General features: G+C 41.7%; 3 protein-coding genes across 7 annotated transcripts; all 3 read right to left on the bottom strand.

Moving 5' to 3' along the window:
* Positions 1-6,215: 6,215 nt before the first annotated feature.
* On the bottom strand, positions 6,216-137,764 carry wdr95 (WD40 repeat domain 95). Of its 3 annotated transcripts, XM_087988209.1 has the most exons (30): positions 137,620-137,764; positions 128,923-129,202; positions 105,871-105,924; positions 102,465-102,548; positions 86,428-86,490; positions 76,887-77,117; positions 74,542-74,624; positions 74,336-74,428; positions 73,876-73,921; positions 69,259-69,305; positions 65,211-65,328; positions 63,256-63,325; positions 52,299-52,542; positions 47,268-47,373; positions 46,536-46,687; positions 40,928-41,030; positions 36,107-36,213; positions 35,942-36,021; positions 34,302-34,356; positions 31,750-31,795; positions 27,467-27,526; positions 23,137-23,299; positions 22,122-22,214; positions 20,013-20,071; positions 18,017-18,158; positions 16,186-16,225; positions 16,008-16,096; positions 15,141-15,331; positions 12,411-12,505; positions 6,216-10,383 (listed from the first exon to the last, which is right to left on the bottom strand). In XM_087988209.1, exons 1-30 carry the CDS (start codon positions 137,685-137,687, stop codon positions 10,173-10,175), a joined length of 3,273 nt encoding a protein of 1,090 aa, XP_087844335.1. In that variant the 5' UTR covers positions 137,688-137,764; the 3' UTR covers positions 6,216-10,172. The 3 variants fall into 3 exon arrangements, with proteins under 3 accessions (XP_087844335.1, XP_087844336.1, XP_087844337.1); XM_087988210.1 differs by lacking the exons at positions 128,923-129,202; positions 137,620-137,764 and adding an exon at positions 115,692-116,108; XM_087988211.1 differs by lacking the exon at positions 12,411-12,505 and having other exon boundaries at positions 10,243-10,383.
* A 10,638-nt stretch (positions 137,765-148,402) lies between these two features.
* On the bottom strand, positions 148,403-166,955 carry tex26 (testis expressed 26). Its single transcript, XM_043692041.2, has 9 exons — positions 166,866-166,955; positions 164,469-164,648; positions 164,182-164,344; positions 162,048-162,132; positions 160,360-160,522; positions 158,517-158,673; positions 154,461-154,637; positions 151,487-151,648; positions 148,403-149,062 (listed from the first exon to the last, which is right to left on the bottom strand). Exons 2-9 carry the CDS (start codon positions 164,523-164,525, stop codon positions 149,004-149,006), a joined length of 1,023 nt encoding a protein of 340 aa, XP_043547976.1. The 5' UTR covers positions 164,526-164,648; positions 166,866-166,955; the 3' UTR covers positions 148,403-149,003.
* A 7,978-nt stretch (positions 166,956-174,933) lies between these two features.
* On the bottom strand, positions 174,934-197,614 carry LOC122551156 (mesenteric estrogen-dependent adipogenesis protein-like). Of its 3 annotated transcripts, none has more exons than XM_087988208.1 (6): positions 197,518-197,614; positions 196,784-196,975; positions 188,527-188,636; positions 185,261-185,373; positions 179,034-179,310; positions 174,934-177,334 (listed from the first exon to the last, which is right to left on the bottom strand). In XM_087988208.1, exons 1-6 carry the CDS (start codon positions 197,580-197,582, stop codon positions 177,180-177,182), a joined length of 912 nt encoding a protein of 303 aa, XP_087844334.1. In that variant the 5' UTR covers positions 197,583-197,614; the 3' UTR covers positions 174,934-177,179. The 3 variants fall into 3 exon arrangements, with proteins under 3 accessions (XP_087844334.1, XP_043548714.2, XP_043548713.2); XM_043692779.2 differs by lacking the exon at positions 197,518-197,614 and adding an exon at positions 196,360-196,653 and having other exon boundaries at positions 196,784-196,908; XM_043692778.2 differs by lacking the exons at positions 196,784-196,975; positions 197,518-197,614 and adding an exon at positions 196,360-196,743.
* Between the last annotated feature and the right edge of the window lie 15,843 nt (positions 197,615-213,457).

Here is a 213,457-nt window from a genome sequence, read left to right as displayed (position 1 = left end):
TCCCACATACTTTTGAGACACCACCCACGCCCTCCACCTCCTCCAAGACTTCTGTTTCCCCAGCCCTAAAAGCCTAATATTCACCATGGACATCCAGTCCCTCTACATCTTTATCTGCCATGACCAGGGCCTCCAAGTCCTCCATTTTTTGCCTCTCCCAACATCCCCAACAGTACCCTTCCACTGACACTCTCATTCGCTTGGCTGAACTGGGCCTCACCCTTAACAATTTCTCCTTCGAATCCTCCCACTTACTCCAGATGAAAGAGGTAGCCATGACATGTGCATGAGCCTCAGCTATGCCTGTCTCTTTGTTGACTACGTAGAACAGTCCATCTTCCGTAGTTAAACTGGCACCACTCCCCACCTCGTGCTCCCGCGAGGAGATTGAGCAGTCCATCAACTTCACCAACACATTCCACCCTGACCTTAAATTCACCTGGACCATCTCTGATATCTCCCTCCCCTTCCTGGACCTCTCCATCTCCATCAATGACGACCCGACTTGATACTGACATTTTTAACAAACCCACCGACTCCCACAGCTACCTGGATTACACGCCTTCCCACCCTACCTCCTGCAAAAACCATCCCGTATTCCCAATTCCTCCGCCTCCGATGTATCTGCTCCCAGGACGAACAGTTCCACCACAGAACACACCAGATGGCCTCCTTTAAAGACCGCAATTTCCCTTCCTATGTGGTTGAAGATGCCCTCCAATGCATCTCATCCACGTCCCACACCTCTGTCCTCAAACCACACCCCTCCAACCTCAACAAGGGCAGAACCCCTCTGGTCCTCACCTTCCACCCTACCAACCTTCGCATAAACCGCATCATCCACCAACATTTCCGCCACCTCCATACAGTCCCCACCACCATAGATATATTTCCCTCCCCGCCCCTTTCCGCTTTCCACAAAGACAGTTTCCTTTGTGACTACCTGGTCAGATCCACGTCCCCCAACCTCCCCTCCTGGAACCTTCCCCCTGCCACTGCAGGAATTGCAAAATCTGCACCCACACCTCCCCCCTCACCTTCATTCAAGGCCCCAAAGGAGCCTTCCACATCCATCAAAATTTCACCAATGTCATTTACTGTATCTGTTGCTCCCGATGCGGTCTCCTTTACATTGGGGAGATTGAACGCTTTCTCACAGAGCGCTTTAGAGAACATCTCCGGGACACCTGCACCAGTCAACCCTACCGTCCTATGGCCCAACATTTCAACTCCTCCTCCCACTCTGCCGAAGACATGCAGGTCCTGGGCCTCCTCCACCGCCACTCCCTCACCACCCAACACCTGGAGGAAGAACACTTCATCTTCCACCTCGGAACACTTCAATCCCAGGGCATCAATGTGGACTTTATCAGTTTCCTCATTTCCCCTCTCCCCACCTTAGCCTAGTTCCAACATTCCAGCTCAGCACCATCCTCATGACCTGTCCTACCTGCCAATCTTCCTTTCACCTATCCGCTCCACCCTCCTCTCCAGCCTATCACCTTCATCCCCACCTCCATCCACCTATTGTACTCTTGGCTACCTTCTCCCCAGCTCCACCCCCCCCCCCCTCCCATTTATCTCTCTACCCCAGAGGGTTCCCTGCCTTCATTCCTGATGAAGGGCTTTTGCCCGAAACATCGATTTTTCCTGCTCCTCGGATGCTGCCTGACCTGCTGTGCTTTTCCAGCACCATTCTAATGTAGTTCTGGGATTTTGACCCAGCGACAGTGAAGAATGGTGGTATAGTTTCAAATCAGGTTGGCGTGGAGGGAAACTTGCAGGTAGTGGTCTTCCCATGCATCTGCTACTTGTATTCTACTGAGTGGTGGAATTCATGTGCTTGGAAAACTCTATTGGAGTAACCTGGTGAGTACTTCTTTCAAGGCTTCTGTAAAGATTTGTAGCTAGGGTGCTGGTTGTTGTGGTTGTGGGTATGTTCACCGAGCTGGGAACTTCTTTCTTTGGATGTGAGTGTCGCTGGCTAAACAAGCATTGTTGCCTATCCCTAATTCCTCAAAGGGAGTTACAAGTCAACTACACAGTAGTTCTTTCAATTGTTAAATCAGATGGGTTTTTACAACATTCTAAAGTCTCCATTAGGACCCTTTTTTTTATTGCACATATATATTGATTTTGAAATTCCACCACGTGACATGGAATGATGTCAGTTGACGTCCCAAGAGCTAATCCGATGACATTATCACAACACTGCCTCCCCTGTTGCAGTGTATCTCGTAGATGACACGTACTGTTATTTATATACTGTTATGTATGCTATTATATATGTCCTTACTTTCTCTCTTTATCATGAGATAATTAAAATCAACGTTCTGGCAGATCAGTTGCCTGTTAAACTTTCCAAAAATGAGCCCAATTATATGCAGATTTTAAAATTCCTGGAGCATCTGTTGCTACTTCGTGATGTTCAAAAATGGTCTAAAATGTCAGCTTACTGTAGGTAACAAACCACTAATAAAATTTATTTATATTTATTAATTTGTGGGATGTGAGCATCACTGGCTGGCCTGCATTTATTGCCCATCTCTATTTGCCCTTGAAAAAGCGGTTGAGAGCTGCCTTCTTGAACCACAATGAGGAGGTGCCTGTGTTGGACTGGGGTGGACAAAGTTAAAAATCACACAACACCAGGTTATAGTCCAACAGGTTTATTTGGAAGTACTAGCTTTTGGAGTGCTGCTCCTTCATCAGGTAGCTAGTGGGGCAAAGTCATAAGACACAGGATTTATAGCACAAGATCATAGTGTCATGCAATTGTTACAATATATTGAACAAACCTATTTTGCTGTTTAGAATGAGCTGCAGGTTTTTATTCATTAATAAGTAAATTCCAGAACGTCTTTCAAGTCACATTCCCAAGATAACTTAAGGTTTTATTTTAAAAAGTGACATCTCTGCTCAAACAGTCTAAAGGTGTGAGGTTAGAGTCTGCCTGTATTCCAGTCTTGAATCAGATTGGTTCAGTTTCCAAAGTAAGCACTTATAAAATGTCACATGGATTGACTGCCTGCAGATTGTGTGCTTTTTGAACAAAATAGAATGTATCTGCAAATACAGTTCAGCAAATGCGAATTCGTCCCATAGACTTACGTGTGTGTGCGTGTGAGGGAGAGAGAGAGTGTGCGCATGAGTGTGAGGGAGTCTAAGCCTGTGAGAGGATGGTATGGGGATTGTATGTGTGTGTCTGAGAGAGCACGTGTATGAGGGAGGTTCTGCATAACTACAATTATGTAAGTGTGTGAGAGAGAGAGCGTGTATAGTGTAGTGGGGTCACCTGTAGTGTGACATGAACCCAAGGTCCGGGTTGAGGCCATCCTCATGGGTACCAAACTTGGCTATCAGCCTCTGCTCGGCCACTCTGCGTTGTTGCATATCCTGAAGTCTGCCTTGAAAACCTTCTTGAACCTCAGCAGGCCTCATGCTGTAGGTTAACACACAACTGCAGTGCATCTTTGTAAATAGGACACATTGCTGCTACTGAGCATTGGTGGTGGAGTGAGTGGAAGCTTGTAATGTGCCAATCAAGTGGGCTGCTTTGTCTTTGGTATCAAGCTTCTTGAATGTTATTGGAGTAGCACCCATTTAGGCAAGTGGGGAACATTCCATCACACTCCTGACTGTAAGAGAAAATGCTGGAAAATCTCAGCAGGTCTGGCAGCATCTGTAAGGAGAGAAAAGAGCTGACGTTTAGAGTCTAACTGACCGTTTGTCATTCCTGACTGTACCTTGTCGATGATGGACATGCTTTGGGGAGTCAGGAGGTGTGTTACTCACTACAGTCTTCCTAGTCTCTGACCTACTGTCATAGCCAGTGTTTATAAAGCTAGTTCAGTTAAATTTCTAGGGAATTCTAACCTCCAGGATTTTGATAGTGGAGGATTCAGTGCTGGTAACAAGTGAATGTCAAGGGGCAATGCTTAAATTGTCCCTTAACTGAGATGTTCGTACAGTGGCATTTGTGTGGTACGAATGTTATTTGCCACTTGTCAGCCCAAACTTTGATGTTGTGCAGATCTTTATGCATTTGGACGTGGACTGCTTCAGTATCTGAGGAGTTGTGAATTCATTGTGCATTCATCACCAAATTTCCCACTTCTGACCTTATGATGGAGGGAAGGTCATTGATTAAGTAGCTGAAGATGGTTAAGGCTAGGACACTACCCTGAGGAACTCCTGCAGAGATGTCCTACTGCTGAGATGACTGCCCTTCCAACATGAATGGCCATCTTCCTGTGTGTCAATTATGACTCTAACCACCAGAGAATCTGTCCCCGGATTCCCATTGATTCCAGTTTTGCCAGGTTCCTTGATGCCACACTCAGTTGAATTCTGTCTTGATGTCAAGAGCTGTCACTCACCCTGACCTCTGGAATAGCTCTTTTGTTCGTGTCTGAATCAAGGCTGCAGTGAGGTCAGAAGCTGTGTGGTCCTAGCAGAACCCAAACTGGGCAGCATTTGTCATTTATTGAGAGGAATGGAACACCAAAGTAAGGATGTTGTGCTTTAGTTCTATAGCACGAAAGTGCCGGTGTTTGACCTTGGGTGAACGAAGTCAGAAGTCACACGACACTGGGTTATAGACGAAAGGGTTTATTTGAAATCCAAAGCTTTCACAGCACTGCTCCTTCATCAGGAGAAGTTAAAGGGAAGCAGACAGGCACAGAAGTTATAGGTAGCGAGATCAAAAGATAGTACAAATGTGAGTTGAATGTCGACAGGCTGAATTAATAAGTCTGCAGGTTAGACCCTCGGCATGCGACTTTTATACCTAATCATGTTATTTCCAGCCATTTAGTTTGTTTCCAGCACCATCTTATTTCTAATTTTTTGAAATTATCTCTTTGCCTCAATCAAACTATGGTTCATCCCTTCACTTGCTGTTCAACTGTTGATACTTTACTCACACCGTCTGACATTTTTGATCACCTGCAGAGACAAGTTATTCAGCCTATTAACATTCCACTCATACCATTTGTACTACCTTTGATTCCTCTGCCTATAAATTCTGTGCCTGTGTGGCTACCTGTCTTCACTTCACCTGATGAAGGAGCAGTGCTCCAAAAATGTGTGATTTCAAATAAACCTGTTGGACTGCAACCTGGTGTCATGTGACTTCTGACCTTTAGTTCTATGGGTCATTGGTGAGACCAAACCTTGAATACTGTCTGCATTCAGATGTCCTTATTGAAGGGTGTTCGATGCAGTTCAGTGGAGATTTACTAGATCGCTGCTTGGCATAAGTGGGTTGTCTTATGAAGAAAGGTTGGACAGATTGAGCTTGTACTGACCAGAGTTTAGAAGTGTGAGGGGTGATTTGATTGAAGTTTAAAATATTCTGAATGGTCTTAACAAGGTGGACGTGGCAGGATGTTAATTCTTGTGGGTGAGTCCAGAACTAGGGGACATTGCTTAAAGACATAGGTCACCTTTTTTTTGGTCAGGGATGAAGAACTTCTTTTTTCTCTGAGGATTGCCTCAGGAGGTGGGATAATTAAATATCTTTAAGGTTAAATTGATTGTTGTTAGGCAAGGAAGTCAATTATTGTCAGGAATACATGACTAAGTGGAATTCAAATGTTGTTAGGAATAGATGGCTAAATGGAATTTGGAACATGGAGAGATAAGCAATGGTCTTATTGAATGGAGGGACATGTTTGAACAGCCTAATGACCTGTTTCTGCTCCTAATTCATATATTCATAACTTCAAATCTCTGTGGCTTGAGATCTTGCTGCAGCAAGTCATACTCATCTACCCAGTGCCTTTAAGGGAAGGAAGTGGCAATGTTACTGGTCTAGTCATCCAGAATGTCAGACTTATATTCTGGGGATATGGATTCAAAACCCACTGTGGCATATGGTGAAATTTGAATTTATTAAAATCTGAAATTAAGAGCTCTCATCTAATTGCAAGCGCATGTGAAAATCTGTAAAAATCTTTCTGGTTCACTAATATCCTTTTAAAAAAGGAAATCTTCCGTTCTTTCATGGTCTGGCCTACATGTGACTCCATGTAGGCCAGACCATGGTTGACTCTTACCAGCTAGGCAATTAGGATGTACATTAAATTAAACATTGATTAATTAAATTAAACTAACTTCCCATGAATGAATAATAAAAAAAGACTGCAGGGATTATATAAAGTGGCTATAGCAATGATTATAAATTGTCTAACTATAACCAATATTGAGAAACACATTAGTGTTATTTTTTTAATATTTAAATGAAATTATATTTTAATTTCTAAAACCACAAAATCATACAACATTAACAGTAAAATTTACCCACCTAACATGCTTTGAATATTTGGATGTGAATATAGGAGATATAGTTAGTAAATTTGTAGATGACTGATCAGATGGGCCAATGGGTCAAGGAGTGGCAGATGGGGTTTGATTTAGATAAATGTGAGATGCTGCATTTTAAAAAGGTAAATCAGGGCAGCACTTATACATTGAATGGTAAGATCCCAGGGAGTGTCACTGAATAAAGAGACTTTCGAGTGCAGGTTCATAGCTCCTTGAAAGTGGATTTGCAGGTAGATAGCATAATGAAGAAAGCGTTTGGTATGCTTTCCTTTATTGGTCGGAGCATTGAATATAGAAGTTGAGGTCATGTCGCAGCTGAGAAGGACACTGGTTAGACCACTTTTGGAATAAATTCTAGTCTCCCTCCTATTGGAAGGATGTTGTGAAACTTGAAAGGGTTCAGAAAATATTTACAAGGACGTTGCCGGGGTTGGAGGGAGAGGCAGAATTGGCTGGGTCTGTTCTCCCTGGAGCATCAGAGGCTGGCTGAGAGCTGACCTTAGATGTTTATAAAACCATGAAGGGCATGGATAGGGTAAATAGACATGGTCGTTTCCCTGGGCTGGGGGATCGCAGAACTAGAGGATGTTGGTTTAGGTTGAGAGGGGAAACATTTTAAAGGGATCTAAGGGGCAACGTTTTCACACAGAGTGCTGCATGTATGGATGAGCTGCCAGAGAAAGTGGTAGAGGCTGGTACAATTTTAAAGGGTATGTGAATAAGAAGGGTTTCGAGGGATATGGGCCAAGTGCTGATAACTAGGACTAGATTAGTTTAGGATATCTGGTCAACTTGGATAAATTGGAACAAAAGGTCTGTTTCTGTGCTGTACATCTCCATGATTCTCTGATTAATACATGACAAAAATAAATCCTGAGACAAATCAGTTGAATGAATTCTCACCCTATGTACTGTACAATTGCTCTTTAGGAAAACCAATATCAAAATCAGAATATATAATTGATGTACGCTGTACCTTAAATTTGTCTAAATTGTTGCAAATATTGTACACATAGAAAACCATATTCCTTAAAAGCGAAGCAGTCAAAAATCAGGTGTATTCCAGAACCGTTAACATGTGCCACACTGTAGGAACCCGCCCACTTATGATTTGGTTCCAGAGAAATCCTGTGCTTGAGCAATCCCCTACATTTGTGAGCCATGATACCAATGGAACACTATCACCTTCTGGTTTTAAACATGGAAAGAACTCAGAATTGCACCAGAGTAGATGGTTAGAAAGGGTTTGTGATGTGTGTAGGATGTTATTCGAAGAATGAAGAAAATTTCTTCACACAGTCAAATTAACTTCATTATTCTGTATCCTTCAATGTAAAGTAAAAGACATGCCAAAGTTGTGCCGATTTCAGAGCTGTAGAAGTTGAGCTGGGTTTTTCCAAGTATTGCTCATAAACTAGATCTGAAAATATCATGCAGAGTACTGAGCACATTTAAAGAGAAGTCTTTGATAAATGTGTGAGAAGGACTCCCATTAAAAAAGAGTAAGGGAGGCTCAGGAATCAGTAGCAAAACCACCAAAATGTCACGTACTGAGCCTACTAGCCAAAACATAGCAATGAAATTAAACTCCACCAGCCATTTCATCGTATGCTACTTCATCACTGACATAAACAAAGGTAGCTTCCATCAGAGTCTGAACTGCCAAGAAATACAGTTCCCAAGGTTAGATTGTGTGATCAGAATGAATTGTGACAGTTTTGGTCATATTATAAAAAATAATTGCAGTTCTTACAACTTTATACAATCTTCTATAACATAACAATTTATGAGCACAATGATTGAACAAACAAAACTGGCACCTGAAAGATGAAATGTAAACAGGTTTGTGTAATGGACTAGCAGAAGTCAGTAATATAAAAAGAGCCCACAATTACATTATTATGAGTGCATGTCATAAAATATCCCAGCTGATTCATTTTAAGAAGCAAAAATAGAGCATGGGCTGATTGTATGGTCAAAAGGATATGTTCTAAGGAAACCTCTAAAGTGGGAATAAAAAGCTTATGAGGTTTAGAGGAAATATTCTGGATTTCCTTACAAATAGAGGTACAAAACTAAGGTTGTCTTTGTGAACCATCAGAAAACACTGGTTCAGCCTCACCTAGTCCTTCCTTGGACACCATATTTGCAGGAAAGATGAGGACTTTAGTAAGGCTGAATAGATTATAAAATAGGGCCATTATTATTAGAGAAGGTTGAAAAGAGATTTGAAAAATTTTCAAAATCATGAAGGATCTGGACTGAATTTATCGGAAAAATAGTGGGATAAAAAGAATGCTAAAAAGGTTAACACTTAGCAATTAAGCTGAGAATGTACTGAATTATAATACACTTGATGAATGCCAATGGTGGTTTTCCATTGGCAGAAGTGTAAAGAATCAAAAGGCACAATTTTGTATGAATTACAAAATAATCAAGTGCCAAATGAGGTAAAACAAGTTTCAAGCAGCATGTGGTTTGGATCTGAAATAGACTGGAAGGTGGACATAGAGTCAATTGTTGCTTTCAAAGAGGAATTAAATAATTATCTAGAAATAAAAATCATGGTGCTACTGGATAACGGTGCCCATGCAGTGTTGTTGTTATACACACACGCACACAATATGCTAAATGGTCTTCTGGAGTGATTGCTAGATGATGCTATATTGGATTTGAAATGGTTGGAGACTTGGCCAAGAAAGTAATGGCAAATGGGTAGGATATACATGGAAGAATCAGAGGAAGGTAGATCGCAGGGGTGAGGTGATAGATGATTTATAAAACAAAGTACAAGTTGTATTAGTTTACTGCATTGAATATAAAGATGCAATGAAGGTTGGAGAAAGATAATAAATATGTAGGGCCTAATGTAGGACAATATAAAACCATAAGACATAGGAGCAGAAATTAGGTCATTCAGTCCATCGAGTCTGCTCAGCGATTCAATGATGGCTGATAAGTTTCTCAATCCCATTTCTTCCCATAACCTTGTTCCCCTTGACAATCAAGAACCTATCTCTGTCTTAAATGTGCTCAATGATCTGGCCTCCACAGCCTTCTGTGCCAATTCACCACCCTGTGGCTAAAGAAGTTTCTCCTCATTTCTGTTCTAAAGGGTCTTCTCTTAACTCTAAAACTGTGCCCTCAGGTCCTAGTCTCTCCTGCTAATGGAAACATCTTCCCTACTTCCATTCTGTCCAGGCCGTTTGGTCTTCTTTAATATTCCATTAGATACCCCCTCATCCTTCTAAATTCCATTGAGTATAGACCCAGATGGTCTGTATATAGGTCGAACAGTTTGGATGTATTGGATGTAACATTATGTCAGTGAGTTATGCAGCAAGGAGATGCAGCTGACTGATCTGGAGTATGCAAGGTGGAAAACATTTTGTGAAGCACCAGAATGAACGAAGTTTGGGGATCCATTAGAGAGCAGGACTGAGAAATGTTGGAGAGTAGAAAAGGATGATAGAGGTTAAGACTTAACAAGTTAAAAATGCACTGAGAAACAATGAGCTAATAGACATATGATGCATGCCATGATGGGTCCAGTGGAAGATACTAGAATTCAACCAAAGGGAGTCATGCAGATATATCCAGGAAGTAGCTGAGCTGAGACAACAGCAGTGGAAGGATTTGGTAACATAAGAATGTTGATTAGAGTATGGTAACAGGGAGGAGGAAATTGCAAAAGGGAGGAGGAGAAATAAAAACAGAAGAGGCTTAGGAAGATATGGGGAAACTGCAAAGAAACCAATTAGCAGCCACACGTCTTGTACAGCCAACACTACATGATTGTGCACAGCAATTATAGCTTTGGGTAATGAACAAGATGCAGAAAAAATTCATATTGCTAACAATTCCTCAGGTTCAGGCTTACAGGTACTTTCTTTCAAGAAAAGGGTGGCATATGGATCTGTATCTGCTGCTGATAAGTCTGGTTTTTCACACTTATTTGGGGCATTAGCAATTTCAAAATACTTCAGGGTATGGTAAGCATCCGGCCCTCCATGGTTTAGTGGCTTATTCAAGCTCTGATATCTTTCATGTCGAAGTCTACAAAAATAGAGGAAAATAATTAGTATTGTTACAAAACATCACTCAATATTTGATGTAAAAACAGAATCCTATTACGTATTGCCAAACTACAGAAATAGTTTATAAGCATCATTTTTATACAAGTTTTGGTATTTTTTCGTTAGGCTATCAAATGATGTTAACTTCTTTCATCTAGCAGTAGTCTGGACAAACTGCTGCTCTGGGTTGTAACTTTCTATCCTTGCAATTGAATATTGTTGCCTGATCTGCAGGAAATATTTATTACCTATTTGAGAATGAATACTAACTCTTCCATACTGGTGGCAAAGTTAAAAATACTTCATACCTCATTTCTTCCAAATCCTGTTTACAGGATTATTAATAATTCAGTAATTTAAGTACCAAAAACACTTGCCAGATTATTTTAAAAATCTGTGGACTTTGGGCTTTGCTGGTTATACAAACATTAATTGTCCTTTTTTTGCCCTTGTTACAAAATGGCAGTGAACCCTTCTGTTAATTAAACCAAACACTCAGAAAAGCTCATCTCACCTCACCTCGTAATCTGTTAAAAAATGAGTGACAGAGAACTTCCAAGTTCCACTATTTAAAGAAAACAATATCAATTTATTCTTTAACTCTAAAAGTGAACATGAAACAACAACTATTCCTAACTCTTAAGCCCCTTTCTCTTAACCGCTCATTATCTACCTCTAACTCTGTGACAATACAGAGGAAACTCGATTATCCAAATACCAAGTATCCGAAAATCGGATTATCCGAAGGAGATCTGGAGGTCCCGGTGGAAACATTACATCAAAGACGTGTTTCCAACAGTGATCGCGTCTTTTATTACAGTGATTAAACAGGCACCGTCTCCAAGTGATTGTCTGCCCGCCCTCTTTCTTTCTCCCCACACTTTCCCTGGAGTTCTACACAGGGGTGTACCCTAACCTCATTCCCCTTCCTGAGATATTTTCTCCAACATTGTCCTGTACAGGGCAAAGGTGGAACCTGTCAAAAAGTTGCAGTAAAAAGTGTGTGTGTGTGTGTCCGCCCGTGCGCATATGCGCGCACTATTTGGAGACTTACCCTATAAAGGCAACTGCAGCAGTCTTGTTGTTCATGTCCAGTATAGCTGCTCCGGAGAGGGGGGCGAGTGTCTACGGGGTTGGGGGCGGGGGGTCAGTGTTGCACAGTGTTGGTGGGGGGAATGCTGTTGGACAGGGTTGGGAGCGGGAGGCAGGGTTGGGAGCGGGAGGCAGGTTCGGTGTTGAGGACCAGGGGCGTTGTTGGGGCGGGGATGGGGTTGGGGGCGGGGGAGTGGTGTTGGGGGCTGGTGGCATGTTGCATGGGAGCGGGAGCGGGGGCAGGGTCGGTGTTGGGGGGGGGGGGCAGTGATGCATGGGGGTGGGAGGGGCATGTTGCACGGGAGCGGTGGGCGGAGTGGGGGGGCAGGGCTCATGAATTAATTAAGTGGTGGCAGGGATTTGAAGGTCTAAATTGTCTATTCCCACTTCTACTTCTAATATGCTTATATTCAAATGCTGATATCTTATTTGGTGTCCTCTGCCAGCCATCTTCTGATAAACTTTGCAGGAGATAACAAACTTTCAGTGAGACTCTTGGAAGTAAAACTATAGGGTAATTGTAACATTATATTAATGATGTAAAAGCTTGTTCTTGAATCTGGCATTGGATTTCTCAAACTATTAAATGTTTTAATCAGTTTAAAATCTACAAAATAATTTGCTATATATCCCAAACAATAAATTCACATTCAAGGTACACACTGTTAGCAAACTGAATGACCATGTTTAAATGTCAAGTGGAAGAATTGCTCAACCTTTGAGAGATATCTGCACACAAAAACATTTTAAGCCCTGGTATAAAACACTACCCTTATTTCATGCACAATGAAAATGGAGCATTCTTATCTCTACATTAAATGAACTTGACCTACATTGATTCAGTATTTATACAGATTTTTATCCTGTATTTCACAAAAATAGGTATTGTGGTGATCCTATAAACAATAGAATTACCTTTTTCCAAGATTGTTCTGGAAGGTCTTCTTTCTTATTTCTTCATTGATAGCATCATCAGAAATTATCGACTTTGAAAATTTGTGCTGAAGATCCTGCAGAATAGACCGTTGAGTCCAACACATTTGTGTCAGCTATGTGAAAGATCCAATCACATTGTACAATTTCCTTGCTTTTTCCTCATACCCCTTTACATACATACATACATATGAAACAGCAGAAGTAGGTCAATTGACCCCTCAAGCCTGTTCTGTCATTCAATAAGAACATGGCTGATCTGTTTATGTTTCAAATTTCCAATTTATCCCTGATAATCTTTGATTTTCTTAATTAACAGGAATCTATCTGCATCCACTTTACAATACCTCCACTGCCTCCTGAGGCAGAGAATTCCAAAATTGCACTCCCATCAGAATTGCACTCCTATCCATGACAGCCAGGGATACATCTCATCTGGGCCTGGAAATCTATTCACTTTCAAAACAACTAAAATCGCTAATATGTCTCATTGCTAATTCATTCAAGTATTTTACATGCTCTCTGCCAGATTTTTAAAGCTACATTGTCCTTCTCTGCAATGAATACAAATGTAAAGTATTCATTTAAAACCTCAGTTATGTCTTCCAGATCTACACCCAGATTGCCACTTTGGTCCCAAACTGGCCCTGCTCTTTTCCTGGTTTTTCTTTTGCCCCTAATATTCTTAGAAAAATAGTTTTGGAATTTTCATAAGATTATATACGGATGGTTTCTCATGTCCCATCTTCACTCTCCTAATTTCTTTTTAGAGCAACCCCTGCACTTTCTATAGTCCTCTAGGACATCGGTTGTTTGAGCCTTTAGTATCTACCATAAGCTTCCTCACCCAAGGAGGATGAGGGACAATGCCTCAGGATGTTGGCACACTATGGCATAGGCCTGGAGTTCAGGGGGTAAAGGGGGTGATAAAGATTTAAATAGAAGAGTTGAATGGGGACATGTGACAGATCTAACCTGAAGGGGCAACAGGGAATGCAAGGAAGAAAGGAACGTGAAGGGTTCGGCGAAGATCACCTAGATTACCAGGGTGAATCTGCAACTGACTCTGACAGTGTAACTTCATTCCTTCCATCCTTATCCCAATCACAAATACACAGTGGAAATGAAAAATGTCTGCCTCTTCTCCCTAACTACATGTAATGAAGTGTTTATTCCCTGACTGAGGGATAGTCTCTACTTGTGAGTGATACTAGGACCTTCAGGGGGCATCTGCATAAATTAGGCACATAAACAGTACAGGTTAAAGACATTTTAATTACAGAATTCTGCATATGAACCACATGCAACAACCTATTATATTGAATGCAAATGCTGACTACAAGCAATCACAGCCATGATTAATTTGTGATCAGTCATGATCAACCAATGACTTACAAGTTTATGTTAACAACTGTTTGAAGACTTTACAACAAGTGCTGCTCCACTTGTTTTGGTGAGTGATAGGGAAAATACAGACAGGGTCTTATCATGGTAAGCATAACTTCTACAGCTTCACTCTGGCAGCTGCAGTTACCACATCAGATGAGGATGTAAGGTGGTAATACATTGAGCTTCTTTCTCAAATGAAATGTCATTCATGTGGCCTCAGAAGCTTTTTTCTGTTTCTCTCCCACTGGAAAGGCCAATTCCTGACTATTTAGATAGAACACAATGTTTTTTTTGCGATGCATGGTAAAAATATTATCCCATTTATCCCAAAAGCACACCTTTACAGTGCTCACACCTTCTCTATCATCTTTATTGGCTTAATTTAACTGTTACTTCAACTCTTGGACTGGAGAATCTCACAGCTTCTTCCTAGAGCTTTCATACAACTGGGCTTAAACCTTCTCAGCTTCAAATAAGTTTAAAATTCAAAATTCCAAACTCAAAATTAAACGGTAATAAACAAACATAAATCACACACCCTATGTTACTCAATATATTGCTGAATAGTCTCACATTCCAGCCTTCGTAAACCCGAGGCCACCAAAAATTCTGCTGCTTGTGTCAAGTCCTAAACCCCTATCATCCATGCTCACAAATGTACAACAGCTGCTAGGCAAACAATATCTTGATTTTGAATTCTCCCAATTGTTTTCAAATCCCACCTTGGCCTGGACTCTGACTATGTCTGTGCATTCTTCCAGTTCTATAAGCCTCTGAGATATATTCACCCATTTAATTCTGACTCTTAAGTATCACTTGTTTGAATCACTCCACTGTTGGTAGTTATGCTTTCAGTTACTTCTGTTCCAAGCTCTGGAGCTTTCGTCCCACACTTCCCCATCTCTGCCCTTCACTTTCCTTGTTGAAGTAACTCATCTTACTAATTTATCCTGGCTTCTGGTTTTCTCACCTACAGTGTCTTTATTTAATTCAGAGCTACACTTTGTTTTATAATATTGTTGAGAAGTGCCATAGGATGATATTTCTTAGGTTAAAGAGTGTTATACAAATACAAATGAGACTTGGCAGGGGAGATTGAGTAGACTAGGACTATACTCAATGGAATTTAGAAGAATGGGGGCGGAGAGATCTTACAGCAACATAACATTATGAAGGGAATAGATATGATAGAAGCAGGGAAATTGTTTCCACAGCGGGATGAAACTAGAAATAGGGGACATAACCTCAAAATAAGGGGGAGTGGACATCTTCTGATCACAATATCCTTTTTAAAACAAGTGATCTTTCAAATTGTCTACAAACCTTTGATTCTGTATCTTCTATGATTTCTTCATTTTTTTCAAAATTGCTGAGCTGTATAAAGGATGTTTCTTCCTCCAACACTGGATGAATAGGCATGCTGAGTGGGTCAATCAGAATTTCATAGGGAACCATTGGGTGCTTCCAAGATGCTGGTGCATGGATTTCCCAGGGCTCCAGCTGCCCAAATGTACCTTACAAGAGTAAAGTATATATGTAATTACAAGGTCATTATGTTTTCAAAGGGCTAGAAAATGAAGCTTGTGTACTTAAAACCCAGCAAGGAATCCCAGAAATCACAGGATTATTTCCATATAATCACAATATATGTTGTTATTCAAACAATAAATGAAAGATACCTCTCATAACTTTGGGCAGCTTTATAGTATTTTGATTTTTATTTGCCAACAGAAAATGTCATGAAAGAAGTCAATGGTAAGTCAGTGTTTCTGATAAATGATGGCTATAATAGTTATGGGCCAGGGTAAAGGATAGGGGGCAGTTGACTGGTGAGGGTGTATCTTTACCCAACTAATGTGATCTTCTGTTTCTTGGAATTGCTGACAATGGTCTCCGAAATGGCATGTCTGTTTCAAAATGAATCATGTCATGATGGGATTTTACTGTGACATAAAAGTGATTCCACTTCAAAAAAGTACTTAATTCACTATTGTGAGATTTGACATGTCTTGAGGGTGCAAAAATTATAATATAAATGGAAATCATTCCCTTCTAAGCTGTTATAATGCTATCAAAAGTATTGTATCTGCAATGCTGACTAATTCATGAATATTTAACTTAAGAGTTACTCTTGTTCATGGGACCACAATGAATAGTATCACAGTTCATTAATATTGCTTCAGTACTTACCAATAAACTCTCCATCCATGCTCCACAGTCGGACAGTACCCTCAACAGAAGATGTCACCATCAACTTCTCTTCTTCTATTAGCTCGATGCTGGAATGAAAATGAAAAATATTTATCATAAAACAAGAATGAATTGTAATTGTTTAGAACTTAATGCAATGTTCAGAACATATACATACCAAGTAACAGCACTAATATGGGCTCTCCAGTAGTTAACAACTATAATTAAGATGAAATGAAATACAATGCAATTAGATTGATGTTATTCTGAGCTGTTAATCATTATGCAATTTCATTAAATCATGGAACACGCCTCAATTCATATGAGGTACACCCACAACATTTATCAGCCTTTGTACATTTTTTGAGGCGTGGGGAGGGAAATGGGAGCAATTCCTGAAAATTTACTTCTACTTTGCTATCAAAGCAACCACTATGGTGGTTGTAATATTCCAACATCTATGATTGATAACATACTAGAATCCATTATTAAATAGATAGTAGCAGAATACTAAAAAAACTCAACACAATCAGGCAGAATCAATATAGACGGATGAACGGCTGAAGTTGTTGAGAATGTGTATTACAGGGGTGAGTCCAGTAGACTGGGCATGTACGCTGCAGAGTATTCCTGATGCTTATGCCCAAAATGTCAATTCTCCTGCTCCTTGGATTATGCCTGACCTGTTATGCTTTTCCAGCAACACAGTCTCAACACTGGGCACATACGCTGCAAAGTTTAGAAAAATGAGAGGGATTCTGAGGAGGCGTGACAGAGTAAATATCATGAGGAAGTTTACTTTCATGGAGGAATGCAACCGGGGACACAGTTTAAATATAAGCTATCACCTTATCAGATCGGCTGAGGAGCAATTTCTTCTCTCAGGATTGTTAGTCTTTGCTTTCTCTTCCAGAGAGACCAGTGAAGGCTGGAATTTATTCAAGACTGTATTAGGCAGACTTTTGATCAATGAGGGATTTGAGGACTGTGTGGTCAGACAGGAGCGTGTTGTTCAGGCTTAATCAGATCAGCCATGATCTTATCAACCGGCCAGTAGCTCATTGGGCTGAATGGCCTACTCATGTTCCTATTTCTAGTATTTTACAAAATGCAAATTCTTCCTACTAAAGTTTCATGCAGAGCTAAGTTATCCATGTTAATGCTACAACTGTAATGAGTGCACTACAGACAGATAGTAATACATAATAAATCCTGAATTAAGAAGGTATGATTATTAACAGTATCAGCAAAGTTTAGTAATAATCCACACAAAATAAGGTTGTGATTAAAAAGATGTTTTGTTCTTTATCACTCGCAACCTTGTAGACTTTGGCTGTAATCTTATGAATCCTACCGAGGCAGGCTGAAGGGTAATCACCTGCCAATACATTTCCACCTTGCTGATCTTGTAAGGAGTGAGCGAGCAAGGGAAGCAGATATCCACTGGGTAGTACTAAATAGGCAATTATTAATTATTAAAAGCCCACTTGGGGCCAAACTGGTGTTGCCAGTGAGATCTTACCAGTGGCAATCTGCCCTGCACTTTGCCTCCTTTATTTATCCCCACACCCATTAGCGTGTTATAGCCATCTTGCAGATGTTAGCTTAAGAGTTGTAGCCATTACAAAATCACCATCTTTGAAGGGCATCTCCATCTCGAGACACTTTTCTATTCTCCTCTCTTTATTGGTCTGACCTCTCAGCAATAGAGATCACATGCACCACATCAGCTACATCTATCTGCAAATTTGCCCTTACACTCATCTCTGAGATATCCTGTTCTGTTTCCCTGCAGAATAAATATTACAATGTTACAACCTCAATTGGAAAATATCTGACTATATTTCTAAATAATATCAATATTTAAGTTCATTTCCATGACATGGTTACAACCTGAATTACTACTTTCTTACATTATTTAGTAAGCTCATTTATAATATGGTATATCTATGAATTTAGGTATTATTCAATAGAAAATTTACAAAAATAATAATGTTTATATTTCTTACGTTTCGGTGGATCTACTTCTGGTCCATGAATTGCAAAGTCCTTCATACTATACACATAAATATATCCAACATAATCTGCTGCAAAAAGCAAAGAGTCATCAGCTGACACAGCCAGGCTGCTTATCTGAGATTTCACTTTGGACTGGAAAGATAGGAAAGTATATAATCAATTTCAGAATTAAAAATGAAAAAAAATCATGTGGTGGAGCATGCATAAACATTTTGCAATTTGAGTCATATAACAAACTGTACAGTGCTATATCATCACTACAATGTAAATGTACTATTGCCTTTCAACTGAAGGAAAGTGAGGTATATGTCAGAATTTCTCCCTTGGCGCAAACCCAATTTTGACTCATCAGCCTTACATAATTTTGCCTGAAACGTGTAGCAACGTGAGTGCAGTGAAAAAAAATTCAAGAAAGCAGGCAGGAGAACTGCAGGGAATGTTAACGACAGGGACGCTGTGGAAGTTCTGTGACCACGTCTCAAAAGGGCTACTAGTGGTGTAAGGGAGGAGTAGGGAAAGGTTGGATCTGGTCTTGTCCTTAGCCCGCAAGCAAACTTTACAAATGACAAAATCAAACTTGCGTCTGCCTCTTCTGGTTGCTCTACTGCTTCCCTCCTGGTTTTACTGGAGCATTTTAGGGTAAGGCAGCATCTACTATTTCGTCTGATGACATTATGAGGCGATCATTTTCCCATGTGGAGTATGTCCCACTTGATTGGGCAAATGATTCTTCTTTACCTGATCTAATGTCAGTTAAGGATGTGATGAGGTTTATGCAAAATGAGTCAGGGATGCAGTGTGACTCATCAGTAAACCCTCTTACTTGACCACTAGCATTTCCAATGGATGGGAGAAGTATCAATATACATATCTCCTTTCAGGTTTAAACTAACAAAATTATTAAACATCATAAAAACAAGCAAATAGCGGCAAGAACATCACAAATCATCACTACTACTACATCATTACTAATATGGCAAGCCAGGTAACGGAAGTGGTTTTCTAATGATAATGTCACTGGGCTAGTTATCCAGAATCCAGCACATGACCGAATCCCATCAATTTCAAACCATGAAATTTGAAATCAGTTAAAATCAGGAATTTAAAAATAACTCACTTAATGGCAATTAAATTACCACTGTTGATTGTCATGAAAAAACCCACTGAGTTCACTAATATCTTTTAGGGAAGGAAATTTACCATCCTTACCTGATCTGGCCTACATATGATTCCAGACCCACTGCAAAGCGGTTCACTTCTTTCTGGACAGTCAGGATGGGCAATAAATGCTAGCCTAGCCAGTGACACCCTAATTTTGTTAAATGTTATGTTAATTTTCTTACCATATATCTTCCAAAAACAAGATCTCAAACAGGTTAACTTTGGGGTTACAGGCACCCTCAAAAGAAAACATTTAACTAAAATAGTCTAATAAATCCTTGCAAAACTAACAGGAATTAAAATAATCTAAATTGCTGCAGAGACTTATCTGCACAAATTACAGAATTGACTCTTAACAAATGAGAACCAATTAATCATCAAACCATTGTAGCAAGGTAACATGAAGATAATCTATTTGACCGAAGCTGATTACAACTGTATAATTGCTGTAATGAATTAACAAATAAAGTTAAATCCTCAGTAAATTCTTCATTTCAATCACAAAATACACTTTCGGATGGCAAATTCTCATTTCCAACCAATTTCAGAAATAGTGATTCTTGTTTTCAAAATGGAAATAGTTAACAAATTCATTTTGCCCACATCACAGTATTAGTTGTATTTTTGAAATACATGTGGTAGCTTTTTCACGAATTGGAAAGAAATACTTTATCATTGCATGATTTTTCATTGAGATTAGTTTGCCCTTGAGGGAAAATTTTCACAAGAAACATTAAATACTTAAACATTTTGTAATGATGTATGAACCATTTGTTTGTAATCCCTAAGTGATTGAATATTTAGAAACCAAATGTTGTAACTCACTGCAGTAAAAGTACTAAACAGTTGTCCACCATGAAAGAGATTCCAGAATGCAAGCAAACCTACGGGAGGACAAAATGAGCACAATTTAAAAACACAGTGGTGAAGGGTCACAATATTAGTTCTATATACAATGTACATTGCAGTGTGTCATTGAGAATCAAAGAACAGTCCAACATGAGTAATTATTATTGACTTGATTATGAAAACAGTGAATTCCATAATCAGGAATATCCAACAGATAATATGAAAAGGGCTGATTTTCCCAAATACATTCTACAATTTCAGCACGGTACTTCAGAAGTTCACTTCACCACCACTAACATCTCATTGGCTATTCTTTCTGACAGGATTTTTGTGAAATTCCAGGCTGTATGTGAAACATGATATACATTTTCACCTCCCAATCAGTATTTGCCTTTCCAAGAACTCTATGCGTGACCTTTTCCAAACAGGTTTATGCCACAGCCGAGAAATAGTCCTAAGCAAAGTGACAAATAACATCCTCTCTGACTGTGACTAAGCTGCATGTTTCATTCTAATCCTCCTCAATTATTTTGTGGGCATTGATGAGCATGGGCCTCACCATTCTTATCCAATACCCTCCTTCCATTGTCACCTTGGATTTCACTTGCTTTGTTCCATCTTTTTTTTGGTGATCATTGCTATTGCATTTTCAAAATAACTTTCTTTCCTACCTCTGCACTTTTATTTCAAGCATTTCCCAAGAACCTCTTTTTGAATCACTCCACTTCCTCATTTATTGGCTACCGCTTAGCAACATCATCTGCTGACATGAGTTCAGTTTCCATACACATACTCAGTTCGGTTTCTCCACTAACTCTCTACCTAGATGTGTTGTCAGACTATTTACCTGACATCCAATCTCAGATGATCCTATTTCATCCAGCTACACATTGGGAAGACTGAAACATTTATTGCTGACCTTACGACACAGGTAGTGTCTTCACTATCAATTTCATTGTTCTTGCTAGTCATAGAGGCATAGAGATGTACAGCACCAAAATAGACCCTTCAGTCCAACTATTGGTGGCACGGTGGCACAGTGGTTAGCACTGCTGCCTCACAGCGCCAGAGACCTGGGTTCAATTCCCGCCTCAGGCATCTGCCTGTGTAGAGTTTGCACATTCTCCCCGTGTCTGCGGGGGTTTCCTCCAGGTGCACTGGTTTCCTCCCACAGTCCAAAAATGTGCAGGTTAGGTGAATTGGCCATGCTAAATTGCCGTAGTGTTAGGTGAAGGGGTAAATGTAGGGGAATGGGTCTGGGTGGATTGCTCTTCAGAGGGTCGGTGTGGACTTGTTGGGCTGAAGGGCCTGTTTTCACGCTGTAAGTAATCTAATCTAATCATCCATGCCAACCAGAGATCCTAAATTAAACCAGTCTCATTTGTCAGCATGTGGCCCATATCACTCAAAGCCTTTCCTATTCATGTACCCATCCAGATGCCTTTTAAACATTGCTATAGTCCCAGCTTCCACCACTTCCATACAGCTTATTCCATACATGCACCACCCTCTGCATGAAAAGGTTGCCCCTTAGGTTCCATTTAAATCTTTCCCCTCTCACTCTAAACTTATGCCCTCTAGTTCTGGACTCCCCCACCCCAGGGAAAAGATCTTGTCTATTTACCCTATCCATGTCCCTCATGATTTTATAAACTTCTCTAAGGTCACCCCTCACCCTCTGACACTGAAAAGGGTCTAGCCTCTCCCTATAGCTCTTTGTCTGAGTAAGATGTTTTGACATCTAGGAGACCTCTTAGACTCCACACAAAATTTTGACACTATATACACTCCATCAACAGACAATCTCCTACCAGTCACCCTTAATTTGCTCACTTTGACTAAAACTATACCAACTTGACTATTTCAATTTAGATTGTCCGGTGCAATTTCAGTCAGTTAACAAAAAACCTGCATGTCATAGAATGAGTTGGAAAAACATGGCATTTTGTTTGACACTTTGACGTAAAAGGTATAAAAATTGAGCATTTTGATTAAATTTTACTTTCCAGATATGTACATGTTTCTAGAAATTTTTGTTACTCTTTCAGAGTTTGACAATAAGAAAAGCAACGATTTCTTGTTTACCTTGGGATCCAGTAGCAACAAGTGAAGCTCCTAAATCAGCCTTCAGCACACGGGTCTTCAAGAATGTGACTTTGTTTACACTCTTATCCACTGCTGTTGTTTTAATAATAAATATTAATGACATCTATAAGCATCATCCACTTAATTCCAAATTCATAATCAAGTCACAAATAATCAGTCATTAAGTACTGTGTTTTCATTCCCATAAAAACAAGCAAACCCACAGTTCAACATTTTGGCAGAGAAAAGGAATTCACCTGACTCTCACCTGACCGAACACATCATCTCGACTAAGTTAAATAAGTTGGGAAAGAGAGAGAACTATGTCCTCTGATGGGGGAGTTCCAAACATGGGGACTATAAGATTAAATACAGTGTTAAGACATTCATAGCAATGTTAGGAAACACAAAGCGGCCCTCTTCCCCAAACATTCACTGGATGTAAAGGCTGGGTTTTCACAGAGACTCTGCAAACCTTTAAAAATGGAGTGTGGAACCTGTATGCAAAAGTCCTGTTACCATTTTCAACAGTTTCATATTTAGCTGGTAGGGACTGAGACATCATCCCGATGTGTTGAAAACCCATTTTCAGCATGGCCATATGAACTCAGTGTCGAGTTCAAACATGTTGGCTGTTCCAACTGTCTTAATCCACAGAGTGGGAATCAAGACATAAACATTCTCTCAATGACGATGAGACCATAAGCAATTGGAACAGGGGTAGGTCTTTTGGCCCCTCAAGCCTGCTGTGCCATTCAATAGGATCATAATTGCTCCGACTTTCCTCACGTCCATTTTCCAGAATTAAACCTGTAACCCTCAATTCCCCTACTGACCAAGAATCTATCTCAACCTTAAATGTACACAAAGAATCTTCATGAATATTTTCATTTATATTTGCAAATCACTAAAACAGTCATATAAAAAAAATAACATCAATCATCTTTTCCATGAATTCTAAATAAAACCATCAATTGCATCACCTCGACTAAAATACACTTTCTTTACATTTTACCTTCTCCAGCTCTGCACACTGTTGTTGGGGGGATCTGTAGATGACAATAGATATGTCCTGAGATCATGTTCCACACTATTATTTCCCCATCATAGCTGGAAGTGGCAAGCAGAGTGGGCGGACACTGAGCTATACATAGAATGTCATCCTTGTGTCCTCGTTTCTAGAAACAGGCATATAATAATCACAAATGTGTTGACATTAAAGTATACATTTGATTAAGTTAATGGTCTTTAATTGTAATACCCATTCAAGAGATACATTTCATTAACTTAATGGGATACAGCATACATTGGAAGCCTATGTATTATTTTACTGAGTAGTGGGAGTCAACTTTGTAAGATTTAACATTAAGCAACAGTAATTTCAGACATATCATTTTATTCTAAAGGTAATTTAATGCCAACATGTAGAATTTGACTTTTTTTTTAGCAAGGTGAAGAGTTGGTCTTCCATAAATGGACATGATGAACTTTTTAAAACTCTTCATTTTAGCAGTTATTGAATAGTATTTAATGCTATATAATATAATAGCTATATCTCACGTTTTTGGGACTTTTAAAATAAATCACGTTCAAATTTCTAGCAGGACAAAAAACAAGAATTTGGGTGTAACAGAAGGTTCCTGACTCAGTAATTGTGAAGTAATAATGATATAATTCTAAGTCTTGATAGTGTGTGATTTGTAGGGGCATTTACAAGTGTTCTCATGCATGTATTTGCGCAATCATTAAGATGCTGGATGTGATGGGATTGCAATGTACTATGGAAACAGTCCTGGCAAATTGCTGCAGTCCACTTCTGTGGAAGGTACACATTGCTCCTACTCTGGAGTATCGGTGCATGCAATATCAATCAAGTTTTGTCCCAAATAATGAAGTGTTTTGGAGCCACAGTCAAGGAGAGTATTCCATTTGGTCCCCTGGTGGATATTTCAATTTACAGATTGCAACTGAATATAATTTTGTTGCTGCTGATGGTCCTCAGCACTTCGTGAAAGCCCAGTTGTGAGCTGCTCAATCTGTCATGAATCTATCCAATTAGCAATGATGGAAGACGTCCTCAGAACAGAGTCTGCACAAGGATGGTGCTTTGGTCAGTTTTACCAATACTGTCACCGGTAGATGCAACACTAAACTAGGTAGACTGGGGGAGGTCAAGATCAAATAGTTCCTCCCTTGTGTTGATTTTCTTAGTACCTGCCGCAGACCCAGTCGAGCAGATATATCCTTCAAGTCATGGCCAATTTGTTCATTAGCAGTTCTCTTGAGGATCTTTGGTTGATAGACTGAACCCCACCCATCTCCTGGTTTACACTCTGTTGCTTTACTACCTCAGTGTTTTTTTTCCAAATGGTGCTTAACATAGATGAGAGACTGCAGTTGACAGCGATCAACAGGAGGTTTGCTTGGTTCATCTTTGAACTAATACTAGGAAATTTCATGAAGTCCAAAGTTAATGCTAAGCTTCCCAAGGCTATATCCACCTGTTTTTATACTTCTGCACCATTACTGCTGGTGGGTTGATCCTACTGGTGAGACAGGATATACCCAGGATGATGATGGTGGTCACTAGGGCATTGGGTGAGAATGATTATGCCAATCTTTTACTTGACAAGTCCATGGGATTTGTCTCCCAATTTTGGTACAACTCAAAAATGGGAACAATGGGACAATTTGATATAAAATTAGTACAATGTTAGTGAATAAACTTTTGACTGCTTTAGTGGTGCCGAGGACAAAGTTTGGTGGTCTGTCCCGTTTTATTCTTCCCCTAATTTTGAAGCAGTTCGATACAATTAAGTGGGTAGTTGGATCACTTCAGGAGGTAGTTAAAAGAGATCACATCACTGTAGGTCTGGAGTCACATACAGGCAGAACCTAAGGAGATTAGTGAAGCAAATAGACTTTTAATGACAATCCGATGGTGTGTTCACCATTACTGATATGAACGTTTCATCCCAGATTTATATTTTGAATTGAATTTTGAACTCCCTAACTACCATTGTGGAAATTTAATTCACATTTCTGGATTATCAGCCCAGTCCAATGGATGACAATCCAGAAACATGATAATTTTGCTAACATTTCCATCATTGTACAAATTACTGCTGTCATATTTTCTTGATGTCTGGGTTCTTCTGGCTAGTTTGCATTAAGTTGTGTTTTGAATTTTCTTTTAGCTCTATTTATTCCTGTTTAATCCATTAATACATTCAGTATGTATTTTCCTAGCATACATATGGATTAACTACACAGAGGCTGGGTCTTGTCACCAAGTCACCCTTTATTTACTAGTGCACAGTACTCTGGCTATGGCCAGCCAGCTTGGAGTCAGTCCTCAATTGAGGAGATTCTTTGGTCAGCAGAGGCTTTCCTGATTTGTTAAGCTGGGTCAACCAAGAACTTTGTAGTTACCAAGGTCCATCTGAATCCAATCACTACATCTCCCCACCCCACAACCCCCCCAATAAATCTGGGATGTAGGCCAGCTCTTTCACTTGTAGCTCCTCTTAGGACAATTTCGCCCCAGGTCCAGTTCCTCAGACTCAGACTCAGGCAGCGTGTACTGGACCGTGGCCTGTCTCTTTCATCTGAAACATCTCAGGAAATTTTTCTCCATTTCTTCTGGTGGTAACGGTATCAAGGCTGCATCCATCTCAAACTCTGACGTTTACTCGACACTAGATGGAGGGCATACACCTGCGGTTTTTGCAAAGCCTTCTGGCTGTTCTGAGGGGCCAGGTATGTTTTGCTCCTGCCCCATTTGCGAGGTAACAGCTTTCAGGTGATCCAAGAGTTTGTTCAGGACTATATCATCTACCCGAACTTTGTAAGTTACGAGATCTGACCTCACATCATCCTTGCCTTCTACCTGTATCGGGCCATTTCCATGGTTCCGGCACCAAACTTCATCCCCTGAATTAAATTATGTCTCTTGCTTAGAGGAGGCATGTGGCCAGCAATGGTGTTCCTGCAGCTGTTTCACCCTCTCCCCCACCAGGTCTAGGAATATCAGGTTTAGCCTGGTGTGGAGTCTTGTCCCCACCAGCAACTCTGCTGGAGCTATCCCTGTTGTTGCATGCAGGGTAGTCCTATAATCAAACAGGAACCAGGATGGCTTGGTATCAAGTTACTGCGGTAGGCTGCTGCTTTAAGCCTGCTTTCAAAGTTTGGACTGCACTTTCCACCAGACCATTGGACAACGGATGCTATGGAGCTGTCCTTTTGTGCTGAATGCCACTGGACTGTAGAAAATATTCAAATTCCTGACTGGTAAATGATGTCCCATTGTCCATGACCAATACTTCTGGGAGATCGTGTATCACAAATGATGTTTGCAGATTCTCAATCATCATCCCTGAGTTTGCTGAATGAACTCTATGCACATCCAACCACTTTGAACGGATGCCTATAATGACCAGGAAGATTGAGCCCATGAAAGCACCAGCACAGTTGACATGCACCCGAGTCCAGGGCTTACCTGGCCATTCCCACAAATATGGGGCCAGGGCTGGTGGCAACTTTTGTCCTGTTGGCACTCTGGGCACTGCCCCACCAATGCAGCTAAGTCAGCATCCAACCCTGGTCACCAGCCATATCTTCTCTCTAGCATCTTCAACTTGGAAACTGCTTGATGAGCCTGGTGGTGTTCGGCCAGTACCTGGTAGTGATTTTCACTTGGAACAATCACCCTTGCTCCCCACAGTAATATGTCATCCTCGACAGTGATCTGGTCTCGCCAGGTCCAAAAAGGTTTCAGTCCTGGTTGTGATGCCCCTTCTGGTTCCCCCATTACCACCAGCTGTTTCAGTTTCACTAGGATGGGATCTTTTTGAGTCTGCAGACAGATATTGTCTGCAGTGAATGGAAGGGTGTTCAGAAAGTTTAAAACCAAAACGGGAGGCACCACCAGTGGAGTATCTGCCAGTGGGAGGAGAGTCAAGGCATTCCTGATTGGTCCAGGTTAACAACCCCAAGCAAGAACCTCGTAGTCAATGGAGGTCCACCTAACGCAATCACTACAATATAGTTATACAACCTGCAATGCAAGAGAGGGAAAGTGAGGACTGCAGATGTTGGAGATCAGAATCGTAAAGTGTGGCACTGGAAAAGCAGGTCAGGCAGCATCCAAGGAACAGGAGAGTCAACATTTCGGCCATAAGCCCTTCATCAGGAATGCAAGCCTAGAAATGGAGATTGTGCACTTGCTGATGGAGAGAACCATAGTAGGAAAGTTGTGAATGCAAATGTTGGTGAGTACACATTTTTTCTGAACTCTCCGATTCTTAAAGCCAACAGCCACAGGATTAAATAGTAGTTTCTCTTACCAGATCATCCTGCCAATGTGGCTCAGGAGGCTGTGTATGATGGTGGTCACCAAAGGAATCCTAGACCATACAAAGAAAACCAGATTTTCTTATTAAATTTACAACTTTACCATTTTTATACAGTCTTGAATATCCTTAAAAACAAATATATCACAGCTGTTAAATGGCTGTTACTGCGCATCAACAGTCACTGCAAAACATATTTTTGAAAATTGGGAGTTTAGGCTAGTGGCCCTCTAATCCAAAAAGTCTAAGGTTCAATTTTTGATCAATATTATGTTGACAGACTTTAGGTAGCCATGCTGGCATTACACAGAATCGATCACATGGAAACGTTGTTCAGCCCAACCCATCCACGTTCTTATTAAAGTTGTGACATAGAGGTGCCATTGTTGGAATGGGGTGGACAAAGTCAGAAGTCATACCACACCAGGTTATAGTCCAATAGGTTTACTTGAAATCACAAGCTTTCAGAGCACAGCCCTTCGTCAGGTGCAGTGTGAGAGAAGAGAGCACAGACACAGTTTATGGGCAGAGAGATCAAACGATCATACAACTGGTGTGAGTGGATTGTCAGATAATAAGTCTCTGCAGGTGACCAGGCATGTTAGATTGTGAGTCAAGTGTCAACAGCTGAATAACCAGCAAAGGGATGGCCTATAATCCGATTAAGAGAGATAATTACAAAAAATAAAATAAGTGGTACTGGAGACAAACTAAATGACTGGAATAACATGTTGGGTATAAAAACCATGACTGTGTCTGTGTGCTTTTTTGTCTCTCACTGCACCTGAAGAAGGGACTGCACTCCAAAAACCTTGTGATTTCAAGTAAACCTGATGGACTACAACCTGGTGTCTTATGCCATATTAAAGTTCACATGGGCTGTGTTCTATGGTTGTATTATTTGTAAAGAAAGAGGAATTAATTGGCCTGTATATCCAATGAGTCAAATAATCAGGTTGTGATCAACAATGCACCATTGCACTACCCACATGAGGTGCTGTAAAATGTACACTCTATAAAGCTTGAGCATTTGAGTCTAAAAATATGATTATTTTGAATGCTGGGAACCAAAAGATGGTGGCAATCAGCATCAGTACATAAGATGTTAAATTAGATTGAGAAAACTCAACTCAAATTAGTACCAGAGAAAAATAAAAGTTAAGTGAATCAAATGAAAATGAATTGGTCCCTGTCACAGTAATGAATGCATAACTGTAGCCTACAAAATTGGAGTGGTATTTGAGCAGTTTGAACAGCAATGCAGGCTGGCATTCAATAGGTTTCTAAAAGGCATTAGTGAAGTGGAAAGGGTCACTTAATCTCTGTTTTTGGGAGGAGAGGACAAAAGCAAAACCCTGTGCAAATTGAGAAAAAAATTTCAGCAACATTTCCAATCAGCCAATTCACTGGATCCACCAATGCATTCCAAAGCCTGAGACATGTGTTATGAAGGTGTCGAGGTGTACTGTGCCTTTAAAAGATTTGAAGGACTTAGCAAGCACACAGAGTGCTGGAGAATGTACAATGTAACATTTGGTCCAGCAGCTAGAAGTACCTGGGTTGCTATGTGACAAAAAACAAATTCAAATGCTGCCAATCAGTTCAAATTATGCCCCAAGATACTAAACTCCAATCAAGTTCAAATTTAGTATTTCGACAATATTAAAACCAATGAAACAACCTGATGTTTGGGATATAAAACCCAAAAATATTAAACATTTGGGGGAGAACTGCCAAGCCACCAACATATGCAGATGACCCAGAGAATACCTCTCTTAAAAGGTACCTTTGTCTACCAATGACCTGTGAAACAGAAATCCCTAAGAAGAAAAGAAGACAGAAAAAAGATTTGATAGCTAGCTGGTTTTGAAATTTGAATTTTTCTGTAAATCTTATTCCAGGATTTTATCGGACCAGTATTGTAGAGGGGAAGGTAAAAGATAGGTTTAGATAAATGAGTTGTAAATAGTTGTTAGTTAATTATTCTCTGTTAGACTTTAAAAAATTAAAGTTGTTAATTTTTACTTTAAATAGTGACTTTTGGGATAGATCTTTGCCTCTCGAATTTTAACAGATTACAGCACGGGTTAAATCATTTCTACGTTGCAAGTTTAAATTAGCAGTGGGGGAGGGGGGGGCGTGTTACCCCATATCATAACACATATACCTGGTGAACTTGTCAACAATTTCTTAAGATTTTAAAAGCGCAGCTAGAAAATGTAAATATAGGGAATTAGATGAAAGGCCAACAGATTGGCACACTTGGGGCTTTGCAACATGGAAACACAAAAGGAGGAGATTGGAAAGGACAAGTTCACAATATCTTAAGCCATAGACACTGACTGAGCCATGCGTAGACAGAAGTATATGGCGACTATCCAAATGGCTAGCCTTCCTGAGAAGGTCTCAGGCTTTGGAACTGTACACTTTTTACCACTGAAACAGATGGTCTTGATCACAGAGGATTGAGCAATTGTTAGGATTTGCTTCATCATATGCCTGATGAAGGGCTTTTGCCCAAAACGTCAATTCTCCTGCCTGACCTGCTGTGCTTTTATAGCACCACACACTTGACTCTGATCTCTAGCATCTGCAGTCCTCAGTTTCTCCTTTGCTCTATCACAGTCAACCATGAAGAGAAAGAGACACTATTGAGGCTTGAAGCTAATACCTCCACTGAAAACTGTCCTCCAATCTGAAGCAAGGAAGATCTGGTAAATGCATTCAGAGCATTTTGCCTATGGTGTTCAGCAATCTGTAGGTTAGGTGCATTAGTCAAGGATAAATGTAGAGTAATAGGGTAGGGGAATGGGTCTGGGTGGGTCAGTTTGGACATGTTGGGCCAAATGGCCTGTTTCCACACTGTAGAGATTCTATGATAAAACGTTTATGATTTTGTTGAGATGCTTGGATGTTTTAAAGATTTTTACTGGCACATCACAATTGGCTCAATTTTCAAAAAAACAAAGTGAACTGATTACAACACTGAAGAAGCTGTGAAACCATAAAGCAAGACATCACACTTGAGGCAGATTCAATTTACAATGAACTCAGTTTCATCTCTTGGTGGCCAAAGGTAATTCTGTCCTATGCGAGTAGTGAATAAATCTGCTGACCTGCGGCAGTGCAAGGAAGTAGCCAAGACTTGAGAGCAAGGAGCAACTGGAAAATAACAAGAAAGTTGGAAGCACAGAGGAACAGTTGAATGTCACTAAGGCACAGAGTAGAGAATTTATATCACAAGATGCAGAGAACAGTTACTCCTTGAAATGAGCAGAGAACTAGCCTCGAGATAAGAAATTGAACAAATTGGATGCTGTGGAGCATGCCAACTCACCACTGAGGACAATGAAAGTCAAATTGACAAGACTGAAGCACAACACGCTATCACCCAAATGTTATGATGAATAATATTTTGAGAAAGCAAAGCAAGCTATAAACAGACTGTAAGATGTTCAATTTAATTGGAAAAGCTGGTTGTTCATATTCTTAGAGATATATACTGTATTTACACAGAAAACGGCAACAGATGTAAAAGTTACTTTGATAAGAGGCATTATACTTTTTAAATGTAAGAGGGTTGTTACACCAATCACAAAAAAACTTAATATTATGGAAATGGACATTTGAGCTGCCACAGTTACTGTTGCACTGCAGTCGGGCACACAGCAATAATGTATCAGTGCAACAGCCACATGGGGAGCAGCAAGAAACACACTCAAGGATGCTCCAGCATTTTGAGTCCAAAAATTATTATTTCTAACTACTGGGAAACAGAACACATAACATCCCTCCTACTCTAACCTCTCCACTTCTCTCTATTCACTTCCCCACCATGGCTGCATGCAGATGTGATCGATTGAGCTCGGATTTGCAGATTAAGGAGAAGTAAAAATTACAGTCTCGGCTTCTGCTCACTATTCAGCAATCCTTCTTGGAAACGTGTGCAGCTGAATTCAGCATAACAGAGCTTAAACTCTGCTGCATGTCCTACAAAGCCTAATACAGTTCCCTATAACATTGTAGCAAGTTACAACAAGAACTGCTGCCCAGAGAGCTGGGATGAGAATGTTATTGCGCTCCAGTGCTCTGGCTGTGATCACTGGGAGACATATCTGTAGTAAAGCCAGCAACAAGAAAGCAATAAATTCTTGCTATTTTAATTGATTGAACAATGTACATAATCAAACCTAACTGAGCATTTTTTGTAGTGAACAGCATACAAATATTTGGGAAACAAAAACACCTAACACTATATATGTATACGCAATACTCACACAGTATATATTTATTCTTCTGTCCCATCCAACAGCAAGCACATATCTGCAAGGGAGTTCAAGAATTGTGATTGAGAAATGCACTGCAGCTTGAAAACTTAATTCCAAAGCAAATTGTTCACTAATTTAAAAAGAATTGTATGGTTTGGTCAATTTAGAAGTTGCTCTTAGTCTGTCTTTCCTTGAAAAAACATTGGTTATGCCATTTAAAATACAATGCGCAATTTGAAGACCCCCGTTAAAGAAATAAAATAAAATCATAGAGAACATATGGAATCATAGAAACGTTCAGCACCAGGGGAAGCCATTCTGCTTTTCATGCCTGTGCCTCTTTATAAAAGAATGCATCTGGACCCATATCTCCAATTCCTCATCCTTAAGTATTTGTTCAACTTCTTTTACAATTATTTATGTAATCAGCTTCAAACATCTTCTTAGATAGAGCTTGACAATTCTCCAAGTAAAAGAAGTTCTCATCTTCCTTATTGACATTTTGCCAATTATCTTGAATCTATAGATTTTAGTTAGTCATCTAGTTACCAAAGTGAATAGTTTTTATTTATATCTTAATCAGATCCTAGCCTGGAATGCTGTATTGGATCACCTTTTAACATTCTCTGTTCCAAAGTGAAGATGGTAAATTCTCAGTGTTCATTTACATTTTTCAGAATGGTACCATTTATAATATACTAGGAGGATTAATATGGAAAGGCAAAGTGCATCAGTTCACAGTTCTCTCATTGAATTCAGTCTACCATATATCTGCCCATTTCACCATTCAATCTATGTTATCCTGTAGCCTATAACTCTCCTCATCACTATCTACTACTTCACCACATACATTTTCTGCAAACGTTATAATGCTGCTCCCTACTCCAGAATATAGGTTGTTTATAACTTTTACAATGTAGAGCAGTTTTTGGGGTGGAGGAGGAGGACCTATGTCCCAGTATACTTTCACAAGCATCTTCCATAACCTCCTGTTCCCAATATCCTAGATTCAATTTTTCACATCCACTGTGGGAATCAGGAGGTGAGACCAATCCTGCTGTCATAATCCTGGGATTTTCCATCAGCCGTGGCCTTAATTGATGCTGAGAGGCAGGCTAAGGCAAGTTTAAATGTGAGATGATTCCCAAACAGCCTGATTAAAAAGTCCATCTGCAATCCAAAACAAAACGCCTGGTTCTTCCAATGGAATCATCAGCAAAGGATGAATGTAAACATTCTAATCAATTTAAGCCAATCCCCTTCTCCAATCTACTCATTATCCACTTTATGAACAGATTTCACAAGCCTTATTGTAACAGCTGAAAACCACTGAAAAGCCTATAACTCTCCTCAACAAACTGACTCTTCAACCCAGCTGTATGAGGAGAGTCGAGCATTTGTAAAATAATTAGGCAGCTAGATGACAGAAAAAGAGCCCACAGGTCTACCCAGGTAAAAACCTCAGAACTACTATTTCACAGGTGTCTTGATTAAATACATAAAAGCAATGGGAAACGCTTAGACAATGAGACATTGTTATCATACTGGGCTACATTTTCAATATTGTAAAGGCACTCTACTATTTTATCCATTTCAACATCTCTTTTAATTCACCTAAGGCTTTCCACATTTAAATGTTGACCTTTAAGTGACATCTTGCCAGTGGCAGAAATAACAATCTGACAAACATACTGTCTAAGAGGTAGTTACTTTACTCAATCAGTCACAATTCACTTAATGAACACAGCTCATGCTACGACACTTCATAATCAAAGGAGACAAAAGTATTTTATTTACCTTTCAAACTTTTGTTGCCTCTAATGTCTGATTTAGGCCTTCATGAAGCTAGTGTGAAACCCAAGTAATTGCTAAAATCTCTCTGCCTCTGAACATTAAAACTCTTACCAGATACAAGCCCTCAACACCATTAAGTGCTTCTTTAACAAGAACAGGCCTGTTCAGGGCCTTTTCCCCTCCTTGACTCTTGTGAAAATGGCTGAAGGTGGAATCAAAGGCAGTAATTCCAACTAGGTGCCAATTTTTTCCAACCTTGCCTTTGTTCATCCCGTTTATGACTATGAATCATCAGTTTCAGGAACTACCTCTGGTAATTAAAAAGATAGAAGCAAAATGGAAAATATGGTGGTCTGTCCTAAGATTAAGTGACCTCCTTCCTTCTGATGCAGCTACTTCCTCTGATATTGCTGTTCTTTCTAGATGCACTTCACTTGAGGAACATAGAGCCTTTAAACACCTACAGCATTTGAAATACAAAAACAGCACTCAGCTTCCTCCCTGCTGCAATAAATCTCCTGAGTAATTTGTAACAGTCAGTCAAAGAGTGCATTAACAGCAGCATTGCGCTGGAAGCAAACGTTCTACGTTTCTGAAGAACGCAAGTTATTCCATCCCAGTATATAACTGGACTAAAATGGTCTCTGATTCTTCTCTTCAGTGAAGGTTTAAAATCAAACAGAAGGGTATCAACAGGAACATTTGCAGCTAAACGTCATACATCAAAGATGGTTTGGAGGATATTTTGTCAAATACTTCTTACTCACTTATTTTTGTGCATCTCCACATAGATGCAGTCACAGATTTCATCACATCTGTTCTCTGTAAGGACAATTTTGAGGTTGTTACACTTTGTTCAAAATGAACATTTTTTCTAATATTTAAACATCTGCAATGATTTTACGCAAATGATTGGTGAACCTCTGGTGATATTGTTGCTCTCTGTAAGTGTAATTTTGTGATGTGTGACTATCAGGTTGCTTCCAGTTGTTATTACAAATCAGATTACCTAATCATTGAAACGTTACTTCTGGCTTTATTCTGGCATATATTTTGTAACCATGTGCCATACCACTGCAGAGGAAGGGAGTTCTAGTTTCCTTTTCCCAAATGATTTCTATCTTGACCATGCATCTAAGCAAACAGTTGTACAATTAATGTAAGTGTCTGTGTGTAGTAAGTATATAAACGTGGACATGTCATTCAAGGTCACAAGATTGTCTAGTAGTTAATGAGTGAGTTTCAGGTCACTTGACTTGATCACATCCCCTGCCTCAACTTCTTCCACGACTGTTGCTGAAGTTCAGGGCCCTTTTCAGCTTAATCAGCTATTTGCTCCAACTGTTTTAGGCAGAACTGAATTAGTCTTAGAAAGGAGCAGGTGCTATTGATGCGGGATGAAAATAAAACATAACTTGTGGGCGGCACGGTGGCACAGTGCTGCCTCACAGCGCCAGAGACCCGGGTTCAATTCCCGCCTCAGGCGACCGACTGTGTGGAGTTTGCACGTTCTCCCCGTGTCTGCGTGGGTTTCCTCCGGGTGCTCCGGTTTCCTCCCACAGTCCAAAGATGTGCAGGTCAGGTGAATTGGCCATGCTAAATTGCCCGTAGTGTTAGGTAAGGGGTACATGTAGGGGTATGGGTGGGTTGCGCTTCAGCGGGGCGGTGTGGACTTGTTGGGCCGAAGGGCCTGTTTCCACACTGTAAGTAATCTAATCTAATCTAATCTAAAATTTAGAGAAAAGAGCAAAGACAACTCAATAATGAAACGTTACAAGAGGTAAAGTCTAGCTGTGAGTTAGAAAGGGATTAAATCCAAATTATCAAGGAGAAAATTCTTTAAAAGGAGATGAAACTTCAGTGGGTGATGAATCTTGGCTCTCAATGATCCACAGCTAATAGTTTGGAAAACACGCAGTTAATTGTAGGTGAGCTTATATTTTTCAACTACTTTTTTGTTGTGTACATAACCTATTCTGTTACTTGCTGTTTTTCTTTTATTACTGAACTGAGATATCTGAAGTGAATTTCTACCTGTGGAGAAATTTGGTGTCAAATAATCAACTATTGTAAGTTAAAAGAAATTTAAAGTAATCTGCTTATTATTATGGTAAAACGTGTTCCATCCTAAGCCACAAATCCTTGGACAGCATTCTGATAGCAGTTATTTGAAGGTCAATTGAATTACATGTTCTCAGGTCTTGATCCTATTTATTGTGATGAACCAGCGCATCTGTTGTCACACTGGAATGATTCCAGTGGAGGGTTGTCTGAAGATTGCATCTCCATATTTTAGCAGTGTAGAACAGTTCACGCATCATCCTATGTTATCTTCATCTTTAAAAGTATCTACAATTTCTTAAATCTAAATCCTGAAGAGCTTTCAACCTTTTTTGACATAATTTACCTTTCTTTAATATTCTTAAACAGTGGCCATTATTATGATTCCAGATCTTCAAGCATCCATCTCTTCCTCCTGTAATAAGTCTACATCATAAAAAAATTTGTGAGTTTCTATATCGCTAGGCTAGTCAACAAGGAATTGATACATTAAAAAGTAGCAAATCCCTACCTCCTTCCACTGTCATCAAATGTCATGCAGCAAATAGCAGAATCACCATGCGCTCCACTAAATTCAAATATAAGCTTTCCTGTATCAAGGTCCCAGACTTTGATCACCTCGATGAAAACAGAAGTGATTCAATGTTTCACTTTGTTTCTCTTAGCTTTAATTGATTTCTCCAAAATATAAATTCACATTTAGCTTTTTAAATTTATTTTATAGTTTGAGTGAACTAACAGACCTTGCGTGGCATTGCTTATAATGTTACCTCTAACTTCACTTTGCTGGACATAGCCACAGCCACCCTTATGTGCACCTGACAGGAATGTTGAATATGTGAAATCTGTTTATTATACATTTCGAATTGCTCCATGGTCAAACACCCACATAACTACAAGGATCATAGAATAAAATCAACATTGCATCATGTAGGGAACAACACTAGAGTCACAGATTTACAATGGCTGAATTAGCACTGCTGCTTCACAGCACCAGGGGCCCGGGTTCGATTCCACCCTTGGGTTACTGTGTGGAGTCAGTATATTCTCCCCATGTCTGTGCGGGTTTCCTCCTACAGTCTAAAGATGTGCAGGTTAGGTGGATTGGTCGTGCTAAATTGCCCATAGTGCGCAGATTAGGTAAAAAGCCATGAGAAATGCAGGGTTACAGTGATGGGGTGGGTCTGGGTGAGATGCTCTTCAGACGTCGGTGTGGATTCAATGAGCTGAATGGTCTGCTTCCACCCTGTAAGGATTCTAGATTTATAATATAAAATATTCATTTGGCCATTATATCCCTTATCATTTATGAATTAGAGAATGTAAAATAGGGTGTGACATTTGCAAATCTCCAGTCCTTTGATACCATCTTTATTCCTTTGTAGCATCCTTAAACACAGGTGAAGTGCCGGAGGACTGGAGGGTTGCTCATGTTTGACCCCTGTACAAGAAGAGTAGTAGGGATATTCCAGGTAACTACCAACCAGTGATCCTGACGTCAGTAGTAGGAAAGTTGCTGGAAAAGGTACTGAGGGATAAAATCTATTTATATTTGAAAAACAATGGGCTTATCAGTGATAGGCAACATGGTTTCGTGCGGGGTAGTTTGTGCCTTACCAACTTAATAGAGTTCTTTGAGGAAGTGACCAAGTTGATAGATGAAGGAAGGGCTGTAGATGTCATATACTTAGACTTTAGTAAGGCATTTAATAAAGTTCCCCATGGTAAACGAATGGAGAAAGTGAAGTCACATGATGAGCAGAGTGTTCTAGCCAAGTGGATAAAGAACTGGTTGAGCAACAGGAGACAGAGAGTAGTAATTGATCAGTGCTGGGGCTACTGTTGTTTGTAATATGCATCAATGATTTGGAAGAGGGCATTGTTGATCTGATCAGTAAGTTTGCAGATGATACGAAGATTGATGGAGCAGCAGAAAGCATTAGGGGACTGTCAAAGAATATAGATAGACTGGAGAGTTGTGTAGAGAAGTAGCAGATAGAGTTCAATCCAGGAAAATGTGAGGTGATGCATATTGGGAAGTGTAATTCTAGAGCGAACTATACTGTGAATGGAAAAGCCTTGGGAAAAGTTGATGAGCGGAGAGATCTGGGAGTTCAGGTCCATTGTGCCCTGAAGGTTGCTGCACAGGTGGTTAGAATGTTCAAAAAGGCATATGGTATGCTTGCCTTCATTGGATGGGGTATTGAGTATAACAGCTGGCAGATCATGTTAAAATTGTACAAGACTTTGGTTTGGCCACATTTAGAATACTGTGTACTGTTCTGGTCGCCACATAACCAAAGGGGTGTGGACGCTTTGGAGAAGGTTTATGAGGATGGTGCCTGGTATGGAAAGTGCTAGCTATGAAGAGAGGTTGAGTAGATTAGGATTGTTTTCATTAGAAAAAAGGAGATTGAGGGGGGACCTGATTGAGGTCTACAAAATTATAAAGGGTATAGACAGGTTAGATAGAGATAAGCTTTTTCCCAGGGTAAGGGATTCATAAATGAGAGTTCACGCATTCCAGGTGAGAGGAGAAAAGTTTAAGGGGGATATACACAGCAAGTACTTTACACAGAGGGTGATGTGTGTCTGGAACACGTTTCCAGCAGATGTAATAGAGGTAGTCACGATAGATTCATTTAAGGTGCATCTAGTCAGATGCATGAGTAGGTGGGGAGCACAGGGATACAGATGCTTAGGAATTAGGCGACATGTTTAGACCAGAGGTCTAGAACCTTTTCATGTTGGAAGGCTGCATTATGTTAGTTGCAATCTCATAAGGCCACATCCAAGAAACTTCAATTATATATTCTTCAAAATTCACATTTGTTTTAATTGTGGCGGTCAGTCTGTGAAGATTATTTCGTTGAATTTTCTTTTACTCTCTGGTATTTTAAATACATTCATTTTAAGATTAAAATAAAAATAATAAAGGATGAAAAAAACATATTAATAAAAAATAAAAGATTTGTTCTGGAAAATTTGGATTCATTCAAAAGGCCACAAGTTCCCCACCCCTGATTTAGAGAGTGGATTTGGATCGGCTCAGGCTTGGAGGGCCGAAGGACCTGTTCTTGGGTTGTAGATTTTCTTTGTTCTTTGTTCCTGAAGATTATTCAAAGACCATAGCAATTTCTCCATAATTTCTGTTTACACTTCTCTTAGGAATCTAGAATGTGTCTCATCCAGTTTCAGTAACTTATCAACTTGAAATACCATATTTCTGTACCTTCACTTTATCACTTTTTAGCCAATTTATTATCTCAACTGTTTACTCTTTCATCATGCAATATCTTTTGAAGTTGGGTCATTATGTATTTTTAAGGCTGTGTCAGACATATTTTTTAAACAATAAAGGAGTCAAGGGTTATGGAGAGAAGTGGAGTTGAAGATTATTGAATGCTGGAACAGACTGTGGGCTGAATTGCCTCTTTCTGCTCCAATGTTCATGTATAGGTCTCCTTGCTGTTCCCCAATTGCTCCCATTCCTCTCTCATCATGCTTGTACTATTTACATGGCTATAGAAGACTTTGAATTTGCATTATGTTATAATCAGAGATTAGATTAGATTAAATTACCTACAGTGTGGAAACAGGCCCTTCGGCCCAACAAGTCCACACCGACCCTCCAAAGAGCAACTCACCCAGACCCATTCCCCTACATTTACCCCTTCACTTAACACTACGGGCAATTTAGCATGGCCAATTCACCTGACCTGTACATCTTTGGACTGTGGGAGGAAACCAGAGCACCCGGAGGAAACCCACGCAGACACAGGGAGAATGTGCAAACTCCACGCAAACAGTTGCTTGAGGCGGGAATTGAACCCGGGTCCCTGGTGCTGTGAGGCAGCAGTGCTAACCACTGAGCCACTGTGCTGCTAGAATCATAGGATCTCTACATTGCAGAAGCAGGCCATTCAGCCCATCCAGTCCATACTGCCTCTCCAAACCATGTCCCACCCTATCCCTGTAACCCTGTATTTCGCAAAGCCACCTAGCCTGCACATCTCTGGACACTATGGGCAATTTAGCATGGCCAATCCACCTAATCTGCACATTTTTGGACTATGGGAGGTAAATGGAGAACCTGGAGGAAATCCACACCGGCATGGGGAGAACATGCAAACTCCACACAGACAGTCACCTGAGGTTGGAATTGAACCCAGGTCCCTAGCACTGTGAGGCAGTAATGCTAACCACTGAGCCATCCTAAAAATTTATCAATTTCATTTGCAATTTCCAATCCACTCACACCTTCACCTAGAATCCCTACAGAGTGGAAGGAGACAATTTGGCCTATTGAGTCCACACCAACCATGAAGAGCATTCCATCCAGACCCACTCCATTCCTGTAACCCTACATTTCTCATGGCTAACTCACCTAGCCTGCGCATCCCTGAATACTATGGGCAATTTAGCATGACCAATCCACCTAATGTGCATATCTTCGTACAGTGGGAGGAAACTGGAACAGACAGGGGGAGAATGTGCAGGCTCAACACACACACACACAGTCACCCAAAGGTGGAATCGAACCTGGGACCCTGGTGCTGCGAGGCAATAGTGGTAACCACTGAGCCATTGTGCTGTCTCTCATAGTTTTGCCTCTCTTCCCTTAAAAAAAACCATTCACAAAAACCCACTCAAAACTTTAAAATTCCCTCAAGTGCACAATTCCTTATTAAAAGGAACAAACAGACTTATAATCATAACCCTACATGAAAGACTGACACTCAATTAATAATGTCTTGATGCTATCAATTAAACTATGATCCCCATAGCTGTGATAATGGCATGCTACAGAAGCAATCAAGCAGTGATAATGTCATAATGATTGCCTTAGGATTGTGTCAGCAAATATCTGTTAAATCAGTCTTTCTCTTGAGATGGATGTACCACACCAGAAAACTTCCCAACCTCCTCTACTTGCCTTTAAGGCAAAAAATCAAACACAACATTTCAGGCTAATTATCTGTTTTCCAGAATGAATAAAGTCATTAACCTGAAAATGAACAGGTTAACCTGAAATCTACAGATGCAGCCTGACCTACTGAATGTTCATAACATTTTCTGCTTTCATTTCAGATTTCTAGCATCTGCAGCATTTATCAATTGAGCTTAAAAATGTATTTTCCTGTTTTATTTGTCCTGCTCCCTGGATTACATGCAAGGTCATTTGGTTAATTTCCAGCACCTGCAATACTTCTGCTTTTTATTTGAAGTACAGTTTATTTTACATTTTGGTACCGGGGAAGCTTTTCTTAAAAATCACAATCAACTGTATCAGTAGGTGCTACTACAACTATTAACCAAAACATTAACTTACAGATCCTTCTGAACAACTGATGACCTGCCGGAACTCGTGACTGTACTTACAGCAGAGAGCTGGCTCATTATGGGAACAAGTGCGGTTTGGCTTAGACTGAGGTCTGTAGAGCATCAGAGAAATAGAACAAATGTGAAACACTGGCTTGGCACCATGAGCAATCCCTTCAAAAGCAATATGGAGGCGATATTATACATTATGTGTACCTGAATTAGAGAAGTGTCAATCTTGCGAATTGTCTTTATACACAAGGACGGAGACCTAGACACCATGTGATACTGACTACTCTAAATATTGCTATGGACCAGGCCAGACACCCTCAAAACGTTTCAAGAAAGTGGCCTGGACCCTAACTTTGGCTAGTTGTTTTAAGTAGGTGTAAGTGGATATTCCAAGATGATGCAGCTGGCCCAACTACTTAGTTTTAAACAAGACAAAATTTATTTGCAAGATTAGCGAATGAAACACAAACAAAAGAGAGAACAGAATATAGAAGAACTTAGCTATTTAAAAACCCAATCGATTCTATTGCAACAATCCCCATTAACACCTCTTGGCAACAAAAAAGGTAAAATCAAACACAGGGTCTTACGTGAGAGAGAGATGTCACAGAGATTCAGCAAGGAACACCTTCTTCCATGTAACTGTTTCTCTGGATTCCCCAGCTTAAACTGACCAACAGCTCTGAACAGCCAGACTGCTAAAACCAAACCAAACCAAACCAAACCAAACCAAACCCATAGAAAAACTGAGCTGGGACAACTGGCCACTCCCCTTTCATTGTCTAAGTGTTTTATTTAAACTTGAAAGCCTTTTTCCCAAAGCAGTATCTGTTAGTTATCATCAAATTGACTCTAAATCCCATCCAGATCAGACACATTGGTCCATCTGTGTGTACAACCACTCTCAAAAAGAACAAGGACAGAATAATCTTGTCAAAGAAGCAGAATCGTCACAATATGATGGACTTTCCCATTGCAATGTGGGCTGAAAAATGTTCAGTAGTGTTTTAAAAATGGTGATTGGTCCCCAAATCCAAATTCCCAGCTTTCCTTCCATTCCCAATATTATGGATTTTCGGTGACATTGAATAAGACAGTAGTTCATTCATGATCATTCACACTGGCAGTTCAATCATTCCAGCACTATCTGGCTAAAACCTTTCTGCAAGGCTTTAGGGAAGAAAATTTCCTTCCTGTACAACCTGGCTACAGAGTAGATTGGTAGAACATAGCGTAGAGATGGAGAAAACAGAAATTGTTTCAGCTTGTAAAAGGAATAAGAACAATAGGGCACAGACTTAAAGTGATCTGCAAAAGAAGCAAGGTTGAAGTGTAGCTAGGGCATGGAATGCACTGCTCAGAAGTCTAACAGAGGTAAATTGAACAGAATGATTATTTGGATAAAAATAATTGCAAGCATTAGGAAAAACAGCAGGAGACTGGCACAAGGTAATGATGCTCACTTGATGAGCTGGCGCAGGCATGATGGGCCAAATAACCTCCTCCTGTGCTATAACATTTCTGTAAGTGTGTTATATGTGACTCCAGGCCACAGCAATGTGTTTGACTCTCAAAGGCTCCCTGAAGTGGCCGAGCAGGTTATTCAGTTGTAGTGAACTGATAGAGTTCAAACAAAATAACAAAACTGGACAGACTGCCTGAAATTGGCAGAGACACCATAAATTACAAAGGCAAGCCCAGCCCTGTTGACCCTGCAAAGTCCTCCTTACTAACATCTGGGGGCTAGTCCCAAAATTGGAAACTTGTCTCAGACTTGTCAAGCAACAGCCTGATGTAGTCTGAGAATCATCCTTTACAGATAATATCCCAGACACCACCATCACAATGCTTGGGCATGCTCTGACCCACCTGCAGGACTAACGTACCAGTGTCAAGGCACAATGATATATAATCAATAGGGAATTGTTCTGGAAGTCCTCAACATTGACTCCAGACCCCATGAATTGTCATAGCATCAGATCAAACATGGGCCAGGCTACCACCTGATTATCATTGACTGCCCTCCTTTGGCTGATGACAGTACTCCTCCACTTGAACATCACTTCGAGGAAGCACTGAGGGTAGCAAGGCTACACAATGTAGTCTGGGTGGGAGACTTCAAATTCCACCATCAAGTGGCGCATCAGCACCATTACATACTGAGCTGGTCAAGTCCTAAAAGGTATAGCTACTAAACTGGATCTGCAGCAGGTGGGGTGGAAACCAACAAGCAAAAAAAGACTTGCTTGACTTCGTCCTCACCAATCTACCGATCTTGAATGCATCTATATCCGTGGCAATATGGTAGGAGTGATTGCTGGACAAACTTTGTGGAGACAAAGTCCCATGTTCACAATTAACATACTCTCATAATGTGGTGTGGCACTACCACTCTGCTGAATGGCCAGATTTCAAACAGATCTAACAATTCTGAACTAAGCATCCAGAAAGTGCCATAAGCCTTCTTGAACCGCTGCAGTCTTTGGGGCATAGGGACACTCACAATTCTGAGAGGAAGTTCCACATTTGTTGACCCAGTGACTATGAAGGAACAGCAATACAGTTCCAAGTCAGATCTGGTGGTTTAAAAAATCTGGCATATTCCTTGCATGCTTTTAGTCACAAACTGCAGAGAGAACTCGATCTTTACATCAAAAGGTCAAAGTGGCATGTGAAGTCATTTCCTGGTATGCAAGTGGGTTTTCCTGGTGCCACCTGAAGACATAGCCCACAGCATACATTGCTGCACAGACGTTTTAGTTCATTTGTAATTTTAATTCCACTTACTTTATTTTTTACACAATTTTATCCCATAATTATAGTTTTCTCCTTTCCAGCAATGACCTCTTAGTTTATTCTTCTCTATGCTTGCCATTCCTGCTCAACTTACTCGCATTCCTTGACGCATATGATTGATTTATAAAGTTAAACATAAACATAAAAAGCAAACATGAAAGTAATTATTATGAATGACAATGTAATTTTAAACAGCTGCACAGCTTTCACTGTTGAGATTTGGAAAATAAAACAGTACAGGCTTAATGGGAATGGTAGTCTCATAGTTCTAAGTGAAACAAGTTTCAGTAGTTTCAATTGAGATTTATCCTAAATTGGTGCAAATTTGACCTGAGTGGTTTCTCTTGAGTGGAAATGCCAAATTATGCCAACTTGTTCCAGATAATTTCAATGATGAGCTACAGAATAAAACTTCTGCATCTTCCTAAGAATGTACTGATCATATTTGCTGTAAAACCCATATTTAAATGTTCCTGGTTTTTCCCTTACTAGTTATGGTCTGAATTCATAAGACAGAAAAGCATTCCTCCTTTTGCCATGGTGAAAAGCATCTTGTTCTTTTACAGTTTTTGCAGAAATAGACTATTCAAAACATGGAGTGTCCTTTTCACTTTGTCTTTCAATAAAGTTGGTCCATAATTAAAATTTAATCTTCTTCAAACCTTTCCTTCAGCAAATCCAAAACCTTCTCCACTCCAGCCCAGTCGCCAATCAATCCTCTCTGACTATTTGAAATAAATTAACATATCATCAGTCACTAGGTGGCAGTGTAGATCAGTAAAACATATTGCTGTTGTCCAATTAATGATAATGACTGGCATAAATACAAATATGGCAATAAAAATGGCTACCTGCGCATGCACAAATGGGTGCAGTAACTGGTGACAGACTCCTAAACCAGAACAAATCTATGACTGCATGACTGACATCACTATATTCCTTGTGCAATAATGTAATATCTGATATGCATGAACCTATCAGATAATTTTAATTGGTCATTCATGTAATTCTTAACACATTTGGGATTGCTTAGTGTTAATATTGGTCATTACCTTCTGAGTTTTGTAAGCATGGTTGGTTGAGTACAGTCAGTACTCTGCTGGTTGCATAAATTTGAGACAACATGCTGTTTGATTAGACCCATAAATTAGCAGCACACACTCCCACAGTGAGGCATATAGTCTTGCAGCATAATTCAAGGCATTCTGGGCACTCTTCAGGACTAAACGTGACAGCCTTAGGCTGATCTTTAGTCAATGATCTCTAACATTTTCATAAGGCTTTTGGGAAGGTCCCAGATAAGAGGCTAGATAGCAACATTAAAACACATGGGAAAGAGGGTAACATATTGGCATAGATTGAGAATTAGATAAAAACAATGACTGCAGATGCTGGAAACCAGATTCTGGAGTAGAGTGGTGCTGGAAAAGCACAGCAGTTCAGGCAGCATCCGAGGAACAGGAAAATCGACATTTCGGGCAGCTGTATTCCTGATGAAAGGCTTTTGCCCAAAACGTCGATTTTCCTGCTCCTCGGATGCTGCCTGAACTGCTGTGCTTTTCCAGCACCACTCTAATCTAGACATAGATTGAGAATTGTTGACAGGCAGGAAACAGAAGAATAAATGGGTCTTTTTCCAAATGGGATACCACGATGATCTGTGCTTGGGACTCAGCTATTCACATTATATATATAAAATTTTTTTAAAACCAAGATGAAAGAACCAAATGTAACATTTCCAAGTTTGCTGTTGACACAAAATCAGGTGTGATTGCGAGTTGTGAAGAGGATACAAAGTGATTTAGACAAGTTGAGCAAGTGGCAATTCTAGATGCAGTGTGTGGATATATATAAAGCTCTACACTTGTGTGAGAAAAACAGAAAGGCACAGTATTATTTAAATAGTGAGATATGGTAAGTGTGGATGTACAAAGGGATCTGTACACAGTCAATTAAAGTAGATAGGCAGATGCAGCGAGCAATTAGGAAGGTGAATGGCATTTTGGCTATCATTGCAAAAGTGAAGATCTCTTACTGCAGTTAATATAGGGCCTTGGTGAGGTGAGAAGTGCATGCAGTTTTGATCTCCCGAAAAAAGGGCAGCATGGTGGCTCAGTGGTTAGCACTGCTGCCTCACAGCACTAGGGTCCCAGGTTCAATTCCAGTCTTGGGTGACTGTCTCTGTGGAGTTTGTACATTCTCCCCGTGTCTGTGTGGATTTCCTCCCACAGTCCAAAGATGTGCAGGGCAGGTGAATTGGCCATGCTAAATTGCCTATAGTGTTATGTGCATTAGTCAGATGGAAATGGGTCTGGGTGGGTTACTCTTCAGAGGGTCAGTGTGGACTTGTTGGGCAGGAGGGCCTGTTTCCTCACTGTTGGGAATCTAATCTCAGGATGTACTTGCCACAGGAAGTGCAGTACAGGTTTACTAGGCTGATACTGCTAAATTCTAACAGGGCTGAACAGCCTAGATACAGAGAGAATGTTATCCCTAGCTGGTGAATCTAGAACCATTGGTCACAGTCTCTCTAGATATGAGGTAGGTCACTTCGGACTGAGATGAGAAAACCTTTCTTCACTGAAAAAAGAGAGAACCTGTGGAATTCTGTCCGACAGATGGCTCAGGAGGTCAAAAAAGAGGTTGATAGATTTTTAGATGTTGAAGGCAAAGGGTATAGAGAGAAAGCAGGAAGATGGCATTGAGATAAAGGATCAGCCATGATCACACTGAATAGCGGAGCAGGCACAAAGAGCTAATTGGCCTACTCCAGCTCTAGTTTCAATATATCCATGTTAAACGTGGCTCACTCTGTCCTTAGATGGAGCAGCGCAACACCATCTGCAGCGATGCAAAGTCCTTTGAGCCCTGGTACATAGTGACATGCAGATACATCTCCTTTAATTTGACTGGCTTTTGAATTGGCTGTGAACAAGCAATTTTGGTCCTCAATATCCCAGATCTAGAAACAAAAATATAAAGGTCTAAGTGGAAAAATTAGACCCGTTTAATACAGAGACTGGTATTCATAAATTTAATAAAAGATTTGAAATTACTACATCTCAGAAAAATCATTAAGAGTTGAAATAGGCAGAGTGAAGTTTGCCAGTTTGGCCCAAGGGAGTTACTGTTTTATTGGGCAATACTCATTTGATCATTAACATTAAATCAATGAAAATTTTCCTAATTCAGTTCGATGTGCTGCAACATCAGTGTGATTTTTTTCATATTTCTTACGCCTACCACATTCCATTTCAGGTTGAAATTGATTCATTAATTAGAGCTGTATGAGAGAGTGGTGAGAGTCCTCAACTCCACTTGTTTCCCATTTTACTCCTAGGGTCATTGCTTTTGCTTTCAAATCTGAATCTCAGGTGTACAAACTTATTGCACATCTCTGCAAAGCATTGCTTATATTAATTTAGTCAAAAGCAGAAATACATGAAAATAATTCAGGATCACCACACAAGCATCAATGTAAGCAAGCTGGAACAGAACATAATTGATATCAAGGTAAGACATCATGCCCTTGGTTTACAAACCTTCACAGTGTTGTCAGTGGAGACAGAAAACAGCTTATTGTCATCAGTGGAGATGTATAGATAGAAAATTGGAGCACTGTGGCCTCTCAACAAGCCAGTGGGTTTCCTTTGAATAAACAGACACATGATAAATGGATACATCCCACACACTGTAATAAATGTAGTCTACTATTTCATACCTTGCACTTTTCCTTCAATGAGAATGTATTTAATACTCATAAAACACTAAAACAGGAACAAAATAAAAACTTATGGTATCACATGGGCATTATCAAGTTGTATAACAATCCCAGGAAGAGTCGAACGTAGCAGGTTTATTCTCAGAGCTCAGTTTATCTCACTGTTAGTTTCACTATGCAGATCATTGGGAATGGACCAGGGGTCAGCCTTCCCTTCTCAGTCATTTGGGGAGCTGTTTATATCTGCTGCTGATCTTTTCCCCTGAGCTAGTTGGCTAACAATGACACCCAGTCAAGCAACATATCAATTCTGAAATTCTTGTTTTCAACCTTGTTTTCTAACTCTCCAGCATTGCAATCCTACAGGATATCTGTCCTCATCTAATTTGACCTCTTCTGCATCCCAAGTGTCATAGCTTCATCAATGGTGACCATGCTTTGAATAGCCAACGTTCACAGCTTTGGTACTTCCCCACCTCAACTTCTCCGATGCTCAATTTTTCATTCTTCTTTTAAGATACTATATGGTGGCTCAGTGGTTAGCACTGCTACCTCATGGTGTCAAGGACCCGGGTTCAATCCCACCCTTGGGCGACTGTGTAAAGTTTGCACATTCTCCCCATGCCTGCATGCATTTCCTCTGGATGCTCCAATTTCCTCCCACAGTCCAAAGTTGTGCAGGCCAGATGCATTGGCCATGGGAAATATGGGACGACAAAGAAAAGGTAGGAGGATGGGTCTGTTAGGGATGCTGTTCTCAGGGTGTTGATGGGCCAAATGACCTGCTTCCACGTTGTAGTGATTCTATGGTATTTCTCAAAGCCTCTGACATTTCACTTTAAAAGACCTGATGATTTGGTTTTATAATGCTCCATAAAGTACCTTAGGACATTCTATTTCATTAGCAGAGATATACAAGAATGAAAGATATAAGAATGGGTGTAGGCCATTTAGCTCTTCAAAACTGCCCCATCAAGATCATGGCTGAAGTGCCCCAGACTTCAACTCTCTCTTCCTTGCCAGCTCAACATAGCTATCAACTCTCTGATATTTAAAAAATCCAGTTACCACCTCTTTAAATACTTTTAGTGATCTAGCTTTAAGGGTGGCACGGTGGCACAGTGGTTAGCACTGCTGCCTCACAGCGCCAGACCCGGGTTCAATTCCCGCCTCAGGCGACTGACTGTGTGGAGTTTGCACGTTGTCCCCGTGTCTGCATGGGTTTCCTCCGGGTGCTCCGGTTTCCTCCCACAGTCCAAAGATGTGCAGGTCAGGTGAATTGGCCATGCTAAATTGCCCGTAGTGTTAGGTATGGGGTAAATGTAGGGGAATGGGTGGGTTGCGCTTCGGCGGGTCAGTGTGGACTTGTTGGGCCGAAGGGCCTGTTTCCACACTGTAATGTAATCTAATCGAAAAATCTAATCTAAAAACTCTCTGTGGTTTCGAATTATAGACGTTCACTAGCCCCTAGGAGAAGAATTTCCTTTGCATGTCAATTTTAAATGAGCGTACCCTTATTCTATAACCATGTCTCTACTTTTGAACAGTGGAAACATCTTCTCAACATCTACCCTGTCAAGACCCCTCAGAATTTTGTATGTTTCAATAAGTTCACCCCTTATTCTTCTAAGCCCTAATGAGAAAAGGCCTAATCTCTTTTGCTATTCTTGGTTTGTTATCCTTTTCATCCCAGGAATCAGCCGAGTGAATCTCCCTGAAACAGCCTCCAATGCCAGTACATCCCTTTTTAAATACAGGTCAAAAAATATACACAGTACTCAAGCTGCAGCTTCCCCAACACCTTGTACAATTGCAATAAAACTTCCCTAATGTTAAACTCCAACCCCCAAGCAAGAAAAGCTACAATGCCATTTGCCTAAAAAAACTTGTGCCCACATGCTAACTTTCTGTGTTTCATGTACAATACACCCAAATCCCTGTACATCACATTTCATGAGGCTTCTCTCTCTCGATTTAAATAATAGTCTGCCTTTAGATTCTTCCTACCAAAATGCACAATCTCCACTTCCCTACATGAAACACCATCGACTAAGTTTTTGCCCTCTTAATCAACATACACAGACCCCCTTGCAGAGTTTTTATGCCCTCATTATAACAGACCCTTGCACCTACTTTTATATCAACAAAAACTTGGATACATTACACCATTCCCCTTCTTCCATATGAGTATTATTGATAATAAATTATAAGGCCTCATGATTGGTCCTTATGGCACTCCATGAGTTACATCCTTCCAACCTGAAAAAGACCCATTAATCCTGACTCTCCAACCACCTATTAACCAATCTTCAATCCATGCTAAAAGCAATCCCCCTCAATGCTATGAGCTCCTATATTGTGCATTAATCTTTTATGTAGCACTTTATCAAATATCTTCTGGAAATTCAAATACTCTACATCTGCTAGTTCTTCTTTATCAATTTATTTTATATTTGTTCATGGGACGTGGGTGTTGCTGGCTGGCTAGCATTTATTGCCCATCCTAGTTGTCCTTGAGAAGCTGCCTTCTTGAACCGATGCAGTCCAGTGCTGCAGTTTGACCCACAATGCCGTTAGGCAGGGAATTCCAGGATTCTGACCCAACAACAGTGTAGAATGGGGAGTGGCTTGGGGGAGAACTTGCAGGTGGGTGGTATTCCCATGTATCTGCTGCCCCGTCCTTCTAGATAGGAGTGGCCATGCATTTGAAAGATGCTATTTGAGAATCTTTAGGGCATTTATGCATTGCTTTTTATAGATAATCCACACTGCTGCTACTGAGTGTTGATAGTGGAGGGAGTGGATGTTTGTGGATGTGGTGCCAATCAAGCAAGTTTCTTTGTGCTGGATGGTGTGAAGCTTCCTGATTGTTCTTATTGCACTCATCCAGGTAAGTGAAGAGTATTCCATCACACTCCTGATGTGTGCGTTATAGACAATGTATGGTCTTCCCTGAGTCAAGAGGTGAATTACTCATCACAGTATTCCTAGCCTCAGAACTGCTCTTATAACCACCTTATTTATGTGGTGAGTCAAGTTGAGTTTCTGGTCAATGATAACCCTAAGGATGTTGATAGTGGGGGATTCAGTGATGGTAACACCATTGAATATCAAGAGGCAATGGTTAGATTATCTCATATTGATAATGATCATTGCCTGGCATCTGTGTGGTGTGAGTGTTACTTGCCACTTGTCAGTCCAAGCCTGAATATTATGCAGGTCTTGTTGCATTTCAATATGAACTATTTCAGTATTTGAAGACTCATGAATGGAACTGAACATTGTACAATCATCGGCAAACATCCCCACTTCTGACTTTATGATGCTTCATGGATGAAGCTTCTGAAGATGGTTGGACCTAGGACACTGCCCTGAGGAACTTCCACAGAGATGTCACGGAGTTGAGATGACTGATCTTCAACAATCAACAATCTTCCTATGTATGACTCCAACCAGTGGAGAGGTTGTCCTCTGATAGCCATTGAGTTCAGTTTTGCTAGGGCTCCTTATTGCCACACTCAGTTGAATGCGGCCTTGATATCAATGGCTGTCACTCTCACCACACCGCTGGAATACAGCTTTTTTGTCTATATTTGAACCAAGGTTGTAATGAGGTCAGAAGTTGTGTGGCCCTAGTGGATCCCAAACTGGGTGTCACTGAGCAGGTGCTACTTGATAGAACTGTTGATGACACCTTCCATCACTTTACTGATGATCGAGAGTAGACTAATGGGGTGGTAATTGGCCGGGTTGGATCTCTCCTGCTTTTTGCGATTCCATGAGCATGACTACATTTGCTTGTTATATCCTCAGAAGAACTCTAATCAATTTGCCAAAAATGATTTCTCTTTCATAAAACCATGGAGACTCTGTTTGATTTTGTTAAGCTATTCTAAATGCCCTGCGATTTCTTTCTTAAGAATGTAGTTCAGAATTTTCCCAAAGCCACACGTTATGTGAATTGGCTGATAGCTTTCTGCTTTCTGTCTCCCTCCTTGAACAGAGTTGCCACATTAGCAGTTTTCCAAAATATAATTTGCTTTCTCCCCAAATAAGAACAGGGTATAATCATTAATTCAATTTGTTATTCTTTTTGAAAACCACACTTATTCTCATCAAATTTAGTTGGGGGGGGGGGGGGGGGGGTGGAATACGGGAGGCAGGGTGGTGGAATTACTGTGGTTGCAAGATACAGCAAAATTACAACATGTTCTTTCTGGCTGTTTTTACAAAGCAGCAAAAGCAACAATTTATCAACCTGCATCCTTGAAACTCCTTATTTTCCAAGCATTGCATTTTGAATTCAAATCATTCAAATGTATTCCCTTCTGTCATTCCAAAACGTTTTGATTCCTTTCATTATGCTTCTAATACAATAAAATGAAAATAAACCATTGACTTTTTATTCTATGGTAGAACAATAAACCAATCTTTGAAAAATTGTAGCATACTTGTAATATCACTGCACTAGTCTTCCAGGGGCTTGGGTTCATGTCCTAGGGCAACTGTTCAAATCCCGTCACAGTAGCTGGTGAAATTTAGAATTCAAGTAACACATCTGGGATTGAAAACTAGTCTACATTTTGTTAGGGAAGGAAATGAACCCTATCTGCTCTGACCTACATATGGCTCCAGATTCACTGTAACAAAATTGACTCTAATTGTTTCTCTGAAATGGCTAAGCTAGACACCAGTTCAAGGACAATGAGGGATAAACAACAAAAGCTAGCCTTGCCAATGCGATACAGACATCCCTCAAAAGGAATGAGAAAAATAACCTTTGCAGAAGGCTATGTGGACCAATACCCAGTGATTAATGTGGGACGATATTAATATTTCAGGGCCAGCTTACCCAGGAATATAGGGGTTCCACATACGCACAATTCTGTCAATTCCACCCGTTACAATCAGGTTGTTCTTTTTACAGAAGTCAAATGTTTTTACACCTTTGTGAACACGGAATACAGACTGATCACACTCAAGCCTCTTCTGAGGAATGCCAGGAGCACTATTACTCTTTATGCCTCTTCCCTCTCTCCAGCATTCCTTCAATCCCTTCATCTGTTTTTCCACGTTGGTGGTTCCAGTAGTGCAACCTTCAACCATTCAGTGAAGAAAATAATTAGAGTTTATAAAAAAAAACAGATAAAAGACATGCAAGTAACAGAATTCAGCAAACAAACATGATGTGGAAAATCCAACGTTCCTTTACCATCTGTTCTGTTCTTTCCAATTTTTAGTCAGGAGTAGCTGTTAGTTTTTGTTTCTACTTCAAAATCAGAATTTTACCTAAGTTAGAATAATTCATATTTTCAAGCTGAAGTAAAATTGTAAGTACAGGAAATAAATATTATAAAATGATACCAAGGAAATTAGCAGTAAAGCAGCAACATTGCACATCTTAATCCAATGAAAACATGTACTTTCATCCAATTTATCTCTTAATATTCAGAATTCCTGTGCTAACTATTCTCATCAAAAGTCTTTTGTCACCTTTTTCCACTTTTTCGCTCTGATTTACTACCCTAATGCACTTCGTATGGTATGATCTACCTATATTGCATGCAAAATAAAACTTTTCACTGTACCCAGGTACATGTGACAATAATAAATCAAATCCAAGCAGTTTTCTTTTGCATCTTTATATTTTCTAATGCCACCACTTCCTGCAGCTAGTAGTAGATTGTTTTTTCTTTTCAAACCTTGTGTATGAACTGCAACTCTTACTGAAACCCAAAATCCACTATTTCTCATTTTTGTCCCAGAAACACAACACTGCTAGAGATCAGTCCTAATGGTAGTGTTTCAGCTGACAGGCTTGCATCCAACACCACCAGGATGCTAACTCAGTAGTCAGTAACAGAGCTGTTCTGATGCATTCAGAGTTACTGGCAGGATTTTTGAAATCAAGGAATACTCCATTACCCATCTGTAGTGTCCGAGGAAAACTACAGTGAGACACTGCTATAGCAAGAGTAGAAGCATTTGTGAAATCCAAGAGGCAGAAATAACAGACCTAGAGTCAGGTAAGGGGGTAGGATTTTTATTCTGAGGGAAAGAACTGAACTACATCAAGGCCAGGGGGCAGTCACTTTCCCAGTGCTGTGATCCTCCATTAGGCATCGAGTGCCTGTTAATGAGGGACTCACCCTGCAAATCTGCAAACGTAACAGGATTGACTAAGTGGCCTCATCAGATGGGAGGTAACTCCACTGCCCATTGCTAATTGGGCTGAGGCCATTAAGTGTTCACTCAAAAGGGCCTCAATTGGCCTCCACATGGGAAGGCTCCTCATGACAAGAAAACTGGCAAACCTTTAAAACGAATTAAATTTTATCCTTTGTTTTCAGATGCTTGACCATTAGAGCTGTTCTGCGCCTTTTCAAAAAGAAACTCCTCATAATCTGTCATCTTTTTGTATTGAGTGAGTAGCCTGTTTGGGATTAAGGGAATATCATTCTCATACTGGATTATATTTTTGATGCTAACAGTATTTGTCACATGCTTCAAGAATATGTTTGTGCTATAATAAAATGGTGTTTTTGAGTCCTTAAAGAGGATTGGAAAAAGTCTCTCATTCTGAACATTAGTGCAAAAGGGAATTGACTGGCCATTTTGATGATCGAATCCACACATTGATTTGAATGGCGTGACTGGTGGAGCAGTGGTTCTTGATTACCAGCACATTCTCGCCTTTACGCTTTGATCATTTTGATTTGTCAAATACCCTTTTAGATCCAGATTCCAGCAACAGTCACCTTTCAACCATGTCTCTCTAATGCTGATCAGGTCATATATAGATACTTACTGCCATCAGTCCTGAAAATCTACACAGGTCGTTCTGCCGTAATGCAACAATTGTGTACCTCTGCAACCTCACGCTATAGAAAATTCCGCTGTAGAGGATTATTGATAGAAAACCGCTATACCCGTTCAGTAGAATGTTCATATTATCCAAACAACATCTACAATTCGCCAACCGTGTTATAACCAATTCACATTGACGAAACCAGTGTTGTAATAGAACGACGAGTACGCTTTGTTATAAATGCTCTGTGCATTCAGGCACAAGGCTTTGAAATAAACTTCTTTTAAAACATTTTTTTTTCAATCTCTGGCCTTATCTGCTGATGATTTTTACATTTATATTCTGGATCAGTGGTGCTGGAAGAGCACAGCAATTCAGGCAGCATCCGAGGACAGGCCTGTCCTCGGATGCTGCCTGAATTGCTGTGCTCTTCCAGCACCACTGATCCAGAGTCTGGTTTCCAGCATCTGCAGTCATTGTTTTTACCTTTTACATTTATATGTTTGTCCTTTTCAGTTTCACTGGTAATCATTTCCTAAATTGCTGTTGCTTTGTTGTTTCCCTTGACTATATCTCCCTTGACAATCCCTTCAGCCCACTATTTAAAGCTTCTCTACCTTCCTAACTATACAATGTGCAAGAACTAGTCCCTGCAGATTCCTGGTGGAGTTGGATGCATAGTCCCTCCTATGGCTCAATGATGGTGTCCCTACCCCTGGACAGAAAGACTTGGGCTCAAGTCCCATCATGCTTCAGGGGTATTTAATAATATCCCAGAACAGGTTAATTATAAAAATAGATGGAAACTAGGTCCACCTTTCTAGAGGGGCCTGCTTGTGGCACAGTGGTAGTGTCCCTACCCATGAGCCAGAAGGTCTGGGTTCAAGCCCTGCCTGCTCTAAAAGTGTATAACAACTTCCCTGGACTGGTTGATTAGAAAATACTCTGGCTTCCCAGTGGAGGTTCTGTGGCACAATGATCGTGTTTACCTCTGGACCAGGAGGCCCGAGTTCAGGTCTCACTTACGCCAGGAATGTGTCATTATGTGGCTGAGCAGGTTTATCAAAAATATTGCCCACTTTCCTCATAAAGCTCTTGTGGAGCAGTGGTAGTGTCCCTACCTTCAGCCAGAAACCCTGAGTTCAAGTTTCACCTAATGGGTAACCTTCAAAAATTAGATAATCAGAGACCAGAGACAGTATATTCCTGTTAGGGTGAAGGGCAAGGCTGGTAGGTGTAGGGAAAGCTGGATGACTAAAGAAATTGAGGTTTTGGTCAAGAAAAAGGAATATGTGAGGTATAGACAGCAGAGAACAAGTGAATCCTTAGGAGAATATGAAGGTAATTGGAGTATATTTAAGAAGAATATCAGGAGGGCAAAAAGGAGACATGATGTAGCTTTGGCAAATAGAGTTAAGGAGAATCCAAAGGGATTCTACAATACTATAAGGACAAAAGGGTAATTAGGGAGAGAACAGAGCCCGTTAAAAATCAGCAAGGCCATCTTTGTATGGAACTGCAGGAGGTGTGGGAGGTACTATACAAGTATTTTCAATCAGAATTTACTATGGAGAGGGATATTGAAGATGGAGGATGTGGGGAAATAAATAGCAACATCTTGAAAAATATCCATATTACAGAGAAGGTGGTGCTAGACATGTTAAAATGCATAAAAGTGGATAAATTCCTAGGACCTGATCAGGTGTACCCTAGAACGCTGTGGTAAGCTAGGGAGGTGATTGCTGGGCCCCTTGCTGAGATATTTGTATCATCGATAGCCAGGTGTGTGGTGCCAGAAGACTGAAGCATGGCAATGTGGTGCCACTATGTAAGAAAGGTGGTAAGGTAAAGCCAGGGAACTGTAGACCAGGTGAGCCTGACATTAGTGGTGGGTAAGTTGGAGGGAATCCAACAGGATTTACATATATTTGGAAAGGCGAGGACTGATTAAGGACTGTCAACATGGCTTTGTGCGTGGGAAATCATATCTCATGAACTTGATTGAGTTTTTGAAGAAGTAACAAAGAGGATTGATGAGGGCAGGTTGGGGGTGGAGATGATCTATATGAACTTCCTTAAGACACTTAGAACATAGAACAAAGAAGAATACAGTGCAGTACAGGCCCTTCGGCCCTCGATGTTGCACCGATCCAAGCCCACCTAACCTACACTAGCCCACTATCCTCCATATGCCTATCCAATGCCCGCTTAAATGCCCATAATGAGGGAGAGTCCACCACTGCTACTGGCAGGGCATTCCATGAACTCACGACCCGCTGAGTAAAGAACCTACCCCTAATATCTGTCCTATACCTACCCCCCCTTAATTTAAAGCTATGCCCCCTTGTAATAGCTGACTCCATACGTGGAAAAAGATTCTCACTGTCGACCCTATCTAAACCCCTAATCATCTTGTACACCTCTATCAAGTCACCCCTAAACCTTCTTTTCTCCAATGAAAACAACCCCAAGTGCCTCAGCCTTTCTTCATACGATCTTTCTACCATACCAGGCAACATCCTGGTAAACCTCCTCTGCACCCGTTCCAGTGCCTCCACATCCTTCCTATAATATGGCGGCCAAAACTGCACACAATACTCCAGATGCGGCCGCACCAGAGTCTTATACAACTGCAACATGATCTCAGGACTCCGGAACTCAATTCCTCTACCAATAAAAGCCAGTACGCCATATGCCTTCTTCACCGCACTATTTACCTGGGTGGCAACTTTCAAAGATCTGTGTACATGGACACCAAGATCCCTCTGCTCATCCACACTACCAAGTATCCGACCATTAGCCCAGTACCCCATCTTTTTGTTACTCTTACCAAAGTGAATCACCTCACACTTAGCTACATTGAACTCCATTTGCCACTTTTCTGCCCAGTTCTGCAGCTTATCTATATCCCGCTGTAACCTGCCACATCCTTCCTCACTGTCTACAACTCCTCCGACTTTCGTATCATCCGCAAACTTGCTCACCCAACCTTCTAACCCCTCCTCCAGGTCATTTATAAAAATGACAAACAGCAATGGTCCCAAAACAGATCCTTGTGGAACACCGCTAGTGACGGCACTCCAAGATGAACCTTTGCCATCAACTACTACCCTCTGTCTTCTTCCAGCCAGCCAACTCCTAATCCAAACCTCCAACTCACCCTCAATGCCATACCTCCGTATTTTTTGCAGTGGTCTACCATGGGGAACCTTATCAAATGCCTTACTAAAATCCATATACACCACATCTACCGCTTTCCCCTCGTCCACCTCCTTAGTCACCTTCTCAAAGAATTCAATAAGGTTTGTGAGGCACGACCTGCCCTTCACAAAACCATGCTGACTATCCTTGATCACATTATTCCTATCCAGATGTGCATAAATCCTATCCCTTACAATTCTCTCTAAGATTTTGCCCACAACAGAAGTGAGACTCACCGGCCTATAGTTACTAGGGTTATCCCTACTTCCCTTCTTGAACAAGGGAACCACATTTGCTAGCCTCCAATCTTCTGGCACTACTCCTGTAGACAACGAGAACATAAAAATCAAGGCCAATGGCTCTGCAATCTCCTCCCTTGCTTCCCAGAGAATCCTAGGATAAATGCCATCAGGCCCAGGGGACTTATCTATTTTCACCCTTTCCAGAATTTCCAACGCCTCTTCTCTACATACCTCAAAGCCACCCATTCTACTTAATTGTGACTCAGTATTCACATTGACAACAATGTCCTGTTCCTGATTGAATACTGACGAAAAGTATTCATTCAGTGTCTCCCAAATCTCTTCAGCCTCCACATGCAACTTCCCACTACTATCCTTGACTGGACCTATTCCTAACCTAGTCATTCTTTTATTCCTGACATACCTATAGAAAGCCTTAGGGTTTTCCCTAATCCTACCAACTAAGGACCTTTCATGTCCCCTCCTTGCTGCTCTTAGCTCTCTCTTCAGGTCCTTCCTGGCTACCTTATAACTCTCAATCGCCCCAATTGAACCTTCACGCCTCATCTTTACATAGGCCGCCCTCTTCCATTTAACAAGGGATTCCAATTCCTTATTAAACCACGGCTCCCTCACACGACCCTTTCCTCCCTGCCTGACGGGTACATACTTATCAAGGACACTCAATAGTTGCTCCTTGAACAAGCTCCACATATCAATTACGCCCTTGCCTTGAAGCTTACTTTTCCAAGCCACACATCCTAAGTCATGCCTCACCGCATCATAATTTCCCTGCCCCCAGCTATAACTCTTGCCCTGTAGTGCACACTTATCCCTCTCCATCACTACAGTAAAAGTCACCGAATTGTGGTCACTGTCCCCAAAGTGCTCACCTACCTCTAATTCTAACACCTGGCCTGGTTCGTTACCCAGAACCAAATCCAGTATGGCCTCACCTCTTGTTGGCCTATCTACATATTGTGTCAGGAAACCCTCCTGCACACATTGGACAAACACTGACCCATCTAACGAACTTGAGCTATAGCTTTCCCAATCAATATCAGGAAAGTTAAAGTCCCCCATAACAACCACCCTATTACTTTCACTCTTCTCTTGAATCATCCTCGCAATCCTTTCTTCTACGATTCTAGGACTATTAGGAGGCCTGTAAAAAACTCCTAACAGGGTGAGCTCACCGTTCCTATTCCTAACCTCAGCCCAAACTACCTCAGATGGCGAGTCTTCATCCATCGTCCTTTCCACAGCTGTAATACTATCTTTGACAAGCAATGCCACACCTCCCCCTCTTTTACCCCCACCTCTGACCCTACTAAAACATTTAAACCCTGGGACCTGCAACAGCCAATCCTGTCCCTGTTCTACCCATGTCTCCGTAATAGCCACAATATCGAAGTCCCAGGTACCAACCCACGCTGCAAGTTCACCTACCTTATTTCGTATACTTCTTGCATTGAAGTATACACACTTCAAGCCACTTTCCTGTTTACAGGCACCCTCCTTTGAAATTGATGCCATGTTCCTAACCTCCCTACACTCCAGGTCCTGCATCCTAAAGCTACAGTCTGGGTTCCCATGCCCCTGCAGAGTTAGTTTAAACCCCCCCCCCCAAGAGCACTAGCAAACCTCCCACCAAGGATACTGGTGCCCCTCAGGTTCAGGTGCAGACCATCCTGTTTAAAGAGGTCCCACCTTCCCCAGAAAGAACCCCAGTTATCCAAATACCGGAATCCCTCCCTCCTGCACCATCCCTGTAGCCACGCATTTAACTGTTCTCTCTCCCTATTCCTCGACTCTCTATCACGTGGCACGGGTAACAAACCAGAGACAACAACTCTGTTTGTTCTAACTTTGAGCTTCCAACCTAGCTCCCTGAAAGCCTGCCTAACATCCTCAGCGCTCCTCCTACCTATGTCATTGGTGCCAATGTGGACCACGACTTCGGGCTGCTCCCCCTCCCCCTTAAGGACCCAGAAAACACGATCAGAGACATCACGTACCCTTGCACCTGGGAGGCAACATACCAAACGTGAGTCTCTCTCGTTCCCACAAAACCGCCTATCTGTGCCCCGAACTATCGAGTCCCCAATTACTATTGCTCTGCTCTTCTCCACCTTTCCCTTCTGAGTAACGGGGACAGGCTCCGTGCCAGAGGCCTGAGCCCCGTTACTTACCCCTGGTAAGTCGTCCCCCCCACAAGTATCCAAAACGGTATACTTGTTTTTGAGGGGAACGGCCGCAGGGGGTCCCTGCACTGGCTGCTTCCTCCCAGTCCCCCTCACTGTCACCCATCTATCTGCCATCTTTGGAGTTACTACTTCCCTAAAGCTCTGATCTATGACCCCCTCTGCCTCCCGAATGATCCTAAGTTCATCTAACTCCAGCTCCAGTTCCCTAACACGGTCTTGGAGGAGCTGGAGATGGGTGCACTTCCTGCAAGGGTAATCAGCAGGGACATCCATGGCATCCCTCACCTCAAACATGTTGCAAGAGGAACATTGCACTGCCTTCACTGCCATCCCTCTGAAAGTAACCTTTTTTAAAAAAAACTGGGTCTAAAGAATACAACAAGCAAAATGCAGCACTTACCTACTTCCCAAACTTGACAAGGTTCCTCATGGTTTGCAAGGTTATATCACATGGAATACAGGGAGAACTAGCTATTTGGATACAGAACTGGGTCAAAGGCAGAAGTCAGAGGGTGGTGGTGGAGAATTGCGTTTTGGACTGGAAACTGGTGACCAGCGGTGTGCCACAAGGATCTGTGCTGGATCCACTGATTTCATTATTTATATAAGTGATGTGGATGTGAACATAGGAGGTATGGTTAATAATTTTGCAGATGACACCAAAATTGAAGGTGTAGTGGACTGTGAAGAAGGCTACCTCAGAGTACAAAGGAATCTTGATCAGATGGGCCAATGGGCTGAGGCGAGGCAGATGGAGTTTAATTTAGATAAATGGGAGGAGCTGCATTTTGGAAAAGCAAATCAGGGCATGACTTACACACTTAATGGTAAGGTCCTGGGAGTGTTGCTGAACAAAAAGACCTTAGATACAGATTCACAGTTCCTTGAAATTGGAGTTAGAGATAGATAGGATAGTGAAGGCATTTGATATACTTGCCTCTATTGGTCAGTGCATTGAGTACAGGAGTTGGTATATCATTTTCTGGCTGTACAGGAGACTGGTTAGGCCACTTTTGGAATACGACATGCAATTCTGGACTCCCTCCTATCGATAGGGTGTTGTGAAATGTGAAAAGGTTCAGAAAAGATCGACAAGGATGTTGCAAGGGTTGGAGTGTTTGAGCTACAGGGAGAAGCTGGATACACTGGGGCTATTTTCCCTGGAGTGTGGCTGAGGGGTGACCTTATAGAGGTTTATAAAATTATGAGGGACGTGGATAGGATAAATAGACAAGGTCTTTTCCCCGGCGTTGGGGAGTCCAAAATTAGAGGGCATAGGTTTAAGGTGAGAGGGAAAAATTTAAAAGGGACCTAAGGGGCAACTTTTTCACACAGAGAGTGGGTATGTGTATGGAATGACCTGCCAGAGGATGTGGTGGAGACTGGTACAATTGCAACATTTAAAAGTCATCTGGATGGGTATATAAATAGGAAGGGTTTAGAGGGATATGGGCCGGGTGCTGGCAGATGGGACTAGATTAACTTAGGATATCTGATCTGCATGGATGAGTTGGACTGAAGGGTCTGTGTCCATGCTGTACATCTCTATGACTCCACTCCAGAGATGTGCCATGACATGTCCGACCAAGTTTCTCCTACTTACCTTGTATTGGCACCAGTGCCCAGCAATCAAAACTCTTTTCCCAACACCAATCTTTGAGTCATACATTTATCTCACTCTCTGCTTTATTTTACATCTATTTGTTCATGGCTCAGGTGATATTCCAGAGATTACTTCTTTCGAGTTTCTTCATTTTCAGTCTGCCCCAAGGTGCTTATCTCCTGGTTTACCTATGTCACTGGACCTACATGGACCACCACTACAGAATCTTTCTTCTCCCGTTGCAAGATTTCTCCAGCTCAGAGCTGATGTCTCAAAGCCAGGAGCTGGGCAGCCAACTTGGACTCTTGCTGCTGATTGCAAAAATCCCTGAATATCCCTGAATATGCTGCTCTCTGCTACCATTACCTTCCTTTTAACGATTCCTACTGGAATGCCTTCCTGTTCCTGGTGCCATTGTCAGTTCAGTTATCCACTCTGCACTCACTGTTCTATCCATACAGGCTTGAAGAATCCTGAATCAATAGAGGACTGTAAAAGCTAAGGCTCCCCACCTCTTCAGTCCCCATACTCATCTCACTCATAGGCACACCCTCCTGTCTCTTACCACTGACTAAATCAGAAGATCCTATCCTAAGAGGTGTGATCAATTTCTGGAATAAAGGGTCCAGGTAACTTTCCCTTTCCTTTTGCTTCGCAGTGTGAGATCCAGCCTCTAGCTCTCAAACAGGCAACATTTCTTGTAGATATATTTGTCCTGGATCACACTGGTACCCAGTAGCTCCCATATCCTACAGTCACCTGCCTTGCCATCTTTATTGTATCTTCATTCATTTGTATTTATGACTAATTTTTTTTTTCATAATCTCCACTACTCCCAATAAGCTCTGTAACTGCTAGGAACCTGAAGTACTAATGAAAGTTAACAATCACTAGAAAATGTGAGCTCAAAGAGGCAAAAAAAACCCAGAATTTACATGCTACATTCTCATGCTTAATCACTGGGCCCTTCAAAGTTGGGAGGGCTGGGTGGGGGGTGGCGATGCAGAATGGAGACAGGGCACACTATGATCCATTAATTAAGATTCTTGAAAGCAATAGAGAACAACACCAATGACCAGGCCTGCCTACCCCACTGCCAGTCTCATATTATGGGTGGAGGAAAGGAGGCTGGCATTGGTGGGCAGTATTTTCTTTCTGTCTCCATCATAAGCGATAATCCCGTGATTTCCATTGAAGCACTAGCACATTTAATAACAACCCTTGCTCAATACACATCAAAACAATCCAATCTAAAAATCTACCCTGCAGCCCTATAGTTCTATAAGATACAGTCTAATGTAACAGTTGTTTGAACAGCTCTTTATCAAGAGCTTTTTGATAATCAAAGTTAAAAATCACACAACACCAGGTTATAGTCCAAGTGGTTTAATTGGAAGCACTAGCTTTCAAAGCGCTGCTCTTTCATCAGATGGTTGTATGATGAAGGAGCAGCGCTCCGAAAGCAAGTACTTCCAATTAAGCCTGTTGGACTATAACCTTGTGTTGTGTGATTTTTAACTTTGCATATCCCAGTCCAACACTGGCATCTCCAAATCATTTTGGTAACCAGGTTAGCCACCAAGGTATTTGCATTCTGAACAGTGGCCAAAGTTTAATGTTTCGTGGAACTGGAGACCGATGTTGCACTTATTATTCTTACTAAGATGCTTCCTAGTGAGGTTCATTCAGTCAATGAAGGTTTAAAATAGGCCTCTTTAGAAATACCTGGTATTGAAAGGTTCATTTACCTATAACCAATGCTGTAGCTTCATGATTTGAGGAAGATATAATTGACCCGATTGCATCATAATACTTCATCTGAAAGAAAAAAAGTGAACAGTGCAACAAAGTTATGCTTTCAACTTTTGCCAATGGGGAAAGGGGATAGGGGACATTTCACACAAAAGGAAGACCTAAACTCAATATGACCATTTGAATTCTGTGCTGATTTCAAACAGACCACTTTTTAACTTGAAGGCAGTGAGGGAGGCACGAATGGATTGAATAGATGTAAATGCTTTTGAAGACTGGATAAGATCTGGATAACCGATTTGATCTGACTTTTGAAAAAAGGTCTCACCCTTTAGGCATGAAAAAGCAGCTCCGTCCATCAACCAGAAACAAAGTCTCTGATAGACAGTTTTGATTGCCAGAAAAAATGTAGCATCTTGTCAAACAGTTTCAATAGAGTATGTTTAGTTAACAATTAATGGATTACCTGTGCTTGATGTAGGGACTGAGTAGATGTTTCTTTGTTTTTATGATAGATTAATCACTTGAGATTTAAAAGCTTTGAATGGGTTTTATGAATGGGCTATCAAGTGTGTACTTCACAGTGCTCTATTGGATCGTCCAAATAAAAGCAAGATATTTTGGATGATATATTAGATTGCTAGAAGGTTTTTCTCATCTCTACTTAGTTCCTGAGATCTCAGGCTCAATAGACTTTAGAGGGGTGAAGGGGAATCTGATTGAAACTTACAAAATACTGAGAGACCTGTGTGCAGTGGATACGGAGAAGATGTTTCCACTAGTAGGAGAGACTAGGAAACCAAGGGCACAGTCACAGAGTGAAATGATAATCCTTTAGAACTGAGATGGAAGAGGAGTTTCTTCAGCCAGAGGGTAGTTAATCTGTGGAACTCATTCCTGCAGAAGGCTGTGGAGGTCAAGTCATTGAGTGTATTTAAGACAGAGATAGACTCTTCATTAGCAAGGGAATCAATGGTTATGGGAGGAGGCAGAAGAATGGGGTTGAGAAACATATCAGCTCTGATTGAATTGTGGACCAGACTCGATGGGCCGATTAGTCTAATTCTGCACATGTATTATGGTCTTTGCCACTTATCTGACATTAATGAGGTATCACAGAAGATAAAAGGATCCATAAGGAGGTCAGTGGGGCATGAGCAAGTTTAAGATGGCATGGAGGGTGTAAAGAATCATAGGGGGGCAGGATTTGGGACATGAGTCAAGAACTTTGAGCTGCCCAGGTGGTCAAACTCCCATAATGTCCTCAATGGAATGCACCTGATTTAGGAGCCAATAATAATCTAAGTTGAGATTGAGTTTGGTCTAAGTGGCCCATAATTCTGCCAAGCAATAGACAACATCAACTTCTTACCTCAAGACCTCTTCAGAGATTAAAGGCTTTAAACATTTTTTAAATCATTTTTTTACCTGCATTGAGGCAGGTAAACTGTAGTGATTTGCTTTAATGATTTCCTTACAGATTCTAGCTAAGTAGGTGACTGAACAGTCGGATATAGCGCTTAGGACTTGGGCTATGGTGGTGGAAGGATGCAGATCAATCATGAAAGCATGGATAGGTCCCTCAGTGGAGCTGTGAGCTAATCAGAAGAGACCCTATGAGCTTCAGGGAATCTGCCAGCTTCCACCAAGTGATGCCCCCATTTGTTCTTGATAGAATTACAATGGCGGTGGGATGAGGTCCTCAAATAGCCAAACATTAACCACTTAATAAAATTAAATTAGCTTCCAGGCACGTAGGCTGTCCTCGCCACTGGCTTAATCAAAGAGAGACAGAGTTGGGAAATTAACATGCACTCCATTCAACATTTTCACTCTGGTTTGTGCAGCGTTCACTCCTCCCAGCACCCATTTACCACCCCGACTATGATTATATTCTGTTTGTAGTATCAGTATAGATATCAGCTATACCTCTGACTAATTTGAGAGTTACCTGTGTTACCCAGTCTTCATGTACCTTCCATCGAATGCAAGTGACGTTTGGTGACAGGGAAGAGTTTTCAATGCTGATAGTGGGAAAATTATCCACCTTGGGCCACTTCTTCCATGTTCTGCATTGAACAAAAAGACAACTAAATTAAAAATGTACTGCCAAAAATACTATCACTGAAAGAAATTAGAAGAAACAGACCTCATGAGTATTCTTGTTCCTGTTGTGCTCTCAAGTCTTTTCCATCACCTTTTTCAGTTGCTACAGACTTGAAATTGCTGCCAACTAACATAATTTCTGCACATCAAGCTTAACAATATGACCCAGTGCTTGAATATCAGGTAACAATAGACAAAGAGGGCAGAAAAAGAATATTCAGGTCTAGGCACAGAGATGGCCATCAGCTTTACAGCTAACTACCTTTAACATAATTCCAGTTATCTCAAATCTGCCAAATCTTTTGGTTTCTCTTCATTTTCCTTGCAAATTAACTGCTCAAGTTTACAACCACATAATGGTTGTTCAGTTTTGTTCTTCTGTTATAATTGACAGAAAATACTTTTTTCTAGTATTGTTCAGCTTTACTTCTGCGTCTTGTGGTCTTAAATATGTGAAATTTCCAGAGGGTAAATATTGAATAGTAGTTTTGAATTTTTTTTACAAAATTAGCATTTTTTAATCTCAAAATCCACTGCTTTTAGGAAATAGTTTTAAATGAATTGTCTGGAAATAAATCTGCTCTAACTGACCAGTTCCCACTAATTTCAGATCAGCTCTGTAACGTTGTTTGCCGTTAAACGTACAAGTAAATTAAATAACCTTTTTCAAAAGACTAAGTGCGGTCTGTTCAGCTTTATGAAGTTCTTAAAGGCTAACCCCAATAACCTTGAAAGGATAAAAAGGACTGCCCATGAATATTTATTATATCTTTAACATTTATTCTTGGCCAATTGTCATTAACATGTTATTTACAAGGCAGCATCAGCTCAGAAGCAATCATGTCCTGCACAGCAGTCATTAGCTCTAGCTGGACTTATCCTTGCATCCCTAAATCCTAGTTATAATTTAAATTAAAGCAGCTCTCTTTAAAGGTATTGTTTTAACACTTCCATTTATTGTTTTTGGTGAGTATTGAGTTCACAGATAGAGAAGACTCCCAAAATTCCAGGTTAGTGGACTCCTGGGGGTCTTCATAGATACATACAAAATACTCAATAACTAAGTATAGTAAGGAATTAGAAAGGGAGCAAGAAAATAATAAATGTCTGTTTGGGAATAGGAATGAATACCAAGCATGTGTTGGAGGACTATTAAATATGGCAGTGTTTCATGACTGGAAGGAGGAAGGGGAGACCAGTTGGATATAACTAAACAGTTGAATGAGTGAATATTAGAGGTTGTTTTGACATTTATGATTATGGAACGTTTAGCCAGAATTTTCCTTCCAACATGAGATGAATATTACATGGTTAATGGAAATCATGGAGTCAATGAATAAAATGTTCTTTGTTCCATCCCATGTTGTGCTAGAACTCTAACACTGCATTCTTGAGGCACTGACAGGAAGTGCAGATTGTTCGATATAGTTCCTGAAAACTTTGGTTGCAGAATAAAGTCAAGACATACGGTAAAAGCACGAACACATGTCAAGTAACTGGAAAGTTGTGAAAAACAATATCAGTACATAGCTGGAACAGCACCTTACATTGGTATTATAAGACAAAATACAATTGTCTCAATCTTTTCAGACAAATAAAAAGCCAAGGATTAATGTGATCAACATTATAACATTCTCATCAATGTTAAACCAACCACCAACAGGTAGTGAATGTAATATCTTGATGCTGACTGACTTGTTCTGTTACGGAATCCAACTATTTTGAAATATTTCGGAAAACACATCTCGGTTCTTACAATATCAATGATTGGAAATGTAAGAAATGAGCAACTGCATCATTTTTTTGTTTTTTCATTTCTTAGGTTCACATGGCAGAGATAATTTGTTGGTTCATGAGGACTAAGAACTGATGAATAACACTTTCGTTCCCTTTGTAAAACCAATAGATTTCTGCTCAGCTCCAACTAAATCTTGGCATGACAGTCACAGATGTGGTCAGCTTCCAAAATTCAAAGACTCTGCAGATTGGAAGGTCACAAATGTAACTGCACTATTCAGAGATGGAGAAAAAAATATACAGACCAGCCAGCCTAACATCAGTAAAGGAGAAAATGCTAACATCTAGTATAAATGACATGATAACAAACCACTTAACAAGAGTGAGTGGGTAAAGTTAAAGCACATGAGATGGAGGTAATGTTTGGCTTGGATTGAGAATTTGTTGACATATTGAAACCAGAGTGGGAATAAATGGGTCTTTTTCAAAGTGGCAGGCAGTAACTATTGGGGTAGCACAAGGATCACTGTTCAGGCCCCAGCTATTCACAACACACGCATAAAATGACCTGGATGAGGGAACCAAATGTGTAAATGCAACATTTCCAAGTTTGCTGATGACAAAACTGGGCAGGATTGAGAGTTGTGAGGAGGGTGCAAGGAGACTTGGACAAATTGAATGAGTGGGCCATCACATGGCCACTGTAATACAATGGGGCTAAATGTGATGTTATGCACTTTGGTTTGAAAAACTGAAAGCCAGAGTATTATTTAAAATGGCAAAGATTGATAAGCATGGATGTACCAAGGATGTACATAATCAATGAAAGTATAAAGGCAGATGCAGCAAGCAATTAGGAAGGCGAATGGTGTATTGGCATTCATTGCAGAAGGGTTTGAGTTCAGAAGTGAAGATGTCTTCCTGTAGCTAATTCAGGGCCTTGGTGAGACTTCATGTGGAGTACTGCATGGAGTGTTGGTCTCCCTCCCTCCCTGAGAATGGATTTATTTGCCAAACGATGGTGCAGTGGAGGTTCATTAGGTTGATATCAGGGACATGAAGATGTCCTATGAGGAGAAACTGGATCGACTGGGCATGTATTCACAAATGTTTAGAAGGGTGACAGGGAATCTGATTGAAATGTGTAACATTCTAACAGGACTGGGCAGACTTGATGCAGGGAGAATGTTTTCCGTTGCTGGGAGTCTAAAGCCAGGAGATGCAGTCTCATGATAAATGATAGGCCATTTAGGACTGAGATAAGAAAAATTTCTTCATTCAAAAGGTGATGAAATCGTGGAATTCTCTACCACAGAAAGCAGTGGCAGTTAAATCACTGAACATGGTCAAGAAAGAGGTTGATATATTTTTACATATTAAAGGCTTCATGGAGGATGGGAAGAAAGCTGGAATATGGTACTGAGATAAAGCATTAGCTAAGATGCGGCTCAAAGGAATGAATGGCTTACTCCCAATTTATAAGTCAACGTGGTGCAATGCCCTAGAACCAGTGGTGACCCATGTTCTCATTCTCACAGCTTCATAAAATATATCAAACCAATACCTGACTGGTGTGAATAAATTCCCTAATCCCAGAAAATTCTGTTGATCACCAAATTACTAATGATTTTTGTTAAATCGATCTTTTTTCTAGGAAAACACGTACAGGTTCCTCTCTTTATACATCAAGGGCATTGCAGAGCATTTGATGAAGAGAACATTAAAGTTGATTTGCCCTCTTACTATGTTCATACACATGGCCTTACTAGCAATGGTCACTGGATAGCCAGCAGAATAAAGAATAACTGTTGATTTTTTTTCTCTCATGTTGCACAGTTAAGTGTTACACCTCTATCAATGCCTCAAAAGTGGTGGGTGTATTCATCAACTAATAAATTTCATTTCTGAAATCTTCCTGACCATGTGACAGAACTGTAACAAAGGAATTACATCTGTGATAAATTTGTTACAACTTAATTTATTCTCAACGGTTTCATGATTTTTAAGTCCAGCGACTTGGAATGACCACTCATATGAATTAAAATTCAAATAATGTGCACAATACAAAAAGCACTTTATTTTGGCATCACTGCCATTTCAGAGAAGCGATCAGAAAATTTCCATTTTAATACAGGAACTTAGCATATTACACGAACCTCAATGTCTCTCCTACTGATGTTAGGAGCAAAATATTTACACAGCCCTGCAATGAGAAGAATTTTTAAATTTACAACAACAGAAATGTTAAGATTAAAAGTTTTCAACAACGGGAACTAAAGTTTTAGTTGCAATGTGCAGAAACAATATGAGTGCATTTAAAATTAATGTTCACAACTGTGTAACACTTGGTAGTCAAAGTAATGCTCCTACACGACTGGAATCATGACATATTTGTTTCACTGCGGATGTGATGATGTATATAACATCTGTTTGGGTATGGCATGGTTGCGACTTCGTTTTGTTGAAGATACAAAGTGACATGGATAGAATCATGACATATTGTGCCAGTTAGTACTACTACCTCTTATTACTACCCAGTGCCTGCTACTGGTAAGGCCTTGTATATGAACATAGTAAAAGGGCAAATCAACTTCAATGTTGTTTTCATCAAATGCTCTGCAATGCCCTTGATATATAAAGAGGGGAGCGAGTGACCTGGAAGTGTCTTCCAGAAGAAAGAAGATCGGTTTAACAAAAATCATTAGTAATTCAGCATCTTAGGTTTGGCAGAGTAAGACTGAAATTCCAATTTAACTGAGTTTTCTACTAATTTTATGCTGAAGCTTAAGGCAGTCAATCAAAGGATATCCTGAGGAATTTTTAGTTGATGATCTCAATAGTCAACAAAATTATTTTTATGGTATAGAAGCTAGGTATGTGCAATTTTTCCAAAAGTGTATGATTTTGCACAGATATATAGGAAGCTTTTTCAATTGTATTACAATATTAAGCTTCAGGGCATGAAAAATTTATTCATTAATTTATTCAATGAATGAGAGGATGATGACTGCAGAAAAGATAATAAATTTTTAAAGCTACTGCATTGTGACTATTGCTTAACATGATCTTTATTTGCCAGTTCAACTGCAACAAAGCTTTCTGTTATCTCATGCTCCTCTATCCTCCTCACAGGATATTAATTCTACAAGGAATGAATTCAAGATCAACACAGCCCTCTGACATCCTAAATTACTAATCTGGCTACATTAAAATATTGATGAAATGCCTCAAAAACAAAAAAAATCAAGGTAATTCAGCAAGCTGGAATTATACTGGGCATTTTGATACAAACCCTACGGGTCACAAAGATAGCAGTTACAAGGTTTTATAGAGAAGTTGGGAATAAGTTGTACATCTGATGCATTATCTTCTAGGAATGCAGCCCCTTTCTAAAGCTTGTGGACATTGATGGCTGTAACATAGAAATTCCATAACCAACACAATAGGTTCACAGATAGAGGCTGGAGTCTCATCCATTTTGCTTCTAATTCACTAGCATTTGTAGAACATGCTCATTCCGAACTAAACTCTATTTCTTTAGCTTTCTGCCACTGTTGCTCATAAATTTGATAAATGCAACCAGACTGTGCTGACTTCACTTTGCACAGAAAATGTCTGGGCGGCTTCAGTTTAAAATCGTGGCAGAGGTAGGAGCACCAACTGGCACAATATGTCATAATTCCATCCATGTTACTTTGTATCTTAAACAAAAGGAAGTCGCAACCATGCCACACAGAAACAGATACTATATACATCATCACACCATAACATACGCAGTGAAACAAATATAACCAATTGTCAAATCAACATCCTTGCTGCCTCAGGATGGTACCACATTGCATAGATTTAAGTGAATGCACAAATGTGTTCCGAGTTCAACTAATACTCTGAGACCATGCCGACATGCAAGGGTTCTTTGATTTTTGAACACCATGGACAGGCTAGCATGGTGTTGCCAAATAGTTGCTTAACCAACTTATTCGTACAAATGCCCATATTATTATTACATCACAAGTCAATAAATATCATTCCTTTAATTTGAAAGAATTCTATTTAGAAGTGTGAATATAGATGTTAATCTCCATCCCTTATGTTATTCATGATCAAAATATGATGAGGAGGTGCTGCTGTCGGACTGCTGTGGACAAAGTTAAAAATCACACAACACGAGGTTATAATCCAACATGTTTATTTGGGAGCACTAGCTTTTGGAGCGCTGCTCCTTCATCAGGCAGCCTTGGATCAGGATCATAAGACACAGAATTTATTGCAAAAGATTACAGTGTCATGCAAGTGGGAAACATGGTGGCTCAGTGGTTAGTACTGCTGCCTCACAGCATCAGGGACCCAGGTTTGATTCCCGCTTCGGGCGACTGTCTGTGTGGAGTTTTCACATTCTCCCTGTGTCTGCATGTGTTTCCTCTCGCTGCTCCGGTTTCCTCCCACAATTCAAAGATGTGCAGGTCGGGTGAATTGGCCATGCTAAATTGCCCACTGTGTTAGGTGCATTAGTCAGGGGTAAATATGGGGAATGGGTCTGGGTGGGTTACTCTTCGGAGGGTTATTGTGGACTGTTGGGCCAAAGGGCCTGTTTCTGTACTGTAAGGAATCTAAACTGAAACGATATGTTGAACAAACTTAGATTGCTGTTAAGTCTTTCACTTTTAGAATAGATTACAGGTTTCAGTTCATTAATATGTAAATCCCAGAACTTCTTTCCAGTCACATTCTCGAGCTAATTTAAGATTATATTAAAAAAGTGACATCTCAGCTCAGACCATTTATTAAAGGTGTGAGGTTAGAGTCTGTCTGTATCCCAGTCTTGAGCCATACTGGTTCTATTTCCAAAGTAGAAATTTATAAAATGTTACATGGATTGACTGCCTGCAGATTGTGCACTTTTTGAGCAAAATAGAATGTATCTGCAAATATAATTCTGGAAATGCAAATTCACCCGAGATTTATGCGTGTGTGCATGCATGTGAGGGAGAGAGAGAGAGAGAGAGAGAGAGAGAGAGAGAGTGAGTGTGTGTGTGTGTGTGTGTGTGCAAATGAGGGTGAGTGCATGCGAGAGTGTGTGCATGCTTGGTACAGAATGTGCATGAGTGTGACAGAGTATAAGCCTGTGAGAGGGTGCATGCCTGGGTGAGAGTGTGGAGGTTGTATGTGTGTGTGTCTGACAGACAGCATGTGTATGTGCGAGTGTGTGCGTATGTAAGATTTTAGGTGTGCGTGTGCTTGTGTATGTGTCTCTGCATTGTTCAGTGGGGTCACCTGTAGTGTGACATGAACCCAAGGTCCCGGTTGAGGTCATCCTCATGGGTACTGAATTTGGCTATCAGCCTCTGCTTGGCCACTCTGCATTGTTGCATATCCCGAAGTCCGCCTTGGAGGATGGTCACTTGAAGATCCGAGGCTGAATGTGCCTGACCGCTGAAATGTTCCCCGACTGGGAGGAACATCCCAGTCTGGCGATTGTTGCGCGGTGTCCATTCATCTGTTGTTGTAGCATCTGCTTGGTCTCGATGATGTACCATGCCTCAGGACATCCTTGCCTGCCACATTGGCCAGGTCACATGAGTACCTGCCACGTGCATAGTGGGTGGTGTCCCCACGTGTAACGGTGGCATCCATGTTAACACTCTGACACGACTTGCAATGGTTGCCATGAGAGGGTTGTCCAATGTTGTGGTTGATGTCGTCCTGAAGGCTGGGCAGTTTGCCGTGAACAATTGTCTGTTTAAGGTTTGGTGGTTGTTTAAACGTGAAAAGTGGAGGCGTAGGGAAGGGCTTGGCGAGGTGCTCGTCTTCATCGATAATATACTGCAGGCTGCGAAGAAGATGGCATAGTTTCTCCATTTCCAGGAAGTACTGGACAATGATGGGTACCTTATCAGTTGCATCCGTGCCGGTCTCCTGAGGAGGTCATTACGGTTTCTCGCTGTGGTATGTCTGAACTGACGATCGATGAGTCGAGCATCGTACCCTGTTCTTATGAAGGCGCTCTTCTGTACCTTCAGGTGTCTGTCATGTTCCTCCTCATCTGAACAGATCTCGTGTATGCATAGGGCTTGTCGATAAGGAATGGTGCGCGTGCGTGCGTACACACACACACACACTCTCTCTCTCTCTCGCTTTCTCTCTCTCTCTCTCACATGCATACACACACGCATAAGACTATGGGGTGAACTTGCATTTGCAGAATTATATTTGCAGATTCATTCTACTTTGTTCAAAAAAGCAGTCATTGTAGGCAGTCCATCCATGTAATATTTTATAAATTCCTACTGTGGAAACAGAACCAGTCTGGCTCAAGATTGGAATACAGACAGACTCTAACCTCACACTTTTAATGCATTGTCTGAACTGAGATGTCACCATTTTTAAAAAAATAAAACCTTATGTTATCTCGACAATTCTGTATCTTATGATCCTGCTCCACAGCTACCTATGAAGAAGCAGTGCTCTGAAAGCTAATACTTCCAAATAAACCTATTGAACTATAACCTGGTGTTGTTAAAAATCACACTATGAACAAATTAGGAAACATATTTGCATTTTATCACTTAAATAAACCAGAGGCAAGTTTGTGACACATAGCACTGCCACAATCAGTATTGCAAGGATACAGTACTAACTTATGACAATAATCTGTGTCAACAAAGGTATTAGCAAGGCTTTACTTGCACTGAAGGACTGATGGTGCATTAAGGATTACCTGCAGTGTACAATTATATTATGAATGCAGTATCATTCTCTCAGAATGATCTCACCTGATCATCTCCATATAGAATCATACAGTCATCTTCACCTGTGGAGCTGGAGAATACAGGAAGTTAAATTTATGCTTTTACTTGATAGATTGTCATCACCCTTCATAGATAATTTGACCATGTTGTAACAAAAGAGACCTTTATATCCTGTTCCGGTTCAATAACACTGCCAGTAATCCTAAGGACATCTACAGCATTCCATTATTTTTAAATGAAAATGTCATGGAATATTCTCATTTTAATGTTATAAGTTCTCTAATGGTACTGAAGCATAATATTGGTAATAATGTAGGAAATAATGGAGTGCTGTGATTTATTGGGAAGGAGGTTGGTTCAGTACTAATGACATTAAATGCATTTATTTCAATGTTACAGTATAAGCTGTACATGATTTTGATATCTTCTGAAAATTCCAATTGATTATGCACTGAGTACTATTTAACCAGCTGATATTTCCTACCAGTAGTCAAGCTGTAATGGTCCTGTTTCCAAACCAGTAATCTGACAATATGGCTCCAAGGTAGACAGCTCATAAATCTGAATTTCCCGATCACTATGTTGAAAAGGTTAAAGAAACACAAAATATCATTTTGCAGTATCTCCAAGCTATCCAGTTTATCAATATTATGCAGCATACACCAAAACACTGACAGAAAAACCCCATACCCAGTAATCAGGATGAACTTGTTATATTGCGACATGATGGTGAAGTCAGTTATCCATTTAGGTTTTCGGCCAGTGGGCCTCTCCTGAAAAATAAAATTAGTGGAGTTATCATGCCAGATGGAATGGGTGAGTGTTCACTTTAATAAACAAATGTTATATCTCACAAACAAATAACGCAATAACAGTGACCTATGATCATTCAGGATTGTCTGTCACCTTAGTTTAAGTCCAAACCACAGCAGTTGAGATTCATTTCCAATTTTGTAATATTTTCTCACTGTCTAAAGTGGTGACGTACGATATGGTGTTGCTCCATTGACACTATCACATCCTTGGAGTATTACATATAAATAGCCAAAAAGTTCTTCATTTGTGGATTGTTGAATTTAAAAATTTTGATACAGGTTCCAACACTATTCTAGCATTTCATCAACTGGTTTACTATCCTTAACAAATCTGAAGAGTCATGAACTGACTTTGAAGTAGAAAACTTCTTCAAGGCTTTAGTGTTCTGCACGTCTGTCATTATAATATCATTACTGACAAGCAAATAGATTCTATGAAGAATTCCTACATATTCAGAAAGGTGTGCTTTAGGACTACATTCACTCTCTATCATATTGTTCAGCTGTTTTCCCATGAATCAATATGTCATTCATGTGACGTATGACTCAGAAAAGAACCTTTTAACATATTGGACCTTGTCTGTTGAAAAATCTCTGTGTGGTTGTAATGATCCTAAATCGTTCAAATGGAGTCACAAATTTGGGTAAATAATCTGAATTGCTTGTTCAAAGGCATCTGCCAGAATCCACTGTTTACCTAGAGTTTCCTGAAAACTTTGCTTTTGGTTAATTTAGCTAAATTCTCATCAACTGTTGAATTTCTCTCACCATCACCTTGTTGAACTGTAAAGTCTACATAAATTTGAATGGATCCATTAGGTTTAGGCACAGTAGCCATGTCTGAGCACAACACAGCAAATTTCAGAAGTGATGTCCATTTTTGCCATCTGTGAAAGTAGCTCCTCAATTTGTTCCATTAAAGGATGTGGACTCTTCTTGGATTTATGGAGATACAATGATTTAGCAGCCAAAATACAGAATCCCTGTCTTGTCATCATAAAAACAGAGGATTCCTGTCTTTTTCACTGCTTCACAAGATGAATCCCACAATTGTGCCATTAATAAATGATCCCCATTTCATTTTCTGAATGAATCCTGCTGCCTGCACCAATAAAACATGATATCTGCATTTTAAACATTTATTCTGGATTGTTCTCACTGTCCATGACTGTGCCACTGTCTAATAAGGCTCACTTTCTTTCTTTTTAAGTGCATGCTTCGCCCACCTTAAAGACAGTTTTAATAAAGTATCCTGTGACCTTAATAAAGTTGACGAGCTCTCTCCTTTCATTACATCAGGACTGCTCAGGTTTCTAATATGTCTCTTTGTCACTTTAATTCAGACTTAATTTCATCTCCAGGATTGTTAAATGTTAATCTCTTCCTTGGCATTCACTGCCTGCATAACGATTGATGTAAAGGTGAGTTTGAAGATGCTGAAAAATCTTCAGATCTCTACCACTGCATGTTGTGTGAGGCAGCTAAACACCACTGTTCACTATATTGTATTGACATCTCACCATCTGGTAGGTGTACTGCCACAAAACTCTAAATATAGGAGCCTACAGGACCTGTTTGGTCTAGGGTGGTAGAGGACAACCGCTTCCTGGTCTAATCAGAAGAGGATTTTGTATTGAACAAAATGTAGTTTACTGCAATGAATTACAAGTTACGTTGATACAATCGACATTGTTACAGAGACTATGAGGATGACCGTGAAGCTAGGTCTCCATTCCTTTGAAATCCTAAGGTGCCCTGCACATGTTCATGTGACATAGTACTGCATGGTGCTTAAGGCACTCCTTTAAAAATTCTAATTAGTTTTTATGGCTCCCATGGGAGTGGGAATCAAACTGGGATTAATTCTGAGCAACAAAATAATCCTATCATCACATTTTGTTCTATACAGTTGAGATGTGCTAGAAAATGCGCTGAAAAACACACAATGAAATTTGAAAAATGCCCAAAGTGTAAATTTCAGGTATAAGTTGCTTGGTACAACAAAAACAGTGCATCGCCTCCATGACACACTTGAGGCAATATAGGATATAACAGAACCAAAACTGGAGCTCAATGCTGTACGTCCAAGCAATCACATGAATACATTTACAATTCTACTGATGACACATTGATCAAATGATTTTATTAGAAATCTATTGACGTGAGTTTCATGATTGGGAAAAGCTACTTGTTCTGGATTATTATTAACTACATACGTACAAAGAGTCTCCTGGTTCGTTTCAGCTTTAGCTCAGCTGACCAGAAGGAAATGATTCCATCCTCTCGCATCATGATGAAAGTATCATCAGGAGTGTAGCAAATACGTAGGATCTGCTCTGCATGAGAAAACTCTCTGATCATTGCAGGAAGGGCGAATGAGGTATGTTTTGATTGTGAGTTGGATTCTTCAATCTTCTTATACTTCAGTTGCATGTAAGTACAGAATTCATCCTGTCAAAGATATAATTATTTTAACAGGAGAAAGGAACTATTGAAGGCCACAGACTATTTAATGATATTCTTCACCCCATATCCTCAATTCCAAGGGTTGAACAAAGACTTGATATGATTGGTCACATTTATAGACAAAGTATTACAGAGGTTTGACATTGCTTTCTACAGGATAGTTGACCAGGAGTCTTTTCTGCCCGTACCACCTTCCATCAAGAGTATTGGAAGCACTGTAATTAACCTGCCTGGTCAACATTATGAATAGATTGAGGGGTGCTACTAGGGTCTTAAACGAAGTCACTAAATGAAATAACTGATGCTTTGGTTTTGATTTTCCAAAAAAAACCATTGGATTCAGGGAACGTTCCTTTGATTGGAAAATAGCTAATGCAATTGCTTTACGCAAAAAGGGGTGAGGAAGGTGAGGGAGGCAGAAATCTGGAAACTAGAGGTAAATTAACTTAACATCTGTCATCAGAAATATGCTGGAAGCCACTATTAAAGACATTTTAATAGGGCATTTGGATAAGTTCAAGATAATCAAGCAGAGCCAACATGGTTTTCAGGCTGGCAGAATTCAACGAGTGTGCCACAGAGGTCAGGCCTCAACTCTTTACAATGTAGATCAATGATTTGGATGAAGAGATTGAAGGTGTAGTACCTAAATTTAGTATCATAGAACAGAACTGAATCCCTACACTGTGGAAGCAGGCCATTCGGCCTATTGAGTCCACACCAACTCTCTGAAAAGCATTCCACCCAGATTCACCACCCCAATTCTAATTCCCATGGCTACTCCACCTAACCTACACATCCCTGTACATTACAGGGCAACTTACCATGGCCAATCCACCTAATGTGCACAGTTTTGGACCATGGGAGGAAACTGCAGCAGTGCTAACCACTGAGCCACCATGCTGCAGATAGGGAGGAAAGTCAGTTGTGAAGAGGACATAAGGAACCATCAAAGAGATATAGATAAGAAATTGGGCTAAGATCTGACAAATGGAGTACAATGTGACAAAGTGTGAAATTGTCCATTTTGTCAGAATGAAAGAAATAAAGCACATTTATCTAAAAATAAGGGGGTGCCCATTTAAAATGGAGCAAAAGAAACATTTTTTTCATTCAGTGTTGGAATTCTCTTTCTCAAAAGGCAATGGATACAAAATCTTTAAACATTCTTAAAGTAGAGGTAGATAGCTTCATTACCAAGGGGATGAAAGATTACCAAGCATATAGAAGAATATAGATTCGAGGTTAAAATTAGATCAGCCATTATTGTATTGAATGGTGGAGCAGACGGCCTTCTCTTGTTCCTTGCTCATATGTTTATACTACCATGTCACAAGATTTGATCAGCTACTGAAAAAAGTGAATAAATATCATCAGTGCTGCAGTTTGTCTGAACAATGACAAAATTGGAGCTTTAAAAATCCATCAACTCCATCATTAATTTTGTCATTTTTCTTCCAGTTCTCTGAAACAACAATTCATCAATGGAGATCACCTGGCTTTCCCCATAGCCCAATAGTATTTTCTTAAAGCATTTTCTAGAAAGTGGGATACAATATGTGGCACAATCCCCCTCATAATTCCATCTAAGTTGTGGAGAAGGTAGCAACAGAGAATAAAAGTACATTCAGGATCGATGACATAATTGTACCTCATTGCCTGACCTATCCTCATCTTTACCAAGATAGTCACTGATGGTCTTTCTCCATCCATTTATTGCAAATGATGCCAGGATGTTCTCAGCAAAATATCCTGCCATTTTTTGATACCTTCGCTAGCCACCATAAGGAATGTGAAGTTAAGCCTTAGCTGAAGTTCATGACGTTCGTGAATGATTCAAGGACAGAGAGGGGTTTGAGGCAGTCCCTTCTTTCTCCAGCTTTCCCTTTCCTTACCTTGTTTTATGAACCTCTTCTGGTACTGCAGAGTAGCCCCATTGCAACACCAGGGTTATAGAGCTGGCTGATAGCAGGATCTCTCTTACAGCATAATGATTACTGTTAATATTGGATGGCCAAGTTCCCCAACCAATGGATTCAAGTCAATGGTAGGAATCATAGAATCCCTACAATGTGAAAGCAGGCCATTCAGCCCATTGAGTCCACAAAAACCCTCTGAAGAATATCCCAATCAGACCCATCCCCAACTATCCTATACCTCTAACTCTGCTTTTCCCATGGTTGATCTGCCAAGCCTGCACATCCCTGGACACTATGGGTAATTAGCATTGCAATCCACCTAACAAGCACATCTTTGGGCTGTGGGAAGAAACTGGAGCACCCACAGGAAACCCATGCAGAAAACGTGCAAACTCCACACAGACAGCCGCCCAAGGATGAAATCGAACCTGGGTCGCTGGTATTGTGAGGCAGCAGTGCTAACCACTGTGCCCCCTGCCTCACTAAAACATTGCCATTAGGAAGAGAATATTAATCTGTTCATACTGATGCATTAATTAAATAATTAATCCAAATTCATTATTGATGGCAGAGCAGGTGATGTGACAAGACTGCAGCATGTGGGAGCTCCTGGACTGGAGTGAACTACAGACAGTACATGCACCAGGAGGGGAAAAGTTACCTTGATTATTTCTACCAGGAGGCAGTCACATCAGTTAGGATAGGGTCTTCCGATTGGTCAGTGGCCAGGCACAGAAGGAATGACTACAAGTGAGGCAGACCAGAGGTCAGAAGTGCAGGAGTGTCAACCTCTGTCCAAGATACTCTCACCTGTTTGAATGAGAGCTGAGGCAGCAGGGGCAGCCATGACACAGTGATACAGAAGCCATTGAAATCTAATAATAGAGGATTCACATCATTGTTTGCAGCAAAGACCAAGAGTCCACAAGACTGCATTACCTGCCAGGTGCCAGGCCTAGGGAATCTATTCATAGAACAGAGAACAATGCAGCACTGAAAAGGCCCTTCAGCCCTTGATGTTGCACTGACCTGTGGAACTGATCAGAAGCCCATCTAACCTACACTATACCAATACCATCCATATATTTATCCAATGACCATATAAGTGCTCTTGCAGTTGGTGAGTCTACTACTGTTGCATGACCTCTATTCCTGATGAAGGGCTTTTGCCCGAAACATCGATTTTTCTGCTCCTCGGATGCTGCCTGACCTGCTGTGCTTTTCCAGCACCACTCTAATCTAGACTCTGGTTTCCAGAATCTGCAGTCCTTGTTTTTACCTTTACTGTTGCATGCATGCCAATCCATGCCCTACTGTGTAAAGAACTTATCTCTGCCATCTGTCCTATATCTATCATCTCTCAATTTAAAGCTATGTCCCCTCATGCTAGCCATCACCATCTGAGGAAAAAGACTCACTGTCCACTCTATCTAACCCTCTGATCACCTTGTATGTTTCTATTAAGTCACCTCTTAACCTTCTTCTCTCCAATGAAAACAGCCTCAAGTCCCTCAGCCTTTCCTCAAAATATCTTCCCTCCACACAAGACAACACCCTAGTAAATCTCCTCTGCAACATTTCCACGTCCTTCCTATAATGCGGTGACCAGAACCATATGCAATAGTCCAAGTGTGGCCATATCCAGAGTTTTATACAGCTGCAACATGTCCTTATGGCTGTGAAACTCAATTCCTCTACCAATAAAGCCTACACACTGTATGCTTTCTTAACAACCCAATCAACCTGAGTGGCAACTTTCAGGGATCTATGCACATGGACATCGAGATTTCTCTGCTCATTCATATGACCAAGATTCTTACCATTAGCTCAGTACTCTGTATTCCTGTTACTCCTTCCAAAGTGAATCACCTCATGCATGTCTGCATTAAACTCCATTTGCCACCTCTCAGCCCAGTTCTGCAGCTTATCTATGTCCCTCTGTCAGCTGCAACATCCTTTCGCACTGTCCACGACTTTAGTGTCATCTGCAAATTTACTAACCCATCCTTCTGTGAGGGCATGACCTACCCTTCACAAAACCGTGTTGACTATCCCTAATCAAATTATTCCTTTCTAGATGATTATAAATCTTATTTCTTCTAATCCTTTCCAACAATTTACCCACAACTGAAGTAAGGCTCATTAGTCTATAATTACTAAGATTGTCTCTACCAAGGGGACAACATTAGCTCTCCTCCAGTCTTCTGGCATTATTCCTGTAGACAATGCCAACATAAAGGTCAAAACCAAAGGCTCTGCAATCTCCTCCCTAGCTTCCCAGAGAATTCTAGGATAAATCCCATCCAGCCCAGGGGACTTATCTATTTTCACACGTTCCAGAATTGCTAACACCTCCTCCTTATGAACCTCAATTGTGTCTAATCTAATAGATTGTATCTCCGTATTCTCCTCAACAACATTGTCTTTTTCCTGTGTGAAGGGAAAGGAACTTGCAGTGGGAGGGAGAGAAGCTGGTGGTCTTGGTCCATGGAGATACAGCTGACATAGGTAGACTCAATAAAAAAGATCTGCATTGTGTGCACACATGCTTGAAAACAGGTATGGGAGAAGCAGGCTCATTGCTCACAGCGCTGCAGAAAGGAGAGGCTGTCCTATTGGGATTGTCTTTAGCAGAAATATGCTGCAGACAGTCATGGAGTCATTGTCATAGAGATGTACAGCATGGAAACAGATCCTTTTGTCCAACTCGTCCATGCCGACCAGATATCCTAACCCAATCTAATCCCACCTGCCAGCACCCGACCCATATCCCTCCAAACCCTTCCTACTCATACACCCATCCAAATGCCTTTTAAATGTTGCAATTGTACCAGCCTCCACCACTTCCTCTGGCAGCTCATTCCATACACGTACCACCCTCTGTGTGAAAAAGTTGCCCCTTAGGTCTCTTTTATATCTTCCCCCTCTCACCCTAAACCTATGCCCTCTAGTTCTGGACTCCCCAACCCCAGGGACTCCCTGGACTCCCCAACCACTGATTTACCCTATCCATGCCCCTCATGATTTTATAAACCTCTATAAGGTCACCCCTCACCCCTCAGCCTCCGACGGTCCAGGGAAAACAGCCCCAGCCTGTTCAGCCTCTCCCTATAGCTCAAATCCTCCAACCCTGGCAACATCCTTGTGTTCTTGTAGATCACATATCTAGAGAAGTAGGGGGACTTTTAAACTAAATAGTGGATGCAAGGTATTAAATGTGGAGGGATGTGCTTTACCAAAGAGTAGAAATGAGGGAAAATGAGATTTTGCAACCCATTCCATCAGAAGGCAGTGAAAGCAGTCATTCAAAAGTTTTAAGGCAAAAGTAGATAAATTATTCTTAGGCAAGGGAATCAAAGGTTACTGAGGAAATGTGGAATTCAAAATACAAGCAGATCCAGTTCTGATCTAATTGAATTGCAGAGCAGGCACAAGGGGCTGAATATTCCACCTCTGCTTTTACTTCTTCTTCATATTATCCACGACCAGCAGGTATGCTCATGAAGAATGACTAAAATTAAAGGCAATTATCAATGTTCCTGATGTTTCTTGGAGCAAATCGTAGACACAATGTCTTTCTTCCCCAGATCGGACCAAATTCAATAACCTCACCAAAGACAGAAGGAGGCCACTTCAGTTACACAGTGAAGTAAACTTTAGTCTTTATTGGGTGAATGAATTGGCAAGGCAGGTTGGCCTCCCGCGTCGAACCTGCCCATGGTTCTCTCCACTGAGATTAATGAATGAGCTGGTGCACTATCTCCCCATATATAGTACCTGGGCATGTGCAAAGGAGCTATGACACCATGATATTGGATCACATGAACTTGGTGTATAGGGCTTCAGATAAGATGCCCTTTATTACCACTAGAAAAGTTATGTTCAATAAAGCCTTTTGCTCTGCACTCAAAATATAGACAGCACATTACAATATTATATTTAGGCCTCTCAATTAAGTTGCCCCTCAGCTTCCTTCAACTACCCAAGCTTATACAATGTTTCCTCACAGGTAAAATTTCCCAATTCTGGTAACTGGCCGAACAGTTCCAGAAATGTTATTGTGCCCATTCTTAAAGAAGTTGAGTCAACTCATGAAATAGAGTTGTTAACCTTTGATAATGATTGGTCGTGTGACTTGAACTGTACACATTTATTTAGCTTTCTCACAGCTAACTTCAGTGATAATTCTGACAACCACCTGCTTTGATGATGATAGCACCAAAACCTCATTTAGATCACACCAGCTGAACTCCATTTAGCTGCTCCAATGTATATAAATGCTGTTGTGTCAGTCATGGTTCAGTTGGTAGCACACACACGTGTCAGAAGGGTGTAGGTTCAATTTACACTCCAGAATTTGACCACAACCACAGTGGTATACCAGGGAAGTACTGCACAGTCCAAGGTGCCATCTTTCAAATGAGTTATTAAATCAAGGTCCCAGTTACTTCTTGGATGGACATGAAGGATTCCATGGCACATTTTGAAATAACTGCAATGTGGTTGATTCTTAATTGCCCTCTAGGCAATTAGGGATGGGCGATAAATGCTGGTCCAGCCAGTGACACCCACATCTGAATAAAGAGAAAAAATATTCTATGCCTTCTGATTCTCCATGGCTTCTTGCTATCAATTAACTTTCATTTCCTACTAACAAGGCAACTCTGTCCCATTTGTTTGTCTGCTTGTCCTTTCAGTTGTACAGGTATCCTTGGATATTTAGTTCCAAGCCCTGATCTCCTTGTATTCACATCTCTGTGAAGCCCACAACATTGTACCTGCTAATTTCAATCTGTACTACAAACTTATTTACATTATTTTGTCTATTGCATACATTTAAATAGAACACACTCGATCCTGTGTTAACTGTCCCCCTTTCTCATAGTTGTCCCCTTATCTATCTGAAGTTAGATTCCTGACCCTTTCCGTACTCTCTGTCCTATTACTTGTTCTGGAAACCTTTAACAACCTCTCATAAGCCCTCGCAATCACTTAGAGTGGCAGATGGAGTTTACTTTAGATAAATGTGAGGTGCTACATTTCGGAAAGACAAATCCAGGGCAGGACTTATACACTTAATGGCAAGGTCCTGGAGAGTGTTGCTGAACAATGAGACCATGGGGTACAGGTTCATAGTTCCTTGAAAGTGGAGTCACAGGTCGATAGGATAGTGAAGAAGGCACGAGGTACACTTGCCTTTATTGGTCAGTGCATTGAGTATAGGTGTTAGGAGGTCATGTTGTGGCTCTACAGGACATTCATTAAGCCACTTTTTGAATGTTACATTCAATTCTAGTCTCCCTGCTATAGAAAAGATGTTATGAAACTTGAAAAGGTTCAGAAAACATTTACAAGGATGTTGCCAGGATTGGAGGGTTTAGGCTATAGGGTGAGGCTGAATAGACTGGGGCTGTTTTCCCTGGAGTTTGAGGGGTGACTTTGTGCAGGTTTATAAAATTGTGAGGGGCATGGATAGGGTGACTAATTGAAATCTTTTCTCCAAGGTAGGGGAGTCCAAAACTAGAGGATGTAGATTTAAGGTGTGAGGGAAAAGATTTAAAAGGGACCTAAAGGGGAACTTTTTCATGTTGAGGGTGGTGCATGTATGGACTCAGCTGCTGGAAGAAGTGGTGGAGGCTGGGATAATTACAACATTTAAATGGCATGTGGGATGGGTAAATGAATAGGAAGGGTTTAGAGGAATGTTGGCCAAATGCTGGCAAATGGGACTAGATTAATTAAGGATATCTGGTCAGCGTGGATGAGTTGGACCGCAGGGTCTGTTTCCATGCTGTACATCGCTATGACTCTATAACACGGGAGTATTTTAAAAACATTATCCTTACACATGATTTGGGCTTCACTGGTTAGGTCAGCATTAACTGTCCTTTCCTAACAACTCTCGAGGTTGTGGTGTTGAGTTGCCTTTCTGATTCACTGTCGTCCATGTGGTGTAGATAAGTCTCTGTTGCTGTCAGTACAGGAGTTCCATGATTTTGACCCAGAGACAGTAAAGGAATTTTGGTTTATTCATACATGGGATGTGGGCATTGCTGGCTGGTCTAGAGTATATTGCCGGTCCCAAGTTTCCCTTAAGAAGTTGATGATGCCTTCTAGAACTGCTGCAATCCAGTGCTGTAGATAGACACAATGCCATTAAGAAGGAAATTCTAGGATTTTGACCCTGTGACAGTGCAGGAACAGTGATATATTTCCAAGTCAGGATGCTGAGTGACGTGGAGGGGAACTTGCGGGGAGTGGTGCTCCAATGTACCTGCTGCCCTTTTCCTTCTAGATGGAAGTGGTCATGGGTTTGGAAGGTGCTTAGAAGTTGAAATGCTGCAGTGAATCTTGGTGATGCTACTGCTACTGAGCATCAGTGATGAAGGGAGTAGCTGCTTCTGGTGTCAATCCAATGGGTTGCTTTGTTCTAGATGGTGTCAAGCTTCTTGAGTGTTGTTGGAGTTGCACCCATCTAGGCAAGTGGGGAATATTCCATCACACTCTTGACTCCCCAGGTTTTGGGGAGTCAGACAATGAATTATTCACTGCAATATTCCTAGTCTCTGACCTCCTTGTGCAACCACAGCATTTACATGGCTGAACCAGTTCAGTTTCTGATCAATGCTAACCCCTAGAATATTGATAATGGGGGATTCTGCAATAGTAACATAATGTCAAGGATTGGTGGGTAGATTGTCTCATCAGAGATGGTCGTTGCCTAACACTTACATGACATGAATGTTACTTGCCACTTGTGAGTCCAAGCCTGGGGTATTGTCCAGGTCTTGCTGTAGTTAGCCATGAATTGCTTCAGTATCTGAGCTATGATGAATGGTGCTGAACATTTGTGCAATCGGCAAAAATCCCCCCTTCACACCTTATGATGAAGGGAAGGTCATTGATGACGCAGCTGAAGATAGTTGGGTTTAGGACATGACCCTTACCAACTCCTGTAGTGACGTTCAGATGACTGACCTATTACAAGTTCAACCATCTTTCTTTGTGTCAGGTAGGACTCCAACCAGTCAGTACACACTATAACCTTCTCCCCCCAGCTCCCCTAAATCAAGTCAGGCTGATGTGTGGCTGATGTGTGGCTTGAAGGGAAACTTGCAAGTCAATATTTATTCCTCATTCAAAATCACATCAGATGAGAAATAGAATATTCAAGTTAACCATTATTCTTATTACATTTGACATTTAAAATAGTTATTTGGGCTTTAGGCTGTTCTTGTAATCTAGTTTAATCAAATGAGGCCTTCATTCCCCTGAGGGACTGAAGTCCTGACTTCTTCACAGTACAAGACCCAGCTCAACATTTCAAAACAGTAATGAGTATGTGACTAAGTGAGCAGTCACAGCATTATACCTACCCAATCAATCTGACCACTTGCAGAATAATCAATCTTTCTGAATAGTTCTCCAATTTGATCATGCTAGAATGAAGAAAAGAACAGAATGAGTTAAACTACAAACTATAAACAGCATTGACCTCAGTTTCAATCTATGAAAAATACAATAAGATATAAAGGACACCAAGAACAAGAAATGCTTTCTTAGTTGAATGAAAGTCAGGTCTGATGATCCATACAGCTGCATTCTGAACAGTACCAGCATTTTATCTCCAACAATCTTCCTGGTAGATTACACCAAATATTCATATTTTAGTTAATAAATAACTATTGTCAACTCATTTTCTTAAGTTTTGGTGCCCTCCATTTCAATCCGACTTGCTGCTCTCCTTTACTCCCTTTTCCACGTCAATATAAGCCTCGTCTCAGCCCTGGCTCAAGTAGTAGCACTTGCACTTCTCAACCAGTATGGGTTTCATTTTATGTGAGGACCCCATATCCCTGGCAAAAGCCAGCGTCAGGTCTGCCTGGAAGTTACTAGATTGCCATGCAGCCATTTACTGACTGTTGAGTCTTTAGTTGGCTTGAACCAGATCCTCTACCCTGATCAGAAAAGTTGATGAAATGACAGACAGCTCTTTTGTCCCAACAGCACCATCAGGAGTAGTGGATATTCCTAGTATTGCAGGCCATTGATGTTACTGCAGATGGGGAGAGTTTGCAATTACAGTTCCTAACATAAGCAGTCAACATCCTGTAGCAACTTTCTGATAGTTTATTGTGTTTGTTAAGGTTCATTAGGTAAAGATAATTGGGGATGGTTCCTTGCTATCAGAGGACAAATTGACTGTTGGTGTGGAATATTTGGTCTGGTTAAATGTATGATGGCAGCATCCTGCTGTCTCACTGAGGTTTGGGGAACTCTCTCTTGGCTGAAAATGTGTTGCTGGAAAAGCGCAGCAGGTCAGGCAGCATCCAGGGAACAGGAGAATCGACGCTTCGGGCATAAGCCCTTCTTCAGGAATGAGGAAGGTTTGTCCAGCAGGCTAAGATAAAAGGTGGGGAGGAGGGACTTGGGGGAAGGGCGTCGGAAATGTGATAGGGGGAAAGAGGTCAAGGTGAGGGTGATAGGTCAGACTGGGGTGGGGGCGGAGAGGTCAGGAAGAAGATTGCAGGTTAGGAAGGCGGTGCTGAATTTGATGGATTTGACTGAGACAAGGTGGGGGGAGGGGAAATGAGGAAACTGGTGAAATCCGAGTTCATCCCTTGTGGTTGGAGGGTTCCTAGGCGGAAGATGAGGCGCTCTTCCTCCAACTGTCGTGTTGTTGTGGTCTGGCGATGGAGGAGTCCAAAGACCTGCATATCCTTGGTGGAGTGGGAGGGGGAGTTAAAGTGTTGAGCCACAGGGTGGTTGGGTTGGTTGGTCCGGGTGTCCCAGAGGTGTTCTCTGAAACGCTCCGCAAGTAGGCGGCCTGTCTCCCCAATACAGAGGAGGCCACATTGGGTGCAGAGGATGCAATAGATGATGTGTGTGGAGGTGCAGGTGAATCTGTGGCGGATATGGAAGTTTCCTTTGGGGCCTTGGAGGGAGGTGAGGGGGGAGGTGTGGGCGCAAGTCTTGCACCTCCTGCGGTTGCAGGGGAAGGTGCCGGGAGTGGAGGTTGGGTTGGTGGGGGGGTGTGGATCTGACGAGGGAGTCACGGAGGGAGTGGTCTTTACGGAATGCTGATAGGGGAGGGGAGGGAAATATTTCCTTGGTGGTGGGGTCCGTTTGGAGGTGGCAGAAATGACAGCGGATGATGCGCTGTTTGTGGAGATTGGTGGGGTGGTAGGTGAGGACCAGTGGGGTTCTGTCCTGGTGGCAGTTGGAGGGGCGGGACTCAAGGGCGGAGGAGTGGGAAGTGGAAGAGATGCGGTGGAGGGCATCGTCAACCACATCGGGGGGGAAATTCCGGTCCTTGAAGAAGGAGGCCATCTGGGTTGTACGTTTTTGGAACTGGTCCTCCTGGGAGCAGATGCGGCGGAGTCGAAGGAATTGGGAGAATGGGATGGCGTTTTTACAGGGGGCAGGATGGGAGGAGGTGTAGTCCAGGTAGCTGTGGGAGTCGGTCGGTTTGTAGTAGATGTCCGTGTTGATTCGGTCGCCTGAGATAGAAATAGAAAGGTCGAGGAAGGGGAGGGAGGAATCTGAGACTGTCCAGGTGAATTTGAGGTCGGGGTGGAGGGTGTTGGTGAAGTGGATGAACTGTTCAACCTCCTCGTGGGAGCACGAGGCGGCGCCGATACAGTCATCGATGTAGCGGAGGAAAAGGTGGGGGGTGGGGCCAGTGTAGTTGCGGAAGATGGACTGTTCCACATATCCTACGAAGAGGCAGGCATAGCTGGGGCCCATGCGGGTGCCCATGGCTACTCCTTTCCTTTGGAGGAAGTGGGAGGATTGGAAAGAGAAGTTGTTCAGGGTGAGGACCAGTTCCCACCAACCCAACCTCCACTCCCGGCACCTTCCCCTCCAACCGCAGGAGGTGCAAGACTTGCGCCCACACCTCCCCCCTCACCTCCCTCCAAGGCCCCAAAGGAAACTTCCATATCTGCCACAGATTCACCTGCACCTCCACACACATCATCTATTGCATCCTCTGCACCCGATGTGGCCTCCTCTATATTGGGGAGACAGGCCGCCTACTTGCGGAACGTTTCAGAGAACACCTCTGGGACACCCGGACCAACCAACCCAACCACCCTTTAACTCCCCCTCCCACTTCACCAAGGATATGCAGGTCTTTGGACTCCTCCATCGCCAGACCACAACAACACGACAGTTGGAGGAAGAGCGCCTAGGAACCCTCCAACCACAAGGGATGAACTCGGATTTCACCAGTTTCCTCATTTCCCCTCCCCCCACCTTGTCTCAGTCAAATCCATCGAATTCAGCACCGCTTTCCTAACCTGCAATCTTCTTCCTGACCTCTCCGCCCCCACCCCAGTCTGACCTATCACCCTCACCTTGACCTCTTTCCACCTATCACATTTCCGACGCCCCTCCCCCAAGTCCCTCCTCCCTACCTTTTATCTTAGCCTGCTGGACAAATCTTCCTCATTCCTGAAGAAGGGCTTATGCCCGAAACGTCGATTCTCCTGTTCCCTGGATGCTGCCTGACCTGCTGCGCTTTTCCAGCAACACATTTTCAGCTCTGATCTCCAGCATCTGCAGACCTCACTTTCTCCTCACAGAACTCTCTCTCTTGGGTCATACTCCTCTTCTTCTGGTCCATCTTCCAACTGGGAAAACAGCTCCCCAACGACCACCTGATGAGAATTTCTCAATGAGAACTCTCCTCTGTCATATCATATTTCTAGGGGCAGTGAGCTTACACTGGGTCAATCAATTCTCCATTCAATTTTGGGACAGTTCCTCATGAGACTGGGTAACTGTTGTCCCCTTGCTGGTCTTTATCCAAGGGTTAGTTTATCATTCTATGGAAGAACAAATATTTCTTAGTTGTGAAAACACTCTGATAATAAGGTCGTGTGGTGGCAGATAAATGTTTTGTTTATGCTTGTGGAAGTCTACTTACAGATGTGAAATGACGGTGCAAGCTACACAGGAAACACCAAATATGGAATACTGAGTGAACACAGTATTAAAGAGGACCGTAATTTCCAGCACCATCCCATAAGGAAGAAGACAGAAAGCCTAAATGAAGACAAGTCTCACTGAGGCCCAGCAGGGTAGCATAACCTCAAGAAGGGAAGTGAGCAACCAAGATGGAGGGAGTGGAATGAGAATACTGAGTAGCCTCACCAAGACCCACTCATGCCCAAATTCTCAGTCACCATGCTGCAATTAAAATGAAAGTGCATTTATATAAAATCCTCTATTGCCAATATTTGGGAAAATTGAACAAGGATGGTTTTTCTCTTCTTTTAAAAAGAGAAGATTTGGAAGATGGTAAATGTGGAAAGTACATTTCCACTTGAGGGAGAATCCATTTCTATGAGCAACAAATACAAAACCTGAAAGGAATCCAAGCATTTAAAACTGGAAAGTCTCTCTAGGCCATAAAAACTGCAAGTATCAGTTCAGTAAAAAATTAAATAGTCAAGATTGGAGAGTACCTCCTGATTATATGTAAAGGACATTACTGGGAAAAAAATTGAAATATTGTTTTGCTATTTATGATAAGATATTTCTAATCTTTCATTTATCAGCATGGTTTCTTTTTACTTTGTATGATAAACCTGTGTGCTTTTATTAAAGAACACTGATTGCCTCATGAATATGTTCAGCAACTAAACACCATGGTAAACAACTACAAAAAAGTTAAACTTGTGATCTACCAAGCCACTCTGATATTGGATTCACCCAATACCGTCAACCGGGATGATCACACCATTCAACGTAAGCATTCATTTAAATTTCAGCTGAACTTATGTAATACAGGTACAGCACAAATTGAAATCTACAGCTGTATCTATGTATAATGACAATAATGAGATGGTGAGAAAAGTTGTGTACATTTAGCACACAAAATGGGGTGGCACGGTGGTTAGCACTGCTGCCTCACCGTCCCAGGTTCAATTCCAGCCTCGGGTGACTGTCTGTGTGGAGATTGCACATTTCCTCCACGTGGGTTTCCTCCAGGTGTTCTGGTTTCCTCCCACAGTCCAAAGATGTGCGGGCCAGGTGAATTGGCCATGCTAAATTGCCCATAGCATTAGGTTCATTAAATAGAGGGAAATGGGTGTGGGTGGGTTACTCTTAGGAGGGTCGGTGTGGACTGGTTGGGCCGAAGGGCCTGTTTTCACACTGTAGGGAATCTAATCTAATCAAAAATACAGACATTTTCCATTGTCTAGAATGTGCTATGGATATGGACACAATATGGTCTTAAAGCCAATACACACTAATTGCTCTGTTTTACTTTCACCATATGATCTTAATTTGTCTTTATAAATATATTAGTCCAGATGTTAACACAGGAATTGGGCAAGTGGGAATAGGGAAAGTGAAATGATCCTCTGATATCACTAGCATGAAACTAGATTAGTTTTAACTCACGGGTTTCAATTTAATGTAATTGGTGGGCTGCTGACCCATTTTCTGTGTTATTGTCGAACAAGCCAGACAAGATTTACTTGCCATCTATTTCTAACTGATGGGAGTTTGCGAAGACATTATATATAATTATACATATATATAATTTGTTTATTCCCAGAAGCAAATGCAACTTTTTTTCATGTTTCTTCGCTTCTCCTGTTGATCAATAAATGGTAACAATTTTTAAAAATTTTCCAACTTGTGATGCTCTCACAATAAACAACAACATGTTATTCAATGCCGAGCATTAGGTAAAAGTGGACTCCATGTAATATGGGATGGCACTAAGGACAAATTTCCTGTATAACCTCATGATTCTAAATGCAGTTACTATGATCTTTGATCAGACAGGTAATGATATGAAGAGGAAGTACGTTCACAAGTGTGAGTTTATATTCTCAATTAAGTGTCACTCATGCCACCAATGTGCCCTCAGAACCATTTATTTTTTGTTTCCCTCCCACTACATGTCCTGTGTTGGGCTATTTGTGTCTGAAAGTGATTGATCTGGTATACTGTTGGGCTTCAAATATGGCATTGGTACCTTGAATCCTTGAAGGTGCCAGAAACAATGAGTATTTCTGTCATTGTGAGCACACAGAAGTGTGAGTGTGATGTTGTAGGGGCATGGTGCCTACAGAATGAGGTGAGCAGCTGAGGATCGGATAAGATAACTCACTGTCTCGATATCAGGGAAATTCCCAACATGAAACTCTCCAAAACTGACATTTAATCAATTGCTTTATTAAATTGCTGCCATTGTGTTTCAGGCACTTAGACTACAGCAGTTCAGGCAGTCTGCTCACAACCACTATTGGGCTTATTTATTTTTATTGTTTGCCTACAACAATCATTATTACATTTTAAAGGGGCAACAACCTTTAGTAACTTGCTTTATATTTGTAAAGGACTGAACAGTTAAGCAAGTAGAACTAAGTAATACATTAATGGATATAACATCTGAAGTTTCTATCAGTTAATATTTACATTATTATGATTCCTTGGCCTACACTGTTAAAAACCTTTCTGTCATAACAGTGGAACAGATAAGATTAAGACCTTAGAACTTTTTACTGAAAATAAATACAATGAATGAGAACCTGCAAGTTTGTGGAAGTTCAGCTACAATCAGAATTGTAGAATCTTTGGAGAAACTATGTCTTGGGGCATACTCCATGAACCACTATCAAAGAGATCAACTGGACCTGATCACATTGATCAGGACAAATAAGATATGTTCATGTCTCTGAGACAAAACAAAGGAGCTGCAAGACATCACTGGCACACATCTGGAAGACCACATACTATGGTCAACAAAACATAGCAATAAGAGAAAAGATGTACTCCAAAGAATTTGAATGGAGGAACCATCAGAGCAGAGTTTCGTTGGCTATCTATTGCTTTTGTGAAGTATTAACTTTGTATTTCTTTTTGATACTTTACTAACTCTCTGACTTAATTTAAAAATGTGAGCACGTATCTTGCAGGTTAGAATTGGTCAGGAATCCTGGGTGAGATCTGCTGGGGCATCCTCTTGTCTTGTATAAATTATTATATCAGGGATGAGCCTCTTTCTCTCTGTCTGTGACACCTTACGTCACCTTCTCGTCAGCAATTGGGAATGGCAACAAATGTTAGACAATATTATATCACATGAAAGTATTAAAGAAATACTGATAAAGCTGTACCTACAGGCAGAAATGCATTTTAAGTGCAGGAACTCCAGTTTCCAAGGGAATCATGCCAGGAAACTTCATCATGTAAGTACCCTTTTCAAAAGCTTGACTATTCTCAATACTAGATAATAATTTGGAAGCATAATAATCAAACTTTTCATGGTCTAAGTAAAATAGCATTAAAACTAAGAACAGGAAGGAAAGCTGCTTTCATCTGAAAAACCAGCCACATCATCATTTCCTGCATCAAAGAGAAGGGTCAGGGATGCAAAGCTGCCATGTCCTTTCTGGATTAGTGGTGCTGGAAGAGCACAGCAGTTCAGGCAGCATCCAAGGAGCAACGAAATCGACGTTTCGGGCAAAAGCCCTTCATCAGGAATAAAGGCAGAGACCCTGAAGCATGGAGAGATAAGCTAGAGGAGGGTGGGGGTGGGGAGAAAGTAGCATAGAGTACAATGGGTGAGTGGGGGACGGGATGAAGGTGATAGGTCAGGGAGGAGAGGGTGGAGTGGATAGGTGGAAAAGGAGATAGGCAGGTAGGACAAGTCCGGACAAGTCATGGGGACAGTGCTGAGCTGGAAGTTTGGAATTAGGGTGAGGTGGGGGAAGGGGAAATGAGGAAACTGTTGAAGTCCACTTTGATGCCCTGGGGTTGAAGTGTTCTGAGGCGGAAGATGAGGCGTTCTTCCTCCAGGCGTCTGGTGGTGAGGGAGCGGCGGTGAAGGAGGCCCAGGACCTCCATGTCCTTGGCAGAGTGGGAGGGGGAGTTGAAATGTTGGGCCACAGGGCGGTGTGGTTGATTGGTGCTGGTGTCCCGGAGATGTTCCCTAAAGTGCTCTGCTAGGAGGCGCCCAGTCTCCCCAGTGTAGAGGAGACCGCATCGGGAGCAATGGATACAATAACTGATATTAGTGGAGGTGCAGGTAAAACTTTGATGGATGTGGAAGGCTCCTTTAGGGCCTTGGATAGAGGTGAGGGAGGAGGTGTGGGCACAGGTTTTACATTTCCTGCGGTGGCAGGGGAAGGTGCCAGGATGGGAGGGTGGGTCGTAGGGGGGGCGTGGACCTGACCAGGTAGTCACGGAGGGAACGATCTTTGCGGTAGGCGGAAAAGGGTGGGAGGGAAATATATCCCTGGTGGTGAGGTCTTTTTGGAGGTGGCGGAAATGTCGGCGGATGATTTGGTTTATGCGAAGGTTGGTAGGGTGGAAGGTGAGCACCAGGGTCGTTCTGTCCTTGTTACGGTTGGAGGGGTGGGGTCTGAGGGCGGAGGTGCGGGATGTGGACGAGATGCGTTGGAGGTCATCTTTAACCATGTGGGAAGGGAAATTGCGGTCTCTAAAGAAGGAGGCCATCTGGTGTGTTCTGTGGTGGAACTGGTCCTCCTGGGAGCAGATATGGCGGAGGCGGAGGAATTGGGAATATGAAATGGCATTTTTGCAAGAGGTTTGTTCAGGGCCTGCTTCATGCCTCCAGGCAGCACTTCATTCCAGCTTTGCCTTCTATTTTTGACTCAGTTTCCTTTGGTAGAGTTTGACAGTGGATTTAAATACCTTTTGCAATTTTCCAAATGTTTTAAAAATTGTCAGCTCATTTATATCATCACTTTACTTAAGAAGCTTTAAGTTACCCCTTTGATTTTCTTGAAATTTCACCAGAATTGCAATTTTTCAGTCTGATTGCTGGGGTCCTCCCATTAAAAATGTTGTGTTAAAAAGTACAGCAACAAATTACCTGCACAATATTGCACACAACTTCATAGTACTGCAATACTTGCCAAACATTTGTGACTAATCTTTTCTTGCAGCAGAAATTCTAATAAATTAGAGCAAATCTTACTGTATCAACCTGTAAAAAATTGTGTCTTGACTTTTTGTTTTGTTTAACTGATCTTTCTAATCAACCTGCTCAGAGATGCTATTACACACTTTTAGAGCAGGTGGGATTTGAACCCAAACTCCTGGTTTAAGGGTTGGGGCACTACCACAGTGCCACAACAGGGCCTTAACTCATGTTTAACCAAGGTCTTAACAAACTAATGCTATGTTGTCTTTAAAAATGTTTAGCATTTATTGCATATCAAAGGCAAACTCGGAATGTCGCTCTAAAAGAGCCTGAGAGGCCTTGAGCATGTGGAAGGGATTTTGTCTCTTGTGGGACAATGTAGAACTGGACAGTGTTTTTACTTCTATTTCTTTCAATCTAGTGTACTGTATTCGCCGCTCACAATGCCAAGTTCTATACGTTGGTAAGACCAGACACAGACTGGAACACCTCAGCTTTGTCCACAGAAATGATCCTAAACCCCATTACTTCAGTTAAAAATCACACAACACCAGGTTATAGTCCAACAGTTTTAATTGGAAGCACACTAGCTTTCGGAGTGACACTCCTTCATCAGGTGATTGTGGAGGGCTCGATCGTAACACAGAATTTAAGCAAAAATTTGCAGTGTGATGTAACCTAAATTATACATTGAAAAATTGATTGTCTGTTAAGCCTTTCATCTGTTAGAATACAGTAATAGTTTCACTTTTTCATGTGTAAATCACAAAACCCTTTTTTTTAAAGTTGCATTCTCGGGTTAGCTGTTAACAATGATGATAGCTAGACAATATGTTGAAGGTGTTAGCCCCCTGTGTTAGCCTCCAACTCATTACTTCAATTATCTTGCTCTCAGGCAACAATTTCTGTCCTGGGCCTGCAACTGTATTCCAACAAAGCACAATACAAGCTGGACAAACAAACACCTTGGGTTCCAATTAGGCACTTTGCAGCTCCTCGGATTCAACACCAAATTCCATAACTTCAGAGCATGACCTTGGAATCCTCCATTTTTGTACATCCTCCAATGCCACTCCTTCTTTACCATCCTCTCCCCTCCCAACTCCAACACAAATAAACACACAATGTCTTGTTGACTTTGCTCTTAGCTGAATGGATCAATTTTCTCCTGTTCACACCTTCCTTCAGAACTTTTTAAACATCTCTATCTTCCCTTCACCACCATTAACAACTGCTTTGCTTTTGGCTCTGAAGATTCCACTTGCTCCTCCTCCCCTCTCCAACATACACTTTCAAAGTCTTTTGGTTCTGAAGAAATCATATCAGACTTGAAACATTAACGTTATGTTTCCCTTTTCACAGATGCTGCCAGACTTACTGCATTTCTCCAGCACTTTGTTTTTATTTTAATCGCAAACTAGGGATCACCAATGTCAGAAACTTTATTGCTGGAACAGCACAGCAGGTCAGGCAGCATCCAGGGAACAGGAGATTCGACGTTTCGGGCACAGGCCCTTCTTCAGGAATGAGCAGAGAGTGTTCAGCAGGAGAAGATAAAAGGTAGGGAGGAGGGACTTGGAGGAGGGGCGTTGGAAATGTGATAGGTGGAAAGAGGTCAAGGTGAGGGTGATAGGTCGGAGTAGGATGGAGGCGGAGAGGTCAAGAAGACGACTGCAGGTCAGGAAGGCGGTGCCGGGCTGGAGGGATTCGGCTGAGACAAGGTGGGGGGAGGGGGGATGAAGAAACTGGTGAAGTCCAAGTTCATCCCCTGTGGTTGGAGGGTTCCCAGTCGGAAGATAAGACGCTCCTCCTCCGACCGTCGCGTTGTTGTGGTTTGGCGGTGGATGAGTCCAATGACCTGCATATCCTTGGTGGAGTGGGAGGGGGAGTTGAAATGCTGTGCTACAGGGTGGTTGGGTTGGTTCGTCCGGGTGGCCCAGAGGTGCTCTCTGAATCGCTCCGCAAGTAGGCGGCCTGTCTCCCCAATATAGAGGAGGCCACACCGGCTGCAGCGGATGCAGTAGATGATGTGGGTGGAGGTGCAGGTGAATCTGTGGCGGATATGGAAGTTTCCTTTGGGGCCTTGGAGAGAAGTGAGGGGGGAGGTGTGGGCGCAAGTGTTGCACCTCCTGCGGTTGCAAGGGAAGGTGCCGGGAGTGGAGGTTGGGTCGGTGGGGGGTGTGGATCTGACAAGGGAGTCGTGGAGGGAGTGGTCTCTATGGAAAGCTGATAGGGGAGGGGAGGGAAATATATCCTTGGTGCTGGGGTCTGTTTGGAGGTGGCGGAAGTGACGGCGGATGATGCGCTGTACATGGAGATTGGTGGGGTGGTAGGTGAGGACCAGTGGGGTTCTGTCCTGGTGGCGGTTGGAGGGGCGGGGCTCAAGGGCGGAGGAGCGGGAAGTGGAGGAGATGCGGTGGAGGGCACCGTCGACCACGTCGGGGGGAAATTGCGGTCCTTGAAGAAGGAGGCCATCTGTGTTGTACGTATTTTGAACTGGTCCTCCTGGGAGCAGATGCGGCGGAGACGAAGGAATTGGGAGAATGGGATGGCGTTTTTACAGGGGGCAGGATGGGAGGAGGTGTAGTCCAGGTAGCTGTGGGAGTCGGTTGCCTGACCTGCTGTGCTGTTCCAGCAATAAAGTTTCAACTTTGAGCTCCAGCATCTGCAGACCTCACTTTCTCCTCGAAGATTTCAACCTACTGCGAATCCTCTTACAAGGATGCCTTCCTTGAAGAAGCTCTCTGCCTTTCTCTACAAAGATTGTGGGCGGCACGGTGGCACAGTGGTTAGCACTGCTGCCTCACAGCGCCAGAGACCCGGGTTCAATTCCTGCCTCAGGCGACTGACTGTGTGGAGTTTGCACGTTCTCCCCGTGTCTGCGTGGGTTTCCTCCGGGTGCTCCGGTTTCCTCCCACAGTCCAAAGATGTGCAGGGTCAGGTGAATTGGCCATGCTAAATTGCCCGTAGTGTTAGGTAAGGGGTAAATGTAGGGGTATGGGTGGGTTTCGCTTCGGTGGGTCGGTGTGGACTTGTTGGGCCGAAGGGCCTGTTTCCACACTGTAATCTAATCTAATCTAATCTAATTTCAGTGAGTCCCTCTCTCACTGCACACCCCAGGTCATCTCCTCTGCACAGAAGCTCTTCAGCCACATTCTGAAGCAGACTCGTTACCACAGCCATATCTCCTTTCTCAGCACCTGCCTACGGAACCGACTGATCCCCCATGGACTCCAGATCACCTTCCGACCAACACAATTTGGACTCAACCAGGACTACCAGTACCTGCAACAAATCCGCAGCCTCCAGCAACGGACCTCCCTCCGGATCCTCCGCTCCACGTTTGCAGCCATGCGCCGGTACCTACATTCCCTGCAACTCGACCTACCCCAGCTCAGGACAACTCTCTCACAGACCTGTAAAGGACCTCTACTGTTCTTCATTTACAGAAGAATCCATAGACTGAACAAACAGTTCTTTCTAGCCATATCGGAAATTAAAGGCAGTAAGTACCAAAAACTTTCATGCACTTACCCCCAAACTCCGGATTCCTCAACCGTTCCAGAAACTTCCATCGACCTCCGAAACCAGTCCGGCGCCATTACACACGCGGCCGCTACAGCGCCCGCGGCAATAGCCGCAGACGCCGCCGACGATGACGTCACTTCCGCCCCCACCGACCTCGCAACCTTCATGATCGCGGCCCAAACAACCGCCTCCGGGATCGCCGCACAGACAACCTGCTCTGCGATCGTCATGAAGACAATCGCCAACAGATTGGCGACCTCCGCGGTTATGGGGAAGAACTCTGTCTCCGTGGTCGCCGCAGCTACTTCCGCCCCCAGTGACGTCAGCAACCTACATTTGGACTACATCGCCGCATGTGTCTCCGCCCCCCGCCGCGTTCCGTCACCACGCCTAACCCCGCCCCCGCCGCGTTCCGTCACCACGCCTAACCCCGCCCCCCGCCGCGTTCCGTCACCACGCCTAACCCCGCCCCCCGCCGCGTTCCGTCACCACGCCTAACCCCGCCCCCCGCTACATTCCGTCACCGCGCCTAACCCCGCCCCCCCGCCGGTCTCCATCACCATGTCCAACTCCGCCCCCACGCCGACCTCTGTCCCCGCCCCCAGGCCTAACCCCGCCCCCACATCCAGCTCCAGTCCCACACCAGGTCCTAGCTCCCCGCCCTGCCGTGTGTTCACCATCCCTCCAGACTTGCCCCTCTCTGAGGATGAAAGATCAGTCCTCAGCAGAGGTCTCACCTTCGTTCCCACACGTTCTCGGGTCAATGAATTCAATACACGGAGTGACATCGAACAATTCTTCCGCCGCCTTCGCCTCCGTGCCTTCTTCTTCAATCAAGACTCTCGCCCACCCTCTGACGACCCCTTCTCCCACCTCCAACACACCCCGTCCACCTGGACACCCCGTGCTGGCCTCCTACCTGCCCTCGACCTCTTCATAGCAAACTGCCGCCACGATATTAACCGCCACCTGAACTCCCCCACCCCACTCACCCACTCCAACCTCTCACCCTCGGAACACGCAGCCCTCCACTCCCTCCGTTCCAACCCCAACCTCACCATCAAACCAGCTGACAAGGGAGGCGCAGTAGTAGTTTGGCGCACTGACCTTTACACCGCTGAGGCCAAACGCCAGCTCGCAGATACCTCCTACTACCGTCCCCTTGACCATGACCCCACCCCCCACCACCAAACCATCATCTCCCAGACCATCCATAACCTCATCACCTCAGGGGACCTCCCATCCACCGCCTCCAACCTCATAGTCCCACAACCCCGCACCGCCCGTTTCTACCTCCTGCCCAAAATCCACAAACCTGACTGCCCCGGACGACCCATCGTCTCAGCCTGCTCCTGCCCAACCGAACTCATCTCGGCATACCTCGACACGGTCCTGTCCCCATTAGTCCAAGAACTCCCCACCTACGTTCGTGACACCACCCACGCCCTCCACCTCCTCCAGGATTTCCGCTTCCCCGGTCCCCAACGCCTCATCTTCACCATGGACATCCAGTCCCTGTACACCTCCATCCCCCATCACGAAGGACTCAAAGCACTCCGCTTCTTCCTTTCCCGCCGTACCACCCAGTACCCTTCCACCGACACCCTCCTTCGACTGACCGAACTGGTCCTCACCCTGAACAACTTTTCTTTCCAATCCTCCCACTTTCTCCAAACAAAAGGAGTAGCCATGGGCACCCGCATGGGCCCCAGCTATGCCTGCCTCTTCGAAGGGTATGTGGAACAATCCATCTTCCGCAACTACACTGGCCCCACCCCCCATCTTTTCCTTCGCTACATTGATGACTGTATCAGCGCTACCTCGTGCTCCCACGAGGAGGTTGAACAGTTCATCCACTACACTAACACCTTCCACCCCAACCTCAAATTCACCTGGACAGTCTCGGACTCCTCCCTCCCCTTCCTAGACCTTTCTGTTTCTATCTCAGGCGACCGAATCAACACGGACATCTACTACAAACCAACCGACCCCCACAGCTACCTGGACTACACCTCCTCCCATCCTGCCCCCTGTAAAAACGCCATCCCATTCTCCCAATTCCTTCGTCTCCGCCGCATCTGCTCCCAGGAGGACCAGTTCAAAATACGTACAACACAGATGGCCTCCTTCTTCAAGGACCGCAATTTCCCCCCCGAAGTGGTCGACGGTGCCCTCCACCGCATCTCCTCCACTTCCCGCTCCTCCGCCCTTGAGCCCCGCCCCTCCAACCGCCACCAGGACAGAACCCCACTGGTCCTCACCTACCACCCCACCAATCTCCATGTACAGCGCATCATCCGCCGTCACTTCCGCCACCTCCAAACAGACCCCAGCACCAAGGATATATTTCCCTCCCCTCCCCTATCAGCTTTCCATAGAGACCACTCCCTCCGCGACTCCCTTGTCAGATCCACACCCCCCACCGACCCAACCTCCACTCCCGGCACCTTCCCTTGCAACCGCAGGAGGTGCAACACTTGCGCCCACACCTCCCCCCTCACTTCTCTCCAAGGCCCCAAAGGAAACTTCCATATCCGCCACAGATTCACCTGCACCTCCACCCACATCATCTACTGCATCTGCTGCAGCCGGTGTGGCCTCCTCTATATTGGGGAGACAGGCCGCCTACTTGCGGAGCGATTCAGAGAGCACCTCTGGGCCACCCGGACGAACCAACCCAACCACCCTGTAGCACAGCATTTCAACTCCCCCTCCCACTCCACCAAGGATATGCAGGTCATTGGACTCATCCACCGCCAAACCACAACAACGCGACGGTCGGAGGAGGAGCGTCTTATCTTCCGACTGGGAACCCTCTAACCACAGGGGATGAACTTGGACTTCACCAGTTTCTTCATCCCCCCTCCCCCCACCTTGTCTCAGCCGAATCCCTCCAGCCCGGCACCGCCTTCCTGACCTGCAGTCTTCTTCTTGACCTCTCCGCCTCCATCCTACTCCGACCTATCACCCTCACCTTGACCTCTTTCCACCTATCACATTTCCAACGCCCCTCCTCCAAGTCCCTCCTCCCTACCTTTTATCTTCTCCTGCTGAACACTCTCTGCTCATTCCTGAAGAAGGGCCTGTGCCCGAAACGTCGAATCTCCTGTTCCCTGGATGCTGCCTGACCTGCTGTGCTGTTCCAGCAATAAAGTTTCAACTTTGAGCTCCAGCATCTGCAGACCTCACTTTCTCCATCACCAATGTCAGACAGATATGAGAAGGTGTTTTTTTTCCCTCAAGAATGGTTGAGAGTTTTGGAATCCTCATCTTCAAAGGTAGTAGAAGCAAAGTTGTTGATAACTTTCAAGGCAAAGATAGATAGGCTCATGATAAGTAAAAGGATGAAAGCTTATTGTGGGAAGGCAAGAATGTGGAGCATCATATCAGCCACAAGTTTATTGAGTGATGGAGCAGGCTAAAGGGCCTGAGTGGCCTATTTCTGTTCCTAAGTCAAATGTTCATCTCTTTTTATGTTTTGGTCTTATTTCTGAATTTCCCAGGTCTCTCCTATTACTGGAAATTGTCCCAAGAGGAAATTTCATCTTCTTTATCAGGAAATAGGGGGGCCAAGAGAAAGTAGTAAACTTTAGAATTATGCATGTCCTGGCAACTGTTGTGTTATGTCTTGCAGCAGGATGTGATATACCTTTAAAGGGGCATTCTCATGTCAGTGCTGGATCATGGCATGCCATCTAATGGTATAAAGCTGTCAGTCTCCATCTCACTGTGCTATGTCCTCTTGAAGCATGACATGCTGAGGGAGGTTTTCTGCAATGCATCCAAATTGTTAGTTTGAGCCCAAAAATGCAAGTCCCTATGACTGCTATGTATATGTAACAATGGTTCATTGAGTTCTTCAGTATTATGTCACTCACATCACATCCATATTATTGTTAGAAATATCACAGCATAATCATACAGATCATCTGTATATCTTGCCATCCCACATGCCCAACTTCCAACACTTACTACTCCATGGAATGCCAGGCACTTCTTCATTATTTTCTTGAATGCTTCCACATCTAAGTATTTCCTTCCAGCATTTTCAAACTCCTAAAAACAAGAAAGGTAAATAAAGATTCACTTTTCAAACATCAAACCCTCTTTTTTCAGGTAAAACATAGTGTGGATGTTCTGGATGTGCTTACTTTGCTCTTTATTTGATTCTGTGCAGGTTATACTATACAGGTGCAGCCATCTTCAGCATCAATGACCCTCCCACACCTTAAGGTCTGAACTGGGAATGCTCACCGATGATTGCACAATGCTCCGCACTATTTGTGGCTCCTCAGGTACTGAAGCAATCCATTTTTAAATGCAACAAAATCTGGACAGTACCCAATCTTGTGCTGACAAGTGGAAAGTAACATTCACTCCACACAAGTACTGGGCAATGATATAAGAGACCACCATCCATAACCATGCCCCAATATTTACCAATGTTACCATCACTATCAACATTCTGCGAACTAACATTGACCAAAATCTCATCTGGACATGCCCCATGAAACACAGTAGCTACAACAGCAGGTCAGAGGCTAAGTCAGGAGTGTGATGGAATACTCCCCACTTGCCTGGATGGGTGCAGCTCCAACAACACTTAAGAAGCTCGACACAATCCAGGACAAAGCAGCCCACTGATTGGCACAACATCCACAAGAATCCACTCTCTCCACCACAGACAGTTAGTAACAGCAATTTGTACTAGCTACAAGTTGCACTGCAGAATTTACCTAAGATCTTTAGACAGCACCTTCCAAACAGACGACCACTTCCATCCAGAGGATATGGGCAGCAGATACAAGGGGAGACCACCAGGTGCAGGTTCCTCTCCAAGCCACTCACTGTCCTGACTTGGAAATATATCGCTGCTCCTTCACTGTCGCTGGATCAAAATCCTTGAACTTTCTCCCTAAGGGCATTGTGGGTCTACCTTCAGCAGGTGAACTACAGCAGTTTGGGAAAACAACTCATCTCTAACTTCTCAAGGCAAACTAGAGGCGGGCAATAAATGCTGACCAGCCAGTGACACTCACATCTCATAAGTGTATATAAAAATGTTATGCTCACATGAACTGCTTTACTCATCACAATCCATGTTTTAATTGCTCAGACTCTATGCAGCACAAATGAAAGGCCTGATTATAGTTCAGGGTCGTGGGTTGTGGGTCAGGAAGGCACCCTATTGACAGCTGAAAACAAGGCCAAGTGAACACCAGGCCTCATTAGATTAGCAGGACTAGGCTGCTGAAAATCACCTTGCAGAAAATAGACAATCCAAGGGCTGTCTTACACAATCTCCAAATATCTGCCAATTATACTTGAAGCATGAATGAAAATCTTTTCAAATAAAGTTGCATTCCTTGGAGTAATTTGCTGTGCTCAGGCTGCTTTTACAATGTTCCAAATGGTTGCATGTAGCTTCTTACAGATTAGAATGAGCAAAAAGGCTGCCTACAACTTACTCAGGTTTCTGTGGAGATTTTGATGGAGAGAATGTGGGGCAGGTTGGAGCACTCCCTCTCGAGTCAGTTGGCAGCTTTAATAGGAACTTAAATAACCTTCACGATAACTCTAGCATCATGAGACACCAGTGCAGCATGGAGCGACATTGAATGGACAAGGACCTTAATGGAACCATCCATCTCAGTCTACCCTGCAAAAAAGGTGATGTGCCTGGCCTCATTGGGATGGCAATAGTGTGATGGATACAGTAAACATTGTCCTTTCCCATGCTGTCATTGCTCCTTCCCCCAATCTATTCCAAATTAAGAGGTCCACTATGGTGCTAGCTAGTCAATTGGGCCAGCAGACCTCTCTGCAGTAGCAGCTCACAGCCTTCAAGGTTCCAATACCTATATGTCTTATATCTTACAGTGTTATTCAAGTTAAAACATGTAAAATAGTCAGTTCAATGGAAAAGTTGCAGAATACATCCATACAGGTTCATTATGATACACATCATCCATCCACAAAAAACTCTGCTTCAGTCTAAATGACCCATTTCCATATGAAATAAATTTATTAAATCTGAAAGTGAAAAACTCAGTGTGATAGATTAGAAATAACAAAAGGTTCAAAAACAGCTTGTGGCAACTGTCACAAAATCAAATAAATTGTTCAAAGAAAAACATATTCTGTGGTCAAATTGTTTACTCACCTCATCATACTATTTAATTTCATTTAATAAGATGTGCCTCTATTGATATCTACCAATGTTATTTTAAATTAAGATTTCTCCCTGACTATGCAAACTTTGGATGGTTCATGATATAGGTGTGATCTGGTGTTTATGCAGAGGTAATCAGAGCACAGTCTGGACAAGTTGCCTTAAAAAAAACCCAAGTACAGTATTTTATCCCTTAATGATTTGGCATTGAACTGATTACAGTCTAAAGCCATCGATATGGATCTATGCAACTCTGGAGCAGTGATCAAAAGACATCCCAAGATTATTGTACTCTACTACAATATCAGAGAGACAGAAAAGTTGTAACTTTTTAAATTCTCCTCATAACACTTAAGAAGGACTTGTAGACAGCCATGTCACCTGAACCTCCCATAGTTTTCCACAAGTTATACCATATTTCCAGAACAAACTCTCCTTTTGTGTGTGATGGTAACCACTGAGTGTAATTCAGGGCTAAAAACAGGTTGTTATAACTAGATGGTTGCCCTAACTGAGTTAATTCTCTACTTTTCATTTCTGAAAGAAAGAGTTTCCAAATAGCCACTTCTGATGCAGTTCAATGAAGCTTCAAGATCAGGCCATAGTAATGAATAGTAAGGCAATTTTGGAGTGGGTAGCATGATCATACTGTATTGGTTTCTCTGTTCAAGTACAGCCCAGATTATTTTTAGATAACTTGATGTAATTCAACACTAGCCTTTCACATGTCCTCAACTCCCATCACTTGTGGAATTGATTGGAAAATGTATAGTGCAGGCTCAGATCATAAATAAGTGGAGTCCTATTTAAGTTATGGGATCCTCATTTTCAAACCTGAAACAGCCCAATTCTTGGATGAAAGGGGACTGGCTGGGTTAACAGTGGCAAAGTATCATACATTTAGAGGCTGTGATCTCTTGCTAACCCTACCAATGAATACCAATCTTAGTGAGTCTTAATTAACTCTATTTTATTAATAACTTTGAATCACTAAGTGGTGATGTTATTTGAAGAAATGATTATGGACATGGGAATATTTCACTTTAGCTTTATATGCTGTCATTTTTGCAGAAGATTCTTATTTTTCTTCACTAGACTGTAATTAAGTGAACATTTATCTATTTGCACAATGCACTTCTCACTTAAGCTTGACTTTATCACGAGGATCCAGGATAGCATGCTGGACTGGGAAGGAGAGAAACTGACCTCAAAGGCAGCCTGCATACTCTTCAGGTGTTCCAGGGAGACTTGCTGTTCAATCTGTAAATAAAACAAGTAAATGAAATTTATGTAATGTTGGTATTTTGTTAAAAATTCATGTATGAAGTGTGGATGAGACCAGCTTTATTGCTGATCCATACACAACAGAGTTGATTATTAGGCCATTTCAGAGCACATATTGTTGTGGGTCTGGTATCATATGCAGGCTGGAATGGATAACGATGGAGGACTTATTTCCTTAAAAGGCATTAGAGAGTTGATTTTGGATCTCCAATACTGCCAAATTGGTGGAAGGTATGTTGAGCCTTAGTCTGTTGAGTCAGCTTTGTAGTCTCACTACATTTTCAGAAAGCACACAGGATACCTGGCAAAAGCAGAAGATTCCAGCCTGTGGAATCCTGCTTTGCACATTGCTGTAGAGGCAAAAAATACTGCAGATGCTGGAATCCAAAGTAGATAAGCAGGAGGCCGGAAGAACACAGCAAGCCGGGCAGCATCAGGAGGGGAAGAAGTCAACATTTTGGGTGTAACCCTTCTGCAGGACATTGCTGTAGGCTTTAGCCTGAAACAAGTAGTCTCTATGCAAACAAAATTTCTGATCAGCAGGAACAACAGAATAAATTAGTTCCAATCATTCTTGGGGGATAATTGTTTCATTCCTGCTCGGTAAAAGCCATGACAGTTGCTTCACACTGTACACTTTGTTGTTCTTTAGATTAGTACTTGCTAAGTTTTCTTCCCTGTTGTGACCCAATGTTGAGCTTTGAAAATGATCATGACCTTCACTGAAAACTGTAAGAATGCAACAGGACTTGAGAGAGAGCAGAGGCTTATTGGAGCAGGAGCGTAGCTCTTATTACTTGATCAGAGCTTCACGGCAGCCATTGCTAAAACCCCAAAATCATAGCACTGCACCCCATCTGGGGATGACTTCACTTCAGGAATTCCTGGTTTAGGTTAGGTGCTGCTTGTGTTGCAGTGGTACTAACCTTACCTGTGGGCCAGGAGGCCAGGGTTCAAGTCCCACCTGCTTGAGAGGTGTGGAATAACATTGCTGAACAGGGTGATGAGGAAATAGCTACAAATAACCCATTACACAGGAGATATACACTGCTTGATGTAAGCAACTCCCATTTCTAAAAGGAATGAGTACTAACAGATTTTAATAGATTAAGAAAAACTATTTGCCACCAAAGAGTTGAACCTTTTTCCATGTTATCGCAAGAAAGAAATATTATTCCTCAGTTATATATCATTGCTGTTGTGCCAGACTCTTAATCCTAAACTCTTTGATCCTAAACTGAGTTCTCACCACTTATTCTTTTCACCATGAAATGTAGGGTGCCCCATTGGGAGGCAGTTGGATGAGGACAACAGAGAACATGATCAGGAGGGCTTGAAAGCAAGTGGAGCATTGGCAGGCAGGTCAGAAAAAGCTAAGCAGGGAGCAGTCTGAGCAGGGATCAACTGGGGAACCAGGATAGCTGTGGCTGGTCATAAAGAAGCTCGCATTGGAAGTATATGTTCTTTGAGTTTCAATGGCTAAATGCTGTATTGTAAATTAGATGTTTTGTTCCTACAGAGATTAATTATATGGCTCTATCGTATAAAGGTAAGTTGACCATGACATTGAGCAGCATTAACGTACATTTCCATTTGAAAAATGTGCTCTTCTTATGCATTCAAAACTGAAGAAATGACTGTTTTGGATTTCTGGTGATAATCTGAAGTGATTTAAATGCCCAGAGATCTTTTAAAAAAAAACAACATCCACTTGGAGAAAAAAAGCCTCACCTGCTCCTGGATTACTTTGATTGAAAGGTATTGCTTAGGAAAAGAAAAGATTAACTGGGTTTTTCAGTTTCAGTAGATTCCACTGTTTACATTAACTAGCAATTGTAATTACAGTTGAGCCTATTACTCAATGCTTGGCTGTGTTTCAAAAGCTCCGGAACCACTTCTCAGTAAGGGAGGGTTCATTCACATTTTAAGACATTATTAGCGCAATTTATGTCTTTAATGCAATCAGTAAAACATATGGTTGTTTTTATAACTGACTATTATCCACACCTTTCACCTATAAAAGACAAGCAGCAAGTAATTTCTTTCAGATAACGTGCCTCACTAATGCCTGGAGAGGCCAATTTGGGGAAAGCAGGTTGTACCACAATTGCCACATAAGAAGCTTCCTATGAGTAGTTGTTTCTGATGTTGATGCCACTACCAAAAATCACTGTAGCCACGAGTTATTATATTTGCAGACCACAGAAGGGTTCACCAATTTTTCCTCTGTTGGCAGCTAGTGACTCTCTGGTAAAATATCTAACGTTTAGGGTCTTTACGTCATGCCTAAAAGGACATACCACTGTTCACTGGCTCCAGCTACCAGACCGTATCAAAATTCCTTGAGTATATTACTACCATCCATTCTGCAAATGCCCAAGCTAATAAGCAGTCTCTGTTCAATGGGTGCTAACAAATGTGAAGCTCTGTCTTTGAAAGGACTGTAGCGTTTAAGGTTTTGTCAGAATATACCCATAATATACGATAGCTAGCAAAGATGTGCCCACTCAAAAGGGGTTAAAAATATTAAATGAGTTGTATAAATGAGAATTTTGTTTCCTCTTTATGATGTTTGACTAACAGCTTGATCAGACTGTTACAAGTTTAATTCTTTTTAAATCACCATTTCAATCCCATGACTCATAAGGTCTGCCCGTAGTGGATATTTGGCGAGTGGCTATAGATAATTCACAAAGCATGAGTAACATAAGGGCCCATGAGAAACATAGGGAAAGTAGAGGAATTAATGGAGAAAATGGACATTGTGAGGGATATAACAAGGCCTTGGGGATGTTTGAAAACTGGGCCAATGAACAGAGGAGGCAGATATTTGAATGGACTGGCCCAGTTACCCACCTGGCTTTATGATGGTTGCAGAGCTGCCTCCTGGTGTGGTAAACCTTTCTCCGTTTAACACAGCCTCCCCATAATGAGAACATGACTCTTTTTTTAAAAAAAATAAATGAGATTGCAAGGTCAGGTTCTTTCCTGGTTCAACCTTTCCACCTTCTCCACGGAAATCTACTCAAGTTGACTTACATTTCATAAAGGACACTTCACTGTTCGTAAAGTCTACTTTGAGTGCAAGTACAAAATTATTCTGCATCAACATTATGTTTGTTCTGTGCATGATACAAAAGGATACCCTTCAGAAAGTGAAGTGTTAAGGACAAAAACCAAAAATGCATGTAAACTCTGATGGAAGCCAGTTAAATTATTAAGCTCTCCTTTTCTTGTGTGGGTGCTGACTAATCTGCTAAGTACATCTAGAACTTTCTCTTTAATTTTCATTTTTATTTTTCAATAAAATAATGGGTCGTGCACCCCTTCATGTAATTATCCATTACATTTGTTGTTGCCGTGGGTACTGGCAGAAAATATTAAACATACTTCTTTCACTGGAATTTGCAGTGACAAAGAATGAAAACAGAGAATGTGGTGGAACACAAATGAGGAGTTATAGATTTAAAGTGATGGACAGAAAAAGCAAAGATGATAAGAGGAATTTTGTTCCCCGACAGCGAGTAGTTAGGGCATGGAAGGCATTGCCTGGAAATGTGGTGGAGGAGGTTCAGCTGAGGCATTCATGAGGACACTGATGATTATTTGGATGGAAATAGTGTGCACAGCTATGGGGATAAAGTAGAATTTTGGCACTAGGCTTGATGGGCAGAATGGCCTCTGTGCTGTAATAATTCTGTGGTTCTATAAAAATATTAACTACATGGCTTTCTGCCAGAAACTGCAAATTGTGCTTCAGGGCAAATGAGGAATCGGCTTGTTTTCTTAAAAATCCAATTATACACAAGATGTGGATATTTCTGACAAAGCTAGAATTTATTGCCCATCTCTAATTATCCTCAAGGTAGTGCTGAGCTGGCATCTTGAACTGCCACAGTCCATTTGGTGTAAGTACATGTACAATGCTGTTAGCGAGAGGATTCCAGGATTTGAACCCTGTGACGTTAAGTAACAAAAATATATTTCCAGTTCAGGATGGCTGGTGGCTTGGAGGGAAACTTGCAGGTAGTGGTTGCCATGTATCAGCTGCCCTTAAACTTTCTAGATGGTAGAGAGTTTGATGTTGCACACGCTGTTGTGCAGCTTGTAGATGGTACACATGGCAGGCATATGCATTGGTAGTAGAGGAATGAATGTTGAAAGGATTAGAAAGGGTGTCAGTCAAGTAGGCTGCTTTATCCTGGATGGTGTCAAACTTCTTGAGTGCTATTGGAGCTACACTCATCCAGATATGTGGGGAGCATTCCATCACACTCCTGCCTTTTGCCTTATAGATGGTGGAGAGGGATTATGGAGTCAGGTGCCGAGTTACTTGGTGCAGAATTCCCAGACATGTTGACAATATTTATATGGCTGGTTCAGTTTCAATAGTAACCTCAAGGATGTTGATAGCCGGGAATTGAACAAAGGCAATGCCAATTGGCAATGGTTAGATTCTTTCTTACTGAAGATGGTCATTGCCCAGCACTAGCATGGTGCAAAGCTTCTTTCCACTTGTCAACCCAAGAGATCTAGGTACACCAGGACATGGACTGCTTCAATGAGGGAATTGTGAATGGTGTTGGATATTTACGATTGCACTGTGAACATCCCTACTTCTGTGCTTATGTTTGAGGGAAGACCATTGGTGAAGAAGGTTGGGTATAAGAGTCTACCCTGAAGAACTCCTGTGGACATGACATGTGGCCGAGAAGACCAGCCTTAAACAACACAGGTATTACCCACGGTGCCAGGTATGACTCTAACCAGCTGAGAGATTTCTTCTTGATCCGCATTGATACCAAAGCTACAAAGTATATTCAGGGGATGCTAGCAAAGCTAGAGTCAAAGGCAAAGGCAGTGACCTCACTTCCTGGCTTGAGTTCAGCTCTTTTGTTCATGATTGGATCAAGATTACATCAGAAGGTGAATGGGCCTACTGTAATCCAGACCGATGGTTAGCAAACAGGTAATGCTGAGTAAGTGGTTCATGGTAGGACTGTCAAAAACAACTTCCATCACTTTGAGAGTGATTGAAAACAGACAGATGGGGCAATTTTCAGTTGAGTTGGATTCACCCTGCTTTTTGCAGATAGAATAAATGTAAGCAATTTTCCACATTATGTTGCAAGTGTACTGTGTGGTTCAGCACACTGTAGTTCTTGAACATAGGTCATCAGAACTACTGATCTGTGTATTTAAAGAACTGGTTTCAAGTGGATTTCCATGTTTTCTACTCATAAACCTTTACATCGGTTCTGGAATTCATTTCATCAGCAGTTATTCAGCAGTGGAAAATCCCATGCATTTTAACACCAGGTCAAAACCCCATCTAAATTCCTGGGAATGGGACCACTTGCATGCCATACAGTTTGCAAGGCTAACAGATCAGTGCCCCATAGCTCGACAGAGTCTCTGATTGGCACCAGAAGCCATTCCAAAGGCATGGAGGAATTCTAAAGGAATATTGTCTTCAATTCCTCTAATTCCACTGCAGCAAGTGGACCTCTTCATGAGTGCAATGTTTCTCCAGGAATAATTGCCTTTTCCCAGGCAAATAATAGAGCCTCTTTTGCAGATTGAGCTTTGCCCAAATTTTCCAAGGCTGAAGGTGGGTATAAAAGAGTGAATACCAGGATAGCTTTAAACTTCCCCTGCTGTTCATCCTTGACATAAGGACACAAGGAGAATAGTCTGCCATGGAGACAGCTGCCATACACCTGATCTTCTACGACCTGATCCACCTCAGTTGTTATTTCATGGCCATTGTATTTCAAACCAAAGGCTTTTTAAAAAAGAATTGGCTGCAGTGTTTAATTTAACAACTTCCAGTGAGAGCAGTACAAACAAGCAAAGGTATCCTAGCAACAAGATAAATAAGGTATCTCTGCATTAACTAACCAGAGAAAATGTCAATAGAAAATTTGAAAGCCCTTACATAATGAGTCAGTTCCACGCTGTGGTTTATAAAATACTGCATAAACACTTCAAAAAGAAAAGGATTGGTCACTCATGTCTACTGAGTGAAGAATATAGAAAACAGATTTTCTGTGATATGTAAAATAATGTGCTTTGAACAAATAAAACAAAATGAATGAGAATTGAAGTTCCATTGCCTTTTCTGGAAACTCACCTGCTTCCTCTACTTTTGATTGCTTAAACCAAGGACCACCACTCTACCCAGTACTATCAAGCTAGGGGATCAATCCTGGTTCAATAGAGAGTGCAGGAGGGCATGCCAGGAGTAGCACCAGGCAAATCTGAAAATGAGGTGTCAATGTAGTGAAGCTACCAGACAGGACTACATGCATACCAAGCAGCATAGGTAGTATGTGATAGACAGACTTAAGCCATCCCGCAAACAACAGATCAGATCTAAATTCTGTTGTCCTGCCACATCCAATTGTGAATGGTGATGCACAGTTAAACAAGTCACTAGAGGAGGAGGCCCACGAAAGAGCCCGGCACATTAGTATAAAAAGATAAGACTGAAGCTCTCGTATCAAACTTCAGCCATAAGTACCGAGTGGATGATCCTTCTCGACCTCCTCCAATGGTTCCCCAGCATCACAGATACCAATCTTTGGCCAATTTGATTCACTCCGTGTGATATCAAGAGACAGCTGGAGCCATTGGATACTGCAAAGGCTACAGGGCCTGACAACATTCTAGAAATAATGTTGAAGACATGTGGTCCAGAAGTTGCCACTCCCCTAGTCAAGCTCTTCCAATACAATTGCAACAGGGGCATCTACCTGGCAATGTGGAAGATTGTCCAGGTATGGCCTGTACGTAAAAAGTAGGACAAATCCAATCTATCCAATTACCTCCCCACCAGTCTAATCTTGATTATCAGTAATGTGATGGAAGGTGTCATTAGCAGTGCTATCAAGCAGCACTTGCTTAACAATAACCTGCTCAGTGACACCCAGATTGGGTTCCGCAGAACCACTCGATACCTGACCTCATTGCAGCCTTCTTTCAAACATGGACAAAAGAGCTAAATTCCAGAGGTGAGGTGAGAGTGGCAGCCTTGACACCAAGGAGCACTAGGAAAACTGGAATCAATGGGTATCAGGATCCTCTCCACTGGTTGGAGTCATACCTGGAATATGGCTGTGGTTGTTGGAAGCCAATCATCTCAGCTCCAAAACATCTCTGCAGGAGTTCCTCAGGGCATTGTCCAAGATCCAATCATCTTCAGCTGTGTCATCAACAACCTTCTCACCATAAGGTCAGAACTGTTCTGAGGATCATGGCATTGTATTCATTAAGGGGAGTTCTAATAGAAATGTACAGATAATGCATGGCTTAGAAAGGGTGGGAGCTAGGAATTTATTTCCGTTAGGTGGGGATACTAGGACCTAAGGGCACAGCCTTAGAATTAGAGGGGGTCAATTTAAAACAGGATTGGAATAGTTAGGTTGTTTTTTGATTGGCATGAACACAATGGGCAAAGGGGCTTTTCCTGTGCTGTCGATCGTTGTGAATCTGTCAGAGCCTGTTACTCTATGATCTGAGATATAATAGAAGTCAGGATGAAAGTATAATAAATACTGTTAAGTCTGAAGACAGTTCTTGACTTTACCTTCGCTATGACCAATCTGGTTTGAACCCAAACTCAGTATCAAATTAGATTCCCTACAGTGTGGAAACAGGCCCTTAAGCCCAACCGACCCTCCGAAGAATAACCCACCTCCCTCTGACTAATGTATCTAACACTATGGGCAATTTAATATTTCCAATTCACCTGACTGTACATCTTTGGACTGTGGGAGGAAACCAGAGCACCCAGAGGAAACCCACGCAGACACGAGGAGAATGCGCAAACTCCACACAGACAGTGGTGGTTTCTAAGTGGGATACACAATCTAGAAAAGAAACCTGACTGGAACTATTGTGGCAATCATTCCCTCTCACTGGGTCAAAATCTTGGAACTCCCATGCTAACAGCACTATGGCTGCACCTACCCCCAAAAGACTCTAGTGGTTCAACAAGCCAGCTCACTATCGCCTTCTCCAGGGCAATTATGGATGGGCAATAAATATTGGCTCAAACAGCAAAACCCACAGCCTATGAATAAATAAAATTAGACGTTGATAACCAATTGACTAATAAGTCAATAGAATTCCTTGTCGAAATTCCTCAAAATATAAAGAAAAGATTCTCTATGATTAAATTGTTGTATATTTGCTAAGAAAGTTACCATGTTCAGAAATTTCCTGGTATTTGTGTTGTTGAAGATTGGACTTTAGTTTGGGTATTCACATCAGAATCCTGAAGAATTCCTGACATAAATGTTTTGAAATTGTCCAGGAGGTTTCAACTATGCATGAGTGGATTTCCACTGCACAGGAACTAATGCAAATTCTCTGACTTAATGTTATACCATGAACAAGTAAATGATTAGCAAGCATAAGTGAACGACGCACCACATCCCAGCCTAATTATACCCTCTCCTTACTTGGTCCAACTAGCTCCCAGCTTCACCCCATCAGATCTGACTATTTCTCCATCAAGTACCCACTTGAGTTCCAACATGACTACACATCCACCACCCCCTCACTTACTAATAGACTTGAGATTTTTTTTTAAACCTACGTGAATATGGAAACTTACACAGGTAGGGTCAACATGATCAGCATTGAAACTGACCAGAATATCCAGACCATTTCAGTTAACTGGAGACACCATTTTCACAGATAAAATTATCTTAGTGACTGGTAGTGTGGTGTCAATTTAGTGTTAGCAGACAGTGGGTTGATACAATGAGTTGTAATAGATACAACAATCTAGACTAGCATCGACACTGCACCTCACAACAGAAACATGTCATTTTAATCACAGCATGAGGGAATTAATCTGTTTATTCTGATGCTCAATTCCTGAAGTCTTTATCACTAGCTGCTTGCACCATCAGTTAAAGCAAGTTAATATGTTGAGGAATGTACTCAAAATCATCTTTCTGCAACAGTCGGTTACACAGCTCATGCTTCTCTTTTAAATTATAGACAGACACCCAGTATAAATTAAAATACACACTAAAATAATTTGCTTTTTCACTATTTTCTCCATAAAATTTTTAAATAAACACTTAGTGATTCTAACACTTCCTCATGGCTTTGGCTGTACAGTTTTAATTCAGAAAGGAAAGGCTGGGTAATTATGTTGGAGAGTTGGGAGAAAACTTATTTGAAAGATGGGCTGAAGTTTATTAAACATTAGTCCACTGGAAGAACATTACGCATAAATCCCTGAAGAATCATTAGCGCAAAAACAGCTAATCATTAATGGGTGTAGGCAGATCTAGTTTAAGCATTGATAGTTGACAGATCATTGAACCATGTAACATTCATGCTAAATAAAACTGTAGGGAATGGCTACAGTGAATACGCAATGACAAAACCAGAAGAAAATTCCCTATAATTGGCGCTGATAGAAGTTGCATCTTATTACTGTACAAGAAAATGGTCATTAAATAATCTGTCTAGAAAGCTCTAATTTTATTTAATTTTCAAGCCATTAGAAGGATAACTATTTAAAATCAACAACGTAATTAGTGCAACATTTCAATGAAATCCATTACTTGCTATGCACCTAATAACACATTTCCAAATATATAAATATGTAAATCTGAAAGACCTCACAATATTTTGCATTCTCTTATCTACAATTACTTATTTCTATCATCTTATTTTCCAATATACAATTGAGTGACTTTAAATTATTGTATTTTCCTTACCTGCATGCTTGAAAAAGTGGTGGTATTAGATTTTTTTTTTCTTTCAACCTTCAAATTCATCTGGTTGCTGCAAACCTACCATATTACGGCTATTCCTAAATTATACATTCATAACCAGCAGGACTCTTGCAGTAGCAAGTCACCCCCGACAAGCACTCACACAGACTGCTGTGCTCAATTATAAGACCGTAAACATGATATACATGGTTGCTGTGCTCGAAAAGCAGATAAACTGAATAATTCTCATCATCAGAACCATTTGCCGTATCGCTACCTATGGCAATGGCTTTCAAGGTACTCAAGGCTTTTTGTACATCTGGTTTCCTAAACAATGGGTTTGTTTCTAGTGAACAGAAAGCTCCATTATCTCATTTCACAACATAGACTATCTTCCAAAATACAAGTTGGAATTACAGCCTATGTCTCAGATTTCTGTGTTTGGTATGATTTGCTTTAAAGCAGTAACAACAGTAAATCGAGTGCTTTGTGGTAATGACACTGGGGACAGAAACTGATCATCTCCCCCAGTGGTTCAGTCAGCAAGTGCACTGTCCGGTGTACAAAGCAATAGTGTAACAACTTGCATTTACATAGTGCCAATAACAGCAAAATCTCTCAACAAGAATGAACAAATAATGAAACTGAGCCATATGAGCTATCAGCATTGGTGACCAAAAGCTTAGTCAAGAACATAGATTTTCAGAGGGCATCTAACCGGAACAGAGGAAGCTGAAGAGGGAGAGAGATTGATGGGAGGAATTTCAGAGCTTAAGCCCAAGGCAGGGAAAGTCTAGCATCCCATTCCCCAAAAAGCAAGCCAAGTGAAATGACGCTTCACAGGCCAGCATCCCATCACCAATTACTCTTTATTTACCAATGCACAGCCTTTGACAATAACACTGACTCTCACTGATTCAGTCATTCAGCAACTCAATATCCCTGACATTCACCCCTTTTTTAAAAATCAGCCAGGACTCCCTATTGGATTAGATTAACAGCCCCAATCAAGGAACTCATTCTATGAGATCCATCTGGCTGACCTCATTACAATCACAACATTGAGAAATTCTATTTATATATACTTTATGGATAAATTGAGATACAAAACCTTACTTGAAAAATAAATGTATTCCTGTTGATTTATTTGCAATGTTGCTATTTTAAATCTACTGACAAAAAAGGAATTCTAACTCAGACTGATCTCCTCAATCAGTCATTCTCAAACCAGAATACATGATGAGTTCAGAAGGACTTGCCTAACTTAAAAGCCATGGACCCATGCCCAAAGGTGAGCACATCGTGGTTTTAACACGGCATACTCGAATGCCTGCTGATTGCTCGTCACTGGGTCTATCAGAGCTGCCTGTCGAATCTAACGGATTAAAACAATGTTTGATTTTGAAGTGTAGGAATCCCCATACAGACCGATACATTAAAGAAATTCATATTGAAAGGATGACAATTGGATTTTATGAATAAATAAAAGTAATCAAATACTGGACTATTTTACCAAATTGAATACCTCAAGTAAAAATGTTTTGGGAGTCCTGGAAGAAGGATCTCTTCTCATGTAAATGACGATGTGAAATTTATTTATATATACACATTTGTCCTGTAGGGGTCTGTTCCAGGGACATGAGTTCAAATCCCACCACAGTAGATGGTGGAATTTGAATTCAGTAAAAATGTGAAATTAAGAGAATAATAATGACCATGAATCCATTGTTGATTGTCAGACAAAACCCAGTTAGTTCACTAATGCCTATCATCTGGCCTACACATGGCTCCTCACCCACAGCAATGCAGCTGACTCTTAACTGCTCTCTGGGCAGTTAGAGGTGGACAATAAATGCTGGCCTGGTCAGTGACACCCTCATCTGTAATTTTTTTTAAAAATTGGCTTGATTAGCTGAATTTAGTTAATAATTTCGCTGAATTAGTCTGCTAGTGTTTCTTAGAAGAAAGTGAGCACTGCAGATGCTGGCGATAAGAGTCGACAGTGTGATACTGGAAAAACACAGCAGTTCAGGCAGCATCCGAGGAGCAGAAGAATCGACATTTCGGACATAAGCCCTTCATCAGGATTCCTGATAAAGGGCTTGTGCCCAAAACGTCGATTCTCCTGCTCCTCGGATGCTGCCTGAACTGCTGTGTTTTTCCAGTATCACACTGTCGACTCTGCTTGTCGGTCACCTGATGCTATAAAGTCAAAGCCTGGTCCAGCACAATTCAAGATGGATGTTATTTCTAAAGGAACAAAACAATCATTAATTTCACATAGCCTTTCTTCAGTTAAGGTAAAATAGTTTTGTACACAGTTTTTACACAAATCAATGGAAAACATCTGCAAGATTTATTACATTCTAGGTAGACAGAAAACTGGTCAAGATGACCTCAGGTACTACAATGGTAGCACTACATTTGTAACTTCTATTTTCAAGAACACTTTGTAAACCACTGCCATGAAATATTGTTACTATCATTTAAATATCATTCATTTACATGATGTTTCTCCAAGGTTTTTTACTGCTGTTGACAAACTATGGACCAGTGCAGACCAGGCAATACTTTGTCTCTGTAAACATGCAGGAGAAGTATGGCTTCACAAATAAGGTCACAATGTCTAGTTGCTAGAGGGTGTTTTGTGCACATTTTGTTACACAGTTTACCAGTTATCTTTCCAACATCTCTGCCTTCCACACTCCACAGCTCCACCTAGTGATAGTGAATTCTGGCTGAGGGATCCATCTCAAATGGCAGTATTCATTTCAGACCCACGGTAAATGTCAGGAAGGCATTCTACCAAACAGACCATCACAACAGAGTATTTTTCTATCCTTATCCAACAACCACAGACTTACACTTAACAGCTACTGTTTAACTGGATTGTGAAAAACTGAATGACTGGATGAATTTTGCTTTTTATACTGGCACATCTCAGGGTTAGACCAGCTAATCCAGCGTAAATAATCAAACATGGGAAATCTCTCCTCAATGGGGGTCATTCTCACATTAGACAATCTATTTAACAACAGTTTGCATCTTCAGCCAGAAGTGCCAAGTGGTTGATCCATCTTGGCTTTAATCTGTACAACATCATCAGCTACCTATTAAAGAAAGAAACAGATCTGTGAAACAAATAATTTATAGCATAGTTAAATAATTACAATGCAATGAAAATAAATAATTAGTTGACTCAATTTCTTACACTTCACTATTGCACAAGATGTCCTTCTTCTCAGAACCTCTGACATCTTGAAATGTGTCCATATTACAGAGGATGTGGTGCTGGATGTCTTAAAACACATAAACGTCGATAAGCCTTCAGGATCTTAACAGGTGCACCCTAGAACTCTGTGGGCCGCTGGGGAAGTGATTGCTGGACCCCTTGTCTGAGAGATTTGTATCATCAATAATCACAGGTGAGGTGTCAGAAGACTGGAGGTTGGCTAATGTGGTGCCACTATTTAAGAAACATGGTAAGGAAAAGCCTGGGAACTATAGACCAGTGAGCCTGACATCGGTGGTGAGCAAGTTGTTGGAGGGAATTCTGAGGGACAGGATTTCCATGTATTTGGAAAGGCAAGGACTGATTAGGGATTGCCATCCTGGTTTGTGCATGGGAAATCATGTCCCAATAACTTGATTGAGTTTTTTGAAGAAGTACCAAAGTCGATTGAGAGTGGTAGAGTGGTGGATCTATATGGGCTTCAGTAAGCAGTTCAGCAAGGTTCCTCATGATAGACAGGTTAGCAAGGTTAGATAACATGGAATACAGGCAGAAATAGCTACTTGGATCGAGAACTGGTCAGAGACAGAAGGTGGTGGTGGAGGGTTCTTTTTCAGACTGGAGGCCTATGACCAGCAGTGTGCTTTTCATCATTTATATAAATGATTTGGATGTGAACATAGAAGGTATGGTTTGTAAGTTTGCAGATGACATTAAAATTGGAGGTGCAATGGACAGTGAAGAAGGTTACCTCAGGGTACAATGCGATTTTTATTAGATGGGCCAATGGACTGAGGAGTAGCAGATGGACCTTAATTTAGATAAATGTGAGGTGCTGCATTTTGGAAAGGCAAATTATGGCAGGACTTATACACATAATGGTAAGGTCCTGGGGAGTATTGCTGAACAGAGACACCTTGGAGTGCGAGTTCATTGTTTCTTGAAAGTGGAGTTGCAGATAGATAGGATAGTGAAGAAGGCGTTTGGTATGCTTGCCTTTATTGGTCAGAATGTTGAGTATAGGAGTTGATAGGTCATGTTGAGGCTATACAGGACATTGGTTAGACCACTTTTGTGACACTGCGTGCAGTTCTGGTATCCCTGCTATGGGAAGGATGCTGTGAAACTTGAAAGGGTTCAGAAAAGCTTAACAAGGATGTTGCCAGGGTTGAACGGTTTGTGCAAGAGAAAGGGGCTGAATAGGCTGGGGCTGTTTTCCCTGGAGCATTGGAGGTGGAGGGGTGACCTTAAAGAGGTTTATAAAATCATGAGGGGCATGGATAGGGTCAATAGCCAAAGTCGATAGCAACGGTAGTAGATTCGCCAAGTTTAAGTGCATTTAAGTCGCCCTTGGACAGGCATATGGACGTACATGGAATAGTGTAGGTGGGATGGGCATCAAATTAGTATGACAGGGCAGTGCAACATCGAGGGCCGAAGGGCCTGTACTGCGCTGTAATGTTCTATGTTTTATGTCTTTTCCCCAGGGTGGGGGAGTCCAAAACGTAGAGGGTACAGGTTGAAGGTGAAAGGAGAAAAGTTTGAAAGGGACTTAAGGGGCAACTTTTCCACGCAGAGGCTAGTGCATATATGGGATGAGCTGCCAGAGGAAATGTGGAAGTTAGTACAACTACAACATTTAAAAGACATCTGGATGCGTATACGAATAGGAAGGGTTTAGAGGGATATGGGTTGAGAGTATGTTGTTGGAAAAGCACAACAGGTCAAGCAGCATCTGAGGAGCAGGAAAATCGATGTTTTGGTTCAGAGCCCTTCATCAGGAATGAGGCTGGGAGCCTCTCCACCCCTGAGGCTCCCAGCCTCATTCCTGATGAAGGGCTCTGGCCCAAAATGTCAATTTTCCTGCTCCTCGGATGCTGCTTGACCTGCTGTGCTTTTCCAGCAACACACTCTCAACTCTCAACCTCACTGTCTCCTTAGAAGGATATGGGCTAGTGCTGGCAAATGGGACTAGATTAGTTGAGGATATCTGGTCAGCATGGAGGACTTGGACCAAAGGGTCTGTTTCCATGCTGCACAATTCTTTGTCTCTATGACTTTAGTTACTTGAAAAAGGTAAAAACAATGACTGCAAATGCTGGAAACCAGTGTCTAGATTAGAGTGGTGCTCGAAAAGCACAGCAGTTCAGGCAGCATCCAGCACCACTCTAATCTAGACTTTAGTTATTTGAAGCAAGCATTCCTCTTTTTAAAATCAGACTTGCAATTGTTGACTTGCTTTCTATCCATTTTGTTTCAGAGATCCCTTTGCTCCCCAACGTTTCTTATTTTGCAAGCAAGGTCAATCCTTAGCATTTTCTCAATAGCACTCTATCAGGTGAGCACTATCCCAAAGAGAATAGTTATTTTTCAGCTCTCAAAAGGCAAATATTGCCCAAAATGTCCCTTGCACAGAATTTCCTTCAGAAAGTTACTCTAAGCACAATCCCACATCAAATGCTTCCACTGGTGCCAATATTTCCAAAGCTAGAGTACTTGTAAGCACTCTTCTTTCCTTGGTTTCTCAGGGTAAAGAATATTTTCCACTTTCACCCACCAAGAATATGACAGACTCAGCTGCACATGAATATCTGTCTATATAATTATCACTTAAAAAGAGATAATTTCATATCTTTTAGATCACCCAAGCTTGGAACCTGGAGTTACAATTCTCCAAACTTAATGTTTTCCTTCAAAACGTCAACTATATCATATTTCATCATAGTACTAAGTCTCAGTATTTAACTGACATTACATTTTGTCTAAATATGTTGTTAATTTCATTACCTATTCAAGCCTATTAACTGCTGTGTTTCTGTGACTACCTCATCTGAGTTATCATGATACTATTAACCCTTTCTAGGAATGACTGTCAATTCAAATTTACTCCCATCTTATTCTAATATCAGCTTTCCAATCTTACCACTGTGTCTTACCTATAAACAACCACACATAATCCTCAAAACCTTCCCATTGAAAATCACCAACACATATCAGAAAGATGTGGTGACCTTCTCTTGATGGTACTTTGCCAAGTCAGCTTTTCAGCTGCTTACAGCCTACCTTCAACAAGGTAGGAATTATTGAGAAATACTACACCCTGCATGCATCACTCAATCCATGTTTTTTCTTTGTATCAATCAACCAACATTCTCATTAATAGGAGGATAAGGGAGCTGAGAAAATTTTAGGACTACTTTATTTGCAACAGGAGAGTCCTCTCTGACATCTTCATCACAACTGCCTCTTTGAAACTCCAAGCCACAAACCTTACTGTCACCTTACTTGCCCCATTTGGGACCACTTCTTCCAACATTTAAAAGTTCTGTTGCCAGTACATGATGATTCCCCTGGGGTCAATTTCAGACATGCTCTGGAAACTTGCAACGAGTTTTCTAGCTTTCCAGTTTTACCATGATTTTGCAAATCACTAGCTCTCATCTCTTGGAGAAAGTGAGGACTGCAGATGCTGTCGAGAATGTGCCGCTGGAAAAGCACAGCAGGTCAGACGGCATCCGAGGAGCAGGAGAATCGACATTTGAGATATAGCCCTACCTGATGAAGGACTTGTGCCCGAAACGTCGATTCTCCTACTCCTCAGATGCTGCCTGACCTGCTTTGCTTTTCCAGCATCAGCTCTCATCTCTTGTCCATCATCTTGAATGAATAGCCAATGTTTGATTGTCTGCTGGCTTTCCCTGCTGCATCCTTACTATGTTTGCATTGTTTTATTGACTAGCCTCTTTTGGGGGCTTAGAACAGTAGTTCTTTGGGAAACATGATCCTATCCTGTGCATCACTATCACTTTGCCCACCATCAGTCAAGCACCAACTCTATCTCTTCTGTTGCTTTTACCTGTCAAACAAATGAGTATGTTGCTCAGATTCCATAAATTTATAATCAATCCCAATTAACCCAGATGAAAGCAGTTCAATAGTTTGATTACCATGTTGGAGAATTACTGCCTTCCCTTCACACAGATCTTTCAATTCTTTCTGACTTTCTCTTTTGTAACATAATAAATCTGCAGGATTAAAGTTTATCTCTCATGGTCTTATACAGTGCCAAATGGCTCATCAATTTGTCTCTGAGAATTCTGCCTTGGTGGGTGTCCTACTCCCTGTATGTAGGGCATTGTATACACAGAAAAACATTGAAATCACTTGTTATTCCTTCTTATGATTAATCATAGAAGGTATATTTGGATTTCTCCCATACCAACTAATAGAGACTATACCCTAAACCATCTGAAGTGAATTCTTCATATAGAATGTCTGTGTCAGGGCAGGTTTGTTTTTCCATTTAGTTGGTCAGCTAAAATCTTGTGAAGCATGTCATCAGTCACTGCAGGATTCCTTTCACTAAGTCCATTGCTGAAGGTATTTTTGACTACTATGTTCATAACTTCAATCTTCACAGTATAAGTTCATCAATGGCAAAATCCCTCTCCATGATCAGTTTAGAATTTAGCCAATGCCCCCAGAATCGTCCCTATCCATTTTTCCATGTTTTTTTTCACAATTATTCTTTTGTCTTGACCATGTATTACCGTCAAAACATAATCTGTTACCCTGTCTATGGAATATGGAATGAAAATGTTTCTATCCTTGGCCACACCTTTACATCTATAGCCTCTGCTTTATTAAAGTCTCATGCTAATGCAAGATTTATAATAAACCTTTTGCATATACCACATATTTAATCACCTCTTCAATAGGTTGTGTGTACATCATTGAACATGCCTGCAACTTTGAGTAGAATTTTTAATCTGTGATGACAGGGATGAGAAAATTGTCAATGTAACTTTAAAATGATTTTTTGTCCACTTTCAATTTCTATCATTTGGCTCCATTAACACTTCTCTACTATTCTGACTATTGATGCTAGGTTTTGTTAAAAGGATGCAATAACATATTGATTGAATAAATTATAAATCTACTGCCTTTCCAAAGCCAAATGCCTTATAATGTTCCATACATAATTTTAATTGTGCTTTTTTTATGAATGGGTTGTTCACTAGAAACTACATCAAAAGAACAAAGTAGCTTACTCCAGCTATTCCGCAGAGAATTATCATTCTTTTCAGTGACTTTCACATGTTGTCAACTCTGAACGTGAACTTTCTGATTCTTTGCACTCACCTTGATCTTTACTATGAAATGAATCTAATTCATTTTTCAATCAATCTATTTCACATCCAATGGAATCACACCCTGACAATTTATGTTTGATTTCAGACTTTCTTCTAAAAAAAACCTGCAATTCAAACCCTCTGTCTGAAAACAAATTGTTGTTAGTTTCCAATCTTCACTTTGAAGCAACAACCCCCCCTTATCATTTTAAATAGATCCAGGCCAGATAGTGAACTACAACCCAAAATGGTTTTCCTTGGTCAATGACACAACAAATGTCTCTAACTTAACTACTACAGTGTTCCAGCAGTACAATCCTTATGTGTCCTTAGTCAAACAACACCCATCACCTGTGGGTCCTGAACAAGATAAGCCATCAACCTTTAAACGATTTATGCCTCAGTTCTTACTGTATAAAAGTACTCACCTACTTCAACATAGTGATTCAAATATGAAATGTCCAATAAAACAAAATGACAGCTCTGCTTGTTTATTTTAACTGTCATACCAGGTACCAATGCAACAGGCCAATTGGAATACAAATCATTCATGAAAAAAAATCTTGAAAATCAATTAAAAGTTCAGAAACCAGCTGGTTACATTACTGACATCTTCAGACAAGCTTGTATTAAGAACTAGTGCACTGATTCTAATTCTATATTGATTGATTATTGCTTTTCAATATCTTTATTTTATTTTCCCTTTAGATAGCATTTTTCCTCTAATAGAAATTTAGCGAAGTCACTTAACTATAACACATTAATCTGATACACTGTTAGCACTTTGATTAGCTAACTTGGCTAGGTGACTGCTTTACAATGTGAAGTGATGCCAATAGTGTGGGTTCAATTCCTCCAGTAGATGAAATTACTCCTCACCTGAGGCATGGTGACCTTCAGGTTAAACTAACATCAATTGTTTTCTCCAATGACGGAGCCCCATGGTTCAGTAACACAATGGTGACTTTACCTTTTATATTTTTGAAGGTGATGGGAAAATAGTCTCTTCAACTTCTGAATTATTAAATCCTATCCAGAGGCAGGTGAAGTGTAAAGGGATAGGCTTTTGTTTAAACAGGATTGGCTTGCAAAGGGGTTTAGATTACAAAATTGAATTTGTTTATAATGGAGAAAAAAGGTTGTAAAAGAGAGTACGTGATGCAATTCTTTAAAATACTGAGAGCTAAGATCCAGTAAATGTAAATGTGATTTTGGTGAGAACAGCTTAAAGCAGATCATTACACAACCTGACTCTGAAGCTGAGCAGAGTGAGACACCTACTGGACATTTGATGGTATACAGCGTTCCACTCTCATTCAATGGCAAAATCCTATTAAAAAGGGATCTCTTTCTTATATACTGAAATAATTTAAAATATAATGGATAAGAATGGAGCTTGACAAGTGGTGTTGCTGGGAGTTTGTTTAGAAGCAGAAATTGGGTTCTATCAGACCTGAATTAATCACGCAGCTCTGTGTCTCAGAGAGATGGCGACAGTATAAATGTAACCTTCGATCAGGGAAGTAGTCTTTAAGCCCTGTTGGGAAGCTAGAGGAATGGCATAGCAATCCTGCATGGGAGTCTATGACAGATGCTCAACAAGTTTTAACAGCTGGGCCTCTCGACAATGCCACTGGTCAGACTCATTTGAGGCAGAAAGGAGCAGTTGGCCAAAAGAGAGACCTGGAGAATGAGGCCACTGCAGCAACAAAGAATGATGGGTAACTGCAGGGGTGGGGTGGTGCAGTTGTGATGGTTTTGTGACTGAGTACCAGGTTTCACATTGAGAATTCCCTCCATCATGTTGTGTGGCACTATCGCCATGCTAAACTCAAGACCGGGCATCTGAGGTGCTATGGACCATCGATAGCAGCAAAATTGTACTCCAGCACAATCTGTAACCTCATGGCCCAGCATATCCCCCACTCAAACATTACCATCAAACTTGGGGATCAACCCTGGTTCATTGCAGAGTGCAGAAGGGCATGCCAGGATCAGCACCAGACATACCTAAAAATGAGGTGTCAACCTGGTGATGCTACCAAACAGGACAACTTGCATGCCAAACAGCATAAGCAAGTGATAGACAGTGCTAAGTGATCCCACAGCCAATATATTAGATCTAAGCTCTGCAGGCCTGCCAATTCCAGTCACGAATGGTGGTTGACAATTAAACTGGAAGAAGAGGCTCTACAAATATCCCCATCTTTGGGCGGCACGGTGGCACAGTGGTTAGCACTGCTGCCTCACAGCGGCAGAGACCTGGGTTCAATTCCCGCCTCAGGCGACTGACTGTGTGGAGTTTGCACGTTCTCTCCGTGTCTGCGTGGGTTTCCTCCGGGTGCTCCGGTTTCCTCCCACAGTCCAAAGATGTGCAGGTCAGGTGAATTGGCCATGCTAAATTGCCCGTAGTGTTAGGTAAGGGGTAAATGTAGGGGTATGGGTGGGTTGCACTTCGGCGGGGCGGTTTGGACTTGTTGGGCCGAAGGGCCTGTTTCCACACTGTAAGTAATCTAATCTAATCTTCAATGATGGGAGAGGCCAGCACATGAGTGCAAAAGATAAGGTTGAAGTATTCTCAACAATTTGCAGCCAACAGTGCCGAGTGGATGATTCAGCTCGGCCTCCGCCAATGGTCTCCAGCATTATAGATTCCAGCCTTCAACCAATTCAATTCACTCAATAGGATATCAAGAAATGGTTAGAGGCACTGGATACTGCAAAGCCTATGGACCCTGACAACATTTCAGCAATACAACTGAAGACTTGTGCTCCAAAACTTGCCACTCCTCTAGAAAGTTTCATCCAGTACAGTTACATCACTGGCATCTACCTGACAATGTGGAAAAAGCAGGGAAAATCCAAAACAGCCAATTACCACTCCATCGGTCTACTCTTGATCACCAGTAAAGTGATGGAAGATGCCATCAACAGTGCTATCAAGCAGCACCTGCTCAGCAATAACCTGCTCAGTGATGCCCAGTTTTGGGTTTGAACAGGGCCACTCAGCTCCAGACCTCATTACAGCCTTGGGTCAACAGGGACAAAAGAGCTGAATTCCGGACATGAGGTGAGAGTGAGAGCCCTTGACATCAAGGCTACATTCAACCAAGCGTGGCATTGAGGATCCCTAGCAAAATTGGAAACAATGGGTATTAGGAGCCAAATTCTCCTCTATTTGGAGTCATACATGGCATGTAGGAAGATTGTGGTTGTTGGAGGTAAGTCAGTTCCAGGACATCTCTGTAGGTGTGCCTCAGGGTAGTGTCCAAGGCCTAACCATCTGCAGCCACTTCATCAATGACCTTTTCTCCATCATAAGGTCTGAAGTGGGAATGTTCACAGATGATTGCACAATATTCAGCACCATTCGTGACTCCTCAGATACTAAAACAGTCCATGTTCAAATTTAACAAGATCTAGACAAAATCCAGGCTTGGACTGACAAGTGGCAAGTAACATTTGTGCCACAAAAATGTCTGGCAATGACCATTTCCAATAAGAGACAATCTAATCATCACCCCTTGACATCCAATGGTGTTATTATCACTGAATCCCCCACTACCAGCATCCTTGGGGTTACCATTAACCAGAAACTCAACTGAACTCACCACATAAATACAGTGGCTACAAGAGCAGATCAGAGGCTAGGAATACTGCAGTGAGTAACTCACCTCCTGACTCGTCAAAGCCTGTCCACCATTTACAAGGCAGAAGTTAGGAATGTGATGGAATACTCCCCATTTGCCTGGATGAGTATAGCTCCAATAACACTCCAGAAGCTTGACCCCATCCAGGAAAAAACAGCCCACTTGAGTGGCACTACATCCACGAACATCTACTTCCTCCACCACTGACACTCAGTGGCAGCACCATGTGCACTATCTACAAGATGCACAGTAAAATTCACCATAGATCCTTAGATAGCACCTTCCAAACCCAAAACCACTTCCATCTAGAAGGACAAGAGCTGATACATGAGAACACCACTACCTGCAAGTTCCCCTCCAAGACACTGACCATCCTGGCTTGGAAGTATTTCGCCCTTCCTTCACTGTTGCTGGGTCAAGACCCTGAAACTCCACTCTCCACCAAGGACATCATGGGTCAACCTACAGCACATGGACTGTAGTGGTTCAAGAAGGTAGCTCACAACCATTACCTTCTCAAAGCAACTAGGGATGTGTAATAAATCTTGGCCAGCCAGCGAAGTCCACATCTCAAGAGCAAACGTTTTATTAGAAGTTGTGCATTCTCTACAAGATATTTGTTAACCAGTTTGAAAGAGGACTGATCAATTATCTTATTGAAGCAAAATATAATTAATTATCTTGCTTGTAATGGGTTTGTAAACTGTAAGGTAAACAGTGCATGATTTAGTTGCAGTTGCGTGGCTACTAGCACAAACAAGTTATAGACAGGAATACATTAAAACCGTGCAGCAACCTTTTTGGAATATTACCAGCTGTTGATACAAGTTGTGGCCCTGAAACCAACTCAGCCAAGCTGGTAACTTAATTGTTTTTAACAATCTACCAAATCTGTTTCTGCTGGATGAACAGAGTTAAAAATTGGCCCAAGGGCTTTTCTGATCTTCATGTCCTAATATCAGACTAGATGAGATACTGTGCAATGATTGACTGCATTGGCACTGAAAACAAACTTTTCATCTAGGCTAGTGGATTCTGTCAAGCAAAAGCTGTCTGAAATGAAAAAGACAGGAGGTGAGAACGTTGGCTTGTAACAAAAATATTTGATAAATTGAACTACATAACCCAGTCATACCTAGCACCAAGCAATCATTTCACCAAACTACACACAGCACCGATTTCATAACATTTCATTAATTAATTGACTTTCCTGCTTTTACCTTGCCCTTTCTCAAGCTTTTTAGTGTGTCTCCAAACTTTTGAATATTGTCGCTTGTTGCCACATTCTGGAAAAGTCCCACCGAGTGCCTTCTGCTGCGTTGTTTAATTAGCTCCCACTCTAACCACTCAGGATGCTCCTCTTGTTCAACCTGTGAACGCCACCCAATGGGAGTCAAGCCTCGTCTGGTTCCTGGAATTGATGTCTTTGCCCGCGCTTGTGAAGATTTAATTCTGGGTATTGTAGGCTTGACTGCGACAGATCTGATGTCTTGAAAAATGCTGAAACACAATGAAAAATTAAATGAACAATAGCATTTTCTAAATTTGCATTTTTCTTCCCAATAAAAGCATCTGGAGTGTATAATGTTGTGGACCAGACCAAATCCCCTTCAAAAGATAGTGTGGTCCATACTTTTTTTCTTTGTTTAAAAGGTAAATGTAAGGTGTTGCCTTCCAGATGCAATTCAATTGGTCAAACCACCGGATTTAAAGCAAAACATACTTTATTAATCCAGTCTAGTTAAAAATACAACAAAAGAAAGAAGGAATTGGAATAACTTAGCTCAAATGGAAAACTTAATAGAACAATAGATACAGTAACCATTACTGATTAACTTCCAATATAGTAACATCCCATAAACACACACATGGAAAAAGGCAAATTCAGAAAACAGGTTGTGTCACATGAAACTCCCGTAGTAGGCACAGAAACTCCAGCTTTTGGCTATAATTGAGAGGGGAGGAAAACAATAAGCTTCCATTTCTTCCAGACCCCAAAAGCAATAGCTGAAAGCCAAACTAAAACTGGTTCTGAGAACTCAACCACACCCATTCAGGCTGCTTCTATTGTTCCAACTTAAAAAAAACTCCAAGGCCTCACAAGCTGTTTATTTTCTTACAGATTAAAAAAAGGACAAAATAACCTTTTAAAGCCCCAACATGGTCATATTACTTGATAAGAAATTGCTTTTCTTATGCTATGTTATTGTGCCTTGCATGATTACCAGCTTGAGAGTAGTTAACTAACTTTTCTGGACCATGTTAAAATGTACACTTTGAAGTCCACACAGTGGGATGTTAATGAGATGGCAATAATAGTCATCCTGCTAAGCAGGAATGAAATCCAATCATTGCTCATTTAAAACCTCAAGCTGGGAAGGCCAGGGCAGTTATTGTAGCTGAAGAATAAAAGTCAACTTTATTAAGTGGGCGACACGGTGGCATAGTGGTTAGCACTGCTGCCTCACCGCGCCAAAGACCCGGGTTCAGTTCCCGCCTCAGGTGACTGACTGTGTGGAGTTTGCACATTCTCCCCGTGTCTGCGTGGGTTTCCTCCGGGTGCTCCGGTTTCCTCCCACAGTCACAAAGATGTGCAGGTCAGGTGAATTGGCCATGCTAAATTGCCCGTAGTGTTAGGTAAGGGGTAAATGTAGGGGTATGGGTGGGTTACGCTTCGGCGGGTCGGTGTGGACTTGTTGGGCCGAAGGGCCTGTTTCCACATTGTAAGTAATCTAATCTAATCTAAAGATGCGCTAGAAACCGTATTAGAGAATTAAAGGGAGAAGGGATGTGTATCCAAAGTCCCCACTCCAATACATCAACATTTTGTATTGATCCCTACGTTGCTCCCATGCTGACCTTTCTGTCCAGTATCAGTTATAAATAGTCATCCAGTGAGGCCTATCTCATGATTGAGGAGCATCTTATCTTTTGAAACAGTGCTCTACATCCTCCTGAACTAAACATCAATTTCAACAACTTTAGATCATAACCATTAGACATAGGAGCAGAAGTAGGCCATTGAGTCTGCTCTATCATTCAATCAGATAATGGCTGATCTGACAATCCTCAACTGCACTTTCCTGCTTTTTCTCAAAACTCTCAATTGCCTTAATGATTAAAACTCTATCTGTATCAGCCTTGAATATATTTAACAACCCAGCCTCTACAGCCCTCTGTGGTAAAGAATCCACAGATGCATTACCTTCTGATATATCCTCACCTCTGTCTTAAATGAGCAACTCGTTATTCTGAAATTACACCCTTTAGTCTTAGATACTACTGCAAAAAGGAGACAACATCTCCACATTCACCCTGCCAAGTCCGAGAAGAATTTTCCATGTTTCAAAAAGGTTAGCTCTCATTCTTCTAAATTCCAATGAGTGCAGTCATAACTTACTCAACCTTTCCTCAAGTAACAGCCCTCTCTGTACAGCCTAGTGACCCCTCACTGGACTGCCTTCAATACCAGTACATCTTTCCTTAGATAAAGGGCCCAAAACTGTTCACAGTATTCCAGGTGTGTTCTGACTAGTGCCTTATATATATTCAGCAAAGCCTCTCTGCTTTTATACTTAATTCCCTTTGGAAATAAAAGGCCAACAAGCCATTTGTCTTCCCTATAACTCACTGAACTTGTATGCTAACTTTTTTGTGATTCATGGACAAGCACCCCCAATCCCTCTTCTGTAGCTTTCTGCAGACTTCATCCATTTAAATAATACCCAGCTCCTCTATTCTTCCTACCTACGAACATTTCACCTCACATTTTTCCTCATCATATTCCATCTGCCAAGATCAGAGATAGAGAGATAGATAGAGACAGACAGACAGACAGAGATATTTGAGCAGACAGGAATGGATAAAGGTTAGGCCAGGACAATCAGTAGCTGCTAATGGGCTGCTGGTGATCACAGTAGCAACCTTCTGGATCCCACTACCTGCTTTGCTCATAGTCAGACCGTCCTCAACCTATGGGGGTTGAGGTAAGAGCATGAAAGAAGGTGCTCAGTGAAATAACTCCACAGAGGCTGCTATCCCGTCACCAAGTCACCCTTTATTTATACATGGAGAGTCCTTGACACTTATCCAGCTCCCTCAGAGCCAGCTCTCAGAACCTCTGACACTCCTGTTTATATTTATCTGAATGGAACAGATTAACAGCCCCAATCAGGGAACGCATATTCTATGAGGTCCACTTGGCTCACATTATTACAATTACTACTCAGATCCTAAAATTGTTGAACTCAATGTTGAGTTCAAAAGGTTGCTGGGTTCCCAAGTAGAAAATGTGGTGCTTGCCTTCACCCATCTAGGCACTGAATATAAAAGTCGGCAAGTCATTTTGAAACTGTATGAAACTTTAGTTAAGCACATTTAGAGTATTTTAGGCAGGCCTGGTCGTCACACTATGGAAAGGATATAGAAGCTTTGGAGTGGGTGTAAATGAGGTTTACCAAGATGTTGCCTGGTTTAGAGTGCATTAACTATAAGGAGAGGCTGGGCATATTTGGATTGTTTTCACTGAATATCAGAGGCTGAGGGGCAACCTGATATAAAAGTATGTGAAGCAAGGATAGGGTGGATAGGCTGTTTCCCAGGAGGAAATGTCAACACTAGAAGCCATAGCTTTCAGGTTAAAGGGGAAAGGTTTAAAGGAGATGCACAAAGAAAGGTTTTGTTTTTGCATTGAGGCTGGTAGGTGCCTGCAACATGCTGCCCAGGGAGGTAGCAGAAGCACATCCAATAGCAACATTTTACAGGCATCTAGACAGGCACACAAACAGGCTGAGAAAAGAGGAATGTAGGCCATGTACATTTAGATAGGATTAGTTTGGCATAGCATCACAATCAGCACAGAATGATGGTGAGCTGAAGGGCCTGTTCCTGTGCTGTACTATTCTATATAAGTAAATAAAATAGAGATGCAGGGCCAGGTGATGTGTTGTACCTGCATGTTGTGGGAGCTGGTAGACCCATTGTGGCTCACAGTGACCACATCTGTAGCAAGTGTTGGCTACTTGAGGAACTCTAGCTCAGAGTTGATGTGCTGATGACTGAGATTCAAAGTCTCATCAAGGAGGAGGGGAAGAGTTACTGGGTGCTCAGTTTCAGCAGGGATTCACACCTCTTAGTTTATCTACCTCACAGTTGGTCAATGGTTAGGATGGTCTGACTATGAGCAAAGCATATAGTGGCATCCAGAAGGTAGTGCTGAAGGAGCCTCAGCCCTTAAGCTTGTCTAACATGTTTGAGATTTTTACTCCCTGTGTGGGTAAGAGCAGGGGCTACACAAAGGACGAGTAAACTGACCATAGCACCATGGAACAAAGACTGAGAGTCCCAAAGGATGTGTTGCCTACCTGGTGCCCGGATTCAGGATGTCTCATCTGGGCTGCGGAGGAATTTGGAGTGGGAGTGGAATGATCCAGTTATCGTGGTCCACATAGGTGCCAATAATATAGGTAGAATGAGGAAAGAGGATTTGTTGAGGGAATATCGCAGCTCTGGGCTAAATTGAAAATCAGAATCAAAAAAATAATAACATATGGATTATCAACTGAGCCACAATCTGACTGGCCCAGGATTAAATACATGATTGGTGTGAAGAAATAGGTTTTAATTCATGGGACATTGGCATCAGTACTAAGGAAGGGGGAAGCTGATCCAGTAGGATAGGAATCATGCTGGTAATAGAGTCCTGCTGCATCACATAACTCGAGCTGGAGATAGGGCTTTAAACCAAATATTGGAGGTTGGGTGTCTTCCATTGCATGGAAAGTTATAAAATCAATAGTAAAGGAGCAGATACAATTGCAGGTTATTGTGGGGTTGACTTTTACTAGAAAATGAAAGGAAGGGACAAAACATGCAAATATCATATTGCATCAAGGAAACATAGAATTGTAGGTAAATTTGATATCACAGCAAATTTAAAGGCTTTTTATCTTAATGCACAAAGTACTATGTTTGGAATAAGGTGGATAAACCAACAGCATAAATCAAGGTAAATGAATATGATTTCATATCCATTAGAGAAACATGGTTATACGGAGATCAAAACTGAGAACTGAACAGGGATATTTGAACTTTCGGAAAGACAGGAGGGATGAAAAAGGTGATCAGATAGCATTTTAATATGAGATGAAATGAGAACGGTTGTGAGACGTGATTTAGAATTGGTTCATGAAGAGTCCATTTGGACAGAGGTATAAACCAGCGAAGGGAAGAAGACATTGGTAGGAATTGTGTATAGATCCTTAAACAGTAGCCACTGCGTGGGAAAGGCTATAATAAGAGCATGTAAAAAGAATAGAGAAGTAATTATGTGTCATTTTAATCTTCTTGGGTCAATCAACTTGAAAGGGGTAGCTACGACAATGAATTCATAGAGTGCATTAGGGATAGTTTCCAAGAGCAATGGGCTATGGAGCCAACCAGGGGGCAGGCTATCTTGGATACGGTAATAGGGGATGAGGCAGGTTTTATATGTTTCTATGTTTAATAAGTGACATCAGAGTAAAAGATCCCTTGGAGGTTTACAAAATATATTAATGACTTGGAGGAAAGAAGTGAATGTACTGTCGCTAAATTTTCAGACTACACAAAAATAGATGCAAAGGCAAGTTGCAAGAGGCATACAGAGAGTTTGCAGAGAGACATTGATAGGTTAAGTAAGTGGGAAAATAGTCAGCAAATGGAACATAATGTGGAAAATGAAAAGTTGCTCTTTTTGGTAAGGAGAATAAAGGAACGTAATATTACTTAAATGGAGAAAAAATGCAGAAAGCTCAGCACAAAAGGACTCAGGGCTACTTGTACACAGAACAGAGAAAGCTAGCACACAGATGCAGCAACGAAACAAAAAGGCTAATAGAATCAGAAAGAAAAACCCAGAAATTGCTGGAAAGACTCAGCAGGTCTGGCAGCATCTATGGAGAGAAATCAGAGTTAACATTTTGGGTCCAGTGACCCTTCTTCAGAACTGTTCTGTTTTTGACGGTTAATGAAATGTTGGCCCTTATTTCAAGGGGCTTAGATTATAAGAACAGGCAAGTCACACTGTAACGGTACAAGGTGCTGGTGAGACCATATCAGGAATATTGTGAGCAGTTTTGGTTCACTTATTTAAGGATCGGTATCATTTAAGTAAAGGCAGTTCAGAGAAGGTTCCCACTAGGAGAGACTGTCTTATAAGCAAAGGTTAAACAGGCTGGAATTCTACTAAACGGGTTGTGAAAGGGCAGGAAAGTGAACCTGATGAATGTTGGATAGGAGATGATCTTACTAAGCAGAGGAGCAGGCTCAAGGGACTGAATGGCCTACTCCTGTTCCTGTTTCTTATTGTTTAATGGAATGTGGTTGCTGGTGGATGAATAGTTGTTGTGAACACAAGAGTCTGCACACAGCAAATAAAGAACTTTGGTTAAAGGTTGAACATTGTCAGAGATACCAGGAATTATTACACTTTAAATTAACATTTTACATTCACCAAATCAGAGTTTTGGTATGACATTGCCTTTGAAAAGCCATATCTCCGATACAACACGACAACATTCAGTGATGCACTGTAGTGCTAACACAACTACATGCCCTGGAGTAAGGTTATGAATAAGAGAAGAGTACTACCACTGGGCCAGCAGACCTTAGATAGTAGAACATCAGAAATTTGATAGATGAGTATGTACTTACTGTCCACACGATCAGGAATAAGTTTTAACATGGCAATAATTTGCCAGATGAAAGGGAAAATGAGTCAAAAGACTGATCAGCAGCAGAACAAGGTGAATCCTTCTCTCTCGATGGACACTGAGCAACAATTCTTACAAAAGACAATCAAGCTGAAACATTAACAGTTTGTCTCTGCATATGGATCACATATGCTCAATGTTTTCCTTAGTATTCCACATTTCCAGCATCTGCTGTATTTTCCTTTGGTATTTGTGTTATAGCAAAGAAGTGGTGGTAACTAGGTCTCCTAGTTTGCTGTCACAATAACAGTAAACCTCATTGAGTCACCATTGTTCTGACACAAATACTAACGGGATCTTCAGAGAACAGCAGATGCATGGTTAAACATAGAAATACTTTACCACCTGAAATGTGCTCATCCATGTCAAGCTTTGAGAAGGCAGTATTTTACTGAAAGCTTCAAAACTGTGGTGCATTGAATGATGTGAAGTTGAAGTTATACAGAGGATACAAAATGAACTCACTGTTGAAAGTTACATCTTGTCTATTTCTGATTGGTCTTGCACAGTTTCCTTTTAGTAACATGAAACATGTAATCATTGCCAAATTGTCTCTCTGGCACTGAACATAGCAATTCCAAGTGCGGATTCTCATTCCTTCAGGTGTCAATCATTGGAGATTTGCAAATGTTAACCTTATTTCTTTTACTTGCATTCAGTCTCTTTTCTCTCTTAATCCACTCTTTCTTCTCGATCTGTATGCTAAAATGAAACTAAATTCACCCACTAATGTCTACTTCCTTCTCAGTACTCACACCTCTTTCTTCAATCTGACTAGTTTGGATACTCAATTACTGGTGTTTTTCACTGAACTCCCAGGACTGTTTGCAGCTAATATCAATACAGTAAGAAATATATAGCAAGAAGCATTATTGAGGACAAAATGGAGAAAGACAAACCTTCCCCAAATTCAATGCTGTCTGTTGCCTTGCTACATCAAATTGTGATCCGTTGCATAAAAATTCATTTTGCTGCACGGCCTTATAGCTAATTGAAGGGAAATTAGTGTGAATTTTCACATGAATGTATATAAGGTCAGTATTGGTTGCTTTTATGTTACAACTATTATTATACAGAAACAGTTCACAAGGATTTTTTGTTTATTGATTTGGGGGATGAGAGTGACATTGGTCTGGCCAGCATTTATTGCCTATCCCCAGTTGCCCAGAAGGAGGTGATGGTGAGCTGCCTCTGGAACTCCTGTAGTCCATGTGCTTGAGGTACACCCACAATGCTTATAGGGATGGAGTTCCAGGATTTTGACCCAGTGACACTGAAAGAACACAGATATATTTCCAAGTCAGGATAGTGAGAAGATCAGAGGGGAACTTGCAGTTATAGAGTCATACAGTTGGCAGTGTTCCCATGTTTACACTGTCCTTGTCCTTTCAGATGGTCGCAGTCATGCGTTTGGAAATTGTGGCTAAAAGAGCCTGCAGTGAAGGTAGTATATATGGCTGCTACTGCGCACTGGGAGTGGAATGAATGAATGAATGTTAGTGGATGTGGGTTCCTTTGTTCTGGGTGACGTTGTTTGAACAGCAATGGTCCCGGAGAATGGGGAGTATTCCATCACATTCCTGACTTATGTCTTATTACTGGTGGACTAGCGTGGGGAGTGAGGGCGGATCAGGAGATGGGTTACGCGTGTGGGATTCCTCATTCTGATCTGCTCTTGGAACCGCTGTATTTATTATAGCTAGTCCAATTCAGTTTCTGGTTGATAGATTGAACAACATTTGCTTCTGATCTAACGACCGCCTTCTAAACAGTTTTACGTCAACCTCATTTGGAAACAAATAAAACAGTCCAGTTAAAAGATGTGGCCAAAGACCCCTTAGCTGCGAGATCCTCTCGGACTGGTTTGTACTCACAGAGTGTTACATGATTTCAGCTTCTATTTCCTGCAAATGACCCGAGTTCCTAGCCTGTCAGGTAGAAGCATAGCTCAGAGGCTGAGTCTCTGGTGCCCTGACAACAGGAAATGGCATCTACAAAACACGGCATAAGCCGTTGGTTATATTCCCAAATCAATAATTGTATGATTATTTATATTCAGAGAAGCTTCCGTATTCCCGCACTTTTGCAGCCCTTTGGTCAACAATCGCCTTCCATTACTGTATTACTATTAACAACACAGGACAATGTCTTTCATGAGGAAAGTACCTGCTTATGGCAAAAGTTTCCAACTTCCCTGCGGCAGAACTTGGCCGCACTTTTTTCCCCAGCGGCATGGTTGTTTGTGTCTGACTCTCAGTTTTCCCTGGGCAATGGGCCACAGGGTCATTGAGGGCAAGTTTAAAGCCCCTCGTTCCAACGAAGCCACTGCCGTGTCCGCGCACAGTCGTTTCTCGTTAGTAACCTGACACTCCTCTCACCTGTCAATGCACAACACCAAGGGAACTCTTAAAGGTACACAACTCGGTAGAATGCTGCACTCTCATCAAAATGATCCAAAAAAAAGATAATTAGCAATTCTGTGATAAAGATTAGGCATCCTTGGTTGAGTAGGACGATTTATACACAAAGTGCTAATTAGGTGTACTTGCAATGATTTATTGATTTTTAAGTCTATCCAAAACACATTGTGGTAACTATTGAGCAATTACTGATGGAGATCTTGCTGTCCCAGTAGCAATGAACATGAAATTTTCAGTTTTGATTTGATTTATTATTGTTGCATGTGCCTGGGTACAGTGCAAAGGTTTATTTTGTGTGCAGTACAGATCAGACCATGCCAAGATCATAGGGTGTTAAAACAGGTCGAGGAATATAAAGTTACGGCTGCAAAGAGGGTTTGACAGGTTTGAACATTACTGTTTTGAAATTTGAGAGGCCCATTCAGAAGTCTATTAATAGCGGGGAAGAAGTTGTCATTGAACCTGTTGGTGCGATTGTTTAAGCTCTTATATCTTCTGCCTGATGGAAGAGGTTGGAAGAGATTATAACCAGGGTAGGAGGGGTTTTTAATGATGTTGGCTGTCTTTCTGCAGCTTCGAGAAGTATAGATGGAAGTCAATAGATACAAGATTGGCTTGCATGATGGACTAGGCAATGTTCACTGCTATTGAGGAAGTGGGGGGGTGAGGAGATAATGTTATGAGTGGAGTCTATGTTTATGTGAGAGTGGGAGGTGGGGAATGGAGAGGGCGAGCAGAGGTCAGGGCTGGGTGTGCAGAGCAGGGGTCAGGATCAGGTGTGGTGAGTAAGGCTCAGGGGTTACGGCTGGGTGTAGTGAGCAGGAGTCAGAGGGTAGGGTTAGGCATGGTGAGCAGGGGTCAGGGGTTATAGCTGGGTGTAGTGAGCAGGAGTCAGGGGTTATGGCTGGGTATAGTGAGCAGGAGTCAGGGGTAGGGTTAGGCATGGTGAGCAGGGGTCAGAGGTTATGGCTGGGTGTAGTGAGCAGGAGTCAGGGGGTCAGGGTTAGGTGTGGTGAGCAGGGGTCAGGAGTTATGGCTGAGTATAGTGAGCAAGGGTCAGGGGTAGGGTTAGGCATGGTGAGCAGGGGTCAGGGGTTATGGCTGGGTGTAGTGAGCAGGAGTCAGGGGGTCAGGGTTAGGTGTGGTGAGCAGGGGCCAGAGGTTATGGCTGGATATAGTGAGCAGGGGTCAGGGGATCAGGGTTAGGTGTGGTGAGCAGGAGTCAGGGGTTATGGCTGGGTATAGTGAGCAGGGTTCAAGGTTAGGTGTGGTGAGCAGGAGTCGGGGTTATGGATGGGTGTAGTGAGCATGGGTCGGGGATCAGGGTTAGGTGTGGTGAGCAGGGATCAGGGGTCATAGCTGGGTATACTGAGCAGGTGTCAGGGGATCAGGGTTAGGTGTGGTGAGTAGGGGTCAGGGGTTATAACTGGGTATAGTGAGCAGGTGTCAGGGGATCAGGGTTAGGTGTGGTGAGCAGGTGTCAGGGGTTACGGCTGGGTATAGTGAGCAAGAGTCAGGGGTCAGGGTCAGGGCTGGGTTTGGTGAGCAGAGGCCATGGAGTCAGGGCTGGGTGTGGTGAGGTCACAAGGTCAGGGCTGGGTGTGGTGAGGACAGGGGGTCAGGGCTGGGTATAGTGAGGGCAGGGGTCAGGTCTGGGTGTGGTGAGGACAGAGGTCAGGGCTGGGTATAGTGAGGACAGAGGTCAGTGCTGGGTATAGTGAAGGCAGGGGTCAGGGCTGGGTGTGGTGAGGAAAGGAGTCAGGGCTGGGTCTGGTGTGGACAGGGGTCAGGGCTGGGTCTGGTGTGGGCAGGGGTCAGGGCTAGGTGTGGTTCGCAGAGGTCAAGGGTCAGAGCCATGTGAGGGAATGGTCAGAGTCCAGGGAACTGAGGGCGGCAGGAGTTAAGTAGAACCTGAATCCTGGGAGACGGATGGTAAGGGGATGGGAAAGGGGGCGGGTGTTAGGACCAGAAGCCGGTTGAGTGTGGAGTGCCTTTGAGCAGACCCAGAAGGGGTGAGTCAGCTGGAGTGATCAAAACTCTTGCACTCTTAAGCACTTTAAACCCAGCAGCTCACACAATACTACTGAGTCTCAATCCATGCCTCACTATTACTTCTCTCAAGTTTCTTTAAGAATTGCTCTCCCACAGCAGCACCCCAGGAATTCTTGGCTGTTCCAATATAGTTATTCACATTGAACACCTTCAGCATGTTGTGTGTCAGTTATCACCATGCTAAATGGTAGAGAATTTGAACTGATCTAGCAACTCAAGATTGGGCACCCATGAGGCACTGTGGGCATCAGCAACAATACAATATGCAGCCTCATGTCCCAGCATATCCCTGACTCTACCAGTATCATCAAGACAGGAGATCAATTCTGGTTCAATTAAGATTACAGAAGGGCATGCCAGTTGCAGTAACAGGTAAAAGTGAGGTGTTAACCTAGTGAAGCTATATTTACATGCCACACAGCACAGCAGCAAATCATAGATCAAGCTAAGCAATCCCACAGCCAATGGGTCCGATCTAAGCTCTGCAGTTCTGCTAATTTCAATTGTGAATGGTGGAGGGCAATTAAACAACTCACTGGGGGAGATACATCCATCTTCATTGACAGAGGAGCCCAGCACATCAGTGCAAAAGGTAAGGCACAACAATCTTCAGCTAATCTCCACCTGGGTGAATGATCCATCTCGGCTTCCTCTAAAGGTCCCTAACATCTTAGGTACCAGTCTTCATCCTATTCCATGTGATATCAGGATACAGGCAGTTCTTAGGTTGGAAACAGGTTCCATTTTGGAATCCATTTGTCAGTTGATTTTGTAGGCAAGTCAGACCACAGTGCAGGACAATATAAAGTAGCCATTTGTAAGTACAGGAAATGTTCATAAGTTAGGTGTTTAAAATTACACCACTGCAAGGAATCATATTCGTAAGTACAAGCATTTGTAAGTTGGATGTTTGTAAATAGGTTGGCACTGTACTTGAAAGTCCATAGGCCCTGACAACATTCCAACAAAATTATTCCAGAGTTGTGCAATGCAATGATTTTTAAGCAGTCAGCACACACCCAGAACAAGAGGTCAACACTGAAAGTACCGAAAGCTATTGTATGAGAAATTACATTTACATTGGAGTAAAGCAGCAATTGCATCATAAATGTATTTAAGGTACAAAAGCAACAAACATATAGCATTTCAATCAGAAACGAAAACAGAAATGGCTAGAAAATCTCAGCAGGTCTGGCAGCATCTCTGGAGAGAAATAAGGGTTAATGTTTTGAGTCCAACAACTCTTCTTCAGAACTGGATCCGGAGCTTTAATTCTGACTTCTCTCCACAGATGCTGGCAGACCTACTGAGATTTTCCAGATATTTCTGCTTTTGTTTCTGATTTCCAGTATCCACAGTTCTTTTGGGTTTTTTGTTTAGCATTTCAACCAGGTTTAGGTTGGGGTTGTGGGGACTGAGATAACTGCCCAATCATTCATATTGAAGCCTTCACAGGACCATACAAATGAGGTAAACTGTAGTGCAGACTTGACTTTCCGATGTGTTAAGGCTACATCAACATAGTGTAGTAATGGGCACATGGATTCATGAATGCAAACATAGCAGCATTGAACTTCCTTGTCCCTGGCTCCTTCAAAAGATCAATTGGGGATATGTAAAGCATCTCCTAATTAGCAGCTCATGAACATTTTTTTGTGAGTTCACTGATCTCCTTTACAGGAAAGCAATTCAGTTTGCCCATTGACCCAGAAAGTCAAGCTGTCTAAGGCACCCAAAATTGCAACTATTACTAGATTCCCTCAGGTGCAAGGGGCCACTGACTGTGCAGCCAGATTTGTGAATGTCCAAATCTTTGTGATTCTTGCAGATGTACACCTATCATCCAGGGTACTGTCACCATTCATACATTCTGTACAATTCCCTGGTTCATCCAATGACTGCTGCCATATCATCTCCAGGATTGGCTTTGGGTGACAAATGGTATTCCCAGAAAGCATGGCTAGTGACCCCAGTGTGCAACCTCAGACTCATGCTTAACTGCACTATAATGGTGCCCATGCATCCACTAGAGTGGTCATTAAAGAGACAATGGTCTTCTGAAACTGTGCTTCCATTGTCAGGAACATCCAGTATTCATTGGACAGGTTCTCCAGAGTAGATTGCTTGCTATGTTCTGCACAGCCTAGCTCAACAACATGGTAAACTTAAAGAGATGGGGAGATGAACCAGTCGGCTGTATCCTCAAATTAGAAAGAATGGTCGTATGATGAAAATGTTGACTTATACAATACTGATGTTAAAGAAGATGGACAAAGTAAAATGAGGCAGATAGGCCTGAGGGTAACCTGATAACAGCCACATTTCATAACACATGACTCAGCATGAACATTGTGGACAGTTGTGGCCTTTTTGTGATGCATAAGCCTTACTGCTCTTAAAGGAATACATGTTTTATGAAGGTCAGACATTTATGTTGCTCAGCATATTGTATGTTCTCTGTTTCCTTTGAACCGAAAAAGCATAAACAGGATTAAACACAGTCAGAATAGATTTATGAAAAGGAAATCATGCTTAACAAATCTTCTAAAGTTTTCTGGGAATATAATTAGTAGAATAGACAAGGGAGAGCCAGTGGATGCAGATTTAGATTTCAAGAAGGCTAGTGGGGAAAATTAAAGCACACAGGATTGGGGGCAACATGTCTGTATGAAATCAGAAATGATTGACAGACTGGAAACAGAGAGTGGATGTAAATGGGTCTTTTTCCAGGTAGCAAGTGATGACTAGTGGTATACTGCATAGATTAGTGCTTGAGCCCTAGCTATTCACAACACACATAAATTATGTGGATGATGAATCACAAGCAATATTTCTCTGTTTGCTGAAGTCACAAAACTAGGTGGGATTGTGAATTGTGAGGAGGATGCAAGGAAGCTGCAGGGTGATCGAAACAAGTCAAGTGTGTGGGCAAACACAAAGTAGGCCCAGTATAATTTAGCTAAATCTGAAGTTATGCAATTTGGTGGACAGGGTATGATTTAAATCGCGATATATTGAGAAATGTAGTTCTGCAAAGGAATTCAATAAGAATCTGTAATTATGATTCGGATGAGGACCATGAAACTGCTATCAATGGTCAGAAGAACCCATCTGGTTCACTGGTGTACTTCAGGGAAGGAAATCTGTTGTTCTTATTGGTCTGGTCTACATGTGACTCCATTCCCACAGATATGTCATTTTCTCCTAAGTGCCCTCTGAGTAATTAGAGATGGGCAATAAATGCTGGTCAAGGCATATCCTGTGAATTAACTTTTAAAAAAGTAAAACTATTTGGTTGCCCTATAGTCCAATCAATGAAAGCAGACAGGCAGGTGCAGCAAGCAGTTAGGAAACAAATTACATATTGGCTGCCATTTGAGAGGATCCAAGTTCAGAAGAAGGGATGTCTTACTGGTGTTATACAGGGCCTTGGTAAGACCACATGGAGAGTGTTGAGTGCAATTTTGACCTCCACACCTAAGAGTGAATATACTTGCTATATAGGGAGTGCAGTGGAACGTCACTGTCATGGTTGTATGAGGAAAGATTAGTTTATCACAGCCTGTACTCACTAGAGTTTAGAAAGATGACAGAAGTTTTATTGAAATGTATAAAATTCTAACAGGATTAAACAGACTAGATGCAGGGAGGACTTTTCCCTTGGCTGGGGAGTCTTGAACCAGGAGTCATTGACTCGGAATATGTACCAGGCCATTTAGGACTGGGTGATGAAACAGGATGACTAACCAGTGGAATTTTCTACCACAGAAGGCAATGGAGGCCATGTCACTGAGTGTATGGAAGGAAGAGGTTGACATGCTTTTAGAAAATTAAGACGTCAAGAGGTATGGGGAGAAAGCGGGAAGATTGTATTGAGATAGAGGATCAGCTGTGGTCATACTGAATGGTGGAGCAAACTTGAACAGCAAATAGCCTACTCCTGCTTCTAGCTTCTTTAGTGGCTGGAGCATCATTATGGAGTTTTGTGAGCTAACATATGGATTGTATTTGTATCACACAACCTTTTACTTACAAGGCACATTCTTCTGTCACTGAGATGAAGGTGCTGAAGGTGCTGAAGGTGTCTTCTTTCCATTCCGAGAATTCATTTCTCTCTTCTTGCTGTTGGCATTCTAATTCTAATCTCTGCTTCGTCAGTTTTAGTGATTGACTGTTGTCACACATACCGAGATACAGCAAAAAGTGTTGTTTTGCATGCTATACAGGCAGATTGTGCCATACAAAGTGCATCAGAGGAGGAGAACAGTGTGCAGATTATAGAGAAGATGTAGATAGAGAGATCAGAGTTAACATTTGTGAGGTCCATTCAAAAGTCTGATAACAGCAGGGAAGCTATTCTTGAATCTATTTGTACATTCAAACTTTTATACCTTCTGTCTGACAGAAGACAGTGGAAGACTGTATAACCGGGGTGGAAGGGGTCTTTGATTATGTTGATTGCTTTTCTGAGACAGCAGGATGGAAACCTGGAGTTAACGGACGGAAACCTGGTTTGTGTAATCGACTGGGCTGTGTTCACAACTCTCTGTTGGTTTTTTTGCAGTAATGTTTTAATTTATCCCCTCAGTTTCTAGCTCTAGGCATTTTGACAGTTGTTTTACAATTTCAGTTTTCCTGGCTTTTGGCCAAACTCCATTTCTTAAATGCTTCACTATTACTTTTTATTCTTCCAAAGACAAGGCTTTTAGTTTTCCCTAAGTTATTTTACCCTAAGTTATTTCTATGAAGGCAATAGTATCAAACTTGATTAATGTTCAGGATTCAAAGAAACCTTTTTTGGAGTTCTTTTAAAAACTGCTCTTGTAGGAACAATTTGTTTCCTCCCCACTCCAGGTCTATCATTTACTGTGAGAAATTAAGTAAGTGAACACCTGAATTTGGTATGGCCAGGCAAGAAGGGTGATGGCTCCTTTTTTTAATCTCTTCGCAGTCAATTGCAACAATTTTTAAAAACTTTTATTTATTAGTACACGACTTTCACATTTCAATTAAACTAAGGTAACCAGATCAAAAATGAATGACAGTCAATTTCCAGGTTTTGAATTAGAATTAGAATTCCTATAGTGTGGAAACAGACCTTTCAGCCCAGCAAGTCCACATTGACCCTTTGAAGAGTATCCACCCAGACTCATTACCCTATTACTCTACAATTCCCCCTGACTAATGCTCCTAACCTACACTGCCCTGAACTCTGTGGCAATTTAGCATGGCCAATGCACCTCAACTGCACATCTTTCGACTGTGGGAGGAAACTGGAGCACCTGAGGAAACCCACACAGACACAGAGAATGCGCAAACTCCACACAGACAGTCACCCGAGGCTAGAATTGAAGAACAGCAGAGCAGATAAAGCAAGTCAACCTCTTGTCTGAAGTTATTACCTCTTAGAAGACTGCAAGTTGTCATATAACTGAGTCAGTGCCGAAGGGTGAAATAATCGCACAATGTTTCCCACCATGGCACAATGCAGCTTTGGAGATTTGTCTATTAATCCCATCCATGCCCCACATAATTTTGTAAACCTCAATAAGGTCACCACTCAGCCTCCAACGCTCCAGGGAAAACAGCCCCAGCCTGTTTAGCCTCTCCCTGTAGCTCAAATCCTCCAACTCTGACAACATCCTTATAAATCTTTTCTGAACACTTTCAAGTTTCACAACATCTTTCCGATAGGAAGGAGACCAGAACTGCACGCAATATTCCAACAGTGGCCTAACCAATGTCCTGTGCAGCTGCAACATGACCGCAATCTGATGAAAAGACAAAAGACTCAAGGGACTGAGTAGTTTATTTCATTTCTCATGCTTCTTATACATGCAACTGGAACAGAATCTCCAAAGCTGCATTGTGCCATAGTGGGAAACATTGTGCGATTATTTCACCCTTCGGCACTGACTCAGTTATATGACAACTTGCAGTCTTCTAAGAGGTAATAACTTCAGTCAAGAGGTTGACTTGCTTTATCTGCTCTGCTGTTCTTTAATGAACTTCAAAGTATTGACTTCTGATTATGGTACAAGATGTGACCTGTCATCATTATGGAAATAAAAAAGTCAAGTAGTAAAATTTGAGCGAATTTAAATTTGCTGGAGGGATTAGGCATTTCAAAACTTATATCATGTTTGAACTCAATAATCTCACCAGATGAATACTTCATGCACAATACTATACTTCTTTGAAAAGAGATCATAAATGAAAGAAGATGACTATCAATGATACAAATAACTCAGCAAAGGGCCCAGCAATCACTTCCCGAGCTTCCCACAGAGTTCTAGGTACACCTGATTAGGTCCTGGGGGGTTTATCCACTTCTATGCATTTCAAGACATCCAGCACTTCCTCCTCTCTAATATGGACATTTTTCAAGGTGTCACCACCTATTTCCCTACATTCTATATCTTCAATGTCCTTTTCCACAGCAAATTCAGATGCAAAATACTTGTTTAGTATTCCCCCATCTCCTACGGCTCCACACAAAGGCTGCCTTGCTGATCTTTGAGGGGCCCTATTCGCTCCCTAGTTACCCTTTTGTCCTTAATGTATTTGAAAAACCTTTTGGATTCTCCTTAACCCTATTTGCCAAAGCTATCTCATGTCCCCTTTTTGCCCTCCTGATTTCTCTCTTAAGTATACTCCTACTGCCTTTATATTCTTATAAGGATTCACTCGATCTCTCCTGTCTATGCCTGATATTAATTTAATTTAATTCAATTCAACCTCAATTTTTCTAGTGATCCAGCACTCCCTACACCTACCAGCCATTCCTTTCACCCCAACAGGAATATACTGTCCTTGGAGTCTCTTCATCTCATTTCTGAAGGCTTCCATTTTCCGCCATCCCTTTACCTGCAAACATCTGCCCCCAGTCAACTTTTGAAAGTTCTCGCCTAATACCGTCAAAATTAGCCTTTCTCCAATTTAGAACTTCAATTGTTAGATTCGGTCTCTCTTTTCCATCACTATTTTAAAACTAATAGAATTATAATTACTGGCCCCAAAGCGCTCTCCCTACTGATACCTCAGTCACCTGCCCTGCCTTATTTCTCAAGAGTAGATTAAGTTTTGTACCTTCTCTGGTAGGTACATCCGCATACTGACTCAGACAATTTTCTTGGGCACACTTAACAAATTCCTCTCCCTCTAAACCCTTAACACTATGGCAGTCCCAGTCTATGTTTGGAAAGTTAAAATCCCCTACCATAACCGCCCTATTATTCTTACAGATAATTGAAATCTCCTTACAAATTTGTTTCCTAATTTCCGGCTGACTATTAAATCAGATGGGCCAATGGACTGAGGAGTAACAGATGGAGTTTAATTTAGATAAATGTGAGGCGCTGAATTTTGGGAAAGCAAATCTTAGCAGGGCTTATTCACTTAATGGTAAGGTCCAAGGGAGTGTTGCTGAACAAAGAAACCTTGGAGTGCAGGTACATAGCTCCTTGAAAGTAGAGTTGCAGGTAGATAGGATAGTGAAGAAGGCATTTGGTATGCTTTTTTTTATTGGTCAGAGCATTGAATATCAGAGTTGGGATGTCATGTTGCAGCTGTACAGGACATTAGTATGGCCACTGTTGGAATATTGCATACAATTCTGGTCTCCTTCCTATCAGAAAGATGTTGTGAAACTTGAAAGGGTTCAGAAAAGATCTACAAGGATGTTGCCAGGGTTGGAGGATTTGAGCGATGGAGAGAGGCTGAATAGGTTTGGGCTGTTTTCCCTGGAGCGTCAGAGGCTGAGGGGTGTCCTCATAGAGGTTTATAAAATCATGAGGGGCATGGATAGGATAAATAGACAAAGTTTTTTTCCCTGGTGTGGGGGAGTCCAGAACTAGAGGGCATAGGTTTAGGGTGAGAGGAGAAAGATACAAAAGAGACTTAAGTGGCAACCTTTTCACGCAGAGGGTGCTACATGTATGGAATGAGCTGCCAGAGGAAGTGGTGGAGGCTAGTACAATTGCAACATTTAAAAGGCATCTGGATGGGTATATGAATAAGAAGGGTTTCGAGGGATATGGGCCAGGTGCTGGCAAATGGGACTAGATTAGGTTGGGATATCTGGTCAGCATGAACGAGTTGGACCGGAGGGACTGTTTCCATACTGTACATCTCTACGACTGTAAGATCCTATTTAAATTTAAATTGTACTGCATATGCTGGAAATTAGAAATAAAAGTAAAAATTTCTGGAAATATTAGGCAGGTTTGGCAGCATTTGTGAAGAAAGAAAGTTACCAGGTCATTCCAATCAAATATTGAACTCAAATATGTTGGAGAAGATTAAGAGTATAAATAATTTTGCATTGCATTTACTCCTATTCCTGATTAACTCAGATTCTGTGTTGGAAAAGTGATGTGCTTATATGATGAATGAGGCTTTCAAAACAAAACCTTTGTCTTGTTCATGGCTTATTTAAGTAGGCAAATCTGATAAGAAATAAATCATGCTTGTTATAGGGTTGCATGCCAAGATTTAATAAATAAACTGTCATCAAAGTGAATTACATTCTGGGAAATATATGGAAACATTCTCCCAACCCAATATGGAAAATAGCCTTTGCATATCAACTGAAACTACTTGGTTAGCTTGCTTTATAGGTACAGAAATAGAAAAACACAGTGAAATGCTGGTGCAGTGCAATAATCAGCTTCACACAATGCAGAAAATATTTTCTCCGTTTAAATTATGAAAAGAGTTAAAGATCTTGCCTTAAAGTTTCCTCAAAGTCTCAAAAGGAAAGCTCATTGGTGAAACTGACAGAAAAATCATTCCATTATGAAGCTCTTATTGAGTGTATATTAACAGAAGATAAAGACAGAAATGAATACTTTGCAAAAGTATATAGTATTTTCCTTCAAAGATCGACTTATTTATTTTCAACAATCAGAGAATCAAATTCTTAACAAATTACAAATAACAGTGTTTGGATAATTTCACTGTGATATTTCACTATTCTGTCTGTTGTGCTTGTTTTCTGATATCATTTTCTTGAAGGTTTTTTTCATTGAGGTAATCACCTTCAGCCACTGCATTGGCTCAGAAACTTGAATGCCATCTTCATTTTGTCTCGCTCCTGACAGCTACAGTATCTAAAAATTGCAGCAACACTTCCTGGTCTGAAAATAAAATACAAAGCAAGGACCTTGTAATTCGCTTCCTAAAAACAAGATTGCTGAGTGCTTTGTGTGCTTACATTTAAAGTTACATTCTGCTTAAACCGTCTCTGGCAGAATCAGCCCATTTGTCAAAACTGGACAGTGGTGTTCAAAAACAACTCAGGACAACCCACTTACTTAATTCTTTGTTAAGACCTTGTCTCTTTGTTCATGAGTCTTTGGGCCTCAATTCAGGTCTTTCATTGACATGTATCCAGGGAAAGGGAAGCAAACAAAAATAATCTTATTTATTGATAGGTATGTTCTCTGGGAAAGTAACTGTTGAGGAAATCAATCCTCAGGGGTTGTGGGCCTTAATGAAAAGTGGTCTTAAAAATCAAATGTGCAGTTTGGTCTTTTTTTTAAGCCAACTGGAATAATCAAACAATGCCAAGACAATGTAAAGTAATAATTTAGTTAACTAACTAATGAAAAATAATGACAGTGTCATTGCCTCCCACAAAGTACAATAAACAAGCATATTATGTAAGGTAATACTGAATTTTATAGATGAGGAGGGTCCCTGATCTGTGTTGAGTTGGTCAATATCAGAAAGGATGGCAGTGGGTCACAGCAATTGGCCCATTCAGACTAGGAGAAGAAAATATGCTTCACAGTTTCCTTTCCCAGTTGGCAATACCAATCCACACTGGAATACATTGATGTCAGGCAAGGACAGAATCATATTCAGCTCTGGTGACCTCACAATTAAATAAGCTCGTCTCCAATATTGAGGATATAGATGAAGCTTGATGAAACATTTTCCAAAAGGAAAGGGAGAAAATGGGAGGAACAGAATAATATCGTCAAAAATATTCAAGGTTAGCATCAAAGAGAGACAGTGCAATAACACATTGAAGCATTCACTCCAATGTGGGAGTTCACACAAGTTCAATGATTAACTCTATTATGCTGCTAACCTGAGCCATGGTACACTGTGATTTGCCAAGAGCTGAAATATGGGAACAACATTCAAGGGAATGCCATTGAACTACTCTCATATAATGCATTGTAATCAACACAGAAAATATTACAGACACTTTGAAGGATGCTGTCTGATTTCATTTTAGCTGCTGAGAACACGTATAAGTGTCCACACCCAAATACAGTGACACAACAGAATTAAAACAAAATCACAAATTTCTACCAATATATACAGCACATTACTTCAGCAAAGCAAATTATTTTATTGCAAATTAGGTTTATCTTAATCAAGAGACTACAAACTGGAAAATACTGATGTGAATCTTCGAAAGGGCAGCAATGCCACTCTGCTCTTATTGATTTCAACGATGAACAGGCTCTGTATTTCTAATGGAAAGGATAGTAGCTAGGTAGGGTGTCATTTGTGTAGGTGGTCAGGGTGACACATTAGTAAAGTAGGCGAAGTGTGTTATCAAGTCAAGTCAGGAAGGATTGTCAGTTTGGAAGCTGGTTAGGTGAAATGGAGTGGGAGAATCAAGAATATGGTTGGGGGAAGTCATGAAGTCAGAGAAATCGGGTTGGATCGTGGGGTCAAAGAGGATAGTCTGAGGGATGTCAAAGAGGCAATCAGGAGCTTAGTTGTATCGGTACTCAGAAGCTGGACAAAGAACTTTACATTAAATATTTCCTGGGTAACTGTCAAGGTAAGAGATTTTGGGTAATTTTGATTTTAATTCAAAGTCAGAGACATTTTTGAGTTTCTCAGGAAGCAGGGAACTTGTCTGTCAAAAGTTTAGATTTCCCAGGTACTTCCCACAGAGTCAGCATGAAAGGACTTCTGATGGATTCCGACATGTATCTCTCGTTGTACGTCTGGTCTCCAACTTTTCAGAGACCAGAGGGTCTGGGCTAATTCATTCTCATTTGATACTGGATTTATTATATACAAAACTTCTACTTACAAGCTTTAGAAGCCCACAGGTTTTCAAAAATACTTCACATATTTCTCTTCAGATAAAAGTGTTTTGTGATGGCAGAATCTGCTGGTTGATTAACAGTCTGATAGGCCACAATGTGATCCTTCCCTTCATGGGTGTTTATATGTCTGGTTATCATTGATGGAATGATGAATCCTAGATGGCTTGTGGATTTTATGGAACATCATCATACATTTGGTTTTTGTTAAAATTAGTTGCCCTCTGCTGATCAATTTATCTTTAGCAAGGAGGTTTTGGGTGTAAAATTGTCAGACATTTGTTCTTCTATTGAGGCTACAGTTTGTCCAAGTGTAGGCTGCGGGATGCAATAACTGATACACTTCCTGAGTTTCTCATTTTTATTTCTTGTAGTGCAGATAACCGTAATTGTTGTGGAATTGGATTTTGTTGTGATTAGTCTTCAGCTACACATTGACAGAAATAAAATTTGATAATGTTTTCACAGAAATTAACAAAGCCATACCTTTATTTGGAAGCGATGACAGATAGCTTTGGATTGCTTTAGGTTCTAGGGACTTCAATATTTTAGCAAAATCCATATTGATGTTTCCATATTCTCTTTCATATGTAGTTGGCTGCTTCCCAAATTCTTGGTTTTTGATGTGTGCTTGAGTCAGATTGGGCACTAAAATTAATTAAAAAATGGAAGAATTTGAAACACATTTTGAGATGGAAAATCATAGGATTTCTACATTACTGATCCCATTGATAGGAACATTTGTTAAATAAATATCATCTTAATTCTATCTTAGAATAGTTGTATTGCTTTGAACCCAGAGGAAATGTAACAGGTTACTTGTCATCTTATCTGGAGAACCACAAAGGTTGGTTGTGGTGCTTATGGTAGATGTACATGAAGGAGAATTTGGACTTATATATTAGCTTTCATGAACACAGGATATCCTCCAACATTTACAGTCAATAAAGTACTATTGAACAGTAGTCACAATTGTACTGTACAAAAGCTATTTACGCTCACCGAATTCAATAGTCTGGCCTTCGACAGTCTTGGATGAGCCTTTGGATCAATACCCACTTTGTCGAGACCATGTGATGGTTTGTGTAACACTATCCAGTGTTAAAAGTAAATTGCACACAGGCCTCTTCACTCATCAAAATTAGGACCTGGAACATCAGGAGTTCCTGAACATTCCCAACAGTGACAGGTCTGAACATTGTATATCCATGAGAACTCAGGAAGTTAGGCCATGACATCAATTTTGCAGCCCTAAATGAAAGGCCAAGAGAGAAGGCCAACAAAAGGAACAAGACAGCATGTGCTACCAATATAGTCCACATGTTAATTCTGGGTTTTAGCCAACAAGTTGTACATGCATTATAGTTACTGTTCTAACATTATATAATCAAGCTTATTGGTGTTTGTTCAAAACTGTAGAGTCTTGTGACTTCATTCTCTTACTAAGACCCCTAGATCTCACACTTTGCCCTCTTTAACAATGCAAGAGAGAAATTATTTTATCTCATAACAATGGTTTCATGTTACAATCTGATCCCTATGTAATATAGATTTGGTGGCTTGTAGGAATTTGTTATAGGGTCTATGTGCAACAGGATCTGAACAACATCCAGGCTTGAACTGATAAGTCGCAAGGAATCTTTGTGCCAGTCGTATCCAACAAGAGAGAATCGAACTATTGTCCTTTGACATTAACATCACAAATTCCCCATTGACAACATTCTAGCGATTACAATTGACTAGAAACTTATCTGGACTAATCATATACATATTATGACTATAAGAGCAGGACAGAGGCTAGGAATCCTGCAGTGAGTAGCTCACCTCCTGCCTTCACCATCTACAAGGCATAAGTCAGGATTGTGATGGATATCACTCCTCTTGCCTGAATGAGTACAGCTCCAATAACACTCAAGAAATTCAACATCATCCAAGACAAAGTGGTATGTTTGTTTGCACCCAATCCACAAACATTTACTCCCTTCACCACTGACACACAGTAGTAACAGTGTGTATCATCTCAAGATGCATTGTAGTAACTCAGTTAGGGTCCTTTAATGGCTCCTTCCAAACTGGAGATTTCTATTATCTAAAAGAACAAGGACAACAAATACATGGGAAGAGCACCACCTTCAAAAGTGCTATTTCAAGCCTCACATTATCCTGTCTTAGAAATATATTGATGTTCTTTCACCATTGGTTAGAATTCTGGAGCTCCTTTCATAATAGCACACTTGGTGTATCTAAGCACCTCCACCACTTTTCCACCACCCAATCCTTATGGACTGCAATGGCTCAAGAAGGCAGTTCAGTACTTCGTCAGTGCAATTCAGGATGGGCAACAAATGCTGATCCAGCCATTGACACCCCAATCTCATAAATGAATAAAAAAAGACATTGACATGCTACCAGCATGGTTGCTCCTAAACATGAAGCAATGATGAGATTTTACACCAAACTTGAGCAATCCCTAATCTGAATTCCAGGAGCTGACAAACTGTTTCACCTTTGAGATTTCTAGTGAAATTTCTAGAATATGAATTTGTCGTAACCAACACTTTGTTTCATCAGCAAGGCCATCGTGGTAACAGTCACCACCTGAAAACTGGCACCACCTTGGCTGTGTAATCATTTGAACAAGGGATTGTAGAGATGACATCACATAACTGAGGACAGCAAGCTAAATATTTCAGTAAGGGCTCCAAATGGTAGAGGCTAAATGGAGTCTAGATGTGGGAAGCCGCTGAACACAGAGACTTCATTGAAAACACACAGAGGCAAAGTCTAGACATCAGAGAGAGAAAGATTTAAACAAACTGTCTACCCTATGCTTCATGTATCACCCACCAAATAGATCGCACAGTAGATTTATCAGCCTCCAGATTGGAAGCAAGGCATCCTTGAACCTAAGGGACTGCCTAAGAGACACCAGCTTTCAAAAATAGCATTGAGATATTGACTAGATTTTATATATATATATATATATATATATAGTTAACTAAGGATTAAATATTGTCTGACAGGTACAATCAAAGGTCCATCTTTCACATCCACCTGAGAGGGCAGACTGGGCTTTTGTTTAACATCTCATCTGAAAGCAGGCATAGCAGTCCTTTCGTATTGCATTAAAGTGTTAATCTGGACCCCGTGCTCAAGTCGATGGGATAGAATTGGATCTCAAGACCTTCTGATTCAGAAGCAAGACTATGATCTCTAAGTCAAGCCTGAAACCAGAGAGTTTGGCTACTAACTCAAGCCTGAAGGTGGAAGGTTTAGTTGCTGCATGAACTCCAAGCTTTAAGCAATGTCTTCCCATTGGCATTTCAGCCTCTGGCTTTTTTGGAAAAAAAATCAATGAATGAGAGGAAGATGCCTTAGAGAACCTAATAACAGACTGCTCAACCATGATGGTACGGTAAATAGAGTGACACAATCAACAAGAGTAATTAATCATTCTCACCTACACCTTTTGCTGCAACTTTCCAGTGTTTATTGCTGCCATAGCGAGTGGTGCAGACAGCAAGCTCAGGTTTTTGATCTCGTTTTCTCGAGTGATGTTTGTTATCTGTGACAGGCGGTTTTGGCTGACCCGGTTTGCGTATTATGGGCAGACAGGGGGGACACTTCATCTTGCATGCTTGAAAAAAAAATTGACACAAATAAAATGGAAAAGCACTACACTTATTCACTACTTCAGTATCTTTGTATATAAGTTTAACATTTTCTACACTCACACTTTGGAAGCCCTCCCATTACCACCACTCCTAACCCCCCAAATTCTCTCTTCATTGTTGTCACTTTTCACAAGAATGTTTCATTACTCCTGACAGTACAATTAACTTTGTTGCAGTGATGTTGTGATAGATCACTGCTTTAATTAATATTTGAATGACAGCCCTCCTGTTATTGTTGATTCCACAGCATTATCAACTTCCTTCAGATTTAAGTAATTACTGATGTTCACAGTGAGAAAACCAGTGATGGTAATGCTATTGAGTTACATGGGGAGATTATTAAATGCTCTCCTCTCCGACATGGTCATTGCCCAGTTATTAAGTGGTGTGAATGTTACCTCTCACTTATCAACTCAAGTGCAAATGATATCTGGATCATGCATGTAGAAACAGATTATGTCAGGATCTGAGGACTTGCAAATGGTACCAAACACTGCAATAATCAGCAAACATCCTCATTTTTAACTTTATGATGGAGGAAGGTGTTTGATTAAGGAGCTGAAGACAGTTAAACATAGGATATTATGCTGAAGAACTTCTGCAGAGGTGTCTTGAGACTCAGAAGATTAGCCTCCAACAAGCACTGCCATCTTCTTCATGCAAGGTACTCCGAGTAATTCTCCTTGAATCTATTGACTTCATTTTGATGGGGGTCATTAATGCCACATTGTCAAATGCACCCTTGATGTCAAGGACGAACACTCTGATCTCATTTCCAGGAGTTGAGTGGTTTTCGTTTCAATGTTATAAAAATGGCAGGAGCTAAGTGGGCCTGGTGGAACACAAACTGAGCATCATTGAGCAGGAGATTGCTGAATGAGTACCACTTGATAACACTGACAATGACACTGTCCATGACTTTACTGATGATCAAGTGTAAGCTGATTGGGCTGGGTTGGATTTAACCTGTTTTTTTATGGACATACCTGGATAATTTTCTGCATTGTCAGGTCGATGTCAGTGTACCAGAACAGCTTGGCTCGAGACATGGCTAGTTCTGGAATACAAGTCTTCAGTATTACTGCTTGGAAGATGCAGACATTTGCAGTACATGGTGTCTTCAGTCATTTCTCGATATCATATGGAGTGAATCAGATGGCATTTATGATCCTGGAGACTTCAGGAGAAGGTTGAGCTGGAATATTCACTGAGCACTTCTGGTTGAGGGTCAGGTCGTTCTGCTATAATGCGACAGTTCCTCCGCAACCTTGCACTATAGAAAATCGAGCTGTAGAAGATCGCTGATAAAACATCACTATACCCATTCAGTTGAAAGTTTGAGTTATCCAAACAACGTCCGCAGTTCATCAATCGCGTTATAGCCAATTCGCGGTAATGAAGCATGCCATTATAGCAGGACGACCTAGTTGCAAATTGACATTCAATTGATCACTGATTCCTAAACTATCAACATCCTGGGGGTTATCATTGACCAGAAGCTGAACTGGATTAAGCATATAAATGCAACAGCACATCAAAGGCTCAAACTTCTATGTTAAGTAACTCACCTCCTGCTTACCCAGCGCACCAATAACAAGGTATATATTAGGGGTGAGATGGAATACTCTACACTTGCCTGGATGAATGCAGTTCAAATAATATTCAAGAAGTTCTCCATTAGAAAGAAAGTGGCCCATGTAATTGTCAAATGCACCCTTGATGTCATTACCATACATTCACCATTGATGCACAGTTGCAGCACTCTGTACCAATTACAAGATGCACTGCAATAATTCACCATGGTGTCTCTAACTCACCTTCCAAATCCATGACCTCTACCACCTAAAAGGACATGGGAAATAGATGCATGCAAACACTGTCAAATTCCTCTCTAAATTTTATACCATTCAGACTGTGTTGTTGCTCTTTCATGTCAGTGGTTCAAAATTCTGAAACTCCCTTCCTGATGGCTTCATACACCAATGACTGCAGCAGTTCAAAATGATTACTCACCTCCGCCTTCATAGGGCAATAGGTATAGGTAATAAACGCTGACCTAGTCAGCAAAGCTCACATCCCATGAATGAATGAAAAGAAAATCACAACTAGATGTGGCAGAACTGCAGAGCTCCATGCTGATCTCTTGGCTGTGGAGTAATTAGCTCTCTGTCGCATGCTGCTTTCACTGTTTGATACAAGTAGCTCAGTTAGTTTAAGTGCTTGACATCTTATTTTAGGCATGCCTTGTACTACTCCCAGGGTGCCTTCCTGCATTCTTCATTGAACCAAGGTTAATTCCTCAGCTTGATAGTAATGGCACAGTGGAGGATCTGTCATGATATTGCACATCGTAGAAAGGCTTTTTCTGTTGCTGATGCACCACAGTACCTCATGGATGCCCAGCACGGGTTGATAAATCTGCTCTGAATCTAGCCCATTCAGCATGGTAGTAGTGCCATACAACATTGTGGAGGGAAGGGCTCAGTGTACATACAGGTCTTTGTCGACACAAGAACTGAGCCCGAGTCACTCTGAGCTATATTACCATTGGCTGATGAGCATTGCTGTCAGATGCATCTCTTCATGGAAGGCTTAGTTAACAGTGTTAAAAATCACACAACACCAGGTTTTAGTCCAACAAGTTTAATTGGAAGCACACTAGCTTTCGGAATGACTCTCGTTCATCAGGTGGTAGTGGAGGGCACAATTGAGCCCTCCACTACCACCTGATGAAGGAGCGTCGCTCCGAAAGCTAGTGTGCTTCCAATTAAACCTGTTGGACTATAACCTGGTGTTGTGTGGTTTTTAACTTTGTACACCCTGGTCCAACACCGCCATCTCCAAGTCATGCTTAGTTAACAGTATGAGAGTTCTTTTCGAATCCGTGCAGCGTGGAAACAGGCCCTTTGGCCCAACAAGTCCACACCGACCCTCTAAAGAGTAACCCACAAAGACCCATTCCCCTACCCTATTATCCCACATTTTGCCCCTGACTAATGCACCTAACATACACAGTCCTGAAAATTGTGGATGTAAAAATGTTAGATATCATTTTTCATTACTATTGAGGAATGCTCATTTCTTGAAAAGAGGGAAGCGGAGACATGTATCAAATCGCTGATGTGGACTAGATTCTTGGTTGCAGTTGATACATACTCAATGTAACCTGGCAGATAAGGCCATTTCACCCATCTTTTCCCAATACTACAACACTGCAATCAGATGAACAGACACCCCAAAACACTACCAAAAGAACTATCATTGAAATCCTGTGCTGAATGGATGATTTTCAGATATCATGGGGACACAGTGAAGAGATCTAAAGGTTAATGAGGAATTTTACCTTTCCTCTCTCCTCCCTGCTGTACACCCACATGATCCTTGGGTCTCACAACTTTGTCACCCAGCAGAATTACTGAATCAATCATCATTACTAAAAAGTCTGAAATCACTCAGAAAGTAAAATGATGCAGAGGGAATAATATTCTGCTCATGGATGAGCTAATCGGCCTGAATAACTGTTGGTACTTGTATTTGTGAATACGACTAAAATATAAGTCATACCCAATGTTAGTCTTGTCACTAATCTGTTCAGTTTACAATTACTCTACGTCTCATTTGGCACTGCCAAATGTTGTCCTATTAAAATAGCTTCCATCTGCTGCTCCTTGTGATGTTTCTCACAGTTCACATCAAGTTAGAACTTTATGTTCAAGATCTATCTTCCATTAATTATATATTGGTCTAATGAAACATGGCATATCAGAAAAGGGTGTCTTATATCTTTTCAATTCATCTATAAACTTGAATACCGTAATTATGCATGTTTAATGAGCTCCTACCTTGTTGGATTCCCAGGTAATCTTGCCTATATATTGTATCATATTGACATGCATTTAACCTGCCCATATCTTCAGAAGACAATGATTTCACAAAATATGCTTTTACTCTATCAAAGGTCTCTGGATCCTTCATGAGTAGTTTAAATAGCAACGAACACTGTAACAGAACAATTTATCAAAAATGAGAGTACAGCATAACGTGGTTATGTCAACATTTAAAATACCTACAAAGTCTTTACCAAAGATGCAGATGCTACCCAGGCCATGGTGACAGAGGATGCAAAAGTGATAGGAAATAAGTGTTGCCATGAACATTGGTGCTTCAAGTTGACAAGGCATTGGGACCAGATAAGAAACATCCAAGGATTTTGAAAGAAATGAGAAGGGAAATTGAAAGAATACAGCCATTAACTTTCAGTGTTTCCTAAACATAGGGGAGGTGCCTGAAAACTGGAAATTTGCAAACCTCGCGTTCAAGAAAGATTGTGAATATAAACTCAGCAATTATAGACCAATGCATTTAACTTCAGAGGTGATGAAGCTTCTGCAGACAGTTATTTGGCATTGAATTAGTAGTTACATGAAAAAGTTGGATTGTTTAGGTAGAGTTCTATGGATTTCAGATGAGAATTTGTGCTTGATTAATTTGCAGGAGCTTTTTGAAGGGGTAACAGAAAGGCTCAATGAGGGTGAGGCTGTTGATGTGATGTACGTAGATTTTCTGAAGGCACTACAGTGTCACACAACAGACTGGTGAGGTGAGTTAGAGTCATGGAGTAAAAGGTCAGTAGCAAAAAGGGAACAAAATTGGCTGTGTAAAGAGAAATAGAGAGTAATGGTTAATGGATATGTTTTGGGCTGGAGGAAACCATGTAGCAGAATTCCCCAGTGGTCAGTACTGGGTCCCTTGTTTGTCCTGATATGTATTAATGATTTGGATCTTGGTGTGCAGGGGACAATTTCAAAACTTAAAGATGACATGAGACTTGAAGAATTGTAAACTGTGAGAAGGACAGTATAGAATTCAATAAAAAGGTGATGGCGTGCTGGATAGGTGACAGATGAATTTCAAAGCAGAGAGTGTGAAGTGGTGCGTTCAGATTGTAAAAAAACATTGAAAGACTATTTAAATGTAGGGTTCAATTCTAAGGAGGGAGGGTACAGGTGCAGCAATCCTTGATGTATATGTGCAAGACAGCTGGAAAGAGCAATAAAGCACACAATTTCCTCTGCCTTTATTAGTGACATATACAAAAGCAAGGAGGTGATGATAAACTTGTGTAAGACAGTTGGACCTTAGCTGAAGGATTGTGTACAATTGTAGTTTCCACATTATTGGAAGGATGTGAACATATTGCAGAGTGTGCAGAAGTGATTTAAAAGAATGATTCCAAGGATGACAAACTTCACTTATGAGGATAGGTTGAAGAAGCAGGACTGGAGAGAAGAAGGCTAAAAGGAAATCTGACAGGGGATTTCAAAATCATGAGCACACTGGGTGGAGTAGATAGGGAGAAGCTATTCCCACCAGTACATGGAACAAGAATAAGAGGGCATAGATTTTGAGAGCTTTGCAAAAAAATTAAGAGTGATATGAGAAAAACTTTTTCACTGATTGAGTATAGAGTGGAATGCATATCCTGGAAATGTGGTGGAGGCAGGTTCAATTGAAGCATTCAAGAGGACCTTGGACATTATGTGGATAAAAATAATGTATGAGGATAAAGTAGATGATGGTGATCATTCAAAGAGCCGTGCAGGCACAATGAGTCAAATGGCCTCTTTTTGCTCCACAAAATATTTGTAAAGTTTGTCATGAGCAGTATCTATCAATATTACTTACTGGACATTGTGGAATAGTTTCTGTTTTGCTTCCTGATGATGTTCCATGTCGTATGGGCTGTTGGTTTAATCCATGTTTCCAGGAATAATTATTACTGTATACAGTGTCACCAATAGGTTCATGGAGTTGAAATGGGAAAGTAAACCCATTTGATGATCCTGGACTGGAGAAAGGAACAAAAAAAAGAGGAACTAGTAAATACCATGCACACTGAAAGGACTGGAGTCAGATCTCCAAAACTTCGAATATCTATCATGGTTAATATACTGATGGCTGTATTTCATATTCCACACCTCTAAACAAACTGGAGATCATCACTGCAGCCCATGCCATAATGTATACAATCTTGTTCCCCTATCATGGACCTTTTTCCACCTGCTGACTTTTAGTTAAAAGTCTTCATATTTTGTGCATTGTGAATAGTCAGAAAGAAATTTGCCTGATGATGGAAAAGATTCTCGAACGTTTAACTTCATATTCTCAGAAACTGTTTCTCTGAATGTTTTTTGGCAAACATATTACATTAGATTAAATGAATTGTTTGCGTGAAACTAATAGCAGTTTGTACAAATGGAATTTCTCACTGGATGAGGATGCTATGACATTTAAGTATGAGCAAGATGGACAAGAACAGCAAACTTTGTTTGTTAGTCTGGATAGAATAGAGTACACCAGGAAAGACTATTCAGCAAATAAAATTTAAATGACATGCTCAAATCAGACAATTGAAAGAAATTGTTTAACAAGCGCATTAATGCATTGATTTATTGCTAAGTTATCAGACTTCTTACCTGGCAACCAGTACTAGATGAGCAAAGTAGTTTGCCAATTAAATATTGTGAAGATTGAAGCAACAGTTTTCATTCCCACTTCAAACTCCAATCCTAACTATAAACTCCATCTCTCTCCCTTGGAATGATCTGAGATTAAGTTGATTTGTTCACAATATGGTGTGATGTTTGCCCCTGAGAAGGCCTCTGATCACATATTTGTGCCATTGCTAAGATTGTCTATTCCCACTTTTGAAATATGGCTGACTTCACCTGCCTCTGTTCAGCTACAGTTGAAACCTCCTTTCGTGCTGTCATTACCTCTAGCTTGAGTGATTCGACACACGTCTCTTATATTCTATATCTCTAAACAAACAACAGATCAATCAGAACGCTGCTGCCTATGTCGTAATGCACTCAATCCTATTCCTTGATTACCCAACTGCTCATTGATCATGTTCATTGATCTGCATTGGCTCTTGGTCAAAACATAGCTTGATCTTAAAATTTTCATTGATTTCAAATCCCTCCATGGCCTCATCATTCTCTATAAACTCCTCCAACCCCACAAATTATCTGTGATATCTGAGTTCCTTTAATTCTGGCCTCTTGTGTATCCCGATTTTAAATACTTCACCATTAATGACTATGCCTTCAGTTGCTTGGACTCTAGCTCTGGAATATGCTTCCTACACATCCATAGCTCCTTAACTCACATTCCTACTTTAAAATACTCCTTAAAATATTTCTCTTTGATCAAGATTTTCAACTTATGATTATTAACACCTTGTGCCTCAGTGCTGCGCTTTGTTTAATAAGGTAAGTCTACTCACTGTTGGTTTCAGTCATTAACTAACCTCACCAGACATTTTGGAGCTTTAATAGCTTAAATTACTCCTTTATTTTATTCAGACTCACCGGATAGCTTCAGGCAAAGGAATTGGTCGATAGACAAATTCACGCTGGAATGTTGTTTGATATGGATCAAAGTCTGGAGACCTCCCTAGAAAGGCAGATAACCTGAGTTCATGGTGAACATTTTTTCAGTGTAAAATACAAAAGATTATTGGAGAAGAAAATGTAAAGAAAGATCCACAAATATAGTTATTGAGTACCTATCAAATTGAATTTGGCTTATTCTGGGATCCTCAGTTCAGGACAGATTTTTATAGACACAGAGCCAGAAATATTTGCATTAAAACAAAATGTTATTCACCTAAATATGTTTGTGTCTTAATTTTCCAGCTGCAATATAAAATCATCTCTCTCCCATTCCCTTACATTTCCATCCATTTCAATTAATTACCTACTCTTCCCTTAAAAATTCCACTGGTCTCTGACTTAACCATTCCAATGAAAATATTCTGCTTCGAAATAATCTTCTTAGCCCCTTACTCCTCCATTTGGTCTTCAGATGTGGGTAATGCTAGGAAGGTCAGCAATTATTACTCAGAAACGTTATTCAGATGCTGGGCCTTCTCCTGCGACTATTAAATTCAGAAGAAGGAGATGGTGAGGGAGAGAAGAGGATAGTGACTGACGGATGAAAGAAGGGGATAGTGAGATTGAGAGATAGGGGATGACAGTATTAAGAGACAGAAGGATATTGATCAGAACAGGGAGGAATATAATGTTCAGGAGTGGGGGAGGGGGTTGGTATTATAGAAATGGGAGGAAATTATGTTTAAGTGGGAGGGCGTTTGTGATCCTTGACAGTATAAGGCAGCAACTGAGAAAGAAGGGAGCTTGTATTTGGGATAAGGACAGAGGCATTGTTCCAGAAATGGGCACAAATAATTATATGAAAAGGATGGAAACAACTGACTGTATGGAGTTTGCACATTCTCCCCGTGTCTGCGTGGGTTTCCTCTGGGTGCTCCGGTTTCCTCCCACAGTCCAAAAATGTGCAGGTTAGGTGAATTGGCCATGCTAGATTGCCCGTAGTGTTAGGTGAAGGGGTAAATGTAGGGGAATGAGTCTGGGTGGGTTGTGCTTCGGCGGGTCGGTGTGGACTTGTTGGGCCAAAGGGCCTGTTTCCACACAGTAACTAATCTAATCTAATTGAAGGGATAAAGGTGATGGTGGGAGGAATACAGTGTTTGATATGTGAAATGTGGCCAGAAGCTTGCTCCTCCAGGCTCGAAATTCCAGGTATGTTTTCTTGATAAAACCATCTTTTCAATAGAGCTTGCAGGTTAAGGACAGCTGGTTAGCCACCTGCTTCTCTTAATTCAGTTGGTTCTATTCAATACTGACTACAGGAGTTTACAAAGGGGTTTTCAAATGAACATTGGGTCTTTAATGCTTCGTCCAAATATCATTTCTGGATACATTTTTTGGTGCTTGTCCTAATCTGGCATCCAGATCATACAGAGTAACTGACCCCTGTGAAATCAAATAAGATGTTACAACTGGGCTTAGCGGTTGGGTGAAGCTGCTAATGACTGTGAGAGGTAGGGGGTGAGAAGATGCCAGGGACTGTGAGAACATGGGGAGAGGTACTGGTTACTGTTAGCAGGGGATTCGGGAGGTACTGGTTACTATGAGAACAGGGGTAGAGGGGATGGTAAGTGTGAGAGCTCAGGAGTGTGGATTCAACATGAAGGAGCATGGGAAGGGGTAGTTTGAAACCATAATAGGTGAAGGGGATGTGGAGGCATCTCAGAAATCAACATAAAGTTACAACATATTGAATCACAGCATCATTATCATCATGCGAACATACTCACACTCCCAGCATTAGTCTCCCACAGACAGCTCTAGTAAAAGATACAAAAGGGACACAGGGCAAATAATCAAAATAAGAGATAAGCCCTTTAAATACAGGGCAGTCAGTCACCCAAAAATTAGAACATGCAAGCGTATATCACTTACCACAGTGGACACATCTGAGTCTGTTTTTGACATCTCTAAAGCCTGTAAATCCCATGGCTGCCATCTTTGAAATACTTTTCACTTGCAGTTCATTTTAAAAATTATTGCTGCATAGCAGGTTCGCAATGATGACTGGCTACAGCATAAAGAACAGTTTTACTTCATTTATTCCACTTACCTCGGCAAAGATCAGATTTTCTGTGGTCTGCTTTTCTTTTTCCACACTTTTTACACTCTTTAGCCTTCTTTGGTATCTTGGTAACCTTTTGAGGAATGGCTGGCTCTTTGTTTTTCTTTGCTTTTCTGTGATCATTCTTCACTTCTCGACAGTATCGTGAATGCTTGGGAAAGGGAGTTTGAATAGCAGTATTAAAATGGGTGAGGAAAATCACATTTACAAAACCCAATTAGAGGTGTTCTTTCAGGAACTGCTAAAACGTATAATCACTTAGATTTTGAGTTTACCTGGACAGCATTGGGATCAGGTAGTTTCTTCACATATGATGTTAGAATCAGATCCATGTCATTCAATAAGTTAATAGTGTCGTCACCTCTAGTTTACTGCGTAGAAATTAATCTGTTTGAGCTTTTGATAGCAGCCGGAAGAAGTTGTGCTTCTGTTACCAAGGGGCACAGTGTGGTTGCCTAGTGTAGAGTAAACAAACAGCTGACAAAAGGAAGTATGAAGATTACATTTCAAATGGTAGATTTAAAGCTTTAGTGTTCTGCAGCTTCAGAATGGCATTGTATCTGCTTGGAATACAATACTGATGTATCGTACAGGCCCATCACATCTCACTGATTTGTACCTAAAATCACTCATTTTGGTACAAGCCACATTTAAAGATATCCCAAGCCACAGATCTTCAGCTTGAGGCCTCTGTATTTCATTAGGCAATTATATTAAATTCTGCCGCTTTAGTCTACTGTCAACTTGACCCACAATCAGAAAAGGAATGCATGTTGTTGGCTTGTTGGCAAAATATACGCAACAATGGCCAACACAAAAGTATTGAATAATTAGAAAATTTTGGAAATGCCTATGTTATTTCAGCACCTGAGCCAATCATCTCATCAGAAGCTAACTTGTGTAGATTTGTAATTGAATGGGGACTGACTTTTCAAAAGGAGATGCTCTCCACAGATAAAAACATGTTATCCAGTTTGCAACTACTGTGCCTTCCCCTTGAATATCAAAGTACTGTGGCAGACATACTCATACATTGAATATCCGGCATAAAAACAGGACATTCAGTACAAACAGTCTATGCCACTGTCTATATGTTGCTTAGGCCACCTCCCAACTTTCCTAACTAACTCTATCAGCATAGCCTTATATTCCTTTCTCCTGCATTTGCTTATCTAATGTTCCTTAAATGCATGGATACTATCCACTTTAACTTAAAGTGTTCTAGCAAGCCCGGCTGTTCAAGGGTAATTTGAGCTAGGCAATAAATGCTGGCAAAGCCACTGATACCCAAGTCCCATGAATGAATAGAATAAAATTGCCAGAGAATGATGAATTTCATATTGTTATTGCTTGATGGGTGAAAATGTTTGTTGTGAATGCACTATTTGATTTCTTGGTCACTATTTTCCACTGATGACCTTTAAGTTTGCTCTTCCCCATAAATAGTAACATTCCTTCTTCTGTATCCACACCAGCAAAGATTTTCAGAATTTTCAGAGTCCATAAATTCACCAACAACCTTCTCTTTTCAAGAGAAAGCAAACACAACCTATTTGTTCTTCTCTGACAGGTATAGCCTCACAGCTCTGATATTATCTTTGATTTTTTTTATTTCTTGTCCAGCTTCTCGATATCCCTTTTATAATATGGCAATCAGAAGTATACGCCATATTCCAAATGGGGTAAAACAACAGTTAGAAAAGGGAGAAACTAAATTGCATGTCAGACATGAGCGATATGTGAACATTGTGCTTTCTGCTCAGTCATATCTATAGTGGCTCAAGTGCATTTCAAATTATTCTGCAATATTTTAAGAGCTAATTTTATCAGAATGCTGACTCCTTTGTTGACGTTCTGCATGCACTGGTGAAATTCCCCATTAAACTGTTATCATATTAGATATTCTCAGAGTTAGTAGTGTGTCCTCAAGACAATGCAAGGACATCAATAAGGGGCATTGTGATTGATGCACCACATCCTCAAGAGCGGCCTGTGATGGCGATTATCTCCACTCTGTATTTTTCCCAAAACTACTCAGATTGCATTTGAGTAATTGTCTTCCTCATGCTACCTACTCCCTGATGCACTGGTATATTGCCTGAGCAATCCCTCCCACCTTTGGAAATGTCAAAGAAGAAACAATAGAGAGAAAATGTTGCGAAAAGGGGTTGATGAAAACTGATAGAGAGAAGCTAAAAATAAAAAGAGAAAAATAGGGAGTAAAGCAAACAAGAGAGAAATTAAGACAGACAACAAATGAAGTGAAGGGAAAGAGCAGAGGGAAAAGCTGTGAGATGGTGTGTTTGGAGGGAGTGACAGATAGATGGAGCTTGAGTGTGAGAAATATAGCAAAAGTATGACGTGTTACCATGCTTTTACAGATACTAGTTTTTCTACAATTCATTCCCTATTCTCTGCCTCCAGGACTTCAGCCCCAAACTCCCACCACACCCCTTTCACAACTAATCTTCCTTGAGCTATTCGCCAAGTTCAAACAACTCCACACCTTCCCCTCACAACAAGGTGATACTTGACTAAAGTTGGTTTAAAGCATAAAATCAGATTTTAGTCCTTTATTTACAAGTTATTTACAAGTCCTACATCAACAAATTATTAACAAATGCAATAATAATGCATTTTGTACTTAACATTAGTTTATGATCTGTACTTACAGCAAGGAATGGCTGGTTGGATAATACTGCCCTGCATTTACCTTAATATTCATTGCCAGCCACTCCTCAAGCTGGGACCTTTTCTCCAGTGTTTCATAATTAAGAACCTGTCCTTAGTATTACCACATTAAAGGAGCATAAGAAAATTATGCAATGTAAGTGGCTTGCAATTCCATTACCTCTTTCCCTGACTTGCACATACCTGCCCCACACTGAATCTTGTTTACAAGAATAGGATTTATTTGGCGCTGCAATTAGTACTTAATAAAAAAAAGTGACTAAAAAGGTTTCCTGGCTTGGGTTCATATTGACTCATGCTCATTGGATCATGATAACCACTTTAGTGTTTGTTTCTGCAGTAAATGGTGCTCATTTGTTTAATTATTATAATTTGTCTAGCTACAATTTATTATAAGTGGCAACGTGTTGAACATACTCACTCCATAAAGCAATACACATTTTTAGACCAAAGAGGAATGATTTGAATCTGCTCAGCAATGTCATTTAGCCAGTGTCCTATGATGACTAGAGACAAATGGATACCACACACTAATGACAAAGAAGACTTTCAATTACAATATTTTGACAGACCAATGACAGCATTCAAAACTAGTTGCCGCAGAAATAGTGATGTGGTTACCAGGATCAGACATGCAGCAGCCATTATGGGTGAATGAGTGACTGAAAGGTGTTCAGTTGCATTCAACTCAAAAATTAGCACTGAACTAACAGGTTGAAAGACAGCAGTTGAGCCAAGCAACATTTTAATATAACTAACAGGATCTCTCATGATGTTAGTTAGTAAATCATTGGATATGTTGCTTTAACCTACATAAAACGCAATGTATTATCTAGCTACTGATTTATTGTAGTTAATTATGTCAAATTGTTTGTAATGCACAATATCGGGGGAACCTTAGGTATTTTTAGGATTAAGTTCCATGATTACATTGATATTTATGTGGAAATTATAAACAAGTGGTCTTACTTATTAATTATTCATTTAACCCCATTGCTAATTTTATCTCTTATTGAAGTCCAGTGTACCACAGACATTAACAGTACATATGGTGGTCATTAGCAGGACTATAGTAGAGAATATATTCCAGATCGCATTTATGAAAGAAGTATATAGGAGACTGACCTTTAGCCCTGGAACATTGATAGATGGCTTTGGGGTCTAGTAGAAAATGTTAGAGTTTGGAACCTAGAGCAGTCTTGTGTTCTGAGTAAAATAAGAGGTGTCTTTGGGTATTTGTGGAAGAACATGATGGCAGCTTGGGAGTATTGGAAAGATTGAATAGTCCAGAAAAACTGGATGAGTTTAAGGGTATTGGTTATTAGAGTAAGTTCTGAGGTACAGAAGAAGCATGAGGAATCTTGGAATCTTCAATTAGTGAGAGAGGTGCTCAGGTTTGCAGTGTTTCCTTTGTATGGCCAGGTTAAGTGAATGAAGATGGTGACAGAGCTTGAGAGGAACAAGTGAAACTTAAATTTGTTGCCAAAAACAAATTGGCAGTAAAACTTACTAACATATGGAGTTATATCCAAAAGACTTCTCTTCCCTCTGCTGTTTCATTCTGCAAAAAATAAATTAGATTGACTTTCTGGTTGTGTCTGCCCACACATAATGTAATGAATGAATATCCCTCTCCTCCTGGTTTCAGTATGTAGCTGCTCAGGGAGGGATGGTTACATGTCGAATGAGGTTTAAATTGTTCCATCACCACAGCATACTATGCCATGGTATTATGACTTCACCACAATACCTCAAGTTGTTCTAAATGCACATGTACAAACCACATGGTATATTAATAGAGACCACTTTAAAGAATATAGTTTGTAATTTTTCTGCAACAACACAATTTTTGTATTTTGGTATCACAAAGGTATTGGAACTTTTTTTACAAAACATTCTTTTAGTTAGTAAAATGAAAACATTTTCAGCCTTTACAAACCTTGAATTCTGAGCTTTGGTCAAAAAACATCTGGATTCCCTGTTGATCATACAGGTAGCCAGTGGAAGTAGACAAATACAGAAGCAGGAATACCTCTGAAAGATCTAGGACAAGGAAAAGGGGTCCTTAAACAAAGGCAATATATGGAGAAACCAGAAACTCTATTGTCGCTTGCTGTAGCCCTTAGATAGTGAGTGCAACAACGTAGTCTGATTAAAGCAGAGTTTGGTGGTTCTTTGTGGAGTACACACCATCCCCTTTAATAGTGCAGCAAGTGAAATAATCCGTCTTTGTTTGCACCCAAAAGGCCTCAATGTGTAGTGTTTGTATTAGAAGTAATCAGTCATGGCCCTGACTGATTTACCTAAGATGTGAAGGTGCCAGTGAACAAAGTTAAAAATCACACTGACACCAGTCCAACAGCTTTATTTGAAAGTACAAGCTTTTGGAGCACTGCTCCTTTGTCAGGAAGCTAGTGGGGCAGGATCATAGGACACTGATTTTATAGTAAAAGATCAAAGTGTCATACAACTGATGAGATGTACTGAACAAACCTAGATTGCTGTTAAGTCTTTAATCACTTAGAATGGAGATGCAGGTTTCGATTGATTAAAATGTAAATCCCAGAGTTTCTTTCAAGTCATAGCCCTGAGATAACTTAAGATTTTACCGGTATATAAAAAAGTCTTCATCTTCAACAACCAATTCTTCATCCGGACACACAGAACAGCCATGGGGGCCAAATTTGCACTCCCAATATACCACCATTTTCCTGCACAAGTTCAAACGAGACTTCTTTGCTGCACAGGACCTCCAACCAACACTGTACACCAGATACACTGACGACGTTTTCCTCCTCTGGACATGGCGAGGGGTCACTGAAATAACGACACAGTGATATCAACAAGTTTTATCCCACCGTCATACTTACCATGGACTACTCTTTAGAATCAGTCTCATTCTTGGACACATGCGTCTCTATCAAGGATGGACACATCAGTACCTCACTCTACCGCAAGTCCACGATAATCTCAGGATGTTGCACTTCTCTAGCTTCCACGCTAAATATATTAAAACAGCATCCCCTATGGACAAGCCCTATGCATACACAGGATCTGCTCAGATGAGAAGAAATGCAGAGGACACCTGAAAGTGCTGAAGGACGCCCTTATAAGAACAGGTTTCAGCGCTTAATTCATCAACCACAAGTTCGGACATGCCTCAGTAAGAAACCATAATGACCTGTCAGATAGCAGGTTTGTTGGGAATGAATGAGACGCACAGTTGGTGTGTTGCCTCCCAGGTGTGAGGGTCCATGATGTCTCAGATCATGTCTTTGGGGTCCTGAAGGGAGAGGGTGACCAGCCCCAAGTTGTAGTCCATGTAGGTACCGACGACATAGGTAGAAAGAGGGATAGGGATGTAAGGCAGGATTTCAGAGAGCTAGGGTGGAAGCTGAGAGCTAGAACAATCAGAGTTGATATCTCTGGTTTGTGACCCGTGCCACATGATAGTGAGGCAAGGAATAGGGAGAGATATCAGCTGTACACGTGGCTGCAGGGATGGTGCAGGAGGGAGGGTTTCAGGTACATGGATAATTGGGGTTCATTCTAGGGAAGGTAGCACCTCTACAAACACTTGAACCAGTTTTCACTTGAACCAGACAGGTACTAATATCCTGCATGGGAAATGTGCTGGTGCTATTTGGGTGGGTTTAAGCTCGCTCAGCAGGGGATGGGAACCTGTGGTGTAGTTCCAGTGCGCAGGAGGATGTGAGTAGGGAGGATATGGACAGGATTTCATGGTCAAAGGAATGTGCTGGCAGACAGCAAGCTGGTTTGAAGTGTGTCTATTCAAAGCCAGAAGTATCTGAAATAAAGTAGGTGAGCTTGCAGCATGGACAGATACCTGGGTCTTCGATGTTGTGGCCATTTCGGACACATAGATAGAGCAGAGTCAGGAATGGATGTTGCAGTTGCCAGGGTTTAGATCTTTTATTAATAACAGGGAAGGCGGTAAAAGAGGGGGAGGTTAGCCAAGGATAATATAACAGTGGCTGAAAGAACTTTTGACGAGGACCTGTCTGCTGAGGTAGTATGGGCTGAGGTTAGTAAGAGAAGAGGAGAGGTCACACTGCTGGGAGTTTTTTTATAGGCCTATGCAGAGTTCCAGGGATGTGGAGGAGGGGATCAGCAAAACGATTCTGGTTAGGAGTGAAAGGAACAGGGTTGTCATTATGGGGGACTTAACTTCCCCAACATTGACTGGAAATGCTATAACTCTAGTACATCGGATGGATTAGTTTTTGTCGAATGTGTGCAGGAGGGTTTCCTGATGCAATATGTCAAAGGGCTGACAAGAGGGGAGGTCTCACTGGGTCTAGTGCTTGGTAATGAACTAGGCCAGGTATTGATTTAGTGGTAGATGGAGAGAGTAACCATAATTCGGTTACGTTTAGTTTAGCGATGGAAAGGGATAGGTACATGCCACAGGGCAAGAGTTATTGATGGGGGGAAGGGCAATTATAATGCGATTAGGCAAAACCTAAGATGCATAGAATGGGGTAGCAAAATGCAGGGGATGGGGAGAATCGAAATGTGGAGCTGGTTTAAGGAACAGATATTGTGTATCCTTGATAGTATGTCCCTTTCAGACAGGGAGGAAGTGATAAGGTAAGGGAACTTTGGTTTACGACAGAAATTGCATCTCTTGTTAAGCAGAAGAAGGAGGCTTATGTGATGATGAGATGAGATGGTTCAGATGAGGCAATGGAGAGTTACAGATCAGCTAGGAAGGATTTAAACAGAGAGTTAAGAAGAGCAAAGAGAGGACATGAGCAGTCTTTAGCAAATAGAATAAAAGAGAACCTTAAAGCTTTCTATAAATATGTGAGGAATAAAAGGATGACTAGTGTAGAAATAGGGCCGGATGCTGCCTGAACTGCTGTGCTTTTCCAGCACCACTCTAATCTAAACTCTGGTTTCCAGCATCGGCAGTCATTGTTTTCAACCTAGGAATAGGGCCAGTCAAACACAGAAGTGGGAAGTTGTGTGTGGACCCTATGGAGATCGGAGAGGTGCTAAATGAATATTTATCATAGGTTTTCACTCAGGAAAAGGAGAATATTGTAGAGGAGAAGAATGAGATATGAGATATTAGACTAGAAAGGATTGAGGTTAGTAAGGAAGAGGTGTTATCGATTCTAGAAGGAGTGAAAGTAGACAAGTCCCCTGGTTCAGATGGGTTTTATATGAGGATTTTCTGGGGAGCTGGGGAGGAGGTGTTGGAGCCTTTGGCTTTGATCTTTGAGTTGTCATTGTCTACAGGTTTAGTACCACAGGACTGGAGGATTGCAAATGTTCTGCCCTTGTTCAAGAAGGGAGGAAAGATGACCCAGGTAATTATAGACCAGTGAGCCTTACATCTGTTGTAGGAAAAGTTTTGGAAAGCATTATAAGAGATGATTTATAATCATCTAGCAAGCAGAAATTTGACTGCAGATAGTCAACATGGTTTCGTCAAGGGCAGGTCATGTCTCACAAACCTCATTGAGTTTTTTGAGAAGGTGACCAAGCATGTAGATGAGGGTAGGGCAGTTGATGTGGTGTACATGTACTTCAGTAAAGTATTTGATAAGGTTCCACATGATAGGCTATTGGAGAAAATGCAGAGGCATGGGATTGAGAGTGATTTAGCAGTTTGGATTAGAAACTGGCTTTCTGTAAGAAGGCAGCGAGTGGTGGTTGATGGAAAATATTCAGCCTGGAGTCCAGTTACTAGTGGTGTGCCACAAGAATCTGTTTTGGGACCACTGCTGTTTGTCATTTTTATAAATGACTTGGACGCAGGCATAGGTGGATGGGTTCATAAGTTTGCAGATGATACTAAAGTTGTTGGAGTAGTGGACAGTGTGGAAGAATGTTGCAGGTTGCAGGAGGACTTGGATAAACTGCAGAATTGGGCTGAGAGGTGGCAAATGGAGTTTAATGCAGATAAATATGAGGTGATTCACTTTGGGAAGAATAACAGGAAGGCAGAATACTGGGTCAATGGAAAGATTCTTGGTAGTGTGGATGTGCTGAGGGACCTTGGAGTCCATGCACATAGATCCCTGAAAGTTGCCACCCAAGTTGATAGTGCTGTTAAAGAAGACATGCGGTCCCTCCCTTCCACCAGCTGCATAAAGATAACTATGTACAACTACAAGAGAGGATAAACAAGATTTGCAGCAGTGGGAGGGGTTTTTATCGTGATCATGTTCTTTGCAGCTGACAATATATCATTGACGATGATGAACACTTCACCAAAATCTTCCCTACGCCTTCATTTCTCGTTTTAAACAGCTACCAAACCTTCAACAGATCATTGTTCGCAGCAAATTGCCCAGCCTACAGGACAATATCGACCACAACATTGGACAACCCTGTCATGGCAACCATTGCAAGACATGTCAGATTGTCGACATTGATACCACTTGGGGACACCAACCACCATGTGCGCAACAGGTACTCATGTGACTCAGTCAACATTGTCTATCTCATACACTGCAGGCAATGCCCCGAGCTATGGTACATTGGCAAAACCAAGCAGATGCTATGACAATGGATGAATGGGCACCATGCAACAATCACCAGACAGGAATGTTCTCTCCCAGTGGGGGACCACTTCAACGGTCAGTGACATTCGGCCTCGGATCTGCAGTGATCGTCCTCCAAGGTGGACTTTGGGATACGCAACCACACAGATTGGCCAAGCAGAGGCTGATAGCCCAAGTTTGGTACCCATGAGGACGGTCTCAACCAGGATCTTGGGTTCATGTCACACTCCAGATGACCCTCACCACACTATACACTCTCTCACACACATACAGACCCTCTCTGATACACATGCTCTCTGTCACATACACACTCACACGCACACCCTCTCACACACATCACACACTCTCTCTCCCACACACACATGCTTTCCCTCTCCCTCACACACACAAGTATGCATACACATATATAAGTCTATGGGGTGAATTGCAGATACATTCTGTTTTGTTCAAAAAGCACACAATCTGTTGGCAGTCAGTCAATGTGACATTTTATAAATTCCTACTTTGGAAATAAAATCAGTCTGACTCAAGGTTGGGTTAAAGACAGGCTCTAACCTCACACCTTTAATACATTGTCTCGGCTGAAATGTCACCTTTCTTTTACATACTGATAAAACCTTAAGGTATCTTGGGGCTGTGACTTGAAAGAAACTCTCGGATTTACATATTAATCAATCAAAACCTGCATCCCCATTCTAAATGATTAAAGATTTAACAGCCATCTAGGTTTGTTCAGTACATCGCATCAATTGTATGACACTTTGAACTTTTACTATAAATTCAATGTCCTATGTTCCTGATAAAGGAGCAGCGCTCCAAAAGTTTGTACTTTCAAATAAGCCTATTGGACTATAACCTGGTGACGTGGGATTTTTAACTTTATTTACCAAAGAACATCAACAAAGCAGAAATCTGAGGCACGTGTAAGGTTTGATTCCTTGAGCCTAACTATGTCCCAGACACTGCTGTCACTATCCCATGAGAGATGGTGGTACAGTGGTATACAGTCAGGAGAGAGTTACTCCAGAGATCCTCAACATGGTCTTCAGACCCCATAGGGTTTTCTGGTATCAGGTCAAAGATGGGCAAGGAAACCTCCTGCTGATTGCCACACCCCAATCCAATCCACCCTTAACCTGTGAACTGGTGGAAAATAAAAGCTTGTAGTTTAGGGGGTAACATATTAAAAGATTGGCTGTCAGCTAGAAAGCAGGATGTGATGAATGGAGTGCTACAGGGGTCTGTACTCGGACCTTAATATTTTACAATTGACATCAATGAGGGGTACAAAATGCACAGACAATATCAAGATAGGTAGGATAGCATATGTGTGGAAGTTTTAAGCAGGTAAATATAGATAGGTTGAGTGAATGGACAAGAATCTGGCAAATGGTGTATAATACTACAGCATTTTTTAAAAAACAATTTCTTAAATGGAAAACAACTGCAGAGATATCTAGATGTTCTGGTATATGAGTCACAAGTTAGTAAGTAGATACAGCATATAATCAAGAAAGCTAATGGAATGACATCCTTTATTACAAGAGAAATTGTACAAAAAAGAATCTTATGCATTAGTTACACAAGGCATAGGTAAGATCACATCTCAAATATGGTACATAATTTTGGTCTCCTTATTTAAGGATGGATGTAAATACATCAAGGCGGTTCAGAGGGATTTACTGGATTGACACCTGGAGTGAGTGGGTTGGTTTATAAGGAAAGATGGACATGTTGTCTCTGCTGAAGTTTAGAAGAGTTAGGGATGACTTAATTGAACTGTATAAGATCCTGAATGATAATGTAGACGGGAAAGGATGTTTCTTCTCATGGATGAGTCCTGAACCAAGGAGGCGTTGTTTTAAAATTGATTACACTTCCAGGCCAGAGATGAGGAGAACTCATCCAAGAACTGTGAGACATCAAAACTCCATGCCTCAAATACAGCAGATGAGGGTCATTGAAGATTTTTATGACAGAGATTGATAGGTTCTTACTTGGCAGGGAAATCAAAGCTTATTGAGGGTGGATCAGACCATTGAATTCAAAACAGCAACAGATGAGCCATGATCTTTTGAATGGTGAAACAGGCTCAAGTGGGTGAATGATTACTTCGGCTCCAATTTTGTGTGTTTGTCTCTACCCCTCCATGTTGAACACCAGTCGAAGGAATCACTGAGAGTGGTAAGGGAACAGAACGTATTCTGGGTGTGCAACTTCAATGTCTCCCACCAACAGCTTGGCAGCACCACCACTGACAGAGCTAGCTGAGTCATAAAGGACACAGCTGGTAGACAGGATACGGGACATAAAATTAACAAGAGGGAAAACTATATTGAACCACATCCTCACTAAACTGCCTTCCACAGATGCATCCACCCATGATAGTATCTGAAAAAGTCCTTGTTGAGCTGAAGTTCTAGTTTTACATTGAGGATACGTGCCATTTTGTTGTGTGACACTATGGGATAGATGGGATAGATTTCAAATGGAGCTAGCAAATAAACATTGGGCATCAATGAGGTTCTGTACACCATCAGTAAAACTATCAGTCCACCATTATCATAAGCCAGGGATCAACACAGCTCCCATGCATTTGCTGCTCTTGTCCTTCTAGGAGGTAAAGATTACGGGTTTGGAAGGTTACTTTGGTGAGTTACTGTAGTGCAGTGTAAATGGTATCTACTTTTGCCACTATACATAGTGATAAAAGGAGTGAATGTTTGAGGTTGTGGCTGGAATGCAATATTTGGAGTTTCTTTCCTTCTCCTTTGTACTGCGATGTTTGGTTAGTTAAATGAATATAGCTTCTAAGAAGAACTGGAACCTGTAAAGCCCCTTATTGCCCCTTGACCAATCCCATCATTACCATATTGTCAGTTATACAAAAAGAAACAAGTTTTTTTTAATACAAAATGAAAACTGGATTTTTCTTTTATTTTTGTCATCTTGTGATAATCTGACGGAACAGATTGTTCACCTACTGTAACATTCATCCCTCACATAATCCATGGAACTGAAATTGAATTAAGTCCCATAGAGTCTGGTTGATGTGTACTATCATGTTACTGCCCAGGCAACACAACTAAAATCATGGTGGTAACACACTTGTCTTCCCATGATGATAATTGTAGTTGTTAGTGAAAGATGAGTCATTACTACAGATAACAGTTCATGAATTAAGAAAGATATAAGTTCCTCAAGCTATACCAAAAAAAAAATTACAGGAGATATGAGAAAAATAACCCAGGCTAATCCAAATACCAGATAGTTTAAAAAGATCCTTCTCATACATTGTTCCCAAATTCAGACTCATTCAAGGTGATTAGAGTCATAGAGTCGTACAGCACAGAAACAGACTCTTCAGTCCAATTCGTCCATGCCGACCAGATATCCTAAATTAATCTACTCCCATTTGCCAGCATCTGGCCCATATCCCTCTAAATCTTACTTACTCTTGTACCCATCCAGATGCCTTTTAAATGTTCTAGGAGAAAGTGAGGACTGCAGATGCTGGAGATCAGAGCTGAAAATGTGTTGCTGGAAAAGCGCAGCAGGTCAGACAGCATCCAGGGAACAGGAGAATCTACATTTTCTGAAGAAGGGCTCATGCCCGAAACGTCGATTCTCCTGCTCCTTGGATGCTGCCTGACCTGCTGCGCTTTTCCAGCAACACATTTTCAGCCTTTTAAATGTTGTAAATTAATAAGGCACATTTGCGTTAAAGCACTTGGAATTTGATTTCATTTTTTAAAAGCTTCATTCTATATATCTGGGCAAGTTTTGTGTAAATTGCAGCAGATATGATTTTTCATTCACGGCAGGAAACTGTGCTGAAGACTTTTCCTTTACGGATGTCCTCTTGGCATATGATTGCCCTCGAGACGAACTAAGCACTTCTTTTTCAGATGAACCTGTTTTTAAAAGAAAATATTACTCTATTTTGGATATTTACTACTTTAAAATATTTGAATGTTAGCTACTTTGTGGGAGGCTGTGCCCCCTGAGTCCAGAGATCTGATTAAAAATCAGTCTACTCCATCACATGAAGACCCACTGCATTAACTTGCACCAGAGTTGACATCATCTTCAAACAGAGGTCAGCCAACAAAAACAAGATCTGATCACAATTCATTCAAAGTTATTTCTGGCTTTCACATATCTGCCCTCTTCTTCTGCCTCCAACATGTGTAAGTTCCAGTGTACTAAATAAGGATTCGATTTTTTTAAACATATACTTTATAAAATACATGATTATACTTATCCTGTGACTTACAGCTTGTGGCTTTTCATTTGTTTTTATTGAAAGCCTTGGGTTCTCTCAGAAGCGTTGGTTTGGACTTCAAATCCCAATGACATGAAGTACTTATATTTATATAGCACCTTAAGTGTAACATAATATCACAAGACACTTCAGGGAGCATTTTAAAACAAAATAAGACACTAAACCACAAAAGGAGATAGATCAAGATGGTACTTGACTGTGTGGTAGTTTGATTTTAGATCAGTGTGTACAGGGGTGATAGTGGAGTAGAACTTATTGCGAGTTAAGGTCTGGTGAACAGGGTTTTGGATGACCTCGAGTTTATTATGGGTAGTGTATTTGAAATGAGCCAGAAGAACATTGGAATAAAAAAAGTTACAGAGGTATGAATCGGGGTTTCAGCAGTAGACTGGCTGGGCAAGGGGAAAACTTCGGTGATGATGCAGAACTGAAAATAGGTGAATTTAGTTGTCACATGAAAATAAAAGCAGGAGTAGATCATTCAGCCCTTCAAGCCCTTTCCAGGATCCAATGAGGTCATGATCCATCTTCTACTTCATTGCCATTTTCTTGCACATCCTCCATGTCCCTGGAACTTTTTAATGTGTACAGATCTATGAATATAAGTTTGTAAGCTCACCTTAGGGTCAAATATGTCTGGTTCAGCCTTAGACAGTTGTTGCAAAAGGAATAGAATTATGGAGAGGAACCAGAGTTTAGGAGTGGAGAGTGAAATTTACAGATTTAGTCTTCTCAATATTTAATTAGAGGAAATTTCTGTTCACCCAGTGCCAGGTGCCAGGTAAACATGTCTAATCATTTGGAAAGAGTGCAAGAGTTGAGAGAAGTGACCATGAGATAGAGCTGAATGCTATCAGCCTATGTGTTCAACCTAATGATCTGTTTTCAGGTGATGTGGCTCTCTGAGGGACAATGATAGACAAGTAACATGAGGAGACTAAGGAGACTTTGAGGAACACTAAAGGTAAAAGTCTAAGAGCAGGCAACATTACAAACAGTTTTCTGACCATGTCTTGATAGAAAAGATAGACAATGTAGTCTGACCCAGCTGAATAACAAAGGTGAGACTTTGGGAGGTTGAGAAGGATATCACAGGTTCACTGGAAGTCATTTGTGAGCTGTTTGGCACTGTGGCAGCTTTGGGGAAATAGGACTGGGTAGACAGGAAATGGACAAGAAGAGTTCAGAGTGGGCATAGCAGGAGAATTCAGTTTTTTGAATAAAGGATGATTCAATAATAATAAGCAATTTATTCAGCTACCAAAATACTGCGGGTAAAGATCTGCTTTAGCACTGATAAAGCGAACATTAAACAAACACGTACATACCTGCACAAAGTGAGGAATCTGCACCAGGACTCTGCTCAGATACAGTGTCGATTTGAACATTAGGCTCACTCATCTTGTCCAGAAAGCTTTTCACTTTGCATTTCTCATCTTCTGTTACGCAAGACAAGTCTAGAATCTTTCCGTCCAGTTCCTTGATCTTTGAAGTACACTCGAATGAATCATATTTCAACTCACATGTGAAATCCAAATCGAGACCATGCATTTTATATCCCTCTTTCACACTGAAGAATGATTGGACTGGTTTTTGCATGGTGAACTAACAATACAAAGAAAACCACAAGTATTAACAAGTATTGAAGGTATTAAGTTGTAAAACGTGGTGCTATAGGGCTGAGTCATTTGGGTTTCTTTGGGCAAGTGTCAGTTTTGTCAGGTTTCACAGAGGGTTACTCTCCTTAAGGACTTGCAAGATCTCTCACTATATCTTACGAATCTCACCATAATAACTATCTACTCTGTCTCTGTGTAGCCATGTCACCCAATCTTATCTCTTGCTGTTCCAGAACTACTTGCCACCACTGGTATATCTCATGAAAGGCTGGAATTATTGGCACCAGGCCCACAGGGCTCCCGGACATGTGTCAGCAATTTGGCATTGTCCCTCACTGACAAAGTGACAGTATAGAACATAGAACATAGAACAGTACAGCACAGAACAGGCCGTTCAGCCCATGATGTTGTGCCGACCATTGATCCTCATGTACGCACCCTCAAATTTCTGTGATCTTATGCATGTCCAGCAGTCTTTTAAATGTCCCCAATGACCTTGCTTCCACAACTCTGCTGGCAACGCATTCCATGCTCTCTCAACTCTCTGTGTAAAGAACCCGCCTCTGACATCCCCTCTATACTTTCCTCCAACCAGCTTAAAACTATGACCCCTTGTGTTAGCCATTTCTGCCCTGGGAAATAGTCTCTGGCTATTGACTCTATCTATGCCTCTCATTATCTTGTATACCTCAATTAGGTCCCCCCTCCTCCTCCTTTTCTCCAATGAAAAATGTCCAAGCTCAGTCAACCTCTCTTCATAAGATAAGCCCTCCAGTTCAGGCAGCATCCTGGTAAACCTCCTCTGAACCCTCTCCAAAGCATCCACATCTTTCCTACAATAGGACGACCAGAACTGGACGCAGTATTCCAAGTGCAGTCTAACCAAAGTTTTATAGAGCTGCAACAAGATCTCACGACTCTTAAACTCAATCCCCCTGTTAATGAAAGCCAAAACACCATATCCTTTCTTAACAACCCTGTCCACTCGGGTGGTCATTTTAAGGGATCTATATACCTGCACACCAAGATCCCTCTGTTCCTCCACACTGCCAAGAATCCTATCCTTAATCCTGTACTCAGCTTTCAAATTCGACCTACCAAAATGCATCACCTCGCATTTATCTAGGTTGAACTCCATCTGCCACCTCTCAGCCCATCTCTGCATTCTGTCAATGTCCTGCTGCAGCCTACAACAGCCTTCTATACTGTCAACGACACCTCCAACCTTTGTGTCATCTGCAAACTTGCTGACTCATCCTTCAATCCCCCCATTCAAGTCATTAATAAAAATTACAAACAGTAGAGGCACAAGGACAGAGCCCTGTAGAACACCACTCACCACTGACTTCCAGGCAGAATATTTTCCTTCAACTACCACTCGCTGTCTTCTGTTGGCCAGCCAATTCTGTATCCAGACAGCTAAGTTCCCCTGTATCCATTCCTCCTGACCTTCTGAATGAGCCTACCATGCGGAACCTTATCAAATGCCTTGCTGAAGTCCATATACACCACATTCACAGCTCGCCCCTCATCAACGTTTCTAGTCACATCCTCAAAGAACTCGATAAGGTTTGTGAAGCATGGCCTGCCCCTCACAAAGCCGTGTTGACTGCATTTGATCAAGCCATGCTCTTCCAGATGGTCATAAATCCTATCCCTCAGAATCCTTTCTAACACCTTGCAGATGACACACGTGAGACTTACTGGTCTGTAATTGCCGGGGATTTCCCTATTTCCTTTCTTGAAGAGAGGAATTACATTTGCCTCTCTCCAGTCCTCAGGTACGACTCCAGTGTAGAGTGAGGATGCAAAGATCTTTGCAAGTGGCGAAGCAATTGCATTTCTCGTTTCCCAAAGCAGCTGAGGACAAATCTGGTCTGGGCCTGGTGACTTGTCAATCTTAATGTTTGACAAAATTTTCAGCACATCACCTTCCTCTATCTCTATCCATTCCAGCATGCACACCTGCTCTTCAAAGGTTTCATTCACTAGAAAGTTTGTTTCTTTCGTAAAGACAGAAGCAAAAAACTCATTTAGGGCTTCCCCTACCTCCTCAGACTCCACTCACAAGTTCCCTATGCTATCCCTGATCGGCCCTACTCTTTCTTTGACCATTCTCTTATTCCTCACATACGTGTAAAATGCCATTGTGTTCTCCCTAATCCGTTCTGACAAGCCTTTCTCGTACCCCCTCCTGGCTCTCCTCAGACCATTTTTGAGCTCCTTCCTCGCCTGCCAGTAATCCTCTAGAGCTGAGCTTGACCCTAGCTTCCTCCACCTTATGTAAGCTACCTTTTTCCTTTTGATGAGAAGTTCCACCGCTCTCGTCATCCAAGGTTCCTTTATCTTACCCCTTCTTGCCTGTCTCAGAGGGACATATTTATTCATCACTCACAACAACCTTTCCTTAAACAGTCTCCACATGTCTATAGTGCCTCTACCATGGAACAATTGCTCCCAGTCCATGCTTCCTAACTCATGTCGAATCGCATCATAGTTTCCTCTTCCCCAATTAAATATCCTCCCATTTTGCCTAATCCTCTCCTTCTCCATAGCTATGTAGAATGTGAGGCAGTTGTGGTCACTATCACCAAAATGCTCTCCCACCACAGGATCTGATACCTGCCCCGGCTCTTTTCCGAGCACCAAGTCTAGAACGGCCTCTCCCCTCGTCGGCCTGTCAACATACTGCGTTAGGAAACCCTCCTGAACACACCTTACAAAAACAGCTCCATTCAAATCTTCTGCTCGAAGGAGGTTCCAATCAATATTGGGAAAGTTAAAGTCACCCATTACAACAACCCTACTACGTCCACACTTTTCCAAAATCTGCCGACCTATGCTTTCTTCCATGTCCCTGCTGCTATTGGGGGGGCCTGTAGTAAACCCCTAACGAGGTGACTGCTCCCTTGCTGTTCCTAATTTCTGACTCATACTGACTCGGTAGGCAGATCTTCCTCGACAATGGAAGCTTCTGTAGCTGTGATACCCTCTCTGATTAGTAGTGCTACACCCCCTCCTCTTTCTCCCCCCTCCCTATTCTTTTTAAATGCAATATTTAAATTTAAATGTAATATTAACCGCAAAGCCACGCTGCTCATGGCACACAGCCAGCATGGCTGACTCTCCCTTGCACGTACAACCCCATTCTCTCACCCTAGTTGCCATTTGGCCACCAGGCCACGCAGTTTACCTGTTGTTAACCACATCCCATGTGACCAGACTCTTTAGGTCACCAGTACTCTGTCCTTAATGCCCACTATAGAGCTGCATCCTGTTATGGTTCAGTAGAGGAACATCATACACAGGCTAGCAATCAGACAATTCAAAAATTGAACTTTCATTTACAGCCCACAAAAGTGGATACACACAAAACAATTAAAGGCTGCGGTTTGCTCCCACAATACAAACTATCAATATCTTAGCAGGGGGATTTGCTAATTTCATTAAGGGAACCTTTGTACCGATAGAGAGATCGTGTGGAAGAATTCTAAGTAACAGTTTAAATAGAAGGATTGATGGGGAAGGTTCTGAATGTGAGGAGAGCATGTCAACGATAAAAGAAAGACAAAAGATGTTCAGAGAAGGTATAACTCTGAAGAACTAAATTGCATTTATTTCAATGCAAGGCATCTTACAGGTAATGCAGATGAACTCAGGGCATGTTTAAGAACATGGGATTGGTACATCATAGCTTTTACAGAAACCTGGCTGAGAGATAGACAAGACTGGCAGCTCAATGTTCTGGGTTTTAGATGCTATAGGAAAGATACAAAAGGAAGCAAGAAAGGAGGTGTAGGAGGTGTGGAAGGAGTTGACATTTTTGGCTAAGGAATACATCGTTGTTGTAACTAGGGAAGATATTTCTGATCTAGTGTCCAGTGAAAATATAGGGGTAGAAATTACAAATAAGAAAGGAAAGATCACTTTGATGGGATTGTACTACAGACCCACTCAATAGTAAGAGGGAAATAAGTATATAGTGACATCTCAGATAGACGTAAGTATAATAGGATTGTAATAATGGGGGATTTCAATTTTCCAAACATTGACTGGGACTACCATAGTGTCAAAGGTTTGGATGATGAAGAATCTTTATCTTCTCTAAGACCTCCCGAATCTCCTCTTCTGTAATCTGAGCTGTTTTTTAAAACATCAAAGTTTATTTGTCTGAGGTCTCTTCTGGAATACTGTGTCCAGTTCTGGTCATCTAGTTCCAGGAAGGATGTTATCAACTGGAGAGGGTTCAGAAGAGATTTACCAGGATGTTGCTCAGTATGGAAGGTTTGAGTTATAAAGAAAGGCCTGATATGCTGGGACTTCTTTCACAGGAGCATAGGAGGTCGAGAGGCAACCTTATAGAAGTTTATAAAATAATGAGGGGTATAGATAGGGTTAATGATAGTTGTCTTTTCCCTAGGATGGGGGAGTTCAAGACTAGGGAACACATTTTTAAGGTGAGAGGGTAGAGATATAAAAAAGGGTGTGACAGGCAAAATTTTACACACTTTGTGGCTCACGTGTAGAATGAACTTCCTGAGGAAGTGGTGGATACAGGTATAATTACAATGTTTAAAATACATTTGGATAGGTACATGAATAGGAAAGGTTTGAAGGGATATGGGCCAGGAGCAGGCAGGTGAGACTAGTTTGATTTGGGATTATGTTTGTCATGGACTGGTTGGACTAAAAGGTCTGTTTTCATGCTGTATGACTTTTTGACTCTCTATGCCTGTAAGTGCTGACATAATGATCAAGACCATATTAGCCATTCAGTTTTTTTTCTAAAATCATTGTCATTAACTTGAGATGCCAAGATTCTATTTGCAAGCACTAATAACATGGTGCAAGTTGTCTTTTACCAGAATTTGAACATTGAATACCTTCATTCTGTGTGCATTTCAAAAGGGTGATTCAATAATTTCAAATCAAATGTAGTTGGAGTTTGCAAGTGCACACATCATGCATTTGCCCCTTAAATGGCTCAGCACCCAACAAATGTGGATCCCACCTTTTCATCCAACGAACAAATACTGACACTGCCCACTCTGGGCATCGTCTCAGTCATTTTCCAGTTCGAATAGTGTCTAGGTGAACAGCAAATTATGGCAGGGAACACAGCTCTCCATGGACACCATTAGCATTGGGTTCCTACTGCCTCCAGCCTCACCCTCAACAGCCCTCATGTTCTATTTCACCTCACACCACTCCAAAAGCTCATTTCCACCCATCCCCCTCATATGAGACCCATTACATTGAACTTTACCTCCAACGTTCCTCCTTGCCTCATGACCCCTGATCCTACACCTCACTGATGTCCACCATGGTCCTCTATGCTCTCCATGTGGAGGTCACGAACAGTGGTCATTGACAAGTGCCCCTTTGTCCCGTAACCTACCATGCCCTTCAATGCTGTTCTGGGTAACTCCCTTCTACCCTGACTCCCCTCCCCAACCCATCACCATTCTTGATTCCATCTCTACATGCCTCTGCTTTGCACTCCCAGGTTTGACTACGCCAAACCCCTGTGGCAAGGAGCCCTTTGCACAATCTTGATTTGGCAATGCATGGGCCCCCAGGGCTGTATTCTCTTCAGAACCAACTTGGGTAAGCAGACCAATGACCTCTGTCTTTGCAATTCCCCGACTGACTCTTTGAGATTCCCCTAACTGGTGGTGCATGCTCTTTAGGACTGACCCTGACCACTCCCCAGTCCGTAATGGATCTGTCTATGACTGCCCTATGCAACTAGCTGACTGTGGCCAAGTCCCTGGAGTGTGTACATACTCCGTTTGTAACCAATGGCCCTTGGAATCTCCTTAACCAAAGGCAGCACCCTGCCCTTGACTGGGTTGAGCACTCACCCCACCTGGCTGAGGTATTTTGGGATGCCTGAAAATGTAGGATTAGTACATTTCCATCAGAGTAGAAATTACCTGAAGGATGTAGTTTGTCTCTATTTCTGATGCAGTGACATCGTTCATACTATCCTGAATCTCTTGTCTCATTTTGGGATGACAAGTGTTCACAATGATGGCATAAGCTGTTTCTGCAAAAGTATAAAGGAAGGTAAACAATGAATGCTATTTTCGGACAACAGAGTCCAACAGAATTGATCAACTCATGAACAGAGACCAAACCTTTGAATCAATCTCAGGTTGGAAGCTATGTTTGTGTAGAATGCAATCCAACCTTATTTCAGCATTGTTAGACTTGGGAAATTTGCCGAGAGAAATGCCAGTTCGTCTCCCATCTAGAACCGAGGGGTTGGTAGATACAAGCTGAGACTCTGAAGGCTAGATTTTTAATTTAGGGTCAGAAAACAGCCCTGTGTCATAAGATTGTTGCTATTGCTATTTTGAATATTGTTTAAAAAAACACACATGTTGTGGTAATTCACAAAAATACTAATGTAAATGGGAGCAACGTTATATACTAAATGAGAAGGGTGTGCTAATCAGCTGTCAAGTGGTTTCTGATTGGTAGAGCCATTTCCACAAAGAATGCAGTTTGACAGTTAGCTACAAAAATTTTATAAAATTTGTACCAAGCAGATCCTCTCTAAGTGATCAAGTCATTGCCACTGAGCAGTGGACCAAAGAACAGCTGTTGTCTACTTTGTTGAGTTTAAACAGCAGTGTCTGCGAAGTACAGGGCACTGTCTATTAATCTATGTAGCTTCTAGTATGTGCACTGTGAGCCTGACTGACAATCTTAAATTAGTGGTCAGTGTAATTCTTAGCACACTCTTGATCATTTAGCCAATGTTTTCCAATCACAGACTGATACCTGAAGTGAGACACCTTGTTTAGTATTTTGTAAGCGCAGGTTGCTTCAGCATGGTCAACACTTCGCCTGTTAGTAATGATCTGTTCTACTTTAGAATATACAGCAAAGATACCTAGCATCACACCTGCACTGAAATTCATTCACCACATTATTCATTCATTATTTTGGCAGAAAGTCCCAATTAGTAGCTGCACGAGACAGATATCTGTGCCTTATTGCACAGAAATCATATCTTTCACAGGTGATCAGAGGTAGGCTAGACCCTTTTCAGGATCAAAAGTAGAGTCTTTAGTCTGCTCACACATGGTATTCAATCCAATTTGATATATGAGAACTCCTAATTTGATGGAGGTGAAGTTGGCACACAATTAATGGGGCACCAGATACTGCTAGCAGGTAGGAATTAGCCCCAGGATGTGCCAGCTGGCAGAGTGACTGGGTTTGCCACTGCCTAGATAAATGGAGTAGGCTGGATAGCAGAGGGCCAGCAGCCTCATAGTTCAAACACTCACTTGTCAGGCACTTCATCTGTTCTGTTCAAGCAATGGCAACTTTGTGCCATACATGAATACCTCAATTTGACTATCCCTTTATTTTTGCGACTTCAAGTCAGCAACAACAACAATAATGGCACCTTGCTGCACTCCCAACGAGCACACTTCAGTCCATTTTCTTTACCCATTCTTACCAGTGAGGCTTTAATCCTGTCCCTCTCCACATGATAAACAAGCTCAGCAATTAACAGGCAATTAATTTCAGGCATGTCGATTTCCTGAATACCCACACCCCACCTATGATTTAATAATTGCACAATGTTCAGAGGTATCAGAAGACTGACATACCATTCATAGGTTCTGGATCAATGGTGCTGGAAGAGCACAGCAATTCAGGCAGCATCCGAGGAGCGATGCTGCCTGAATTGCTGTGCTCTTCCAGCACCATTGATCCAGAATCTGGTTTCCAGCATCTGCAGTCATTGTTTTTACCTCCTATACCATTCATAGGGTCATACAGTACGGAAACAGACTCTTCAGCCCAACTTGTCCATGCCATGCAGCTATCCCAATCTGACCTATCATCTACTAGCATTTGGCACATATCTCTCTAAACCCTTCCCAGTCATATACTCATACAAGTGCCTTTTAAATGCTGTAAATGTACCAGCTTCCACCATTTCCTCTATCAGCTCATTCTATATATGCACCACCCTCTGTGTAAAAAAGTTGTCCCTCAGGTTTCTTATAAATCTTTCCCCTCTCACTTTAAACCTATGCCCTCAAGATTTGGACTATACCACTCTGGGGAAAAGACATTGGTTATTCACCCTATCCATGTCCCTCTATAAGGTAACCCCTCAGACTCCGATGCTTCAGGGAGAAGAAACCCAGCCTATTCAACCTCTCCCTATAACTCAACACCTCCAGTTCCAGCATCATCCTTGTAAATCTTTTCTGCACCTTCTCAAGTTTAGCAACATTTTTCCTATAGAAGGGTGACCAGAATTGTATGCAGTATTTTAAAAGTGGTCTCAGCAATGTCCTGTACAGCCTCAACATGGCATCCCAACTTCTTTACTTAATCTTCTGACCAATGGAGGCAAGCCTGCCAAAATGCCTTGTAAACCACACTGTCTACCTGCAACTCCACTTTCAAGTAACTATGCACCTGCAACTTGGGGTCTCTTTGTTTGGCAGTACTCCCCTACCTGATATCTTGAACTCCCGGCATCAGTGCCGATGACTCTTGGCCTCAGTGCGGACCCCGTATGGCAATTTCTCAGCTCGGCTTGAGAACATGTCAGTCTGGTGTGACAGTCTCTCAGCGGCCTGGTGTGGTGGTGTATCAGTGGCCTGGCATGGCCTCAGTGTGGACTTCCAACCTTACAGTGATTCCAGGGTGTTCTCTCAGCCTCAAGAGCCTCGGGGTGAAGCCAAACCCACTGGCCTATCTGATCAAAGGTCCGTTATACTCTAAGATAACCTTCTTCATTGCCCACTACACCTCTTACTTTGGTGTCATCTGCAACTTGCCAACTGTGCCTCCTATATTCATGTCAAAATCTTTTATATAAATGACAAAAGTGATGATCATTTGGGAGCACTATTTTCAAAACATGCTCATTCCAAATATAGGCTCACATTCCTCACTTGGAAAATGGATAATTCAGCCCTTAGTGATAGAAGTGCACTTAAACTGAGTCTGAATTTGATCACACTCATTTACAGCATAGCACCTCAGTACAGAAATCAGCCAGGGTGCAATACCTATGTAATACTCATTGATAATTAATACATTTACAATGTTATGTCTTTGTAGTTTTCTCCTCCCTCTAAAAGCCCCAATTGTACTGTACAACAAGGCAACAATAAACACAGAAAATATCAATTAAAAATATAGCTGTAACAAAACACACCTTTTGTAGAACCTTCAGCGGGCTTTATACTAGTAAAAAAGACCATTGGCTTGCTTAATATTGTCTCTTGAAAGTTTCTATATTCCTTGCGCGATGTAAAAGTAATTTTCCTGGAAGTAAAAACAGAAAATCAGAATTAGCAACAAGTTGTTGGGAATACATATTTAGGGATCATGAGAAACCTGAAAATGTAGCTGTTTTGACATTCCAGACTTATAGGATTCATGAAGGTTTTGAAGGGATATGTGATCTATTGAAATGGTTCAACAGTTGGCATGTGAGCTGAGATTTATCTGGTGATTTCTGCAAAGTCAAGAGATTTTCAAAAAGAGACAAGAAAATCTTTTAAGAAAGATAGGCCTGTGTGTTGAAGATTGCCTAGCAACATTGTTCTGAAGTTAGTTTCTACTTTTTTCAAGACACCAAGGTGTGACACTGGAACAAACAATGACCTCCAACGTATACACAGGCAAGATTCTTGTTCTTGAAAAAGTAAGCAGGGCAAAATGAGCAAAGAACAAAGAAAATTACAACACAGGCCCTTCAGCCCTCTGAACCTGTGCCGATCCAGACACTCTATCTAAACGTGTCACCTATTTTCTAAGGATCTGTATCCCTCTGCTCCCTGTCCACTCATGTATCTTAAGTGATGCTATTATGTCTGCCTCTACCACCTTTTCTGGCAACGCGTTCTAAGCACCCGCCACCCTCTGTGTCAAGAACTTTCCACGCATATCTCCCTTAAACTTTTCCCCTCTCCCCTTGAACTCGTGACCCCTAGTAATTGAGTCCCCCACTCTGGGAAAAAGCTTCTTGCTATCCACCCCGTCTATATCTTTCATGATTTTGTAGACCTCAATCAGGTCCCCCCTCAACCTCTGTCTTTCTAATGAAAATAATCCTAATCTACTTAATCTCTCTTCATAGCTAGTGCCCTCCGTACCAGGCAACATCTGATGAACCTCCTCTGCATTCTCTCCAAAGCATCCACATCCTTTTCGTAATGTGGCAACCAGAACTGTACGCAGTATTCTAAATGTGGCCAAACTAAAATCCTATACAACAAGATCTGCCAACTCTTGTACTCAATACTCCGTCCGATGAAGGAAAGCATGACGTATACCTTCCTGACCACTCTATCAACCTGCGTTGCCACCTTCAGGGTATAATGGATCTGAACACCCAGATCTTTCTGCACATCAATTTTCCCCAGGACTTTTCCATTTACCATATAGTTCGCTCTTGAATTGGATCTTCCAAATGCATCACCTTGCATTTGCCCGGATTGAATTCCATCTGCTATTTCTCTACCCAACTCTCCAATCTATCTATATTCTGCTGCATTCTCTGACAGTCCCCTCACTATCTGCTGCTCCACCAATCTTAGTGTCATCTGCAAACTTGCTAACCAGACCACATATACCTTCCTCCAGATCATTTATGTATATCGCACAAAACAGTGGCCCCAGCACAGATCCCTGTGGAACACCAGTGGTCACAGTTCTCCATTTTGAGAAACTCCATAGATCTCTCATGCAGTGAAGTATTTCTGGGAATCTGAGAAAGTTTCAGATGTCAGTATCTTTAACTACCTCATAAACCCTGAATGCTCAACTATTACTTTTATTCAAAGGAGTAAATCTAGCTAATTTTCTATTTGAACTGAAGTCTGATCTGAAAATTTTCCATCACTCTACAATGGTCAGCTTTTTGATCTCACCAACAGGAAACTTGGGGAACAATGAGAAATTGTCCCATTTTATAAGTTGAGTTCAGACCTTTGTCCCAGAGGAGGTTTTTTATTCTCTTTTTGCCTAGAAGAAAATCTCTTCAGAACTATATTGTCTTATTTTGTTGCGTGGATTGTTTATTTGGAATTGGGGGATATAGTTTAATTTTATACTTTAATGTCTTGGCTTAGGCATTCCCAGCATACTTTGCTTTTAGGCCAATTTTTGATGCCCTATTTATTTCAGTTGCTGTGCCTGTTTTTACTTTTGGCCTTTCTGCTTATTTCACTTGAGCAGTCGCAGGCTGCTACATAGGTTTAGAGATAGAAGAGGCATCAGTAATGTTATAGCAGCAGAAATGATGAGGCACAGATGAAGGCATGCAGTTCTGAAGAAAAGTCATACTAGACTCAAAACATAACTCTTTCTCTCTCCACAGATGCTGCCAGACCAGCTGAGTTTCTCCAGCATTCTCACTCTGTTTCAGATTTTCAGCATCTGCACTATTTTGCCTTGATCGGAGACAGGCAATGTTATAGAGGTGACGCTATCATGGTAATGTTATAGAAGTTAAAATAGGCGGTTTTAATTTGATGGTGCAGATAAGCGGTTGAATGCTTAATTCAGTCAAACATGACACCAAGGCTGCAAACTGTCTGGTTCTGCCTCATATGACTGCCAGGGAGAGTATAATCAAGAGGTGCCTCACAGCACCAGGGTCCCAGGTTCAATTCCAGCCTTGGGTGATTATCTGTGTGGAGTTTGCACATTCTCCCCATGTCTGCGTGGGTCTTCTCCGGGTGCTCCGGTTTCCTCCCACAGTCCAAAGATGTAGAGGTCTTGTGAATTGGCCATGTTAAATTGCCCACAGTGTTAGGTGCATTAGTGGGGGGGGCAGTTGCTCTTCGGTGGATCAGTGTGGACCTGTAGGGCTGAAGGGCCTGTTTCCACACTGTAAGGAATCTAATCTAAATAGGTCAGGATGAGATGATGAGGAACGACAGGTTTTGGCAGGGACTGAAGATAATGATTTCAGTTTTCCCAAGAGTTAATTGGATGAAATTTCTATTCATCCCCAAACTTGATGAGAGGAATTGAAACAGTCTTGGAAAGCTGTTCATGAATTCGAAGTGAAAAGTGAACATGTAAACAGAGGGTTTGCAGTGGTCATTTTCAAGAATGGAGGAATCAAGGGTCCTTTATTTTGACAAGAAGGCTCAAGAAGGCAAATTTGAAGGAGGGAGCCACAGAATCTGAGGACAGAGAACCTTCAATAATATCACACAACACCAGGTTATAGTCCAACAGGTTTAATTGGAGCAGCGCTACAAAAGCTAGCGTGCTTCCAATTAAACTTTTTGGACTATAATCTGGTGTTGTGTGATTTTTAACTTTGTCCACCCCAGTCCAACACCGGCATCTCCAAATCATGACTTCAATAATATCAACTGTCATGAGGTGTTCGGTGGTCAGTACTGAAGTCAACTGAAATTGAGCCTCAAGGACAACTTGGGTTCAGAGAAGGCAGGAGCAATAGGAAAGAAACTAAAAAGGAATCAAGCTTGATCAGGTATCAACCAACAAGTGAACAATGCAGCTGATCAGATGGTGAAAAAGAAATCATGAGCATTTATTTACTGGCTGTTGGAGATGAGGGTTGGGAAAACAGGGAGGAGGGTTCAAGAAGACAGATTGCAGTAGGGGGTGGCATGGTGGCTCCATGATTAGCACTGTTTCCTGACAGTGCTCGTGATCCAGGTTTGATTCCAGCCATGGGTGACTGTCTATGTGTTTACACGTTTTCCCCTTGTCTGCGTGGGTTTCCACTGGGTGCTTCAGTTTCCACCCAAACATCAAAGATGTGTAGATTAGGTGGATTGGCCATGGTAAATATGGGGAAAGGATAGGGGTCTGGGCAGGATGTTCTTTGGAGGGTTGGTGTAGACTTGATGGGCCAATGGTCTCTTTCTGCACTGTAGAGATTCAATGATTCTAAAATGGGCCAGGCATTAGATTTACCTGATTCTGGAACAGTGCACAGTTTTCAGTGATGAGAAAAGACCCGATTCAATGGAAGGAAGATGTCAGCCTCTCCAACCAAGGAGGTGACAATGGAGGTAATTGAGGAAGCCAGCAGCAGAACAGTTGTTTCTCCAATGTGGAGGTTGTGTTTCAAATGAATCCAGTACCATATCAGGCCAGGAAAGTGAGTGGCATAGCTCCATTGAGTGCCAAGCCCCACAGTGTGACTTTCCCGGTATTCTCCTGTGTGGCAGTCCTCAGAACAACACACCTTGCAATTCCACTCATTGTCTCAGAGCAGCCACGCTCATCTTTGCCTTCAAACTATTATCCTCTTGCACCCATATCTACAGCCACCCTCCAGAAACATTAAATAGGGATAAGTGACCCCACACAACAGATCAGACCTAAACACTGAAGTCCTGCCACATGCAGTTGTGAATAATGGTGGACAATTAAACAACTAGCAGGAGGAGACAGCTCCACAAATTTTCAAGATGATGATAAAATGGAGTGCATCAATGCAAAAGACAAGGCTGAACATATAGAACATAGAACATAGAACAATACAGCACAGAATAGGCCCTTCGGCCCACGATGTTGTGCCGAACATTTGTCCTAGCTTAAGCACCTATCCATGTACCTATCCAATTGCCACTTAAAGGTCACCAATGATTCTGACTCTGCCACTCCCACAGGCAGCGCATTCCATGCCCCCACCCACTCTCTAAGTAAAGAACCTACCCCGACATCCCCCTATACCTTCCACCCTTCACCTTAAATTTATGTCCCCTTGTAACACTCTGTTGTACCCGGGGAAAAAGTCTCTGACTGTCTACTCTATCTATTCCCCTGATCATCTTATAAACTTCTATCAAGTCACCCCTCATCCTTCGCCGTTCCAATGAGAAAAGGCCTAGCACTTTCAACCTATCCTCGTACGACCTATTCTCCATTCCAGGCAACATCCTGGTAAATCTCCTCTGCACCCTCTTCAAAGCTTCCACATCTTTCCTAAAGTGAGGCGACCAGAACTGTACACAGTACTCCAAATGTGGCCTTACCAAGGTCCTATACAGCTGCAACATCACCTCACGACTCTTGAATTCAATCCCTCTGCTAATGAACGCTAATACACCATAGGCCTTCTTACAAGCTTTATCCACCTGAGTGGCAACTTTCAAAGAGCTATGAACATAGACCCCAAGATCCCTCTGCTCCTCCACCTTACTAAGAACCCTACCGTTAACCCTGTATTCCGCATTCTTATTTGTCCACATTCTTATATATACAGGAATGGTCAGTTCCATCATAATTGCTGCTGAATGGATGGTCAATTTCAATCTCCACCTAGCGTCCACACAGCTCACCCTAATCTATGATCCATGCATGCCAATCACCACGCAGATTATATTCCCAGCATTACCTTCTGGTTTCAGAAGTGGTTACTGTGCACAGAGTTCACCTCAAAGGTCCACACAAGAGCAAAGAAGAGGAATATAGAACTCAGATTTGATTGTCATGCAAGCTACACAGTGACATACCTGGTCTCATCAATGTGAAATCAGTAGTGGTGGGATGGGATTCTTAAGTGATCATTAATTGTCCACTTAAGGGCAATGCTGACCACAGAACTTTCCACTCTAAGTGGGGTAGAGGCAGAAAGGTAGTCCCCACCCACAACTCTCTCTCCCTATTAAACCCCTTTCAAAAGCACCAATAGAGAGGGCATGAGATTCCAACCTATAGTACTCTGATGGAACACATTGGAGCTGAGAGAAAATGTACTCCAAGAGAAAAAGCATCAAATTATTCAGGTACAGAGATTCTGATGGGTTTTGGAGCAATGTGAATAGTTTTTACTTTGACCTTACAACAGTTGGAAGTATCAGTGTAAACTTGTTTAGCTGAAAACTTAAATCTGTTTCTATAAAAATGTAAGTTAGAAATAAATTAACTTTATAGTGTCATCCCAATAATATGATTTAACAGTGTGGTGTTTTCCAATTATTGATGAGGAATTCTGATATTCATAAATCAGTAAAAAGGTAATGGAGGAATATTACTCCATTGATAAAGTTCTGTTTTAGACTAAAAGAAGTATGGGTTTCGCTATAAAACATTCTCTTATTATGCTGAAAATGTGTTGCTGGAACAGCGCAGCAGGTCAGACAGCATCCAGGGAACAGGAGAATCGACGTTTCGGGCATAAGCCCTTCTTCAGGAATGAGGCATTCCCCTCATTCCTGAAGAAGGGCTTATGCCCGAAACGTCGATTCTCCTGTTCCCTGGATGCTGTCTGACCTGCTGCGCTGTCCCAGCAACACATTTTCAGCTCTGATCTCCAGCATCTGCAGACCTCACATTCTCTTATAATGACCATGTAGCCCGAGTCATACTAACCCTGTTGTCTTCATTTTTATTTTACTCATTCATACAATTAGATTAGATTCAGTGTGGAAACAGGCCCTTTGGCCCAACAAGTCCACACTGACCCTCTGAAGAGTAACCCACCCAGAACCATTTCCCTCTAACTAATACACCTAACACTACGTGCAATTCAGTATGGCCAATTCACCTGACCAGCACATCTTTGGATTGTGGGAGGAAACCACGCAGACACAGGGAGAACGTGCAAACTCCACACAGACAGTCACCTGAGGCTGGAATTGAACCTGGGTCCCTGGCAACTGAGGCAGCAGTACTAACCACTGTGCCACCCTCAATGTGTAACAGCAAAGGCACAGTCAGCAATTATTGGCTATAGCTAGTTTCCAAAAAACAGCAAGATAGTGGTGGTGCTGAGCCAACTTTCTGACTATAACTCAGTGGCTCATTTCACTATTAGCAGTTAAGAGTCAACTGTTTTCAGTAAATTTAGACCAGATAAGGGTAGCTGATAAGGATAAAGTATATTAGTGAACGAATATACTTTCTGACTATAACTCAATGGCTCATTTCACTATTACAGAAGCAGTTAAGAGTCAACTGTTTTCAGTAAATTTAGACCAGATAAGGGTAGCTGATAAGGATAAAGTATATTAGTGAACGAATTGAGTTTGTACAGTAATCCATTAGCTGCATGGTAACCATTACTGACACTGGCTTTTAGTTGCAGGTTTTTTAGAAATTGATAAAATTGATAAAATTTAGGTTTTTCACCTACAATGGCAGATCTTGAACTCACGTTACTGAATCACTAGTCCAGGCCTCTGGTTTACTAATCCAGTAATATAACCATTATTATATCATGTCCCATGAAAATTTGACTGTACAAATATATGTTTTAGACTGTAAACTGTGTGCCTGCCTATGGATGATAGGATTGGGGTTAAGCTTTTGAAAAGAACCAAACAGGGAGCACCAGAAGACAGTCATATTCCTGGCACCTCAGTTTCTGTGTTCCATTGTGATCTCACTTTCAGCTGTCTGTCTCATTGCTGTTGGCTGAGGTTTCTCTGCTTGGAATTAGCATTTGTTGTTATGCACCTTACAGCGTTGAGCAAATAGAGGAATGTTACAGACTTTAATATCCACTTGAAGAAACTAGCCTGATAGACTGAAGGACCTTCCGCTGTGAATTCTTATGAAGAGTAATCAATGAAATTTTCTGTAAGTTCACAGCAAAGTGAAACCACCCATGTTGTTGATTATCAGCGCAATGGCATATATTGGGGCAACTCTTAAAGTCACACTATCAGCTCAGCTCAGTTGGTCACAATCTCACATCCGTACAGCAAATTAATGGGTTCAAGAATTTGATCAAATTGTCACTGCTGAAATCGAGTTAAAAATCACACAATACCTGGTACTCCCAAATAAACCTGTTGGACTATAATCAGGTATTGTGTGATTTTTTTTTTTAACTTTGTCCACCCCAATCCAACACCGGCTCCTCCACATCGAGGTAGAGTTGGAAGTGTTCACAGAAATGATCAAATGAAGGCTCCACGATTCAGGCAGCTATCACAAACAGAAACAGAATATTAGAAAAAACTATGGGGTGTTCTAGGTTTGGTCCCTGCATTCCGACAGCAGGTGAATTGGACTCGCCCTGTTTACACTCGCTGTAGTCTCTTACCTCTGCAGGCAGTTGATCAGGTTAAACTGCCGCTCCGCCTTGACATGGCCATTGGAGATCACATTATAACCAGCTCCTGGTCGCTGGACGACCTGAATGTTATTCCCCACTACATGGAAGTGTGATCGCTGTAAGCTAAGCAGCAGCTCCAGGGGGAGCACCGCTATCTCACAGTTCGTGTGGGTCCCGGGCAGAGAGCTAGGAGGGACCTTCACTGCTGGGGGCTTGGGGCAGTCGGCAGACATGTCCAGACCCAGAAAGAAACACAGGATCTCCACGGATCACACAAAAGATCTGTGTTTGGGAGAAAAAAAACTGGAGTGTGATCAAAATGGGCTTTATCCTGCTCCTTAAACGTACTGTAAAGGCGAGGAATGCAAATGAGTCATCACTCCCAAGTTAAACACCCTACGCCCGGACCTACCTTTGAACAGAGCAGCCTGTAGAACGAGACCAAGTGGTTTCTCGCTGGCTGACAGACAAGGCAAGGCGTTCTCTGAACTCGAGATACTGCAGCTGTATTTGCTTGCGGGAAGGGCAGGAAGAAATTTGTAAAGCTTTCCCCCCAGGTGCAGTGCACGCACTGTTGGACTCCACTGTCTGCGGATGAATCTTACTGCAGGAATAAAGTGCAATGATTAGTTAATTATCATGAGGAAAGTGAACCGGAATCGCTGTAAAATAAACATTTCGTTCTCCCAGAATGAATGCCACAATATCTGTCACATCGAATTTGAAGTTAGACGTAAAGCAACTGTTAGTAAATAAATCAATGTTGACGATCCAGTCGCTATAGCAATCAGTGAGAGTAACAATTGTTGCAAGTCAATTTGAAAACACTCCACTTGACCGATTCGCACATACTCCAGAATTCATTCCTGTGCATCCCACTTTCTCAAGACAATTATTAGCTGAAACAATAAAACAGAGTATACTTTGCCCAAGTCAGATCTCATTCAGAATGACGATTTATTCAGCTAGAAATAGAAGTCAGTTATTTATAGATAATGCCTTATCTCTCATTATGAGTCTACAAGTGCAAAGGCCAGGCTGCATTTGAACTTTTTGATGAGACATTGTGCTTCCTCAGCAATTTGAAAATATACTCCACAGTACGTAATGAATGAACAAATCTCCTGTGGCATTGCACACATTTACCTTGGATATTTAATAAGAATAAGGGCGGCGGGGGGGAAACATGGCAGGTCTTTTTCTAAATTCATTCACAGGATGTGGGTATCACAGGCAAGGTCACTCTTACATGCCCTCCTTAATTAGCAAAGAGATGTCTGCAAAACCAGGTCTGGCAACTGGTGGCGTTGCCATGGGGATGTCAAAGTCTGAACGCACGCTGGCCTCCCTCATAATGAAATCAAAAACAATGAGGAAAAGTATGCACCCTTGTGTACTCCTGTGATGATGTTGAAAGAGTGCATGATGCCCATGCTGGTCAGTTCATAGCAACTGGAGTGGCAGTATAAGACTGTGCAGATATTAATAGGGGATGCCATTGTGATGTACCAGAGAGATTACCGATGGATGCTATTGAAAGCCCTTTTGAAATCAGTGGTGGACATCTGTGATGCTTGGGGGTGGAATGTCTCCTTGTCCGAGCAGTGAAGGTGGAGGAAGTGGGAGAATTCAGGCCCTCAGCTTCTTCCTTTCCAACAGATTCATCCAGTCCCCCTCCAACAATACCCTCCTCCACCTGACCGAACTGGTCCTCACCCTTAATACCTTTTTCTTTAACTCCTCCCATTTCATCCAAATCCAGGGGTAGCCATGGGCACCTGGATAGGTCTCAGCTACACCTGCCTCTTTGTCGGCTATGTCGAACAGTCCCTCTTCAGTACCCACACAGGCACTGTCCCCAAACTCTTCCACCATTACGCCAATAACTGCATCAGAGCATGTGATATGCACCCAGGCTGAACTGGAGCAATTTATCAACTCCACCCACAACTTCCACCCCACCCTCAAATTCACTTGGTCCATCTCAGACACCTCCTTCCCCTTTCTTGACCTCACCAATTCGATCTCCAGTGACAGTCTCCACACTGACATTTACTACAAACCCACAGACTCCCATAACTACCTGGACTACACTTGCTCCCAACAAGTATGCTGCAAGAACTCCATCCCATTTTCCCAATTCCTCCACCTCTGCTGCATCTGCTTGAACAAGGCAACATTCCACTCTCAAGAATCCCAAATGTCCACCTATTTTGAACAATGTGCTTTTTCCCCCTCTGTCATCCAGGCAGCCCTCTACCCCACCACCTCCATTTCCCACTCCACTGCTCTAATCTTTCTCCTCTAAATGCAATACAGAGTCCCCTTGTCCTCACCTACCACCCCACCAGTCTCTGCATTCAAAGCATCATCCTTCAATACTTCTGCTAACTCCAACTAGACGCCACCACCAAGAACATCTTCCCCTCCCTACCCCTCTCTACCTTGTACAGGGATCAGTCCCTTTGACAATCCTTGGTTTGTGCCACTCTCACCAAGAACCTCCTCCCCCCCAAACACACAGGTACCTTCCCCTGCAACCATGAAAAATGCAAAGCCTGCAGCCACACCACCCCTCTCACCTCTATCCAAGGACCCAAACCGTCCTTCCAGGTGACACAGTGATTCACCTGCCTCTCTTCTTATCTAATTTACTGTATCAGGTGCTCCCGGTGTGGTCTTCTCTACATCAGGGAGACCAAATGTAAACTCAGGACATATTTCACCAAGCTTCTCAGCTGGGCCGCAGGGGCCAACCTGACATCCCAGTCATTGCCCATTTTAATTCCCCTTCCCACTGCCTTTCCGACATGACCATCCTTGGTCTCCTCCATTGCCACAGCAAATCAGACTGCAAATTGGAACAACAGCATCTCATCCTCCGCCTGGGCAGAATACAGTCTGGAGGACTCAACATTGAGTTCTCTGACTTCCACTAACCTTCCATCCCATCCTCCACTATGCCCTTTCCAGCCCCTCCCCGTCCCTTCCATTCCTCTGATCAACCCTTCCTTCCAGGTACTAACCGGATTCATTCCTTCCATCGACGAACCAGGTCGTACCCTCTACCTGTGTTTACCTATCTCACATCACCACCCTGTAACCTCCTCCATTCCCCAGTTTTTCTGCAGCTCCCCTTACACCCACCCCCAGTCCTGAAGGAGGGTTACACCCAAAATGTGAACTTCTCCACCTCCTGATGCTACCTGGCTTGCTGTGTTCTTCCAGCCTCCTGCTTGTCTACGATGTGCTTCTAGGTGTCAGAATTTGTGAGATTGGGAGGTGGTATTGAAGAGCTCTTGCCTATTTAGTTACCATGTATCTGGGACTGCACCTGGGCATACCAATGGTGAAAGAGTGAATATTGAAAATGGTAGATGAGATGCCAATAACGCAGGTTGTTTTTGTCCTGGACAGTACAGCACTTCATGAGTGTTGTTGACGCTGCAGTCATCTGGACACGTGCAGAATATCTCATCATACTCCTGAGTTGTGCTTTGTAGATGATGTACAGGTTTAGGTAAAGTTATTTGCAATAAAGTTCCTAGCCACTGACCTGCGCCTATGGCCACAGTATTTATGTGGCTAGCCCAGTTATGTTCCAAGAAACATTAACTTCTCAACATTTCAGATGGTCCCAGAAGTTTTGGGAGAGTAGCCTAGAGTCTATCAGTGTGTGGATATAGCATCTGAATTGAGCAGTATTATTCAGGGTTTAGGATTAAGGAGTCGTATTTGCAGTACAAGGTCTGGGAGAATTGGAAATGAGATTGTTCAGGGATCAGATATTGAACTCATCATCCAGAAACATAGCATCAAGTTTCTTTCATGTGCTGACACTAGGTAACTATCACTTCTCTCGATTTACAACTACCTCAATTTGCGACGCCAAACTCGAGCTAAGAACATAATGACATACAAAGATCGAAGTGGGAGTAGGCTCCTCAAACTTGCTTCTCATTCAACACAATATGGCTTATTCTTCAAACTCAACTCCCATTTCTGGCCACTCCCTTATCTGTTGACACCCTTCAAGATAAATATCTATCAATAGTAGCAGCTTTGAATATACTCAAAAATTCAAAATCAATTGTTCGCTGGTGTAGGGAATTGTGAAGGTTCACAACCATTTAAGTGACTAAATATCTCCTTATTTCAGGCGAAAATTGTTGATGCCTTCTTATGAGACTGTAACTCTGGATTCTCAAATCAGGGAAAACAGTTTAACACTGATCTCCTTATAAACTGCTCTCTACATGCACATACAGACAGACACAGACAGGAAAAGGAAAATGGGTGTTATGGGCAGAGGGAGAGATTGGGAAGGCAATTCAATGGTCCGTCCATAAGGTTCATGTGAGATGATCCTTTAGGCTTGTCAGAACATGTTGCTGCTTGATCTTTCTTCTCCATTTACTTTCATTGTTTGCACGATTTATAGAATGGTTGGTTTACATTTATAAAATCTCTGACATACTGCTTAAAACAGAACACAGCTTACAGCAACTGCGGAGGAAATAAATGGGCTTTCTTCAGCCTTACGTTGGTTTTTACTGCAGAAAAAATGGATAGTTCCTGTCCTTTCAGGAATCCAATGGCTTCTCCCCAAACTTTCACACTTGCAAGCTGGGAGCCAGTCTGGGGGTGTTAGCAAGAAGAAGGCTTTCATCAGCAATAACAAACCAATCAGCTACTTATTACTGGCTGAAGCCCCATTCATTGACATTCCTTGGCTCCAGCTTGACTATATTAGACATCCCCCCACTCCTTGAACAAAGAGCAGTGTTAAGGGCACTTACAATGAGTGTAGGTAACTTACTTTTCAAAAATAAAGCAATTCTTGAACAATCCTTCACATTTAAAACTGACCACTTCCATTTCAGAACACGATCAAAATACAGAAACAGAAAAAGGATACCGTCTTTAGTATTTGGGAACTTTTCACTCGATCTGATTGTGTTACACTTGACTCAGGAGAGGAGTAGAACAGATAACATCAGGTCCTAGTCACTGTGCTTCAGTCCAATTATATGAAGAGGACTTCTAGTACTTCTTGCAGCAATGTGGTAGCTTTCCATTTCTCAAAGCAGCTTCATCGCTGTCTTAGAGAAAATGGAGACTACAGATGCAGGAGATCAGAGTCGTGAGTGTGGTGCTGGAAAAGGACAGCAGGTCAGGCAGCATCCGAGGAGCAGGAGTATCGACGTTTCAAGCAAAAGCCCTTCATCAGGAATGAGGCTTGTGGGTTGGGGCTGAGAGATAAATGGGAGAGGGGTGGGGTGGAGTTGGTGGGAAGTAGCTGGGAAAATGATAGGTGGATGAAGGTGAGGGAGAAAGTGATAGGTCAGAGGAGCAGTGATGAATGGGTCCGGAGGGCGATGCTGAGTTGTAAAAATGCTATCCCTTATTCCCAATTCCTCCGCCTCCGCCGCATCTATTCCCAGGATGACTAATTCAGAGATATATTTCCCTCCCCACCTCTATCAGCATTCTGAAAAGACCATTCCCTCCGCGACTCCCTCGTCAGGTCCAGACCCACCACCAGTCCAGACCCCACTCCTGGCACCTTTCCCTGCCACTGCAGGAAGTGCAGAACCTGTGCCCACATACCACTCCCCTCATCTCCATCCAAGGCCCCAAGGGATCTTTCCACATCCATCAGAAATTCACCTGTACTTCTACCAATATACTGCATCCGTTGCAGCCAGTGTGGTCTCCTGTACATCGGGGAGACAGGACGCCTTCTTGCGGATCATTTCAGAGAATATCTCTGGGACACCCGCAACCACCAGTCTCACTGCCCCTTGGCTGAACACTTCAACTCCCACTCCCACACCGTCAAGGACATGCAGGTCCTGGGCCTCCTCCACTGCCAAACGGTTACCACCCGCGCCTGGAGGATGTTATCCCAGTCCCAAGCTTCTAACTTGGCACCGCCCTCCGAACATCCATCACTCTCCCCTCTGACCTATCACCTTCTCCCTCACATTCATCCACCTATCGCTTTCTCAGGTACCTTCCCCCACCCCACCCCTCTCCCATTTATCTCTCAGCCCCTACCCACAAGCCTCATTCCTGATGAAGGTTTTATGCCCGAAACGTTGATTCTCCTGCTCCTTGGATGCTGCCTGACCTGCTGTCCTTTTCCAGCACCACACTCTCGGCTTTGTCACTGTCTTGCTGAATGAAATTATAACTTGGGTCAATTACTTTTAAATTAATGCAAAGTTATAAAAATATTCAAGTTAATTCACTTCCAGATGGTGGCGGGCAAATGTCCAATCTTCCATTATCCAGCCTAATCTAATACATAGGATATGGCACTATATGGTGCATTATAATAAAAATAAAATTAAAAAGGAGAGGAAAAATAGCTGGATAAGAACTATAAAAATGTAATGTTAATTATACACCATAAGAAATGACATGTCATTCCTAACAAATCTCATTTTTATGAAAATGTTCTGAAAAGTAAAAACTGCTCATAAGTAGTGTGTAGATTTAATACACATCATAAATTGTTTGATTAGATTAGATTACATTACAGTGTGGAAACTGGCCCTTCGGCCCAACAAGTCCACACCGACCCGCCGAAGCGAAACCCACCCATACCCCCACACCGACCCGCCGAAGCGAAACCCACCCATACCCCTACATTTACCCCTTACCTAACACTACGGGCAATTTAGCATGGCCAATTCACCTGACCCTGCACATCTTTGGACTGTGGGAGGAAACCGGAGCACCCGGAGGAAACCCACGCAGACACGGGGAGAACGTGCAAACTCCAGTCAGTCGCCTGAGGCGGGAAACATTGTTTGATACATTGTCAAATGGATCAGGGCCAAGGAAATACTTACTTGTCTTTGTTTTTGTTTAATTTTGATGACATCGTTGGAAACCTTTGACCTCACAGGGTGTGCACTGATTAAAATAAATTTCTTTCTGATTACTAGAGCAATCTGAGAGGGTCCAATATTAGTGCTGCAGTTCTGTCAGAAATGGGCCCACAACACTATCTTGCATTTCACAAATTAATTTGGAATCAATGAAATTCTTTTTAGTCTCCAGCTTTTCAGCATTCCTTTGCTGTTAGTCTTACTGATCTTTGGATGTACCAAACCATGTAGCAAAGAATTCCTATAGAATGTGAAATAACTCCACAGAGGCTGATATCCTGTCATGAAGTCATCCTTTATTTACAAGTGCATAGTACAGAGGAACCTCGATTATCCAGACAAGATGGGTGGGCAGTATTCCGTTCGGATAATTGATTATCCAGTTAATTGATTCAATGACTCTCCTCTGGGGCTCGGAGTTTTCTGGAGTTTCCTTTTCCTCTGCTTAGCCTATCTTGCTCCCTCTCTCTGCCTCAGCGTTTGTTTCTGAGCAGACACACACTTTTGTGTAAGGGACCTGCAGCATTGCTGAAGCCTCTCACCACCGCTGCTTCACTTCAATGGGATTGACAGAGTGAACACTTGCTATGTCTGCTCCCCGTTCAGGAGACTCGACAGAAGCACACTTCGCAACACCCAGCCCTGCCCCCACTCCACACAACACACCCTCCGTCCCCGCAATGGAGAAGGCAGCTGGGCAAGACTGCTGCTGCCTTTTTTGGGGGGGCTGGAGGGTGAGTCTCAAAATATCGCGTGCACACACATGCAGCCATATGCACAACTTCTTGACAAGTTCCAAATTTGCCCTGTACAGGACAATGTTGGAGGAATTATCTGGGGAAGGAGGATTCAGGGTACACCCTGTGTAGAATGCCAGGGAAAGTGTGGGGAGAGAGAGAGAGAGAGAGGTCAGTCATTTGGAGACGGTGTCTGGGCTCCCATCGATGTCCAGGAATGTTCTCAGCAGCATTTCAGTAAAGTAAGCCGAGTTCACTTTTAATCATTGTAAACAAAAGATTTGATCAGTGTTGGTAATTCCTCTTTGATGTAATGCTTCTATCGGGACCTTAGATCTTCTTCGGATAATCTGAAATTCGGATAATTGATATTTGGATAGTTGAGGTTCCTCTGTACTTGACATTGGTCCAGCTTCCTCAGAGCCAGCTGTTAAAATGAACCTCTGGCACTCCTGTTGATGTTTGCCAGTCAGGGCTCCCTGATTGGACCAGGTTAACAATCAGGGAGCTCATATTCCATGAAATCCATCTGGTTGACCTTGTTACATTCACTACAGAATGCGCCTTCCTTTACTTTGGTCTTCCAGGAAGTTAGGGAGAAATGTTAACCACACTGAATGGATGAAATGGAAAGTAGAAATGTGACAAAATTTCAAATCTTAACCCAACCAATCTTGAACCCACCCACTTCTGGTGTCAACAAAGGGCAGATGGTGGGTGGAGGAACAACTTTCATTATTATTTCATAGGATATGGGTATAGTTGCCAAAGCCATAATTTGTTGCCCATCTTTAACTGCCCGAGAGAAGCTGGTGGCGAGCCGACTTCCTGAGTTCTCTTGACTAATGAGGAATGATCTTATTAAACCATACAATATTCTGAAGAGAGCTTGATAGGACAGATACTGAGAAGATGAGTTCACTTGTGGGGCAGTTACAAACAACGGGATATTGTTACAGAATAGGAGGACACTCATTTAAGACTGAGATGCAAAGGAATTTCTTCACCTATAAGGTATTGAATGTATCGAATTCTCGACCCCAGAGAATTGTGGAGGCTGGATCACTGAAAGTATCTAAAGCACAGGTAGATGGATTTTTGAACTTTCAAGGAGTTGAGTGCTATGAGGAGCTGACATAACAGAGACATTGAGGTCTGAGTCAGATCAGACATCTGTTATAGAATGGTCGGGGAGACTTGAAAGGATGAATGCCATATTCCTGCTCATATTTCTTAAGTTCTTATGTAGTCCATGTGGTATAGCTATACCCATAGTGCAGTTAAGGAGAGAGTTCTAATATTTTGATCCAGCAACAGTTAAGGAACAGCAATACAGTTCCAAGTCAGGATAGTCAGTGTCTCAGAGGGAAAATTGCAGGTTGTGGTATTTCCATGGATTTGTTGCTCTCGTTCTTCCTGGTGACAGAGGTAGGGATTTTGTAAATTGCTATCAAAGAAACCTTGGTGAGTTACTGCAGACCGTCTTATGGATGGTACACTGGTGGTGGAGGGAGTTAAGGTGTTGGATGGGTAACCAATCAAACAGGCTGCTTTGTCTAGGGTGGTGTCGAGTTTCTTGAGTGAAGTTGGAGCTGCATCCATCCAGACAAATGGAGAGTATTCTATCACACTCCTGACTTATGCCTCATAGATGATGGACAGGCTGTGGGGAGTGAGGAAGTGAGTTACTATAGAATTCCAGCCTCTGGCTTGCTTTTGTACCACAGTATTTATATGGCTGGTTCAGTTCAGTTTCTGGTCAATAGCAACCTCCAGGATGCTCACAGTAGGAGGTTCAGTGATGGTAATGCCATTGAATGTCATAGGGTGATGGTTAGATCTTCTCTTGTTGGAGAAGTTATTTACCGGCAGTCATGTTATGTGAATGCTATTTTTCATTTATCAGTCCAAAATTGTATGTTGTTTAGCTCTTGCTGAATTTGGCCATGAAATCATTCAGTAGCTGAGGAGTGGTGAATGATACTGAGCATTATGCAAACACCCCCACTTCTAACCTTAAGTTGGAAGCAGCTGAAGACAGTAAGACAGTACCCTGAGGAACTCCTTCAGTAATGCCCTGACCGAAATGATTGACCTCCCACAACCTGAGACATGGGAAACTAGGAATGGGCAACAAATCCATGACATTATTGTAGGAGTGACCATTACAAAATTAGTGGAAATGTTTAGATCCCTCTTTATTTTAATACTTCTCTCCCACACAAACTCCATTTTAAAAAAAATCTTCTTCTTCATGTTTTATTTGGACTATAAAACTTCCAAAACAAGATTCAAAATAAAAAAAAGCTTCTGATATGTAATAAGCACAAGAAATCTACAAGAAAGCCTGCAATTCAGGAGCAGTTGCAAGATCCACACTACTTTCAGTCCATCTTCTTGTTTATGACCAAGCCAGTTTGCATTCATCTTACCAGCTCACTGCGGAGTCCATTTGACATCACCTTCTGAATCAGCGTGCCAAGATGGACCTTGTCAAAGGCCTTGCTGAAGTTCATATATAGATAACATCCACCATGCTGCCCTCATCAATCATCTTTGTCACCTCCTCAAAAGACTCAATCAAGTTATGAGACACAAGCTTTCCCACGCAAAGCCATGCTGCCTGTTGCTAATAAGTCCATATTTTTCTAAAAGGAAGTAAATCCTGTACCAAGAATCTTTTCCAATACTTTCCCTACAATGGACATAATGCTCAGGGGCCTGCAATTTCCCAGATTATCCCTGTTGCCCTCTTAACATTGGAACAATGTTGGCTATTCTCTAGTCCTCTGGGACCTCTCCTTTGCCAAAACAGAAGAGAAAGATTTCATACAAGTCCCCAGCAATTTCCTCAGCAAAAGTGAGACTGCAGATGCTGGAAACAAGAGTTTAGATGAGGGTGGTGCTGGAAAAGCACAGCAGGTCAGGCAGCATCCGAGGAACAGGAAAATTGACGTTTCGGGCAAAAGCCCTTCATCAGGAATGGAGGCAGGGAGTCTCCAGGGTGGAGAGATAAGTGTGTGTGTGTGTGTGTGTGTGTGTGTGTGGGGGGGGGGGGGGGGGGGGGGGCAGGGAGGAGGGGGGGAGCTGGGGAGAAGGTAGCAAAGAGTACAATAGGCGAATGGGGGTGGGGTTGGAAGTGATAGGTCAGAGGGGAGGATGGAGCCGATAGGTGGGAAGGGAGATTGGCAGGTAAGACAGGTCATGAGGATGGTGCTGAGCTGGAAGTTTGGAACTGAGGTAAGGTTGGGAGAGGGGAAATGAGAAAACTGGTGAAGTCCACATTGATGGCCTGGGGTTGAAGTGTTCCGAGGCAGAAGATAAGGTGTTCTTCCTCCAGGCATTGGATGGTGAGGCGCAGGACCTGCATGTCCTTGGCAGAGTGGGAAGGGGAGTTGAAATGTTGGGCCAAGGGGCAGTGGGGTTGATTGGTGTGGGGTCCCAGAGATGTTTCCAAAAGCACTCTGCGAGGAGGCATCCAGTCTCCCCAATGTAGAGGAGACCGCATCGGGTGCAACGGATACAATAAATAACATTGGTGGATGTGCAGGTAAAACTTTGATGGATGTGGAAGGCTCCTTTAGGGCCTTGGATGGAGGTGAGGGGGGGAGGTGTGGACGCAGGTTTTGGAATTCCTGGGGTGGTAGGGTGGGTGGCAGGGAACGGTCTTTGCAGAGAGTGGAAAGGAGGTGGTGAAATGTTGGTGGATGATGCGGTTTATGCGAAGGTTGGTAGGGTGGAAAGTGAGGACTGGGGGTGTTCTCTCCTTGTTACGGTTGGAGGGGTGGGGTTTGAGGGTGGAGGTGCGGGATGTGGCTGAGATGCGTTGGAAGGCATCTTCAACCACGTGGGAAGGGAAATTGTGGTCTCTAAAGAAGGAGGCCATCTGGTGTGTTCCGTGGTGGAACTGGTCCTCTTGGGAGCAGATACGGCAGAGGCAGAGGAATTGGGAATACGGGATGGCATTTTTGCAGGAGGTAGGGTGGGAAGAGGTGTAATCCAGGTAGCTGTGGGAGTTGGTGGGTTTGTAAAAAATGCCAGTGTCAAGTCAGTTATCATTGATGGAGATGGTCCAGGAAAGGGAAGAATGTGTCAGAGATGGTCCAGGTGAATTTAAGGTCAAGGTGGAATGTGTTGATGAAGTTGATGAACTGCTCAACCTCCTTGTGGGAACACGAGGTGGTGCTGATGCAGTCATCAATATAGTGGAGGAAGAGGTAGGGAGTGATGCAGGTGTAACTACGGAAGATGGACTGTTCTACATAGCCGACAAAGAGACAGGCAAAGCTGGGGCCCATACAGGTGCCCATAGCTATCCCTTTGGTCTGGAGGAAATTGGAGGATTAAAGATGGCTTTGCGTGATGGGAGACAAACCTATTTCATTCATCTACACAGGATACATGTTATGGCTCTTAGTTTACTTCTTAGCACTCCTTCACTTCACTGTGTCCTTAGAAGCTGCCAGCCTCCATGTACTTCACATTGCTTTCTTACTATGGACTCACTAACACCAGCACTGACCTATGGGATGAATGGCTTCCTTCTGGACTGTAAAATTCTATGATTCTCTAATTAGTGCAATATTTCCTGTAGGTTTGTACTGAGTGCTCAAACCACCAGAGCCTAACAGGACTTAATTCGTAAATGTCTCAGGACCTTGACTGTGCAAATTAGGATCCCAATCTTCAGGATGCAGGAGTCTTAAGAGACTCCTCCTCCCTCAAGTATCAGTGAGAAATAACTAACATTAAAGCTTACAGTGTCATGCAACTGAAATCTTACATCAAACAAACCTAGATTGTTGTACAATCTAGCAACAACAATCCAGGTTTGTTCAACATAACATTTCAGTTGCATGACACTGCAATGATTTGCTATAAATTCTGTGTCTTATGGTCTTATGCTCCACAACCACCTGATGAAGGAGCAGCGCTCCGAAAGCTAGTGCTTCCAAATAAACCTGTTAGATTACAAGCTGGTGTTCTGTGATTTTTGACTTTGTCCACCCCAGTCCAACACCAGCTCCTCCACATCATTTTTCTCAGATTCTGCTGTATTTCAGAATTGCCTTTATACATCTTCTAAAACAGATCTACCCCAAGCCAGCATCAGATTTAACAGCCATTCCAACTTCTCTTTCTTTAGTCTGGTCCTCAAATGTCTCAGAGCTGCTTGACTCCTCTGTCCAGCTCCATGGAACAGCCTTTGGCAAGTCCACAACTATCTGCATGAATGGGACCAGGATGAGACTTCCATCCAGCTCACAAACTACAAGAAATGTGGAATATTTTAACAGGACTAGGAAAGGTAAATATAGGAAGGATGTTCCTGATGACCAAAACCTGGAAAGGCTAGAAAGGTCAAATGGCCTTCTCCTGCTCCTATGCACTAATGACACCATCTCAGTCTCTCCATTAATGCCCTCTACCATGAACATATCTTTTACAGTTGATATGACAGAGATGAGATTAAATTTATCTCAATGGAACAGCACAAAATCCGAACTCATCATCTTTGGACTATTATTATTAGGTCACTCACATACTGAACCAGGCAATATACAATGATTCTTGAACAGAGTTGAGCTTCAAAACCACTTTCTATTTATTTCTCTAAAAACATCTTTCTTTGCCTCTGCCTCATTTCTCACATTCATTCTAATTCCGACCCTCTGTCACAGAAAGACTTGTCCCTTGTAGATTGTCAATGTCATCCTTGCTGATCCCCATCTTCCATCCTACCCAAACTCAATTTTTTCAAAAGTAGCAAAAATGCAAAGTACTGCAGATGATGGGAATCTAAGATTATAAATGGAAAGTTCCAGAAATGCGAATCACAACATTCCATTACACACTGTATTTGTATTTGGAAAGTTAGTTTTATAGGTAGTTGAATGCTTTGTTGCTCATTTGAATTTGACTTTAATAGCTATTTCACTGAAATTTCAACAGTGCTATTAATTGCAGTGTACGTGATAAGATATCAATATAGTCTACATTTTTTAAATTCATTTTTTACTCTGGCAAACAATTTCATGCCCCACTTTATAAGGCATTTGAACCTAAACTCTCCAGAAATCTGACAATTAAATCTGAATTTAGTAACTTTCTCTTCATTTTGCTGGTATCAGTGAGTTGTTAAAAAGAAAGTGGAACCAAGAACTTGAAAGGAAGAGGGAATCTTATCTCCCTCAAACGATAAATCACAAGGGACAGAATAGAAAAATGAGAATGGAGCAGAATATAATGATTAATAGATGTCTGCATTTCAAGCATGACTTTTAAAAGTTGTCTGCACATTGAACAAAAATTCTTTCTTTGGCTGCATTTGACAACATTAAACTTTTAAAATATGTAAATTATATTGCAACTAAAATACTAACTCAAACATAAGTATAGTCTGCTCTGGTGGCTCGCCTTTCATATTTTGAGAAGTTAGTAACTGAAAGAAACTTGAATTATTTTTAACTTTTATTGTCTTTGGTGTGTGCAACTGGTCACATAGGGCTTTTCACCGTAACTCTTACTTGTACAACCTGTTTCCTCCAAAATGAATGCTGTAATTGATTGCAAAGAGAATGGAAAATAATAAGTGGGAAACTTTACAGGGACTGGGTGAGACTACTTCTGGAGAGTTGTATACAGTTTTGGTTAGCTTATTTGAAGAAGGAAAAAATTGTATTAGAAGCATTGAATAGGCTTTGCCTTTACTGACTGGAGTTTAGGGGAATGAGAGATGATCTTATTGAAACATGTAAAATATGTCTCTCCCTCACTAGAGACTAGAATCATTTCATTCATTAATTATTTAACAACTTAAGAATAAGGGTCGTGATTTGGAGATGCCGGTGTTGGACTGGGGTGTACAAAGTTAAAAATCACACAACACCAGGTTATAGTCCAACAGGTTTAATTGGAAGCACTAGCTTTCGGAGCGCTGTTCCTTCATCAGGTGGTTGTGGAGTACACAATTGTAAGGCACAGAATTTATAGCAAAAGTTTACAGTGTGATGTAACTGAGATATTACATTGAAAAATACTTTGATTGTATGTTGAATCTTTCATCTGTTCGAATAACATGATAGTTTCACTTCTTTCATGTGTAAAACACAAAACTGCTTTTAAAAAGTTGCATTCTCAGGTTAACTGTAACAATTGGTGTTAGCTAGACAATATGTTGAAGGTTAGCCCCCTGTGTTCTCTGTCTGTGCCATGATGTTTAGATTGATTCTAATCTAAAAAGTGAGATAACAGAGTTTTACATGAATTCATGCAGTTTTTGAGCAAAGTACAATGGAACTCTGCAAGTACAAATTCATCCCACCAAATATATATATGTGGGTCTTTGTGTGTGTGTATCTGTCTGTCTGGGTTGGAGGGTTGTGAGTGTGAGAGAGAGGGCATATGTGTGTGTATGTGAGTGTAGAATGTCTTAAGTCTGTGAGGGGGTGCATGTGTGAGTGTGGAAGTGTGTGTGAGTGTCTGTGTGCGTGTCTGTGTATATGTGTGTCCGTGTATATGTGTGTCCGTGTGTATGTGTGTGTATAGGAGTGCCTGTGTGTGTAGGAGTGTCTGTGTGTGTGTATAGTGCAATGGTGGTCACCTGTAGTATGACATGAACCCAAGGTCCCGGTTGAGGCCCTCCCTATGGGTATGGAACTTAGCTATCAGCCTCTGCTCGGCCACTTTTCGCTGCTGCCTGTCCCGAAGTCCGCCTTGGAGGATGATCATCCAAAGGTCCGAGGCTGAATGTCCTGGACCACTGAAGTGTTCCCCAACTGGGAGGGAACACTCCTGTCTGTTGATTATTGTGTGGTGCCCATTCATCCGTTGCTGTAGCCTTTGTTCGGTTTCCCCAATGTACCAAGACTCATGGCAGCCTTGCCTGCAACATATAAGATAGACAACATTGGCTGAGTCACATGAGTACCTGCCATGTACATGGTGGGAGGTGTAATGTACACCTGTAATGATAGTATCCACATGTAATGATAGTATCCATGTCCACACTCTGACACGTCTTGCAGCGCCTACCGTGACAACCCTGTGACAACGGATGAATGGGCACCACACATCAACAGACAGGAGTGTTCCCTCCCAGTTGGGGAACACTTCAGCGGTCCGGGACATTTGACCTCGGACCTTCAGGTGACCATCCTCCAAGGCGGACTTCGGGACAGGCAGCAGCAAAAGATGGCCAAGCAGAGGCTGATAGCTAAGTTTCGTACCCATAGGGAGGGCCTCAACCGGGACCTTGGGTTCATGTCACATTACAGGTGACCACCATTGCACTATACACACACAGACACACAGACACACAGACACACACACACACACACACACACACACACACACACACACACACACACAGACACACACACACACACACACACACACACACACACACACACACACACACACACACACACACACACTCCTATACACACACATACACACGGACACACATATACACAGACACACACACAGACACTAACACTAACACACACCCTTACAGACTCACACCCACCCTTACAGACACACACACTCACATATGCACCTCCTCTCAGACTTAAGACACTCCACACTCACATACACACACATATATACTCACTTCACACTCACAACCCCCCAACCCAGACAGATACACACACACAGACCCACATGCACACATATATATATATTTTGTGGGGTGAATTTGTACTTGCAGAGTTACATTGTACTTTGCTCAAAAACTGCATGACTTCATGTAAAACTCTGTTATCTCACTTTTTAGATTAGAATCAATCTAAACATCATGGCATAAACAGAGAACACAGGGGGCTAACACCTTCAACATATTGTCTAGCTATCACCAATTGTTACAGTTAACCTGAGAATGCAACTTTTTAAAAAAAGGTTTTGTGATTTACACATGAAAGAAGTAAAACTATCAGGGTATTCGAACAGATGAAAGACTCAACAGACGATCAAAGTATTTTTCAATGTATAATTTCAGTTACATCACACTGTAAACTTTTGCTATAAATTCTGTGCCTTACAATTGTGCCCTCCACTATCACCTGATGAAGGAGCGTCGCTCCGAAAGCTAGTGCTTCCAATTAAACCTGTTGGACTATCACCTGGTGTTGTGTGATTTTTAATTAAGAATAAGGGGACTCATTTCTAAGATAAAGATGAAAATTTATTTTATCCTACCAGGTTATTTGTCTGCAGTATTCGCTTCCCAAGAAATCAGTGGAGATCTGTGTCATTGATTTTTTTTATCTAGGCTGTGTAAGGGAGATTTTTGATGGGCAAAGGAATTATGGGATATGGGTTGCCATAATCATATTTGCTGACATCTTATTAAATGGCTAAGCAGCCTTGAAGGGTCAACTGGCCTACTCCTGCTTCAGAGATCCATGCCTCCAAGTACACAGCTGCTCATATAACACCCCTGAAGAGAGAAAC

This window comes from Chiloscyllium plagiosum, unplaced genomic scaffold, assembly GCF_037043375.1.
Source record: "Chiloscyllium plagiosum isolate Xiang-an unplaced genomic scaffold, Cpla_swu_hap1 HiC_scaffold_6, whole genome shotgun sequence".
In the NCBI taxonomy this organism is placed as follows: Eukaryota; Metazoa; Chordata; class Chondrichthyes; order Orectolobiformes; family Hemiscylliidae; genus Chiloscyllium; species Chiloscyllium plagiosum.
This window is presented reverse-complemented; position numbering and strand designations above follow the sequence as displayed.

Coding starts and splice junctions, on each gene's coding strand:
- LOC122551156 (XM_087988208.1), bottom strand. CDS start 197,582: ATGAATTTAGAAAAAGACCTGCCATGTTTCCCCCCCGCCGCCCTTATT. Junction 188,637..196,783: donor ACAGGCTGCTCTGTTCAAAG/GTAGGTCCGGGC, acceptor TTTTACTTCCAG/GAAAATTACTTTTACATCGC. Junction 179,311..185,260: donor AGACAAACTACATCCTTCAG/GTAATTTCTACT, acceptor TTGTATTGTTAG/TTCACCATGCAAAAACCAGT.
- tex26 (XM_043692041.2), bottom strand. CDS start 164,525: ATGGATCTGATTCTAACATCATATGTGAAGAAACTACCTGATCCCAAT. Junction 158,674..160,359: donor AAACTATTCCACAATGTCCA/GTAAGTAATATT, acceptor GTTCTGTTACAG/TGTTCGTTGCTATTTAAACT. Junction 149,063..151,486: donor GTCATCGCTTCCAAATAAAG/GTATGGCTTTGT, acceptor TTTTATTTTCAG/ACCAGGAAGTGTTGCTGCAA.
- wdr95 (XM_087988209.1), bottom strand. CDS start 137,687: ATGCCGCTGGGGAAAAAAGTGCGGCCAAGTTCTGCCGCAGGGAAGTTG. Junction 36,022..36,106: donor TTTGATGACAGTGGAAGGAG/GTAGGGATTTGC, acceptor TTTATGATGTAG/ACTTATTACAGGAGGAAGAG. Junction 34,357..35,941: donor TTTAAGAATATTAAAGAAAG/GTAAATTATGTC, acceptor TTGTCCTTACAG/AGAACAGATGTGATGAAATC.